Below are 288,358 nucleotides of genomic sequence, written 5' to 3'. Positions count from 1 at the left end.
TTGTCCATTGAACTGATTGATCACCACAGATCTATCACTATTAAATGTTCAAATATCTATTTAAATAACTAAAATGTGTGAAAGGTGCTGTGGAAGTCAGAATGTGAGAGTTAAGCTGTAGCCTTTTAAAATGACTATATTTTAAAAAAGCAATAAACCAATAAATGCGTCTGTCTTCAGATGTTGAGCTAACTAGACACATTCCTTGTAGCAACACAATAAATTTATTAAAACTAAAAGCAAAGAGTCATATTATTTTTAGGAAAAAAATTGCTGTGGTGTTGGTATGTGTATAAAACTAAAATAAGACAAAGCTGAACAAAGTTTAATTAGCAGTCTTTACAGCTATAAGTGCCAAATCAAAACATAAACAGAAATGTTTAATTCTGTTTTATATGCTTTTGTAATGCACTGAGTGATTGTTGAAATTAATTGATCAGAAAAGGACCAAATGACAGAATTGTAAAATTCCTACCATTTTCTCATTTCTAACAGGAAAGGAAACAATGTTCAACCAGTTTACTTTGGAAGGTTTAGAAAAGAAAAGAACAAAAAAAATTACCGTCAGGTAGCCACACCTAAAATAAAACATTGTTCACATAATTGGAGATTAATTTCCATCTTCGTATGCTCTGATGTCATAGCACCTGCTCTGGGTGGATATAAAGCATCTGTGTTCAACCAGTAAACAGTACCAATCAACCAGCAAGAGGGAAAGGAACAGAGAACATCACAACTTCAGTCACTGAAGTGAAGACAGCATATTGGACGCAACTTGTAAGTGCCTACAATTTTGACAATTTTCAGTCATTGATTACTTGGATCTTTTTAGGGACTTATACTTATTATAGTACTATTAATGTGGTGGGAATTTAAACATATTTTGCTACAAATTGTAATGGTGATACCTTAAATGAATTTGTGTTTTAGCACAAATATAACTAGTGGTTAACGACCTATATCACCAAGCTACGTTGGGGTGATAAGGAGAAAAGGCTACTGTAAAGTCTATGACTCTGTACAATCTCTCGGATTTCCATATATAAAAATACTTTTACTGACTGTCAGAATAAGAATTTCATTCCATTAAAACCTAAATAAATCAGTTTCATGAACAGTTTCAAATCTGAATTAGAATCAGTATAACTGGACTGATTTGATTATATATTTCTTAAGAAAAATGTGGATATTTGACATTTATTTTCATATGTGTTGTGACATAAGGAAAACCTCAGTTCAGGTATTTAAGTCAAATTAATTTGAATTAAGTACGTACTTATCTGAGAAAGTAATGCTCCAATGACTGCATTTTATGCAAACCAAAACAAACATAAACTGAAGTTATAAGGAATAAGATTATTTAAAAGATTTAAACAAAAGATCAAAAACAATGAAAAAAATGTGAAATGTAATTTAAAATATGATCTTTAATTAGATTTGATTTAACATTTGTAGTAACAAATGCAGAAACACAAGCAGAAGAGATGTTATATAACAGTTTTCAGTTTAATTCAGTTTTCATTGGCTAACAGGTAAGTATTTGAGGATGTCAGTGAAAGGATTAAACAAATTCATAGCTACAAATAACAGCCGAAAATGTCTTATTTTGGAACAGAAAAGATTTCTTCTGGAACAATGATGAAGATTTTATCCATTCTACTTCTGGTTGCTGGTAAGGACATAAACATGAACTTCAAATAAATGACAGCAAAAACTAGACGAAAAGCAAACTAAGCCAGAGATTCTTTTTTCTTTGTGGAATAGTAGGGACAACTGCTGCCCAAACAACAACCACAGCTGCTGCAACAACAACAGGAACCCCAACAACCACCACAGTTGCTGCAACCACTGCTGCCCCAACAACAACCACAGCTGATACAACCACAACTGCCCCAACAACTACCACAACTGCTGCAACCACGGCTGCCCCGACAACTACCACAGCTGTTGCAACAACTGCTGCCCCAACAACAACCACAGCTGCTGCAACCACTGCTGCCTCAACAACTACCACAACTGCTGCAACAACAACAGGAACCCCAACAACCACCACAACTGCACCAACAACTACCACAACTGCTGCAACCACTGCTGCCCCAACAACAACGACAGCTGCTGCAACAACTGCTGCCCCAACAACTACCACAGCTGCTGCAACAACTGCTGCCCCAACAACTACCACGGCTGTGACAACAACTACCACAGCTGCTGCAACCACTGCTGCCCCAACAACTACCACGGCTGTGACAACAACCACCACAGCTGCTGCAACCACTGCTGCCCCAACAACTACCACAGCTGCTGCAACAACTACCACAGCTGCTGCAACAACTGCTGCCCCAACAACTACAACAGCTGCTGCAACCACTGCTGCCCCAACAACTACCACAGCTGCTGCAACCACTGCTGCCCCAACAACTACCACGGCTGTGACAACAACTACCACAGCTGCTGCAACAACTGCTACCCCAACAACCACCACAGCTGCTGCAACCACTGCTGTACCAACAACTACCACAGCTGCTGCAACTACTGCTACCCCAACAACCACCACAGCTGCTGCAACCACTGTTGCCCCAACAACCACCACAGCTGCTGCAACCACTGCTGCCCCAACAACCACCACAGCTGCTGCAACCACTGCTGAACCAACAACCACCACAGCTGCTGCAACCACTGCTGAACCAACAACCACCACAGCTGCTGCAACCACTGCTGCACCAACAACCACCACAGCTGCTGCAACCACTGCTGCCGCAACAACAACCACAGCTGCTGCAACCACTGCTGCCCCAACAACAACGACAGCTGCTGCAACCACTGCTGCCCTAACAACAACCACAAGTGCTGCAACCACTGCTGCCCTAACAACAACCACAAGTGCTGCAACCACGGCTGCCCCAACAACTACCACAGCTGCTGCAACCACAGCTGCCCCAACAACTACCACAGCTGCTGCAACCACCGCTGCCCCAACAACTACCACAGTTGCTGCAACCACTGCTGCCCCAACAACTACCAAAACTGCTGCAACAACAACAGGAACCCATCCAACCACCACAGCTGCACCAACAACTACCACAACTGCTGCAACCACTGCTGCCCCAACAACTACCACAGCTGCTGCAACAACTACCACAGCTGCTGCAACCACTGCTGTCCCAACAACTACCACAGCTGCAGCAACCACTGCTGCCCCAACAACTACCACGGCTGTGACAACAACTACCACAGCTGCTGCAACAACTGCTGCCCCAACAACTACCACAGCTGCTGCAACAACTGCTGCCCCAACAACTACCACAGATGCGACAACAACTACCACAGCTGCTGCAACAACTGCTGCCCCAACAACTACCACAGCTGCTGCAACCACTACTGTCCCAACAACAACGACAGCTGCTGCAACAACTGCTGCCCCAACAACTACCACAGCTGCTGCAACCACTGCTGCCCCAACAACTACCACGGCTGTGACAACAACTACCACAGCTGCTGCAACCACTGCTGCCCCAACAACTACCACAACTGCTGCAACCACTGCTGCCGCAACAACCACAGCTGCTGCAACCACTGCTGCCCCAACAACTAACACAGCTGCGACAACAACTACCACAGCTGCTGCAACAACTGCAGCCCCAACAACAACCACAAGTGCTGCAACCACAGTTGCCCCAACAACTACCACAGCTGCGACAACAACTACCACAGCTGCTGCAACCACTGCTGCACCAACAACCACCACAGCTGCTGCAACCACTGCTGCACCAACAACCACCACAGCTGCTGCAACCACTGCTGCACCAACAACCACCACAGCTGCTGCAACCACTGCTGCCGCAACAACTTCAACAGCTGCTGCAACCACTGTTGCCCACACATCTTCAACAGCTGCTGCAACCACTGCTGCCCCAACAACTACCACAGCTGCTGCAACCACTGCTGCCCTAACAACAACCACAAGTGCTGCAACCACTGTTGCCCCAACAACTTCAACAGCTACGGCAACCACTGCAGCCCCAACAACTACCACAGCTGCTCCAAACATCGTTGCCCTAACAACAACCACAAGTGCTGCAACCACTGCTGCCACAACAACAACCACAACTGCTGCAACCACTGCTGCACCAACAACCACTGCTGCCCCCACTACAACCAAAACTGCTACAACCAGTGTTGCCCCCACTACAACCACATCTGCTACAACAACTGCTGCCCCAACAACTACCACAGCTGCTACAACCACTACTGCCCCAACAACTTCAACAGCTGCTGCAACAACTGCTGCTCCAACAACTACTACAGATGTCCCTATAACAACCGCAGCTGCACCAACAACCACCACAGCTGCTGCATCCACTGCTGCCACAACAACAACCACAACTGCTGCAAAAACTGCTGCACCAACATCTTCAACAGCTGCTACAACCAGTGCAGCCCCAACATCTTCAACAGCTGCTGCAACCACTGCTGCCCCAACAACTACCACAGCTGCTGCAACCATTGCTGTCCTAACAACATCAACAAGTGCTGCAACCCCTGCTGCCCCAACAACTACCACAACTGCTGCAACCCCTGCTGCCGCTACAACAACCAAAACTGCTGCAACCACTGCTGCCGCAACAACAACCACAACTGCTGCAACCCCTGCTGCCCCAAAAACAACAACAGCTGCTGCAACCATTGCTGCCCTAACAACACCAACAAGTGCTGCAACCACTGCTGCCCCAACAACTACCACAACTGCTGCAACCGCTGCTGGCGCAACAACAACCACAACTGCTACAACCAGTGCTGCCCCAAAAACCACCACAGCTGCTGCATCCACTGCTGCCACAACAACAACCACAACTGCTGCAACCACTGCTGCCCCAACATCTTCAACAGCTGCTGCAACCCCTGCTGCCCCAACAACTACCACAGCTGCTGCAACCATCGTTGCCCTAACAAAAACCACAAGTGCTGCAACCACGGCTGCCCCAACAAATACCACCGCTGCGACAACTACCACAGCTGCTGCAACAACTACTGCCCCAACAACCACCACAACTGCTGCAACCCCTGCTGCCGCAACAACAACCACATCTGCTGCAACCACTACTGCCGCAACAACAACCACAACTGCTGCAACCACTGCTGCACCAACAACAACCCCTGCTGCCGCAACAACAACCACAACTGCTACAACCAGTGCTGCCCCCACTACAACCACATCTGCTACAACCACTTCTGCCACAACAACAACCACAACTGCCGCAACCACTGCTGCACCAACAACTTCAACAGCTGCTGCCACCACTGCAGCCCCAACATCTTCAACAGCTGCTGCAACCCCTGCTGCCCCAACAACTACCACAGCTGCTGCAACCATCGTTGCCCTAACAACAACCACAAGTGCTGCAACCACTGCTGCCCCCACTACAACCACAACTGCTACAAACAGTGCTGCCCCAACAACTACCACAGCTGCTGCTACCACTGCTGCACCAACAACAACCACTGCTGCCCCCACTACAACCACATCTGCTACAACAACTGTTGCCCCAACAACAACCACAACTGCTGCAACCACCGCTGCCCCAACAACAACCACAAATGTTGCAACCACTGCTGCCCCAACAACAACCATAAATGTTGCAACCACTGCTGCCCCAACAACAACCACAACTGCTACAACCAGTGCTGCCCCCACTACAACCACAACTGCTACAACCACTACTGCCCCAACACCTACAACACCTGCTGCAACCACTGCTGCTCCAACAACTACTACAGCTGTCCCTATAACAACCACAGCTGCCCTAACAACACCAACAAGTGCTGCAACCACTGCTGCCCTAACAACTACCACAACTGCTGCAACCCCTGCTGCCACAACAACAACCACAACTGCTGCAACCACTGCTGCCGCAACAACAACCACAACTGCTGCAACCACTGCTGCCCCAACAACAACCACAGCTGCCCCAACAACTACCACAACTGCTGCAACCACTGCTGCCACAACAACAACCACAACTGCTGCAACCACTGCTGCACCAACTACTTCAACAGCTGCTGCAACACCTGCTGCCCCAACAACTTCCACAGCTGCTGCAACCACTGCTGCCCTAACAACACCAACAAGTGCTGCAACCACTGCTGCCCCAACAATAACCACAGCTGCTACACCAACAACTTCAACAGCTGCTGCAACCCCTGCTGCCCCAACAACTTCCACAACTGCTGCAACCACTGCTGCCACAACAACAACCACAACTGCTGCAACCCCTGCTGCCACAACAACAACCACAACTGCTGCAACCACTGCTGCCGCAACAACAACCACAACTGCTGCAACCACTGCAGCCCCAACATCTTCAACAGCTGCTGCAACCCCTGCTGCCCCAACAACTTCCACAGCTGCTGCAACCACTGCTGCCCTAACAACACCAACAAGTGCTGCAACCACTGCTGCCCCAACAACAACCACAGCTGCTACACCAACAACTATCACAGCTGCTGCAACCACTGCTACCCCAACAACTACCACAACTGCTGCAACCACTGCTGCTGCAACAACAACCACAACTGCTGCAACCACTGCTGCTGCAACAACAACCACAACTGCTGCAACCACTGCTGCTGCAACAACAACCACAACTGCTGCAACCACTGCTGCACCAACAACAACCACAACTGCTGCAACCACTGCTGCACCAACAACAACCACAACTGCTGCATCCACTGCTGCCGCAACAACAACCACAACTGCTACAACCAGTGCTGCCCCAACAACCACCACAGCTGCTGCATCCACTGCTGCCACAACAACACCAACAAGTGCTGCAACCACTGCTGCCCCAACAACAACCACAACTGCTACACCAACAACTATCACAGCTGCTGCAACCACTGCTACCCCAACAACTACCACAACTGCTGCAACCACTGCTGCCACAACAACAACCACAACTGCTGCAACCACTGCTGCTGCAACAACAACCACAACTGCTGCAACCACTGCTGCACCAACAACAACCACAACTGCTGCAACCACTGCTGCACCAACAAACACAACTGCTGCATCCACTGCTGCCGCAACAACAACCACAACTGCTACAACCAGTGCTGCCCCCACTTCAACCACATCTGCTACAACCACTGCTACACCAACAACTATCACAACTGCTGCAACCACTGCTGCCACAACAACAACCACAACTGCTGCAACCACTGCTGCTGCAACAACAACCACAACTGCTGCAACCACTGCTGCACCAACAACAACCACAACTGCTGCAACCACTGCTGCACCAACAACAACCACAACTGCTGCATCCACTGCTGCCGCAACAACAACCACAACTGCTACAACCAGTGCTGCCCCAACAACCACCACAGCTGCTGCATCCACTGCTGCCACAACAACACCAACAAGTGCTGCAACCACTGCTGCCCCAACAACAACCACAACTGCTACACCAACAACTATCACAGCTGCTGCAACCACTGCTACCCCAACAACTACCACAACTGCTGCAACCACTGCTGCCACAACAACAACCACAACTGCTGCAACCACTGCTGCTGCAACAACAACCACAACTGCTGCAACCACTGCTGCACCAACAACAACCACAACTGCTGCAACCACTGCTGCACCAACAAACACAACTGCTGCATCCACTGCTGCCGCAACAACAACCACAACTGCTACAACCAGTGCTGCCCCCACTTCAACCACATCTGCTACAACCACTGCTGCCCCAACAACCACCACAGCTGCTGCATTCACTGCTGCCACAACAACACCAACAAGTGCTGCAACCACTGCTGCCCCAACAACAACCACAACTGCTGCAACCACTGCTGCTGCAACAACAACCACAACTGCTGCAACCACTGCTGCACCAACAACAACCACAACTGCTGCAACCACTGCTGCACCAACAACAACCACAACTGCTGCATCCACTGCTGCCGCAACAACAACCACAACTGCTACAACCAGTGCTGCCCCCACTTCAACCACATCTGCTACAACCACTGCTGCCCCAACAACCACCACAGCTGCTGCATTCACTGCTGCCACAACAACACCAACAAGTGCTGCAACCACTGCTGCCCCAACAACAACCACAACTGCTACACCAACAACTATCACTGCTGCTGCAACCACTGCTGCCCCAACAACTACCACAACTGCTGCAACCCCTGCTGCCACAACAACAACCACAACTGCTGCAACCACTGCTGCCGCAACAACAACCACAACTGCTGCAACCACTGCTGCTGCAACAACAACCACAACTGCTGCAACCACTGCTGCACCAACAACAACCACAACTGCTGCAACCACTGCTGCCGCAACAACAACCACAACTGCTGCAACCACTGCTGCACCAACAACAACCACAACTGCTGCAACCACTGCTGCCGCAACAACAACCACAACTGCTGCATCCACTGCTGCCCCAACAACAACCACAACTGCTGCAACCACTGCTGCACCAACAACTTCAACAGCTGCTGCAACCCCTGCTGCCCTAACAACACCAACAAGTGCTGCAACCACTGCTGCTCCAACAACAACCACAGCTGCTACACCAACAACTATCACAGCTGCTGCAACCACTGCTGCCCCATCAACTACCACAACTGCTGCAACCCCTGCTGCCGCAACAACAAGCACAACTGCTGCAACCACTGCTGCCGCAACAACAACCATAACTGCTGCAACCACTGCTCCACCAACAACAACCACTGCTGCCCCCACTACAACCACAACTGCTACAACCACTGCTGCCCCAACAACTTCAACAGCTGCTGCAACCACTGCTGCTCTAAGAACTACTACAGCTGTCCCTATAACAACCACTGTTGCCCCAACAACAACCACAGCTGCTACACCAACAACTATCACAGCTGCTGCAACCACTGCTGCCCCAACAACTACCACAACTGCTGCAACCCCTGCTGCCACAACAACAACCACAACTGCTGCAACCACTGCTGCCGCAACAACAACCACAACTGCTGCAACCACTGCTGCCCTAACAACACCAACAAGTGCTGCAACCACTGCTGCCCCAACAACAACCACAGCTGCTACACCAACAACTATCACAACTGCTGCAACCCCTGCTGCCCCAACAACTATCACAGCTGCTGCAACCACTGCTGCCCCAACAACTACCACAACTGCTGCAACCACTGCTGCCGCAACAACAACCACAACTGCTGCAACCACTGCTGCCGCAACAACAACCACAACTGCTGCAACCACTGCTGCACCAACAACAACCACAACTGCTGCAACCACTGCTGCACCAACAACAACCACAACTGCTGCAACCACTGCTGCCGCAACAACAACCACAACTGCTGCAACCACTGCTGCCACAACAACAACCACAGCTGCTACACCAACAACTATCACAGCTGCTGCAACCACTGCTGCCCCAACAACTACCACAACTGCTGCAACCACTGCTGCCGCAACAACAACCACAACTGCTGCAACCACTGCTGCACCAACAACAACCACAACTGCTGCAACCACTGCTGCACCAACAACAACCACAACTGCTGCAACCACTGCTGCACCAACAACAACCACAACTGCTGCAACCACTGCTGCCGCAACAACAACCACAACTGCTGCAACCACTGCTGCACCAACAACAACCACAACTGCTGCAACCCCTGCTGCCGCAACAACAACCATAACTGCTGCAACCACTGCTGCACCACCAACAACAACCACTGCTGCCCCCACTACAACCACATCTGCTACAACCACTGCTGCCCCAACAACTTCAACAGCTGCTGCAACCACTGCTGCTCTAACAACTACTACAGCTGTCCCTATAACAACCACTGTTGCCCCAACAACTACCACAGCTGCTGAAAGCACTGATGCCCCAACAACTACCACAGCTGCTGGAAACACTGCTGCCCCAACAACTGCCACAGCTGCTGGAAACACTGCTGCCCCAACAACTGCCACAGCTGCTGGAAACACTGCTGCCCCAACAATTACCACAGCTGCTGGAAACACTGCTGCCCCAACAACTGCCACAGCTGCTGGAAACACTGCTGCCCCAACAATTACCACAGCTGCTGGAAACACTGCTGCTCCAGCAACTGCCACAGCTGCTGCAACAACTGCTGCCCCAACAATTACCACAGCTGCTGGAAACACTGCTGCCCCAACAATTACCTCAGCTGCTGGAAACACTGCTGCCCCAACAATTACCACAGCTGCTGGAAACACTGCTGCCCCAACAACAACCACAGCTGCTACACCAACAACTATCACAGCTGCTGCAACCACTGCTGCCCCAACAACTACCACAACTGCTGCAACCACTGCTGCCGCAACAACAACCACTGCTGCCCCCACTACAACCACAACTGCTACAACCAGTGCTGCCCCCACTACAACCACATCTGCTACAACCACTGCTGCCCCAACAACTTCAACAGCTGCTGCAACCACTGCTGCTCTAAGAACTACTACAGCTGTCCCTATAACAACCACTGTTGCCCCAACAACAACCACAGCTGCTACACCAACAACTATCACAGCTGCTGCAACCACTGCTGCCCCAACAACTACCACAACTGCTGCAACCCCTGCTGCCACAACAACAACAACAACTGCTGCAACCACTGCTGCCGCAACAACAACCACAACTGCTGCAACCACTGCTGCCCTAACACCAACAAGTGCTGCAACCACTGCTGCCCCAACAACAACCACAGCTGCTACACCAACAACTATCACAACTGCTGCAACCCCTGCTGCCCCAACAACTATCACAGCTGCTGCAACCACTGCTGCCCCAACAACTACCACAACTGCTGCAACCACTGCTGCCGCAACAACAACCACAACTGCTGCAACCACTGCTGCCGCAACAACAACCACAACTGCTGCAACCACTGCTGCACCAACAACAACCACAACTGCTGCAACCACTGCTGCACCAACAACAACCACAACTGCTGCAACCACTGCTGCCGCAACAACAACCACAACTGCTGCAACCACTGCTGCCACAACAACAACCACAGCTGCTACACCAACAACTATCACAGCTGCTGCAACCACTGCTGCCCCAACAACTACCACAACTGCTGCAACCACTGCTGCCGCAACAACAACCACAACTGCTGCAACCACTGCTGCACCAACAACAACCACAACTGCTGCAACCACTGCTGCACCAACAACAACCACAACTGCTGCAACCACTGCTGCACCAACAACAACCACAACTGCTGCAACCCCTGCTGCCGCAACAACAACCATAACTGCTGCAACCACTGCTGCACCACCAACAACAACCACTGCTGCCCCCACTACAACCACATCTGCTACAACCACTGCTGCCCCAACAACTTCAACAGCTGCTGCAACCACTGCTGCTCTAACAACTACTACAGCTGTCCCTATAACAACCACTGTTGCCCCAACAACTACCACAGCTGCTGGAAACACTGCTGCCCCAACAACTGCCACAGCTGCTGGAAACACTGCTGCCCCAACAACTGCCACAGCTGCTGGAAACACTGCTGCCCCAACAATTACCACAGCTGCTGGAAACACTGCTGCCCCAACAACTGCCACAGCTGCTGGAAACACTGCTGCCCCAACAATTACCACAGCTGCTGGAAACACTGCTGCTCCAGCAACTGCCACAGCTGCTGCAACAACTGCTGCCCCAACAATTACCACAGCTGCTGGAAACACTGCTGCCCCAACAATTACCTCAGCTGCTGGAAACACTGCTGCCCCAACAACTGCCACAGCTGCTGGAAACACTGCTGCCCCAACAATTACCACAGCTGCTGGAAACACTGCTGCTCCAACATCTGCCACAGCTGCTGCAACAACTGCTGCCCCAACAATTACCACAGCTGCTGGAAACACTGCTGCCCCAGCAACTGCCACATCTTCTGGAAACACTGCTGCCCCAACAATTACCACAGCTGCTGGAAACACTGCTGCCCCAACAATTACCACAGCTGCTGGAAACACTGCTGCTCCAACAACTGCCACAGGTGCTGGAAACACTGCTGCCCCAACTACCACAGCTACTGCAGCCACTGTTGCCCCAACAACAGCCTCCACAGCATGTAGTCATGGAGCAAGTTTTCTTTTGCTCACTGCAGTTATTACACTTGTGCTTTTGAAATGAGATTTCAGTTGGCACCAAGACAATAGCTCTTTATTTATTCATATTTATACGTATTTAACAGATTTTTTACATTTTCTATGTTGCACTTTATGCTAGTTTGATTGTTGTCCTAATATATATCGAACAATTCCAGAATATATATTTCATTTGCCCATCATGTTTGACATTAACCTTCTGCTTTTTTTCTTTGAGAAGAGTAAATCATGTCTTATAATTTAGCTCAAAACTCTAATAAAGATCAAATTAGTCATACCAATTCATCCTCATTGGAGGCAAACATAGCATGTGTTTTATGAAGAGGTGATATAATGAAGGCCTGTTGATTCCAGTGTTTATATTTTTTGCAAAAAGTGTTATTTTAATTATTTATTTTTAAAACTATTATTGCATTGTGAGATTTTGCACTAATTGTGAGTTGTACAGAGGTGACTGGTTTGTAAATTCACATTTGATTGTTTATGTGTTTCATAAGAAGTTTTCATAGCAATAAAAATTAAAGTAAATTTAACAGTATGTTTGAGTATGCTTCTTTTTAATACTTTGCACAGTAGCATAGTACCACACCATAAATGTTTTTATAAACTACTATTGATATAAACAATATTATTTGCACATTATTGCAACAAATAAGCATTACACAACACTTTCTATCCATGTTCTACTCCTTTGAAATCATGTTCAACTTGGGAAATGTAATGTATCATATGACCAGTGCACAAGAAAATGAGAATTTTTTGCAGGTCTGTCTGTTGCAGAATTTTGTTTTTCATTTGATCAAAAGAAAATGAAGTCTAGCAAATGAATTGACTGAATGTTTAATTGATTACATGTAATTAACGATTGCTCCATGCATGAATGGTTTTCTTTTAATATTGCCTTAGAATGGATTGTGAACACCCTGTCCTTATTACTCCTGGAGACGTGTGATAGTTTATGTCACAGCAGTGAAGGTGAAACAGGAACAACCCATGACTTAAATGCAATCCTTCAGCTGTACAACACAATGATTATGTGTTTTCCAATGAAACCCTGTGCAACAAGCTAAAACTACTGAAGTAATTCAGAACAAGATCATTGTTTTAAATTGTTGAATTTGAACTCAAAAACATGGCAGATTTAGAAATAAAAAAACAGGCTTTTTAAAAAAAGGCATAAATAGGTGGCACCTATTTATACTACCTATTTATGTGGCATATATAGGTGACACATATTTATGCTTGCGGTTGCAGACAACAGTTTCAAAGTTTACCATTCATGGTTTGGAGTTGCGATCTTAACAGACCGGGGACACAGCTCAAGGTTCTACCTATTGACACAGCATTTTGTGAAGGTAACTCTTGAGTCTCAGGAGTCTTAAGCTGCTCCTCCACTAGAGTGCCTTCAATTAGCCCCGCCCCAGCCAGATTCTGTCTCCATTAGGAGATCCCTAACAGCTGTTCTCTGTTTTTTTTGTACCCACTTTAGCGGTATTACAAGCCTAGCTGAGCCGTGTATTGCACAGAAGTGATTTGATTGACAACTGGTTGCATTGTATTTCATATAGTTTCACAGTGGACCAGAGGACATATTGTCCGGTATTAAAGAGGTGCTCAGTGTGGAAAAGCGTAGTTATGAGTTTTATCACAAGCAACACCAGGAGCACACATGCATCCACTTTTGGAGTGGAATGATTGTGAAGAACAGTTCAGCTCTGGTCAGCATTGTTACATTCTGGTTAGATTTTTAAAAAATGGTTTTAGCTATATGAGTGATTATTTTACGTTGGAACTTAAGACACATGATATAGTGACGTTCAATAGTCATTCCATGATTGTTCTCCTGGAAGACAACCAAATAAATTGAATTCTGACATATTGAATATATTTCTTTCTTTAAAACATTTTCAACGTTGATTTACTACTACGTTTATCTCAATTCAGTGCCACAAAAGATTATTTTATAACACTTCATGAAAGCTCCTGTGGAAGTCAGAAAACTAGGCATTTAAAAGTATAATAGGAGTTAATATCCTTTTATTAAGACCAGTAAAACTGTCTGTCCTCAGATGTTAAAATACACACATTTCCTGCCTCAACACAGCCCATTTATTGAAGCCACAGACACAGAAGTTAAATGCAAATACATTCCATCAAAATGCATTTCAGTATAAAATGACTTTGCTGTAGTCTATAGACCAAATTGTCATAAAGAGGAAATGAGGGTATATTAAATATTTCAAGGGTGTACTGTGAAGAACATACACCTGATGCTTTTCTAACAAATGGTGAATTAGTTCTGTATTCTACACATACAACAAACAAACACAGCGGACTCATTTTGAGTAAATATTAAAGTTATAGTAATAAAGCATTCCAGTAATGAGTTAGAGCTCATCACCAAGTTGTCCAAGTGCCAGAGGAAACAGAGTCTAGTCAGCAATTATAAAAAGGCATCGAGTTTTGTAATGATTCCAATTCGCTTCAATAATTACATCATAAATTGTAGACACGCTTCAATTTGGCTGTAATTACATCCCTTTAACTTTGTTAAAATGTTTGTCAGGAATAGTAGCTGGCTACAATTTTTGCTTTTTACCCTTTTGGGACTTTCAGAATATTAAATACACAATATAATAAATTTGTTGAGGGATTTTTTTTTTAGGTTTGAAATTCATGTTGTCACTGTTGTTGCGCAACACCCCCCCCCTCCTTCCTGTCTCTACTCTCTCACTCTCTGCTTCCTCTTCTGAGAGGGGAGATGTGCTACCAGCTCTCCATCTAACGGGTTAATTGAGTTTCCTAAATCTGCCGGGATTTACCCTGTCCAGAACTGAAGTAAACTCTGTTTAAGCTGGTTTCGAGAAACGATTCACCTGATTTTTAACGGCCTACATCCAGGTGTCTCACCCTTCTTCCCTCTGTGAATTAGCCAGACTGAGCAGCCTACAGCCAACTAGTTTCACAGAGCACACCTGTTAACGGTCGCTCGTTCTCTTATTTTACAACTTGCATTTGTTATTGAACCAGGTAGGTTTTAGTGACTCGGGCGAGTCCCAAGGATGACGTTTTAAATTTGGGCTACCAGCAACTTAAAAACATTTTAAACTTTTTCCTCTCCAGAATCAAACATCACAGCTATTTTACAACCATCAAAGAACTTTAAGGTGACTCATTAACTGAATGTCCACAACATCTTTTAGATTTTCTTTATGCTAAATATTTTATTAGTAAGGCATTTTTGCAAGGGTCAGTACAGCTTAATTCAGTAGCAGAAATAATCAAATAAGTAAAATCAATCATCTAGTCTGTCTTTCCCTACTGCTGACACTGAAAACTAAAAAAGGAACCTTTGAGAGAGACGGACGGAGCCTGGCGCCTCGAACCCCAGACCTGGCACGACGACGAAGAAGGTGCTGCAGCAGGAGGAAGACGCCGATCGATGAAGGCCAGGATCTCCGCAGGTCTGATGATGAAGAAGGTGTTGCAGCAGGAGGAAGATGTTGATCAGCGAAGGCAGGAATCTCTGTAGGTCTGATGAGCTTCTTCTCCGCATGGATGGTGAGGTCACACAGGACTTGGTGCTGGCAGGAAGGAAGGCACCAGTTCTTCTTCTTTGTCTTTGCCTTTGTCTTCATCTTTGTCTTTGGGGTCTGAACCCAGCCGATGAGAGAAGTGCGATTCGAAGCCACAGGTTGCAGGGCTGACGGGTTGGTCTCCATGAGAAGGACAGTCTTCGGCTCCGTGGCCCCGGCTCTTCTTCAGCTGCAGAGTTCTTTGTCCATCTCGATCTTGGCTCGAAGCTGCCCGGAGGATCCAACGAACGGTTCCTCTTTTGCACTCACCTTTTATAGGGTTTCTTTGGCTAGCACTGTTGCTGGGCTTGTTTCATTGGCTGACTGCTCAGATGATTTCATATCCATCACTGTCTTACAGACATTATGTCCTGATGTCTGTGCTAATGTCTCAGGGTTGCTCAACCTCCTATGTCCATTGCCTGCACAACCTTTCACCTACTCTCTAAATAAGGCGTTGATCATCTCTGCTCTCCTGTTAGTTCCTTGCCTTTCACCTTTCACCTACTCTCTACCTCCAACATATCAGTGATGTTTAATTGCAGTTACACCTTTTACACCATTTCAAGTTCAATGTCAAAATCACATTTATATCACATTTATTTTCTTTAGCTTCTCTGATTTATCATTCATTTATGATTTTATAACCATAACTTATTAATTATACTTATTATAATCTTAATGTGAGTTATTACAGATGTTTTTCTGAAAAGAAACCAAGAATAATCCATGATTCTAATTATTTGATGCCAAAGTTACAGTTACTTGTTTTTCTTGTAAGTGTTCCCACAAATGTAACTGTAAGTATTATTACAAGTAAACCAATATTAATATAAGTATTTTACTTTGAATCTTATCAAATTACTCAAAAATGTTTAGATTTCATTCTTTAAAACTTTACCTTTGAAATAAAGAATAGTCTCAGCTATTTTTATAAATCTGCAGGCTGGAACTTACTTCCTCTTTTTCCAGGAAACCTGCTTTTCCTGTTTAATGACTCTCTCTGACTGACTATGATTTCTTATGATTAGATAGAAAAAAGTAAAATTAAAGCAAAGTTTGCATGAGACAAAAACAACACACACAACCAGATTTATTTTATTGACACTTAAGTCTACTGTTGGGCCTAGATATCACTTGAGTGATTCATTTTAAAGATAACTTTATTTATTATTACTGTTAAACTAACTTTATTGACACTTAAGTCTACTGTTGGGCCTTGATGTCACTTGAGTGATTCATTTTAAAGATAACTTTATTTATTATTACTGTTAAACTAAAATCTCCAGCATGGGGAAGTGGGATGAGCTCGGATTTTCTTGACACCCCCTCCACGAGGTCAGACCTTTCACATGCTGGGAGTCCATCACCCTCCTGCAGTTCGCCGTCCTCATCCCCTGGAAAGAGAAGATGTTCGTCTGGGATGTGAAGATGCAGATTCTTCATCCTCAGTTGTCACAGAGGGCTCAGTGTAGTCATCAAAACTCCACTTCTCTTGACACCCCCTCCTTGGAGTTTTGATTTCCCCCATGAGGTGATGAATGTCGAAGAAAACTTGGATCGCTCTGATTCTTCTACAGGAACCTTCGCTGGATGAACTGTCGGTTCTTCAGGATGTGGGATGATTCTTTAGGGAAGATGGGCTGAGACAGAAGGCCTCAAAAAAAAAAAAAAAATTCTGGCTGTTCAGCAGAGCAAAGCAAAACGCATAAGCATCGTGATGCTTTATACGTAATCATGATCCTTTTCCATTTTAATCCATCAGGTTGTGACTGGAGTTCTTCTTTAGCATAGCCCAATTTCTTCACGGCCCTCCCAGTCCAAAGCCTTGAAGTTGTTCTTTGAACGGCAACCTTCCCGTAATAGTGGCCAGTCTACTGTAGGATGGCATGGTGCTTGATTCTCTGGCCATCTTCTCGTAATGTTCTGGTTCGCTGTAGCTAAGAACTGGCTTGAGCACTGCTTCCTCATGGACCCCTTTCTTCATCAGTAGTACTGTGTTGAAGTTCAGTACTTGCTTTACAAAAACTCGGGCGTTGAATCTCAGCTTGATCCCCGTAGCTGCAGGCCGATCTTGAGCTTTAATCCAAACTCTCTGCCCTGTTTTCAGTGACACTTTGAGCTGCAACTTCCCTTTTTCTTCTCTGAGCAAAAAGGAGAAGTGTCTTCGCCTCCCTGCTTTCTGTGACGTGAACGGAGTTCCTCTGCAGGGGAAGACCTGCTCTTCTAGCAGTTGTCACTGTGTCCATCAGCACCAAGAGGTACTTCTCACCTCTCTTTTCTGTTGTCCCCATTGGCTCTGCTACATCCATGCAGACTGAACCCCATGGGACTGTGCTCTTGATGAACAAACCTTCCATCCGCTGTCCTGGGTGCCCTGGGTAGCTGTGCAGAAAGTTGATGCAGTTCTGTTGAGGTCTCCTCCTTTTCCAAACGATCTGGACGGCCGGCTTCCTCCGGTTTCTTCCCCAGATTTTCCTCCTCGAAGTGATCATCCATCACTCCGTCTCTCCGCCCCACGTTGGGCGCCACTTGTTGTTGCGCAACACCCCCCCCCTCCTTCCTGTCTCTACTCTCTCACTCTCTGCTTCCTCTTCTGAGAGGGGAGATGTGCTACCAGCTCTCCATCTAACGGGTTAATTGAGTTTCCTAAATCTGCCGGGATTTACCCTGTCCAGAACTGAAGTAAACTCTGTTTAAGCTGGTTTCGAGAAACGATTCACCTGATTTTTAACGGCCTACATCCAGGTGTCTCACCCTTCTTCCCTCTGTGAATTAGCCAGACTGAGCAGCCTACAGCCAACTAGTTTCACAGAGCACACCTGTTAACGGTCGCTCGTTCTCTTATTTTACAACTTGCATTTGTTATTGAACCAGGTAGGTTTTAGTGACTCGGGCGAGTCCCAAGGATGACGTTTTAAATTTGGGCTACCAGCAACTTAAAAACATTTTAAACTTTTTCCTCTCCAGAATCAAACATCACAGCTATTTTACAACCATCAAAGAACTTTAAGGTGACTCATTAACTGAATGTCCACAACATCTTTTAGATTTTCTTTATGCTAAATATTTTATTAGTAAGGCATTTTTGCAAGGGTCAGTACAGCTTAATTCAGTAGCAGAAATAATCAAATAAGTAAAATCAATCATCTAGTCTGTCTTTCCCTACTGCTGACACTGAAAACTAAAAAAGGAACCTTTGAGAGAGACGGACGGAGCCTGGCGCCTCGAACCCCAGACCTGGCACGACGACGAAGAAGGTGCTGCAGCAGGAGGAAGACGCCGATCGATGAAGGCCAGGATCTCCGCAGGTCTGATGATGAAGAAGGTGTTGCAGCAGGAGGAAGATGTTGATCAGCGAAGGCAGGAATCTCTGTAGGTCTGATGAGCTTCTTCTCCGCATGGATGGTGAGGTCACACAGGACTTGGTGCTGGCAGGAAGGAAGGCACCAGTTCTTCTTCTTTGTCTTTGCCTTTGTCTTCATCTTTGTCTTTGGGGTCTGAACCCAGCCGATGAGAGAAGTGCGATTCGAAGCCACAGGTTGCAGGGCTGACGGGTTGGTCTCCATGAGAAGGACAGTCTTCGGCTCCGTGGCCCCGGCTCTTCTTCAGCTGCAGAGTTCTTTGTCCATCTCGATCTTGGCTCGAAGCTGCCCGGAGGATCCAACGAACGGTTCCTCTTTTGCACTCACCTTTTATAGGGTTTCTTTGGCTAGCACTGTTGCTGGGCTTGTTTCATTGGCTGACTGCTCAGATGATTTCATATCCATCACTGTCTTACAGACATTATGTCCTGATGTCTGTGCTAATGTCTCAGGGTTGCTCAACCTCCTATGTCCATTGCCTGCACAACCTTTCACCTACTCTCTAAATAAGGCGTTGATCATCTCTGCTCTCCTGTTAGTTCCTTGCCTTTCACCTTTCACCTACTCTCTACCTCCAACATATCAGTGATGTTTAATTGCAGTTACACCTTTTACACCATTTCAAGTTCAATGTCAAAATCACATTTATATCACATTTATTTTCTTTAGCTTCTCTGATTTATCATTCATTTATGATTTTATAACCATAACTTATTAATTATACTTATTATAATCTTAATGTGAGTTATTACAGATGTTTTTCTGAAAAGAAACCAAGAATAATCCATGATTCTAATTATTTGATGCCAAAGTTACAGTTACTTGTTTTTCTTGTAAGTGTTCCCACAAATGTAACTGTAAGTATTATTACAAGTAAACCAATATTAATATAAGTATTTTACTTTGAATCTTATCAAATTACTCAAAAATGTTTAGATTTCATTCTTTAAAACTTTACCTTTGAAATAAAGAATAGTCTCAGCTATTTTTATAAATCTGCAGGCTGGAACTTACTTCCTCTTTTTCCAGGAAACCTGCTTTTCCTGTTTAATGACTCTCTCTGACTGACTATGATTTCTTATGATTAGATAGAAAAAAGTAAAATTAAAGCAAAGTTTGCATGAGACAAAAACAACACACACAACCAGATTTATTTTATTGACACTTAAGTCTACTGTTGGGCCTAGATATCACTTGAGTGATTCATTTTAAAGATAACTTTATTTATTATTACTGTTAAACTAACTTTATTGACACTTAAGTCTACTGTTGGGCCTTGATGTCACTTGAGTGATTCATTTTAAAGATAACTTTATTTATTATTACTGTTAAACTAAAATCTCCAGCATGGGGAAGTGGGATGAGCTCGGATTTTCTTGACACCCCCTCCACGAGGTCAGACCTTTCACATGCTGGGAGTCCATCACCCTCCTGCAGTTCGCCGTCCTCATCCCCTGGAAAGAGAAGATGTTCGTCTGGGATGTGAAGATGCAGATTCTTCATCCTCAGTTGTCACAGAGGGCTCAGTGTAGTCATCAAAACTCCACTTCTCTTGACATCACATATAATGGCATACTGTTGTAAATGTTTCCCAGTGTTAAGCCTAAATCTCTTATCAGGGTCTAAATTTAACTAAAAGAAAGTCTTGCATAATGTTGACAGAGTTCCAGCAGACACACCCATATAACTGACATCATTCTCGTCAGCCTGGTAATAACACACCTTGTCTATCTAAAAAGGTAAAGCTAAAATTAAAAGAACACTGATGTCAAAGACTTACTTAGTCACAGTTTTATCTTCTACGGGAAAGTCTTGACGTTGATCACGGTTACCTAACACAAAATCTCAGACAAAATGGCAGTGTAGATGGTATCCATCCAGCTCTCTGCTGTTGAGAAATGTTGTTTGCTGGAGATCTGGACTGTGTTGAGGTTTTAAATTTTACCCAATCACTAGTGTTTGCCTGTGGTGTATTGATCCAGTTCGATGCTAAGAATCTTAATGGAAGTCGCACCAACGACCAGCACAACAGTATCTTGTACCACCTCCTCTGCCTTTCTGAACAAAGTCAGTCTTATGTCAGTCATAATGGTTTTGATGATTAATTTTTCTTATATATACGCTTAATCTGATTCTCATTGCTCACATCATAAACTTATAGAGGATAGTGGTGAATTTATCCAGAGATTTTTAACTGTATGATCAAGTTATTTATTGATTTTCTATGTTTATATAGATATTCTTTCTGTTTATAAATATTGTCAAATATCTCATGTGAGGCATTTATGTTACATTTAAATAATAAATGATTGAGGATGCATACCATGAGGTTTGTATTGTTTATTTAATTGCTTGCCATCATCAATCAATGGAAATAAAGTTTAAAAAACCCCAAAAAACATATTCACTTCAATTATTTAAGCTAATAAAATTTATTTCTCTCTATTAACACTTAAATTATTTACTGTTCCCCCTTTTCAGGTGTTAGCTATATTCAACTCCTAACCCCAGGAAAACAGACCTATCTAATCTTTATTCATTGTAAATCCTTTCTTTCATTCATATGATTACTGGTTTTTCAAATGTACCGTCACCACCAACATCTTTTACAGCTGATTCAATAACAACAGCACTGTCTGTAGCAGCAACAGTCAACTGTAGATATCAAACCCAGGTTTTGTGCCAATAAAAAAAATGTGCTTTTGTCATCATTCAATTTGAGAAAGTTTGAGATGAACCAGGATTTTATTTCTGATAAGCAATTGGTAAGAGATGAGGGTGGGAGGATGAAGTTAGGTTTTCTGGAGAGGTAAACCTGGGTGTCTTTGACAACAGAATGAAAATGGATTTAAATTTATGGAAAATAATGTCAAGGGAAATTTGTAGTTCAAACAATTTGAGTTGGTTGAACCCTGAGAGATATGACTTAAAATGGGCTGGGGGTGTTCTAATACTACTAATGGAAGAAAATCTCCTGAGGAGGATAGAGTGATAGATAGTGTCAAAGGCTGCACTCAGTAGTAATAGAAACAAAGCTCTGAGATGGTTTAAATGTGTACTGTGTCACATTTTTGGATTTCTGCCACAGAGATAACCTGATCCTGAGTTTACAGTATATTTTAGCTTGGCCTTTCTTTCAGGAGTTTAGTTGTTATCTCTCTTCCTTGGTTTTATCTATACATCTTCTTATTTACAAAAAACATGCATGTTAAACTAACTGTCCTCTGAATTTCTCTTCAACACAAGAATCTTGCAATTCTTGTGTTGACCAGCGATACATTGTTTTTTTGTTTTAAGTACTCCACTAGTGACAACTTTTTAAATGAGTTTTATGTTTCCCAGAACAGCATTAGAAGGACAGGCACAAGTACCACAAAAAAAAAGTAAAGTCAAATGTCCAAATTTGTTCAGACTGAGCCTCAGGTGATGAGGTTCTTGAGTGGAGAAGTATGTGTGAATTGGTTAGTGGATGAAATTTACTGGTGCAGAAGGAGGCAAACAGGGGTGCATCAGTACCCTGCCACCAGCCCAATGGCCACTGGATATTGTGACTGATGAATGTTGTCATGAGAAAGATGGTTTAATAATGTACATTACAAAATACAGCATGATTTGTAAAGCAATAAGATGCCATAAATGTGGCAACGCATTAATCACTGTCTACAAAAAACAAACTAAAAAAAATCATTTTGCACCACTTAGGTGGCCTCCTATCTGGTCCTTATGGGTTGATATCCTAAAGTTTTCACTTTTTTTCTCTAAAACAATATCTGAAAGAAATACATTGGCCCTTTTCAGATGTCTGTGAAATCCAATTCACATTGTTCGAAATAGGTGTGTTCGATTATGGTCACATGTAAAAGTCGCTGCAACACCTTTGTCCAACGACGTTAGTTTGAATCAACACTGGCCTAATCTGCGATTTAAAAAAGGCACAGGTTTCAGTGTTGGTGAGCTTTGCAAAACACGCATCTACTGTTGGCTGCTTTGTTCAGGGCACATGTCAACACATGAATATGTTCACAAAGAAGCAACAGGCATTCTGGTTGCTTACCTGAATCTTGTCACTGATGCCTGCTTAGGCGTGGCATCCCAGTTCATGGTTAGATTTGATTCACTGGTTGGTTTTGTTCATCTATCATATGAAGTGACTTCTAAGCTTAAAAAAGTTAATCAGGAAACAAATAACTAGTTTATGGAATCATTTTTTAAATATTCATTTGTGTTTGCGCTTTGGTCATTTTTAGGAAGGAATTTTTGTTATCAAGGTTGTGCCAAATTTTGTTTATTTCTTTGTTTTTGTTATGTTTGTTTAGGTTTTGTCATATGCTTTTCACTTTTTAAAGTTTAGTTTCTTACTTTTTGGGGGATTTGTTCCTTGGGACTTGCCTATGTTTTTCTCTTTTCTGTTAATATTAGCCTTTTTTCTTTTAATTTGTAGATCATTTTGTGTTGTTAGTCTCCGTTTGTCTACCTGCACTGTAAAAAATAACCTCTCTAATTTACAGTATAGTACCAGCATCTGTGATTGCCAGGATTTTATCGTATAAATATTGTAAAATCTGCATTCATGGGATAAAATTCAGTGGCTGCAAGAATTCTGCGATTGCCAGAATTGACCATATTCATACAGTAAATTCTGGCAACCACAGCTGCCGGTATTTTACCTCAAATTAGAGATGTTTGTTTTCTGGTGGACTTTACGCTTTTCCACAACTGCTCTGTGTCCTTCTGATTACGTTTTACCTGGTTTCAATGCCACTTCCCACCTTTCACTCAGTAAATCTGTTTTTATTTTTAAATAATTTTTAATCTGTTGCTTTTTGTTTGCCTGAATTTGGGTCCAACAAAACATGACTCTACTCCATAAGGGTCATTGCTGTATTTAGTGGTGTGCACTTTTTATAAGAATCCTAAACTCTAGCAGAGAGTAGGTGTAGTGCCTGTCACCTTGTTGCCCTAGATCTTGTTAATGCTTTTTGTTATCTGACAACTGACATTTTCACGTATGGCAGGGCATGACATTTTTGAGTGTGGTGTTGTGCTAAAGCTTACATGGAAGAGGAAGGGAGGATACTCAGTGTCAACATATAGGAATGCAAAAACAGTTGAAGGAAGATTCCCTCAGATTAGATTCTGGAAACTCTAAAACCTTCTGAATCATGGCATCAGGATATGTCTTATATGATTTAAATGACTCATGCTTAAAACAAATTGACGGTTGATTATTTCTAAACAGTATTTTATGTTGGTAGAACAGCTGTGAGAGAAGGGAGAAATTGCTCTTTATAGATTTAGAATAAGACAAAGTTGGTACAAACATAAATGATTTGATATCTATGTTTTTCTTTACATGATTAAATAAAATATGTTTCTAATTTAGTATAAGCCTTGACATTAAAAAATGCCAGTTTATGTTAATAAAATGTATGTCTTTATAATCATGATTCAGTCACTGTTCAGTGGTGCGACAGCAACTTATTTATCAGGGAGAAAACTGGAAAAATAAATAGATGAGGAACCAGATCAAATAAAAGTTAGCAGTTAGCTTCTGAACCTCTCTTGTGACCACTAAAATGTCTAAAGATACTCTCATGTTTACCCTTTTTTAATTAAAATAATCTATTTTTTAATAGCCTAAAGCATAGTGGTTTGAGATGGTTGGTTAGCTGTGGTTTAATTTGTTTTCTTTTTATCTAAGACATCTTAAGCAAAAAATGTTGTAAAAGGATTGTTTTAATTTTTTGCACTATGACAACAAACATCTGCATCACTCTGTGTTAGAATGATTAGTTTCTGTTTTTATGAGGCAGCTGTGTTGCGAAATGATAAAGGACGAATAAATGATATTTACGAAGGTGACACCATCTGTAACCTGAAAAGTATGTTGATGGCAACACCTTTTTTTTTTAACCGTCAGTTCACATTCTTCAGATTTTTCACTCATCAGACATGTGTAACCGGCTATCTGTCATTGAATCTAACCTGCACAGGGTGTTTTATGGTTATTATTTGGAGCTGTAAGATTGAAGTTACCTTTAACAGTCAGTAATATCAGTACAGATTAGTAACGTTTAGGGATTTCCTTTAGTACATGACATTTGTAGATATCCTAGCACTGTCAGTAGAGGGCAGCAAGCTTCCAGGATGTCAGAACGCCGCAGTAGTTCCTAATTAAGAAACCAAGAGTCTTCAGTGAGAACAAGAGAATATATATATTTTAAAACTGCAACAACATACTATTTGCTATTTGGCTATTCTTATTAATGCACCAGTCACTATTCACAATTCAAATGATACATTTTAAATATGTTTTTTCTTTAACATTCATGATGCTTGTGCTGGAAAATTTGATCACAGTTAGAAGATTTACAAATTCAAATGATTTTTGATGTATAAGTATATTCCTCCTTAAGACAAAGAAGAAATTAAATGTTAAAATGTGTAATAATAAAAGCTTTCCTTTATAACAAAAATACCTTTTATTGATCCTTCATTGCTCCTTGAACTTTCTCAATTAAATAAAAACTACTTGTGCTGGAAAATATTTATTGAAAATGAAAAGCAGAGTTTGAACAGCTTTGTTGAAATGAGTGACTTTGAATCAGGTCCTACACATGATGACAAAATGTTTCAACAAAGCTCTATTGGGTTGGGTTAAAACCATAATGTTCTGTACCATTTACTATTGAATATTCTGAATGCCTATTTTCATTCAAAACATTTTTCACCTTAATTTCAAGTGGATATTTTTTTCACTCAACAAAAAAGCAAGAAAACATCACAAATTATGGACAGAATTTAGATTTTTTTTTCAGTCAGATGTACTGAAGAGGCATTTTTTTTGGATACTTTGCCAGATAGAATTATTATAACTTTCAGAATAAATCTTAAAACAGCTGCCAAAAGCTGCTGTTGGTTGGCAGGTGAAACTGTTTTTGTATTGTGTACAAACTGGTTTTTAAATGACCTGGTAATATAAGATAAACCCAAAAAATTAGGTGGGATCATGACAAACAATGTATCATGTTAAACGAAAAGAAGTTTGTAAGATATGTCAGGGCTTGTAATCTTGGGCAAACCGGTTACTTCATATGTCACCCTAGAAAGCCTCATAAAGCACCACAGGGAGAATTTTTCTCTTTGAAACATTTTGTAGGTTTTCTTTGAGTTCTAGATACTTTGACTCTGTGCCAGACAGGAATCTCACTGATAAAGTAGCACAATATTTTTTTTTGCATTCCATTTTTCAGGATCGAAATTCATCACCTGAATTGAACATTACTAATTATTGTACAACAGAGAAGTGTTAATCTGCACATCTGAACATTCTCTTTAATTTTCTCTACATACACAGCAATAAACAATCATTGTTCATAATATAAGGCTGAAAGCCCACTGGTCTTGACTCTGGCATCCTTATTCACCCACCAGTATGTTTTTGTCTTTTTCAATTTGTTTTAGTGTTCTAATTTCTTTAAACACAGAGCTGTTTCCTTCTAAGGAGCCTTAAAAGTCACTCTGTATGTTTTTGTGTGCATCAGCAAGTTTGATCTATTTTTCACCTTTTGCACTCCGTCATTGATCCTTGCTTATCTCTGTGAAAGCCTTGAATTCTTTTTCCTTCTTCCCTTATATTTACATTCTGTATGAGAAGATCAGCTAAACCTGCAGCTTTCAAACTGATTTTCCCTGTATAAAATCTTTGCCTCTGCTTTCCTTTCAGTTTGCTTCACCCAGTGGTTACTCTGCCAACAGCTTCGGGCCTGTGTTCCTTTGAGGTCCTTTGCTTTTGCTTCTGTCGCTGGTAGGAGTAAAAGGAAGAACCATCAAACTGAGTGCTTTGATGTTTCTGGTAGACAGGCTTCTGTTTTAAAGAGAAGCTCTAAAGAAGACAGGAAGCATTTTGGAGGCAAGATTTTATTCAAATCAACCAAGATGTTGGATTTTCAAAATGGACTGTCATTCTCACTTCCCGATTCTTGCACAAAGAGAGACTGCGTTTATGATCTAAAAATTACTTCCGGGTTTTTAGGTTGTCATCTGCATCACTGACCAACATGTTTGATAGCATAGAAACTTGTACTTGATTAAGAATAAAATAATCTACTCATGTTTGCTAATTATGCTCCACATTTTTATTTTATGTATTTAAACATTTATACTTTGTATGTAAATCTTTCATTATAAATCAGGCTTCCTAAAGAAAAAGTAAAAAGGTCCAGTCTTCTGTTACTTACACAGTTAAACCTTTGCAGTTAAGACTTTTATGAAATATTATTCCAAATTAAATTTGTCTGTTTCATCATCCCAAAACTGGCAGATTTACTGGCCACTGTGTAAAACAGCTGCTTTTCTTTCTGATTTAAGAGCAACAGTGGCTATCCGGTTTGATTGTGCCATGTTCCTTTCTTCAAAAGCAAGATTCTGACATAGTTCTCACATTCTGGGTTGTAATGGTGCTGCTAATGTGGTTCATATCCATGTCCTGCTTGGATGCCAGAGGATGCCGCAGAATAGCTGCAGGACAAATGTGGTCATGTGAAGGTTAGTGAATGCTGCAGGATATGATCCGCTGACAGAGTCAAAAGTTGCCCAGAGAGCCTGCGTGCACACTTTGAGCATGTAGATAAGCACTTGAAAATACAAATGATTCAGTAACTAAATGAGTGATCCATCACACAGTATGTATTCATGTGCATGCATGGACACTGCACATGGTTCAATGTGGTGTGCACTTATGCTTTGGACACATAAATCTCTAAACAAAGTTAACTGTGCAAAGACTATCTGCTTCTCAGTGTGAGCAAGCAGCTAGTTCCTTAATGTAAATCATTAATTTCTACCACGACGACTTGAATTAAGGTTAATGGAAGTCTGGAGATGATGAATGGATGCCTGTGTAATGTCCTTTGATGTGATAAAAGCATGAAGCTGTGTATGAAAAAAGGAGGATTTCACCTCATTGATTAAAACTACACCCTCTAAAGGCAAGACAAAATTCAGGAAGGGGATAATAGCAAAAGCGAAAACAAATTGGATAAAAACATTGACTATGGACTGGGATGGAGATAGAAAAGGAAATAAGGGATTATCAATCAATCAAACTGTGAAAATTCAGGAAGCAGCATTGCATTCAGTAGGTTCTTTTTTGTAACTATTGAATCTACTCTGTTGTTAGAGATGTCTGCTTTGCTACGTCTTCATGTTGTTCTACACACGACTTATTTTCCCTTGCTTGTGTGTTAATGTACAAGATTAATACAGTTTAAAGGGTTACTTTCACTTGGGAAGATAATTTGAATATAAAAATTAATTTGGAACGAGATCGCGGATACAAGCGGCCGAAATGGGTTTTCTCCGTAGGGTGGCTGGGCTCTCCCTTAGAGATAGGGTGAGAAGCTCAGTCATCCGGGAGGGACTCAGAGTAGAGCCGCTGCTCCTTCACATCGAGAGGAGCCAGTTGAGGTGGCTCGGGCATCTGGTCAGGATGCCTCCTGGACGCCTCCCTGGTGAGGTGTTCCGGGCACGTCCCACCGGGAGGAGGCCCCGGGGAAGACCCAGGACACGCTGGAGGGACTATGTCTCTCGGCTGGCCTGGGAACGCCTCGGGATTCCCCCGGAGGAGCTAGAAGAAGTGGCTGGGGAGAGGGAAGTCTGGGCCTCCCTTCTGAAGCTGCTACCCCTGCGACCCGACCTCGGATAAGCGGAAGAAGATGGATGGATGGATGGATGGAATTAATTTGGTTTATTTACAAAATCCTCAATGATGCATTTTTAGATTTAACTAAAAGGTGTAATAAAAACAGAATCATGTCTCTCCTTGAGTTTTACACTAAATATTTATATTATTATTTCTAAATACAAAGTAATAAACAATAAATGATTCATTTTGACTCATTTTTGTTATGCTGATTGTTATGCTCATTTTTGTTGTATATATATATATATATATATATATATATATATATATATATATATATATATATATATATATATATAGATAGATAGATAGATATATCTATCTATATATAGATATATATATATATATCTATATATATATATATATAGATAGATAGATAGATAGATAGATAGATAGATAGATAGATAGATAGATAGATAGATAGATAGATAGATAGATAGATAGATAGATAGATAGATAGATAGATAGATAGATAGATAGATAGATAGATAGATAGATAGATAGATAGATAGATAGATAGATAGATAGATAGATAGATAGATAGATAGATAGATAGATATGGATATATATTGTTATGAGCCTTAAACCTCTTAATGCAATGTATTTATTGTCTTTAGTCTATTTGTTTTCATTAAGTGTATGAAGAAACATATTCAAAATCAGACTGCTACTTTTTTGGCAGTTAAATTCCCTAGGCTTCTACAGAGCGACTTGACTATTCTTTTGCTCCAGCAGGGTCTTTTTGCACATTTTTTGTACAACAGCGCCACCTACTGACATCTCGTTTTCAGTCCTTGGTAAAGAAATGATTCATGCTTCGAAAATACAGTATATTGCATAGGTGCTCCTGTTAAAACTATAAAACAGTTGCTCTTCTCTGTTTGAACACAGAAAATGTGTGAACAGAATGCTTCACTCAATGGAGCAGATTGTCATTCTGAGCAGCACGTGTGCAGCGTGAAATGCTATAAAACACAAACTTCACAGATCTGCACCTAATAAAGGTTAAATAGGAAGATTAGAGCAGTGGAAACGAGGCGACTGAGGAAAGTCAAATAGAAAGAGAGAAAGAAGGGATGCTGAGGTCTCCTCATCCTCTTCTCTGCTCTGTAAGTTTGTTTTTTAAGCAGAAAAAGCTCATTATAGACACAACATCAAGTCCATTAAGAACTCCGCTAGCCCAACAGTGCCATCAATCATCTTCAACATCGTAGTATTATTTAAAGCCGCTCCATTCAGAGCTTTAGGCAAAGTATTTAAAGGGTTGATTGAACTTTATTTATTGGCTCCACCATGGAGGCCTGTAGCTCTGTTAGTCAAGCGATTAATGGAGGACTTTATAAAAATTGAAGTTTCATCTTGTCTCAATCTTTATTTATTTATTTATTTTAAATACCAATTTTAAGAACAGCATTGCAATTACATGTTAGGCTCTCTAAATGGGAGGAGAGCTGCTTAATTTATTATTGTCTGCATTACTAAAGACCATAAGCTTAATGAGACAATGGCACATTTAAGCCACAAATCGGTCTATGTACATATGTGAATCCAGCCAAACCTACTCATTAGCATTTTTTTTTTAACTAAAATTTAACTTAAATCATATTTGATGGCACTTTGGAATAGAAATGAGACAAGAGATTAAGAGTCATGATAAAATGTATCCAGAAATGTTCACATTCATTAAAAAAAAACCTTGGTGGTTAAATTCATCCATTCATCCACCCATCAGTACTAAGATTAAAGCTGTTCACAAACCACATGACATGCTCAGACTTGCATGTCTAAATTACCCTGCTGCAGGCTAGCTATTGCAGCAGGCAAGCTTATTAAACAGGTTGTACCAGTTTGTACTCTTGTTCCTCTGTAAAGAATGAAACAGCAGCAACGGTGTTAATTGTGCACTTCTGACAAAGGTCTATGTAAAAAGAATACATCAATGTTGTGTTATTTCAGCAGCATTAATTAGTTTTTTTCTGTATAAATAGTTACTTTTTTGGTTTATCTACTTACAGATAGATGAAGTACATTTTAGTACAAATGATGCCATTAAAATATTGTATTTTCCCTCAAATTTTTCATACTATGAAATTTTAACGTGGCACTATTAGTAACTGTAACCGAGGATCTTTGAAAACTTATGTCCAGGATAAAGCAGGTGAATCAGTCTATCAAAGGCAACATAAAAGGACGCATGGCAACAAATGTGCAGCATTCGAAGTAAAAACTACCTACAATAATGTCCCAATCTTTATATTCTAAAATGAGCTTGAACTTTTACATGAAAGACAGACTGATCTCCAGCTGTTGACCTTGAACAGCTGCTTGGCTTTAACTCTGCCTTCAGTGTTAACCTTCCAGTTAAATTAGCTTCTTTGATGTTTGGAAAAAAATCAGCTCTCTTCCGTCTTTTTTTTTTAACTTGCAAAATAGACGGGGGGCAAATCATGTCGACCAGCTGCAGATTTCTCACAACCTGCATAGCGTGTCAATGTTTCCTTTGAAGATCAGGCTTTCATTACACTAAGGAGGTGCAAGGGTGACAATCATTACACAGCGCTGATAAAAGATGTGCAAGGAGTTTAATCATGCTGCATTTGTTCCACATGATACTAAAGGTGCCACTTTTAGAAACACACTAATATTTTTAAGGATTAAAAAGGTGGAGAAAAAGCTCCAGCATTTTGAGACAAAAATATCCAATGAGTAATGTGCATCAAAAATAATTAGAGCAGAGTATCTTTAAATCTCAACTACAGCTTTTATCTGTCTAATACAAGCATTTGGAGAAAAATTAGGATTTAATTTTAATAAATAAAGAGAAAACAACTTCATATTTATTGCAAAATAGATGATCAAGATAACACTGGGATTTACGCTGCAGCTCTACTTAATCATTTTTATATTTTGTAATGTTGCAACAACAAACGTCAACATATTTTATTATGATTTTATTTGGTATCCCAACACAAAATGGGAAATCACTTCTACAAACGAAAGTCCAAGAAGTGTGGTGGATATGAATTCAGACCAATTTTATCCAGACACCCCTAAATAAGAGAGACCAAGAGACCGTGGTAACTCACTCACAGCTGCTACAGCTCTGGTGGGAGAATCTGTTGACAGGACGATTTTAAATCATGAATTTAAAGATGCAACTTCTGAGTACACTGAAGAATGTTAGAAAGAAAGCAACTGTTGAAATAAATTCTTAAGAAGTAAAGGAGGGTGAGTATTTTTGCAAGACACCTTGCAACCTTAAATATTTTTAGAAGCGTTATTTTTCTATTTGATATTTTTACTTGCACTTCAGTGAAAATGGACTTCATAAAAAACTGAAAAAAATAAGGTTGCTATGGATACAGTTTTCTGTCAAAAGCAGCTTCTTTTAGGAGCCTTAAAATATATACTATATGTGTGAATGTAGTTACAGAGCTGGACTATTATCAGATATCTGTGATTTTTTATTATTTATCTCTCATGTTTGGTCTTTGTTACTCATGCATTATTGTGCCGGGCTCCCTCCTGGCTCATCCATTAGATGATGAACACCTCTTTAAAGTCTGATAACGCCTGGCTGTCCATCAAGCAGCCTGAGCACTATTAACAGCTGTGTGCATATTCTGCGGAGGGTAATACAATCAGAGATTCCTCAATGAAAGGTAATGAGTCGAATCATTGTTATTAGCCTCTTCCTCCCAGACAGGGACACACAGTCACATTAACACGCTCACTAATACAAACCTGCAAATTAGACAAACCTCAGGAGGAACACTGATAACATACTACCACTATAAAGAGATCATTTCATAAGAAAAAGTTAGGTTTAAAAAGCTGCACTTTAACAAAGGAGTTCACTCACTTTACCTTTTTTAACAAATGTTTTATGTATTATCTGCTTTTTAGTTTATTGTACAGTCCTTTTCTGGGCAGTAACATCTTTATTATACTTGAAACTAGCAGGGGCTTCTATGCGTACGAGGCTTTAGGGTGTGTTGTCTGCTGTCAGTTAGAACTGGGATAAGCTACATCAGATAAAAGTAAAATTGTTTTCAAGAAGCAAGAAAGGAAGTCTGACTCATTTCTGTTCAAGCATCAAGCATTAGCATAATCTGAACGACTGAAAATCTACACAAACAAGCAATTAGATCAGTTAAAAAGCATGATACGACTTGCAGTGGGCGCCCATCTGTTTGTCTTTAGAGAAGTTGTTTTGTTATTTATCTGCAGTCTACAAACTGCAGTTACGTGTCTTGTTTCTTTAAATAAAACATTATATTTGCTTTTGTAAATTGTATTCAGGGACGCATTATTCAATATGCAAATATGTCCATGGTATTTAGACATTTTTGTGAAGCCGGGAGTAATGCAGCACACGGAGCTTCAAAATAAAATGGGTCCTTTATTGTTTTTTTTAAGGAAAAAAGAACACTTTTCTCTCTCAACATAAAGCCTCAGCTTCGTTGAAAATGGCGGGCTCACATGTAGCAACGTAGCTTCACATACAACGCTAAACTATTACAAAGAGTGCATTAAACGGCAGTGGCACTTCGAACACTTGGATTCTCGGCTTGGTGGCCATGTAGTCATCTTTTCACCAGGTCTCGGCACACAAAAATGTCTTTCTCTTCCGCTTTTCTCAGAATGCCACAATACATGCACAAGAGGTTTTTTCTACTTCCTGAAATCTTTTGACCTCTCTGTAAAGCAGCACCACATGCTGGCAAAAAACAAGAATCGCAACCAGTTGGCGAAACAAAGTAAAACAGGGTTTACAAAATACAGTTGAGACATGTACCCATTTGTTCACCTGGTTACATTCTCCCCTGCTTAACCGTCATCGTCCTCGGTGACAAAGTAACTGTTTTTTACTTCTTTTAAAGCTTCTCTGAAAAACACAGAACCTAAGCTTGCAATAATCTGTGAAACCATTGATGAGTTTAGTTCTGGCTCCAACACTGACCTAGGTTCATGATGCGGGTTTGAGTGTTTCCCTGCATTCACTCTTTTACTCCTGCGTGGAGCAGGTATGGGAGCTTGTCTAACACAAGGAGGAGATACTGGTATCTCACCCGGTTGGTCAATATTGCATGTTTCATTGTCAACATGTTCAGTCTCCACCTGTTCGATGACAGGAGGTTCACGTTCTGAAATCAACGGAGTCTCTGCTCGCTTCTGAACACTTTCACCAATAGGACAGTGTTCTACACCTGAACAAGGAGTCAAGTCAAAAGAAACTTCTTCAATGACTATACCCCCATCATACTCATCACATGAGTCAGTGTGTGGTTCAGTAGTGTTCGTCTGTTTGATTACAGTGTTTTCAACGTGTCTCTGGGTTGTGTCTGGCAGATTAACACATGACCTGATGTCAACCCTATTAATCGTTTTTGTAGGTCCTCCCTCTACAGGTTGTACTGTGCAAGTTGTGCCTACCATGTCTATGAGTTGGTAAACAACTGGACTCCATGCATCCTGAATTTTGTTACGACCAGCTGGTCTGTGTCTCAGGTAAACATACTCTCCAACCTCAATTGAAGGACAGTACACTTTGGGACTTTGCCGAGCAATGCGTTTTGCTGCTTTCTGCTCTGCATACTCTTTTGCTTTTGCATGTGCCTCTTTGAGTCTTTGCTGGTGCACAGCAAGCCAATCAAGATTTTTATCATGGTGACTTTCATTTGCAAGCAATGCATCAACAGGAAGATGTGGATCAACCCCATAGAGCAAGAAGTAAGGGGAATATCCGGTAGTCGCGTGTGGAGTAACATTATACGCGTAAACCAGCTCAGGTAAATGTTCAGGCCAACGCTTCTTTTTGTCAGGTGGAAGTGTGCGCAACAGTTCATGCAGAGTGCGGTTAAAACGCTCACACTGTGCATTCCCTGTCGGATGATGGGGTGTTGTACGCGTTTTTTTCACACCATACATTCTGCAAAGTTCAGCAATAACTTCTGATTCAAAGTTACGGCCCTGATCTGAGTGGAGACGTTCAGGTACACCGTACTTCATAAACCACTCCTTTAAGAGGACTTTAGCTGTGGTCTCTGCTTTTTGGTCACGTGTAGGAAACGCCTGAGTGAACTTTGTAAACACATCGGTAATGACTAGTACGTTCTCACGGCCGTCTGAAGCTGGTTCAAGGAGCGTGAAATCTACTGCCACAACTTCTAAAGGTCGTGTTGCCAAAAAGGATTTCATTGGAGGGTGAATCTTTGGGTTGGGCATTTTTGTGAGAATACAACGTTCGCAATTCTTGACCCATCGCTCAACATCTTTGTGCATCCCTACCCAGAATGCTCTCTGTCTCAACAACTGTAATGTCCTCTCTATTCCCTGATGTCCCATAGAGTCATGGACACTCCTCATGACAGCTGGTTGTAAACAATCTGGAACAAGCAACTGAAAGTACTCTCCAACATGATCATCCCTCACCACTCTGTACACCAATCCATCACGCATCTTAATGTGTTTCCATTGTTTCAACAATGATTTAGCAGCAACAGGAAGATTCTTCCTTTCTTGTGAACTTGGTGGGCTGCCTTGATCCAAAAACTGTTTTAAAACACTAATCACTGGATCTTGACATTGAAATGTCCGCAGCTCTTCCTTGGAATAACCTGGAAGAGTTGGTGTAGCCTCTTTAGCATGTGACTCGAACTTTTCAGGTTCTGCAGCCCTGATCTGGTTTAGTTGACAACACTTGACCCCAGCTGTAACCAGCTCAGGCTCAAGGACAGTGCCTCTACAAATCAAATTGCAAATTGCAACGCAGTCATCAAACTCCTCATCATCATTTGGTTCTGGCTCCCCTGCTAACGGGTGTCGTGACAGTGCATCAGCGGCTGAGTTGCACCGACCAGGTCGGTACTGCACGTCAAAGTCGAAAGCAGCTAACTGCGCTACCCATCTCTGTTCAATAGCCCCAAGTTTTGCACTTTTTAGATGACATAAGGGATTATTGTCTGATATCACAGTGAATTTAGAACCCAGCAAATAACCCCGAAACTTTTCCACTATTGCCCATTTAAGCGCGAGCAGCTCAAGTTTCATGCTGCTATAGTTTTTGTCATTTCGCTCTGCATTTCTCAGCCGTCTACTTGCATATGCAATGACCCGTTTTTTGTCACCTTGCTGCTGACACAAGACAGCTCCTAAACCCTGACCACTAGCATCAGTTTCCAAAATGAAAGGACAAGTGAAATCTGCATAACCCAGAACGGGAGCAGTCACAAGCTTTTCTTTCAATGTGTCAAATGCAATCTGACTGTTGGTACCCCACAATGCACTCAGTTTTTGACTAGCTTTGGCTGTAGTAGCAGCTCCTCGGCACTGATTCACAAGGTCATGTAGTGGGGCGGCGATTTTTGAAAAGCCCTCAACATACCTTCTGTAGTAGCTACTTAGGCCTAGAAATGACTGGAGTTCCTTAACAGTGCCAGGCACAGGCCAATCCTTGACTGCTGCGACCTTTGAGGGATCAGTTGCGATACCCTCTGCTGAAATTTGATGTCCAAGGAATTTTACTTCCTTCTGCAAAAAGTGACATTTTTCCCACTTCACTTTTAATCCTGCGTCTCTCAAACGTTTAAAAACTAGGTCTAGTCGTTCCAAATGAGACTCAAAGCTTGGTGAGTACACCAAAATGTCATCCAGATAGACTAACATGATGTCGAATATCAGATCGCTCATAGTTGCTTGCATCAACCTTTGAAATGTTGCAGGCCCATTACACACCCCCATGGGCATGCGTACATACTCAAACAGCCCAAAAGGCGTGGTGAAAGCAGTCTTATGTCTATCTCGATCATCCATGGCTACTTGGTGATACCCACTGGCAAGGTCAACTGTGGAAAAGTATTTGGCACCTTTTAACGCATCAAAACTCTCATCAATACGAGGCAATGGAAATGCGTCTTTCTTCGTTTTTTGATTTAGCTTTCGATAGTCTACACATAAGCGTATACTGCCGTCACCTTTGCGGACTACCACAACTGGTGAGGCGTAAGCGCTTTCACTTTCCTGTATAACTCCTTTTTTCAAAAGTTTAGAGATATGTTCTTTTACTTCCTGGTATTGGTTAGGAGGTATACGTCGATATGGCTGTGTGACAGGTACGTCATCCACCAGCTTGATCTCATGTTTCACTTTATCTGTGTGACCCAGATTCTCATCATCATCTGCAAAAACATCAATGTAACGGCACAGCAATGCACAGAGAGCAACACGCTCTTCCTCTGTGCCCCCCATGTCAAGTCTTTCCAACATGGCTTGTACCTTACTGTCAGTTTGCACTGTGTTAGAGTCCACTGAAACCTGTTCAACATCGGCAGAGATGCGCTGAAACTTTACTTGGCATGTCTGCTCACTCTCAACAGGCTCAACCTTTGAGATCACGCCTAGCCGTGTTCTGGGGCCCAACCACACTTCCTCGGCAGAGAAATTAACTACCTGGAGCGGAAGAACATGGCTGGTCCTCGTGACAAGTGTTGGGATAACTGCTAATCCGGGTGGTAGAGGAGTGGTCACTGGTTCAATGATCAACTGAGAGGCTGCATCTGAGGTTTTAGTGTGACCTTTTACGAACACAGTGGACACCGAGGATGCAGGGATACGTATTTTGTTTCTGCCTGCAACCCGAACTACCGCCTTTCTCTCAATGCAACAGATCTGTACCTGTTGAAAAGCTGTCCTCCACCCAGAGTCTAAGGATCCACCCAAAGTGTTGTCAAACTCTGTTGTCACCAGCTGTCTGCATCTGTGAATAACATTCATACCAATTATGCATTCTTCAGAAACAACAGGATTCGCTGAAGGTTTCAGGACCAAGAAGCCACAATTTGGGATCTTTAAACTCATCGTCTCAACTTCCAGTTCAATATATCCCTGGTAAGGGATGTCAAGTCCATTTGCAGCAGTTATTTTAAGCCAACTATTTGTAGCTAGCATGCTCTCATCATTACCAATATATTTTCTGAAAAACTCATCTGTCATAGTACTGACTTGGCTGCCAGTGTCCAGTAAACAATGAGCTGACCTGCCATTAAGTTTTAGATCAACCACTGGACATTTTCCTATGGCACGCTCAATGATTTGTTCTCGTGTGATCTCTAGTGTAGGTGAGTCTAGGACATGACCCTGCATTACCCGACTCATTGCAACCAGGGTCTCTCGTTTCCCGACTGACCGGAAACAGGGGACTCATCAGAGTTTTTGTGTCTTTTCTGAGGACACTGTTTGGCAACATGACCAGCAGTTTGGCACTTGAAGCATATCGGCTTACCGTCCGGGGTAAATCTTGGAACAGTTTTGATCTGATATGGTGTCTGGCTACTAGGGTTTTTGCTCTGAATTGTCAACTCTTTTACAGCTTTAGTGAGTTCTGTTATCACTTTCCCTTGCTCAGTGAGCACTTTAAGAACGTCATCAATTGATACTGACTTCTCATTAGGTCTAGTTAGATTAGTGACTTTGTCTTGCTCTTTAAGAGTTTTCATCACATCCTCCAGATACACTGGATTTCCTGTCTCTTTAACTGCACAGCACTGTGCTTCTGCTGCAACATTACTGCAGGTCTTCACTTTACTTCTAACCATTTTTGCGCTAGGGGCTTGGTCTAAGGACCACAAGTAAGCTTCCTCACGCACCTCTACAAAAGTAGATGCAGGTTTTCCTCTTACATATTTTCGGAGTTCTCGTCTCAGTGAGAGGTCTCTGATGCCCTCAATGAACTGGTCTCTTAACACTGTGTTCTCATTAGCCACGGAATTAGGATGTTGTTTCCGTACAAAACTAAAAGCCTGAGATAATGAATGTGAAAAGTCACGTATGTCTTCACCCTCCTTCTGTTTACAGTTGTAGAAGTTTTGTAAAAGTTGGGAAGCACTACGTTTATCTCCAAACGCATCTTTTAGGTAGACAAACAGGTCTTTTACAACATCACCATCAGCTTTGCGTAAACGCACTTCCTCCAGAGCTGAGCCTCTTAACAGTGACAGCACAAAATCAAATTGTTCAGGTGCAGATTGATTTCTAGCAGAAATAACCCTTTCTACTTCTTCAATAAACTCATCTACACTCCTCCCATCCTTGTCAATGTCTCCACTAAAGGGTGAAATGTGCCTTTCTCTGGGTACATAGACATAAGATCTGGTAGGCTCAGTATTTAGTGATGATATGACTGTCATGACTTCTTCTTGTCTTCTGGCTAACTCACTTAATTGTTGTAACACCCCAGCTTGTTCAGTGTCATTTTGTTCATTGTTCTGTCCACCATCCTGTTCATTATCCTCATCATTATTCACTACTAACTGTTGTTCATCCATCTCAAAGTGTTCATCTTGTTCAGACATAGTCAGATTTTTATTTTTTTTATATTTTTTTTTTTTCAGTTTACTGAACAGTCAATAGAAGTGTAAATAGCAAAGGATAAATTGGTCGAAGTCCGGAGTCCACCGGATGCTCCTGGGCTGCTCCTAGACCGCTGCTGGGCGACGCTCTCTCCCGCCTGGAATGCGTTCTGGTCTGATGGTCACCTCGGCAGAAATCCCTCACAACCACGCCAGCACAGACTGTCCAGCAACGTCCTCCTCTTATCTCGAAACAGATCCCGCCACACAGATGCGATACCCAGGTCCGCTCAGGTTTAGGCCACTTCTTCACCACTGCCGTATAACAAAGCTAACGCTGCACCGCCATATTCGTGCCCGAACAGAGAGAAAGGATTTTTAAAAAAAACGAGACCCCACTCCTGGTACCAATATTTGAAGCCGGGAGTAATGCAGCACACGGAGCTTCAAAATAAAATGGGTCCTTTATTGTTTTTTTTAAGGAAAAAAGAACACTTTTCTCTCTCAACATAAAGCCTCAGCTTCGTTGAAAATGGCGGGCTCACATGTAGCAACGTAGCTTCACATACAACGCTAAACTATTACAAAGAGTGCATTAAACGGCAGTGGCACTTCGAACACTTGGATTCTCGGCTTGGTGGCCATGTAGTCATCTTTTCACCAGGTCTCGGCACACAAAAATGTCTTTCTCTTCCGCTTTTCTCAGAATGCCACAATACATGCACAAGAGGTTTTTTCTACTTCCTGAAATCTTTTGACCTCTCTGTAAAGCAGCACCACATGCTGGCAAAAAACAAGAATCGCAACCAGTTGGCGAAACAAAGTAAAACAGGGTTTACAAAATACAGTTGAGACATGTACCCATTTGTTCACCTGGTTACATTTGTTTATTCATTTATCTCAGTTTACTGTTTATCTCTTGAACGGACATGTCAGTTATAACACATTATGACGACCTCAACCTCAAACTTGATACAACCCAATCTTGTCTAAAAACAAGACCTCCGAATTAAAGATTTTAAGACTTCTTCCAACCAAATTAACAGATGGTCACACATTACATTGTAACAAAACTGAGAAATATTCTGTGCTTGTTTATAGACGAAATGTTTTAACATCTGTCTTATCTGTCTTCTTGTCTTTGCAAAAAGGAAAATTAGTTTTTTTTTCCCCAGATGCTTCCCCCAGACTCAGACACCCATTGTGTTCTAAAATTCATGGCCACTTAAAGCATATGGTCACCCACTCCAAGAACAGCCACAGCCTTACTGATTTCATCTGGCATGCTTGAAATGATCATAAAATGCTCTTCTACTTGGAGTGGCTCTTTGAGGAGCTGAGAGCAGAATTGAGAGACTGTCAGTAGGAGCAAAAAAAGAAGAGAGTTGGAAAAATGGTCATAGAAAATACAGAAATCCTTGACGTGGAGTTCAGTTACATTTTTTATAGGGTTTAGTTTGATAAAATATAAATTTGTGCTTTAGTTTTTCTCAAATTTCTACAAATTTCTTTTCGTCAACCGTTATTATCCAAAAACTAAGTGCTTGGATGCTTAGTATGAGTTCCTGTTTGTCCTTCAGGCTTAGAAATTTACAGTTTTATAGATTCAGTGAATTTGTGTTATTTGTCATGTCAATGATGGATTAAAAGTGCTACTGCTGTGTATGTTTTTTATATGGCCATGTACCTCTCCTCTACTTTGCAGGAACAGTTATTTATTGCATGCCCTGACCAACAGCTGTAGTGTAAACGCCATTCACACTGTGCTTTATAAATCCACAGCATTCCTCTAATTTCTGTTAAAATCTCACTTTGTAGGGAGGTCAAATGGGTGACTCAGAGCAGCAATAAATAGATAAATTATGAAGCTCACCATTTCTGTCTTTTAACCTTGTCCATTAGTTCAAATTTAGATTTTATTTCATCTCATGAATAGCTTAAAGTCTTAATTTTCTCCAGGGAAATGGGATTGTTACCTTTACTTTCCTGACATATTGAAGGAAAAAGCAGCCTGCAATAAATAACTGATGGAGATTGCCAGATTATATGAAGAAATTTCAATGTTTCAATGTTCAAAACTGCAATGTTTCTGATATTGCAACAATATTAGCAAGAAGTTAGCTTGATAAGATGGCATGAATGAAACAGATATATGATTTTTATTTGGTTTTGGCAAAGGCGACCATATCTTTCTTAAAAAATAAATAAATAAAAAATGTGCAGCATTTCAATATTTGCACGGAGCGCAGTGGAGGGCGGAGCAGTTCGAACGCCGTACGGATGAGGAGATAATCCCGTTCAGTCAACTGGGTGAGATTATCCCGTATACAAAACTGTTCAGGTGAGAGTTCAAACTCTGATCTAGGTAACCTTAATAAAGAGAGAACAGAACAGGGACAAGAACATGAGCAAACAGTGATCTCAGAAGGCTAGTAGTACCAGATACTGTGGCGTCGAAGTGTTGTCAGCCGACTCCTCTTATGCTCCCCTGTTGAAACTGGTGACTTGCAGGTGCGCAAAAAACACTTGCGGAGTATGTTACACCTGTCACGGTCCAGACGCCATCTGGTGGCGGTCTAGCAGTGTTGCAGGAGCAGCAGATCCCAATAATTTGCTTGGTCTTTGATTTTTGAAGGGGTAGTATTATGTGTTTAGTATCATTTTATATCACAGTCAAGTAGGTATGTTATCTAATGTTGTTATAACAATGCTATATATTTTAAGTCAAATAGACTTAAATAAATTTAACTAAGTAATTTAACGGCTTGAAATTGGGCCTCTGTCTCTTTAAAAGCTCCTGCTCATTCGGAAACTTTGCCTTCAGGAAGTCATCAACGTCTCTCCTCTATTAACCCTTTAACTGCATTTCAATCGGCATAGCACTTAGAAGTAGTTTGTATGAGTTCAGCAGTTGCACAGTTCCTCTGGGTGTTTGCTAATTGTTGCTGGCTAGTCTGAAGGAGCTGAGTTAGGGAGTTGTGGGGGAGGGCTTCTCTGTAAGGCAGAAGCCCCTATTAAATATGAAAATAGGTAGTGTTAAATCTTTTTCAGCATTTTGCAACCTGGTACCACTACGTATAAAAATTTTAACTTTTTCAGTTTCTAATCAGTTAACCACTTGTCATTCTGATATGCATCTCTCTTTGATATTCTTGAAAAGTTGCTTAGTGCACAACATGTATCCAGTAGGTTTAAACGTTTACTTTCCTGAACTGACAGTGTCTTGAATCTGCTTTACAGCTTGCTGTTTTCTGCTCAGATCCTTATTATGACCGCTGGCAGCAAGCTTTCGTCTCTGCATTTGTTTCGACAAACACGCCGAATTAAAAATAATGTTCTTGCACAGTGCCTAGTAATGTCCCCTGCTCAGCCTCTGCCCAACCACATCTACACCCTGCAGACTGCTGCTTAACTAAGCATAATTGTGTAAATAAACTTTTCAATTTGCAAACCTCTTCCAAGCCTTTATTAGTAGATAAAAGGTAGAGAAATCAGTAAGGACCCAGACAAAAGAACAGAATTCATGTTTATCACTGAGAGCCTTATGGTCCTGTTGACCTTTACTGCTGTGACGGTTGCTGGTACTGCAGTGCATATTAACTGTGACTTTGAGGGGATTCTTTTTTTCCTGATTTAAGGTTAGTTTACACAAAAAGCATATCCCAAGTAGGCAGTTAGAAACGGTAGACATTTGGTCTGTGATAGAGATTTGTATTCTACCTGCAAACCGCAGTAAGGCTTGTTGATGACATAATCAGTTGGCATCAAAATATAAAGCAAGCAGGAAGCAGCAGAGAGTGCAAGGGTAGAGCTTGTTAAAAAGGCCTGTGCAAAAACGGCAATTATTTGGATCTGGTTCGGGTATAAAGTACCCTGCCATAGTCTTAGTGCGACACGCAGGAGGAGCAAATGTGAGTCAGACAGCGGAGGAGTGGCGGGGAGCCAGAGGGATGTCCCATCAGCCTGTCAGTTTCCAAAACCACACAGACAAAAAATCTTGTAAAAGTCAGTGAGACCCCTCTGGGAAGCAAACAGGGCTAAAGCTTTCGGGGTCCAATGGGCTCCATCTCCTAAGACCATGGGAGGGTTAAACAGTCAGACCAGGAGCAGAAAATGTAATCTGCAAAGTGTGTGGGGTGACAGTTCTTGTGCAGAGAGGATATATATACAAGCAATTTGTTTTACCACCTTAAAACGAAGCATGTGCTTGAATAGCAATCATTGTTGCTGACTGCAAGTTCCAGTCACAACACAGGGAAGAAAAAGCAGGATTTGATGCAGACATTCTTTAAGGTTATCATGTTTCCATATAGAGATATATTTTTTATTGATTTAACCTTGATTTGACCAGGTAGTCAAAACTGAGATTAAGAATCTCATTTTAACAATGAGATTCTTAATCTCATAGCAACAAACCAATTACAAACATTACAAAAAAGATTACCAAAAATAGCTTTATGCGTGGGTTCTCTCCGGGTACTCCAGCTTCCTCCCACAGTCCAAACACATGACTGTTGCAGTAAATTAATATTTTATTTTTTCATTTCTACTGTAAGTTTTACACCAAAAATATAGAGTGCTATATATTGCTACTACCACCCTTCATAATTCTTATCTGGACATGAATTTTATGCCTGATGCGCATCCCTAATCCCAACATAAAATGTGTGATACAAACACTTGGGCTAGTATAAAGAAACTTTTATATGTCTGAAGCTTCTTATTCACTTTAAAAATAAAGTGCAATATTCTGGAAGCCTAATTCTGAAAATGTTAAGAAAATCTCTCCACTTTTTATTTTTTAAAATCAATTTAAAACACATTAGCCACACACTGCTTATTCTTTGTCACTCAGTGTGATCCTCGCTTTGTATACTTGCAGAGATGTTTTTGTCTTTACACAAATAAAAACACATCAGAAACTCCAAATATAAACAGCTTTGAGTGGGTGAATGCTACAAAGTTTGTATATCAATCAATATAACTTTCCTTTTAAATTGATAAGACATAAATAACAGACTTTTTATTTTGCCCTTTGGTTATTACCATAAACAATATACAGACAGGGACAACATAATGAAACACACCGTATATTACTGTGCATTTGCATTTGCAAAGTAGCAAGAAAATTTAAAAAACTTTTTACATTTGAAATGAAATGAAATCTTTATGTATTTCGAGCAAGTAAAATGTCAAAGAAAAAAATAATAGTTAAGAAGAAAACAGCTATAACTTGGTGAAGTTACAGCTCTGCAGAATTGCTGCCTTTGCGTTTCTCCATTTAGCCAGAGGGATGGACATGTAGCTTTTCTTTATTTCTGCTAAACAGATGACTGAACAAAGCATATAAGTAATGTAAAACTAGGTTTTAACACTAACAAATAAATGTGGTTTCCTCAAAATGTGACACCAGTGTTACGCTGTGACCCACCTACTGTTTTTTCAGTGATGTGCAAAGAAAATTCCTGAGGAAAATATCAGTCCATGATCACCTTTTAGGCATATGATACTGTAAATGAAACATACATATCATCTAAGTGTAGATGCTACAAATATTTTTTTAAATAAAAACAATTGTAGGGGAACAACCTTTGCAAGACATTATATCGTTCTTTGACATAATTTGATCAAAATATGCCAAAATGTTATAAAACTCACTTGAAAATAATTAATGTTATGCCACACTATGCAGACTTTCTTTCGCCACTGATGAAGATTCACTCACCTCGGAGAGGTAAACCTTTTTTTTTTTACTAAATAGGCTAATATTTATTTAACCACTGTGGGGTTAACATGCATTGTTTGTAAAGCACTTCTAATAGGCTAAAGTGTTCATGCAACCAATAAATGTCAGAAAACAATAGAAAACAATGGTGAAACCACAGAAGGAAAGAAATGACATCAAAAACTTTTGCTCCCATAGCAGATTTGTTGGTTTTCCTCTTGTAGGTTTTAGATCATCAAACAGCTTTTCATATAGAAAGAAGATTAATTTAGCAAACGCAAACTGCTGGTTTAAGTAACAGTTTTATTTATTAAGGGGAGGAAAAGCTACACTGACAAACCTGGAACTGTCAAGATTTCCTTCCTGGACTTTTCAGATGCCTTTAACACAATCCAGACCCTTGCACCTGTGTAAAATCTCATCCGGATATAAGAGGATCCCTGCTTAATTGTTTGAATTTTAGACCTTTCTAGGGAAGGAGGAGGTGATCTATACATTTCTTGGGTTGTGCCTGGACAAAACAAGCAACAACAGGCAGCTGTACAAGAAGACCCAGGGCAAGATACACTTCCTGAGGATGCTAATATCATTAAACAATCTGGGGAAGCTACTGAGGATGTTTTATCAGTCTGTGGTCACCTGCTTTCTGTCTAAGCCAGACCTCTCCAGGATGGAGTAATTGATCAGTAACTGGTCGGCATGAAGCTGGACTCTAGTGAGAGTGAAAGAGAGGAGAGCAAAGCGCAAACTCCAGGCTGATCTGAACAATGATAGCCACCCTCTGCACGCTGTCATCAGCAGTCAGAGAAACCTGTTCAGCAGCAGGCTGATCCGTCCAAATTGCAGAACCAAAAGACTTACAAACTCATTTGTCTCCCATTTCATCAAGCTGATCAACTCTCCACGGGGAGGAAGGAGAGCCAGAACAGAAGTAGAGAGGGACTGAAGGACTGGGATGTGGTCAGTATTTTAGTTAGTAGTTCATTCAGTCAGTTTGATTAAGTTTTTAATGTTTCTATGTCAAATACTGGCAATGATATCAAATTCAACAGGAATACATGAGATATGACTGAATATTCTGTCTGCCTGCCCTTTTGTTTAGCAACAGGTATCAGCTCAGCAACACTGGAAGTTTTGAAAATTAAAATACACTGCAAAAACACAAAATATCGCCAAGTATTTTTTTGTTTATAGCTTCTAGTGGAAATATCTTAGCAAATTTGAAATAAGACTAACTTACAAGTAAATTTTAGCAAGATATATAAACATGTTTAAAGTAAATACTTCCTTAATATTGATGAAAAAAATCTAGTTCCATTGGCAGATTACTTAACTTATAACAAGACATTTTTCCTACATTTTAAGTTAAATTGCCTGTAAATTAACTTAAGTGTAATAAGATATTTGCACTAGAAACTACACCACTATTACCTGGTCGGATTTTGTGTTTTTGCAGTGTGAAAAGATTTAAATGGCAATAAATTATAAACTGTAGTTTGAATATGTTGTAAAAGTTTTTTCATAATTTCCATTTAGAATAGAATAGAATAGAATTCAACTTTATTGTCATTGCACTGTTACAAGTACAAGCAACGAGATGTAGTTTGCATCTATCCACAAGTGCTCTACGAGATATAAATATTTATTCAGAGATGTACAAGACTATGTATGTATGGACTATAAGGGGTTATAGCAAAGAGATATAGATATTGTGTATAAATATAAATATGGGAGCTGTATGCACAGATTATACAGAATATACAGATTATACAAGAATGTTAGGGAATGGATTATATATGTATATAATATAATACAAGATAAATAATGGCAGATAAAATTTACAGGTTGTATGTGTGTGTGAAGAAAACAGTCCGTGATGTGTGTGTGTGTGAGGATAGTCCATGTGTTACTGTTGTATGAGAGGATAGGGGAGTACAGTCGTTATAGTTTATGTTTTATGTCAGGAGGCGTTCAAAAGCGTGACAGCTGTGGGAAAGAAGCTGTTCCGGTGCCTGGTGGTTCTGGTCCGTAGGCTTCTGTAGCGCCTCCCAGAGGGCAGGAGGGAAAAGAGTGTGTGTGCTGGGTGAGTGGAGTCCTTTGTGATTTTCCTGGCCCTTTTCAAACACCGCTTCCTGTAGATGTCCTTGATGGCAGGGAGCGGTGCCCCAGCGATATACTGGGCAGTTTTCACCACCTCTGCAGCGCCTGCCGGTCGGAGACAGAGCAGTTCCCGTACCAAGCTGTAATACAGTTGGTGAGGATGCTCTCAATGGTGCAGCGGTAGAAGTTCGTGAGGATCTCTGAGGACAGGTGGTTCTTCCTCAGGGTCCTCATGAAGAAGAGGCGCTGATGCGCCTTCTTAATGAGTTTGGAGCAGCTGGTCGTCCAAGTCAGGTCCTCGGAGATGTGGACTCCCAGGAACTTAAAGGTGTCCACACGCTCCACCACTGTCCCCTTAATGTGGATGGGTGGATGTGGGTCAGCGTTCCTCCTGAAGTCCACGATAAGCTCCTTGGTCTTCTCGATGTTCAGCTGCAGGTTGTTTTTGTCGCACCACTCAGCCAGACGGTCTACCTCCTCCCTGTAAGCTGCCTCGTCATTATCTCTGATGAGGCCGATCACCGGTCATAGCATGTAATAATGTAAATATCTAAATAATTCCTTCTTTGTGTTTTTCAGCTTATAAGATCTCTCTCTGCTTGAACAAAAGCAATCCTTCAGGCCATTTGGACTATCTCCAGCCTATGTCAAAATGGACAAACTCCAGCATTTCTAGTGTTAAGCTTTGTCACTCAGTATCATTTAGCTCCAGGTTCATTTATAAAATGTAATTTGTCTCAGCACTAAGGTGACTTTCTGTGGTTGAATTTAGACCTAAAACGCATTAGAGTAAATGTTACCTCTGGGCCAACAGCCCGGCTCTTTCAAAGTTTGAAAAAGTCTAAAGTTTCATAAAATAGACAGAGTCACGATAAATTCAGTCCTTTGGGAGAATGACTCACTGTCAATCTGGGCTTTCTTTCCCCTCCCTGAGCCCGTTGTGGAGAAAAATTATGCCCTCAATAACCATCGCATGATTGTGGGAGCACTGCGATGCAAATAGGAGCCAAATAACCTTTTCCTGCCTGGGCATGAGCCCAAAGATCCTCAAGTTCTATCTCCCGTGTGATAAGAGTCGTTGTAGGCCATTCCACAGACCATTAGCTGAGGATTGATGGGAGCTCCCGACTTCCAGTTATTTGATCACAGCTGGCCAAGGACCAGTAAAGAGGGCTCGTTGTGGCTTTTGTTGTTGCACAAAGCAGCTGAAAGGCTCACTCAGGCTTCTCTTAGATCCACCTGGCTGTCTCCTTTTCAGTCCATTGATTTTTGTATTTCCTTTATCTGCAAAGTAGAAGGCATAAAAATGTTATTTTAAGAGAAAACTTATGGAGTGATGGATGGATAAACGTAAGTAATACAAGTAAAGGAACTGTGCGAGTGGGGTAGAGGAGTAAGCTCCTTAAAAAAGTCATAGGTACGTGTTGCACAAAAATCTCAAGTATGCAAGCCTCACTGTGATATGATTTAGATGTCATACGCCCAGTGGAGTTGAAATTTGCTATTCTGCTGTTAATTTAGTTTAATTAAGTTTTTATAAAACATAGTAATCAAAGTAATTAAAGTAACAAGCAAATTGTTTTCCAAATTATATCAAATTGGAAAAAAAAATGCAAAATTGCATTTCTCACACCCATAATTTTGCTGTAAAGCAATACCTCCCTTCTGCTGTCAGATGACCAGCTTCTGCTGATGTGTAATCAGTACAAGGATTAAAAATCAAATGAGTACATTTGCCTGAAGCAGTGTTTCTCCACCAGCCTGCTTCAAGAGTCTCCATTTTAACCAACTTCTGTGTAGGTCAAAGGGTTGTGGCAGTCCTCACCCCTTCTGTTTGGGTTTTGGCTCAGTGATGAGATCTCATCTGCTCAGGGGATGTTTGTGTTTTTAACATAAATTGACATATAGAGTCCTGGGTAAGACCTAAACCTGCTTCTTATCGCTGCAAATCCCAAACTTAACCTGCATCACAATATTCAAAATCCTAAACCTAGCCTAAAAATATCCCCATAAACTGCTTCATAATATGTGTTTATTGAGCTGCAACAAGCTCCCCAAGCTTCACATATTAGTGCCAATCCACTAAATAGAAAAGTGGCTAATTTCAAGGTCACAATTCTAGCACAATGATTCATTCATAGAATAAATGCTCATGGGTCTAAAACATTGATGCAACATACTGTCTGGTAGTGGTCAGGTTACAACAGGTTTGGCTTTAAAAGCTCCTCTTCTTTGCTCAGGTATTCTGTTCAGTTCTTGGCAAGAGCTCTGATTTTCTAAGGTCGCCAAACTTCCCCCTCGTCAAGTGCTAATAATTGCAGCCTTTCTTTTCTCTTTGCCCTCCTACTTCTCCAGTCCCTCTGAAACACCGATTCCTTTCGAATTCCACGTTTTGCACTCCAGGTGTTACTATTGCAAACTGTTTTCTTCTACCCACCGCTAGCTCTCTACCATGTTTGCTTCTAACCAGCACGTAACTGGATGTCTCCCAGTAATCCATGCATCCTGCATCCTGCCATACATGAGAACAAGAAGAATTAATCCCTTTAGTATGCAGTGAGCCCCATGTAATTAATCTCAAAATGCACAAAGAAAAGATTTGAAAAGGCTCAAGTTGTAATACTTTTTGAGATTTTGTTCCCTTTTTTTGTCAAAATCCACATTCCAGACATGCAGCATTATTGTCTGAATAACCACTGAATAACAGTCACTGTGTCAGATTGAATTATACAATGCTATGGATGGAGCTTCACTGGATTTAACACTTATCTGTCAATTATATTTTCTCCATTTCAAGGAGAAACATTAGTTTTGCTATTGTCAATAATTCAGATTATCACAATTATATCTGCAAATCTGATTTCAGTCAGCTGGGTTAATGTAATTGTCTTTATTTTTAACATCTAGATGTAGATGTAATTAGACAGTAGACATATGGCTATAATCTTTGACCAGTTTTTAGGAAGTTGAAGCAAAACATATGGTGAGGTAAAAGCATAGCATTTCAAACTGTTGAACACTGGCACTTCACTTAACATTAACATGCAAAGTTGGCAGCACGTTAATAATGAGCTGTAATTCTGCCTGTAATTCAGACGAGGTGGGAGGTGGGCTGAAAATGAAAGCTGTTCTGAATGACAACATACTAAGTGTTTGTGTTTGTGGTGGAATAAATTAAGCCCCATGCCAAATGATCAAGCATCGCTTGGCTGCTTTCTTTTCAGTCCGCAACAGTTTGTTGTGCATTGCCCAGCCGGAGGCGGCTATTTGGTGCTCCTCCAGGCCAGCTGGTGCACGGGTTCAAGCTGTTAATGGCAAATTATCATTCTATTAATCTCTGTTAATGTTGGGCCTTTGTCAATGCTCAATGCTCAATGCTGCGCAGAAATTCAAAGTATCTGAATATGAAATCCCCCCACACCCTTGTAACGGTGGATCATTACTCTGCCTTGTTAGGTGGAGGTTTTCTAAATGAGCCAGGACTGACTGTCTTCCTGTGGCAGAAACACGGATGGCAATGGAGGGCAGCTGACTTGAGACCAGAAAGCCTGGCAGATTGCTCTCAATGTGATGTCTCACTAAGTGAAGAGAGTAACTGATTTTATGATTGCATGAAATCCTCAATGACAATCTTCATTCAAAATTTGAAGCAAAAGGGGAAAATTTATTTGAAAAATGTATTTATCTGAATTGAACTGGTCTCAATTCACTCTTGATGCTGGTTCATCATTTAGCTTTTTGTTGTTTTTAATACTTTAATGCTTCAATTGTTAAAAGTGCCAATAGATGTGACACTTGTGCATTTCTTAAAGATAATTATTTCTTAACATAACACTTTTTGGACCCACACTTAATAAATATATCCAAGTTAATGGTTGGAAATTAGTAACATTTTCAGTGTCAAATGATGCTGCTACAATTAAAAAAAAGGTTTTACACAGTAAACTGATTACTCCATTTCTTGGAAAAATTTACATGACATGTCAACAAATCTTCAGCTGGCTGTACAAATCTGTGAGGGAAGTTTTGTCTAAAGCCTGGGCTCCATAAGAAGGGGTGATGTTTTTGGGTAAAGGATTAGGTCTAAGACTAAGGAATGAATTGTGTTTAGGTTAGGGTTAAGCATATACTCCTAATGGTTAGATTTAGTATAAGGGTTAGGGTTAAGCTATAGAAATAAATGAAAAATGGATTGAAGTCAATGCAAAGACTCTGTAAAGATAGAAAGACATAGTATGTGAATTTATTATGTGTGTGTGTGGGGGGGGGGGGGGGGTGAATTTGTCACCTGGAGGTGCAAAGTTTTTAGGATGGTAAGAAAGGTAGAAACCTTGCAACACCCTGGAGGTTCCAGCAGCCTTAGGCAGACAGGCAAGTCCCCAGCAGTAAAATATCCCTGCTTTGTGTACAGTCATGGCCAAATGTTTTGAGAATGATTCAAATGTTAATATTTACAAAGTCTGCTGCTTCAGTTTTTATAAAGGCAATTTGCATATACTCCAGAATGTTATAAAGAGTGATCAGCGTAACAGCAATTAATTGCAAAGTCAATATTTGCCTAGAAAATGAACGTTATCCCCCAAAACACATTTCAACTTCATTGCAGCCCTGCCTTAAAAGGACCAGCTAACATTGTTTCAGTGATTGCTCCATTAACACAGGTGTGGGTGATGATGAGGACAGGGCTGGAGATCAATCTGTCATGATTAAGTAAGAATGACACCACTGGACACTTTAAAAAGAGGCTGGTGCTTGGCATCATTGTTTCTCTTCTGTGAACCATGGTTACCTCGAAAGAAACACGTGCAGTCATCATTGCACTGCACAAAAATGGCCTAACAGGAAAGAAAATCGCAGCTAGAAAGATTGCACCTCAGTCAACAATCTATCGCATCATCAAGAACTTCAAGGAGAGAGGTTCCATTGTTGCCAAAAAGGCTCCAGGGAGCCCAAGAAAGACCAGCAAGCGCCAGGACCGTCTCTTAAAAGTGTTTCAGCTGCGGGATCGGGCTACCAGCAGTGCAGAGCTTGCTCAGGAATGGCAGCAGGCAGGTGTGAGTGCATCTGCACGCACTGTGAGGCGGAGACTCTTGGAGCAAGGCCTGGTCTCAAGGAGGGCAGCAAAGAAGCCATTTCTCTCCAGGAAAAACATCAGGGACAGACTGATATTCTGCAAAAGGTACAGGGAGTGGACTGCTGAGGACTGGGGTAAAGTCATTTTCTCTGATGAATCCCCTTTCCGATTGTTTGGGACATCTGGAAAACAGCTTGTTCGGAGAAGACAAGGTGAGCGCTACCACCAGTCTTGTCTCATGCCAACTGTAAAGCATCCTGAAACCATTCATGTGTGGGGTTGCTTCTCAGCCAAGGGAGTCGGCTCTCTCAGAGTCTTACCTAAAAACACAGCCATGAATAAAGAATGGTACCAGAATGTCCTCCGGGAGCAACTTCTCCCAACCGTCCAAGAGCAGTTTGGTGATGAACAATGCCTTTTCCAGCATGATGGAGCACCTTGCCATAAAGCAAAGGTGATATCTAACTGGCTCAGAGAACAAAACATAGAGATTTTGTGTCCATGGCCTGGAAACTCCCCTGATCTTAATCCCATTGAAAACTTGTGGTCAATCATCAAGAGACGGGTGGACAAACGAAAACCTAGGAATTCTGACAGAATGCAGGCATTGATTGTGCAAGAATGGACTGCTATTAGTCAGGATTTGGTCCAGAAATTGATTAAGAGCATGCCAGGGAGAATTGCAGAGGTCCTGAAGAAGAGGGGTCAACACTGCAAATATTGACTTGCTGCATTAACTCATTCTAACTGTCATTAAAAGCTTTTGTTACTCATAATATGATTGCAATTGTATTTCTGTATGTGATGACAACATCTGACATACACACATGAAAACCAGAGGGCAGCAGATCATGTGAAAACAGTGGCGCAAAAAGTGGGTATGCAGGGTATGCAACGCATAGGGGCGCTGCACTAGAGGGGGCGCCAAAACCCCGTCTCGAAAAATGTTTTTTTCTTGTTGGCATTTTCTATAATTAACAGAATGAAATGATCAATAACAGGGGAACAGCACTGATTAGGCGCCCCTCTGCTCCTTCACCTCCCCTCCTGTCGCTCTCCCCTCCCATGCAGGTGGCTGTGCACGCGCCCCTAAGAGTACGCAGGCGCGTTTTTTTTTTTTTTTAATTTTAGACTACCACTCGTAGTGCACTTGACAAAATGGAGCGGCAGAAAAAAAGCTGTCCGGGGCGCAAAACAGGAAAAGGGAGAAGGATAAAGATGTTGGCGGGATGAAAAAAAGCCTTTCAATGTGGTTGAAAGATAGTAGGTAAGTACCGTCAGTGTATTAGCAGGACAGGAGGGTTGTAAATAATCAAGTTAGCTAAAGCTAGCAGCTAGCCTAATACGGAATCGTCCCATATTTGCTGTTAAAAGTTGCCTCCCCTATTAAACCATTAAGGGACGCGATTTGTTTTGTATTTCTATGAATATCTGATACATAAAATTGTCACAGACACATAACCGCGCACTAAGTAAGAATGACCGAAATATTAACACAGGAAAGCTAAAGCTGCTGTGGCGGCAGTGCCCAGCTATGGTCCAACACTTAGCCCTCCTGGGTGCATTTTTTCACTCATATGTATTATGGATTCTTTAATTAAAGATGAGTTGTTCAAGTTCATGCGTGTATCAGACAAATTAGTCATCAGAGTCACTAAAGCCCTTAAACTCAAAAAGGTTGGTGACCTATTTTACCAACCTTTTTGGCAGGGGGACACTTGATTTTAAATGTCTTATTCAATACCACTACAGTGGTGTTGTGATGTATCTGATAAGTCAGATCAGATGTAATGTCCAATCAGTAACTGTTATCCAACAAGGAGTGGCCTTTACCACACAAAATGGGGGACACATTTAGGCAGTGTATGGTTGTAAATGGCCCACAGAAAGTTTCTGATGGTCCATATCCAGGATCAGAGAAGAATAAGAGGTGTTTTTCCAAAGCATACTGTTTTCGTTTACTGTCTAATGGAGAGAAAGTTGAACGAGATTGGTTACTGTATTCTAAAAATACTAACAGAGTCTATTGTTTTGCATGTAAGCTTTTTGGTGAAGCTAAAGTTCTTGACACATGCCTTGTGGAGGGGTATAATAACTGGCGATGTCTTTCAAAAACACGGAAGCACCATGAAACCAGTAGTTCTCACATAAATGCTTATCTGACGTGGAAAGAAATGGCATCTCGCTTACGCCTAGGTAAAACTATTGATAGTGAACTGCAGAAAACCATGGCAGCTGAAAAAGCACACTGGAGAAGTGTGTTGACTAGAGTTATCGACTGCATACTTTTCCTTGCAGAGAGAAACTTGCCACTAAGGGGGAAAAATTCTCAGTTAGGAAATCCTAAAAATGGAAATTTTCTGGGAATCCTTGAGCTCATAGCGCGATATGATGTAACACTGGCAGAGCATCTTAGAAAGGCTGCCTCCAAACAAACCACTGGATATCTGACATGGTGCACTCAGAATGAATTTTTAGATTCAATATCAGAGTGTGTTTTGAGTAAAATATCTGCCAAGATCAAGTCCTCTAAGTACTTTGCAGTGGAACTGGACTGCACACCTGATATTTCAAAGCAAGAGCAGGCCTCAGTCATCATTCGATATATGGGGGGGCGCCGAAGATATGTTCGCATCCACCTCAAAAATATGGAGTTGCACCCCTGTGTGAAAATATAATATTTGTGTCATTCTCAATACTTTTGGCCATGACTGTAGGAGAAACACCCCAAAGGCATTAGCTCCCCACAGCAACCAGAACTCAGGACCAAAGGAGGCAGGGAGGACACCATGCTGTCCCATTTGATGAGAAACCCAAGGGACGTGAGGACACAATAGATCAGGCACATCCCCAAGAGCTGGGGATGTGTCCAGCTATGGTATTGTTTGTGTTAACTTCGTCTGCCCATTGAAAGTTGCAGTGGAAATGCTTTCCTGAATACATTACAAAATAGAGTACCAGCCCCATCCTCCTTCCTGGTGTATACATGCAGGTCTATGTTGAAGTGAAATGGTGGCTAGTTCATTTTAACAAAACATATTTATTAAAATACATTTGACCTCTTCTTGCTACTTTAACACTGAGTTGTGGAAAATATACACAATAAAGCTTATTGGGGTGACATTGTCTAAGTTTATATTTAAACTTGACAATAATGTCAAGTCTTATGACATTATTGTTACATTATTATTGGCAATAATAATGTAATAAAGTTTGCAAGTGGTAAGACCAGAGGTTCACCAGCTCTAATTCATTCATTCATTCATTCATTCATTCATTCATTCATTCATTCATTCATTCATTCATTCATTCATTCATTCATTCATTCATTCATTCATTTATATATGGTCAGAGTCAGAGTCCATACTTGGTTACAAAATAAGCATTGCCATTACTTTTACAAGACATGACTGGCATTTAGTTACCAGAAAGCATTAGAGGAAAATGGACTCTGCTGCATCTGAACGCTATTAAGCAGCAAATAGCAAGCCAGGTTACTTAATTTGAACAACCACCCAGACAAAATGGCTCAGATTAAATCAGAGATGCACCCAGTGCCAGAAGATAGAGAATTAAAAAAAATAAAATGATTGAAGTAGGCAGAGGGCAGTCAAGCCAGAGCCCAGTTTGCAGCATCTTCTTAGAGAAGCTCTCAGCAGGCGGCTGGTCATCAGTGCAGCTGAATCAGTCGAACAACAGCCTGCATAGTGTACAGTGACATCTTTTGACAAATGTGTTTTCCCACATTGTCTAATAAAAACACTGTAATTTAAGACAAAAACAACATTAGGTCTGAGCCTTGCAAAATCCTGTGAAATTAATCAAGTCACTGAGAAAAAAATGTTCACTATCTACTTTTAAAGGTTACTGTCACAGGCATCCCTTGGTCTCAATTGCAACATGAAAAGAAACCTATAACGGGTTCACATAAGAGTTCAGAGGTGTTTCGTCACTGGCTTCCATCCGTGAAACAACTTGAAGAGGGATATTGAATGACTGAACTGCCAAAACTGTAATAGCTGCAGTGCTGATCAGAGGATGAAAATAGAACAAGAGGACTATTTGATGGGATAACACAGCCGTAAAGATTCATCCAATTTTATGGCTACATACAGCTGAGATGATAACATATCCCATTCACCCTGTTGCAAACATGCATATGTTTGTGTCTGTATGTGTGTAAGTGCAATGAAATGTCAACTTGCTGGTTTCTATCTTAGTTATGCCTCTAAAATAATTATAAACTACTTAATATATTTATTTTTGGACATTGCATGTTGTTATCAAACATTGTTCATTCCATTCATGGTATAGATTAAAGTTTTCAAATTTTTTATGCATATTTAATCTGTTAATGAGCTTTTGGTTACATGTGAGACAGCATTTTCAGTTCCAGTGGTATGAAGTTGTGCAGAAACTTTATATAAAGCATTGTGGGTCATAGCAGTGGGAAAGTGGACTCAGTAAAAAACTAGCTCCAGTACCATCTCTGTTTAAACAATGAAACAGCTTTGCTTTAAATCCTCTAGAATATACGTTAAAGCTGCACAAGTACTGGGATAATTCAGGACTTGAATTATGCTGAATTAATTCAAGTACTGAATTATTACTGTGGAATGTCTTTTCTACAAGATATTTGTTTTCAAGTAGAAAACAAATGTCTTGTTTTCAAGTAGAGGTTGGTGAAAAACAGCGATGTTCAGCTAACAAGTGGAGTTTACTCTGTTTATGATACTTATGTGAAAAGCCTGGAAATCACTGGAAATGAAAACTGTTACAAAATCCTAGATCTGAAAACCAGGCAATTCAAATGAGTTCTTATCTTAAAAAAGTAGTTTTATGTTAAAGTAAAACTTAAAGTGTAGAAGTTCTTTTATTTTTTAGCTTTTTTAAATCAAAAAGAGAAACCAGTAAACTCATCTTTCTGACAATTTGATCACAAACAACTGACCTTTGTTTATTATGCTGCCAAGAAAACTCAAGGCCAGTTGTTTGTGAAGTCTCTGTTGTCATTAAACTCATCTATTTTATGCTGCACATTAACCACCTATAATGAGCTACTCTATCATTCTGTTCTCTCTAGGGAATGATCTGCAAGATAATATGAATCAGGAAAGCAGGAATCCATAGTTGGGCCGATGCTTCAGTCATAGGTAACATTTTCGAAATATAAATCTAAAGACTTTTCTCCATTGCTCCCAGAGTCATGTGAAAAAGCGTTTGCCTGCTTCCTGGGTTCCTGCTTTTTTGCATGTTTGTCACACTTGTGAACTTCAGAACATGAAACCAATTTAAATGAGTCAAAGACAACGTGAGTAAGCACAAAATGCAGTTTTTAAAAGAAGGTGTTTATTATTAAGAGAGAAAAAAATCCAAACTTGCATGGTCCTGTGTGAAAAAGTGATTGTCTCAAGATAATTAAATTCTCCCTATGAAAAATATCCTGAAAAGAGCGAAGTGAAGGAAAACATTGTGTGAAAACTATTCTTGGTGCAATCTACACTATAGACAGTTTATCAATTGAAATCAGTGACAGAGTACATTTGATTTCTTTCCAACACACAGGAAGATTTGTAATATAACGCTGTCATCTAAAGTGTTGACTCAGTGTCTTCTTTTAATGTGTGTAGGCATTTGGGCTTTATTGCTGCCAAGGCCAAATGGTGTTGCACTGATCCCATTGTGCCAGACAACTACTGTATTATAAAATACTTGAAAGGCAGTGACAGAGGGCCTCTTGAGCTTTCTGCACTTATATTTGTGCTGCAATAAGGATGATAATAAGTAAAAGTACTCTACAGTACAGCCGGTTATGTTTTTGACACTTTTTTGGGGGTCAATTTTCAGACAGTCAATTAATATATCACAGCGATGAGCCTAGCCTCACATTCACCTTAAGAAGAATTTTAATATAAAAGCACATATATGTGCTTTTATATATATGTGCTTTTATATATATGTGCTTTTATATATATGTGCTGATATATATATCAGCTATTGTGGTCTTTCTGTTGTACTGTTTTAAGTATGTATTTTTTTAACCAGACGTTCCCACCAAAAGAAAACACAGTTCAAACTTGGGTTCATGCACATCAACAGAATAACTTCTTAATACCAATACCATTTTTTTGTTTTGGATATATATATATATATATATATATATATATATATATCCAAAACAAAAAAATTTAATTAATTTCATACATCTGTCTTGCAATCAGGGATTGCATTTAGATAAATTATTGACATACTAAGTATAAATTTAAATCACAGAGCATGATATTAATAACATTCCATATAATGTTAGTCTAAATTATAATTATTTTGTTTGATTAGATCTGGTCTGATGTCAGCATGATTGTAGAACTGGGATTCAGAAAGATTGCTTTGTCTCATATCCATTAATATCAATGTGTTGAAGGGGAGAATAACATTAACTCTCTATGTTTTGTCAGTCAGAGCACATCAGATCCTTCTTTGATCACTTTGAGTCAGATTTCATCACAGCCTTGGCTTTGTATGTCCTTGAAAGTAAAAGTGCTACACTGGTTATGTGTTTGGCAGTATTGTGAGAACACATTGAGGGGAAAAAAAGTGATTATTTCCTTCTAAAGTATTTTGCAAATGTAGCTTTTAAATCTTTCTTTTTGCTTCCCATAGGACTTTTCTCTATCTCTACTCCAACTGGCGCACATTCCCTGACTCAAGACGTTGCATCAGTGAGGATTCCCGAGGGAAAGACTGGGGTCTTATTGTCCCCAGGTGGCTTCTATTCCACCTGACTGCCACTTGGGGTATATAAGGTTGAGCCAGACCTCATTGCTGGTTACCGTTTGGTAGATCAACATGAAGCCTGTTTACAAATCTGCTTTAAGAAAGACTTTGACTCACCCTTTGCTCTTTGTACCCTCCATTTTCAATGTACACTGGACCCTGTCTGTTTCTGTGTTCTCTCCTTTATGTGGATTTCCTGGATACAAGCTCTCATGCGATCCCCCCTGTTCACCCTCCTCCTGGGATGTTATGACAGCCTGCAGCCCTCCTACCTTATTCCCTCAGCTGGAACTTTTGCCTCCACACACATCAGTGTTGTAAACAAAGTCATTTTAAAAAAATGTTCAGCATCAGTGTTTGCTACAATTAAAGTTTAACCTAGGCTTCTGCTCATGACTTTATCATTGTTGTATGCATGTGGGAACAATTATCAAATATATCTTGTTGTTAGGCTTTGTACCATCCCAGGAGCACAAGGGCATTTCAGATTCAAATCTTGGACATTCCTATTTATTCTCCCCATGAAAATGTTGGCTTTCCTTTGGTATTCAAACTTATTTTTGTAGTTCAAAACAATGAATGTTCAATTAATTAAATGCCAAATTGTCTTTAGGTGTGTGTGTGCTTAGTTGTTCTACTTCTTGTTACAACTGGGATAGCCTCCATTCTCACCTATCAACCCTACGCCAACATGAAGGATGGAGCGATGCTGGACTTTGTACATGAATTATGTCAGCATCCAAAGTTTTTCAGGCAACACGAGAAACACTATTTCAAAATGACAAATGCAATTTCAAGTCTGTCAATTGAAATAAAAGCCTCCCATGCTTTCAGAGGCATAGTTATTAAAGACATTTGAAGAAGCACTGACAACTTGGAGTCTACTTGTTTTGTCCAAACAAAACGATACTGAAAACTTAAGATATGTAAAAGACAAGGACTTCTGTGACTAAAATGTGTCTTCCACCAAATCTCAAGTTTTTTATAATTGTTTTTGCTGGGGTCTGTAATTTATTTAAGGGAAGACAAAAGAAATGAGAAGCATAAACATTGGGGTCACATTGAAAAAGCAGGCACAAAAACAAATTTAGTCTGACAGGAGAAGATTACTAAGCTGCTGCTACAGTGTTGCTTATCTTCCCCTGCATGTTGGTTTTATATTATTCTAAGGCAGAAAAAAATAGTAAGCAATTAGTACATTCAAATCCTGTCATGTATGTTTTCCCTATGATTAACCACAAGTTTCGTATAGCGTGTGTACTGGATGGAGGAGGTAAAATATGGTGTTTGCCCCTGCATAACAACTGTAAAATCGATTTGCTGTGACATCACTACCTTTCTTTTCCACATTTAATGACTGCCCGAACATCTAGAACTGAAAGTTCTATGTTCTAAACACAGCCTATGAATTCCCTCAAGTGAGTAAATAAATATTTGTTAAATTAATTAGAAATATATTTTTTAAAAAGTCATTTCAAGTATTTAGGAAGCTGAGGTGAGTCCATTTTCATCTGTGCAGCATGAGTGAATACTGCAGTTTCAGATTGAGTAATGTTACCATGCGAGTGTTGGTCTGACGATCACTTACATAAATACTGTTGCAGCAGTATGTGTATTGTGTATATTATTTTCAGGTTGTAATGTTCAAGCCATAGAAGTGTTCATAATATTGTGCTAGCCTGCATTGTGCTAGACATGTACAATACAGGCTTATGTATCAAATTATGTACAATACAGTTTCAGATTCTAAAAAGGCAATGCCAGAGTTTTGAATCTTACTGTATGTCATTGAAATGCAAAACAAATATGTGACATGAAAAGTTGTTTTAAAAAAAAAGTCAGAAAATATCACAACTTTGGGAAGTTGGATGCAAGCCGACATCATGTTGTAAGAATAATGCAGTTCTAGATGGAAGGAGAGAGAGGGAGAATCTCCCACAGAGTGTTTACATTGCCAGGGGTGGAGCAGAATCGTTGGATGGATGAATGATATGGTTGAGATGCTCTTAGACAACCCAGAGGGAATACTGTCTGTAAAGCTGAGTGACAAAATCATCTTGAAAGCAGAGAAATTATTTTAGACAAAATAAATGGATAAAAAAAGACTTAGTGAATAAATATACAATCTACTTCAGAGAAATCTATACACAAGGCAAAGGAAAATAGCATTTTTTTTTACCAAAGAAATTATTGTGCATCATTACAGTTAAACTTCCATGTCTTTAAACCAAAAAAAACACAATATACATTATTTAATTTAGCTAACATTTAACAGCCACAAAGTTAATTCACAAATGAAGTTTGATCACTAACAATGCAAACCACATAACAACCCAGGGGCAAGCGATTTGGAGCTACTAAAAGCAGCATTACTCCTTTTATTTCTTATTAGCAGCTATTTGCTGAGTGCATAAAATGCTGAAGAAAAAATAACTGAATCTTTAAGAAAATTGCTCAGATGTTCTTTAATCTGCTTTAAAAGAATACAGTTTATTTGTACATAACAGATTGGAGGGCAAAAGATAAGCAGTTTTTCCTTATAAATGTATCACAGTGTCACATTTTTTTAAAACTAGAAATTAAAAATGGCCCATGAAACCAGTCTCAGTAAACATGCAACCAACCTGCCTCGCACCACGCACGCAAATCCGAGAATTGCTTTCAGAGTTCCTCAGTCTGACTGACTCTTGTGATTAAAAAGGTCATTACATACTCTGAATATCAGACAATTAAAGTGAATTCAATCAAAGCGACTGAATATTTTCCTTTTAAACATGAACTATGCAAAACCTCTGAGGGCCCTGAACCAGAATACGGCAAACCCAATCAACCTTTTTGATAGTTAATAATTAGATTAATCAAAGAGTCCTGAGTCAAACAGGAGGTCACACATCCAGCTCCTCACCCAGCAATGACCTATTGTTTGATTTTATTATGTTCAAATTACCCAAAAATTACAGTCTAATTCTGTTCATATCTTTGTATAACAGTAATGAGACTACTTTTATAATTCCTGTGTCAATTGAAGTGAGTGAATCATGGCAGGATGAGCGGTTGAGGAGATGAGGCTGGTGGTTAAAACACGCACTGAGCACGCAGCCATTCCTGTAACAGCGGAGGCAGGAAGGCAGACAAGGCCGCCGCTGGACGCTCTGCTGCAAAAAGCTGAGGCTGAGAGGAGGCGACACTTGGAAGAGAAACTATTTAACCCCCAGCAGATTCCTGTCAGTGCTCATCCTCACTGAGCCACAGATGCTACAGTAACACTGGTTTAAAAAAAAAATAAAAAAATAAAGAATCAGAGCTACACACAGTATTATTTCTGAAAAGCAGTGTGTAATGTTAAATAGTGAAAAGAAAGATGATCGAATTTGCATACTTGGAAGGGCTGGCACGTTTAACAGGTAGTTTTTGATATTGTGAAAGTTAAATTGCACTCTATTAAATTAAATTGACAGTGACATTCTGCATAAAGGTCATTGGAATCCTTGTTAGTTAATATTGACTTATTTACTGCAAAAAGAAAATCTATCCAATTCTAAAAAACAATAGTGCAATAAAGATGTCATTAACATCCTTAGTTCTTTTCAAGAGACTGCCAGGCAGCAATAACCAAGGTGGGAATTTCTCACACAATAAACAGTCCCTGTAATAACTGAAAAGTTCAGCATGATCTTTCTTAGGCTTTTTAAAAAGTAGAACCTCCTCTAAAAAATTATCATCTTTAAATAGTCACTGAAAAGGACAGAGTCTGATATTTTAAGTGAGATTATTACGTAATTAAAACATGCTAACTGAATCCTGACACTTTTTATAAGTTTGACTTGCCTGACCTGTCATTGTTACCACATAGTCATTGTTCAAAGTTCACCATTTCTGTTCACTAAACAATTTGTACATCCCTGGCTAATCTTGTGGTTACTTTCGGTTTGTTTTCATTTAACTCCCCATTCGAAAAGTCAGTTGTGCTATTTTTAAGAGTGAGTGTCAATACTAATCAACGTGATGATAAAAAGTTCATTGGTCTTTGAGAAAAACTGTTTTTTTATATATACAAAAGACGTTGAAGGATAAATATGATAAATATGAAGGAGAAGTACACAATAAATCAACAGCTGCTTCATCTTTATATGGACTGGTTTTGTTGAACTGTTAGTGGTGGTGTTTTGAAGCACCAAGGCAGCTGAGAATGAAGAAAGACTTTCAGACAACTTTGACTGAGATGAATCAGTATATCTCCAAGGTAGGAAACTGATTTCAGCTTGTTTACATGGTTATATATAACCATAGTTTCTTTAGTAGTTCAGAACACAACAGTGACTCTTAGTGTCATTTTCTGCTGCTTTGAGCATCAAGATAGATCTGATTCATCACAGGGAGTCATGAGCAGCTCTGTTATAAAAATATACAATCCTTCTTGACAGTTACTCATTAAAGCCCACATATGTTCATTTTTGACAAAATTGGTAAAACCTCTATAAAGTTTTTGTATGAAAGTTGATCAAGTTTTACAGGGCTTTTCTGACAAGTGGAGTCAAGTATGGAATAAATACCTCATGACCCTCACACTTTGACTGCAATTTGGATGGTTTGTAAAATAAAAACAAGCTTTTACAGTAACCTGGCCTTGCAATTTTTGTCCTGCTGACTATCTAGCTCAGGAAAACGAATTGCTGTCTTCTGTTTGAGTAAGTACCAACTTCAACGTTACTGGCTCAGATTTCTAAAATACTGAAGCCAAAGAAAAATGTCTGGTTGTTATTTGACACAACAAATTGGTTAATATATCACTGAAATAAAAGCCAGAAGAATGATAAAAACAGCAAATATTAGGTGGTGTGACATTTAAACATGTCATCTTAAATGACTTTCACATCAGTGATAACCCGTGTGAATATAAAACACAACATTTGATTTAATTAAGGTAAAAGGGCCAAGGACCCTAAATTATATTCCATCTAGGATGCTGACTGATGAGTAAACAAGAGATGAGCCTGGATATTTTTGTACCTTTGTTATATTTTCCATCGTTTCTAAAAGTTATTTTTTTTGGTGATGATTAAAGGCATGAGTCAGCTTAGTGCATCCATGTGAAAAAATAATGATGTTTTATGAAAACATGGTTGACAAACAGCTGCTACTTTGCAAGTCTGTCCATGAAAAGCAGAGTTTCACAAAAGTAGAAGTACAGTTCAGATTATCCCGGTGAAAGAGGATAACTGCTACATCTGGATGTAAAATATATTTTAAGCATAATGACATGTTCCTTTAATTAACAGCAGTTAGAAGAGTGGTGACCCTTCTCTCAACCAAGGGAGACACAATCAGGCAACTCGGCATGTATCAGGTTTCAAACTGGTACAGATTAACACACTGCCAGATGTTTTGTAGCTTTTCACAGAGAAAAAGGTAATTGAACTGATTAGATCTGAAAATGTAATTTTATCAAACACATACGGTGAAATAAAAGCAATCAAGAATGTCTCAAAAAAGGTATGAACATATTATTAGTCAGTGTGCTGACTTATTTCTGCGTTGAAGTTGAGCAGGACATATACTGCACTATATTTTCATTTGCTGTATTCTCCTCCAGCTTCAACTGTATGATAACGTTGAAGGGCTCAAGAATTAACAGCGCATGATTCATGCCCTCTCACTGAATGACATGATGCTTGGATGCGACATGACTGCGTATGAGACATGTCGCACTCTTGAATCTGGAACTGCAAAGAAGCAGAAGAAGAAAAACCTGGAATGAGAAGACACACTAATTGAAGCAAAACTTGGCTTGATCCTAAAAATTGTCTCAAAATTGGCCAATAATCACATTACGTATCCTCAGCTTTATTTCCGGACACTATTTAACCTTGCATAGGAGATATTTTGTTTTACATTTGTTTTGTGTCAGCTTATTATCTTTTACCTATGCACAGAAAATATGTGCAGCTTTGGACCTTGCCACTTCAAGTCATCTCTGTTTTCCTACGAGTCTGACTTTCTTTTCAAAATTTCACAGTAATACATAAAAACAAAATATGTTTTCTTCCACATAACACACTTTTTCCTCTTCAATTGTAGCTCTACTGCAATGGTTCGTTTGTCAGTTTTTTTGGGGGGGATAAGTTACTTTGTAGTTTTGAATTGTACTGTGAAGAGCTTAACAAAATGTCACATTCCAGATTTTATCTGACAGATGTCAAAATTTCAGGAAATGTGAAAAGCACCTTTGTTGAATCACTTTGTCATTTTTATCTGGAGAATTTGAGGCACACATTGGTGGATTATCACCCATTTCAGAGAAACTAATAAACCTCCATATCTGCAGATATGACACTCCACCTGACAGCTGAAGTCAAACAGAGGATTTCTATAATATTTATATCAGACAAAAGAATACACGTGCTTTTCACACAGGTTTTTGAAGCAGTGAGTTAAACATGAGCAATGTAGTCTTAGCAGGAGGGTGATTATTGAATAAATAGGGAGAAATTCTATAAGGAGAAATTCTCCTTTATAAAAGAAATATGTTTTGTCGTGCTTTTTTTATATTTGTGTTTTCCAAATGTTGCTCATTAAATGCTTTCTGAAATTATCATTTTTTCATTCCTTTTTCTATTTTTTATTTCTGTGTTAAGTTTGTCAGGATCTGTGTTTTTCTATGTATTTATTTTGAGTTTCCGTGTCTTTGAGTTTCCATGTTGTCCTGTCTTCCCCTTGATTGTTCCCAGGTGTGTCTCGTTCCCTTATTACCTCCTGTGTATTTAATGTCACCTGTGTCTTTGTCGGGTCCGTGTCGTTACTTGCTGCCCTTGGCGTTTGCCGTTCCGTTCCTGTGTGCCCAGTCTGTTTTTCGTCCCTCGTTTACCGGTTGCTACCGGCGTCGAGCCCTGGCTTCAGCTCGGCTGTGCTTCCCGGCTTTGAAACTGTTTTGCACTGTGTTTATTTCTGGATTTACTTTATTAAAACACAATTTCTTATCATATCCTGAGCCTGCTGCGTTTTCCTCACCATCGATCACCACCACCTCATGACAGAGTTCTGTTTTTTGTTCTGAGGTGACTTTATTTTTAAGATTTAGTGTTTCTTTCTGTTTTGCTTAAATGTTACATGGCATCCTTTGCACAAAACATAAATCATTGTTAATTTTCAGTGTCAAATCTCAATCTGCAGGACCATTTTCCTTCCTTTTAAAGACATTTTAGAATTCTTATGGTGCCTTCTCAAAACACTTAGAAAGTACTGCACACCTTTGTCTAACAAATACTAAAATTGCAAATTTTACTCAGTTAAGCTTTTGTTGTGATTTTCACATCTCAAATTGTTTTTGAGTTCATTTTGCGTATAAAGCCCTCATGTTTTATGGAACCAACCACTAAATCAAAAGTTAACATAATGTGTGTTGAAACTTCTTTGGTGGTGTTCCATAAATGCCCATGTATTTCAGTCTGATAACATACATTTGTCCACTACTGCTTTTATTATATCAAGTTACAGAAAATTCAATAGCAATAAAAATCCTTACTCAGTCTTAATGTTAGTGCTAACAATGACGTGACATAAAATATCTATTTTTGCTAATGTGTTTTTAATCCTTCATGCAATGCAAAGCCAATGCACAGCAGACTTTCCACATTTAATTACTTTCTATTATCCCCATAATATAACACTCCATGCATCTAGCTGTGTAGTTTTAATATATAAATCACACTTGATAATAACTGTGCTATTGAATAAATCAGTAATTAGGTCCAGTAGAAACTATCTTTATCATGAACAATGATTACATAATTAAGAAAATGATTATCCTAGGAAAAGAAAGTCTTAGTTTATGTTTTTTTGCTGGTGGGCAGCCAGTTTCAGCGCAGATGTTTGAAAATGCACCTAAGTGGTTGTATCTAATACTATTAAGACCTGAGACAAGGTCAAAATATCTTCAACAAGCAAACATTTAACTTGCTTCAGTCGTACAGCAAACTAGTTATCTGTCTCTTAAGAAAAACATGATAGATTATGGTTGCAAAAAAACACAAAACAAATCAAATTTAAGCTTTTTAATCTTAAATTCTGTCATTGAATCCCACTTGTGTAAGACACTGCAATATGTTTATGAACTGAATGTAATCATAGTAGCAAAGCATGTTTTAAAAGGACTTGAGTGGTGGTTCATGTTTATTTCTATCAAACACGCATGGCAGAGAATATCTCATTTTAATTTCAAAATAAATATTGATGAGATTTTTAAGACATACGTATATTTACGTTTTCTCAACTGTAACATGTAATAGTGAACTGTTTGTGAGTCTTTAATTGTCCACAAGAAATGCAAACATTTTCTGTAAAGTTTGAAATTAGTGCACTATTCACATTTTCAGCTTGATTGTGTATCTAGGTCGCCAGTGAACACAGACATTTCAGAATGAAGTCAGTGACCTAAACATTCGAAAACAGATTTAAAGCCTCAACTGTGGGGTTCTGTGGGGACATATTTTTGAATCCACCTATGTGTAAAATATTCTGCTCTTACTCCAGCTTTACATAGGTTAAGGATTAAGGTTTTGCATAATGACCGGCTTTAAAATCATTTCCCGTCTCTGGTGGTTGTTGATAAAAAACATTTTTGGAAGGTTAATGTGACAAGACTAATGTGAAATCCTTAATGTGAATATGATTAAATAAAAAAGACAATGTCTAAGCTCCAACCAAAGACTGGATCTACAGAAAGCTGGTCTTGATTTTTATGTGAAGTAGTGAACAAGCTGGGTCTAAGAGCCAGCTCTTTGTTGTAAATGGGAATGGTGGACTCCCACTGAAGAAAGCCAAATCTTCAGACACTTCTGCTCAGTTCCTGCTAAGACTATCTGCAGGTGGGGACAAGATATCACTTTGATGAGCCCACCATTCAACCAATCACATGCAGTCTTACAGAGACTCGGATGAATCCATTATGTGAAGGATGACAGAAGACTTGAAAGACAGCAAGTGTAGTACAAAAAAAGAAGAAATAACTTCAGATACTAACCCTCAATAAAGACATTTATGTGCTTACTGTCATTACTTTAGCTTGTTTTTATTCATGTACTGTTGGTTTCCATTCAGTTGGTTGTTTAAAGATTTGATTAGACCATTTATGAGCTGAATTAGGCTAAAATAGAAGCCTCTGAGGAGTATGAGATTAAGAGCTACTTAGGAGCTGGATGAGCCTGCATGCTCTTCTAACAGAGCAAAGCCAGAAGAGCTGAATTGTTGAAAAGAGTCTGAATAAGCTTATGTTGTTTCACTTTAGCAAACACTTACATTTGCAAACAGTACAGGCAAATTTAAAAGACGAGAAATACAGGAATAACAGCTTGACCAACCAGTTTTCACTTTAAACCACCTCAAACTGTTTAATCCTTCGTTCTGGGTTGTTGTTCAGTAAACTGCTGGAACAGGTTTGGTTTGTCTCACTCCTGTTTTGTACACACAAACTTCAGAAAGTTTAGAAGACTTCAGAAGAAATATTCTTGTTTTTACCCAAAATCAGGAGGTAACCGAAATAAAAACATTTGGCCTCCATCTCCTTTGGTGGCAAAAGTAAATCAAGTGGTTTTACAGTGTAATGTACATAAGATCTATGTAACTTCTTGTGGACATTAAGTCAGCTGTATAAAATGCATTGATTCTGACAACTGTAACAGTTTGCCAACAGATAATAGATAATTCCCCGTGGTAGTGTTGTATGTAAAGCGTGGTTTTATCTCTACAACATAAATGGTTCAATACTCACACACTAAGTAGTCCTGACTGAATCCTAAAGACCTCTCATAAAAATGTAGCTCACATAAACAAGCTGAGAGTGTGTATATATGTGTGTGTCTGTGTCTGCTTTTACTGTCTATCCACACATAGTTTTTTTTTTCTTTGGTAGTATCAGTCTCTGACTCTTTCTGTCACTCTTATGCTCAAATCAATAAAAAGAAAAAATGAATCCTCCTGTGTATCAGACTGTTCCTGGTACCAGAATCAGAGTCCAGCATGAAAAAGACAAAGGCAGACACCCACAGAAAACTACACACTTCTGCATACACATTTATCGCAGTCTGAGTCATGCATTATAGGCAGAACAGCTTGGCATTAACAACAAAGGCTGGAGAAAAACAATGTTGAATCAAACAACTGAATGAATAAATGATCATCTCATTATGACAGACATATTCCCATTAAGAAAATGTCTCAGATTTCCCAACATGCTTATATTACTCTACACAGAAAAATGAGGTCATGGATGGGTAACATCTGATTAAAAAATGTATTACTGGCAACTTTTTTTCAAGGTTAATTAAGAATAAAAGAAAAAACAATCAACAAAAACTTTTAGCGTGCTATTCAAGTTTTCATTACTGCTCCTTCTGTGCTTGCTAATGTTTTGCTAAAATTGCATAACAAAAGTCATATAGTATAGTGTTGCTTCTAGGCCATTAAACAACAAGGACTATTATCATATCTCCAAATTAAAAAATAATAATGCAAGGTAGTTTAAAATATTTATAAGTGAAGGAAAGGTTAATCACTTCTTGTAATATTACCATTAGTGTTGCACAAGGGTTTGAATTCACAGAAGGAAGTTTGCTGGGCAATGAAAGAGGGAGTTCAATTGACTTTCTGTTTCCATGGTGATGCTGTCCATGACAAAAAATATCTTGCTTTTGCAGTTTTACTTATCTCCAGATTTGTAGAAGGTGTATGTGACTTAATTGGCTATTGACATTTGTTTCTGTATATATTGTGTGTGGTATATGAATTAAAATGCTTGTATATTGACAGTAACAGACCTCTGAAGTGTTGACTCACTGTAGGCTGTTTTATGAAGCTTCTCTGCTGTGAATTAAAATGATTTTGAGTCATATATGAATTATTCATTTTTACAAAACGAAATTAAAAACAAGTTTGTGGAGAGCTAAGATTTCTTTTTCTCCATTTAATATCTTTGGATTTTATTTTTCCTCTTCCAGGTGCGGATGTGTAGTTCCTCCACAAACCTCAAACTTCAAAACAAAGCAGGGATGAAATTCTGTGTGGAACTCAGTAAACCAACAGACTGAGAACAATTTCCTAATGAGATGTGGATCTAAGCAGTCTAAAGAAGTGGAAAACAATTAGAGGTATAAAACAGCACAATCAATATATATTTCACTATTTATTTGGACTTTAATTTGTTTTGCATAGTAGCATAGACTTTAAAACTAATACTTTAGATGATTTCTACTGAATAAATCTATCCAAAAGTTGATTATTCCTTCTGGACTTCTATATTTTTTGCTCTACTTGCCAAAAGGCAGGCCAAGTAGCATAGGACAACTTTGTGCTATCCTGGAAAACACTCAGTCTTCCTCAAAATAAATAAATAAATCTGCTTATATTGTGTCTGGATTCCAGGCAATGAGAAAGCAGGTAGTTTGACACCTGCCAATGGATAAAACATGGATATTAAAATGAGATTTTGAAAGAAGGTGAAGCCATAGCAAAAGGTACAGGATGATGAAGGACACTGTATACATTTCCATACAATACAAAGGAGGAGAGAAGCAGCGGCTCCAGTAGAACGGAGAGCTCAAGTCATTATTTGCAGATTGAGAATAGGACACACAAATTAAAATTAGATATGGTATACCATGAGGAAACAGTCGACTGGATGTTGTAATTGGTGCCATGAAAAAGAGTCAGTGAAAAACATATTACTATCATGCCGGAAATATAGTGAGGGAAGAAGAGTGATGAATGCAGATATTCAAAGCAAAAAGATAGGAAGAGTTAATGTGTTCAGTCTGATGGCGTGTGTGTGCGTGTGTGTGCGTGTGTGTGTGTGTGTGTGCGTGTGTGTGTGTGTGTGTGTGTGTGTCCAAATCTGCAGGCTTTAATACAATTTCATTGCACATTTCTTCAAATACTGCAGTAGCCTATGGTTGTTAAATAGACAACCAACTGAAAACACACAAAAAAAAAACAATTGTGAAAAACAATATTATGGTTTAAAGTGTTTTTAAAAAAATTCTGCTTGCATGTTAAAGAAAGGTGGAAAAATGCTTCCTGAAAAATGTGTTTATTTGTTAGCAGAATGTTAGTCTAGACAGGACCTTGGTCTTGCAGAACTTGCCTCTTGATGCAGAATTTTAACCTTCTGTTCTTTTTTGGCACTAGTGGCTTTTATTCACAGTTATCAGACAGGAAATGGGCAGAGAGAGAAGAGAGAAAGACATGAAGGCTGGGAATTGAACCCAGGAAGGACGCATCAAGGACTGTAGGCTCTGTATAAGATGTGACCTCTAACCTGCTGTTCTGAGGCATCTATTTGCTCCTTGCTCACTCTGTCAACATTTGATTGTTTGTGAAAGAGAATAAGCAGTGTCATATTTACCCATTTCTGTTTCTAAATTTCTCCAAGTTTGTGCAAAAAAATGGCACTTTTTACTTTTTCATTCATTCGTCATTGAACGACTTCATAATAAAGAACCTGGTGCATCCGGATGTTCCTTGTCCCTACTCACACATAACATGCCGTTATCAGCTCAGTGTGAGCCAAAAGCAGCATATAACGGCCATGATGGTAAGCGCTGCCAAATGACTGACATTAGAGGCTCTCCACACTCTTTTATCTAAATTGAATTTTGAGGCCAAAATGTAACTGTTCATTCATTTCATCACATCTGCATTACACTGTCGCAGGTAAACTGAGGCTATTATCAAGGGATACTGTGTTATCTCAGACACTCTAACAATTTGTGATTTATGTTTTCCACCGTAAAATAAAACTGCAGGGACATATCAAATAAATATTTCATGCTTTCTCAAAGCCTTTCATAAACGAGTAGAGGGAGCTATTGGGTGCAGAAGCATTCCCCTCTCATGGAGAAACACAGCTTTTAAACCATAGTTATGTTGTGGTTACTACTATACCTTGGAGTTGCACAATATCTGAGGGAAATGTAAATGTAAAACATGTTATTATATATTTTTGGGGGGATTGACTTTATTGCTGGCTTAAAAAGACTTTGTGTTCTTAAAAAAAGATGAAATATCTGCCATCTTCTGGTAAACCTTAATCATCTGTTTGGTCAACGGACATGATACGCTTTATCGATCCAAATCTATTAGCCTCATAAATGCATAATGACATTAAAAGCTTAATTACAGTATTTGTCACCATTGAATTCCTGCTTGTGCTTGACTGTAATGCCCTTGCCACAAGGTGATAGCTGCCAGCCAAAGATCACTTGGTGCACATTTTCCAGAAAAATATGTTTGGCTTCATCAGCATATGTCACCAGACTCGTATCTCTGTTTTGCCTGCTCCATTAAGCTATTTTTAAGTAAAGTATCCTGGATATTCAGGTGCACATACATTTTCATTTATCTGTCAGTTGGAGCACTGCTCAGCACAGCAAGTAGCTGATTCTGCTCAGCACAAAGTGACCCCTGAGCAGACACCTGAGCATGCATCCCAAAGTTTTATCACCCCAAAGCCTGCTGTTTAGACAAACCCATCCGGTTTGCATGCATTGACGGTAGACAATACCTTCAATACCTGTTCCAAACATGTGTTGATTTCTGCAGTAACACAATCTGTTTTGTATTTTGTTTAAAAACTTCAAGATAAGCAAAAGTTTTTTAATGAAATGTTCTCGTTGATAAAGATTATTAATCCCTGGACCAAAAGCCAAAGCACCACAGGTAGATGGTTTTAGCTGCAATGACAACGCACTGTGATGTATGTCTTTGTCATTAATGACCTTTTCTCTCCACAGTACAGAAGAAGGAAGTGTGATGAGTCAGGCAAAATCTTTTTGAGGACCTCAAGGTGAGTTATTTAAAACCAGAGAAGAAATCCTGCCGAAATAAACCTTTAGCCAATGAGATGTTCCCTGTCTATCCTACCTGTCATTTATCCAATTACTGTAGTTCAACTTCAATTGGTTGATTTCCCTGAAAGACTGCAGCCAGTTTCAACCCGGTCTTTATTCAAGAATTACTTCTCCAGCTTACTCGCACCTGCATGTTTTCTTGCGTTCCTCTTGTGATGTATGCTTTTGGGGAAACTTTAGTTTTTGAATTTCCTTTAATAAGTGAAACTGTTTATTTTGTACCTGCCTACCTCCTCCCTACATTTGGGTCCTATTCTCCATCATAATATGACAGTAGCATAGGAGCTACAGATGATGTTGCTATCTTAATAATAGCAGTAATTGTACCCTCAATAGTATTCAAATGAATAACAATTGTTTGGACTATTGCAGCTACAAAACTGTAACATGAAGTCTGTTATTATTAAACGTAACACTAGAAAAACAGCTTGCGTGTTGCAAAACCAGGTTGCAACAGTTTTGTCATGTTACAATCAAAAACATTTGCCTCTTTTGTTGGAATTGCTTTTTTTCACATAACAGACCAGCACAAAGTAAAACAAAATTGTAAGGGGGACGGTGACTGAAACATGACTTTCTTCTTTTTGTCTCAAAAAAAAGACAAAAACACAAAACATGTAGTGTGGATACGTACTCACCCATTGAAGTCAATATCTAATAGAACTGCAATTACTACTACAATTCTTTAAGAGTATGTGTCTGCCAGTTCTGCACATTTAAAGAATGTTTTACACATTTTTGCTTGTGAAGTAACTAAAAGATAGTTTAGACTTAGACTTAGACTTAGACTGACTTTATTGTCATTTTGCATGCACAGGGTGTATACAGAACAAAATTTCGTTGCATACGGCTCAGAACAATGTTTGAGGTTCCAATGTTATGAGGTTATTTCAGAATAAAATAAAATACAATATAAAATATAAATGTAAATATAAACATAAAATATAAAGTGCAGGAATGACAGTAAAATAGAAGTTATTTAGCTATGTACATGTGCAAGGTATGAAGTGGAGCATTCACTTTCATTCATTGCCACAGATTCACACAAATACAATGTATTGACCTCCAAAAGTTGTTCCCAACCCTGTCAGGAGAGACACTCCTATTTTTAGCTCTGTTTTTTTCTGACTGAATGAAGAGTCAGTTTAACTCACACAAAACCAGACTGAAAAAAGTACAAACACGTTATTTATTAAAACTGTTTATTAAAATTCAATATTTGTTCATGACAACCTGAGCCTGTTCTTTTCAAGGGTCCAGGTAATTAAGTTCATAATTTGCAGGCATTTTCTTCCTGCTGTGACATGTCAAAATGTGAAAGAAGCTAATTATAGCAGTCACCAGTAAATGAGCCACAGCCCAGCACATTAAGGCAAGGGCACTGAGGCTTCAGTCAGTGTTTGCGGTTCATTTTCTCACAACAGCATTTTAAAAACAAAAGACTTTTTGCTTTCTTAAACATTTTCAACATGACTGACCTTATTGTAATTCAGCCACATTTTTTTTTATTTATGTTTCATTTATTTGTTTGTACAATAAACCAGATATGTTGCTTTTGGAGGAAAAAACAACATATCTGGCTTTGGGTTGCAATATTTTCTCCTTGTACAAGAAGCTTCTCTTTGATTTTTCTGCTACAAAAATGACTTTTACTGCAGTGATTGATTATGATTTGTTAAGAAACAAGTTCCATGCAGCAAACATCTATTTAAGGATTTGGGAGGCATCAGTTTTAAGTAAATCTGATTAGCCTGTCTATTGATGAGCTGAATTAGCAAGAACTGCCTTGCTTTTGGCTGAGGGCAAAGTCGGACTTTCTATTTTACACACGTTAAAATTGTGTGTTCAGGTCTTACGGCTCAATTTCAAGATACATATTGTGAGAAATAGATATATTTTCTTAACATCCATTTTTTTGTGTTTGTGACATCTTGTGGGGAAAGAATGAAAACAATAAAACAAATGTAAATAAAAGTTTGATCTTATAGCAGGTTCATTTGTGTACTTATTACATGTATGTGTAGAATCACATTAATCTTCATTCCTTCAGACCCTCATCTTGTTTTCCCTTCAACCCCCCCTCCATCTTTTGCCACCTCCCGTTCATTTTCCACTCTTCTCTCATATCCTTCTCCATCGTTTGTCCATTATTCACCTTGTTGCTTCTATCCTTTCCACGCCCTCTGTTTCTCTCACTCATCTTTCATCCTTCATTTATTCTCTGCCTCTTGTCCTCTTTTCCCCTTCTTATTCCTCATGTCCCACTTTTCCCTCCCTTTCTCCCATCCTCCACTCTTTCCTGTCTTTTTTTTCACCTTGTTGCCTTTCTCTCTCTTCCTCCTCTTTCCTCTCTTCTGCTTCTCCCTCCCGTTCCCTCGCTGGTTGGCACACTCACTCATTGATAGTGTAGGCGATGTGACCAGCATGCCGAGCGGCTGATCATTATTCTGCCAGCGAGCAGCTGGAGTCAGGGTGGAGTGTCAATTCACCTCCATCTCTCTCTCTCCTTCTCTCTCCTGTGTGAGCAGAGGGATCATGTGGCAACAGGATGACAGCAAGGGATGATGAAAACTACACTAGAGTGCCACTGAGATAACAAAATGGTACAGATAATGCAGCGTCAGTGAGTGTGACGTGCACTGGTTTGGAGTCGAGTTTAGTAATCGTTGAAGGGTCATTTTTGTTCTACGCAGCACAGAGAAACACCTGAGTAGGGCGTATTTCAGCTCAGTCTCCTCTGGTGTGTTTGGATTCTTGGTCTTTCTCTTAAATGTAGATTATCTTATGTAAAATCTAAGATGATTCAAATGAGTTAGTCAATAAAAATTTTCAATGTCTTCATTATTTGCAACATCTGCAGTTACGTAATAACCATTTTGACAACTTTTCATAAGTTGTTAATAGCTTTGCTTCATTGATTTAGCGTTGATCCATAAAGTCTTAAAAGTTGAAGTAAAAGCTTCTGGTGGTAATTGCATCTTTTTTTGCCTGACTACATAATTGGATCATGTCAAATTTCACTGATAATCCATCACAGTATTATAGTCTTAAGCTACAGTATTATCGTACTTGAGGTGCATATTTAGAAATATAACATCCTTCATTATGTATGTGATACTATAGGAAATTAAATGACAAAAAAAATCTACAACACTGTATCTTGATGAGTTTTTAAGCAAATGTCAACAATTTCAACAATTATTTTTGTCACGCTAATTGAACAGGAAACGATAAAGCTGTTCAGAAGTTTTGATTTTAGTTTTTCAAGTATAAATTGTAACGAAACTGAACTGTAGTGCGTATTGTTGTTTGTCTTGTGTGTCTCTGTTTTGGCTCTGTGATGGATTGGTGACCCATCAAGGTTTTGCCCTGCATCTCTCCCTCTGGCAACTGGGAAGGGCTCCAGCCTCACTTGTGACACTTAACAGGACAAAACTGGTTTGGAAAATGAAGGGATGGATATTGTGTCCTTTTCTATATTCAGCAACACTCATTATGGGACAAAAGAACATGTAAAGTTAATGTATGTACAATAAATAAGATTCTTTACCACTTGAAGAATTTCAAGAATTTTTTAGAATTCTAAAAAATTCCAATTTTTTTTAGAATTTTGCTTACTGATTTAAGTGATTACTTGTGTTTACGTTTTGGAATATAGTAAAATAAAATTAAAAATAATGCCTTTTCTACATGTTTGATGTTGAATGCCTGTTTTCTGTGTAAGCACCATTGTCTGCATCACACAGGGACGATTGTGCAACAAAAGCAAAGATTTGCTCTCTTTTAGTAAGGAAAGAGAGTAAATAGCAGGCCACTGTCTACAGGAACAAAGATAAACTGAAGGTTAATACATTTTAATAAACACATGGCTTTTAAATCTAGTATATAACTAGCACTGCTTTTGTTTATTGTTAATTAACCCTAATATGTTTTGCAACCTTGATATTAAGCATGATTTTTCTTTGTAGTAGCCTAGCACACTGCATGATTGCATTAAAGAACCTTGATTAATGCCTCAAGGAGTGTGTCCATTAATGAAGAACCATCCATCTTACATGATCTGTTCAACCTACAGCTCTAATTCAGTCCTCTATTTACAAAAGGTGTAAGCCATACAAATGTAGTACACTTACTTACAGAAACAAAAACGAAACAAAGAAAATACTCTCCACTTATTCTCTATAATGAATAGTGTAAATGAAAGGGAAAACTCATAATACCTATAAGAATTAAAGGGTGTGTCTTTATAAAATCCTTTAAGGTCCTGAGGAGCATGGCTTTTAGATTTTGTGTGTGTAAGTACTCATGTTGAAAAATACGTAGGTTTTCACATTGTACAAAATGAGACCACATTAATAATTTCAACAATATTCTATTGTTATTTTTGAAATATCTGCCGTTCAAGTCGACTGATATACGAACAAATCTGCCATGAGAAGTTTAGAAGACAGAAAGGCACAATAACCTGGTTGCAAAGGTGTGAAGATTAGAGTTCAAACATGACAGAGATTTTAAGAGATCTGAGATGTTATTCTCAAGGTATTTCATCACAGTGCGATCAATGTTGAGAATCTTTGGAAAGTAAAGTGGACAAATATAGTTGATGGAGGATTCCAATACAGTCAATGGAAATAAGATGTAATGCTTTCTGTTTTGGTTGTAATATGTGGTTTTATTGGGCTGTTATTTTTGTCACTACCAATCTTCTAAAAATTTGTTTATTCTGTATTTTACAGATTTTACTTTTGTATCACTTACTCGTTTTTATTTCTTTTCTTTTCCACCCATTCTGTTTTTTATTTTACTATTTAATTTCAGTATTTGGTTTCGTTAGATCATTCTGCACCCTCTTAGATTCCTGAGTTCATTTCTATGTTAATTAGTAACTTTTCCTCAGTTCCTGAGTTTAATTTATCACCCAGCTGCTCTGCATTCCCTCCACTGGTTCTAATGTCACTCAATTACCTTTCCAGAAGCTAAAGTCCAATGTGTTTCATTGACTCCACGTAAGATTCTTCCCTGGTTCTTTCAGTTTCTTTTGCCTGTTCTTTGTTTGTTTTCTAAGTTTATAATTTAATAAATCATTACTGTCAAGTAGAATTCCTGTCTACCTGTCTGCACACAAGTCCCAGTACACTATGCAGAAACTGAATCACAAAGAGGGTGTGCACACTTTTCAAACCATATTATTGCACCTTTTGTTCTTCAGTTAACCTGTGCAGGCTAAATGGCACATGAAATTTTGGGGGAACGAATTTTTTAAAAGACTTACTATGATCAGCTTTTATCCAACACAAAACCTCTTGTATAATAACCAGAGTTTTGCGTACACCTTTGAGAACCACTGTGTCAAAGAAATTTGGAAATAGAAATGTTATAGCACACATCCGAAGGATTGAAGAGAGCAGAAGCCTCCGCAGCTTTGACCTGCAGTGCTGACTCCAGGGGGTGGTGTGGGTAGCCAGAATTTACAAATTACACTTTGGTTCATGGCTGTATTTTTACAGATTAAATCTTTTGGCATCTAAAATAAATCAGTATGCTCTTCCACGATCCAAGCCTTCCCCTTTAAAACCTGTTAGATATATATATTTTTTTTTAAGTTAGCCTTCTAGACTGATCATAGCTGCAGTGCCAGGGACCAAGCTTGTAAAAAGTCTTGGCTCAATGCTCTTCACCAATTTGTCCAGGCTGTGATTTCTCAGCAGAGATTTTTTACTGAATATAATTAATAATAATTACTGAAATAATTATGTGGAATGTTAGATTTGTATGTTGTGGTCATAGGAAAGTCCAAAAGTGGCATGTTGGTTTGAATAGGTTTGTTAGAACATAAATAGCTATATTCTAAATTCATACTTCTACTAATTAAACCCTTCAGTTTGTTTATATGGCACTGATTCAGAACAGATGTAATTTCAGGGCACTTAACAAGACACATTTATGAGCAGAAATACACAAACCAGTCCATTTATATAGACAAATAAAAATTCAACTACATTCATTACTTATCCTAATTATAATGCTTGGGTATGCAGTTGGATCAAAAAAATGTTTCTATCAAGTTAGTCTCAGAACAAGCATGGGGTAACAGTGGAAGGAAACAATTCCCTTTTAACCTCCAGGAGGACACAATTTAGCCCCATGACTGGGATTTGAAAAGACAGTTTAGAAAAAACACAATTTTATTTTTCATTAAAGAGTACATGCAGTTAAGCACAAAATTCTTAGGCCTCTGACCGATTTTCATTTTTGACAGGAAATGTAAATAGGGAGATAGGTATGTAGATAGTGTTTATTCACACTGCGATTGGCCTAGACCATATTGTGTAGGACTAATTAATTCATGCTAATTAATTAACTGGCATTAATTAATTAGCATTAATTGATGCTAATTAATGCTGCAGCCTCCACTTTCCTTGTTGTTATACTGAGCCACCAAATGTGGCATCATCTGTCAGCCAAATTGAGAGTCAACATCCATAACCAATTCTTCAAACCAAACCTTACTTCTTAAACATTCATATTCACAGTGACATGTGATATCACTGCATTGGTTTCAGTTTTTTATTGGCTTCAGTTCATTCTTATTTGTTCATTTTGCAGTCATCTTTTCCCTGTAGTTAGTTTTCCTTCTTCTTTTCATATTTATTTGATAGTTTAGTCAAATGTTAACTCAGATAAAAAGTTTCCTGTAAAGCATTTTGTGAATAAATAATTAAGGAGAGAAGTTGTTTGTGTTTATTCAGTCTTTAATAGTGCTTTCTGCTTGAACGCGCTTATGTGGATTCTGCTCTTCATCTGTTGTTGTATAAAACCACACCTCACCAGGCAGGCATGTTCTTTAAATAAACAATAGGTCATGATTCTGTTTAATAATCCATATTAAACTTTGCAGATCTCTGCAAGAAAAGTTTCCACCTGTCTCTATTCACTCCAGACATTGAGTAATTGACAAAGACATACAGGTCTTTATTTGTTTGCTTCTCCTTGTAAAAACTCTCTCTTTTCAGTTTCTTTAAATGCTTAAACTCCTAATGATTAGCCTCATTGGAAATTAGTTTACACGTATACACAATGCTGAACAACAATGAATCAGCAAACATGGGAATGTCAAACCGAAACATTTTCTTCAGATGTTTTGCTCATAAAGGATTGTGTAGGTAGTGCTGTGTAGGGATGGTGTGTTCTGTACACTGTTGACCCAAGGGAGCCCTTTGTTTAGAAAGAAAAAAAAGGTGCAGAACACAGCAGAGATAGATGAGGACAGAGCGAGATAATGCAGTGAGACAGATGCAGTGTAAGCACAGAAGGAGGGGTAAGGCAAGAAGAAAACAATGAGAGAAAAAGCAGTTGGAAAGGACTCTGGCTGGAACAATATACAGCTAACAAACAGAGGAAAACTCTGTTTAAGACCCACACATCTGTTATACAAAATGAAGAGCCTCTTTATTTCCACTTGGCATGTTTTCCTCAAATTTGTCTGTTGAGTTTATGGGATCACTCCAAGTTTACACTTCTCACCTTTATCATCAAGATAGAGCAGAAAAAGATCCCTGAAGGTGTCTAAAAAGGACTTTTAAATGATTTGGTTTAGATGATTTCTAAGCAACACAGACATACAGTATATGGATGTGTCTGTTGTAAAATGGCTCCTTTTTATATCTAACCCAACAAAAATAAAGGTCACACACTCTAATATTTTGTTGGAACACCTTTACAGCATGCATTCACTGGAGCATTGTATCTACAAGCTTCTGCAATGTCAAAATAATTATTTTCATCCAGTGTTGCATTAATTTTTCACCGAGATTTGGTATTGATGATGGGAGCATCCAACCTTCTCCAGGATAACCCAAAGGTTCTCAGAGGGGTTAAGATCCAGTACGGGTGTAAAAATGTTTTCTCAGGCTCTAGGAACTACTCTTTCTCAATCTGAACCTGATGACTCCTGCCATTGTCATCCTTGAAAATGCCCCCGGCATCAGGGAAGAAAAAATATTAATTTATGGAATAACTTTGTCATTCAGTATATTCCAGTTGTCAGCTGACTCCTTCTTTGGGCACATAATGTTGCTGAACCTTAAGTGCATATCACAGCACTGCCTCCTCATCCTTCTACAGGATCTCTGCTTATTTTATTAGCTTAATATTCCCATCAATCTGGAACAGGGCAAATCTGGACACATCAAATCACATGACCTTCATTATTTCACTTTCAAATCATGTTCCCTTGCTTTTTTCTGACCACATTTCTTCCTCAAAGACAATGCTTCCTGATTTTCTACTCATCCACTACTCAATGGCATAATTGTTTTACCTTTGATTACTGAACATAGATAAACATCTGTTTCATGGTTTCTTTGGCTTAGCCAGTGTTTCAACCAAGGGAAATCAACTAAGTCTAAACAAATATAGCTTGTAAATTTAAACAACTGAAAGATGACATTGTCGTCTGTTTAAATAGAATTTAAACAATTGGCTGTAATTTTTAGATTACATCCAACATTTAAAGTCACTCTAAATTCATATGTTTTGTCTGGGTGTAATGAGGGACTCAGACCTGAAACTTTAAAGACACATAAAAACAATTACAAAGTCATATTTCAATAACATGGAGAACATTTCCAGGATAAGAGGTTCTAATGTGGCAGAAAAATCTAGAGAAACACATCCATGCATTTATTTTTAGTAGAATGGATTTCTGCAACAGTGTCATCACAAGCCTGTCAACAAAGTCTAATAGGACACAAGGAGCTGACCGAGATTGCTGCTGTTTGTATTCTGACTAAAACCAGGAAGAGAGCACATCCCCCCAGTTCAAAGATTTTTAAACTCAAATGTGCCTGATGAAGATGAGACGAGGCCCAGCAGCCGGGCAGCACACCGCTAGAGTCAGGAGGCCTGTGGAGAGCCACTGAAAGGAGGAAAGAGACAACGTTATACTCTGCTCTGGTTCCACAGCACCACACCCTCCACAGAAAAGATGCAAAAAAAGCAGACAGACCCCAACACACATTACACACCACACACACCCGTAACATGTTCCACACTCTTAACATAAGTATAACAAAGTTACCTTTGACACTTTCCATATTATATTCACTTGTCCTTTAAGATTCACATAAGTTAAACTGCATCTCTTTCATTTTATGGGGATGTGCAAAATAAATCTAACCGTTTGCATTCTGAAAATACAGTGTCTTCCATTACTGCCACCCAGTGGTCTGTTTGTTCCTTTGTATTGTCCCCTCCAAGAGAGTTTGATACGCTCATTTGGCTTTAGGTTGTCTGAAAAATCCTGTAGTGTGTGATCCAGCAGTTGCCACAGGTGTTGGTCTGGTGTGAATACCCCATCTTTTCAAAATCTGTGATAACTGTCAAAGTAGAGAAGTGTGTAGTGAACTGAGTTACTCAAATAAATAAAATTTTCAATAGCGGTCTAGTTTATTAAATACCAAAACAGAGCCTCAGGGTGCCCCAACTGTTAGATCAGTACAATCTGAAGCTGTGGCCTTCAGGTGAATCTAAACTGTGGTTTGTGGATTTTCATGTTTCACTGGATTGCTCTGGATCAAACCTAACTTAACCAGCTGTTCTGTTATAAATGTACTTCCTTTATTACGTCAGCACTTTTTTCACTTTCAAAATGTTTTCAGTTACAGCATGCAATAAGTTGCTATTTGTACAATTTGCAGTCTACTACAACATCAAGCATTTGACTGTGTGGAGCAAAAGAAATTGCATATTGTTATTGTAATGGTTATTTATACTCTATATTCTGATTTTACATTTTTAACTTACTGAAGGAAATCTGATGGTCCAAAACCATTTTCCACTTGTTAATGCAGTGTTGGCAGTGAAAGAGAAGTCACGGGAGATGTGAGACTGAACTGTAGGAGGGGGCTGAGGAAGCATGGAAAGACATTCAGCAGCAGAGAGAGGAGAGGGAGGGATCTAAGCGCAGTCCAGCTTCTCTGCGCTGTGGAGCACTAGTCAGTCCGACAGTGAAGGACACAGAAAGAGGAGAGATTGTGCAGCAGTGCAGCGCAGGAATAATTAACTGAATTAAAATGGCAAAGAAGCAGGAGAAAAGCATTACCCTCTCATCTGTTTGACTGAATAGTTGGATAAAGCTGACAAGGAGGTACAACAGGAATAACAAGGAGGAGAGGGAGGAGGTGCCAGAGGTCCGTCCATGCTTATTTCTCCTCTCGCACCATCCGCCTGAGGAGCTTTGCTGCTGATGGTGTCACTGCGACAGCGCTCAGTGAGGGAGCTGTGTGAGCGCGCTGGTGTGTCTGTTTAAATATCAACAGCTGAGAGTTCATCTATCAGGTGGATGTGGAGTAAATCTGGGATTTGTGAGCTGGAAGAGTTTCGTTCAGGTGTCAGTTGAACATTCCTCGTTTTCCCTCCTCTTCCCTTTTTTCCTTTGGTGCATTCGTCTGTACGAGAAGCTTTGCCTGTTTGATCAGGAACTGCTGCTGCGCTCTGCTTCCCCCTTTCCTACCTTGCTTTTCTTCAGCCCTCTACCGGCTTTTTAGTAACTGTTCTGGGACTACAATTGGCGGTCTGGTTTGGTGGCTCCCCCACAGACAGAAAAAGCATATGGGTGAGTGTGTTAGCGTGTGTGTTAATTGGATGGGTGGTGGGGGTGTGTGTTGGGGAGATAGTACAGGGGTTTGCTCTTCTCCTGCTGTGTTCTTCTGATTTTACTAATTTTTTTCTCTTTAAATCACATTTTCATTACCTTTCTCTCTGTGGCTGAGCTTGTAATTTCCCCTTTCTTATTTATCAGTCCACCACGTTGCTTCTACCCCAAACAATATCCAACCTTCATTTTCAGACAAACTATCTATTTGGCGTGTTGTGCCCCTCATCACCAGTCTGTCACCTTTTTCGCTTTGTATCTTTCACCGCTTTGCAAATTTCTCATCTTCATCTCTTTCCTTCCCCACAATTGTCAGTCAGCTGCACCATCAGGTTAAACATACACATACAGATTTTCTTGCTTTTTGTGCACCACAACCAGAAAGTCCTCCATACTCTGATGCCTGTAGCTAAGAGGCAAAGGGCTCAACATAAAATCAACAGTCAGAGGTTTATCCCAGATAATCCTTGCATCCATCTCTCCATCCATCATTGTCCAGCCTCCTTACCTTCTCGAAGACACACACTCAGAAACACGGCAACACCTCCTCAACTTTGGACAGAGGCTTCTGACCCATCATTATCCCCTTTGCTTCTCAAATAAATGCTTTGATAGACATGGATATTAATGTGTGTGGAATCGGAAAAAACATAAAACTCCAGAGAGATGAGGTAGACAACATTTTTTTTAATAATCCATGTTTCTATTGAAGTATTTTTTTGTCCTGCTATAAAAATAATATTTCTTTATCATCAGCCAGCCAGACTAGCACTGCTTCATGCCAAATAAAACAGCACTTTCTGGCAAAGTCACAATGTAAAAATAGAAGAAAGAAAAAGCAATAATTTGATATCAAAAGACCTCAGATCTCAGCCTGATCACTACTTGCAGTTTGCTGTATCCACAGGGTTCCCACTTACAAACTGAAAAATCTTGTAATATTCAAGACATAAAGCTAATGTCATTGCTTTCAGTTCAGACGGTTTTTCCTGATAAGATGATAACAGCATTTTAATGTTAAGGTTGAAATACTTAAGTGTGTTATGAAAAAAACAATATTCACACAGCAACAAGTTAGCCTCATGAAGAGAGCTGAAAATTAACTGTCAATCCTGTTGCCCCCTGCTCAGATGCAGAAACAAGGGTGGAAGTTGACTCATTCGCGTGATAAATTATTCAACGCATGAACAGAGCTCATATCCTTAAAAACATCCCATGTGGTCCAATTTGCTGCCAAACTGTTTATTGTTTGGATGAGCAGGAAACAGATGCAGTGACTGCTAATGATTCTTTTGTGAGCCAAAATAGTTTCCATCATTTCTGAGCGGTCAACTGTTGAGTTAAAGTGAATTACCTGTATATGGCAGCTTCTGTAGATGAGTCCAAAGATAGCCAAATAAGCCTTCTTTAAATATCATTTTAATCTTTGATAGTAAAATGCAGCGACATTAAACAGGTGTTGTGCATAACTGGTGGTAGCATTGCAAATGAAGCTGCAGAAAAAAAACCCTGAAATGTTGTCAAAATCTGCACAAAAACTGGATGTTGTTCCATCTTATAATGAACCATTATTGTCAATTTTACAAAAAGATTTCAAAATAAAGAAAATATAGGAACATCAAACAACCTAAAATTGCTGCCCAGCTAAATGCATTCTAGTCTTTCTCACATAAAACCTTGTGAAATAAAGACAAAGCAGTGCATAGATGTTTTTATATTGCCCTTTTATTTGCCTGACTGGTAATTACTGCTCTCAAATTCATTTTATGCTATTTGGTACTGTTTTCAAGAGCTTTCTTTTTATGGCTAAGCAAAGTCTCTGCCTTGGCTCTACTCAAACTCATCTCCATAGTTTAAATAAGTCTGCAAGAGAGTGGGAATAGTTCCACATAGATCTGTTTTTAATTTAATATTATAATTTATGCAATGTAGTGGTTTTGAGCTAGATTTCCCTTCTATTTTAGTAAAAATAAATAAATAGCTCACCCTTAAACTACAAGTAACTACCTATATGTGGTGTCTAAGTTTCAAGCCTCACCGATGATTGGAACATGTGACTCAAGATGAGGAGGAAAAGATCCCTGATTCAGCCTTCATGATAAGGTGAGGTTCTCTGCCATCCTGAGGGAGTTTGGAATAGAGCCACTTCACATCAAAGGGTGTCAACAGAGGGGATTTGGACAACTAATCTGGATACCTCCCTTTGGGGGTTTTATGGACATGTCTGACTGACTGGGAGTCCGAAATTGATCCACAACTTACTGGACGGACAATAAACCTTCTGGTTAGTAAATGTTTAGGTATTCCCCAAAATGAGTGGAAGAGTGTCACTGTGGAAAGGAATGTTTGCACCTGGAGGTATTTTAAACAATTCAGTAAATATACATCATAGTTTTAAATATATATTCAAAATACTAAGTCTGTGCATATGATCAAATTAAATTAAAATGTTTTCTAGGAGCTGCAAACTCCTTGTTATAAACGTTGAGAACTTCAGCTTGTTTGCGTTAAGACCGAGTATTTTGTGTGCCTTCTACTTTCATTATAATTACTCCCAACAAGTGTTAGTCAGAAGACTGGCCTCACTATGTTGTCATTAATTTCCTTCCAAAATAGAACTTTATTGTACAAAATAAAAACCTAATGAAGGATACAAATATGTTGTAGAGTAATTAAATTTATTTATTATGTGTCACTACCACACAATTATACAACTGCTACTTAAATGTTGCAGAAATTGCCTGTACTGTTATTGAATTCAATGTTACATTGTGCATACACAGCATCTGCTACCGAGCATATACCCATGTCAGCATGCTAAATGCATGAAGTGTATCCAACTGATGGTAGATAATCAATTTTCTTCTAAAAATTTATTTAATATGGGGTCACACTTATAAACTGTTTTTGAACTCCTCACTTTTAGCCCAAGGTGGTCATGTGATATGTAAGCACAAAAAAACAGCAATAAAAAATTAGATGGACAGCATGGTAATGACAAAATTCTCAGTGGACAAAAAGAAAATCAAGCCTTTCCCAGTGCTGGATGCAGAATAAACTGTCCCAGAAGGACGGTCTTAGTGCTGTGAATCATCCTTGTGTGTACGCTGCTCACACTCTCCCCCCTGCTCTCTGCTATGCTACAGCTTCCTGCCAATAGTACAGCCTGCCACCTGCTCAGGCTAGTTAGTATGACCACCGATGTCTGTGGATAAACACTTTTCATGCAACAGTAAGTTGTTTCTCTACCATAGCACATTGAGCATCACATACATGGTCATAATTGACAGCAATAAAACCATCCTGCTGGCTCTGATTGGTTGTTTTTTACCATAAGCAGTGCATTTTTGCAGATTGCAAAAGAAGAACTGCGGGGAGGAGGAGAAGCTTGATTTTTGTCACAGATTACCTGCCACATATATCACTTTCACAACATAGTGACAGTTTTAACAATTATGTAAAAACACATTTTTTATATACTGCAGCTTTAACAGATCTTGTAGGACTTGATGTTTCATAAAATTTGATTTATTTCCTTCCATTTAAACCACACAAGATATGTATCTAAAAACAGATGTTCAGATACAGTGTCACAGCTACTTAAGTCCCATGTCTCACAAATTTCCATAGCTTGTAATTTCAGCCGACTTGCTTTTATTTATGAACCTAAGTAGCGGTTTCTTTTACTCAAAGATTGTTTACTTAAGAACAACCAACATCCCAGAAAAGTGGCAGGATACATAATAGCAAAAGTGAAGCAATTTAATTTTCTAACAGCTTTAAAGTGGTTGAGACTTTTAGCGTTATCTTCTAGAGTAAACTACATCTGTTTGTCACCATGGTGGTTGTTATTTTCTTCCTCCTCTGTATAAATAACTGATCGTTTAGATTTGTACATAGTACTACACTGGAGTCTGTGAGAGAAGTATGAAATTGGCACAGGCCTCCATTCGAGGACATTCTTTGCTTTGATTATGTGTATTTTGTGTTGTTAACTGCTGCCAAGGGCATCCTCTAAGAAAAAGGCCTTGCCAAAGATGCTTCACAACCAAACCACATTGTATATAGTAGAATAATTCACTCTTCAATTTCTCCAAAAGTAGGCATTTACGGGAAGTTTCTTGGAGTAAAACCAATAAATCCACTTGAATGTACTTAAATGGCCTGCTCTAGAAAATAAACTCATTAACTGTTCTCAATTAGCCTTTAGGCATGGTTGGGTAATGGAACAGTGTATTGAAGTCCTTTATAATAAAAGACTATATTTCAGCCAGGATCAAAATTATAATAATTTCTGTTCTGTGTCTTTGTATTTGAGTGATGAGAAGCGGTGTGCTGTTACGACAGTCAAAGTAGCAAGACGTTATTATAGCAGATAGAAAGACAATCATATTTTGGTTAGTTTTTGAGGTTTAATACATGCATGCTTTACTCCAGAGTGAGTTACCGAGCTGTTGTCACTGCGGGTGACAGTTGATGGAGTCGACTTTTGTTCTGTATGAGCATCAGTGGTGACAAGAGGCAGCAGGTGTGTGTTCAGTTCCAGTCTTGAAACTGTGTGGGGGATTTTTTTTTCTGTGTGTATAGATACACGCCATGAGCTGTATGTATTTGTTATTTTATGCATTTATGCATATATATTTAGTGCTAGACTTCAGGCAATGCAAAGAGGAAAATATTCAGTCCATTTCATACTGCTCCTGTGGGAATTTGCCACAACCTACACAGACACACACATCTGTGGCACTTTTTTTTCACAGTCAAATACCCTGTGGCTCAACGAACGTGGAATTTGTAACACAGAAGCAGCAACTGTGCTTTCTCAGTATTACAATCAAGGCGTGACTTTAAGAGATCGATCTTTTGCTGTTACCAACGCTTGGATCAAGACGAGCGATTTTGAACGATTGATTCGGTTTTGAATCACTGGACCCTTTTAGACAGAAACTACAATGATTAAAGTGGTCAACCAGCTGTCAGTTCTAACTTACATTGACTTAGGAACTGGTCCTTTTTAGTTCATTCTTTTTCCAACCGATTGCATACAGCTGGAACCATGAGTTCAAATCTATACTCTTGGGGTCTTTTTAGACCTATAATAAAGAGTGCTTTCAAACAATAAGACATTCACACAAATACTTGACATTGTAAATATATGGTCTAAGAATAGGTCACTGACAAACTGTAATTCCTCTAGATCCATAAAAAAGTCTTTATTCAGTTGGCTTGCATATACTAAGATGGATCATATATTGGCTTCTACACAGTAGTACGTAAATATGCAGATTCTATAAATGACATTTCAGGAACCTACTAGTTTTAAATTAGTTCAGAATAGTGAAATGATTCACTATTCATTTCACTATAGTTCAGAAATGATGATTTTGTGGAAATCATCATTTCTGGGTTTTTTTATTCTGCAATTGTTTGTCCAGATGATATCGACTTAGCGAAGCCTTCGTTCAAATGTAATAACGTTAAAGAGCTGTTTGGAAATGAGCTGGCCATTTTGCATCACATCACCCCTAAGGAGACATTGCTAAGGTGTCATGGCGACTGTTTTCTTCAGCAAAGTCTCTTCCATGGCCTGAATTCAGTCACCACCGTGATAAAATGTTACACAGGCTGCTTATACAGTAGGTGATAGTTTATTACTTTTATCCTTTTCATTTCATCCTTTTTGGTTCAGGGTCACGTTTTATTTTGTTCATACACAACTTGTAAAATGTTTTTTATATGTTTTATATGATTTCCTGCTCTATGTTGTTCCATTATGTTTACAGGTTTTCTGCTCATACGTTGTTTTTCTAGCTATGATGGTGGACTGAAGACTCTAGTCACTATAAATGAAGCAGACTCCAAAGTTTAATCAGGATTTTCTTAATATAAAACTAAATTGATTTGATCAGTTATTATTTTTGTGCAAAAACTGAGAGTGAAATGGAAACATTTGGTAAAGCATCTAAAAAGTGTTAGGTTTTTAGGTTGTTTTGTAGTTTGATTTGATTCTAGTTTCTTTATTAGGTTGTGTTAGTTTCTTATTTTGGTTAGATCATCTTGATCCTGTTTTTCTTTAGTTCAGTCTGTTATTAGTGATTCTTGTTTTATATGTTTATTTCTTGTGTCTGGTTATTTTTAGTTACTCTGGTTTAATTATGTCTAGTTTTCTTTTCTGTTAGATTCATTTCCTAATCCCCTGTGTACATTCCCTCGCTCCTGTGCTACGTCCTCTTTCTCTTTCTTTCTCTCTCCTCAGTCTGCCTTTTGCTCTCTTCCCTCACACCTGCAATCAGTTAGCTAATCATCCCAGGTCTATTGTTTCAGCATTTAACCTTCCAGTACTTTAGCACCTCTTTCTCAGTCATTCTTTGCTGGTTCCTTCTGTTACTTCCCTGATTTCCCTGCATTCTCCTTGTGTCTCCTGGCTGTTTTTTCTTTGTTATGGTTGATTTTTGTTCGACTCATGGCTTCCCATATTTTTGTAAGTTTGCTTTTCTCAGAATTTCTTATGAAATATTCAAAATCACCTGCTGCCTCTACCTCTCTCCACTTAAAAATACTCAACATAACAAAAAGTAAGAAATATTTGTTATTCCAAAGATTAAGGTTGAATTTTATTTTGCCCTTTAACCTATAGGGCCTTGATTTATACTCATAATGTGTAGAAGTTAAAACACATCCAGTCCCACCTTTTCAACATTACATAAATAGATGTATGACTCACCCAGTGTGGAAAACCAAAATGTAAGAATATGGTTAAGTGGTCAAGTAAAGAATGGGGATTCAGACAATATTTACCTGCAGACTTGGATTTGCCATTACTCACCACAGGTAGCAATATGCAGTCCAGATTTTTGTGACAGCACTGACTTACACCCCCTTGTACTTGCAGGATTGCACCAACGCTGGAGCCTATCTCCACTGCTAAGAGGACTTTGTTGTTTTAAAAACTCTGCAAATAACAGAAAGGATGTTAACAACTTATCGAATTTGTGGCTATCTATGTCTATTTTACTGTGGAATAGCTGCTGGGAGGAAGGAACTTCAATAATACTCCTTTGTGTATCTAGGAAAGAAAGAGAAGTAAAGGGGGATTTACAATTATATATGTTTCTACATGCATTCATTTATTTTGCCTTCTGGTGCAGGCATAACAAGGCTGTAGATAAAATAAGTACAGTGCACATTGCTGATGAGGCCAGCTGCAGATAGTAAGAAACTTGATGAACCACAGCCTCCTGCCAGAGGGGGTTTAAAGAGACCATGTCTGGGGTGAAAAGAATCATCTATAATCTTTACTGCCCACCTCAGTGTCCAGGAGACATGCAGGTCCTGCAGGGATTGCAGATTGCAGCCAATCATCTTCCCAACAGAGTGGGCGATGTGTTCCAGCAGCTGGCTCGTCCTTAGCAGTGGTACCACCCCTGTAGTATTGCAAAGTTTCACCACCTGAAAGATTTACATGAGGTACACACAAAAAAACAATATATTTGCAGGTATAATCATGAGTTTAATGTGTTTCGGCAACTCAAGTTTTTATGAGTTTCGTCAAGCAACATATGCTGGGGGAACCAGCACACTAACCTTGCCACTCTGCATTGAAAGAATGTAAGAAATATGAAAAAGGGCAAAAAAGCATGCTGACTGATCACAGCTGTAAATGTTGTTCCTGCTCATACAGAACTACTGATGATTCCCAGCCAGTGATGCATGACAGAATCTTCAGCTGCAGCTGAGTTATACAGTCCTATTCAGTATATTAGAATCTTCGTTCATATGATGGCTGTTTGTCAGATTAAAGCATTTTTTGAAAATAACAAACTTTAAGCAGGTATTAAACATACTTGCGCCCACATTTCTGCTTTAAATGTGTTTTTTTTCATGGCCTAATGTAATATTATAGTTTTAAATGACATTTTTTCATTACCTCTAAGTAGAAAATCATCATATTTAATAGAAATAAAGGTTTTCAAACATCTACCATTGTGCAATTAATCTACCTAATTTGTTGTACTTAGTGATACATTTCCTTAAATAAATGGACTCTTCAGTAATATTTCAATTTAATGAATGGGCCTGTATTCAGTACTGTTTGCCTTATAGCAGACATTTTCTGTTTGAGATCATCAATGGAATGATTTGTTGTCAGACAAACTAACCTGAGTAAAGACAAAAAGCGGCTTGCTAATTATTTTATTCACTGAACAAGAAGCTGTCTAAACTAATCTTGATCCATGTGAAAAATCAAAGCCCTTTGCAACCCTTTGCACTAGCAACTAATTTATCAAGTATTTATGCAAACTGGCAATTAGTCTTGTACATAGACTAATTGCCTATGTACAAGACTGGTGGACGTTTTGTTGAATCTTTGCAGATGTATTTATTTTTTTCATTAAACCAGGTTTGAGAGTTTTTGTGAATGAGTGGCCTATTTAGCATCATGCCCAATTAGGATTAAGCCCAGACTTTTTCTAGACAATTCCTGAATACTCATTTAGGTGATTTTTGCCATATAATGAAATTTATTTGACAATTTGAAGGATTTAAATTACAACAAAAATGAAGAAATCTGTTGGAGTTTTTATAACATTGTACCTGTAAAGAATAGTTTATCAAATGTATGGACGAGCACAAACCTAAAAGAGACAACAAGCCAACAATATTTTGTTAGCTTTATCATAAATCACATAGGCGAATATAATTATTTCTTCCTTAAAGTCATAGCTTTTCACTTCTATACTGATGTACTAGTCTAATGAGAAACTAATGACTCATTGTCTGTCTGAGTTTAAAGTGATCTTCAATTGGAAGTAGTTGAACAGGAAAGGAATTGATTAAAACAAACAAATGAAGACATTTGCCAACATCCTATAAGCTGACAATATTTTGATGTTACAAGATGTGTGAGCTGATAAAAACACCAGGGCTGAGTTGGAAACATTCACTGCACCTTTGTTTGTCTTGCACATTATTAACCTACTTGATGCCAACATCCATACATCAGCCCTCACCCCTCAATCTGTGCTGCAGTCATTTTGTGCAGGCAGGGACATTCATCATGTCTTACACGGCAGACAACATCAGTTAGAAACTCTATAGTCGCCATTTGAAAGGCCATTCACACGAAGGAGCGGGCTGCTATCTGCAGCTGAGAACAAGCCGTCACAGTTTATGTCCAGCGAAGGGGAAGATGTCAAGCCCTGCACTTTTATGTTGTAATTAAAGCATGTGTGGGCAGCCCTTTTTACACAGTGAATGTAGAAGAGATGATGGGTTGTGCATAGAGGGAGATAAAATGGCTAGCCTTTAATTGGAGCCTATATTCGCTTGTTGTGACTGGATGGATGTAATGGAACTGCACTTTTGAGAAAATTACAAAAACACAGCCGGCATATGCTTGATTTAAAAAGACAAAAAACTGATGATTATACACATTACTACTGCTACTACTACTACTAATAATAATAATAACAGTTAATTTTCTAAAAACTATTCAAATCAGCTCTAGATTTTTACAAACATTATTCCTCGTCAGTCGTATTGAGACTGCCATTGGAGAGGTCACATTTCCACCTACGCATATGTGCTTTGTAAAAAAAAAAACAAGAATGAGAGGAGAAGCAAATTTGACTGTAGTTCACAAAGTGTAACAAATTGACACTGTGGGGATATTAAATGGTCAGGATAGTAAAGGTTTTCTGTCACAGATGGTTCATGTCTCAGATGATTAGGGCCAAGCGGTGGGACAAAGCAATAAAACTGAAATAGAGCACAACAGGAGGTCAGTATTTAGTTGATGTGAATCAGACCAAACTACTCATCAGAGACATCTTGGGAACCTTTGCATTGACTGAAATGCAGACTGTTTTACACATTTAACCCTTCACTGTCACTTAGTGCTTTGGTCAGCTTCTTTGGTACTCCACTTTAAAAGCCCCTTTTCTTGGCCAATGTCTTCAGCTGGAATACATTTTGCTATTTGCATTGTTAGATAATGTGTTTCAATGGGGCCATTTGTTTCTCTCATAACCAGCAATGAAACAAAGGAACCTCCCTCTCTTGTTGTTTGAGATTATTTTTGTCACAGTACAATGCAATGAGTACAACTCAAACGTCATCAGATCTGTTATAAAACTTGTTTTGATTTATTGTTATTGTAGATGATCAGTTTTCTCTTTCTTTTCTGTGAATATCTTTTCCATACGGGAAAAGGATTCTCCTTGAAAAAAAAGGTCTTTTGTCACATTTAAACCACAAACTGTATTTTCATAGACTGATGAAAAGTAGCTCATACTCATGAAGTTGAGGAAAAATTACCCAACATTATCAAACTTGCGTATAATCTGAAAAGTGTGTTAGTTGCATGTAGTTGCATTAAATCCCTGTAAGTCAAGGGTATACATTTTGCTTAGTACATCAAGAGACTTTTGTCAATTCTTGTTGTCTGTTTTGTGCTTGCTTTGGAAGTCTGGGTGGGGAGCAAAAGTAAAGCGCAAAAAAGTCTTTCCAAAGATGTCGGTGCAGACTTCGATTGAGCAAATCTAACTTTGTGAAGTAGCTCTGGTTTCACAGCTAATGTCATTCTTATTGGAAAGAAACTTTTGTTCCAGGCAAGTGCAGAGACCTTTGGAGGGGCAGGGGCTCAAAGTTAAAAAAGGGCACATTGAACAAGAGCTTAAAACACCGTACAACAACACAGCAACAATCCATATTAATCAAGAATGTAATTGAATCCTACTATATCATTGAAATCATGCGGGGACAATGCAAAGCAAATGTAGTGTATTTTCCCCAACAGGTATAAAGTTGCTGTTTCTGATGCTGACAGTCCTGGAGGTCTGAGTTGATCTGAGACTGTAGCTGTTAAACAGACCATCGGAGAGAAAGTCGCTGGTTATGAAGTTATGAAATATGCAAATTGAAACAAGCAATTTTACTAATTAAGCCCTAAAAATATCTATTTAACCTCTATAACAACTTGGCTGCAGACTGATTTATAGATCAAAAAAGCTCAAAGGGGTTAACTCTATATAATTTTTCGTTGTTAGCACCTCTGAGATCTAGAATTGTAAGACTGGGATATCAAGGCAAAGAAAACTCAGTAGTTGCTAGTAGGGGCTCTCCAGACATTCAGGGCCCTTGAATGTCTGGAGAGCCCCTGACATTCCCTTGACAAAAGCTAAGTACACTACATATTTTAGAATCTTTTTCAAAGTGTTTCTGGTCCTCTACAAATCTCTCTTGCTTCTGACGGCTGAATGGACAAATGGAAGAAGTTTAAAATACTTAATCTCGAAAGCAAAAAAAGATAATTAATTTTGATTTATAAAACACTTCAGAAAGCAAGAAGGCCTTCAAATGATCAATTTCTTACAAATAACTCTCCAAAGACAACGAAACAAAATAAAAGTAATTATGTTGTTTATTGTCAGGTTGATGTTGCAGATATGAAACTAAAGAAATTCTGACTCAAAATTTTTTGTCATCTTTTTGTCTTTTGGGTTCTAAGTCAGTTATAACCAACAATCGAATAATTTTCTGCCTCCTTTATACAAGCCATATTTAATACTGAATCATTTCCAATCATATTTTTGCTAAACTGCTGAAACAGATATATGTAATTTGTACATTCCAATGTACAAATTCAAGAAACTTGCACATTCTGAATTAATTTTCTGATATTCTATATTCTGATATTTCAAATATTCCAATCCTGTGTGAATTTACAAAAGTGAATGTCCAAATAAAATTTGGCACAAACTGTTTGTTGCCTACGAATTCCCTTGCTTGTATATCAGGATGGATTTGAGGAGTTTTAATTTTGACTACAGAGTTAAAGGGATCCACGATTAGTTGCAACAATAGACTTTATTTGAGAAATATTTAATTTAGATGTAAAGACAAAACAGTAATAATTCTATAGGCTGTTTAGCTTTTGTAAAGATTTGTCGCCATGTTGTTTACGCTGCACTGCATTCTGGGTAAATGACATATACTCGGATCAGATTGCGTTAGCAACAAACAGCATGACGAGCGTCATTAAGCCTTTTCACTTTGAACCGCAGCGCCATGAAATTGATGAGAATATAGAAATCACAAGCAGTAACGAAGTTGAGGCGGACCAAACAGAGGAAGAGGAAAGAGTTAGCGGAAGCAGCCGTTGTTTGTGTTGCTGCCACCTTCAGGTTCATAAATGAAACAATGAATGACACTTACCCTTGGTCGTACTGTGTGCCACGGTAAGTAGCTATGTAGCTCTGTGTCCGGTGTTGAACCGATGTTCTGTCAGATCTGACAGCTAAAGCTAAAGCTGTCAGACAAGTATATCCTGTCATTGCCACATGCTTTATTTAATCAGCAATATAACATCAGAGAATTTTGATCGTCATACACTTTATTAAAAGCTGTATGACATCTTGACTTAGCCGTTAACTAGACCCTCATCAAGGAACAGAGAGGCGTGTTTTATACGGTTGTGTTTTGTAGTTGGCTGCAGCTAAGCTAGACCCTGCTTTAAATACACCTTGAAATCAGGACAGTGCATGTGTATCCATCAAGTTATCATTGAAAACAATTTATTGACTTATTTTTTTGTCGTATCGTGTCCATATGCTGAACTGACAGCTCCTCTAAGCGGACCTCCTAATACGCATGCGTACTCACTGCACGTATGCTACTCTGACAGCGTTTGCTAATCCGACAACACAGAGGCGCTTGTGGGTAAAAACTTGGTTTGAGCTTGTGGGTAACGACCACCTGTTTGAGTCATGTGTATGAGAAAAACTGATGAAGGCTTTAGGACTTCTGGAGAGATGTGTTGAGGGCACAAATGTAGGTCCTGAAAGGAGTTGTGTTTGGCTCTATCACAATGCATTCTTTTTTTTCATGTGAGAAATGTTCCAGACTCGCCTCACTATTTCTTCTTTAATTACAGCTAACAGCGACACAGTGTGGCATTGTCTAAATTTACATTAGTCAAATGCAACATGCTCTGTAAATTCCAGTTCAGAAGGGACACAACTTTGTCGTCAACCCAGCATGCATTGCGCAGGTGAAAAATGGCGACCTCCACGGGTGAAAATGACAAGATATACATTTAAGTAATTATGAGTTTTTCGTATCACAAACAGTTTTTTATTATTATATTTTTTAGCTAATAGGAACACTACAACATCTGTAGGCCAACTTGTTGCAGTAATTGTGGATCCCTTTTAGGCCAGGAGCTTCTAAAACCTAGAAAATGGAAAAGATTGCAACAAATAAGATTAACAGAACATGAGAACTCTTATCTCTGACAACATTTTAAGGCAGCCCATTGTTCAGCAAACAGATTTTGATGAAATGCTTAATTCTGTAGGTTAAATGTTGGTGTCTTGTGTGTACACCTCATGGTCAGGCTGCTACACACTCCCACATGGAGGATTCTGCTATCTTTGTGGTGACCCATTATTGTTTAAATGCTATTCTTCTTTAAGACGCAGCTATAAAAAAATCTAATGGTTTGGGTTACGACGACCTTTTGCTGGGTTGCTCATTGACGGGAAGTTTTGCATGCAGTGCTGCATCCCATGAGAGTGTTATCTGCGTGTCTGCTCTATTGGCAAGAAGACACCATAGAGCAGAGGAGAAGAACAGCTTGAGGTAAAAATTAGCAGCATTATGCCGTTTCAATGTTTACTCCACTACCAACAAATATTTGTCAGGATCTTAAGTTTTGTTTTGGGTTTTTCTTTTTTTTTTCTTTAATCTGTTTTCTGTGTTTTCCTTGGTTATTCTTATTTTGATATGATCAGCCATGTTTTTTACTAAGTTCAGTCTGCTCTTAGTTAGATTACATTTATTATTTATTCCTTGTGTTTAGTTATTCTTTGTTACAGTTAGATTCATTTTCCTGTTTGTTCAAGTATGAAAGCCACAACGCTTGCTCGACTCATGCAAGCAAATCGCGGCTATACTCATCCTACTTTCTTTTTTAGAGGTTCACATTCAGCTCGAATGATGGGAGCAATCATTTCTTTATGAACAAAGAATAAAGTTTGCTGAGATGTATTTGTGAACAAACCAAACACAAAGATTTAACTCATAGCATCAGATTGTAGATATGGTAACACAACATTCAAACACTGAAGAGTATTTTTTTTGCACTTTTACAAAGTAAACTTGCCAGTTTTTCTAAATCCTAAATTTAGATGTTCAATTTAAAATAATGTTTGAGGTAATCATTAAATCATCTAATAGCAGCGTCATTCTCAATAAACAAATGTTAGAATTATAGATCTGTGGTCTGTGTTATAATTTAAACTTTTATGGGGTTGAGAGAGGAGGATAAGCAACTATTTAGTCCAATTATGCCTTGGGTCGGCTCTGAATGTGACCAGCATTACATAGTTTGCTTTAGGACCAATCCCATACCTGATTACTTGATTAAGATTTCACTGCAGTGAAAAAAAGACTGGGGATATTCCTTTTACCATATGGCAGGGGAACGGTGTTTCTGCCTGCTCTCTTCCAAAACGCCTGGATATTTTTTAGAAGAGAATGGCATACTAAGATCTCAGAAGTAGTAGAACATTTTTAATACATATCTGGTGGCCTCTGTCAGAAAACTGAAAATGGACATTTTTTGTTATCTTGTTTTAGCAAGATAAAGATCTAAAACACGGGACCACACCAATGTTCAAATGGTTTACTTAACATAAAATGTACCTTCTCCCATGACCAAAAGAAAATCTGTAGCTTCCACTGAAGAGAAGAAAACATTAGAAAGGATGGTGTGGTTCTGGTAAATCTAATGAGGTGGTGCAAATAGGAATGGTCAACCTTTCTGTAATCTTCAATATTTTAAAATGTTATAGATGATGGTTGCATTTTGTTCTTAGCACCTCAGAGGTGCCCACAATTGTCTAAGAATTGATCTTGTAAAAAACGTATTTCTGAATACCTGGTGTTTTCCCCTGGAAAAAAGAACTGAACTCATTTGAATGAAGGAATATATTTTTACCCTGGTTGCCAACAAGTTCTTCCTACACATTGGGGGGAAAAAATCTCTTACACAATTTTTCCCTTCAGAATCTTTTTTGTTCTTTTTACTTAAAGCAGAATGGTAAAAGAAAAAAAGATGGAATTTTAATTTAAAATGAACCATAATGTTAACCTTAAGGTTTTGCTTCTTTGTTGCTGTCATTGCAGATGCCACTGCGTCTTATACATCGTTACCCAATATGCCAGAAGCCTAAATCCTTGGGCGGACTCCACTGCCTAGGCTCCCAACCACAGTTGATGCCTGCTGCCTTTCAGCCAACCCACACACCATCTTTGGCAGATCCATGTTGACTCTATCTGTTCAAAGACTCAATAGTCTCCAGCTGCCTCTTTGAGGACATCAGAAAGAGAAAGGAAAAGTGGGAAAAAAAATTGCTGGGGTTTGAAAATCTTGCTCCTCTGATGAATTCCCTTTTTTTCCCCGGATTCTGATTCTGTGAAGTGAAAAAACCTGAACTGACACCAACCCTAAGCCTTGACACAGCGGGTGAAATGTAATTGAAAAAAAACAAAAATATTGGACACTTCTTCCAACGAGCCTCCCCGCAGTGCTGAGTCACACAAGGTGACATGCGTCTCATCCTACCATGTAGCCACAACAACTTGAGGAAACCTCCCAGAAACTTTTCTTCCAAACACTCAGCTATTTTTAACAAGCTGATACACAACACTGAGTCAATCAGCTGAGAGGAGAGGAGACTGGGTTATTATCAGCCTGTGCACTTCCTATTTACATCTTTAGTCTTTGTTTTCTGAGTAATTATCTTTTTAATTAATGGTGACAGAGGTGTGAATTCCTCCTTGCCACCTTCTTCAGCTCTTTCCTTTTTCACCGCTGCTAAAGACACCTGAAACCAATTAACTACAACTGATCTAGTTGTATTAGACACGAGAAGAACTGAAGTGATTAGATGTAAATACAAAGAGAGTTAAAAGGCGACCAAGAACAAAACAAGACCAAGAGAACGGAGAGGGTGAAAGAGAACCTGCCGGTCAACCTGGTATTTGATAAAAGGGAGGATCAGAGGGCAGTGGAGGATATGGCCAGATTAAGGTGCCAACACGCTAAGATAATAACTAGTTGTGAGTCAGTGGGGAAGATTGACTGCAGGAGCCCAGAGTCTTGACTGACAGGCAAAGGACTCATTGCCATTCTTTGTGCTGTGCGAAGCATAGCATCACAGAGAGGGAGAGGAGAAACTCCTGGCTGGCTGCCACAATCAGGGCCAATTAGGAGAATTTGATTATATGCCTTAATCTTGGCAGTCAGGTGGAAAAGCAGTCAGACAGAGAAAGAGGAGGCTGAGCAGGTGCCACCGATACACACCATTATCTCTGTCCATCTCTAATTGAGTTTGTTTCTGCCCCTGTGAGTGTCTCATCTCCAAACAAGAGTTTTAAGTGGTGGAGGTTCCTCAAGAGAAAACAGGAAAAGAGGAAGAAAAAAACACTTTGTGTTTTCCTTCAGAGATATACAAGGACTGTTTTCTATCTCCCTCATCTCTTTAAACCTATTTTCCATCCGTTCCTCAAGATTTATCATCCCAACATGGACTTGTCCTTTCTGGAAGTTTCCCTGCAGCTTCCTCTATCTCCATATTGAGCCTGAGATAAAAGCAAGAGAGGAACTGATAGGCATAGAAAGGAAAAGAAGCAGCAAGGCACTGAATCCGTGGAGGACAGAGCAGACTTTATTTCCTTCCTCAATCTCAGACACCCCCAGGCTCCTGCCAAGTGTCCCCAAAGCTGCACTTCCTCTTTTTTAAATTTCCTCGTCTCCCTCGGAGCCCGTTTCCCTGCTCCCCTCCTTGTGGATCATACGCTCCATCCTGGACCTCACCAAGATTAAAGTGGCCCCAGTTACCCGAGGAAATCCTTTGATATCGGCTCCCAGTGTTGTCAACATAATTCTGTGAGTACTAAAGACGGTCTTTCTATTATTTTTCTCCTGCTTCATTCGATGACTTCTTCTACTTCACCATAACTGTCTACCATTGGTTGTCTCATTTTTTTTTTCTTTAACATTGTTTGTAGAAATCTGAAGACTTTACACTGTCATACAGGTTTGCAGTTTTTTTGCAGTCTTAATGTTGTTTGATACTGTAGATATTGTTCATATTTGATTTCTACTTTTCCTATAACCATTTTCCTAACGTAGTTGTTTTTGGCCTGTCTATCTCAAACTACATGCCAAATTTCATTTCCCTTTATATAAAAACCTCAGTCCATAAACTGTAGACAACATGATTGTACAGTTTCAACAGAAGCATGAACAGTTAGCCTTGGTAAATGACCAGTGAGGCAAATGCAAAGCTTTAGACAGCTATTCATCTTGTTTAGCATCATCCATAAAAACAAATAAGGTTACAAAAATGCTGCCCCATTTTGTGTTTGGAAGTCTGCATATACAAATTTGACAAGTTGGAAATCCTACGAACACACAAGCAACAGAAAGATATTTTGATTGCTGAGTTTTACAATGTTGGGAGAAAAAAGCAAGCAGATTGAGAGTTTATTAGTTTCGATATGAATGGACTTTGGAAAGGCAGTTGCAATCAAACAGGACATAAATACTCTGTTCTTTTAGTTTGTTTCTATGCTTGTTTTTGACTTGTAATTGGTTTAGCACTGCAAGAGCAGAAGTCTATTTTTGCCTTAGCTCCATAGTGAGAGCTCGCCTAACACAATAGGGGCTTTTTCACCAAACCAACTCTAGTGCTAAACTGGTTCTTGTTTAGCAGCAGTTTTTTGTGTCTTCACCACCAGAAGCTCCAGTTTTGGTACTGATCAACTGGTTCTTCCCAAGCAACATTTCTTATCTGGCCTAATGGAAGAATGTATTTTGCCAGGACCTAGGGACAGGCTCATGACCAACAACCAATCAAAATGTTATTAATGGAATGTCTAAAACTCTAATCTAATTAAAAATGAAGAACATTTAAAGCACTGATTAACATTAATAAAACATTTGCTTAGCATGAGAATAGCACAAGCTCGATTTCTCAGATCTTTCTGTTTTTATTCCTATTTTTTAAACACCTGAAACAGATTAAATAGGTTTAATGAAGAAAAAAATGACATCCCTTTATTTTAAAGGGATTAGCAGAAGATAATCAGAAGAAGGGGTATAATTTCATGAGTTGAGGGGAGACCCAGAAAATACCCCTTTATAATCATCTGAGATCACAGAAGCAGCTGATTAATGTTTTACAAACTAAAAACAGATGGTAAAATTCGTTTAAGAAACTGCATGTCACAGGAGTAGAAATTTGATTACAGTGAACTCAGCACCTCCTGGAAATATAGTTAACTTGGTGTAAAAACAACTTGAAATAAATTAAATTGCTTTCTTAGTTGTGCAATTTCACAGAGATACAGGGATCTTTGCCTATTCTCCTTTTACTCAGTCTTTCTCAAGCCTCCAGGGTCGTGGGTCCTCGGGTGTATTCATGTCTTCAGCTTACCCCACTAGTTTTCTATTGCATTTAGGTCTGTGGACTGAAATGACTGTGGGAGCAGGTTGATTTTGTGCTTAGTGAGTCATCTCATTTCTGTGTAGATTTGGCCACGCTATTATCCTTAGGTAAGAGGATAAGAGTTTAATACCAAAGTATTAAAGCAGCAAGGCCAAATTATTATGTTTTTGTGATACTCTGTATATTTTTCAGTTTGACATCGTTAGAGAAATATGTGACAAGATCAACATTCCAGCTTGTATTTTTTGGTATTTCCATCTGGATCTGACAGACAACTTAGAAAAATTACTACATTACTACAAACATTACTAGGATTTGTAAGAGAACACCCCCCAAAAAAGTAGAACATTTGAGTGAAAGGTGTTCGTTGCACAGGTGTGTTGTTAGACTATACTGAACATTGTACTGTTTGGTTCTGTCTTTACATACTGATTTTTAGTCAACGGTGTGACTAACATGCTTGTTTTTCTATGGCTGAAAAACAAGCAATTGTACAACTAAGTGAAGTGGACAGTAAAACATCAATGAGACTCATTGAACGAATATTAACCATTAAAGTAATTTAAAATGTCCTGGGTTACTGAGTTACCAATGCGGTATTAAGATACAGACACATAAGCCAAGTTAAACCTCAGCAGTTAAAGATGGAAATGTTTTAAGATAATTTGAGAGAATCCCTGAAACAATAATTAGTAACAGCAGTAATATCTGGAAAGCAGGATTAAAGGATATGGATGAAAGCATAGAAAGTACAGAAGAGATAAACCACTTATAAGTAAGAGTAATCTGCACAAGGATTGGGTCTACATTACTTTTTGTTTTTGGACAGGACACTTCAATCTTTAATGATAATGTAGCTGACAATAGCATCAACAAAATAAGTTCTGAAGTGTATAAAAAACAATAAATGTGCCACTTTGAAGAAATATGCAACAAAATTGATTTGGAGAGAGAACAACAGTCTTATCAAAGGCAACAAGTGGAAGGTTTTGAGTATCCCATTAAATACTTAGTAGAATTAGCAAACTCCACGTTTACCTGATCTTACTTATGTGAGGAGGATTTTTCTTGGCATGCTTCTTAAAGAACTGGGTAGTAGGTTTATTTTTTACTTTGCTAAAGTTGCTGTGTGAAAGCTTAAAATACCAAACACTGTTCGGGCCATGCTGACAAAATCTAGTCCGTCTCTTTCATTTGTGCTGAGAGGCATAGTGGGAGTGAAAATAACACGGTGCCAGGAGCAGCAGTATTAACCATTATCATCACCAGACACGACAAAGATGGGTGGTGTTTTTTCTGAATGACATGTCACTCTCAGAGTGTTGCCCCGTATCGCTACCTGTCGGAAAGTGTTCCTTCCTGAGGTGAATGGGGAGACTGCTGGTGTGTGCCAACTGATGAGAACATTTCTTTAGAGCACTCTTTCATCGCTTTGATTTTGCTCATCTTGACCGTCATAATCTGACCGTGTTATGAATTATGTTTGAGATCAGAATAAAAGTCAAGTGCCCTGTGCTCCAGTCTGATTTTCAGCATTTCGGGAAGCTCCTGGTTTGTGTTCATTTCTGTGAAATTTCAATTGTTGGTGATAGTCTGTTTCAGTGAATACAGATTTTTGTGGCCTCCATAACATGGTGGCAGTTCATGGACTTTAGCTTGATATTTATTTATTCCATTCTATTTAAAAAAAAAAAAAATTCTACCTTTTTTTTATTTTTTTGCTTTTCTAAATTGAGTAAACTTTTGTCTTTAGCAGGTGTGTGTGGTTCTTATACAGAATTGCTTCAGTAACTTTGATTTGGTTGTGACTTGAAATCAGAAATTTGAAAGGACATTTGAGACTTTATATCTTCGGTTTTAATCGATATTTTCTTAACGATTTATCTTTGCCATCGCAATCAGATGTTTCCTTTCTGTGTTAAAATTTCATGGAAGCCTTTGAATGTTTTTTTTTGGTATTCTTTATTCATAAATGTATTATTTGAACTGCCACTGTAAGTGTTTTTCAAATACCACAAAGATTCAGGGCTGAATCAGGGAACTCCGTTAACCATATAACAAATGAAACATAAGATTGATTTAAAACGTTTATATTCAAACATTAGTGTTTTTAGTTGAACATTTTTCAGAATGTGGCTACTGGTGATTGTAGGTGTAATTTGCATTAGGAATTTCTCAAATGGGAACACTGTTACGATGCTTGTTTTAAACCAAAGTAATCTGAGAAGACCATCACCTTGTCTGACAATAGTCATAAATGCATTTAGCTGTTAGAGAAAGAAAATTGTCTTAAAGCTTTCTTTGGTATCACACCAGTGCATGAATGGGCACACGGTTAAATGAAGCAGTTACATTTCTTCAAATCAATTAATAGTGCAGATAAATAAAGTAACAAGTCTTGTTTCTTCTTTGCTGTTGAATATCAAAGAACAAGTATCTTCTGCTAGATGAAAACAGTAATGAGCTAAAAACACTTTCATCAAAAACTGCTTTTTGAGCTCAAAACATAATGTGTCCAAACTGCAGCCGTAGAGTTTTATTCAGTGTAAAACTTTGATTTTGTCAGCATACTAATGCTTAAAACTAATTAATGGTTTCTTCAGGAAAATAAAGTTGAATTTTTAAAAGTAGATGTCTAAAGTAGAACCAATATCTTCTGGAAACGCATTTGAAAAATGTCCCACAATAGTTTTACATGTATGCTTTTATAATTGAAGTAGGATACGTACAGATTACCCTAACATATGCACATTATACCTCTAAAGTGTGCACTTTTTACCATGTTAAAAATTAAGCTTTTTTCTTTAGTCTGCACTTTATTCAAAGTTACACCAATGTGTGTTCTTTTTGCAGATATGCTTTATGATTAAATGGTATAAAAATATCAGTGATTTTTACCAGCTGTTCTTGTGAAAGTTACTTGACTAATGCAGTGCTGTCATGACTTCAACTTGTCCAATTAATTTGTACTTGGTGCTCATTTAAAGGCCATTAGCGTGGCCAAAAAGTTTTCAGTTTTCCACACTTTCAGACAAAAACCTAAACTTTACTTTTTAACCCAACAATGTTGCTTTATATTTAATTTAAATTGCAGGCACAATTCTCAGTTAAAGAGAAAACCAGTTTTAATTAAAAGTGAGGAGACTTGTCAAATGTGGAGACATAATCTTAAACCATTTGAAAAAAATAGATAATTCATCCATTTGTCCTCCATTAGCACAATATTTGATTTCCCTTCTCTGTTTCTCCTTCTGTCCAACTTTAATATGTCCTTCATTATACCTCTTTCATCCAAATGGATCTTCTCCTCCTAAATCTGCCTCTGCTCCCTTCTGTAAATGTGTGTTGAGGTGTATTATTGTGGGTGTTTGGTCAGGCACTCTACTCACTGCATTCAGTCTTTCATTTCTTTGTGTGATAACACTAAAGGCATAGGAAGCAATGTTCCTGCGTGGGTAGATGGAATCAATAAGGTTTTCTTCAGCCATTGGAAGTCTGCATGTGCCTATTTTTTCTGTGCATGCACCATGAGCAAATATTTCTGAGTGTATCTGGAGTGCTTTAGGGAGTGTGAGTGCTTACTTTTGTTTGAGAATTCTGATTTGAAGTAATCATAAGGAGCTAAATGATAATGTGAGTTCCAGTAAAAGCTGATGTGTAGATGAGTGAAGACCATATTAATTATTAACAAATATTCTGCTTTTTAGTGAAAATGCAAAACTTCTGCAGCCTTGCCTACATGCAGTAATCACAAAAAGTTAGGGACATTCAGATTCTGGATTTCACCTAAAATGCACAAGATTTATACGTGAGCTTAATGTGATCTTCTCTAAACTTTTAAACACAAATGTCCAGAACTTTGTTCAGTGCTTCAGTACTTTTTGCACAACTTGCTTTTTTGTAACAAGGAACTTAGCGGAAAAATTTACTACAGGTGTTTGATCCATGATTTGACCAATACATTTCCTGGTGTAATCAGAATTGGTTGTCAAACATTCCTCATCATCCTGCTGTTCACATTTTAACATCATGAGATCACTGCAAGATGGAAGTGACCACTGAGCTTAGTGTCGATGTCATCAGCAGGTGTCTGAGATGAAGCAAAACTGAAACAGCCACAAAAAAGCATAAAAGTGGACGTCCTTTGACCACATGCCCAACTTATGATGGCTCCATTTTGCGGAAACAGATGATTGCAAGGTTATCAATGATGACAATCCTCATTTGTAACTGTGCTCCTCCACCCACAAATGCATTGTCCTTACTAATTGGTCACAATTTGAAAGGGAACAGTATTTCCAGTGGCATAACTTTTTGATAAAAACATTGTTACACTTAGCAGAGACACTTTGACTTTCAGTATAAATTACCTTAAATGTTTAGCTTAGTTTAGATAAAAATGAAAACTTCTTGATTTTGTGTTTTCTTGAATTCTCTGATATTTTCAAATGTTCTCCTGAAGGTATTTCACCTTATTTCGCTAACCGCTGCTGACACCTTTGCACTTTGTCTTTTAAACAGTCAAAACTCCACAACTAAAATATTTAAACCCAATCTTCTTGAAATGAGGACATTAGTGTTGTTGCGGCTGAATGTTACCCATAAGCTATTAAACTTACAATCACGGAGACACTTTGACTTGGAATGTCTCTGCTTTCAAAGTTGGCCACATCCATCTTGACTCGATTAGACTCTGCAATCAGTTGCGGCTCCTAAAGAGCCTCTGTCTGGGGACGCTATTACCTGCAGTAAGGAATGGTGGAGAAAGATAACGATTATGGATCCTCAATCATATTTTCTTCTTTCGTCTTCCTGCTCATACCGCAGCTGGAGAGAACTTGGTGGATGGAGGTCTGAAGGGAGTCAAGCCCCACCCCACCGACTCTGTCTGGGCTGTGTGCTGCATTGCATTGATAATTGAGGGAGCCACATTGATATCCTGCCCTGCTGCAATGAAGGAAAATCACCCCAATTTACTGTTAATGCCTGAGAATGGAAGTGGATGGCTTTAGCAGACAGAATTGTAGTTTTGATGAGAGTTTCTCGCTGTGAAATTAGAGAAGAAACAACAGATTTCAACAGGACGTAAGGAAGGATTAACTTCTGCTGTGTTGGATTACAGACTGAAAGAGTCAACCACAAAGTGCTCTTGTTAAGGAATTGCCCTCATGTTTTCCTAATAATATTCATTGCAGAAGCTGAGCTGCTGTAACAACAGCTGAGATAAACAAGACAAGAAGGCTCAAACTGCTACTTAGAGGGTGTTAATCATTAGGAAGCTCTCATTACATCATTACTACTGTTTATCTAGGTTACTATTCAGCAAAGAAGTTCTGTTGCCATGGTAACCTACATAGTAAAATTACTTTATATTCTGCTCGAAAATACTTGAATTGCATTAATCTTGGTAGTTGGAAAATAATTTTCTTGCAAAAGAATACGTGTGAACCTGCTGACTGAAAATGTCTGCCTTTTAATTCTGTCTTTGGAGCTACATCTGACCCTAGGAAAGGTGACTTTGAATACTATAAACTATTTTCTGTAGCATCATTCTACTAATTAGGTTAGCTGAGCCTAAGTGAGAATCATAGAGAGGTGTGCAGTCCATCATTGGGTGCATAAGTTAATCATAAGTAAAACAAATATTTACTTAAGCTGTTGGTAGTATTGGCTAAAACAGACAGACTGAAAACAATCTTAATTTCACCAACATGCTTCTTCTGACTGGAAGTAATATTTCTGATTTGAAGTGGCCAGAGTCCTGACTTCTGATCTGACGGAGAATCTGCAGACGTAGACTAAAGATTAACTTGATAACGAGAAGGCCTCAACAACAGCTCATGTACAGTTGTCCATCCACCTCTTCCTCATTAATGCCTTGTCTATATTCTCCTGCCCGCTATTATATGTGTATTGCATATACTCATCTCATTTTACAATAATTCATTAAAATTGCATCAAATGATATGCAACATATTGATTTCCATTACCCATCTCAAGGTTACATTTGTGGCTCATCCATGGATGGTGGTGCTGCTGCTGTGTCCCAACACCTGTGTTAATGTTCTCCTCCTCCACATTTATTCAGTTTCTGTGTAATTGTATCTGGGTGTGAATCCCGAGGTTACATTATTAGCCTTGAGAAAGCTTTTGATTGGTTCTTGACTATCGCTGTATCAGTTTATTTAAAAAAAAATAGGGTACTAACTTTTCATGCGTAAGAATCCTATCTTGTGAACAAACGCAGACAATATTGTATATGGCTGAATACAAGATTCAGGGAGATGGTATACTGAGTAATTTAAATATGCTCTTATTGAAATGTAAATAATAAGTTTTTAAAAAAGCAAACTTTTTTGCTGTACTGAGTGATGGAGGTCAACCTGGAAAGACATCTTAAAGTCTAACATGTTGAACTAATTTCTCTCAGCTGTGTTTGTCGCACTTTCAGACTGTTCTGAAATTGGTTATTACCTTACATTTATCGCTCCTGCGGTGATAATTAAAAAAGGTCAGCCTCTGTGCCAAAACACAGAAAAAAGATCCATTTCAGAGCAGATGTTGATTTATAGTCAACCTTGAAATAGGTAATTTTTTACTTACAAGGAATTGTGTCTGTAGTAGAAGCATGGTTGAATTATTCATTAAGACTCCTGAAAATCTGATTTGACTGTAATTAAGAGGTCAGAGTCTTTTGTTGTCATAAATGCATTGAAATGTTCCTACTTTGCTCCACAGACACAGTATTTTAAATTAAATATGTAATATATTGCATTAAGCATAAAACTAAAGACAACAGTTTCCATAGTACAGATGCTAAATACAAAGAATGTGAGCAGATGGTTGTGGATTACTGTGAGAGAAGTAATATCACAGGTAACAAATGATTTATTGTAATTTCTAATAAGTCAAAAGCAGAACCTTGCCACCCAAACAACAATAGGAATTGTTGTTTGGCTGGCAAAGTCTCCTAACTTTCCTACAAAGCAAGCCATCCACTATCATATGTCACCAAATGCCATCCATATCGCTATGAATATCCAAAAACTGAATATCCTCAGGCCAAACAATAATCGTACTATTACTATAGATACATACTGTACCTCTCCACTCTCTAACCTTTTGACCTCGTTTTATTTCACATGCAAACAGGTATTTCTTATCTTGCAGATAAATATTCAAATCAGTAAATAGGTTTAATGAAGATTCACAAATTGGATGGCTTTTTTAAATTGTGATTTTTTTTTTCTTGTCTTGTCTCTCCTCTTCTCTGCCAGATGATTGAAGTGTAAATAGGCCATCTTGGAGTGTTTATTTTTTATTTTTATGTGCTTACGGCAGGTGTCCTGTAGAGAGCTGAAGTTTATACATCCAATGGACGGTGCAATCTTAATCACACACCATTTGTTGACAAGTGTTAGAGGAAGATGTATGTTGAGTGATCGGTTCAGTCAGGCTGAAGAAGTAGAACTGCAGGAGGGTGCTGTAAATCCCTCTATGCTTGTTGATGAATGGGGGGCATTTTACGAGCCATGCGTCTGCCTGAAGGTTCTGTGTCAGAAAAGAACCTGATATTCTAAATATAAAATGCAGTAAATACAAAAAAGGTGAAGATATTAGCTTATAAATGCCATGGTCTTTTTAAAAAAAAAATAAGGATAAAATAAAACTGTGTTAAAAAAGTATTATTGTCTGGAATAAAGGTAAAATAATCATCATAGATGGTGTGAATAGTGGTTCACTACTTTGGTTAGAGATCTGCAAAGTCTGTTTCTGTAATCTGCAGACGCTAACTTCTGTTTTGGGTCTCATGCAGCTTCGTTAAAATTTGTTTTTAGTTTTAACTTAATTTGGATTTAATGTGAGACATCAATACAAAGAATATATAAAAATGTAATACAAAACTTAAAAGAATAGGTTTTAGTGAACACCTATGACATTTGTGATTGAAGATTTCTATCCATGTCTTTTTCTCCACTCTGTTACTATAAAAAATACCTGTTCTCCGTCTGTGTGAAGATGCTAGCAGTAACGTGATGGCTGTCATCAAATAACTCGCATGAAGAACATTTCACAAAATGTTTCACTTTTTCCCTACTTCCAGCTTTATCAGTTATTTTCTTTTTTAAGCAAATAACAGATTTTTGTCACTTCAGCTTTCCACTTTATCCTTACTGGCTTTTACTGTAGTTTGTTGAGTTCCATGTTCTTCTGCTTGTTAACGATCACCTCTTTGTGAGTGTGGCTCTGAAAGTCCCACAGGACCATAGTTCTTTTAATCCCACTTTTGTATTTTCCATCGTCTGCACATTTATTCCAGTAAAATGGCATCGGCTCCTGGACACTACAATTTATTTATTTTTTTTCTTCCCTCCAGGGGCTCTGTTTGTGGGCTCTAGTGTCCCTTATATGAAAGTAGGCTAACAGGAAAAGGGGGAGGAGAGGAGGGGAAACAAGTGGCAAATGTTGCTGGGTCCGGGAATCGAACCCGCGACGGCCGCGTCGAGGACTCAAAGCCTCCAAACGTGGGTTGCGCTATCCCCTATGCCACCACAGCACGCCCGGACACTACAATTTTGTGTTGATTGGCTCATTGAGGTACCGTAGTGCAGGATGTGCAATGAAGCAGTTACTCAAAACAATGGATGTCTGAAGTGATCTTTCTGAAATGAATAATAATTCAACTCAATCCATTTTTCACTTCGACTGGCAGAAACATTAATGAACAACTCTCTGACTGGTGGAAGATGTTTGCCTGTTTGATTTATCTGTTCTGGGGCATTTTCTCTGTATGTCATATCTATTTCTACAGATACACCATCACCATTCAATGATAGCAGTATCTATCAAACTCTGCCAGTGCCTGCTATGAACATTAGTGCTTCAGCATTATCAACCTATAGATGGATGCACCAGCCTGTGCATGCTATGTGTATTGGAGAGGCATTCCTTCACAAAATATGCCTGCCGCAACCTTACCATGAAAGCGCTGGTATCTCCCAGGCCCTGATCTTATTGATCCTGCGTCTTAAGTTTGCCTCAGGTGTGAAGGAAGATGGAGAAGAAGAGATTTCAAAATGTAAGCTGAAAGAACCACAGCTCAATATATGGAAAGTTGCCCAGATTACAGTGTTGATCAGGTAGAAAGAAATCTTTATCTGACCTTACTCAACTCAAGTATGAACATTACAGAATTTAATGAGCCAGCTTCTGACTTCAAACGATTGAAAAGTGTTACGAGTTACGCTTGGAGGACCACCATAAACGTATTAGGAAAGTCAGTCCTCATGCCTTCAGTAAAACATCAATATTTTCATCTTCTTACTGTATATGCTTGTAATGTGGTGCAAAAGTAAAACTAATCCAGCAATGTTTTTGTTAACATTTCAGGCAATCTAAGTTTGATACACAGAATACCATTTCTGCTGTATGTTTGGACAGTAAGTTTCAGTGTGTTGCACTGAAACAACTTCTTTTTCAATTTTTTTTTTTTCAAATTACAAACCCAAATATAAGTATATTTTATGATGATTTCATTTTGCAGACAAAATGAAAATTATACTGTCACATCAAAAAAACAAACAACTGCACAACCTTTTAGTTTTGCACCGAGACTATTTTATTTTTTGCTCTTTGCAAAGTAGTTTTATTATGTCTCAACTGTTTTCCAACCTCTACAGGTTTCTTACCAGTATTGAGCTCCCACACTGTCACCACATTCTCTGTGACTACCAAAGAAAACTGTTGTGCTGCCACAACCAAGAATAATGTTTAGTGTTAGTTTTCAACCAATGCACAGCATTTTGATTTAAGACAAAACGGCCAGATTGGGTCAGCCATGTTTTATGTGTCCCCTAAATGGCTTTTAGCAAACTGCAAATAGAACTTTTGGCTTTCTGTCAACAATTGCTTTATTTACGCCATTATACTTCGAGGTTTGTGGAGTGCACAGCTAATCAATATTAATATTGTTGACTAAAATGATCTTACAAATACTTTGTAAGTGCATTTAAATAAAACCCAATTTGGAATGACAATAACTAATAAACGTTTATGCCAATAAATGTAAATGTTTTGAAATATCAAGGCGGATGAAATGCAACCTGATCAAAATTGAGTTATATTCTTTGCATTTAGTTGATGGAATAAATTCTACTCTGTGTAAATTATAATTTTATCACCTAAATCTGCTTCACACAAACCCCTAACTTTATTCCCGACCTCTGTGCCATGTTCTTCATGAAGCTCTTTGCTCATTAATGTACTCCAAAACCCACCTGGGTCTTTCAGATAACAGCTGTGTTTATGACTTTGCACACAGTTTGAATCTGTTCATAAATTAGACAAATTCTGAAGGCTGTTGGTTGTTTTTGATTTTCTTTTAAGGGTATGAAGGCCAAAAACACTTTTCAGATTCTTATGTGTTAAATTTTTAAAAACAAATCTTTTTTCTCTTCCTTCTCACAGTTACTTCATGTAGAACAGGACAGCATAAACTTATAACAAGTTATTTCAGTGTGAGGAATATCAAAGCTATTTTTTAATGCTTCAGATATAGTTTCTTGTGGAACAGTCAGTTCTAACTTGAGAAATAGGCTGAGATTATTTGAATATAGCTGAATATCCGTAGATGTTGAGGCTACAGATCAGACGTTGGGAACCATTGTGTCTCCCCTCGCAACTGTATGACAATTACTCAGCTCTGCTTGGGGTTAAAATATGCAACCCACAGTTTTAGCAAAACGGCAGCAAACAAAGAAGAATCACTTGGACAGGGTCAGCTATCTCTCCAGCATTGCATCACAAAAAGTAACACCAGGTGGTGTTTTCACTTTCCTCTGGGATTTGGGGTATTTTCTGGGGCACGGTTTACTAATGAGCAGGGCACAGAGCTTTAGTAGAGCACATGAACACAGCTACATTCTTTATTTTGTTCCTCAGGGAATCTTTAGAATTGAGTTTACGTTGTTGGCGTGACATGAAGAGTCATAAATTTTGTCCTTTGGTCTTAATTGTAGCACTAACACAGCATACTTTCTAGCTATGAATTTTAGTGACACACCAAGTGTTAAGGACTACTGCAAAACCCCAGAGTAATATGTCAGCTATTCACAGTAAGAAAAACCACAAAAATGTCACACATGGGTTAGTGTGTTGGGCTAATTTCTAAATCTCAAATAACATGGGCAGAATGTGGGATTATCTGAAAAGCATTGAAACAAACAATTAATTTAAATTTAAAATGACATTTAAAATGAACATTTAAACGTTTAAAATGAAAATCTGTTGAACTCCAAAATTAAACTAAAAATACTTTGCACTGGTTTTGTCAACAAGATAATTATCCACAACAAATGACCAGATCAGTGCTGAAAAGCCCTTTTGGTCCCCTTAACACAAACCTTCTTTACTTCCTGGCTTTTTTTAAACATCTCTTCTTTTTCCAAAAGACTAGTATTACTTTAATCATAAGATTTAATGCTCAGGTGATTTTGACACAGTTGCTTTATGTTATTGAGATTTGACATTCTTCATGATAATTTAACATATTTAAACCTGAAAAACAAACACATTTTGGCACAAGCACAGCAACATTATACACCTGCTAGTTTATTGTTTTATTTAACCATTATATTGCCAGGAAGTCCCTTCAGATAAAATCTATATTTTGATGAAGACCATGTCCAAAGGCACACAGGTGTACAGTACACATATTAATAGTTAAAAAACAAAATACAAACAAGCAAACACATCTTGGGATTAACACTGCTTCAAAAAAACTAAAGATGGAAAACAAAAAATTAAATTTAGTAATCTCCTTTTTGATGTTCAGTGGGGCATTACAGGTTTGTTTCACCACAGAACCTGGAAGGATTAGCTGCTAATTGTACAACTACAAACAATCATAATGCCGCAAGTTGTCTTCCAGGCACATAGAAATATGAATGGTAGATGTGTGTGAGGCCTAAGCAGCTGAACATTTTCTTTGGTATAAGTGACTGGACATGGGTTTCTATTCCTTTTTGTGGGTTTTGTCATATAGAATTTGGGATTCAGTCATCCACTGAAGCATGATTAAAACATCCTCGAATGCTGCAGATATGTTGATAAACATACTGGTTGTAAGGCTCAACCTAATGGTCCAAGTCTAGAAAGATGCATCCTGGTGGAGCTGTCTGTGGTTGTAGCACTAAAGCAAGATAGCCAGTGAAAAAGCAGGAAAAACTGATCAGACTAAGGAAGGAGTAGGATTACAATTTATTTTACAATAAGGGAGGTTTTCAATATTTGCTGCTAATCAGGGATGTTTGAATGGCTGTGGAGGTTCTGGAAACCACCAGGCTGCCGTAATGCGGTGTGAAGGGAGAATTAGCAACAGTTGCTCCTCAAAGTTTAAAGCTGAAGTATTTTCTCACGAAGATTATCTTAACACTTTTTGCAATACTCCAGGATAGTAAATGACTCTTTTGAGGAGGTCACAGCTCATACTCAGTTGATTGGTTACTTGAAATGATGAATAGAACATTTTAATGTGTCATTTGTTCCTTAGACATACTAGTCCATTTTTATATTTTCTGTATTTAGTCAGGACAATTTCTTCATAATGCCATGAGAAGTTTTTTAAAAATTAAAGTAGTATTTTTTTATATATAATTGCACATTACATTGCACAAACATAATGTTAACAAAATGTCTTACACTTGGTCTTGCCATGAATAATATAATTAAAAAAAACCTGTCCAGACAGATGGGTTAAAAAAACATAAAAAGATTATTTAGACTAATGAATTGCTTCTTAATGTAATAACATCATTAGGAAATGAAAATGATGTGCCAATTTGTTTCAGCACATTAGACTTGTATTACATTTCCCTCACATTCATAGACATTTTAATACATATTGATTGCTTATGACATTAGGCTCCATTACTATATTAGTACTATCAGTGGTTTCCAGGAGAACGACAAGAAACAGATTCAGTGTTCAGCACTCCTCTTTCTGTTTTTCTTAATGTTAACCTACATGAGATCAGCTGGAAGTTGAAAACTGCTGCTCCTCACCGGAAGACATTATTAAAGATCTAAGTCTCTTTGTAATTTGTCAATCGTGTAGCAAGGACGTCCCTATGGTTGCTCAGCAGGAACATGTAGGTGGGTGGTTTCGTTTGACATGTTCATAATTTCTGCCTTTACTTCTGCATGAGATGAAACAAAGTATGCAAAAAATAAATAAAAATAAAGCCCTTTATTAGAAGTAAAAAAATTCTAGTTTTTATAGATCCTGCTTTTTTTTTAGTATGTTGACAACTTATTGGAAACATGTACTCATTTAATTGCAAATGTTCACTTTAAAATGACTTAGATCTTGTCTGTCTTGATTGTATTTAAAACTTTATTGTCTTACATATTATTTGATTTCAATCTCCATCTAAAATGAAAAGAAACTATATTTATTACATTATTTTAAACAATCTGGCCCACTTGGTAAACATTGTTTTAAAAGCAGATGGCAGATGTACAGCGCTTGCAGACTGTTTCCTCCATCACATTATCCTCACCTCCAAAAGCATCACAATGAGCAGATAAGAAAACAAAAAGATATTTATTTATCCAGCAGATAGCTTTTAATGTTATTTTTTTTAACTGTAGTAAAAGATATACTGCAGCTTTGACATATTAACTGTGCAAAAAACCCCAACCTTTTAATATATGTTGTTTACTGCAGTAGCACATTGTTTTGTTCTACCACGGTAATCTATGGCCGTTTCTTTTACCTTTTTCCTCCTTATCATGGTCAGATAAACTTGAATTCTCCCACAGCCTTGTTTTTCTTTCTTTTTTCACTTTTAGGTTTAGAAAGCTGAGTCAAGATATGGGCAGATTTAGGCTTGCACCTTTTTTCTAGTCTTTCCTGACTTGTGGAAATCAGTACGTATCTACTTTAAGGGCTTACATACCTCTCTGGTCCATGTACGTGAGCCTCTTGGACCTTGCGGATAAGCACACACTCATATTTGTACTATTTTCAGCTCAGGAGAACAACCCCTCTCCACTCAGAGATTTACAGTTCTGACTACAGACTTTCAGGGGGAACAAATACTCTGTTTTATACTCTGACCAACAGAGGAGAAGAGAACCAAATAAAAAGGAAAACAGTATATATTTTTAGCCAAATATTAATGTTGTGTCCTTGTTGTCCCTGAGAGATGAACGGTCCAGAATGGTGAATCAATCAATTTCTCATGTCTGTGATTCTTCAAAATTAGATTTGCTTGTTGTTGCTTTCCCCTTTTGCTAATTTTCTGGCTCCTAATTTTCTTTATCTGCTTTGTATTTGGTGATCCCTCTCTGAGTGGGACTATTGCTGACCCTGACCCCACGCTCAGGCAACGTGGCTACAAAAATCTGGGTTGCAGACAATTTTCTGCAGAGACCTCATATAGTGAATACTCTTTTGCCAACTCCACTTTGATGAGTGGCTAAGAGACGTGTCTGTATCAAATCACATTTTCACTTTACGGAACGGTTTAAAAATGTAAATTTACCTTAACATTCAATAAATGCAACAAAAATAGAAAAGAGTGATGTACCAATGGTTATTTAAAATATACAGTACATATGTGGGATTTTGCACTGCTGCATACATTTATTCAAACTAAAATGCTTAGGTTATGCTACTGCAATGCTGGGGTTCCAGTAATTTTTAACAGCAATATAGCTTATGTGAGAATTATCGTGAGAGTCATTTCAGTATTGTAGGCAAACAGAAATCATTACAGCTTCCTCTGGAAGTTTACATTTACACATCAAATTCAAATACTGAGATCCAGCATTATACAGAATTAATTTAAATTTTTTTAACTTGAGTGCACTAATTGTTTTAAATATTCTAAGTTACAAACATTTAAAACATGAAATCTACTTTGTTCCAGAGAGTTTGGTCTGGTAAGAAAACTTGCTGTCAAAGCCTGGTTAATACCAAGATTCATAGTTAAATGTGGTGAACTTCAGAAATCAAATAGATCAGAATACCCCGTACTGTAAAAGACAAGTTAATTTTCTGTTCCTCTTTTTAATCAACACATCTAAGCTGCTTTTCTTTAGATATCCGTAGTTTCAGCACAGCTGGATTTGTTTTTTAGCCAAGTTTCCAGTATGCCTCATTAAGCTCTGGCAGGCTTCAAATTCACCTAAACTCACAAGGAGGCTTTTTTGGTTGAGAGGATGCAGGTGCTGTGATGACACTTGATTTAAAAAGGTTCCAATAAATTAACTCTCAGATACAGAATATTTAAAAAACTATTTTCAACACTCCCATCAAGTTGTACATCAGCAGGCCTTTTCAAATAACCTTTTCAGGAGTTGAGTAGCTCGCTGTGCAGTCAATTCAAGTAACTCACACATACTGAATTAAAGTTTAGTAAAATTACTTTGCTTTTTTTGTATCTTGTTGTTCAAACTGGATGTTTGATGGATATGCTTGCTGCCAAACAAGAAAGAGAGTGGCTTACAGTCTGATGTCAGAGTGGGAAGTGGAAGGAAACAAAGTTTTAAGAGGACTGCAAGAAAATCAAGAACATGGTTTGCACTTTTATTTCATAATTTAACTAATGCTTTCTTTCCCTGGTGGTCAAAGGTGTCTTTTTGTAAAATCCCCTGGCATGTCTAAGATCTTACCAGAAGAGGTTGCTAAGACGTTTTGCCTGTTTCTCCAAAGTCTTTCAGGATGATTTCCAAAGGCAAAGAAAACACTTCAGTTCATTAATTCAGAACTTGTAGTCTTAACACAAAAATATAATGGTGTGTAATTATCCCAATCAGGTTCATTGTTGCTAGGCTGCCAGAGAAGCCTATTTTGTGTGTTTGCTGCAGCATGTGTTAGTGTTGGTGTTAATGAATGTAGCCACCGTTGGCCCCCAGCAACTGGTAAATTGCAAATCAGCTGCTCTGAGTCACAGCTCTGCTCCAAGTTAATAGAGTGTATTCAGAGACAGGTTGTTGCTGTTTGTGTTCAGTCCCCTCAGTGTTATTGACATGAAAATAAACAGGCAGCAAACAGCAGTTTGGGTACCGAGCAAACACAAGAAGCGATTTAATTAAAGCTGTAGCCTCTTCACATCTGTTTGAACACGTTCACTTGAACAAACAGTTAAAAAAAAAAAACTGAAAATAATCTATTTTAACATTAACCCAATGAACTGCCTTTAACAAAAGCAATTATTTGTTGACATTTATTTTGAAGCCTCAAATTTTTTCTTACATAATTCTTTTATTGTGTAAAACTGTGTTTATGTAGTTGTAGTTCATCATTTTTATTTTGAATTTATGTATTCTTACTTTTTAAAAAATTTTTTTTAAATTGATGCCTAATTCCATATTCCAGAGCCGATGTATGTATGGATGGATGGATGGAAGCTCTTGCCCTGTTTGAACCTAACATTGACATACGTCTTGAGTAATTTAATCTTTTCACTCGCATCCTATGCAAGTCATAACCTTTATTAAAATAAATGTAAGTCCACAAGTCCACTTACTGATGCCACTGATGCTGTACTTTGAGGAACACAACTGACAGTATAATGCTAATTAAATAAATGTTGTTAACCGTCAGACTCTAAAATCTAGCAGAACTTTGCCAAAGATCTTATTAGGAAGATGACAATGATAAGCAACTGCATCTAAATGCATGTGTTCATACATTTATACCTTTACATGAAGCTGCTGACCTTTGATTGGATCATTGTGATGTAGATTGGAAACTATTCCTACTCTACTTTGGGAGTGAAATTTAAATACAGCTATTATTGTAACTAGAATTCAATATAATGATCTGCTCTGCAGTACTTGTGAACATAATGCCCTCCATAAATCTAATTTGGATTCACCACATTTGTCTCACCTTTTCTAATTCTGCAGAGGTTTTGCGGCAGTGCTGAAACAGAAAGGTCTACGCTCTATCACATGCTTCCCATGTTAAGTCAATATTACACAGAAACCCTACAGAAAAAGAAAAAAGTCCATGTCCCAACTCTTGTGACAAGGTTAATGTTAACTAATCAGTAAGGCTAAAAGTTCAGCCTAAACTACATTTGGACCTTGGGAACCAGTTGCTGTAATGGCCAATTAGAGGTGACACAGTGTGGAGGTGTCAGGCATATGGAAAAGATCAGAGTCACGTCAGTGGGTGGGTCACGGATTTACCAGGAGAGGTGGACTTGGGCATATTGTAGAATGTAAAAGAATAAGTTTTTCAGGATTTTTTTTCTGTCAGCATCTGTTCCTCTTGTCACAATGGAGTGACATCTTGGACTGACTATTAGATAAGCCCTAACAGTGCATGCTTGTCATTTTAAAATAACATCATTTAAGGATAATGATGCTCTTGACTTGTTATCAGATACAATTTTATTGCAGAAGAGAGGTAAATGCCATAATCAGTTAATTCATTGAATGTATGATTTTAAAATTGTAACTTAATTTCATTGTTAAATCATAGTAATACCTTTGAAAGAATCTTAAAATTAAACCATAGTTCTGAAATTGATAAAAGCACTACTGATGGTACTCTGACATCTTTCTTCTTTTTGTCTGTTTCAATAATAATGCACTAAAAGTTTAATGTAAGCTTAGCTAATTTGCTTCAGCTGGACAAAGCTTAACTCAGCAAGTGCATTTACCATCCACAGGCTGGATTTGATGAGCTAGAAATTGTAGGTGAATAGTTGTCACCTTTTTTTTATTTTGCAGGTAGGTTTTAGATTCAAGGTAGACATATTGGATTTAGAAGCCGAAAAATTTACAATTTAAGAACAACTTTGACTTTATCTAAAAACATATTTGAGATTTTCAAAGATTTTTTTCTTTTTATAGCAAAGAAAGTCTGTCATTTTGGATTACTTGTTTTTCAAATGTCTACCAATGTGTTAGTACTTAACAATTATAATGGACCTAATAGTCCAAATCAGTTAAATAAAAAATACCATTGTATTTTACTAAAATTATCTTAAATTGTTTAAAATTATGTTTTTCATGTTTTTGAACAAGAACAGTCAACAAAATCACACGATTTCCTGTAGATATTACTACTGGTTGGAAGTGAACATACAAAGCCCAGTATCTCCATGGAGAATCTGTGCTTTTAAATTCAGTTATTTTTTTCTTCTCTTTTTTTCTTACTTAGTAGAAAAAAAAGCATAGGCACATTTCCATTTCTTCATTATTAGATCAAATTAAGAGTCATCAGCGTTGATTTCTGTTGAGTTCTACATGTCAAAAGCTGAAATGCCAACTTCTCTGTGCTTTCCACCGACTCCTCATTTTCTCTCTCCTGTTCTATTGCCTTTCCTTATCTCATCTCTATTCTTGGTCTCCATTTCCCTCTAATTTCTCTCTGTCTGTCTTCTCTCTCCTCGGTTGTTTTGTTCTGTTATTTCTGCTGCTTCCTTATCTACCCACCACAATTTTTACCCATTATCCATTTGTTCTCTCAGTTGTCCATGTTCTTTGATTTTCTCCTCTTTTTTTCTCTTTTCACTTCTCTTCATTATTTCACATGCCCTCTTTCCAATTTTGACCACCTCCACCCCTATTTTTCCTGTAAAAAATTGTTCTTTATATTTTTTTACTTTCATCTTACCTCCTTTTCCTTTTACTCTTTTAGGCTTCAATCTCAGTCCACCTTTATATCATTCGTCTTTATCTCCATAATTTTTATTGTTTAATTTTCTGTGTTCTTCCTCCCCTTCTTTCCTTTCTCATCTCCTTGTTGCCATCTGCTCAGGGCTTCTCTGCCCTTTTAATTATGGCCTGATTTCCCAGAGCTCTGGCCATACTGTCCTCTCTCCTCCTCCTTCCCTCGTTATCACTGGTGGCCTTGGTGGAGGCGTTCATCTCAATGAGGGAAGAGGCTGCGGAGGCACTCAGAAATCAATGGCTGTGTCCCCACTGAGCTGAATGTTTACCACGACTCCTCTTCCTCACCCCAGGACATGGCTGTGAGGTCGAAGAGGGGCAGGAGTTTATTTATTTTAGTAAATTCCCTCGCAGAATTCCAGGTAGCCTGTCAGTGGAAATAGCTATGAGGCTGAACAGGCAGGCTGCTGCTTTTCAGACACCTCAGAGCTGTGTTCATTCTGCTGTTTGCTGCCAGTAGTGAGCAGACTGCCACATCACTTCTGAACTTTGCTGAATTTTCCCTGAACCTTTTTAGGTTGGAGAAAAATACAGATTGTCTGTTTCAAAAATGTAATTTAAAATCAGACAACTCCTGTGGACTTCTGTTCTGTCAGATAGACTGTTGACATGACATTCGATAATTTTTTTAAATTAATAGCAGGTGTCATAATAAAAGTTAATTCATAAATGATCATTTGAATCTGTTTCACGCGTAGCTTTGCTTTTAACATATCCATTTCTTGAGGTTATAATTTAAAAAAAAATTGTCTCTCGACTAACAAAAACACTTTTTTTTTCAAATCTGAAACATTGGATTGCCTTTCATAATAGAAGATACACACAAACTGTCTTTGCTTGTTGTTATAAGCCATGTTCGGGAAAGTATGGACCTGTTCAGAAAAGTGGAATAAACTTGAAAAATGTATTTATTTCAGTAATTTGATTTAATAAATAAAGCAGACTATGTATTGATTATTACACAAAGACTGGTGTCTTAAATCCTTTATTTCTTGTATTTGTCAGAATTTTTCTGTCAGAAATCTGACAGAAAAATCTTAAACGCTGTTCTTAAAGGCTACATTTAAGATCAGAATATAACATGAGTTTTTATTACAGAAAGTGGAGTTTTCACCTGCCTGAAGGTTATTTTAATCTGACAAATGAACCTCGTGATCTTAATTACTGAACATGATTGTATATGATAACGCTTTCTAAAAGTCTTCACACCAAGGAAATGCTAAATAGACAACGGATTTAAGACAGTGCATACATCCAAATCAACTAACGAGTAATTTTACAGGTTGATACTGAAGTTGTTCCGTGGACACGTTTAGAGTCTAAAACTAAATGTGTCATAAATCTGTGGGGTCCCTTATAAAGGGCTGTGGAAAAACAAATTTATTTGCAATCTGATAGATCTAGAGAACATTTGCAATGTCGAGTTGGCAAATATTACCAAGTCAAAATGTTAAAAGCTGATATTAAATCAAAAAATACTTCAACAGAGTATTAGTTTAAGGGTTTTTCTACTTATGAAACATATGTGTAGAATTGAAGACGATTACATTATTTGGAAAAAGCTGTAAAATTATCTATCATGTACAGTTAAACTGCTAGTTCTTGTAAACGTTCCTCTGCAAAATTGGTTTTTAAACAGGCAATCTTGCTGTTTTCACACATATTCATACACCAGATATATGGGCTACAAGTGGAATGACAATGAAGTAACTATTTGCTCATCAGTCTAAGATAAGTGTAGGCATTCAATTTTAACCTGATCACTTTTTAATGCTGTGCATTAAATAGAAATTAATGTGTTCATATCTCTGTATTATAATGATTTGCCAGAGAAAAATAGAAATGTATTTTATTTTTCTGTTTTGTCTGCCTATTTTTGCCTATTACAACTTTAAAAAATCACCCTTTGTTTGGTTAAGAAGCACTCCACACCTTGACCTATCCTCTCTGATTGGTCAGAGTTTGATGCAGTCGCTTCTTGTTCTTTGGAGGGTGTGCCAAACTAGCCACCAGGCAGGCATTATGCAAATATATTTCATAGTCCTGTTGTTGAGTCCTGGAAGAAATGCCTGCACTATAAATGAGGCTTTTCAGGCAGTTTAGGAGCAGCAAGGGATACTAAATGTGTAGCTAACTGTCATTTTCTTTCAGTCTCCAGCTGCAGAGACATACCTTTTTATTCATCAGGCACAATAAGGTCAAAAATGATGTCTTGACTGACAACTTAGAGTTCTGAGTTTGGTTGCACCATTTTTCTGTTTACTTATTTATTGTTTATACTATTTTTGCCTTAGAAACATAGCTAGAAAATGTTTTTTTTTGTCCTGCAAAAACATCTACAAAGATGTGCCACAAACCCGAGTCTAGTCCAGACATGCCAATCAAATCAAGAGGATCAAGAGTAAAGTTTTTGAAGAGCCAGCATACAAATGTATGAAGCCATATGATAAGGAAAGCACCACAAACATCAATACCTACGTATTTTCTGTCATATTAACTAAATTATATTTTACAAATGAAAGTCAGAGTTTATATAAACAAGCCTCCTTGTTATAGTCTTTTTGCAAATTGTGTCAAATGAATAAGAACCCATATTTAAGCTAAACAGTGACATAATAAAATAATTAGCATTTTAACAATATTTAATAGATGGATTAATCATTTTATGTTAGTCGAAGGCATTTTGCAAAGGAATAAAGAAATTGCTAATTAGGATTGGCATATTCTGCCGCTCTGTGACATATTGGAGAATAAGCCCTGGCATTTCATAATTTCTAAAGGGATTTAGCAGCTGGATGCTCAACTTCAAGCGGGGAAAACCTTCAAATTCTGGTAAAATTATATATATATTTTTTGATTTTTACATTAATGAGCATTACATTTCCCCACAGCTGTGCACCAGGAAACACCATGTGCCTTTTGGCGTTCATTTAGCTGCAGTAAGCCTCAAAGTGCAGGTGTACGGATACAACGAGTGATTTGCCCAGAAGCAGGTGGCGGGGTGACTGAGAGGAAAGGGGATGTGTGGAGACACAGATGGAAGGATGGAGAAGGGTTGAAGGAAGTAGAGGGGCATGGTTATTTTTACCTCTGTGAATCACATATTGGGTATTGCTGGTTAATATATTGGTGGCTGGTGGCACTCAACCAGCCGAGGTATGACGGAGCAAGGGTGGGGGAAAAAGAGCAGTGGCAGGCAATAGATCAAACATGCTGTGATGAGCAGCAATGCTGGGAAAGCTACATCTTCACACATCCCCTCCTTCCTCTACAAGTCTTTCCCGGAGGTCATTCTGGGCCTGGGAAATAACAACCACAGCAAGCGGCACATCCTCGTTCTAATTGTCTGCCGCTGCACTCCATTGGCCAAGAAAAACGCAACTTAATCAGCTTGTCCAACTCACAGGATCCCCATAGAGCTGCAGTGTTGGCTAAAGACAAAGCTGCAGGAGCTTTTTAATGACTTTTTGAGTTTCAGAAATCTTCTTGTTTGTGTTAAATAATCTCAACATTAGCCAAAAATGTCAGCGCCCAAAACCTTTTAAAGTTAAATAAGAATCAAAGCTGATTAACTGCCTAAGAATGAGATCATTCACACACAGGGCAAAAAAGAGAGATAGGACTAGTCAAATCGCTTAAATGTATCTGCTGGAAAGTTGAAGAGGCATGAAGGCTTAGGAAGAAAACACATTGTATACTGTATGCTTAACTTTTAAATCCAGGCCTTATGCTTAATATTGAATATCTTGAAGTTTTGTGCCTATTCAGTGCTAAAAGTTTCTATTGACACAGATTGATGATTCTGTATTTGTCTTTGCTTTCAAACATGATTACATTTTTGGAGGAGATTTGTGGGGCTTTGGGATTTCTTTTCATTAACATCTCAATTTACATCCAGAAAAGTAGATGGAAATCAAATTTTTAGGTAAAAGCCACAAGTTTATAGTGGTAACATTTTAAAACGGGCTGAAAACATCCTGTAAATGCAGAGCAGCCTAACATTGTATATATTTTTGGCATACGGTGACTAGTTAAATGGTTTGGATTAAATTACTTTACTGTTCCAGGTTTCAGAACTTCCTGATGCAGATCATCAGCCCACAGTCTGTAAAGTGTCTTTCAATAAAACCACAACTGTGTCACTTTAAGATTTAAGGTATTTTTTATTTTTTTCTAAAAAAAAAAACAAAAAACATTTAAACCATAACACAACTGAAAAGTGGGTGATAAAAGTTTTATATTTTGGGAATGGCTAATTATTCATTAGTATTTGGTAAAATCCTGGCCTTTGCTCCTTTTTGATTTATTTTGTATGTTAGATGCTATGAGCTACTTTAGTGGAAGATATTCACATAGACCAATTTGGAAAAATGTCCAGGCTGCTCAAAAACTCTTCAGTAGTTACAACCATAAACTTCAGTGTATGTTTTAGTGGCATGGAGAAAGAAAGGAAAGTTTGGCATTTAGTCCCCTTTAACCTGATTTCCCTAAATAAAAATCAATCCAAAGAATTGCTGTCAGACTATGCTTTGAAAGCTCTGTAATGTATACATCTAGTACTTGAAAATGATGAAATACATTGCGGTAGCAAAGAAGTAGAAAGTAGTAATAAAATGGAGGAAGTCTGGGAGTGAAATAAATTGAAGAACAAAAGTAAGTGAATCAATACCAGCAGTATTTCCACTCTTAGCCCAAACATTGTACTCTTCAGACACACACCCCTCTCTCCACTCCTTTCAGCTTTTGACACACTGAATGTTTTGTGCTTAAAAGTAAGCACTGTCATATAATGCTTCAGGCAACAGTTCCGATTTGCACAGCTGGTGAGTTACTTTCTGTGGTTAAAGGATAACAGGCAGTATGGAGCTACACAGCAGTTTACTGGGTTTTAGAAAACCCAGTAAATGTTTGGTAAAGGGGCACATCAGGCATTAAAATTTGAATGGTTGGGACAGAACATGTGTTAATGCAGACTAGTTTTGTGTTTCCTCTTGACTTGTACATTTCATGCTTTAAAATAAAAGCTATCTACAGCAGAAAACCCTTTCTCCAAGGGCTTGCAACCACATTGTGCTATCATTGAACATTGATGTAATGATTTTAAAGATTTTATATATAATTTTTGATAGAATAATTGAATTAAAGAATGTCTTTATTATGAACAAGTGCATTAAAATTGACCTCTTCTAAACAGTGGGCACAAAAAGAATTGTAAAAAAATATGTTTGAATCCTTAAATTGGGGTTTTTCAATAACAGAAGCAAAGATATTTTATTGTAAACCCATCCTGACTTGACTTCTTTAAGTACTGTTTTGAGTTTTTGTTTTACAAAAATATGCACTATGAATACTATGTCCAGGTTGATGTGTTTAAAAATATTTTATACTCATGCTGACTACTGTAAACCTATACTGCTATTAATTCACCAGACCATGACAAAACTGAAACATATCTGTGTAAACGAGTCATTTTAATACATATTGTGTTCCAATACTGCAATAAGACAAAGAATCTTAAATATGATTTATCTTGAATTAATATTAGAATGTGGCCATTGCAAACCCGAACACTTTATATCTGGCTTCCAATAATAAGTATCTGAGTAAAAGACGGACCTTAATCATATGACTGAACCTTTAACTCTGCCACACATATCCACACACATACAGAAGTAACTGGAATGAATTGTGTGTGTGAGAGCGTGGGCTATGAGAGGCAAGATGTTGACATACAATCAATGTTGTGTGATTGGCTGGTGACCCATTGGCAGCTGGCGGTGCAGGCTTGTTGTCATGATGACCAGACTTATGAAGGATGCTCACCAGGGAGAAAATTGACCTAAAGAAGGAGATCCTTTTTATTTATGTGGATTTATACCCTCACTTGTATTTTTGAGAGCAAATCTTAACTATTTGAATTAGGATACCATGCAGGGAGGACATTTTGTAACTGTCGAGCAGGCTTTTAAGGGAGTTCATTCTTCTTTCTTTTATAAAAAAAAAAATGCACATTTTAAAATGCAGTACAAAAGCTCCAAATGTGTCAATTTGACTAAGACTTCACTGGTCTCTAGTGTTTCACCAGTTTCTGTTCTCAATGTTACAGACAAGGACTTGAGGTTTTTCTTTGTGTCCAGAAACAAAGTAGAAGTTCAGTTGTGTACTAAAATTCAGTGGCATAATTTATGGTGTTCATACTTCTGGTATTTTTAACAAAGGGCGCCTTGTAATGTTAACTACATCAGGATACTGTGACAACTTTACCATGTGTGGCTATAGGATTATATCATCATTTATATAATACTATAGCCACAGATGGCTATAGAATAGGATTACTATTACTTAGAAAAAGGTCTTAGCAATAGATCTTCTTCTGGTCTATAATCTTAAGTAAGATTACAGATATTTTGAACCACAATGCCACTAGGCACCAAATCCATTCTTTTTATTTTTCTTTGACAATTCAAATAATCGTATCACTTATTTTTAGTGTAATCATTAAAGCTATAACACCACATATGAAGTGTAGTCACCTACGCTGCGGCAAAAATAGGTACATGTAAATTATTTCAGTGTGCCAGTGTGAATCACATCAAGAATCTGTGTTCCACTGCTCTGGATTAAACTTTATACCTCAGCTTATTCTCACCAGCTTCCCTCAGTTGGGGAGGATTTGATTCATGCTGATAGCATCGTGTGCTGAGCAAATGCAAATAAATGCAAATGCAGGTGTCTGCCGGGCAGAGCATCCAGTATTGTTTGTTCAGAAAAACACAGAAGTCCAACTCATCCCCTCCCTCTTTCCCAGAAACCAATGAAGCAGACTCAAAGAGTGTTAGTTTATCATTTGAAGCGGAAGCACTGCCGAAGTGATGATACTGTATGTTGTACTCATATGGAAGGTGTACATGCTGATAGGGAGCTAATGTGGCTTCTGGAGGATGTAGGATGGAGCAAGCTCTAAATGTCTCTCCTGCTCTGGGTGAAAGCCAACAAACAGCACAAACCTGCTGTTGCTTCTGCACACTGTTGTTCTGTGCAGCAACAAACCCTGACAAAGATGGAAGTGCAGTACCCTCATTTGTGCCATATTTCCAATGGTTTTTTTGTGTCTGTTTATAAAGAAGTATTATAGAAGAACTGAGTGTCGTAAGTAGCAAGCTGCAGCTCTAAACAAATTTTGTAGTTTTAAGGCCAAAAGGTATCTCACAAAGCTAACTTTTATTGGTCATTTATCTAATTGAAAAGGAAATCAAAACATAAAACACTGGCTTAAGATTTAGCTCTTGGCATATATTGGTATATATAAACCTTGACTGGCAATGCAACTTTTCATCTGGACAGTATTTACATATTTTCCATGATGTAAAGCACTTTGTACTGCCTTGTTGCTGAATGTGCTATGTAAATAAACTTGATTGATTGATTTTCAATTTTGTTTTTGAGAAATTCACTAATTTCAGCTTATGATTAATATTACATGCTAAGAATATAAGTGCAACATTAGCAACTTAAAACTGCTAACATTACATTTTTTTTCTATTTCTATTCTCAAATACCAAGCTCATCATTTAAAATGAAATACTATTGCTAGCTATTTATCAAAGACATCTTAATGTAATTCTGTTGTTTATTTATCTCATGTGGAAGAATCTTAAAAATAAAACAACAGTTGCTTTGTTTCTGCTTCATCATTAGAACTGAGAATTTCCAAACAGTTTGCAAGAGCTGATTAAAAAAACATGCAGGATTTCTTTCTATTTTTCTTTTATGTGGTTCTGAATGTCTCTATATTTTCTTTCCTTCTGGGTGCTTTCAGAATCAAAGCTTTACACGCAGCCTTCGTCACAGTTGCATCAGTTGCTGCATTAGTAATAAAAAGATGGTCTTGTCATTGAATTTCTGTGTCCAGTTTGGTTTGAGCAACTTTAACTCGAGTGCTTGTTTCTTCGGAAGAACCATGGCTATACTTTACAGACAACCTCGGGGATGGGTTATAGTTTTTTTTTTTTTTTCAGGGGTGGTCAATTCTTTGAAGTGCTCCATATTGGCATATCATAAATAAACATAAGGCTGCATGTTTGAAGAGCAGAAAGACTCCTCTGTGTGTGTGTATGCGTGAGTGAGAGCATGCTAGGGAATATGATGAGTTTATAAGTATGTATATCAAACAGTATGTGTGACAGGGAATGTTTCATCTTCATTTAAAAGAGTGTGCACTATCTCAACTCTTTGATCTCAATTTATTTAATTAAATTATAAACAGCACCAAATTGATTAGATATAGTTGAGTCTCATGGTAAGCTCAGGGCATCTCTTTATCCCAGAACTAATTGTATATTGCCTCTCTGGCAAAGACAACTACCATTGAAGCAAAAAGTGAGAAGGTAACTGAAGAAATGACACAGAGGAGTTGACAAAAGAAGAACCGAATTAGGCTTGGCAGGGAAGCAGCAATAACTAACAATATTTAAATTAAAGTTCTCCATGACTTGCAATGTGCCTCATACAGGTTGACATGCTTTATACTCTGCACAAGAGTGTGCTCTCCATTGATGTCCAAAATAATCTGAATCAGTTTTGACCCCTTGCACTCTTTCTTTGCCCTGTTATGACTTCAGTCAGCTTCATCAACCTTCATGCCAACCTGAGTTAAGGACAAAGAATGAGTTGAGAAAGCCCTTAAAATCAGGAAGTCCTTTTTTATATTAAAAGTTTTAGGGACTGCATTCTGAATTTGTCAAGAAAGGTTGTAAATATTTAAAGTTAGTGGAGATAGATGAATTGATATGGATGCTGGCTAGCATTTAATTTGACAAAGTCACTGGAAAATCAGGGAACTTTTGATAAAGAAAAAGGCTCATTTGAAAAAAACAAAAAAAACAACAACAGAAAAACGTTTTACCGTGGTAGCAAGTGATTTATTTGGCTTTTCATACATTGTCAATCATGAAATGAAAGAAGACTGTTTCTCTTGCAATTTCATGGACAATGTCATGGACAATGTCCATGAAATAGTGTCTTCTAGATCTGTACACTATGTTAAACCAAGCACAGTGGTTTAACATAGATGGGAGTTTCCACAGAAATCATCATAACGTCACAGTCAGAAATATCTTTCCACCAGCTTGTGTTAAGTCTCCATGGTAACAAATTGCTGCAATGGCCACCAGGTGGTGGTAGTATTCAATACTTCCAATACTGCTTTTTAACTCATAGTCATACTGCATTAGGATGGAGGTTTCACAGGAGAGCCACAACTTTGTCATCTCCATCAAAAGATGTTAGCTATCGGGTATGTCCACATGGATCTAGGGATGTTGCTGTAGGGGCAGCGGGGAAAAAAACAAAAACAAAAAAAAATCAAAACAGTGTTTCTTACTTGAAGGTGCACATTATGTGTATGTATTTGCAGCTTAAAATAATTCATCCAGTTGTCCTAGGGAGTAACAATGGGAAAAGGCAGTGTCATACTTGTTTTTCTGAAGATTAGCTTCAAGCTGTTCCTGGGTGCAGCCTCCATCACCAAGCACAATGTATTCAGTGCATATTCAGCCAGCTTGGCCAGTTGGCTGCCTCTATGGAAGTTAGTCATGCAGGTCCTCATGCATTACAAACAGTTAATTATTATCAAAGGCAGAGCTCACTTCTACATAAAAATATACTGGATCAAGGCAAATACTCAAAAATTAAGCACTAGCAAACCTTGAAATTAATCTAACCATCAGAACTATACTGATTTCAGGATCAGGCATACTGCTCATAGTTATACAAATAGAGGCTGTAATGACTCCTATAATAACTTGAAATGCATCCATGTTTCCTGCATACTGATGAGAAAGACCAGTGAACAGTCAGGAGAATACACGAAATGCAGTTGCAGCATATGTTTTATTTCAAATGTAAGTTTTTCTGTATATATATATTATCTAGCAACAAAATGTCATGTTTTGTAAGTTCAAATCTGAACCGAATTGCAAACAACAACTTGGTCATTTGATAGACATGATAGATGGTTAATGGTGAAAAAACAGAAAAACTTGCTTATTGAGCACAAGGAAAAGAGGACATGGAGTAGCAGTGTAACAAAGGGAAACCAGCAAAGAACAATGGATGCCAGTAAGCTTATATACAGAGAAAAGATTGAACAATAACATTGCAAACAGGTGAGGTTAATCAGGTTGAACAAGAAAACAGTACTGAGCAGAGGAAGTGAGGAAAGGAGACTAAGAGTAATCAGAGGGAGATAAACCACAACATAAAGGAATTACAAGACTAACAGTCATATAGTAAATGAACACAGAAATGAACTAACATGAAAAGCCCTAAACAATAAAATGGCTCAGAAATGATCAAAATGTAGAACACCCAACGAGTATGAAACGTAACATAAGACTAATGTATTCAAACTTCGTTCTTCTGCAGATTACAAAATGCATAATTCAGTTCTTGACAGACAACTGAACATTAAACAAAATGATATTAAATAGAAACATCTGGAATAAGCTTCCTTTGTCTAGTTCTGTGGCATGTACAATAACAGAACTAAAATGTACGAATGTTCAATGTAAAACTTATGTGAGATAAAACAAAAACTTCAAGTCAACATTATGTTGTTAGTAGTCTAATAAAAGCAAAATGCAGTACACTTTATTTAGAATGCTTCTTAGTGCATGACAAATGCCTAGATTTACAATATTGACAAATATCTCCATAAAAAGACACAATTTAAAAGTAAAATTCTTTATGAACATTTAGTGAGGAAAAAGACGTCTGGTGATTAGAATCTGATTGGGTGTCATGGGAAAGCAGGGTCCCAAATGAGGAGTTGAAAGGCCGAATTAACAGCACCAATATATTTATAGCACTGGGTGCTTGCACGAATGTGTGCAAGAAGATTACTGGACACTTGTGACAGTCGGATTGAGAATAACATGAGTGTAACAGCGTGGGAAAGTATGACTAACGAACAGCAAGAATAGCTTGTGACTTCAAGAAGAATGGCACACATAGGCAATCATATCTTTAATGAACTGAAACAAAAGTTTTCTGTATTATATGCATTGTAGAACAAAAACAATAATATTGTTACTAAATATAACACAGAAACAACCTATGTACGAACAATTGCCTTCTATTTCTAGCCATGTGATGGAGGGGAACTCATTGGGGTACATTTAAAATCTCAGCTAGTAAATGCTTGAGAATACTTTAATTACCCAAACTAGAGCTGCAAGAAACAAAGATTTTGGCAATTTATGCATTTCAGCTCAGATTACTCTTTATTAGTTACCTAAGAAATTCTTGTGATCCCTGTTTAGTAGGCATGTCATGTTGTGGCGATCACCCTCAAAAATCGGAGCCTAGTTGTGATCACATACTGTACTACAAGAACACTATGGCTTTCAGCCTTGATCTTCCTCACTTGAAAACAGCCCATTCATTCAAAAACTGAAAATCAATCAGGAGCCTAACTTGTAGAATATACTGATAAGGCTAGATTTTGACTACATAATGATGCCAGCCCTCCTGGTGGTGTTAACAATCTGCATAAAATAAGATCTTAGGCCATTGGGTCGTCGTTAACTGGGTAGTCTTTGCTATTTGTTGTCATTGTATCTTAAATCTGGCTCTCGTACGACAATCAAGTCATTTGCTGTTTAAAACCTACCAACACACAGCAAGGTAGATGTGTAAATAAAAATTTTAAAAAAGATTGAGAAATTTGTCCTTTAATTTTATCAGGTAGAAAAATGTAGGTCCTTCACTGAATCTCAAAAAAATTAAATGGCAGCAGCCGACTTAAACACTACAAAAAAAACTGTTGTTTAAACTCATTCTTAGCAGTACAGAGAGGAATTTCTATGAATGAGCTTTTGTTTTTTCTTTTTTTGTTCCTCTACATGGCTGCCTCTTTACCACCAGAGGCTGTTTGACAAGTTTCTCTGAAATAATTTGAATATATTTTGAAATTCCAGTGGAAATCCAAAGATGTCATGTCAGGATACTGCCAAGCTGGACTTTAGGGAAAGGTATCACACAGATATCAAAAATTATTCTGTTTGGCAGAGGGATACTACTCCACAAAAAGACACAGTCTATGTTTGAAGATTTCACACAGTGTAAACATTGCATTTCCTCAAAGCTCAGCATGGAAAAACAGTTTCGGTTCTTCTATCTAAAGTCCAGAAAGGCTGAAAAAGGAAAAATAAAACTCAGAAATGAAAATGCACCCTATCAGCAAATGCATTTAAAAAAAGAATAACTGGTCATTTTAATTCATTAGCTTATACACTCACCATTTCCACAGAACATTGATAAATGCATGTGTTGCAAAATAATTGGCGTCTAGGGCCCATGACCTGTTGGAGTGTAACATTGTGCACTGAGAGGGGGAAGCCCTTGCAATCTATGGCTTGAAGCAATTATTTTTAGTATAGTGAAAACAGTTTATCTATATAAAAAGGTAAATTTTAAAAAATATATATAATTATTAGTATTGTAAATATTCTTACTATAACTACCTTCATTTTGAGACTTGTGATATAAAACGGGTAGAAATAATAAAGAAAATAAATAAATATATAACATTTGAGTTACTGTATATTTGGATGTAAGCATTCACAATTTCAATAAAATATACTGTAGGTTTTAAAATGTAACAATTTCATGATTACATGCTTTATTCGTAATGCAATAAGCTCGACTCATTTGCAGATCAGCTAATGAGATGGATATAACACCACAATAAACTGTTCCATACTGTAAAGGTTTCAGAAATGTTATTCCCTTAATGTTTGCAGTAGTTGTTAATGTAATCACCAAACAGCATTTGGCCAGGCTTTTTCTGCCAAAGTCAAGTTCACCCAGGCAATGAGACCAGTTAAATGCTTTAGCCAAATCCTGCAATCTCTAATTTTTAAGGGCTTTTCAATGACACAATGTTTGCACAACAGATTTACTGAGCATGTGGGCGTAATTTTCCACAGAGATTACAATAAAGCGAGCTGTGCATGGTAATTCTGATGAAGGGTTTTTATTTTTGAAAGACAGTGCTCTCTTGACAGCCCTGATCTCATGCGAGTGGAACAAAGTAATCTCAGCTGTAAATAGAATGACGTTGTGTCCTTTAGTTAAGAAAAACAAAGTTGTATTTATACAAAATGAGACTTTTAACTTTTCTTCATCACTGTAATAAGACAGAAGCTTTGTGATGTTATTGAGCATGTTTTATCAGATGCAGGTGATAGAGGTTGTTTGACTAATTACATGATTACAAATTATGTGAGCGTTCCAAATGGGGGTTGAGACACTTCACCTGTGCTGCATTAGTGCTGTTTTTTTTCTGTAAACATCCTAATGAAATGGAATAAGTGGTTTAAAAAAGCTTTTTGTCCTACAGGCAGTGATGGAGGTAATAATATTGGGCTTCCACTTCACTTGCTATAATCCCACTGTCGATATGTTACAGATCAGTTTGAAGATGAAATCATTCAGGCCATTGGAATCGTAGGCTCCCTGCAGCGTGCTGATGGGTTTACTGCTGTGGTAACAACATGACAAAAGACCTCTGAGCTGGTGTCATTTTGTTCTTCAGTGGAACTCAAGGTCAACGCACTCCAAGAGGGAATGAGAAGGGAAATGAAAAGGATTTAATGATGCTTAGTGGTTTGTTTTTTCCTCTTAGCATTTGTACTGAAACGGTACAGCAGAACTGTGAGGGATTGTTTTGTATTCTCTTTTTCAGTAAAAGTGTAAACCTGCATTATTAAGACATTGAATATGAAGATCAACAGTTTCTGTACATAATTTCCTCATAACATTTTTCTTTAGCTAGAAACAGTGTCTAGAAAGTAAAGAAACGATTTCCACAGCAAAAAATAAATAACACAGCCAGATAATTATTTTTTCTTTGGGTTGAATCTACAAGTTGTAAAAAATTATTGAACAAAACTTAATGGTTTCCGAACAAAATGGTCGTCATGGTAGCTACCATTGGGTAAAAGGGATAAAATGTGTTTTCAATTCAGGAAACACATGGTTCAGGATTATGAAATTGCCAAACATTACTAAGTGGTTGAATAATTATCAGCCTTCTGCTTCAGTAATCTTCCACTCTGAACTCCTCTAAAGTTCATACACAACTGCAGTAATTGGTATTTTTGTAGCACTCTTTTGTATTTTGCAGCACTCCATCCATTTTCTATTGACACTCAATCCATGCAGGGTCACCGGGGGAGGCTGCTATCTGACTCCAACTGATTGGTTGAGGGGTGGGGACCACTCTGGACAGGTGCCAGTCAACCACAAGGCCACACAGAGACACACAGGACTTATACGGGCATACCTTAGGGGAACTTTAAAGGAGAATTTTACCAAAAGTACATAACTGCTTTGCCAGACAACCCTAACCCCAATCAATTGTTCTGAAAGCTACAATGGTTACACTCAAATACAATAAGCTAATCTTGGGGGTAATACTCATTTCTTCTTTCAGCATCTGTTGAGGTGTTCTTGAGAATAATGCTGAGCATTTTAAGGGATTTAAAACCAGTTAATCACAGCCGAACATTATCAAACAAACATAGATACAAACTAAAATACAACAAGATTTAAGTTTGAATGGTAGGACACATGTCCAAAGGCTGCTCCAGGAGTTTATTTCAATTTCAGTGGAACAGTAAAGTCAGAAGTCATGTCTTTTTATGACGGATTGTATTACGGATCCCAATTGAAAATGTTTTCTTCTTTTCTACTCCATTAGATCTTGAATAAGGAAGTGGACTTGTCAAAATTTATTTAAACTTAACAGTTTTGACACACTTGCTGGTGTCTTCTTTCCCACCAGCTGGGGTTGCTATGGAGATAAATACAGTTTACATCAGGAACAGCCATTGAACAAGAGTACCACAGGAGTTTGATCTTTTTGGGCGACGGTGGTAGGAGTTTGTCCCGAACTGGTTGGTTGCAGGTTCAATCCCCCACTCTTTTGTAGTTGTGTCCTGGGGCAAGACACCTTACCTCACCTTATCCGCCACCGGTTGCTTGCCACCATCATCGTGTGAATGTGGGGGTGAATGACTGCATGTAGAGTGAAACGCTTTGGGGTACTCTGCACTTGATAAAGCGCTGTGCAAGTGTAGGCCATTTGCCATTTCATTAATGTCGGATTTTCCCCTGAAAAGGCAATGGATTTGAAACACCGTCATTTTTTTCTTTTATTTTCACTTTATTTTATTTTAATTTGCATGCATGAGCTATGGGAAATAATCTTCATTCACAGTCCAATGAACAGCTTTTTCCTAAGCTTTCAACCGGAACTCTTATTTTCTCCTGACTTGTCATTGTTAATGTAAATTAATGAGTATGATTATTGTGAATAATTTAAACTCATAACAGTACTCAGCCTGGGTGATAACCTCTCAGTCCATATACATGCGTACTTCAGACATAGAGCATGGTGTTGTTTCTTAACATTTACTTAATTTTTACTCTGAATAAATTCTTGTATTTTTTTCTAGGATAATATTTTTTGCATTATGTTACAGACATTTTTTCAATCAGATTGAGAGATAGAGCATTTCATCAGTACAAAGTGTCAGGCAGAACACCTTAAAACTTCTGTGAGATTCCTGACCTGTTTTTTGTAATGTTGACCATTTTTTCATGTCAACAGTATATTGTTTGCTCTCATTTTACATTGATAGTTTATCTTTTATTTTAGTTAACACAATGTAATTTAATTTCAATTTTGTATTGAAGGAACATGGAAGGAATTTGATGTTCTTTACGCACTATTAAGTCAAATAATGTCATTTAAATGGCACTGTCTAATGGTGGCACATAAGGAGCGCATTATGAGCATGAAAACTGAAGTCATATCTATCACTAGGGACTCTGAGTTGTGTTCAAGGTCTTCGCCTTGGTCAGTAACTGGGGATTTGCAGGATTTATCAGCTTTATGTGCCCTTGCTCTTGACAGTTTAATTTGTACCTTTCTCCGGCCTTTACAAAAGATGTGATTGTCAAAGTGGCATCTGGCTGCTAACCTGAAAATGGTTATTATTGAGGATGACTTCGAGAAGGAGCTGTTTTAATAATTGTGGGACTAAAAGTAGATTAGAAGATGACTGCTTTTAAGTAGGTACATCTTGAGAATTACACCGTCATTTTGTGGAGTGAACTGTGACACTACCCTGAACATTTTTGCAGAACAACATTGATTAGACATGTAAGGAGTTGCCAAGGACGTCTAGGGAAAATTCTAAAAACCAAATCCAGGACAAGAGAGAAGACAGCTAGTTGTTATGAGGTGGTGTGGGACCAGGCCCAGTATTATTGGAAAGTGGTTGGCGAAGTGCAGCTGAGCATGGCTGACAGGTGACAAGACATTGGGAGACCAAGGACCTGGAGCACAAATTGGGAAGGAGAGATGCTTAGAATGTAAGTGGCAGGAGGGATAATACACTGAACAATACTTTTGGAGTTATTACAAAGTTAGGCATAGTTTGAACTAATCTGGTGAGGAGTGAAAAGCTGAAATAGGATGTCTCTGCTGTGGGTAGAGAGGAGAAACTGAGCTGGCAACACAGCCAGCTCAGTTTCTGTTTTTATCCAAATGCAGAAATGAACAAAACTGACACTGTCACTAACAGAAGTTTTATCTTTGTGAACACTCATGTCATCGTCATGACAGCTAAGCACCTTTTACGATCATTCTGTTATTGTGAATACAGTTGTTTATTGTGCCTTGTGAGCACAAGAAACAACTGTTTTGGTGGGTTAAAGTCAACCCATCAATATCATGGTCCACCTCTGTAATTAAACCTAAAGATAATAACATGTTGAAGATGGCACATGACAGGATTTTGTTGTATCAATTGTAGTAAATTATATCAGACAGTCATAATGAAGACTTTGACACAGAGCCCAGTTGGTCATAGGAGAAATCACACACACATATCCTATGCTTATTGTTCAAGTGAGACCTGAGAATTATAAACCACATACCTTTGGTTGCTCAACTCTTAGTGTTATTGTCTGAAAGCACATATAGCCCATGATCTCTCTGGATCAACTTGAAACTTGTGAATGACAACATGATCCGTATCATCCAATGATCCTGGCTCAAGTTGTGGTTAGATGTTTATTGCATTAACAGAGCCTGAAGAGGTTTCATTTTGATTTGGGAATCTTACTTTACTACTTGAGCCATTTATTTCCACAATCTCTTGGTCTGAGGGTCTAACCAAAAACTGCCATTTCCAAAAAAAAAAAAAAAAGAGAATAAGTATGCTTGGGGGAATTAACTGAAGCTTTCAAACATAAGAATAGTGTATCAGCTGTCAAGCATGGTGATGGCTGCATATTGCAGCCTTTTGCTCTCAGTTGGGCATTTGAATGAAAAAAAGTAAATGGAATATAAGTAGAGGGTGCCCGATTCTTAATTCTTCAACTTTATCTCAGATCAGCAGATAGATTGAATGTTCCAACAAGACAGTGACCCCCAACCAAGATCAGAACTGGTTTTATAATGGATGAAACAAGTTCATATTAAGCTTTATGACAGCCTTAAGCCTGTGCTTGGTCAGATTATGTTCTATTAGAATCATGTCAGAAGCTTGCTAGAGGTTACAGTTAGCATGTGGTTTAGATATATCTTGCTGAGAGACTTTTAGCCAATCCACATCAAACCTGTGCACCAAATTGTTGTGCTGATGTGTGTTGTATATCCATTCTGCCCTAAAAAGAAAAGTGGATTTGAATAGTAAAATGCACAAAATAAATATGTTATGACTACATTAAAATCAGTGGATAAACATGCTTATTGTGACCACAGCTGAAGCAGCTCAACTGAACAAACTGGCATGTTTGTTTAGCAGAGGCTCATAAGGTCAAGAACTCAGTTTTTTTCTTAATTTGTATCCATGCTTCCTAGTTGAAGATTCTTGAGCCACACAGTGTCTCCAAATTCCCTTGAAAATTGAATAATTTTAAGATCTTAAATTTAAATACTACAAATCAAATTTTACTTCAAAGCTTGACATAACATCAAAATTTAAGAAATAAATCCTACTTTTACAATTCAGAATTAATCGTCAAGTAAATTTGAGTATTTTAGTAAATTTTTGATACCATATTTGTAATTCTGCTGTCCTTGCCTAACCAGTTCTTCAAACTATTCCAGCTTTTTTACAGAACACATTGTGGTCTACTAAGCCTGGGGGCCTTTTTAATTAGAAGTGCATAGTTCTTTTTTTTCATACGGGTTTAATAAGTTGATCTTAAAAAGAAAGCTAGTCTTTGATCACTTCTCTTACCAAAAACTAACAGTGAAGCGACTTTGATAACCCACAGTAATGTTTGAGGATATATTTGAGACCCCAACAAGCAGCTACACCATCAGATCCTGGTGTTCACTGAAGAACAATCCTTTTTTGACATCCTTCTTTAGACACTGCAGGTTACAGGCAGAAACGCTTTGTTATTCACTTTGGGGGAAGAAAAAACCTGCCATTCTTTTCTCTTTGTGCCAAAAGGGCTTTTAAAAGTCCTTGATTTGTTCGTTATAATGGCCCAAATTGCCATGTTGAAATTTAATTTCCATCTTCTGGATTGACGGCCAGGTGATGTGAGATGGTTAATTCCTCTCCCACATGTGATTCTCTGTCAAATCACATTTGTCACTGTGGAAAAACTCTTCACTCACATCCAAAGCTTAGAGAAACTACATCCATTTGAGACAAAATATAACAGATTAAAATGATGATTTACTCTACTTGTATTTTGCTTGTTCTTGGACAAACAACCAAAATCAGCTTTTAGGGCCTTTAACTGTCTAAATTACATAAAAAAAAAAACAAAATTTGTAAGAACTTTTGTTCTGACCACAATCCTGCTATCAGCTGGTCTATCCATTATTATTCTTTTACCTTGTTAGTGTTGTGGTTGTTGTGAGGTCATATTTACCAGTTTATCCTTAATAGTCCTATGTTGTAAACAAAAGTAACTTTGTATGAATTTTCTTTTTCAAGATTTAAAAGCATGTAAAAAATGTTTCATCAGAAAATATATATGAAACATTAATACAATTTTAAAATGACTAAATTGCTAAAGACTTGGAGCCTTTACCCTCCAGTTTAAGTCTGAATGCATGTTTATGACTTTATCCTCATAAAAATAATAAAAATAGGATGAAGCCACATCTCAGCCTATATCCTGAAAAGCTCAGTCTACATTGTTATTAGGGCTCTAAGGCAGTGAGGTGATCTGCACCCAAATTTAACACCAGTTAACAAAAGTCCAACATTTTATAGAGCACTTTTATCGAGACATTAGCTCTATATATTCTCCGGCGTAGGTGCTGCTTCTCATGACATTGAAGAAGTAGTGACTTCAGAATAGATTCATTGCTGTAGTGACTAAAAGGTCAGTGGTTTCCTACAAGTACAAGGCTGCAGTTGATAGCCGTGTTACAGTGCCATCCACATTTATTGCTTCTATGGAAACAATATGTAAAATATTGGAGCTAACATTTTTGTGCAACAGCATTATTTCACACAGAAATCATTCTTAAAAACGCAACCTTAATTTTAGTACCCTTATTCATCACAAAGTAGCTACAAACTGATATTATTACACTGATGCAACAAGTAATTAACATCTGTACAACTCTACATTTTAATAGATATTGTGCTTTAGGATTATGTTGTTTATTCATGAGAAAACATCTGAGAGTTTTGTCCCGGCTGGTGCTGTTACTTAAATTAGTTCACAGCTTAATCTAAACAGGAGATCACATGTCAACATCTGTTTTTAAAAATGTATTCCACTATTTTCAATATCATGTTTCTGATAGTGTAAATTCAACAGAAATGGCTTCCCTGCTGCTTTTAGAACTGTACTTTTAAAGTCCCACCTGAAGAGAAACAACCAGGATGGCTCCTTGCTTAATAATTTTTTGACCAATCTTTAACAAAAGTCTCATTATTCCATAAAAATTAAAATATGAAGAACACATCAGTGTCAACAAACATGTACTTTGTTTATTCAAACATTTTGGTTGGATATTTGCTCATATATTTGGTAAAGTTTGGTAATTTATTGCCTTTTTAGAATTCACAAGAGTGGTTAAAACAGATTCTGAATGGCAAATTTTGAAGGAGGATACAGAAGTGTTGTTAAAGATTGCAGGTTATTTAAGTGCATCCAGGAGATTACTTTCATTCCGTCATCCAGCATGAGGCACATATAGAACAAATCAGAGTGTGACTGTTGCATTCCTACTGATCATCTCTAGAGATTTGCTGTATTTTTGCCCGTCAATTGTCTGTAGGGCAGTGTGTTATCATGGTGACCATCTGTTCGTGATCTGTTTGTTGTGAATGTTGTAAAAAAAATAAAAAACATGTCAACAAATTCAACCCCTCTGAGCTCACTCAGCACTTTGCAGCCAGAATACATTAAGAACTGCTGATGAAATACCCAGAAGTAAGAAACCAGGTTTAGATCCAATACATCAACAGTGCAATATTTGCTATCGATTTTATGGATTACAATTAATCATGAAGCTGTTGTTTGTTCCAAAAGCTTATTTGTATTTCATTGCCTGCTGCTGAATCCAATTAAATATGATTTCATATCTGGTGTGGAACTGATTGAAGCACTTCATTATTTTTGATTAAAAAAGAGCCATTAATGTCTGAAACACCAGTAGGTCATGTTTAGCAATTTTCTTATTTTTTTGTGGCATTTTCTAATTTACTTATGGTAGGTGATTGATGTTTAGTCTACTGGATTGATACAATGTGATTGTCATCAAGCTTAACTATGAGAAATGAAGAGCAGATTGAAAGACATTAGATGGGCTGTAGAACAGAGAAAAAGGTGGGGGGGAAGCTTAAAAATGCAAGAGTAGTTAATAACAGTCCAGTCTGGAGAGCAAAAAGCAGAGCAGACAGAAAATGAATGGAGGACATGAAGGGGAAAAGTGATTGAATATCAAGTGTGCACAGACAAGGACAAGAGAGCAAGGCAGAGACCGCAAGGCGGGCAAGGGCGCGAGCGAGCGATAACGAGGAGCCCTATTTAAATGTCAGGTTCCCTCAGGTAACTAACATTGTGAAATGACCTCAGTTTCACGCAATAAAGTCTAACAGAGTGATACAGGATTATAAATACACTCTGAAGCAGTACATCTTCAAATGTCACATACAGTGTGCTTTTATTCAAAGGCTTGTCTTCACTGACCCACATACTTTAAGTGTTCTCTCTTACTGCCTTGGGTGGTAAAGAGAAAAAAAAAGCAGAAAGAGTTCTGGAGAATTGAAGAATAATTTCATAGCTATTCAAAATGTATAATCAAACTTAACTAAATTCTTTGTACCACCACAGCAGGTCGGCTTTATATTACAATGTCATATGTAAATTTTACATAACATTCAATGGTTGCAAACAGGTAAAGTAATTATTCTAATAGAAATCTATCAGAAGGTATTTCCTGACTTTATTATCAGAAAGAACCTTCAGTGTAATATCAAGAGGTAAAGTGGGAAATGGAAAGGTTTACAAACCTTCACATAACCCAGCATATGGTACGTTTGCTATCTTTAAACTGCAGAAAAGGTACACTCAAGCTTATTCACATTGAGCTTATAGATTTGATGTTTTAGTTCAGAAATATAATCTAAGATATTAATGTAGTGTAATTCACAACACTGGAGCTAAATGAGGAAACCCTTCAAATATTTGTGTGGCATCAAAAAAACAAATCAAAACACAACTGTCAAGATATTAACAAAAATAATTAATTGTAGATTCCAAGTTTGCTTTGTCTTTACAATTTCCAGTTGCCTTAAGTAGAGAGTTGTATCTGTTAAAAAAATATAATATGGAAGTATATATGGACAAGAGGGCAAGGGAAGCATTCTCAGTTCCCCTCACCATTGTGTTCAGGGCAAGAGTAGCATGGTTTTTATAGCCAAGGAGAAACTTTTGCCTTCTTTCTCTCTCTTAACCTTTGTGTAGACCATAGGTCTTCGAATCCTGGCCTCAAGGCCTGGTGTCATGCAACTTTTAGATCCGTCATAGATAGGCCTGTCGCGATAAACGATAAATCGATTAATCGTACGATAAATTAAAACTATCGACGTCATTTCAATTATCGGCATTATCGTCTCTTCCGGCCTTTTTCTCTTTCTGTTGATGACACCGAATGAAAAAAGGCTCAACTCCGGTGCTCTCCACTGACCCTCCTTCCTCATTTCCTTAGTGTAAAGCCCAGCTGACACTACACGATCTCAGAGCTGTCGGCCGATTGTCGGCCCATTTTTAAAACTTGACAGATCACACATTAGCCGACAGAAATTCTAGGTTTAACGGTTCGATCGGGTTCGTTCCTGCCGTGTGGTGTCCAACAATGGGCACAAAATAATGGCTGCAAGTCCAGTGAACTAATTTTAAAACCAGACATTAATCAATGCTTTACTACAATCTACCTGCAATGCATGTGACTAGTGTCAGCGTAAAGTCCTGACCGAATGAAAATCATTATAACCTATTTACGTCACGTTAACGAAGAACAGCTGAAAAGGGTTTATCAACTGCGGTAGCAATTTCGCTCCAACTCCTCCTCTTGTCATTTCTATATTCTTCGCATGTTGAATAAACATTAATGTTGTTTCCACGTTGGCTGGACTTCGGGTTGTGCTGTGTCAGCTGTTTGGGATTCCCCGACGTAATTTCCCCTCAGAAAACACGAGGAGAATCCTGGCTTTCTGATTGGCTGCCTGTCACATTCACCAGGCTGTATTCTTGCTCCCAGTCGGGGAAAACCCCGGATTTGGATCGGAGCGGCCACGACGATCTACCATAACACACCACACAATCTTAGAAAGACCAACGTTCTAAGATTGTCATAAGGGGAAAAATAGGAGCAAAAAATCATGTAGTGTGAACTATTGTATCAGGTAGTCGATGTGCTCATCTTCTCTATTTAAATCTAATTATTACTGAAGGGCAACATAATATACACACTTCATAATCTGCCCTCTTTTGGTTGAATGCAGTATTTATTTCCACTTTGGCTTTATGTTGTTTAGTTTTTATCAAGTACATTTTTTGTTAATGGAGACTGAGAATCCATTTTGTTTTTGGTTGTTTTGTTTATTTTGTTTATCAGCTCCAGTGTTAAATATTCTTTTGAAAATAAAGTGTATCTATCTTTGGCAGGAAATCACATTCATTATTACGTCATTTCCATTAAATCAGCGTAAAAAGGTCTGCAAACAATATTATCGTTTATCGCAATAATTTTTTGAGACAATTAATCGCTCAGCAAAATTTGCTATCATGACAGGCCTAGTCATAGACATCTAATGACCTCATTATTTGATTCAGCTGTGCTGAAGCAGAGGCATGTAAACGTTGCTGACACTGGCCCTCTAGGCCAGATCTCTAGCATACATGCATTTATCCATAGAATAATTTAAATTTCTATATGCTATGTAGGTCTATTCGTATGTGATGTGTATGTTAGCCTGTTTAATGGTTTCAGCTTTAACTGAACAAATGTGCAGATGAATGGTTCTAGACAGGTAAATGGATTTGGCCTGAAAATTTAATAATGATTTTCCTTAAACAAGCTTATTTTCTGTTTGTTTTCCTGTAAATACATTAAACTATTTCCTGGACAATACTTTTGTTAAAATGGCTTACATGCTCATTATCCAAAAATGACCATTTTATGTCATGCATCATTAATTTTTCTGAACATTGGCATACAGCACTTCATTTCTGAAGTGTCATTGAGAGGTCATTATGAACTATACATTTACAGTATACTGCATATTGGTTAAACCATCAAAACTTAAGCATCCATTTCCAGTTTTCTGTGAAGCAGAAATGTTCCTGAATTGAGTTTTTTTTCATAGATAAACTGAAGATCTCAAAATGAAACTAAATAGTCTAAGAGAGGGTAAAATAATTATTAGCTCAATTAATTAAAAGTGAGTTGCAGTTAGTGTGAGCCTCTCCAAGCATGCAGAGTTAAGTGTGTTTTCTGCAGTGCATGGAGTGTCTGCATTGCATAGTAATGGTATTACTGGGACCAGTCAAATCAACATGTATTTATTAGTGCAAATATGTGAGGTGTGCATTTGGCATCTCGTAGTCTCCTGTGTTATTTACTTAATGCCTTATTGCATATCTTACTTTGACACATAGTGAGATTTCAAAATTATCTTATACTGAAATGCAGTTTTATCTACAAGTTTCCACTGCAGGTAAAGAGCAGCTCCAGAAAACAAAGTATTTAGATTTTTATAACATTGAACTAGAAGTAGTTTGGATTCTAATTAGCACCATCAGCATCTTTAAAAGGGAGGTATTATGATAGATCGACTTTGTGAAGCTTTATGTCATGTTATAATGTGATTCCCTCATCTAAAACATACCTTAAGTGTTGCTTTGATTCTTTATCATTGTTTTTATAAGATAGTTTTTTGGAGTAATCATTTTTCTAAATTCAGCTGGTAAGTGTTCTTGAACAAAAAGTGAAACTTTAAGACGGTTGGTGTCTTTTTTGAGCTGTTTAGTTGTTAATGCACTGCTGCAACAAGACTTGTCCAAAGGGTTTTACGTCTCCTAGCAACAGTCTACATGGTTTGATGAAACTGGACACTGGGACCAACTGATGCTGTACTCTTTTGATTTCCATTGCTGTAGTGAGGAGAGGCTAATGGAAGACAAGTGTTACTTCGAATAGATAGCAAGAGGAGAAAAAAAATCAAAAGCAAAGAGTAAAAGGTGACTGAAAAAAAAGTTCATGCAGACAAAGAGAGAGAATAGTGAAAAGGAAAAAAGCTTTTATCCCTTCTATTACTTCTGCTTAGCCTTTTTCCTTTGAAATATACAAATAGACTAAAATGAAAGAATACACTGACCCGTTGAACTGACAAAAGGTTACTCTTTTGTCTTAAATACAATAACTAAAAATGGCTGAAAGACAAGTTTACAGTCAACAAAATGATGGAATGATTTAGTTGACAAGAAAATATGTAAATGTGGCTCTGTATTCAAATCTCTTTGTTTGTGCTCATAAGTTGGTCTGAGTTTACACTATAATTACCATCTTTAAGAGAGTGTGTGTTATCTGGCAGCTCTGTGACAGCAAGCACTGGCATTAATATGGCCGCCTTAGGAACTGTTTTAATCAGGTGAAGAAGCATTAAAATGCCCTGCTTGATTACAAGTGGTGAAAAGGAAGACAAAATAAGGAAATATAGGAGCTTGGGGAAAAAAGTACAGATATTGAGCTTAATGAATGAAATAATAGGAATATGTGAGTTTATTTTCAATCGCTTTGCTCCTTTCTGACTCAGTCTAAGGCGATGTCAAAACTAACCCAAATATTTAGCAAAACAGAGATTTGCTGTTGTGTTTGCAGCACCCGCTTATATCTAACCTAAGTTTTGGTATGAAAAACTGACATTTCTAAAACCAGTCAGTGGAAATTTCTAATATTCTGCTTATGTTGCAGAGAAGTAGACATTCAGATACTCTTTGGAGTCTCACTTTCATATAACCAGTATTGCTTTTCATGTAGGACCATTGAAGTTGTTTCTCTGACTGAGACAGGTGTTTTCTTTTTACAGTCTCATTCTCTTCTTACAAAAAAAAAAAAAATCAAACCCTGAGCATTGAAATTCAATAGATATTGCAGAACCATATTTTATGTTGAAGATAGTTAAAGGAAAATAAATTGCTATAGCCATAATATTTGGCAGCTACAAAGTTTGTTGGAGAATCATTGTTGCCTTGATAGTTAAGGATTAATTTTTTTTAGCTCTTTAGTATTTTAATATTTAGTATAAGATTAGGGCATACTTGCCCTATTAAGATTAAGGCAACTTAATATTAGCAACTATTAAGTTGCTAATATTAAACCTTTGGTTTTGACTATTTATTTATTAAATCAACAGCTTGTAAAGTTGATTCTGTGCTACGTAAAAGAATCACAGTATCAGTGACTTAGTGGGATTCTGTTAAAAATCTTAAATTTTATTAAATCTTTAAAAAATTGTATACAATTACAATCTTCTTATTAAGCCAATATGGTGGCCATATTGACTGTAAAAATAACAGTCAATATGATCAGGTTCTGGGGTGTGTGTTTTTTCTACAAATTTTCCTTTTTTATCTCTATATTACATTTCAGCAATTTATAATTTCTAAATAAAACAGGTATGTGTGTAAATAAATCCCCTGAATTTCAGCTTTTACTCTGCAAACTTGTTTTGAATAATGCAGGCATGATCGTCTGAAGACTAAACATTCCAACAGGATCATTTAACAACTGATAAAATCTTAATGTAACAGTTATTCATGTAATATGTGTTCTGTGCTCTTAAATTAAAATAAAATAAAGCATGAATGTTTTATGACCTGAGGATCCTGGCAGTTGAACACTGAAATGCCTAAATGCCATCATAAAAATTATGTCAATGGTTTGTAATCTCAGGACAAAGAGGAATATGGTTCTTGTACGACACAGGAAGGAACTTTACCAAAAAGATTTAGTTTTTTCTGCTGGTTTTCTCATATGTCCACATTTTTGAGGATTAATCTAAATATTTTAAGTTGCTTGTTGCTGTTGTCTTCAAAAAGACTTGCACACAAGAGAACAGTCAACTTGAGTGATTTTGCCATCTGTGTTAAAACTGAAGTGTACTTGAATGGAGCTGTTTACACTAATGAAAAAATTTTCTTTTCCATAATACAAACAATTGAACCCAGTTTTACTAGTTGTCAGGCGAGAGACTTGCTGGAATTAGACAAAAGCATTAGAGCTTGAAAAACAATGATGGGGATGATGGAGCAGCCCGTGAATAATATTGTTAACGTTGTTAAGTAATTTCATTTTCCACTTCCTTTAGGTATGTTTCCCCATAATGTACTTAATTAGAACCAATTGAGTAGTTCTGTAAACTATCATCAAGGAAGTCTACAACCTGCTACCAAGAAAATGTGTGGATTTTTCAAACACAAATAAAATCCTTTATTGGGGTTCAACACTAGATACTGTGTACTTGTAAACTACCTTAAATTGAGGTCAGATTCAGCCATTTTAGTTGATCACAATTGACCTGGACCCGGAAAAGTCCTTGTTTTGGTTGGGATCCCAGATCCAGTCTACCGTTTGAGCAGACTGGAAAAATAAAATAAAATAAAATTCTTTTAGAAAATAGATACTTTTTAAGCAGCTTCTTATCCTCTCCATGCATCTACTAGTTTTTTTACACACTTCACTGAGATTGTAAATCTCTAACTTTCTTTCATTACCAGCTTCCACACTGAAAAGTGATGTGGTTAGATCAATCTTATGTCAAGTACTGATGGTGACTTCACTTCTTGGGAAAGCACCAGAATTTTTAGTTTCTAGTCGACTGTTCACAGATCAAACTCAGTCAACCTAAAAATTGCCAGATTCTGGACACCAGACAATTTCTAAGTGCTTTGCTAGTTGTTAGAGGTGCTGCATTGTGTTGGAATTTATAGCGTCCCTGTGGCCTTGTCTTACTTTTGTCAGCCTTCCCAAACACATCTGTGGTATTTATCGCTGGAGGCAGAGTGTTCTTTTCCTCTGAGAGCTACATCAGGGCATTGCCAACAAGTCCTTCAAGAAGTAGATTAATCAATATGAATATTTTGGATTTGTTCAAAGACAAAAAAGGAGTTTAGGATAGCAATGTGTCTTTCACATCACTTTGTAGTGAATCAGAAGAGCCGACTTCCATCTAGTGCCACTTTTTTCCTGTCACAACTCATCTCTCAGTCTCGTTAGCTCTGCCCTGCTCATGATTCCTGAGTTTGCCATATGGATCTATTTAGTAGATTTGTTAGCAGTGTTTTGTTAACATTTGTGTTAATAAAAATTACAAATTTGATTGAAATATTACACAAGTGTAAAAACGTCTGCTTTTGTAACCGAACAAATAAATGAAATCGGACAAGTATAAGGCTTCTTATAAAACATTAAATGCAAGAAGGATTTATTAACATACAAAACATTCATATTTGGCAAGACAAGTTAAAATACGAAGCTAAAGATGATAATAGAATAAGGGAAGCTTGGGCCCCAAAGGAGCTCTTGTAGAAGCCATGCCAAAAGAACTGGGCTCTCAAATGATCGCTACTTGTATGTAAAATGATATCTACATTTAATTCATCATGCGTTTAAACTTTGAGTTATTTTATTTTACATAACCAGTCAGGTTGCATTTTCAAAGAGTTCTGAGACCACCAGTGGGGATAACAGTAGTCAGAACATTCAAATGGTCCATAGATCAAATGTACGAGAATATGGAGTAAAAGTTAATCTCAGCTGACATCTACCATGTCTGTGTAATTTGATGGCGTTAAAACAAGTGTTGAGGCATCATTGACATAATTGAAGTCAAAACCTTGCAAATATACTCCTAAAATTAGATTACTTTTTTTCAATTATTAAACTAGATCTGACAGTATACAGTGTATTATTTCAGGTATTAATTACATACTTGATCCTTTGAAGTGATTTTTATCTAACTCTGTCTGTCTTTTAATTAGATATACATGGCTTTAATAGAATACAAATTAATTATTTTTAATACCTTTCAGGATTTCCAACCACTAATTGCTTTATAGAGCAAATGTTTTGATGAACATGCACTGGGGCTGGTTAAATGACATTGTTATCTTCTAGATCTTATTCATATTGCAATAGACATCTCCACTAATGCTTTCATAATATTTCTATGATGTTTGATGCTTCAGTGAGTGAAGTCATTCAACAATCCACTGCAAATGACAGGAAAGAAAACAACAACACTGACTGCTTCAAAAACAGTGGCTTTGCACATATTTTACAATAAAATCAACTTTGCAACAGAAAGTAAAATGATTTAGTGACCCTCATATTAGATTCAGCAGTGAGATACATTATAGAGTGTATGCTAGCATTTCAGGGGTGAGTGAAAAATAACCAATAAAAGTGCTGACACTTTAGTTGCTTTGAAAAACAGCTCTGCAGCATGTTAGCTAGAAGTCACTTGCTTTCTCAGTTTCATCTTTAATTGTTAAGTTACATGGATCTTAGCTAAAATATATTCTACACCTGACTTATGTAATGATTGTTGAGATATATATTTTTGATGGCTGGAGAGTAGCACTGTTGAGTAATAATGAGGTTATGGGATCAAATTCTGGTTTTGGGCCCTTCTGAATACAGACTGCATGTTCTTCCCAAGCATGTGTTGGTTTTCTCCTGGTGGTCCAGCTTCCTACCACAGTCCAAAGACAAAATGGTTAATTCTCCTTAAAGCAACTGTGATGAACTAGCAGACTGTCCATAGCAGTTTGCCATGGACAGACTACTACCTATCCCCAGTAGTGTCTCGGTGACTACCGGGGATAGGCACCTGTCGCGCGTAACCTTGCAACTCTTGACAATGGATAGATGTTGAAAGGCAAGATGCACTGATAAAAATAAAATAGCTAAGAATAATTTTAAAAGGATTTACTGACTACATAGCAGCTCAAATGATTAATTGTTCTGTTAATAGTCTTTATATGTTGACAGGCTGTTGTAACAGAAAATAGGAAAACATTGGCCTGTAATTTGTTACCAGTAAACATTGTGAAACACTGGAGTAGGATAGAGCCTGGGAGAAACCTCAGTATCCATAAGTACGATGCTATGCATGTTAACAACTCTAAGACAAGCTTTCATCTGATGAAAGGCATGAATACACACACACCATACATGCCTTTACTGAGCTGTGTAAACTTTCCTGTTTTTTTTCTCTGTTGTAAGGCTTTCTTTGATGTTCAGCTTCCTTAAAAATAAGTTAGGATCAAATTATACTTTCTTTTTTTTTTACTTTTTGTAAAGTGCAAAACGTTTCTGTTGTCTCTGAAACAGAAATAAATGTAGTATTTTATCATGGTGTGGTAGTCAACACAACAGAACATATGAATCATATATATGTTTTGACTTCCAGTTTTGACTGCAAGTGGTTGGGCAACTTCAGTTCAATTTTTTTTTTAAACCTTGACATCACTAATATTTAGAATTTAAACATTGACAAACAGCAACTCATGTGAGATTAAGAGAAGTGTTTAAAATGTAGGTTTTATGAATAGGTTTTCCTGAACAAAACAAGCTGCGAAGGCATAACTGCGTGCAGTAGTACACCACTCCATCGCAATGTTTACACATGACCTATCGCACCATAAATAAATAATGTTGATATCAACAGTGTTGTTTCTTATGGAAGAATAAATGTCAGCAGAAAAAAATAAGTAACTACTTTCAAGAGAGCACAGAACAGCATAAATATCTGATTTAAATTATCCTGGAAAAGCTAAAAACTGTCATTAAAAATTCATCCAGTATACGTAATAAAATAAAGAAACAAATCAAGGAAAGGATCAATAAGAGAGATGGAGTTCTTCTCTCCAATGCCCACATGAAGGTTTGGCACACTTGCCATCCTCTTGAGATCACCAACAACTTAAATGAACCAAAAGAAAAACAGAAAAAAAAATTGCATTAAAAGCGGCTTGATGAATTTTGTAGCACAAACATGACTCAGAATGTGAATGCCCTATGAGCTACTCGTCTGAAGGATCTCACAACGAAAAATCTGTTTAATTTAAATAAAAAAGAAGCTGGTTGTACTTTGGTAAGGAAGAACATATATGTAGATATAGACAGCAATAGTATTGAAATTACAATATCAGTATTGTGAATTAAAATGAATGACTTGCAGTTTGAATTAACTGCAAAATGTTGCAACTATGTGAGAATAATTTGATTAAAATGTAATTGGTATTTCTTTGGGTGTTTGTATCCTTCGCTTATGTGTAGTATTTCTGTCACATCTACAACTTCTCACCTATATAGAAAATTTCAAACTCTTTTGGTTTAATTTTTGTGTTGCATTTGTATTTGTGGATTTTGTAGTTTAAGAACATTTATCATGCTAATTTCTCACGTGAGGCTGTTTTTAGCATCAGTTCAGGCTGCAACGTGTCCGATGACTCCATTACTGTTCATCTTTGAATACGTCTGAAAGACACCTTGGCATTCAAAGTCTAAAATTAGCTTTGAATGCTGAGGTGAGACATCATGAAAATAACACGAAACGACAATGTAGAAGGGATAAGATGGTAGGGTTAAGAAGAAAGAAGTACTCTGTAGAGGAAATGAACATTTGTTTGGACTGAGGGTGGAAAGTGAACCTGACAGTAATAACAAAAGAGGCCATGAATCTGAGTCATAATTAAATGTGAGCCTTGGACCAAGGTTAGTCTTGGAATTAAGTGGTTCTTGGAACGACAGTGTGCGGTGTTCAGCCAGAGTCCAGCCAGCTATAAACGACAGAGAAAAGGAAAACCTGGAGGACAGCCAGTACCAGGTCATTTTGGGGGGTTGTTTTGGGAGGGGGAGTAGAAAAGTATTATTATTTTAGACATTATTGAACCAGTTCCAAAACTAGATAAGCTGAGCACAGCAACACTTCACACCGCACTTGTTCTCAAGGTATAGATACAGTATTGAACATGGTTCTTGAAAAAGCGTTGAAAAACTGAACTTGAAGTGAAATCAGTCATAAGGAGTGCGCACAAAAAGGCAGAAAAGACCTTGGATATTACAGAAACCACAGGTTTGAAATAACTTTTTAAATGTCATGCACCTCTGTTTAGAGCTGAAACACACAGCCAAGAACACGCACATCTGAATATCCAGTAAACTGAGCAGAGCTGAGATGAATAACTAGATGCTGGAAATGACCATGGAGTTAAAAAAGATATTGAAAAGTTATTTAAACTTGTAAAATCAAAAGTTTATAATGATAAAAACATTATTACAGGTATTATTGATTTAAGAGTGCTGAAATTTGAGCCGTCGCCACACTTATCTGTTCAACAGAAGTGTTGAGCCGACACTTATCTGTTGTGTCTGCTCAACACAATATTTGTTGTGTTGAGCAATTTATTTAATAATTTGGAATGCTCATGCAAACCACATGTTTATATTTTTCATCAACCCCTATGGAGCTAGTATTTTCATGAACAGAACATTACACTAAGCAGGATCTAACTGGTTGAATACCAGTCACAGTGTGAAAAGAAATGTTACCGTTACATTGTGCCGCAAGTGGACTCTGCCTAATTTGTCTCAATAGACCACTGCTGGTTAAAAAAATGAATGAAAAAATGAGAAAATCTCATGGGGTCTTAAAACAAATTTATTCCACAGCCAACAATTTGAAAACAATCTTCCTAAACGTCTTACAAAGGCATCAAAAACTGCAATCAAGGTCAGATTTAAGCAACCTAGGAAACTCTGACCCAGAGGGAAGTACAACAATGTGAGTGCCCTTTTAGTCTCGTTTCTTTTGAATATACCAGTGGAAAAACCTTTTACCGAGTAATGCTGTGGTAAAACAGTGAAGGGACAAGTTTTGAGACTTCAAAAAATTCCCTGATTTTCTAGTCAAACAGAAAAGCTTCAAGGTATAAAAATATTGAACTCACTTTGGCTTTGATGGAAATTACACCAAAAGACATGAGTAATGTGTGAGAAAAAATAAAAATAAAGGGATTGATAATTTGAGATATGAAAAGGAATACAAAAAGAGTTTCAAATAGAAGCACTTTAAGCAGGAAGATAGACTCAAAAACTAAGCATAGCTATGAATGTTTTGTAGAAAAATTTGCAGAAAAAATATTTAGTAGTAGAAACATCTTTTTTATCGTGTTTTTAAACACAATAAAAAACACACGCTTTTTTATTGTGTCTTTAAACACAATAAGAAAAGCAAGGCCCTTTGCTTTGTTTTTAGCAAACAAAGCAAAGGGCCAGCTAAGAAAAGTGCTGTGAGTTTTATATAACAAATCAAAAGAAGCAGCTGCTTGAGCTTCCTCATGGGACCAAGGGAGTTATGGAACTTTGCAGTTCTGAGTTGAGAAGTTTCACTCTTCAGTTCATTTTTCTCACTTTCACTTTGTGAAACAACAGAATACCAAAATCAATGGCAAGGCACAGAAGTCTGATTTAGCGCTTTGAGCCATAGGAAAGACGTCTTTTTCAAAATATGGTGGTATTTGCACAACAAATAATCCTCCCACATCAAAACTTCACTAAGTAAAAGTCAAACCAACACACAGAATTGCCATCTTCAAATACCCAGGGTACCTTAAATCACAACATCAACAGCTATGGAGGTACAGAGCATATCAAATGACAAAGTTCTATAAGGAAAGATGTGCTCTTCTATTATAAAGTTAAGTCCTAAATATTAACCATACCTCTGGCAGATTTAGATTTAAATCTTTATTCAAACCAGAAGTTTGTTTCTGAAGTGACACAAGAACATTGCAAAAGATAACTCAACGTAAGAAGAGCATCTGTTTAAAACCTAATTATGTATTTGTTTTTGTTTACGTTTTTTAAAATGGCATTCTGACAAGTATTTAAAAATAAACACATAAATACATAAAAATACAAATCTACACAAAATAAGTGCTACTCTGTCACATCACATACAGTTTGTATGTAGACTTAAGTTTTTTTGTTAAAAAAAATGTTTAAGAGGTATGGATAGCATGTAAGGTGCTCCCTGAGTGGAAGACTAAATGTGACATAAGGAATCTAAATAAAAGTTTGAATATCACATGTCTCATTTAAACCTTTACGGGCTAAAGCAGTTATGGAGATACGCTCTTTAGTGAATTGTTTAAAGTGTCCATATACCATCATAAAGAAAGGTTGAGGTTTTCTTTAGCAGAATGTACAGCCACTGGGCTGGATGCATTTTTTGGATCACCATCAATCTTGATGGTACCTTTATAGTCCAGACAAGATGGATTACAGCTACCTTTTAAGCTGCTTATATTTATTTGCTTCTTGTATTAAACCTCTAAAGGGTAATTTTAATCAGCCTCAGCAGTACTCTGTGTAGTCTGGTTAACAGCACTATGAAAGAAAGTGATCTAAGAATCCAAGCATTTTTAATTTCTAAACTATTAAATGTCATCTTCAGTTGGTCGCATTGAAAGAACATTCTGCATATGAGCAATTATCTCCTACCTCACAGCTATATTCCAGGAAATTTTACAAGCTCTGTTAATTGTAGTTTAATCAGCCTTAAATCTACTTTATGTGAATCCCTCACCATGTATCTTTAGGACTTTCTGTCTGTCCTTCTGATATTCTTCTGTGTCTGTTCTTTATGTGTGTAATTCTTGTAGTGGTTCTCCAATACCCAACTCTCACAGAATAGGACTTTTGGAAACACTCATTGTAAAGTTGAAAATATTATATTCAGCACATGCAGGATGATCAGCATAATGCAAAATGACAGCAATATTGCCTGAATGCTGAGATGAAGGCACATTATATGTTCAAATGAGAGGTCTGTAAAGTATGAAGCAGCCATTTGACTGACACCACTGATCTTGTGTTGAATTCCTCCGGCTCTTTTTGCCCTCCGTTTGAACTTATTATCACTTTGTAGCCTGCAGATGTTTCTGGGGAATCCTAGATATACCGTCATACTGACAGTCTTTAATGAGTAAATCTACAAATCTATTTTTGGAGGATTCATCATTTTTCTCTGGAATTTCTAGTAAATTTCAACCATCCATTACCTTCTTTGTTCTCTCAACATGTCAGTTGCAGTTCTTGTTTGATGTTAAATTCACATTAGTGTAATGATACAAAATCAATGGTTTGGCATATTTCACAGTTCATTGTTTGGTTATAATATTCCTGGAGTGGATGGGAACAACAAAGGTTTAGTGGGCCATACATTTATGCCAGTAAAAGGATTAATTGCTCTCAAGGACATGTCACATATTTAATGTAAAAGCTGAAAGAAGCCAGACACCAGTGTTGTAGTCAAGACCACCTAACCCGAGACTATAAGACTAGACCAAGACTTTTAGGGTCCTAGACCAAGTCAAGACCAAAACTGAGGGAAGTCGATACCGAGTCAAGACCGAGTCACTGTAAGTTTAGTGATATTTCCACAGTTGCGGTCTTGAAATAAAATCCCGAGTCCTCAGCGCTCGAGTCCGAGACGAGAACGAGACCATCAAAAAATGGTCTCGAAACCGGTCTCTAGACCAAGACCGGTCTCGAGTACTACAACACTGCCAGGCACAATATCTGTAGCAGTCTGAGTTGAAAGATGACTGAGTTTTGCACAATAAATTGAGAAATGGCAGATTACAAAATGTTTTTTTTTATTGTTTAACATAAAAGCTGACTTATATTTGTATTCATTATGTGGTAACTTCCTTTAATTTACCAGACAGAGCCATAATTAAAGCATTGAAAATGTGTTTTCTGGAGTGATTAAAGTCCAGTGGCTGTATAATTCACAGTTGACACTTTGCATCTAGTGATTTAAGGTTTGACTGTTGCTGCTCAACGAGGGAAAATAATTTCACAAAGATCTCTATAATGCTGAGCTAGCCTGAAGTTCTCATGATGTTTGAAGGCCTGTAGCTGCAGACTGCAGAAAGTTGGTACCCTCTGCACCATTTTATAATTTTTACAAGTGCTGAAGCGCTTATAAAACCAGTAGCAATTGACTATGGAATATTCAATAGTGAGAAAATTTTTAAACTGGTTTTGTTTCACAGCTGGCATCTTAAGCCAGTACAGCTTCTCAGAGAAGCTCAATGAATTCTTTCACAAATGTTTGTAACAGCAGTCTGTATGTCTAGATGTAGTTTCTTACACCATTAATGACCATTGAAGTTATTAGAACTCACACCCAGAAAACGGTAAACACCCTCATTAAAATATCAGGAAAGACGGAACATTTTTACATCTAAGGTGTTCAGTAAGATCAGTAACAGAATAAAGGTCAAAAATATGTAAGAAAACTTTAACAAGTTTAGATTAGGTAAAGGCTGTATTCTAAAAAGCACATACTTGTAGGCATACAACAGGTTATATTAGTGTTTTGATTTTCAGCTATATCCCAATCACATGATATCTGGATGCTTCCGTTTTGATTTTCTTTTTTAGTTTCAAATCAAGAATCTGTATTAGCTACATGAGAACCCAAACAAACTGGGTGTCACATTTTTATTCTCTCTGTTTCTCATCAACATGACTGAAATGACATTTTCTGCCCTCCACCACCACCTAATGCTCCTGCACTGCCCCCTCCTCCCTCTTCTTCGCACTGCTGCCGTGGCAACAGAGAATGGGGAGCACGGGAGCAGAAGGGAGGGAGTGAGGAAGGGAAAAAAGGAAAGAGACAGTGATAGAGAGAGGAGAGGGAAAAAGACAGAAATAGAGAAAGAGAAGATTGGTGAAGATGAAATCTGAGTCTGGGACCAGAGGCAGTGAGAAACACAGAACAGCCTGCAGATTGACTGTTGTGGGTCTGAGTCTGTGTTTGTTTGTCTTTGTGCTCAGTTGCATAATTCCACTCAAGTCACTGAATGAAGCTAAAACCTGATCGACCTTTATTTAACATGTACGTTTTCTTTTGCAATGTCATTGCATAACCACCAAACTTTCAATAAACTCTTTTTTTCAACCCAAACAAAGTGAAGCACTTACACAGCACATGTGCACTAAAATAGGGCTGCAAGCAACAATTTGTAGCCATTTTCTGCTCTAGGTCAATTTTTTTTCTACATCCTAGATACTTCATTTTGTTTTTGTTATGCATTTGCATGCAGGATGTAATCAGTTACCAAAGTTAATGAACGCCACTGCAAGTTAGATTTATGACAACTGTTGGCAATAAATCACACAAAAACAATTTAAAAGTCCAACACAACTCTTATTTAAAGTGGTTTCTTCAAATAAACACGAAATGAGGCTTTTAATGGGTCCAATCCCATAAGCATTTCACTTCTCCATCTTCAGTAACTTTGTGAAGGACTCTTTTGCTTTGATTTCCTCGTGTACATTTTCAAATCTCACTAGTGATGTTTGAAAAAGTTCAAGTCAAGTGACTAAGATGGACACTAACTATCTGAAACAGTTGAAAAATTACATTCAACCAAACTTCAGTTTTGTTAAAGATTTTCTCCAAGAATTTCTTTACATTTTATTAACACATTGTACCCTCCACTAAATGCCTGTGTTCACTGCTACGGAAAGCAAAGCAATAAAAGAGCACCGCAGAGCCACCAGCATGCTTTGGTGTTCTGTTCAGAATTATGCTGCAGACATACCACTGATCCAGAAGCCTGAAAATTTCCACTTGTGATTCATTACTCCAAACAAATCCTACATTATATGTCACTTACTTGTATAGACATAAATAATTGGGAGCTGACTTTGCTTGTGCTTTAAAATGGTGTTTGAAAAATGTTATGTGCAACTTTGTGTTTACTAAAAATGTATAATACTGACTTAAGGTGTTGTTGTTAAAAGAAATGTTCATGGCCAAAACCTGTGCACAAAGTGCATTATTGAAAAGAATTTTATTTTAGTACAAGTACAATATGTGTCTGATATTTAGAGACAACATACTGTGAGCTAACTGAGACTAATCGTGGAGTTTGCACAGCTAAAGTGGCGCTCACAGCACAATGTTCTGAATGTTTTATACTGTATGTTTGTCTGCTCCAACGCTGTACACACAACACAATAACCTCAACAGCACCGTGACGAACAGGGTAGGGAACACCGTTTATGGGACAATGGTGGATTGCACTTCTCAAAGAAAATAGTTTATAGGGACACATTACAAGATTCAACATACTGTAAAATTTTTAATAATTGATGGCTGAATAATTGAACTGCTTGCGATTTTCTTCCTTGTAGAAGAAATTTTAATTTGTTCAAAATAGAGAGACTGATTAAAAGTGTACTAGAAAAGCATCTCAGTGAGAGATTACCACTTAGAGTACATCATGACTCATGTTTGTGACATAATGCTACTCATTATATGGTTTTCTGTTTGTAATCTTCCCTTTTATTTTCTTATTTTTAAACTTTATGCTGCTTACTGTAGTGTTTTCTTTAAGTAATAACACATATTTATATTAAAACACAACACAGTCAATTATTGCATTAAAATTTGGTTTCCTGGGTCAGGAGCCCAAGCCCGGCAGTACCACCACTTTTATTTAGAGACTTGACATCCACTGTTTATGAATCCCAAAAACTATGGTTTTGGCGTGAACCAAACATCAGCTCTTTGGGCTGTATAAAGTTAACCAAGCAAGAGCTGAAATTGAAAAACTAAAAATAACCCTTTAAATATAAGGCACAGCACTGTGGGCCCCGGTGGGAATAAGACCAGAATCCTTTGGTAGAATTTGATTGATTGAAACCTTTATTTTGAACATGTGCAGGCAATCCATTAAAGTGAATGATGCATTGTTGTGCTTTTCAGGGCCACCAATCTTTTACCTCAGTATATTGACTTGTTTTCTCTGTTCTACTACCTTAACGAACAAAGGAATTTCTCTTCACATTCATGAAGCCACAGGTTTCTAAAAGCCTTTTCTATCATACTGGCTTGTGATTGCAAACAATCATGTGTCACAGTGCAATTCTTAGTCCAGGTTGCATCACAATCAGTAGATCTTATTGATTTTATTTTTATCATTTACTTAACTCATAACTTTGCCTTACAGGCACCAGAAAGAAACAGGCGGTTAACGGCAAAATGAAAAAAAAAAATAAGGCAGACCTGTTCAGAACAAAGAGGAATCTTGTTGAGATTAGAGGGCTGAGGTCACATGGTTTGAATCATACATAAGTGGATTCCCAAGATGTTCCAGGCTGTTTCCCTCATTTGAGCCCCCACTTTGGAGCTATGCTGCAGATCTCTTCTACACGCTCTGTTCACAGAGAGCTTAGACACATTCTGCGTTGTCTTCTGGGAAATGTTGTCGCCAAAGCTAATTAGCGTGAAGGTCATGTTAAAGAAAAGAGAGCAGATCAAAACCAAAAAGACTTGAGCTACCCATCACCATACATAGAAGTAGTCTGAGTATGTTCATATATATAATACGCCTACACATATGTGTCTGTCGGGGTGTATGTGTGGTGCGTGTGTGTGTATCTGTTTGTATGTAAACCTCCTACTGACAGGTCAATTAAATCGGGTACAATGAAGTCAGTGAACATCTAAATCAGATATGCATATCTGATTTTGTTAATATGTTTCTTGAATTAATGTTTTTTGTTGAATTAATCTTGGTTTTAGTCATGTTCCTGCTTAATGTTGGTTCTGTGATGCCACTACACATTTTTCTTGTATTTTATGGTGTCTTTTTTTATTTATTTTTTTATTTTATTTTTTATTAATGTTTTTTGTCAGCACACATTGCCTTTGCCTGTAGTCATTACCTCTAGTCTGTGGCTAGTCGTTATCTCCTCTCTGTATGTGTGTGTGTTTACAGTTGGATTCTTGTATGTTTGCTGCTTTGTTCTTTTCAGTTTTCAGGAAAAATGTTGACACTAACAGTTAAAAAATGAATTATATGTTTGGATTTGCTCCACAAAATTTTAACCTTATATATTAAGTTATTTGTGTTGTTATACAATGCTATACTTATATTTACACATATACATACAGTATGTAGTATACATGTGGGTATACATATACTGTATATGTCTATGTGTGTGTTTTCAGGGCAGCAAAACAAAAAAGGAAGGGACAAACTTTCCCCACATAATTTTTTTATTTCTAATTCAAAAGTACTTTATTGACCTCAAAGGGAAGTTAAATTTGTGTTCTCAGTTCTTTAAATGTTGGTATGGCAGAGAGGCTACAAAGCAGTAGTGTGTTCCTGTTGGAAAGTCACTAATATTAATTCTTATTTGATATACATGGATTACATTGTCATTTCAAATACTTTATTCAATCAAGCTATGTATAGAGTTACTCTTTGTATTTTTTCACATAAAAAGGTTTCACAAATCACATCTTAAAGCATGTGTAACTTTAGAAGACTAGGTTTCACATGTCCACATTTTGTGCTTTTCTTACGTATCCGAATTTACTTTTGTCCTATTACTGAAAAAATACTCCAAATTTAGGTTTTATTAATTTCATACTGTGTTTTAAGAATTCAGAAGAATGTCACAGAAGACATTTTAGAAGAAATGTGTAATTTAGATTTGGCTGGTCAAAATATGTAATAATTTTAACCACAGATGCCCCAACACAATCCAGACTGATTTAAAAAAACAAACAAACATAAGAAACAGATATTTAATTGTGTAATCCCCTGGTCTTGGCACACTGAATGGAGAGACATATCACCCATCTGGCTTAAGCTGTAATGTCATGATCAGTGACTGCATTTTATCATTTGAGCAGAACATTCTGTTATTACTCTCTTTTGTACATTTTGAGATACATCTCAGAAATCTTATCATAGGTCTTATTTCTTATTCTTATTCTGCTTTATATTGACATCAAGTGTAAATTATCATTTTACAGGCATTGACGCAACTCAGTACATCATCACTTCCTACCTTTAAGGAGTTGATATAGTTTTGTTCAGTGCTTTTCTGGTTTATCAAGCCAAATTCTTTGCTTGAATCTTCAGTGGATGTTTAAAGAGATTTGTTTCAAGTACAAGATCAAACCTTATGATTACCACAGCATAGTGTTTGCATTATGCCCTACATCTCCACAGTGATGAAAACACTGCTTTGTATGTGTGAAACCAGTTCATTTTTAGTTATAGTGACCTTTTCATGACAGTCAATACTCTTTTGAATCCCCACAGACAGAAACAGGTGTTCCAACAGGTTTACACTCCAGTAGTGTGACATTTAGATTAGTTGCATGTCTGCTGACCAATTTCTCCTACACCCACTGTGCCACATATGACCTGTCACACTTTTTGAAAACTTATTTATTTATTTATTTATTTATTTATTTATTTATTTATGCCTAGTCCTTTCCTTGACTCCAAACTTTGCAACATAACAATTTCACATTTCTCAGTTCATTAAAAGTATTATTCAGGCATGAAATAAACAGCTTGAGAGCTGAGGTCTGTGTATAGACTTTACTTAATCTCATTGTGAGGGAAATCTCATTTCTTTCATGAAGATTTGCAAATGAAGGTGAGTGAAAGGGAAGTGTGTTGCTTAGAGTTCTTAGAGTATTGTCTTGCTGAGTTTTTTTTCAGCATTAGTTTTTGATTGATCCATTCTCTATACAGCTGATTTGTTTTTCTGTTACATTTCACTGTAAATTAACTGATGGCTGGATTGCATTTGGAGATAATGCAGAGAAGAAGTTTTAGGCTCTGTGGCATAAAGAACAAATACTTTGTGGTAGTACTTTTGGGTAATTGTGAAATTGCTGTCTCCCTGAACTTTTTGTATTGAATGCATATTTTCAAAGGGAAAAGTCTAAGAAAAAGAGGACAATAACTGAACTGAGGAAGATAAGGCAGTAGGGTTCTTTGAAGGAATTGACGTTAAGTATCTCCTGCCTCTTTTCTGCTCCTCTGGTTTTGCGTTTCTTGTGTGGGTGGAGTGAAAAAAGGTTGTCGCTACTTATCAGAGTCTGGCGGTTGGTGGAAGATGCGCTCGGGGGTCTTCAGGATAGACGGCTAAGGAATGGAAAAACAATGAGGGTGATGTTGGAATCAGGACTTTGTGCTGTTGCTGACATTTAATCTAGGAGTCATGAGTCAATTATAACAATACCCAGGTTGGCAAAAGATTGAATCCAATAGACCCTAAAAGACAATCAGACTCAATCTGCCTTAACTGAAGATGAGCCATGATGATAAATTAATGATATTTATAAGGATGCAAGCAGTTGGTGTTCTGTTAGCTTGATTGGATTTCTCATAAAACCAAACAGAGATTCCTGTCAAATTTTTTTTAAGGCCAGAGAAAGAAAAATAGGGAAAACAAGGGAGAACTATGGCTGTGTTTATAATCATATGAGCTTTTGTGAGACTTACTTGAAAATGTAATCTGCTGGTGTCCTGGAAACGGAGAACTCCTATCCTGAGACTTTCTTTCCTATTTGTGGGTCTCCTGCTGTGATGATTCCTGTTTGCACCTAGATGGGCTAAAATACTGAAAGTGACATTACTGTGTGCTTTGAAAATAACAAGACTGGAAAACTTGTATTTATGGCAAAAGGCAAAGAAAAAGGACCTGGATGAAATATTAAACAAAACAACGTCTTTGCATCCCATGCATTATGGGAATGTAATAAATTTTCATAAAATATGAGTTAATAGTGGTTTTTTGACGACATTTTTATAACTGGATTGTTTATCACTGGTTAATTACACATAGAGACATTCCTTGATTATAACATCATTGGCTTGGGAATAATTTCAAAAAGATCAGTGAAGCGGAGAGCCTGAATGTGATTCCTCAAATTATTAATTTCATCACTGGTTTATGCCTGAAGGCTTCATTGGAAAAAATTTAAGGCAGGTCTATCTGGTTCATTTGGTTTATCTTCACTTCACTGAACTTCCAGATATCCACTACATGATCAGATACTTTTACTTCTTAATACTTAGACGAAAATGAAACTTTTATTTAATGGTACTGCTTATTTGAGCAGTTTTTGATATGCTATTAACTGGTCAGCAATAGTAGACAGAATTTTCTATTAACCATGAAATGATTGACACAATCATATTCACAATCATATTATAAAATATGACACAAACATCCCAATTTTTGGGCCATTTTACATGGTTATCCTAAGTGAGTTTTGTTTTCAGAATGCTTTTATGGGTGAATTTTGATTTTTGTGGTTTACATCACTATACCCCCAGTTTTTTTGTTGATGAATTGGTGGTAAAAATGCAGGATGTAAATGATAAGCAATTCAATTAGTATTGAATTTGTATTTTTCAGAAATAAACTATTTTCAGGGGGAAACAAAAATCCTATGAACATGACAACAGTCACTACTTTCATGACCTAACAGGTGGGTGTTGGCACAATGTGGAGAAGAAAAAGCATTCAAGAAAATCCGATTTGACAAAAAATCTGAATTGGGTCAGTTTGGGCTGCAGTGTGAAAGCAGTTATTGAATTGCCTTCAGACCTCAATCCAAATGCTTTGGCCACTCCTAAACATATACTCCAATGTTGTAAAGAATAGATTAGCAAATCTTTTTTACAAATACAAAAGAGACTTTAAATGACAAACCAGTTACGGCTGGTTCCATTAATATTGATTGCAGTTTACATTCTGTGAATGTCGTGATGTGGAAGCTTTTCTTGCATTTTTTCAAAGCACTATAGTAACAGTTATTGGTCCTTTCTTAGTTGACACTGTTAACATGTTTTTCATTTGAAATTTCCAAAAAACATAGTAGGAAGGCAGATTCCTTTGTAGCCTTTTTGGGATTGTGATAGACTCTCCCCCTCTAAACCTCACAATGTGACATATTTACTAATCATTTTTCTTTATGTATTTTTTTAGAGTTTTGGAACCTGCAGTGACTTAAATTAACCAAGTACACATTTTTTCTGAGTATCTCCCTATATTTTGCCCTGATTGTTTGGATTTTGTAATTAAGTTATTCTCCAAGTTTTACAAATTTTGCTTTATAATTTTGCTAGATAAGGAATTCCTCTCTTTTTTACTAAACAATGACCTTCTTTTATGCCTCTGAACTTGTGTATGTTAATCAATGCTGCGTGTGTATGTGTGTATATTTATATTTCAGTCTGTATCTGCATGTCTGAGAGAGAGAAAGGGAGAGAGAGAGCTCACTCAGGCTAATGGCTTGAATAACGCTCCTCCATGAATCACGTCTCTTGTCAGAGGCTGTTTTCTGAGAGGCAGAGCTGCATGTTTTAGATGATGGATTCCTCATTTTTAGCAGCAGCTTTAAAAAGATCAGACACACAAAAACAAAGAGAATTAAAACACCTAAGTCCACGGTCCCACTGTAATGAGAAAAGCTGATACTAAATACTGCTAGATTTGCAGTGTACAAGATCAAGCTGTTCAGTAGTAATAACTTAAATATTTCCAGTGTGTAGGTCTTTAGCCTCTTCAAATGAGTCTTGAGTCATGAATTTTATCAAAATGTTAATTGCTACATTAGAAGAATTAAGATACTCTGCACTTCTAACTTGAAGGAGGCATTTAAAATTCTTCTCTAGTGTTTATTTAGTTTTTACCTTTTTACTTGTGAAGAATTAGTGTTGCGGTAGAAAGCTGCAGTGTTTTAATTTCCAATAAAACAATGTCTAATACTGAATCTAACTTGGATGCCTTTACAACAATCTATCCATTGTCTAGACCTGTTTTTCCATTGAAGGTGACAGAGGGGCTGGTGCCTATCAGCGGTCATTGGGTGAAATGAGTTACACCTTGAAAAGGTCGTTAATTCATCATGGTGCAACACAGGTAAAACAGCCACAACACACACAGTCACACCTGAGGGCAATCTAGATAAACCAATTAAAAGTCATGGTTTCGAACTGTGAGAGGAAACTGGAGTACCTAGGGAAAATCCATTCACACACAAAGAAGACATGCAAACTCCATGCAGAAAGACCAAAGGACAGAAATCAGACAAAGGACCTTCTTTCTGCAAGGCAACTGTGCTTCCAACTGTGCAACTAATTATTCTACTACATTATTAAAATTAGGATATTTTGCATCAGCTCACCGTTTCCCCCAGCTAAGCAGAGATTTTTACAAGAGATTATTGCTGCAAAATCATCGTTGTCAAAATCTATCACAAGATGTGATCAACCAAAACTGTGACGAGGAAAGTTATGGATGTCAACCCAGCTGCTTCACAACAAAAAAGAGATGAAGCAGATAGACTAACAAACATGAACTTTTTGCATGTACGGTACTATAAATTAAATTGTTTCACTCACAATAGTTTTATTAATTTCAATGTCTAAAGTAAAACAGCAAGCACAAGGGATCTGAGAATGCAAATGAAAGTAGCCCTAGAGTAATGAGGTTAGAACACTGACCCCAAACATCAATGTACATGTGCATCTCAATAAACTGGGGTATAAAATCATTCATTTGTTCCACTAGTTCATCTTACAAAGTAAAAAAAAAACCATTATACAGAATAATTAATTACACACAACTTAATATTTCAAGACTTTTTTTCTGTAAATCCTTGACAATTTTCTGCTTAAAGCTAAGAGAAACACAAAAGTAAATTTCTGTGAAGATTAGAATATTACATCACTCCAATAAATCACAGTGACCACTCCAGAAGAAAGTAGTGATGATAAAGTCTGCAGATTGAGCAGTATCTATGTAAAATTCTCCTGAGGGGAGGAACAAACTCATGTTATCAGAACTTGAAGACCTAGCAGACCGGCACATTACCCAGAAAATTAGAAGTGCTGTGTTGTCAGTATGCCTGTAATCTACTATACTATAGTTAAGAACACAATCTCATTGCTTGTGACAAAATAATACAATATGAAACATATATTTTGCAGACAAATATATTTTACAAATCTTCAAAAAAACATGGCATTGGATATTTCTTGCTTAACAGTTTTAGAGAAAGTAACTTGACTTAACCAGTGGTGTCTAATGGAAACAAGCATGCTTACTTTTTACTGAATGAAAAAAGCTTGATGGCTATTTAAAACCTGTCTTTGTTTCAAGTTTTGGTATTTTTGGGGAATTCTCCGAATACTGACTGCAAAACATGTAGCACTTCTTATCCTTTTCTGCTCAGTCCAGTCTGAGTAGTTTGCCACCTTCAGGCGAAGCAAAGAGCAGTCACCATCTGGATGACTGTTCTGCTTGCTGCTGTCACTTAAAGCCCTGAGGAAACCTTTCACACTTTGTCATCTTCTCCGTTACTCAGGGTCAATTGACCACACAGGGAGGAGAGATAGTGAATGAAGAGGGTAAGGAGAAAGATGTAGAAGAGGGGTGACAAAAAGATAGAAATAAGAAAAAATGTGGAGGGACTAAGGAAAAACAGTCAGGCTAACAGGGTGTTCAGAACAGAAAATTTTGAAATGATAAAAAGTGATGTGAAAAACTAGACAAAATAATAATAATAAACTGAGGAGACCTCAGTGATGGGGACAAAGCTAGGCAGGGAATACAAAGAGATTGAAGGAAATGGTGACATTAAGGGTTCAGAACACTCTTCCTGGTGAAAGACAAAACCTTTCGCCTTCGCACTTTGATATAAAACACATTTCCACCTAGCGAGTTCACTTCAAAGACGAACAGACTTGCTGAAAGGTTAAAGTCCTCATCTTTAAACACAAACAACCACACAAACACTTTTAGGCAGCTGAAAAGCTACATTGCTCAAAAAATGTTGCAGCAAAGAAAAAAGCCATCTGGTCTGAGACGTGTCATTATTTGTTTCCATGTTAAAAACTGCCGGACATTACCGCAGATGAAAGTCCACCTGCATGTGAATGTATTTAAGTGTCTTAAAACAGGGGTGAGTACTTTATAGGACACTGTCATTAGCATTTATGAGTTGCAGAAGGAAGGTGTGGAGTTCAATCTAATTTATTATTACTGCTCTATGCTCGAAATGTGTTATAGTTACAAGGCAAAACTTAGGCAACTCAGTAATGAGGCAATTGGCGATGTTAAACCTAGTGGGCTCAACTGGAGGAGGGCCCCAAAGTTAACTTCAGCTTATGTCATCATTCAACATCAGGTTGGCTCTGGAAAATATTGGTCATTTTATCATGGATTATAAGATAAAATAAATTTACAGTGCAACTTACTTTCTTAAGCTAAACCTGCCTCTGAGGAATTTTGAAAAATTACAGAAAAGTGGACGGAGCTGAGAGACACAGTCGAGTGTGGGGATGAGTGGAAGGGGTAAGTGGGGCTGTGATCAGGACAAAAGAAGCACTGTTGTCAACTTTTCCACTTTGTTGCTGTATTTAGGAATTTTTCAGGTTCCTCTTGTGGCTTTTTTCTTTCAAAACAACTAGTGATAAACCCAGTGATTTTTTTTTTTTCAGTTTTACTGTGTTGATGGAGACTTTTATGGCAACATCACTCTGTAGCTCGGCTGTAAGCAGCCTGTCTGTGAGTGAGAGCAGCCATTAGCCGCCATTAGCTTCTCCCGCTTCTTCAGCACTGCAGCCAGTCTCACACATTCATCCATTCAACACCATACCTCCACCAGTAATCAGAGCAGAGGAAACATATTCCACTCTGTGTCCACATTCCAAATAAATCACACATTTTTAAAACTGAGTATTGCTATTGATCAATGCTCGCCAGTCGCCACAGCATTGCTTGCTACTCCACCAGACGATAGGGTGGATAAAACTTTTGACCTGGTGCTGTATTTACAATGCTTGCTGCTTTTCTGAAATAGCATAGACCAGCCAACATCCTTAAAGGAGTGATTCAAGGTGAAATCTACTCATCTTTCTTTCCGTCTTGGTGCATTTCATGTTTTTAGTGATCTTTTAATCTTCTCATTGTTTATCGTATCACCGTTTATCTGCCCATTTTCTTCCCCTACCTTTTTCTTCCTCTCTCCTTCACATCCTCTGTGATCCTTCCATCTGCTCTTTGTGTTTTCATTCTCCCTCCGATCTGTGCCAGCGGTCAGACCAGCTGAGCCCTCATCTATCCGATGATCCTTCCCGCCACAGAAAAGTCTTGCCGGCCTCTAACACAAACACAACTTTCCCCCAGGAAGTCATATATTACCATCATATTCACATACCAATGTGTCTCAAATGCTAACATCTGTTGCTTTGGCTAAAGGTGAGGTGAAGGTTGCATCTCAACGGAACCAGTGTCGAATTTGTAGAACTGCACATAGTCTTGAATTTAAGGGAATTCAATACTATGCCTTCATCAGTAGACTGAAATTAGATGGATTGTATGTAGATTGAAGGGTTAGGGTTATATTTCCAAGGGCTTGCTCAAGGGACACTGGGTTGGGTTCCTTTCATGTGGCATGTCCTGAAATGACTTTATCTTGTGAATTACAGTGTTTGAGTTAGATTTTATCTTTTAAATGCGTTAATTAGATTTTTTTTGTATTTAGGTGACATTATGCAAGTATGTGTTTTGAAGGTTTTTATGGTGTTTATATACTGCTCAAAAAAATAAAGGGAACACTTTAAGTGTTAAACACCTGTTTAAGTGTTCCCTTTATTTTTTTGAGCAGTGTATATATATACTGTATGTCTATATATATAGATATATGTATATCTATATCTATGTATAGATATAGATATAGATGAACAAATATAATTTATCTTAACAAGATCTCAAGGATGCAGCATTGCCAAATGCTGCATCCTTTAGAAGCATGGAGGGGAACAAGCCTGTACAAGAGGTGTCAAGCATTGCAGTTTGCCTCATTAAGTGTTTTTTGCACTGAGCACATATGTTTTCTGTGTAATCCTTCAGGGGAAAACACAGTTTCCTTCATCTCCACCTGTGCTGCTAAAAGAAAACTCACTAGATTTCTAATGTCAGATTGTGTAGCTCTGTGATGCTGTAGTTGCATTTTAGGATATCCAATCAAAAAATCAGCTAATATACAGATTTCGAATGTTTATTTTTGGAAAAAAAATCACAGAGAAAGTATAACAGAAGAAAAAAATAATCTGTGTTGTATTCCTTCTATGTGACCACTTCATGTTGCAGCTACATTTTATCATCATTAGCTTATGAACCTTTTTACACTGTAGCTTAGGAAGATGAACAGCTTTAAGTAAACAACATTCCAGTACCGTTTGTCTGCGCATCTGTCACTGTAACATAGATAATTTGATGACAAGATCAGCCAGACTGTCACAAACATTTGTGACAAGTGAAAAAAAACTGCATGATACAAACAAAGCTATGTGACTGCTGCTCAAATATTTGGAGCATTAATAACATGAATTAATCCCATGCTGCACAGTGCAGACTCTCTGTCTGTACTGATGAAAATGCATTCACCAGTACAAATCAAAAGGACAGTTATCTCAGAAAGTGAACAATTCGGGTCACTTTTATCTCAAATCACTGACGTATATGAAGTTAGAGACTGAAATCATTTGACAAGTAACAATGCAGTCCTGCAGCAACATAATACCTGTTAACCTGTAAAAGTATTATCAGAAGACAACTTCTGGTCATGTTAAATCCACAAACCCAGCTGGTTTCCAAAGCACAACTGTACCAAGCACAAATAAAAGATCTTTTATAAGGCCAGCCGGAATTTATTATAAGGCCAGTCTGACTTGTAAGCCTAATCCTGGCTTATTGCTTTGAACTTTGTGAAATAGTGAATTTTAAAATGGCATTTTAAAATTGCAGCTGTGCTTCCCTAGTCAGAGATAACATACAAAAATGCTTGTAAAAGAACATGTTTTTTTTTTTTTTTTTTATCAGGATAGTCTAGAAAACATAGAAAAAAAGTGCAATTTGGGGGAAAAAAGCTTACAAAAGCATAAATGTGATGGCAAAAGTATCAGATGAGGCGAAAGAAAGCAGAAAGTGAAATGGTATAGGAGTAAAAGGAGTTGTTTTCTATGCTCTCCCTGCTGTGCATGCATCTGTGTCTATGTTCAGGTTTCAGACCTTCCTGTAATCCAGCTTTGTGTCTGCCTCACTGCCCCTGCACCTGTAATCTGCTTCCTGTGCTCCTGTAATCTCGTTTGAACTATGCTTATCTTCAGTTTCACGCTGAAGGCCATTTTACCACTGCAATACTGGCTTTACTCAAAACTCAATGCTAGTATCTTCCTCGTCTTTCCTCCCTTCTGTTTTTTTGTGTTTCTTCTAATTCATATTCTGATGGGAAACTCAATTATTTTCTGTCCATTTATTTTTCTGTCAGTTTCCTGTACAATTTTTCTTCTGTCACATATTGGTTTCTTTATTCTTAATATTTTGGTCCGTGAGGTAAAATATTCATTTAAACCCATTTGTCATAAAAGTGTTTTTTTGTATGTCATATTTCTAACAGGGCTCCCGAAAAATGTTAAAGGTGCCTTTGAACCTAGATTGAGGCAGGTTGACAAAATAACTTTACAGCAATACAATACAAAACATAACATACGGTAACTCTCATAAATAAACTACACTGTAATCATTGTAAACCAGATTAAGAAGTGGCAGCTTTTTGGCACTGCTTTGTGTTTCAGAACAAACATACATCTGTCATTCTCCATGTGTTATAAATTATGCGATTTTACTTTGTCATAAGCCAAAAAGGAACTAATTTAAAGCAAACATATTCTATATGAGTAATAATTGTAATAATATACAGATATTGATCTGCTATTTTAATTTGGAAATAAATGGATGTTTAAAGTCTGACTAATTTCCTAAACTCATTTGTAACTATGACCAGAAGTAAATAAATAGCTACTGCAACATTTTGGTTGCTGTAAAAATAAAAGTCATGCTCTAGAGATCAGGTTTATCTGGGATTCCCCTTTCAAAATTTTTTGTCAGCTATACAGATCTCTGTCACCTCTGTGTAAATAGATATGCTTCCATCTGCCCTGAACCTTACTGCAGGTATGCCTGAATTTCCCCTCTGTGGAACAATTTCTATTTCTTCTAACATAATGGTAAAAGAAATCTCTGTTTTATCTGACTTTTTGATCATTTGGTTTGTAGCATACTTCAGAGCTGTTCCAGTTAATAATGTCTGGACAAAGCAGAAAGAAAAAAGTAGTTTTCTTTCACTACAAGCGTCTTACTTTATAAGCGTAATACTATTCTTAAACACTGTGAAATTCAATTACAAATCTTTCTGCTGAACCCTGCACAGCTCTTTCCAGTATAGATGGATGTCTGCATGTGGGCACAGCGGGCAGAGCAGCTCACTTGACACACACTGAGTATGAGATGCATAGTCTCTCTTCAGAGTGAATGTCACTGAAATGTAAAAGAGTCTCAGATTTAACATACTTAAATACAGTTACAAGCCAGACAAACATACAAAAGTAGGCTACGTTAAAAATAAGTCCAAAACACATACTTGTTGTTGAGCTGTCATAATAACACAGTAAACCTACAAATGCAGTTGTCAGAACCCTAACCTCATACTTGAAATGCACTTCAGATATTCAGTGTGTTCACTTTGCTGATTACTGGCTACTTTAGGAATATAATGGAGATAAAGGAACAAGGAAGTTATTCAACAGTGTATGTCACCATAAATTGGTTCCAAAAGTCTCACATAGACGAACAAATGTATATTGTCAGAACTTGCGAGTAGGGTGCCACAGACTCAAACCATGCAGGCTTTTTCAGTGGAAATGCTAAGTATTGAGCACAGGTTTAAATGTGTGGAGTAGATGTCACAAAGATTTTTACATTTAATAGTTTAATGTTAAAAAACAAAATCACTCAAAATATAACTGTGTTTTGCTTAATTTAGAAAGTCCTTCTGCACTCTAGAAAAGTTAAACATGTCGCCAGAGGAAAGCAAACTTTTAGGAACATTAAAATTCAGTCACACTCAGTATGTACATTTTGAAGTCTATCTTTCTCACTTGCCCCTATATCATCTCTTTCTCATTTTTTCAACCGCTTAGTGTAATAGAAGTTTTCTCCTTCACATCCTTCATTGTCTCCCAGAGGATATCTATCTCTGTCTGTTTTTCTCTTTCTTGAACTAGCAACCCTTTTATTTTTGATGAATCAGTCTTTCATCACCTGCCATGATCCCTATCGCTTCTGCAGCATATCAAGGACCTGGTTCGTTATTCTCTAGCGTGTGGAGCTAACCGAAAAAGGATTACATACAGTGTAAGCTAAAGCAGGTTGCAAGAGGAAGACGGCATGGAGGCAAGCACATAATTTATGCATAGCTCTTTCAAGGAGTTCCTGTCTTTTTGTTGGGTCAACGAAAGAAGAAAGAGAAAGGAGGGAGGATGTTTTAACAAACCTATATTTTATGTAGCACAGCGAAAATGACAGTGAGATCAGCAAATGCAAGAAAAGCAAAGTTTGGAGAGTAAATATTTTACTAGTTCTTAAAGAAGTTATTAAACCTCCTTCAGCAAGAATAGTTTCTCTAAAAAAAATTCCCATTGATAGAGTGATTAAATAAGATCAAGTGAAACCTTTTCTTTTTACAGTCATTCTCACATTTTTGTCCTTTCATTAGAACGGACTCATGCAGACACCTCATTCTACTACGTTTAGTTGCAAGAAAAAAAAGAAGCTATTATTAAGAGCTCAGTTCAACAGGTAGATAACACTTACAGAATTATTTACACAAATCAAACCAAAAATAAAAGATGTACATAAAAATACATCCTTTATTGCAGTAGCATCATTTCACTCTGAAAAAGAAATCATTTGCATAAATGGATTCAGTGGGTGAGACTCAGCCTTCTTTTTTTTGTAATGCTGACACATTTGTTGCTTGTTGCATGATATTCTGTATTCTATAGTTTTATTACAAGCACACATTTCTATTTTGAACAGCAATGGTTTTATAGTGCACTTCAAGATTAGGTCCTTCAAGGTTTCAGACAAAACTATCCATCTATTTCCAATGAATGGTTACTGTATGTGAATGTGGCAAAGACATATACCCGTATTATGCTTTCATGTTCCAAAAATCCTTCATCACATTGCATCATTAGGCATGGCATTGAAGTCATAAGGCCCTCGGGATAGAAATGCTTTGTCAATATGTCTTTTCAAAATTACCTTTTGGCCCCATGTTGTACCCATAATTCCATTAATGATGATTCTTCTGGGTATTTCTTCATGATCCATGTTTGAATGGCATGATGAGGCACACAACCATCTTCTCGCGCTCTGTCTCTCTCTCGCTCTGTGTGTGTGCGTAGGGGAATAGTTCAACCTAACGTTTTTATATGAGGCTCTTTATTCTTTGTTTTTTAACAACAAACCACAGTGCAGTGGCATTTAGATGAGGGATAGATGTGGAGCAGAAGGAGCAAAATAAAGAGTTTATAAATAGATGATGAGCATAAAATTTACTTTTACACTCTATAACCAAACTGGGCTCCTGCAGCTGTTTTGATTGTGATGCGAAAAATGTGTCGGTGTGCGGGCGTGTGCGAGTGTGTGTGGGTGGGTGACATCTCAATGATGAATGTGCATGTGTAGTAGATACAGGGGCTGGCAGTTAATGGCATGATGTCTGACTGGTTTGGATAATTACACCAGGAGAAAACATAAGCTAGGATCTCAGAAGCGTAAGTAGGAGGGTGTTCATTTGGGGCTTTTTAATCCCCCCGCCCCCAGCGTCTGCATTAACATTTGCCAGTTCACCTGCAGTAATATTTTATCCCAAAGTTATTAATGCTGGAGCTTCAGCAAAGGAAGATAAATGTAAAGATAGGAGACACTGAGTAATATAGATTTATTATCACAAGATGATTCACGAGAGAGAAGCTTGAAAAGCACGGGAAAGAACGTTGGTGAATAAAAGATATAACAAAGTTAAATATAACAGAAAATTTGCTAAAAATAGATTGTCAAAGTTTTCTTTCACTTTCAGTATGTTAAATAAGCAATATTTTGATACACGCACGCGCGCGTGGTTAGTATCGAGTCCGACGCTGTTGTTGGGGGGGGTGGGGGGGCTCGCGCGCAGTACTCCGATGTTTTGTTACTCATTCTGCTGCAAGTTGTCTCAATTTTGACGGGCAAGACGTAACCGGTAAAATCTGGTTTAGGATTTTCAAAATAAAACATCCGGAAGTAGTTCATTATTTCTTGCGCGGCCCGGTACCAATTGGCCCGGTGGTTGGGGACCACTGCTGTACATTATATACATAAGCTAAATTATGGAAAATCAGTGCATATATAAATTTTTTTTTAGCCATTTCATTGGCGACGTACAGACGGGAGGAGCATGCTCCCATAGAATAGCAGCCAGTGCAGTTAGCGAGAGGTTGATCAATCCCAGGTGAGGCTCAGCTCTCTCCTGTTTCACTGTCTGCACGTCCGCGCATTTGACTAGGAAAATACAAAAATTCAGCGATTTTGAAGAAAAAATAATCAGAATTAGTTAAACTAAGCTCAGACTCATAAACATGAATTATGTTGAAAATGCACATCTTGTTTTTCTTTTCAAGTTTACCGATGTAGCTCAACAGAGATGTGTAAGACTAATGTACAAAATATATTTTGTTATTTAAATGTAATTATCATTAAAATAAATAACTCAATGTCATTAAAATGATTGCTGATTAGAACGATTTAGGCAGTAGTTGTAACATCAAAAAAATCATCTATATTAAACAGTACACATAGAAGAAAAATAGTGCTTGATTTGCCCTGGTAATTTGACTTCAGCATACGTGGACTCATTGTCACGTCTTTGGATCAGACTCATGGTGTTGGTTTAAAGCATGGCTGGAGCAATATCTATAAAGGATGGTTTGTTGTTCCAACAGATACTACACGCATTTAACCAGCTGGTTGGTGCTGAGAGCCTTTACCAATACCATCTGTCCTCTTAGAGTTCTGAGTATTGCCTGCTTTCCTGAAGTGCCTGAGATGGTGTTTAGTTTATATAGATAATTTATCAGTTAAGATAATTTTTGTCATTCACATCCATCACCTCTGAAGAACAATGTTTGATGACTATATTGTATTGATATGTTGAATTGTAACAAAAAAAAAAAACAGAAAAATGACGAGACCAAAAACATTCCTTCCTGTGTTGCCTGTGCTTCCATGTTAGATTTGACCATTCAATTAGCTTGAAAACCATACATTAACATTCAATTCACTTTTATATGACACTTAAGTTATTAATCAGCATTGAATCTTGAATAGGGAACTCTGTTTAATATTTCCAGGGCCACTTTAACACTTAGACTGTTTTGAGGCCCTTGGTAAGAAGCAAATTTATTATGCCAAAGAATAAAAGAAGTCTGTCTGAACCTCAAAAAGAGGATAGTTGACTCTTTTTATGAGAGTGGAGGCTACACTGTGAGTGGAGTTGCATACTTAAGAGGATGTGCCAATCTAGTGAAGAACTACAGGAAGATTCTAGGGGAGCTAAAGAATGAGACTGCAGATACAAGTGGCCAGAATGATCTTTCTCTGCAGGGTGGCTGGGCTCTCGTTTAGAGATAGTGAGAAGTTCAGTCATCCAAAAGGGGCTCAAAGTGGATTCCCCTTTTCACCACATCGGGAGAACCCAGTTGAGGTTGTTCAGGCATCTGGCTGGAACGCCTCCTGTGCTGCTGGCGAGAAGCTCAGGGCATATCTCACTGGGAGGAGTCCCAGGACATGCTGGAGCAACTGATTATCTCAATATGGCAGTGAAAGGTCTATGATCTCAGGCTGTATATGTCCAGATGATGCTCATACAGCCTATGGAGGAAACCTCTGACCAAATTGATGTGATATCCAAGTTGCCTTGCTAAATATAATATTGCCTTTGATCAATCGTTACACATGGATTAAAAGTTCCGTAGTTTGTGACTGTTGGGGTTTATGTAATACAGGTTAGTAAAAGTTTATTCAGTAGTTGTTAGCTGACAAAACCTTCACTCTTTATTACCAGCATACTTGGGACAATCAAACAGAGGGCAGTAATCAGCACATCTCCATCAGAGCTGGAGATTCTGGTGACTATTTACCCACTGCCATGCTGCCAAGTAAAATTGCAGCCCTTCTCCTCACTGACATATGTGATTAATGAAGAGCGTCTCGCCATTGACATGCCTGTTTTTTTTCAGGCTCCTTCCCTGTCTACCAGCATTAATGTTAGCACCACTACTTTGGCCTAACACCTTCTCTCAAACTTCTCATTTTCTTTTCCCTGAAAATGTGCTGGCTTTTTACTGGATTATAACTTTTGTTCTATTTGATGCATTCTAAGGTTTGGGATAAGAATCAACCTCTATACCAATACAATTTCTGGCAAACAAATATAATACATTTGAGGTATTGTTTTGTTTTGTCTTTTAGGAGATGCCTCATACCTGTGGTACATGACATGTACAGAAATTTGCACAAGCCCAAAGTGACAAAATAATGTATAATTTATTTTATTGGGTTAAAAAGTTCATAAATATTTTGAGCTGTTCTAGTGTATAGTTTAAGGAAATCAATATAAATGCAGCATTAGCAGATATTGCTATTCAAATGAATGCATGTGTAATGTAGGTACATGTATTCAGGCATGTTCACATGTGTACAAAGGCATAGGTAAGGTGCAAGTAAGAAAATATACAAACTCACTTTTGATCACCCTCTTTTTTTTTTTTTTTTTACATATTCTCCAAATAATGCTAGAGAGTATGAAAGAAGCTATCTCACCGGTAGCTGTGTGTTTAAAGGTTGATTTATTCAAAAGAGAGTTCTCAAGTGGCTAAAACAGAAATAACTTGAAACCTGGTAAGACTGACTCTCGGGTGGCTGTGGCCTTCCAAACCACTTAAATCTTGGGATGATCCAGCTGCCTTTCAAATGAATCCCAATGCACTCAAGTCAAATATTGAGTGATTTAAATATCCCCAGGACAAATCAAGTCTGAATAAATGTGTGTTCTGCAAACCTTTTATATTTTCCCCCAGCAAAAATAAGGCTAACCCAAATCCTTCACATAGTTAGGTGTGTGCTTATTATAATGCATTATTATCTCCTTTCATCAACCATTTTAGCAACAGAGGTTAAGTTCAGAAGCTGTCTGCAGGTCTCATTAAACAGGAATAAGTCACAGTCTGAGTGAGCAGTGAAGAAGTGTGTGTCATTAATTAAGAGGGTTTCCCATCTCCATCTACTTAAAAGGAGTGAAGATGTGTGCTTTTAGAAAAAGCAGAGATTCAGTGGAAGGCTTGTTGTGTGAGTGCTGAGGCGAGCATCAGTGCATGATTTTCTTTTGCTGTGAGAATGTGTGAATGCATATTTGTGTGCGCTTTCCTCTATGTACCTCCTCTAATTAGCCCTGGCTGTAAATATTTAATGCTACAGCAACTTGAAAATGCAAGGTTGTCAGATTGTCATATAGCTCACTTTGCTCAGCAAACCTCTGCATGTATTCATTTGACACACCAGAGTCTGTTTGTTTTCGTCTGACTTCTTTATAGGGGAAGCAATGGAATATTATGCATCAAACACCTCCAAACACAAATGTGTAAATTAATGCTCCACTGTTTGATGAAGTATCAAATCTTTTAAATAAAAACAGACAGAGAACAGCACATGGTTTTGTATATTCAATTTCAGTATTTGTATTCATATTGTGTCTTTGTTATGCAAATCCTGCTTAAATTATGAAGCACATTAAGCAACCCCAGAGGACCAAGGTGCTATAAAGAAGAGTAAATAAAAGAAAATAAAGATGTAACTCAGGAAAAAGGCATATAAATAAAATACATAAGATGCATAAAACATGGCTGGAGCTAGACATGCTACGTGACACTATATAAAGCAAGGGAGGTGAAGAAATATACATTAAGAGTAGTAGTGAAATTTCAATTTTACGAAAAACATAATAATCTGATGTAATAAACATGAACTGATAAAGTAATGTTTTACCATTATGGAAATGTTCCAACCAACAACCAAGTTTTCAGTCCTGTTTAAAGGAGCCAACAGTTTCTGCACATCTCAGGTTTTATGGGTGTTTGTTCCAGAGCTAAGGACAATCTGAATGCCATTTCTCTTGTTTAGTTCCAGTTCTGGAAACTGAGTGAACAAGGCTCAGATGACCTGATGGGTTTATATAGTTCATATTTGACAAGTAACTCTGAAATAGACTTGAGGCTAGGGACATTCAGTGCCTTACAGACTGATTACAAATAGGGAGTGAGTGCAGAGTACAGAATTTTTATGAGCTGCAGCCGCCTGTGTGAAGACATACCTAAAATTTCTGTATGTCTGGATAATAGAGACTCCTTCACTTTAAAACATGCATGTAAGGTTACCTGTCAATAGAAATTGCTTTGCCATATGTTGGACTGGTTATTCGTTTCCCCACTGACTTCTGGAGACTGGCACAATCCCTTCGATGAGGAAGAAAAATATATAGAAACATCAATGGATGGAGTTTTCTTAAGGCTGTTATTGTCTAGAGTGCATTTCCTGTTTTTTTTTTTCTTCCTTGACCATGCTACTATTAGATTATTTATTTTTTTCTGTTTGTGGTCTTTCTGATGTCAGAGATTTTGCTTGCAGAACAAATTTCTCTGCCGTTTTTGTTCCAAGAAAGCCTGAACCAACTCCACAGTAACTCGAGATGCAAATTTAGAGAGTGCGGTGTTATGGTTAAAACATGTAAAATTTGTTCAGAGCTGGTATCAGCAGATTGTGCTCTTTAGCTTCATGAACACCCCTCCAAAGAAAAAAATCTCTTAATTTATTATAGTGGGGTTGATTTTAAAAAGCTCCAGTCTTCTCCTTTTTTGGTAATTGTTCAACAATTTGTCATACCATTACTCAAACAGCTGAAGAGAAAAAAATGTTTTATTCATTTCTTTTGCATTGAGCTTATGAGATCATAAAGAACACTGATCCACATACACTAATTAGGAAAGATTATGACTAGCATGGGTACCTTGGTTTGTGTCTACGGTAGCCCAAATGCAACCAGCTCCAATGCGCTGTATTCTGACAATTTATTAGAACCCGGGATAATTTCTTTGTCTGTGAAAGTGGACCGAATGGACCACATTCATGATACATACATTCATGAGATCACTTCCTTTCCATTCTTGAGCTACATTTGGTAGATACAGACCACTGCAGACTAGAAACGTCCCACAAGGGCAGCAGCTTTGGAGATGCTCTGACCCACTTTCTTGCCATCCCAGTTATGCCCTTACAAACCTACTGAAATTCTTACACTTTGTTTGCAACATTTTTCATGCTTCCAACATCAACTTTAACAGCAAAATGTTAATTTACATTCAAATATACCCTCTACCACCTACTAAGAGGTGCCAAAATGAAAAGACAATCACTGCAACTCATTTCACCTTTCAGCGGTCATAATTTTACACCTGATCATCTGTATTGTTTGGTAGAATGTCTTCATGGTAACTGCTTTGCCTACGCCTTGGAGGGTCCCTGACATCAAGCTAAAAATCTACATTTACTGCCAAACTGGGAGGCTTTTGCATCCCTACGGGTCGGTCACAAGTCACATCCACAGAGTGTTGGAGATGTGTTGCCAAGGAAACAAAACTGTGCTAGAGGAGAGGGATAAGGAGGCGCAGACAATACAGTGAACTATATGCAGAGTAGAAGCTCATATGCATCGTCAAGCCAACGTTACAATGTATGCATAATACGTACATCCTGTACTATATTCACCTCCAGTACTCTGAAAGATTGTCCTCCGGCAGCTCTCACTATTTCATAAAACAAAAAAGAAAGGAATAAATAAGGTGGTGAAACAGAGCTGGTCACATTAATAAAAACAGCATAGAGAAGATAAAAAAACAGACCTCACAGGCAGACAGACAAAAGCTCAGACAGTGATGTAGAGTGACAGTGACAGAAGAGAAGGGAAGGTTTTGGCTATTCGGGTGCCCACCAGCATTTAACACCTCCCCAAGAGACAGGAATGATCCTGTCACTGACAACGGAGAGAGCCATGTTTTAATTTTAGCAACAGCCTGATTAACGTTTTGCCCAAGTTGCTGGCCTTTTTTCATGACTCTTAGCCTCTTGCTTGCGACAGGTTGCCATGGGTCAGACAAATTGGAGGGCAAAACAAAGCCTGCTGTCAATCATTGTTTTATTTCTTGTGTAAAAAAACGAAAGATGGGGACAGAGGCAAGATTGAGACAGATAAAGAGAAGATGATGCATGTTGATGGGGTCTCTTGTTTAACCTCACATTAATTTAATATTTACTATGAAATGTATGATTGCTTAAAAGACGTTAAATCAATATGTATGAGAAAACTAGTGAATCGGCCTGGACACAATTGGCATTCTAATGCCATTTCGAGCCTTCAATAAAAGCTGGCACAGTGTGGTGAATCAATGATAAATCTGAGAAACTAGAGAAAATATTTTATATATTTTATTAATCAAAAATATGACAACTCTTCTCCTTTGAGTTTTTGTAGCAGAATCCTCAGGTTATCCAGTCACAAGGGATGGTCTCTTTTCACAAACCCTCTGGTGTTTTCCAAAACAGAAAGTCTTGGAATGTTTAAAATGTACCAAGAACTGAGTTTTAAAATTTAAAATTACCAGTCTTGCTTTTTCTCCAGATAATGAAAGGAAGTTTTGTTTAGTTCACTTGTTCAGCTTGGCTTTTTATCCAATTAATGCAATTTGGAATATAATTAAAACACTAAATGACCAACATGATTATAGATGAGAATTACTGGGCCTAGTATATCTTCTCTGAAAGAGGAAAAAACATTCAGTTAATAGCAGCATTAATTTCATGTAAAATGTAAATGGAGAGCAGTAGAAAAAAAACAGCATAATTAAAAAGGGATTTTGCAAGTTCGCCAGGAGGTTAAGCCTATGAGTAACTAAATAACTATACCATACTGTATATACTGAACCTATTCACTACTTATAGGTTTTTTGTTGATTGATGGTTTGCTCTTGAATAGGTAGCTTTAGAAATTCCAGTGTGACATCAGCATGAGACTAATACTCTTTCACTATTTTGCTTCAAATATTTTTGTTTTCTTCATCTTATTTAACATGTCTTTCTTTTGGTTGATTCTCAAAATTGAATAAGTAATGAGAAAAGTCAAAGGTAAATACAACTTATCAAAGCATTACTTATCTCTCCTGACACACTACTATGTGATGTGGTCTAAGCAAACAGTCTAAACAAGAAAGGACAAAGTTCAGTGTCAGTTAAGGAATGTGAGTCTCAAAGAAGACATGTTTGCAAAAGGAATCGGTTGAAAGGGTTGAACAAAGCTTTGGTATTGCTAGGCCTTTGCTTTGTCTCTCAGTAGCAAACTTCTGTAATCCCTCTTGTAACGCTTGACTGGATTGCAGGATGCCTTTATTACAGCTGTGTGGCAGGTTTCTTTTTTCCAACCTTTTTTCATTGCCTCATCTGCAGATCTCCATTTAATCTTGAGAGTTGTATATCTTCACTGACTTCAGAGAAGTGTTAAACTTTAGGCACTGCCAAGACAACAGTGTTTTATCGACTTTAATTGACAAGAGGGTGTGGCCATCAGACTTATGAGCACAGACTTGCAGAAGTTCTCCACAGTTTATTGGTAGGATTTTTGAGAACTTTTTCTTTCACAATATTAGGCTTGGTTTAAAATCCAAAGTTTTGCAATATGGTCTCTGTCCTAGGTCAGAATCACTGCCTTCTTTTATTGAAAATCTTACTATAACATTATTTAATGTAATGACATGCATTGTAGTCCAAGTTACACTTCTGCAAAAATCAGACTTAATCTAATCTTATGATGAAAGTTATGATAAAAACAGACTTACAAAAAGATCATAAGCACATCCTTAATTATCTAGTGAGTTTGTTTTACTGAGATGTCCCACATCTTAATTGCTTGTCTTTATCATTCAATAAATTAAAATATCACTGGAAGTAATTCAGTTTACTAGGAAGAATATGTAATACTGATGATCAGATATTACCAAAATAAAAATAGTGGCACAGGAAATAAGTATTTAGTAAATTCACTAAAACATCTTTAAATATAAGCAGAAATGTAAATGACATATCTTTTCTAGACTTTAGTTAATAATAGGAACAAACCACTTAATCTGCACTTGTATCCTATGCCTTCTTACTCCTCCTCTTCCTCAGGATTTCTTAATTTCATGATCTCTTATTTTCTCAGATACTTAGTTCCTGTCTAATACAATTTTATCACACATAATGTTTTTATGGACTAATTTTCTTTATATTTGTTATGTGTGTATAACGCGGGTTACTGCAGACATTCATTGTGAATTTTATGTGAACTGGCCCATCAGAAACACATTTTCTAATAAAATTACTAATTTGCCTTGCTATACATGAGTGGATGAGTGCAAGCATAGCATATATTTAATGTGATGTTTTTAAATTTATTTTTATGGGACACTAGCAGATCAAGCAGCATTCGTCAATGTCTTTACATGTCTTGTTTTTGCAATATACACTAGAACAGTAGTCAATATTGAGTGAAATCATCGTGCTTGTGTACCGAAAGAGGTACAAACAACAACAAAAAATTCAATCAGTTATTGTCTTCTTCTTCACATAAGGAAAAAATCTTATGTGGCAAAATTGGTTCATTAAGTTCAGGACTCTATTGTAGTTTCAAGTAAATGAAACAGTAAAAATCCACAGTAGGCAGTAAAAAATAAGACTCAGGTTGGCTTTTCAGTAAATTGAGTTTAAATGTTTTTCCTGCTGTACTTCAATCTATTTTTCACCTGTGTGAAACTAAAAAAGCATCTATCATGTTGAGCATTTTTATATGATTTTATGTGCCATTGTTTAATGTTGATGATCTCTGCAGGTCAACACACAACACAATTCAAAACCTTTACCGTCTTCTTTGGCCTGTCCTTTTACAGCCCCGTTTTGTACAGAAGCTGCAGAAGACCCAGGTCTGTCACATGACCAGAGTGGAATTTATATTCAGAAATGTGTGCAGTAAGGTCCTTTTCAGACACAAGGCAATTGGTGCACTTTTGAAGAGTGTTGTTAGTGAGCCTGCACAGAAGCAGACTTGGCTTTGGAGGGCCTTCCAACCCCCTCCCACTTAGGGCTAATTGGTTTAGAGTGCAGCTTAATGTGGCAGACCCTCAAAGTGAATGGACTGAGAGTGAACTAGAGGAGGGTGAATGGGGTTGGATTGGAATTGGTCCAATGTCTCTAGACCCAGTCAAGAAGCACTATAATAATATAAAGACCAGAAGCAGAACATCAGGCTTGACTGATCACAAACATACATAATTTCATATAGTTGACTCATTACATACCACTTGTGTCAGCTGTTCTCATTAAGACCCAGTGAGTTAAAATGTCCTAAAGGGCAGATACCAAATAGTTGTGGATTTGTACTTGATCTGTGCACTGTGAGATATAAAATTATGGCTATTAAAGTTAAGAAAATGGCTATTAAACATAACACGAATGAACAAATTTTAGGCGAATTAACAGCTAGAAAGAAACTTGAACCCACGGTTGAATTCATTTTGGTGGCAGACTCCCACCTCCACAGTGTGGGACCTGTTGGCATTTCCTGTGTTTCATCTCCGCTGACACTCCTCCAGAGGTTGATTTCTCCTCTCTGTTGGTGTTAGCCTGCAGAGGAGCTGAAGTCACAGAGGATACTGAACCTTGTAGGTGTGAACGATCCCACAGGAGACAAACCTTCTGTTCATCACTCTGCTCTTCCTTTTCACACTCGAGCTTTATTTCATTTTCTCCACCTCGCTCTTTTTTTCCCCCCCATCATGTTTGTTCTTTGCTTCTTCCTCTGCTGCAGTGCTGGAAAGCTTCCAATAATTCAACAATGTTTTTTATTAACCAGAGGCTGATATATTATTCTCTTTGACTCATAGTTATGTTTGTGTTTTTTTCTGCTGAATTTAATTTCTCATTTCTTTTCGTTCTTGAAATGAAAAGCTGTGCCTATCTCGTCAGTTAAACTCTTTTAACAAGGTCATTTTTTAAAAGACATAGCAACAGTAACACCAAAAGAGAAAAAGAAAATCCACTTTTTCATGTCGAGACCCATTAATGAGATTTCTCAAATTGTTTGATATTGAATGTAACTTAGACTTTGCCTTGGATGGTTTGACATCAGCTTTGTCTTTGAAAGTCTGACCAATTTCTCTGGTTGTCAGACAGGAAACATCACACCTGTCTTCTTGGGTCCAATCAGCGACATCTTAACTCAGTCACCGCCTCCATAAGCCCTGCTTCATTTAAGGATATTTTCAGTTCATCCCACATCTCCAAAGCCTCAGCCTCGTTATATGAGCTCTTCGCTCACTTTCTCCTGCCAAAATTATGGAGGTTATGGAGGTCCCTGGAGGGTAAGCCTCCCTCATGTCCTGCTTTTCATCTTGGTTATCTGTTAAGCACAAATTTGTTCCTTAAGGACCCCTCTGAGTTTCTTGCTCCTAATAAGGGCATCAAAAATATTTCTCCTCTAGTACTTGTAGTGACAAGGTGGTCAAGGAGCACAAGTTTCTGTTTCAGATGTGGAGACACTCAATGATTGGTCTCCTCAACTTCCTGTTCCTTTACCCAAATTAGGGAACCAGGTTCACCCTTTCCTGTTTGTCATTCCTGTCTATACCAATGGCTGTCAGAACAACCTTCAAGTGATTAATCATGTCTGCAACAAGGAGCTGGAGGTAGATTTGTCCCCTCAAGTCAGTTGATACCACTCTAACTGTTCAGTCCTGTTCAGTCATCCATCAGGCCTCCCAAACTTTGTTCCTCCATGAGACAGTGTCCAGATCCCCAGCATGTCCGCAGCTGTTCCACCGAGGTTGAACTGACCAGGTTTTCTGGACTAGAGAGGCAAAACCACAGCCTGCTTCTAATTTCAAAAACTGAAGGCAAAATATTGCTGTTGTCTATGGTTGCCCTTGTCTTGTCCTTGACAACTGCAATTTTGCAACTTTTTGAAAAATTCCTTCTCCAGCATATCTGAATCACCTGAGTGTTTCATTACAAGGCCTCCGCAGAGCTGAGTGACATGCTGATGAGAGGATTTAGATGTGTTAGACGTATTTATGCAAAAGTTGCTAGATAATAGTTTGGACACACATGCTGTAGAACAATTGAAAAATGCTTTTTGTACTTCTAAAGAACCTGGTCAGTAAAAGCTCCAGTGATCCTTAACATGATCAAATAACACTGAGTAGAATCCTTAATGTCTGTCATTTTTTTCCGAGCGGTCCAGCAGTCATCAATAATTTGAAAAAAGTCAAACTCCAGTTTTACATAAATGTTTTTAATAATCTGATAAGTTGTAGATATGATTTTATGTTAGATGAGAAAGAAGTGTAATGTTTAAAATAAAATAAAAACACTTTTAGATAAAAGAAAACTAGTTTGCATTGAACAGAAATATCAGAAGGTCAAAGCAATTATTAATGCAAAACAAAACATCTTCTGTTTTCATTGATCTTTCAAGAATACATTTACAAAACTGTTGTGTCACTGAGAGCGTTGTGTTTCCTGAGACAGGCACGATTAGCAGAGATTTACACACTACTATACATTCTTGCTCCAAGTGTGCAGGCAGATGAGTTTTCACAACCAAAATCCTTCTTATTCTTTTTGTTTTGTGTCCTGAATCTGGAGTTCTCAAAGAGGATTTCTGACAACACATTCAATGCACTTCAACCTACTTTTCTTTTTCTCTTGTACAGTCTGCAGAAACTATGCCACATACACAGTGGTGCTTGCAGTGATACAGATTCTGTTCAAAGCTCTCCAATTTCCATTTTTACATTGTTGTTTTTATGAAGAGAAGAAGTCTTATCTCCTCCACATCATGGGCTTCTTCTACATAACTGGTTCAGCTCGAGATGCATTTTCTCTCCTGTTATCTTTTGTCTATCAATCTACTTCTCTTTTCATTTTGGCTTATTTTTGTCTCTGCTGTCATTCGTCCCGAATATCTTTTTCTCTCAATCTTGTTACATTGTTTGGTGAAGGTCAGCATTTGACATTGAAGCATGTGCTCTCCACAAACGCACAGCAGAGTTGAGGTTTGGTTGTCTGAGTCATTTTTCTCTCTCAGAAGAGAGAATTGAGTAAGAATTTAATCCTTTGGTAAAGCAGAGTCTCTGTTCTCTGCAAAGACTTGAGAGACTGAAGCCCAAATCAGGCTTGGACCATTTCCTGAATATTCTGCCACAGCTCTTTTGCATGAACCTGGTTATAATCTTGAACTGTGACACTATGTTAGCTGATTAATTACACTGTGAGTGTTTCAGATTATGTATGAACTTTTGAGCATATAATCCCTGTTCTCTACAACTACATGACTGGATCACAGCAAATTTGGAAAACTTGGTTTCAGTGTGATAGCACAGCATGAAAAGAATCTAGTTGAAGGGGTTTGTGTGCAGAGCCCTGAACCCCATCCAGCATGCAATTTTACACCATGATTTGCACATCTGTGGCATTGTTTTCAAGAATTAAGTAATAAGAAATCATGCACAAAAACTACAAAATCCTCCACCTGGAGCAACATTCTCCAGTGATCAGCCAGCAGTAGCCAGAATAATAATGGCTAATAACGACTCGTCATTATTTTGACTGATGACACTGCCTCTGAGTACAACAGCTGACACTTATGACGAAGACGGAAGTATAATTGAAACATGTGAGGTATGTCTGAAGAGACAAAGTAAACTACGCATCTAGTAAAATAAACTCTAAGACTTTGTTGCATATAGACACAATGAGTTTTATTGCAAGAAAATTGGAATTCATAAGCCAACCAGCCATGACTTTCAAGAGTTTAAAAAGTCACACTTATCGCTTCACAAGACTAAATACAATTTTGGGTTTTAATCTGAGTATAGAATCTAAACAGCAAATTAAGATGTTAAAAAATACCTTAGTCTCCCAGCAACCAACACATCTAAGCCCTGGGACAATTTGGGGTTGCTGTGTTTCTCTCTAGCTGAAATCTGTACTGCGTGGTAGCCCTGATCATATCTCTCGACAACTGGGTAACTCTTACTCTATGATGTGCGAGCAGGAGCTCTCTGCAATCTTACTATGCACAAGACCTGGCTACTTATTGACTTTGCAGTGCAGTCTGAATTCAAATTTAAAGAGGCTTCTTTGGTAGTATTTTATCCAACAAATGTACAGGAGGGAAAATACACTTAGTACCACTACCTTCCAGGTAAAAGGCTGTAAGCCAAAACAGCATGCAGGGATGACATATCATTTTATCTTGCAGGCTCTGATGGGGGAAAAAGTTTCTGATAAGTAGGACTTTCAAGATGAATAGGCTAATTCATTATTTTTGACTGGGCCCCAGATGTTAACGTCACACATCATGAGTAAGAGTGAGCTGCCAGCTGTCTTCTGTACAGGTGAAATTGATTAATGTTGTTTCTTTTTGCCTGTGATTTGTTGCTGTCAGTTTCAGAGATTCTATGCAAAACATTTGGAGTGCCTTGAGAGAAAATTTGCATTTCCTCTAGGTGTGGTATTCCCATCAATGATGATTAGTGCTGGAAGACATAAATACCTGCAGCTCATTTTCTGACAGATAGAAGCTGATCAAACATTACCCAATAGACCGTGTTGGACAGTTTTTTTTACTTGTGTCAAACAGATTCTGGTAAAATAAATTATGCCTGTGTGCTTTAAAAATATAATTGAGGTCATCCCTATTTTCTTTATAGTTTCTTTATGCCACGAAAAGACCACAATGGGGCAAAAGGAGTCAGACAAATGGATAAATATATTTTTGTTCCTGCTTCTTCCTCTCACCTCTCCTATTTTGTCCTCACCTCTCCCTCCTTTCTCACTCAGCTAAGTTCCTGCACACCTTCACATAAGCCTTGCCTCAGAAATTAGAGTCTAATTGACTCTCTAATTTCTACTCTCCATTTCTTCCCACGTACATCCTTTCATTTTCCAACTCCTCTATATTTGCTGACAGTGGAGTTGGTAGTTTTCCCTGCTGGCTTGCCTCCGGAGATTTCACCCGGTCGGTCCAAGTCTCCCAGGGACAAAGGAGACCCAGAGGTCAATCCATCACCTTCACACTGCTGCACAGGCCCTTCCACTCATCTGCTTATGTGTGTCTTTGTCTAGTCATCAGTTTGTCATTGTTTCTCCATCATATTCATAGATTTTTCTGTGCTTTAAAAAAAAAAAACATCAGCAAAGCCATTTAAAATGAGCGAAAGCTATTTTTTGATCTCCAAGATATATTTAATATTTGCAAAAATAGCAAATATCTAAACAGATTTAGCAAATTTTGATATTTGCAAATTATGATAATTTAAAGATCAAAACATTTTCATTCAAACAACTCCTACAGCAAAAAGCAAAAAATCTTGACACTGTAATGCTTTTACCCAGAAATGTTTCCTATAAAGGAGACAGTTCTTTTCACATACAGTATGTATGGAATTATGTATATGAAATCTCCTACTTCACCTGACAGTCTTGACAGTTACATCTAAAGGGGGTATTATGCAAAATATACTTTTTTGAGCGTTTTACATTGTCATTCCCTCATCTAAAACACACAAAGTGTTGCTTTGAATCTTAAATGCATGTTTTATAAATTCTTGAATCTTCTGTGGCAGCCATTGAGGAGTGCCTTAATGCCTGCTCATACAATGTGCCATCTATGTACCCAAAGCTTCGCCTTAGAGCTTCAGTCCCAAGCCGAGCTCCTGACTCGCAAACAAACTATTTCTCAGTACGATGCTCCTAAGAAGGATTGTAAACAGCATCATGGAGGAACATTGTTGTGATAGTTTGCTAAAACGGCAAGTGTTTCAGCTTCTTAAAGAGACAGAGAACAATTTCAAGGCATCATATGTGGCTATTATGAGATGTTAAAATGTTTTTACCATTATTTTTGATGTATACAACATTTTCATAACAACTAAAGGTAGCAAGAGGAGTATTCACACCAGCCCTGTTTAGTCCATTTTAACCAATGTCTAATTCATTGCCCTAGAATGTCGAGTTTGTTTGGACAGCTGTGATTGTGTAATCAAGCTCTGAATCAGAACAAAAGAGTGAACTCTGGTCCTCGTGATTGACGTGAACTCTGGCGTAGTCCCAATACATAATACCAAGCAGACTGTAGACTGCTCCAAAAGCAGGAAGTGGACTAAAGCATAGGGAATTCTAGGTAAATAAAACGTAGACAACACATGAGTCAAGCATTTGCGGGAGAAATAGCTTGTGCTGATCCCATTGCTGAATGTTGCTTTTATATATGACGTTTATATTTCATGAGGAAGGAAATTGCAGTCAGTGTCTTGTTTGGAGGTTTCTTGTTCTTTCCTTTAGTGGTTCTTGGTTCAACACGACCACAGGCAAAGGGGAAAACAAGTTGGTCATAGGGTTTGGTTCATTTGACACTGTAGTGTGAAAACAAAAACATTCCAGCTAAAAATGTTGCAAATATTGCAATTTTGCTCTTTAACCGAGTCTACTGGACTGTTAGGTGTAAAAACATCCATAGTCCCTTGATGCATTGCATTCTCTTTTTCTGGCTTGGTAGTTATTACATAGCAAATACTAATTGATCTAATATGATCTAAATTTACTAATTTACTAATGTCAGAAGTATTAGTTTATGATGAATACATTTTTCTAAAAACAGAATAAAAAGTAAAAAAAAGCAACGCCTAACTTAATTAGTCATGGCTTAAGATCGTTAAAGCTAAAATCAACAGCAGGAGTGGATTTGAAAAACACAATAAAACTCTACATGCAAGCGGGATCTATAAATCTCTAAAAGATTAGGGTGCCTAATCAGTATAATATCAGGTGGCCTCTTCACTGCATCCACCACGCTCTTTGAAAATGGCACTAGATTGTTTTTTAATAACACAAACAACCTGAAAATCTCTTGGATGAACAGACTTAATGTCAACACAAATTGCACCTGAATCACTAATCAGCTACCCGATTGCACAAATGTAATTTAATCTTGAGTTACTGACCTTTTTGTTTGATTCAGAATGGGTATAAATTTGATTATCTGGTGTGCATCTGATGCTGAAACTAATTCTTATCTCTGAGCATCAAATACTGCAGTTTAATCACAACCAACAGTTAAGAAACAGCCTCAAAAGGCATCTGTAGCTCTGAAGGGAGAGGAGTCATTACCCCTCAGGATTTGTAGTCCGAACCCAGATCTGTTTGTACATGCCATATTCCTCTGACTCATTAGTATAAATGCCTTTATGGTGTAATATACTTGGATTTATGTAGTGCTACCCGGGTGTAATTTCTTGTTAATTAGTAAAGAAGTACAAATAACAAGGTAAAAAAGGGATAGAAGGTAAGGGATGTCAGTATAGAATGCCAAAAAGTTTATGGGGTTTGCTTGGGTTATTTATGTGTTTATATTTACAATTTTACAAGGGAATAAACTAAATTACATAACAATATTAAATATGATCAAATGTTCTTACTGCTCTTGATCACGATCCATAAATGTTAAAGGTAGATTATTTTACAGCTTACTGAGGTTAACCCTCGTTTTAGCCACTAACAAATATTACCTTGGACTCATCACTTCAAATCCTACATTAGGTCTGAATAAGACCTTTTTCAAAAAGCTGTTCCAACCAGTAACCAAACTAGAGGTACCACATACTTAAAACTTGTAAATAAGGTTCTGTATGAGGAGTGACAGAATAGGGAATAGATATTTTTTAACCTTGAAATGATCGTTTCCAGATCTTGATCTAATCCAGAGATGCAACAAACTGTCTGAAACTGATGCAGTTATGATTCAGATCATTCAGCTTTGTGGATTTTACTTCATTGTCAGTCCAAATTTAACCTTTCTCCTTTGAAAGCCAAAATGTCAACAGTAGGATGAGTGACAAATTAAGGGGAAGCCTGAAACATCAAATCCCTTAATAAGGGAATCTGACAGCTGTTATGTGGTGTGAGACATTTTGCTGGCATGTTTTGTACCCGCTTGTCATTTAAGAGGGATGGGTCACTGCAAATCAATGCAAACAAGTTCTGACTGATTACTGCCATTGTTGAAGAAAATTATTCTGGTATGTTGATTCCTGGTTGGGGTTTCTTTAGGCATATTTCAACAACAGAAACTTTCACCAAGAACCAGTGTAGTTTCCTTGGTCTTTTACTTAAATTACCCTTTCAAGTTCCAGTGTATATACTGTATTGTAGCCAGAAAAGGGCACTTGTGGGAAGGTAGTACTTTTTTATTTAATTGGAACTTTTGGGGTCTCATAAGTAAAACACATTTCTGGAAAATTACTGTTCATACATAGAATTCCAGTTAGTGTCCCAGCTTTGTATAATGTGTCTAAGTTGGGATGAAGGATATAAAATGAGAAATATTTTCACTGAGTCTAGAAAGGGTATGTTCAGAATAAGATTACTTAAACATATTCTGACTAAAACCATTTGGTGCTTTATTAACTCTCAATGAGAGCCCTGATAGTCAAATAATATTTATTTCAGTTGTTCAGAAAGTGAGTCGCTCTGACGTCAGGTGGAGCATTTGGCATGCCGAGGTAACAGGATCATAGTTATTGCTAACAGAGTGTCTGCCTGGGATTGAGTGATAGTATTAAGTCAATACTATAACATTTGAGTGTCATGTGGGTCAATTTGTAGTATATATACAAAGCATATGTGTTTTATACATTTTATGTTATGGTGACAATGCGACTACAGTTAAATTTAGATAAACACATTGAGAGTGATGCTCCACGTTTCAAGGAAATCAGGAATCGTACTGTGAAGACAGTGCAGAATATATCCAAACAGAGGTTCAGTCCACTTTGCGATATAATCGGATTTCTTTACTCCACAGTATTTATGTAGTCAAACTTTAACCTCTTTGACTGTAAGAAAAGATCAGTGAGTCAGTATGTTCAAGACAGAAATTTAAGTGAAATAATAAATGTACTGTCTGTGACTGTTTATATTATTGTGAAGAATTGATATACTTCAAAGAAGCAAAAGGAAAAAAAAAACAAAGATAAAAGCTTTAGCTGTATGTCTGAAATATAAACATTTCAAAAGATGTATACTATATGTTGGTTTCTCTTTCCATTCATTTTCCTTTATTATGAGCATCACAAAACTGATTTTTCTTCTTTTTTTAAAAATTAAACAATAAACCCTGGTTGGGTGGATGGATAGATATTTATTTCCATATGTTTATTTTTTAGGAGTGATTGATGTTACGTGCAGAGATCAAACTTCCCTCTTCCCTCTCTGCTGTTTTCAGAGGAAGAAATGTGTTGCATGTCAACAGCTAAATGAGAGGATTACCATGTCATTATACTGGTTTGAGTCAGCAACACTGCGCTTCATGATGCCATTGCTGCAAAACAAAATCTTCTTATCCCCTGAAGGAAAAGAAAGCTAATATCCTATATTTAGGTGAGCATTAAGGCCCATTACCCCACAGATGGGGTGCTTAATTCGAAGAACTCTTCTTTTGTTGGGTGAAAGCCCTTTTTTCCCTTTTTTTTTCTTCTTCTTTTACACTGACTGCATCTGATCAGATCATGGAAGCATTATGACCTAACCTGTCACATAAATGATGTTGTAACTATCACAAATGCCTAACAACAAATTGGGTTTGAAAAAAGAAAAAGACATGAAGATTAGGGAAGACACATTAGGGAGATTATTTACCATATTTAGCCAGATCCAGTTGTATAAACACCTGATAAATCTGCAGCTTGCTGCTGAAATCTCAGTCATAGAAACATTATTTTTGGTCGTTCTTTAAAGTAAAGTTTTACAACTTACCAGAATACATATTTATCTTCTATAATAAGAGCTGCAAAGTCTACTGTGTTATAATTGAACAGTGAGGTAAGAGTGGCTCACTACTACAGCAGAACATTTTAATTTACAATTTAACATTTATGCTACTTCTGTGATGATAATTTAGGTTTCTCGAATATTTAGAAACTTGTTTTAATTTTTTTTTGGTTTTCTTTATATATGGCATATGTTCTGTTTAACATAGAGATAAATATTCTGCTCTGCGACGTTTGATTTCTACAGCATTTTTTGTCTTGAATGAAGGAAAAGTGTGTGAGCTGTGGGAGCCAAAACAGAACCCATGTATTCTTTGTAATTGATGTTGAGCTGCACTGATTGATTCAATACTACCATCCAATAATCTTGTTTTTATCAACCATTATGAAGAGCCTGCAATGGACAGAAGAATAGTTTTGTTACTACTCTTCAATCACAACTCAATTGTTTAATTTAAAAGCTAAAAATTGGTGTTTTTACACACAAAGAGGACAGAAATGTGTCTATGAAGATAGCTGGAGTCTCAGCATGTGTTAAATTAATGTGGATCTGCACAGCATAGATAGTAACATTTTCGGTCTAATCATTTGATAATGTGCAGGATGTTTCCATATTTATTAAACTCTTGTCTGTTGAGTGCTTTGCCTTATGTGGTGTAGTCTAAGAACGACAATTTGGCAAGTTTAGGTTGGTCTATTTTCCCAATTCAACCATTTATTTTTTTTAACACCTAGTAGTTCTTATAGATCACCTAAAAAGTGCTTTTTTAGATTCACCAACATACACAAAAAGCTAAAAAAAAAACAAAAAAAACAGTGTGATAACTTTGGGAGATTTATTTAGAAAACAAAGGATTGTGCTATAGCAACTGTGTTACAGATAAGTACGTTTTAGCAAAACAAATATGTAATACTCCTGTTGCATTCAGGAACGTAGGCATGTCTTGGAGTTTGCATGAGAGACTAAAACCACTGTACATGCAGGTCATATGCGGTTCCCTGAGAGTATGTGTGCAGGAACGTTTGCTGTATGATATATTCCAGAAAACTCAGGTGCAGTGTAGTGTTTCGTCATTGTGTTATTGCATATATTAAACATAAATCAAACTGGCTTTGTTCATTAACTTTCTATTCCACAATATGTCTTTGAGAATATAAGTTTGGTCTTTATTGCGGATGCTGTGACCCACACCATCTTCACTTGTGAAGTTGATGAAGTGAGGCTTTAAAGCCTAATGCCTTGGTGCGCTCTATGTAAATTGCTGTGAATGTGTGTCAGCTAAATGTCTCCAATGTAAAATGAGATTGGATTGAAAACAACTAATAGAGCTGCGCCTGTGATTAGCCTCGGAGCTGCTGCAGCGAGCTGTGGTGCTGGTTTGTATCAGCAGGGTCCCGCTGGCTCTGTTTGCCTGCTGACATGATAGCGTTTCCTACAGGAAATACCCTAATTAATTGTTGTCATTATGTGTGTTTTTTCTCCTACCTGCAGTCAGTTCTCATTTCCTGTCACCACTCACATCACATCTCTGTCTGCTCTATTTTCATTGCTTAGACCACCATCCATTTTTGTTTTTAATTTCTAACTGTCTCTGCATGATTGTAAAACTTCCCTAGTTCCTCTTCGAATTGGTATTTTCCTCAGCTACTCATCTCTTTTATTCCTCCTTTGAAATTATAAAAATTCTTGCAGTGGATGTTGGGAAACATCAGGTTTATTTTGGAGGTAAAGCTGTTTGGAACTTCAACAAAATCAGTGCCTGGTGGCTCCCACAGAAGAAAAAGAGTGGGATTTCTTTTCAGCACCGTTGAGACATTCAATGAACTCAGATGGAAAATCAGTCAAGATATTTTTTGCATTTCCTCTGTCTTGCTGCAGTTGGTTTAAACTGAACACTTGAAATAAATATCTAGTTGTCTAGTGTTGTAGTTTTGCTCTTGTGATTTTGCATCTTTCAGCATTTTTAAATTAGATTAAGAGATTTTCTGTTTGTATAGTTTTGTAAATTTTTTGCTGCAGAAAAGAGGCAGCAATCTTTGACTAGCTCTTTGATCAATTCAATCAATAAAGGCTTCTATCTGACAAAATAATAGTACTTTAGCCCAGAATTTGAAAGTTGTTTTTGTGGCATCATTATGGCTACACAATGGAGAAAATTAAACCTTGACAGAGAGAAAGATGAGAAGTGTTAATAATAATAATAATAATCAATAGGGAATTGGCTACATTATGAAGTGGCTGTCTTTTGCTGCAGAGGGAACAGCTATGCTTTGACAAATTGCACCATGAGGAACATTACCTGGAAATATTGAAGCAACATCTTAATACATTAACGGGGAAATTAATGCTTAGGCACAACTAGGTCCTCCAAATGACCCTAAGCATTATGTCAGCTAAGTTACAAAGTGGCCTAAGAAGAATAAAGTCAATATTTTGGAGTGAACATTACAAAGTCCGAATCTCTGTCTCAACAAAAAGTTTGTGCAAATCTGATTCTTTTAGACTCTATTAGAAATGGGCAATTACTTCAGAAAATCACACGGAGGATCCCATAGAAGGATACCCAAACATTTGACCCAAGTTATTATTTTTTAGAACAAATATTACCAGAAGTCAAACAGATATATTTAAATTCCTATCTTTGAAGAAAATTATCAAACAACTTTTTGTCCTGGCACTTAGCAAAGAGAAATGATAAAACTAAAAACCTTCATCTGGCTTAATGTCAGATAGAGAGAAAAACTGTTATGTATTATTATGTGCAAAAAAACCAACAACTATCAACTGTGTGTTTTCCATTTTGACAATTTTTTACACCTTTTTTCCATTTTATCACCATTATCTGACATATAGTATAACTTATTTTTGTGAGTCAGGCTTGTGTGAAGTTTTCGACCGGATTCCTAGCAGCAAACATCCTTGTTAATAACCAACTCTGTTAAATAAAGTGGGTGACATCATTGCTTAAATAATACGTGACATGCCACAGTGCTAGCATATATGATATATATGAGTAATCAGTAGTAATGGCGCTTCCATTTGTCTTGAAGGTGGCGGTACAGGCAGCCAGCAGACCATTCTCCATGAGGAGCAGTGGAAGATGCCGGCTCTGCCAGCACTGCTGCTGTCGATTTATGTTGTCGTCCTGCTGCTGACTATGGCACCTCTCTTCTTCAGCCAGGCCAACACCCTATCTGCCGTCCGGATGGGTGAGTACAGCAACAAATGTTTGGTTTCAATAATGTCTTTATGCAAGCGGAACTTTTGAACAAAACTCTCCTCACTGCTAATTATTCAATCACAATTTTACATAAAAGGTCATAACTTTACTGATCACTCTTTTTTGAGATGTATGCACAGAAATTCTTACTTTCTGTTTGAAGAAAGAAATTAGGGTTTATAGTTAGGAAAAGATTTATTGTTTTTATGTCAAATTAAAAGGTGGGATTGAATAGTAAGGTGTACTAGCAGTTAATAGGAGATTTCAGATGCAGGTGGTTAAACACTGTCTGGAGGTTGCATTGTTTTATGATCCAGCAAAACATGAGGAAAGATGTGGTATTAAAAATGGGCAATTTATATCTTGTTGCTTAAATATGTGACAATCTGCATCATTGCATGCCTCTAAGGGTTTAATTAACAATGGGCACTGACTAAACCTGTTAAAAAGCATTCTTCTGGGGGTACCGTGAAATACTGGTCCTGTGTGTTTGTGTCAGTGGTGCAATGCTTTGATGGCATCTCTTTTGGTAATTCATTTGAGAGGTTTGCACTGGTAAAATCACCTAGGACAAAAGGGAAAGTATCTGGGTGTTTTTATCCATGTCTGTCGTCAGCTTAGCTGGCTGTTGTTCATCTTTTGATGTGTAGGCATGTGGTGGTTTCCAGGACATGAAAGTACAGGTAAACGCCAGAACAACTGAGAACCCTCTGTGAATAAAAGGGTTTAGAGATTATTCAAAATGTTTGCAGGTTAAATGTCTCCTGTAACACTGCTGCATGAGAATATACAGAAAAAAATATCAAATCAATCTGATATAAGGGCTGCACAGTGGCACAGTAGGTAGCACTGTTTCCTTGCAGCAAGATGGTCCTGGGTTTGATTCCCGGCCCAGGGTCTTTTTGCATGTTCTCCCTATGCGTGGGTTCTCTCCGGGTTCTCCGGCTTCCTCCCACAGTCCAAAAACATGACTGTCAGGTTAATTGGTCTCTCTAAATTCTCCCTAGGTGTGAGTGTGTGTGTGTATGGTTGCCTGTCTCTGTGTTGCCCTGCAACAGACTGGCGATCTGTCCAGGGTGTACCCCGCCTCTCGCCCGAAACATTCGCTGAAGATAGACACCAGCACCCCTCCCAACCCCACTAGGGACAAGGGTGTTAGAAAATGGATGGATGGAATCTGATATAAAGCGATCACATAGCCAGATTCAAATTCTGGATCCAGTCTCAAGTCATCATTTTTAGACATTTTCGTTAGTTTTAATTCCAGGTCGACTTTCTATTAAAAAAGCACAGAATTGGCTGAATGGTGGGAAATGACGGAATGTACTGATCGGGGAAAAGGGACACTCTGCAGTTATTGTAGATCTAAATTGGGGGAAACAGATTTCAGATTGTCTGGCAGAGCATATCTACTGTATGTCAGATTACTCAATTCATTGAGGGACTATTCATTAGGATTATTTGATTACCAAAATGTTTCATAGCTGCCATCTTGCTTTTCTCTCATCTTTTTAAATGGATTTTGCTGATAACAATATGCATGTCCTCTGGATCACCTCTGAGTAGTCTACCCTCTTCTACTCATTATAGTTGTTCTATTTTGCCACTGGTGTATCCCTCCCATTTTGATTCCTCTCACACAAACACGGCTTTGTTTCTGTATTTAAAAATCCCTCATGGCCTCCCTTTGGTTTCTTCACTCGCAAGATTAATGCTTCTTTTTCTTGCTCCCTTCACATTTCCTCCAGCAGAACCAAATATGGTGACTTCCCTTCACCGTTCCAGGATCTCTGGGGCCATGACCTTTTATTTCTCATCCTCACATCATCCAATGGTAGAAGATTAACTTTCATAAAAGCAGAGCCTTAATATTGAACTTAAATGTTCAGCACTCCTGCTCTCTGATAAGATCTTTCACCTGTTCTAATCCCAACCTTGTAACCTCATGTTCAAATCTCTTTTGCTTTTAACTGGAAGAGCTTTACAAAGACTGTCGGGCACTTACATACATGCTGCCATGGCAATCGGGTCACTCGGTTTGTCACGGCTCACCTTTCACTCTTCCTTTAATACAACCTGAGTGGTAAACACTCACTCTGCTTCAGCTGACACATTATGTGTGTGGTATGGCTCTTTTTCTTGGAATTTCATCCATCTTCAGATGAGCTTCAGAAAATGAAGTGGAAACCAAAGTCTAACATTCACAGATAATATTACAGAGAAGTTGGATGTCAGTGTCAATCAACGTAGCCCTGGTGTAAATGTGGCCTTGTTTAATCAAGCACCATATATGAATAACCACATATTTTTTTTGGATAACACCTAGACATGATCACCAGCAGCTCTGTATAATCAAGTAATTGGTTAAACAGAATGTCGCTCTGATCTGAACAATCTCAAGAACACATGAGAATGTTAAAACGTTTTTTAGTTTGAAGAAGGTTACATGCCACAAAAATTCTAAAGTTAAATAAATCTGCAAAGGAACAAATATTTTTTCACAGCATTACATCTGTGTAGACTTTGTCATAATTGTGTAATCTAATAGAGTTTAATGTACCTCAGTTCACTGTCTCTCTATTCTTGCCTTTGTATTTATCTGAAATTGTACTTTCAGAAGACCATATTTATATTCTTATGCAAGAACAACTGTGACTAGACTTAAAATAAGAGTAAGAGCCATACATATGCAGGATATTATGTGGTGTTTATTTCAGTGGGCAGTTTAGAGGAATCTGATCTCAGAACAGATACAAACATAGCAGATTACATTTAACTGTACATTAATAATACAAGATCTTTGAGTTTTTCACTCTCAAAACTAAAAAATTATTTTGTCAGAATTTATGTATTGGTCCTTTGTTTCCAATGCATTTCTCTCATCAGGTGTAGAAATATTTACTTTGGTTGCACTCCAATACTCTGAGCTTTGAGCAAAACTTCAAGGTTAATTACTCAGTGGGTGGAAAATCAAAAAAGGCTGTGTCAAAGTGTTTCAGTAATTGAAGGTCTCCTGTTGTGGTTTATCCTGGAAGCCAGATTTAGCTGATGTTGTGGCAGGTAACCAAACATCAAGCAGTAACAAGGAGACATACTTATATTCACAAGATCTTCTTGGTTGCTAGGTAATGGTTTTGTTAACAAAAGTGGCAGTAGGCATGTGTTTATTATTTTCAGATTTTATATATCTTTTAGGTGCTTTTATATTTTCACGTGCAGTATCATGCATAAATCTTGAGTCTGCCATTATATTGTTTTGCTGATAAGAATCCAGACTTTTCTGTAATCTCTTTCTGTAATTGTTTAAAATGGTCTAGATCAATTGTTGCCTTTAGTGTCTGACAGAGTTTTAGAGGGTATTTGTGGAGACCTTAGTACTTTTCAGTCCAGTAGTTGGCTATTGGAAGAGGATGTTTTGTTTGTTAAGATTCTTGGCACTAATCTATGAATCACTCAAGCACAAAAGGATTCATTGAACTGCAACAGAAAAGACGGACTACTGTTGTCAGCACATAGCAGATAACTTCACTACAAAACAATTTTCTAAACTGGGCTTTATTAGCATTCCACTTTCCCTTTTAGAGGAATTCATAAATAAATATCCAAAATAACACTGGCAAAAAAGTGATTATCAAATTTGTAATGTTTTTTTATAACATTTAGGAATTGATATTTTGATTCTTACCGACATAAAAACTGACAGAACAGAGGTGAATAGATAATCATTTGGTTTAAAATCACCCTTATATTTTATTCTTGGTAGTATAAAATTGGGTTAAACTATTTTCCTTTGTTACAGCTGCTGTGAAGTCTTCTGCATTTGTAGTTTTCAAACTACCAGCCTGACTTTCAACACAATAAGTTCAAATGAAGTAAAGTTATCTTACTTTTAGGGAAAAATTACTTGCCCGTAATCTTAGCAATCAGTATTTCAGTAGTTGTGTTTCAATTACTTTTTGCATTTTGTGCTGCACAACAAACAGTGTACTAAAATATATTTTTAATTCTAAAATTTGGTCTCGGCCTTGGTCTCAGAAGAATTGGCCTTGTCTCCAACACTGGTGTTGACCATTAAATTAGGCCATGTATAGTCTTTGTCTTTGATTCAGGATAATAAACAGACTTCAGCAAGATATTGAAAAACAACATTTCTAACATATCTAGTATTGGACAATACTATGTTAAACAGAACATATCTAGTATTTTGATCTTTAGAAATTTCATCTTTACATAAACCTTTGATGAATATATATGTTAGTTGAGTACGACGGTTAAAGCCGACTTTTTTGAGAAACTCCGAAATTGACTGCAAATGACAGTTCACAAATTCCTAATATTTAGGTGTCTCGAAACACTACATCTGAAAATACCATCCATGCCATACAAAGATCATACTGAGTGATTTCCTCCACTCCACATTTTTTAATAGCCTGTGGGTTTTCATCAAATCTGCATGTTATAGCTAATTTGTAGCAACAAACCACTAAAAGACATTGACCGGCACACACTATGAACAGCAACGTACCATCTACTAATTAATCAATGATGCACAATTTCATTGTCATGTAGAGAAATGACCCAGATTAAATCAGAGACGGGTCCTATAATTAGTGGAACTGTGTGTTTATGTTGCACGTCTCCGACCGTGCTGCTGCACCAGCTAACAGATCAATAGGTGTCTGTGCCAATTAGCGTTCAGAGAAACAGGAGTCTCCATTATCACAGTTGCAGTTGTCACGGAGCTGTTGATTTAGACAGTGCATTCACCATATACGAAGATAAACCTTTTGACAGGATATCCACAGTGACCTGCAAAAGAGTTCACACAACTCAACTACAAAACTTAAATGTATTTCAGCACTATTTCATGTGACACAGAAACACAAGGTAGCACATCGATTTTGAAGCGGAAGTAAAGGCATACATTGTTGTTAATAATGTTCAATAATAGATTTTCGCACAATTACCGGCTAAGTCCTTTAGGATGTGTGTTGACCAGCTTTGGAAACCCAGATACTCTTGAAAATTAGCTTAAGTTAAGTCAGAATGACTGAAAGATCAGTTTGTTTAGGGAGATATGAATGTGTAATCTAAGTCTAGGTCATTAAAGTTGCAATTTGAATGTATATGTGAATGCCAAGCGGATGGGGCAACCACCTCAAAAGCAGGAAGGGGATTAACATGCAGTGCATTGTGGGTAAATACAACCAAAGCAGCACTGGTGGGTAGAGATCTGGTATTTTTTCTACTATGTATATTACATGCTGAATCAAAAATAAGACCACGATAGTAAGCTCTACAGGAATTTGATAGTAAGTGAAAAAATGAACAGATTAAGATAAGTTGGTTACTGGAAGTAATCTTTCCAAAGCCCTTACAGACATTAATCATTATTGAGAATAACAAATTATTTTACTCAAAGTCACAGGGCTGCGTGGCAGGGCTTACACATAGCTAGATAAAATTCAGAATAAAAATTTATTTTGAAGAAAGGGGGAACCTCTTTGCTTACTCCCTAAAGGAGAATAACTACTCCAGTGTCACATTTCTCCACGTAAATAAAATTTTGTGACAGAAAAGTTAGAAAAAATTCAATATATCTGTAGAAACATAAACTTGTGGTGATACACTCTTAGAAACATGAGTGAAAAGCCATCCCGTCTGACTCCAAGAGGGCACTGGCCACCAGAGGATTGCAGCAGCACTGTAATCCTAACTGCAGGCCAGCGGTGCAATCTGTTGTTTTTATTCATCTTTTTGTCCTGTCTTGTTGAATCTGTCGGGCTAACTGTAGCCTCCAGAGTCCGTACTTCTACTCTCATAACAGGTATTGTCAACAATATGAATCTCAGTAGGAGGATGTGACAATAAAACCTGCTAGTCAATTTTTACAGAAGGTACGCTGCCTCCAGGGGTTAAATAAAATCAGTCTGCAGCACTCCTTTTGCCTTGATAAAAGGAGTTATTTTATCATGTCTCGGGGTAAATTGTGGGTCTGTCACTTTGACTTGATTTAAACAGTCTTGTTTTATAAAAACAACATGAGGCTTCTGTACCACCAGGGAGGAAGAAGGGAGTGAATATGTTTTGTCAACAGGATAAGAAGTGAAGTTCAAACAACATTAGTTCATATTGAATTTGGAGGAATCTTGTTTTGCTCCTAGATGAATGTAAGCTTTGCTTTCAAAAGGAAATATGTGGAAAATACAAAGAGAACTGCATTTTCACCACTAGGTGCAACAAATGGGGATATGGAAGCAATAGGGGAATCCTAGTAACTGAAGAAATACTGGGACAGTGCAAAAAAAATACATTCAATTCCAAGAACATAAAAAAAACCAAGTTCAATATTTTTACACTCAGTTATGTTTTTCATCTTTTGAGGTCTGAATAGGAGGGGGAAATGCATTGATGTTGGTAGAGCTGGTGCTGTATCCACAAAATGACTGCGATTTATCACATGGGAAATTGCCCATGTCAAAGTAAAGTGTTTTTGGGGAGATGGAAATACCGAATTTATCATTTAGTCTGACCGCTTCAATAACTCTCATCCTTTGGCAAATAAAATATATTTTTCCAAGTCTGATACTGTATGTGCCATATGTGAACAAAGGGGATTTAATCAGATTTTGTAGCTTCTTGGACACAAGTCTGCCAGTCATAGTTTGGACATATTCATCTATCTTGTTACCAAAATGATATATGTATCACCTTGAGTTAAACCAAGATGATATGTTTATTTTCTTGGTGACATTGTCATTTTTACTGCTGGTTGATGTTGCACCTAGTTTTTCATGCTAGGTCTTAGTTGTGTGTCCCCATTTTTATTGTTTTGTTCTGGTGTCTGCTGTCTTACATATGTATATACATGTATGTACAGTCTGCCTTCTGTCATCTGAAGAACATTTCCAGGATTAAAGGACCGATTTCCAACCCTACTATTCAAGTTTTCTGGTTCATTCCCAGAAACAGAACCAAACATAGACAAGCAGCATTCACTTTCTATGCTCTGCTAATCTGGAACAAACTTCCAGAAAAGTGCAAAACAGCCAAAACACTGAGTTTCTTTAAAACAAGCTTAAAGTGGTCTCTGATTCATAACCTGAAAATATATTAATATACTTGATGTACATTTGCTTGATTATTTTGATTATGTCATTTGACAAAATGTAATGTTTGTTGCTATTTCATAATTAAGTTTTTATGGTTTAAAGCACTTTGAACTGCCATGTTGCTGAAATGTTTTATACAGATAAACTTGACTTGACCTGTTTCTTAGGTGCCAAGATAGATTATTTTATACAGTATTTTAAGTTCAAAATTGTTAAAATCAGATCAAACTATTCAGACTATGTGTTTCACCACAGTTGTTTGCTCTCCTTTAATGGACTAATGGACTATTGATTATTTACCCAAACAGTTTGCTTCATTTCGACAGGTATGATAGTTTAGCAGAACTCTGGCACATACCAAATAAGCAAAATCTAGTTCCTCTGAAAACAGATATCAGTCCACTTGCCAGTAAACCTTGATGTAGTTGAGTTAAAAAGTGAGGAAGCAAACAAACTAGCTGCAAACCAAAAAGATGAGAAACTACAGAGAGGAAGCACCATATTACAATAACCCGCTCTGCAAAACGCCCAGTAGCTTTCTGTCTCGCCTACTTCTCATTCTGGGCAGCTTTTTGTGATAGAGTCTCAAAGTGCATCTGCAGTTGTAAGAACTGCATGTTGCTGTCCAGGCGGTTTGGTTCCCTTTCAAAAGTGTGGTGTAAAATTGAGTTAAACCAAATAATGATGTGAATTCTTTTGGCACTACTTGCCCAACTGAAGTAGTGCAAGTTCCCCAGACTATCCTGGTGTGAAAGCACCTTAAGAAGAAACTGGAAATTTTAAATTGAGCAGAAATAGACACAAATGCCCAAAACATAGAGTTGACTTGTATGATGACACCTTCTTTTTCATGATCTGCTACATTTTGTGCAGCTCGGTCATCTAAGTGTGGACTTGTCACAACATACAGTATATACAGCACTATAGAACCTAAAGCAAATCTTCAACTCTTTAACAACCTAAGGTTGAAGTGTTTTGTTCAGACAGGGAATTTAAAATGACTAAACTATGTAACTTAAATTGTATATTCAACAGAAATTCTGATTATCAGAAGGTTTAAATCGTTCAATTTCTTGCACACTTTTCAATAGAAATATGTACTGAAAAGACAAGTCTGAGCTTTTTTTCCACAAAATCTCCTAAATTCTAAAGGCAAACTAAACTTTGTGCCTTATTTTGTTTTACTTTCTTCCCATACTTGCACAAGTACAATACCTTAGGCAGAAAAATGTATCTTCTGAAAAGCATATTCATAAGAATTGAGAACTCCCTGCACACCTTTCATTATAATGGATGATAATGGCCCAGCACTGCTCTTCTCCCACACTTTTTATTCATGCTTTTTCTGTCTCCCACTGGTAGCCTGTTAACGAGCACCAGTGAGCTAGAAATAATAACCAGTGACTGTGCTTCTCACATTACTGAAAAACAATGAGGCAGGAGACTGACTGCACTCCAAAACCTTAAGGATAGAGTTCAAGTGCTTGACCTTTCTCTGATTGCTTGTTTTCTGCTTTGTCTGTCTCTCCAGTAGTTCGACTGGCTGCAGTGTATGTATTTATGTTGTAGGAACATGAATCCATTTCCGGTCACATAGTGATGACTTGCCAGAAAAGTGAAAAAAAAAAGTCCCTTTAATAACGCATTGAATTTTAAAGACTTTGAGGTTATCTCTTGAGTTGTTTGAGAGCTGATGTGGATGTGGTCTCAGTGACCGAAGAAAGAATTGGGTACTCTGTAAACAGAGATAGTGTCTCAACACTGTTGTACTTCTTAAAGAGAATTTTTTATCTGTCGGTTCATCTTCAACCTCTTCTTTTTTTTTTTCCTTCTTCCTTTGCTAAGTGTGCGATTTTCTGAAAGAAAAGTACTGAACTTTTCTATTGAGCTCCTTGTTGGTCTTTAACAAATGTCATCAAGAATATCTTGCGGTCGGAAAGTAAGTCTCAAAACTCTGAGTTTTCTGTATCAGAAAAAGTTATGCTTCATTTAAAACATTTAGATCAAGCAGAATTTTTTTTTTACCCCTCCAGGGGGTCTTTTCTGGGCTCTAGTGTTCCTTATGTGATAGTAGGCTGACAGGAAACAGGGAAGGAGAGGGGGGAAGACATGCGGCAAATGCCGTCGGGTCTGAGAGTCGAACCCACGACGGCCGCGTCGAGGACTCAAGGCCTCCAAATACGGGTCGCGCTAACCCCTACGCCACCACGGCACGCCCCAAGCAGAATTTTTAACAAACACTCACCAGGCATCTTAATATGTCCATCTCGCCAACATCAGGTCAGATCTCTGATATGCACCACAAATCTAGAACAAACTTCTGAAAATTGTTATACAGCCGAAACACCGAGTTCCTTTTAAATCAAGTCTAAAACCCCACCTGTTTAGAGTTGTTTTTTAAACATTATAAATGGAATATCAGCAATTTGCTGTGTAATGATTGCACTTGACAATTATTGACTGTGTTCTATATCTTTGTATTTTCTCTGTGTGTCTGTTTTTATGATATAAAGCACTGTGAACTGCTTTGTTGCTGAAATGTGCTGTACAAGTAAACTTGATTGATTTGAACTTTAGAATTGACATAATTTTTTGCAGCAATAATTCACTGAGGTGTTAGAAAAAATTCTCATAGATTTATGTCCATATTGATATGGCAGATTTATAAGCTGCACAGAAACAATGTAAATTTTTCTTCCCACTACATTGCAGATATGCTGTCTTAGTCTCTTAGTGACTGTGGAGGCCAAAATGGTATATAGTGGTTGTAAGAGAGCTCAGCCTCCTAACAGGCAGTCTGCTCTGATCTGTCTTGTAAAGAATCAGTGATTTTGCTTCAGTCCCGTTGATAGTTCAGCTGAATACCAAGCTAGCAGTAAGAGTCCACTATCTCAATGTCAGTACCCTGAATGTTCACTGGTGTCAGTGTGGTGGGTCTGGATCTGTGGAACCAGTTCCTTTGTTTTCCCCATTTTGATCAAGAGGTAGTTCTGCTGCCACTCGTCTGAAAAGTGTACTCTGAGTCAGCTTCCTTTTCCACCATGGCAGAAGATCACACATCACTCCAGGCTTAGTTTCTCATCCTGGATTTGACAGTAAGTTTTATAATTCATTTTAAGATTTTAATCTTCACTTTTAGGGCCATATCTGGTTACAGCCCCCCTGTATATTAATGACCTGCTGGAACCCAATTCGAGTACTGATGTCCGCTTGTCAGAATTTATTGTATTCTCATTCACTCGATTTAAAACTCATGGAGATTGCATGTTTCAGGCAGCTGCACCAAGATGGTGTAAGTCACTCCTGCTGTCCTTTCATTTTACTCATTCCATTGTCTCTTTTAAAAAGCAACTGAAGACATTGTTGTATAGAAACACTTTTAATTAATGAACTTGATGCTTTATTTTGTGTCACTGTGTTTTGTCTATTTTTTAGGCTGTTTTACCCGTGAAGCACTTCATCATTTTCATCTGTGAAAGTTGCTGTATAACTGAAATTTACTTATCGCTTATTACTGACTTATCAAAGAACTTCTGAAGATGACAGCCTGGGGAGTCGATGGAGAAGTTTGCAGTGTAGATGGTGAAGAGGAAAGTTTTGAGTCACTTATTACATTTTTACACATGGTAGTCAAGTAGGCAGCTAATTATGGCACCGACTCTTGTCAAGTGGTTTTCAGAACTGCCGTTGCCAAGGCTGTGGCTCATGATTTGTCATGACCAGAATAAAGGTTTTTCCATGATGACTTATATTCTGCCCGAGTTTGTTTTCTAAGGCTGCAAGAATTAAGGCAGCATATTTTTGTCATTCAAGGACTCACTGGTGGTGTCTTTTGCTGATATTTATATTTTTTGAAAATTAAAGCTGACTTTGGCTGCAGATCTCTTTGACAGCTCATCTTTCTGTACACCTTAGAGTTGTGGGTCCTTTTGTTCCTTATGGGTGTGGGTTTCATTAGGTTCTCAAAAAACAACGTGTTAGTCAGGAGTTCATACCAAGTCTATTTTCTGTACTCAAGGAATTTTCCCAGGCACATGAGAAAACTCAGCATGAACCATCTGGCTTTCTTTGAATTCCCCTGAACTGGTTAAAACCCACAACAGTCCTTTAGAGGAAGGACAAGATAAATTGCCTGCCGCTTCACTCCAAGAGTCGTTAATTATTCAAGAAACACAAATCAAATCAAGAACAAATGCCTGAGCTGTAGACTTCCTCCTTGTTATTGAGATACAGCAGCGTAGTTGCTTGACGTTTAGTTGTTTTTCTGGCAGGTCTCTCTTCCACCGTGTTACAGCTAAATGTCCACTGGATCTGTGAAAAATAAAAAATAAATAATAATTTCTAAAAGTATTTTGTTTGAAATTTGTTTTTCTGTTTAACAGTGCCTTAACTGATACAACCAAGTCATTTGCACAACTTTACATGCTTAAATAAATAAAAAAAATGTCTTTGCATTTTGGGTATGTTGTCTATGTAGTGAAAAAACGGGTCACATTTTTTGCATTTCCATCTGCTATCTGTGAGTGCTCTCATCCTTTGCATCTGCCCACTCCTGAAACACACACTCACGGGTTCAACATGCAAAGCAGACAAGTCAGTGGGGAGGGTGTAACCAAAATAAACATGGCAGGTGTTACTGTACACAGCCAGCGGGTACTTCTTACTTTAATGTTTCTAGTAGTAGGAAGCTTGACGATGATGAGTGGGTTTTACACGCTGCAGCTTTACATAGTTTCTTACTCTACTCTATTTGTTCAGATGCACAGAGCAGTATTCTATTTTTGGTCTGGCATCATGCCTCATCTGATGCTGTCTTTTCTCATAGGATTCAGGAGTGTTTTAATATTATAAATATTTATACCTTGTGAAAGGACAGCTTGATTTTCAGAAGTATCCAAATTGATTGCTCCTTGCAATATTGCACCAGTGAATGTGTACTATATTTAGATCAAGAGGACGCAGCCGATTATACATTATAAATCAAATTCTGATTTCATTCACTACTGGCCAGTTTCCTATAGTAACAGCCAAGTTGGCACTTCATTGAGAATATTGGCTTTTGGAGGACTCTAAATAATTTTATCTGTTACAAAGACCTGTACAGTATAAGATATTCACTGCTTAAGAAGAAATAAGAGTACTTAGGTGAACAAAAATAATATGTTAGTGATGTCAGGGATATTATCACTCCTATTTGTAGTAGTCTTTTCACTAACAGCTGGGTTGACATGAAAAGCTCTCGATTAACCTGTCCATCTAAATTCCAGGTTTCACTTGGAATTAGCTATGCCTATTGGGGATGTTTGTTCTACCTCTGAGAAAGGACAAGATCTCAGTGATCTTAGGTTTTTCTTAGTAGTAAACTTGTGTCAGTTGTTGCTATACACCAACTCTTTGTATTTCTATACTGAAAGTTTTTACTTTGATCATAAAAAGCTGGGGTTTTTTGCATTTACTCCGTCTAGGCCAGAGGAATGAAGCCTTCTCATTAGGAGCTACTAGTGGACTTATAGATACAAACAATCAATTTAAATCTTTAGAGTTCCATGTATAAGATGTAGCTGTTTGTGTTTAGTTTCAGATAAAGCCTGTAAAAACACAGAAACCTAACATTAATACAAAGTTAGCTTAACAATGGCATGGGCAGAGCTCAAGTCAGTTCACCCTACAGAGTTGTGGTGACAAGCAGCATCTTTCCAGTAAATACTGGTGTTCTTTTAATGTATTGCTATAAATGTGTTCAACTTTTTTAACACTCCTGGTGGCGATCCAATCAGCTGACTGGGATTTTAAGAGATTTACAACCACACCTTAATGTTTAAAAAAAAAAAAAAAATGATTAAAAATAAAAATGGTGTTTATAGGACAACTGTTTTCAGGAAAATCAGCTTTATAATATCATGTGTGTAGTTAAAGTGTCTCCATGCTCTGTGATCCTCCACACAAACAGGGTAGCTGTTATGATGATGGGTTGACATGGCACTGTGAAAAAACAAATGGAATGTGACTTAAAACCTGGCTGTACCACCAGCTCCGGTTAATCACTGAAATCCCTGTTTCTTTCAAGGCTTGAGTTCTGCTGCTTCAGGCAATAAAAAACTAGCAATTCTTTCACTTTAATCCTCACATGTACAAGTTTGAGGGATGGGGGATTTATTATATTTTAAATGTAATATTTGAGGTCTGAGGAGTGGTTGAGCATTTCAGCACAGCTAAGTTCAAGTAGATTCTGTTGGAAAGAAATATTTTATTTTATTAAAGCCCAAGATACACAAGGTAGTACAGAATTGTGTAATTACACACTTTAATCACATCAAATGTCTATACAAAGATACTTTTCAAAGGTCATGAGATATTTTAAAACACATCAAATCCCCCACATCTTCTTGAAGGTGTTAAGTCCAATTAATAATCAGAATATGAAACTATATTGAAAAATTTATTTTGATTAGATTGGTTCTGTCACACCCACCAGCTCTTTTCAAGCCACACTTTTGAGTCCACCCTTTTTAATTGTGTGCCAAATCTCAGACACCCAGCTAATGAATACACATTGCTTCTTCTGGTCTTCTTCCTTCCTTCAGCGGCCATTTTGGATGACCAGTCTGTGTGTGGTCGTGGTGAGCGTCTGGCTCTGGCTCTGGCCAGGGAGAACATTAACAGTCAGATGGAGGGTTCTGCCCAGGCCAGGGTAGAGGTGGATGTCTATGAGCTACAGAAGGATTCCCAGTACGACACCACCGACACCAGTAAGCCCCGTAATTTCGTCTGACTGCAGGTGACATATTAGTACACGTAAAGCCATTCCTCGAGAGTCATGAAAAAATTAGGTTCCTTTCAGAAGTTTGACTTCCACATTAATCTTTGTTTCTTGAAATTGTTCTTTTCTATAATAAGGCTGAATTATGGCATGTCTTAGGTGGATAAAGAGGCCAGAGTTATTTTGTTACTGTAGATAAATATATCATGTAGAATATATATGGCAATTGAGTGCAAATATGTAAAACCGTTTGTTTTTTTGTTTGTTTTTTATCTAACAAATCAAAGTTAGTTTGGTGGAAAAAATTATCGATCCGGTGCTGTAAATCGCAGAATACAGAGTCCAGTAATTCTCACCATCTCTTTATAGCTATGTTTCAGTGCAGCTGAATACTTAATGTTAAACGTGTTTTAAGTTTTACCCAAGGCTGTTTTATGTGACTAAGTTTAATGTAACTGATTTCATTGAGAAAGATTAGTAAAATGAAAGTAATCATCCTTTTGTTTTTGTTTAGAAATGGCAAATGTAATACAAAACATACTCAGAGCAGCTGTTATGTCAGGTTGAAGCTATTTATTATGAACTGGTGCTATATAAATAAACTGAAGTGAATTTAATTAACTGACTGCTGTAATATTAGACACTGACAGAGTAATTTGGCTGGAGGTGTAGGGAAAGGGAAAGAAAGCCTCCAATGAAGTTGGGAAATGTTATTTAAGGCAGAATAGATGTTCTGGGCTCTGACACAGATATTATGCGAAACATAGGTTTTCTTTAGACTTTGCTCTGAGGCTTACAAGCTTCCCCCTTTTTTATTGTAACAACATTAATTTAGACAAAAACTTAAATTTTGGATTCTTCAGACTACAGGCCATGTCTGCAAAAATGATATTCCACCATATTTTGCATCACGACATGAGACACAGAACAGTATGATAGCGTGACATTCCTAAGCCATTTACACTTACAGTATATTGCTTAACCGGGTTAACTTGGCACCTTTGGTAATTGTTTACAGGTATTGTTTAGGTCCACAGTTCTTCGTTGATTTCTTTTTGATTTTCCCTTGATATGACACCAATGTTTAAAATGTTGCCTTTAAGCCCGTCCATTGAAGTCCTTCATTTAACTTTAATGTTTTGAACATACACATAAAAAAGTCATAATATCAAAAATGTTTTGAAATATTTCTAAAGACATAAAAATCATTGAATGGACAAACTTCTGAATTTGAAAAAAGTTAGACCATCCCAATATTTCTCTCCATAGCTTACCATTTAGCAAATATTTATAATCCTTTCCTAACAAACAGGAGAAGCTTAGCCTGATTTATTTATAGAAATTGTTCAAAAATGCTAATGTATTTTTGTAGGGTGTATGCAATTCTTTTTCAGCTTTATGTGAAAGTAATATTTTTGTTGAGGCTTCCATTTAAATTAATGAATTGGCACTAAGTATGAATGCTACATAAGATTATTATAAAAAATTCTGTCTTGGAGAAATTTACCTTCCTCTGAGCTAAATTAGATTTACAAAGTACATTTTTAGTTTAAATCAAATTTACTGTCCATGTTGACTGCGTCAGATGAGCAGTAATTTTCTTTCCAGCTAGTAATCAGGACATTAAAGAACAAGTCATAGGAACACAAGGACGGATGGCTCGTGGTGATGTTTCACCATTTCAAGGTGTAGAACGGTGGTGTGAAGCGAGGTCAGACCGACCTCAAAGCTTGCAGCATTCTGAATGAGCAGCTGCTGATGATGTTTATTGATTATGAACTGCCAGCGGTATGAGAGGAGACTTCCCAGAGGACACGCAGTTAGGTTTTCCTTCAGACTGGAGCACATAGACACACACTGACTAGTCCAAAACGACACATGTGCAGGGGAAACCTGGCTAATTAAACCAGAATATTGAAAATTCTCCAGCTGTCCATGTTACCTGGGAACTTTACTTCATACCTACAGTAAAGTTGGTACATTGATTTAAAAATATAGAAGTAAAGCTAGGTCTCTATAGAGTAAGACAAACATCACATACCTCTGATGCCTCATGCAGCAAATAACTCAGCCCTTTTTAGATTAAATGTCAACATTATTTATTTGTCTGGCTTAGGTACAGCTTTACATTAATATGCCATTTTTATTCTAAGAAAGCACACCATTCACTAAATAACATACTGAGAGCGTCTGTAATCAGAACTGTGACTATAATAATAATAATAATAATAATTAATAATAATAATTGAGGAAGTTGGTTGCGGTCTAAGAGAGAAGTTCAAAGGATAGACTTTGAATCATTTGAATTCAAAGTCAATCATTTCTGGATCTACATTAATTTAGACCTACATTAATGTAGGTCTACGTTAATGTAGGTCTACATTAATGTATTGTAGACCTACATTGCATTAATGTAGGTCTATTAGAGAGGGATAATAGACCTACATTATTTTTGCAGGTTTATTGTGTCAATAATAAGAATGGAGATGGTAAAATTTTACCCACATTTTATATTTTTGTCTGTATTCACTATAATATTATAATTAGAATGGCCAAAGCAATGATATTCAAGTTAACTTTAATTTAACACTGACCTCTGTTTCTGCATCCTTTGTCCCATTAGTGTGCCAGATCCTGCCTAAGGGCGTGGTCTCAGTGATCGGCCCTGCCTCCAGTCCCGCCTCAGGGTCGACAATCAGTCACATCTGTGGGGAGAAAGAGGTGAGCCATCTCTAGCCTCAAGCCATCTGATTATGTCAGTGTATGAAACTTAACAGGCGTATCAACTTAGAGCCAAAACTCAATCAATCCAAACAGATTGTTTCTCAATGTCACTAAGTCGGTTCTAATTTCTTCAGAAAGTGTTTGGAAACCATCCATAACAACGAGACCTGCATGTCTTCTGACCAGTTTCATCCATTACATGGAAAGTTATGTGTTCGGTAGTTTCAAACTCACTTAAGACAGGTTAAAATGAATTAATTTATGTTCATAGTTCAACGCCTGAACTCCAACATGAACAAGTTCTTGTTCATTTATCATGTTTTGTATAAATTAACACAGCAATATATTGGTCTTGACATAATTTCTAAATTAGCACAAGGTTTATGCTACTTCCTGTTTTATCTCCTGTTGTCTTTGCTCACATAAAATGTGTTTTATGATAAAACGGCTGCTATCATTCACATATTTTAATAGTTTCATCAAAAGCAATTAAATTGTGACTGAAAACGCTCCATGCTTTACTGGGCTAACAACATTTCTGTGGTCACCTTTGACCCTGATTAAGTCAGCGCTGATAGGATTTGGTTGTTTTTTTTTGTTTTGTGGTCTATAGAAGTATTATTTTACAATCCAACACCCACAGTAATACAAAGTAACATACTGAAATTCAAACATGCAAGAGCTGGAAAAGCTTGATCACTGCAATCTCAATCAGATCAAAAGTTTTGGTTTATAGCAAAATAAATTGAAATTCTCAGGAGTTTTAATTACTTTGGTCACACAGTAAGTGGATAAGTGTACTTTTTGTCCTAATTTCTAACAGCCCATTGGGCTCCCTATAAAAACCAAGGTTAGATTTTCAGCAAAATATAATTATTCTCATCTACTGTGTTATTAAAAACAATAATAAACTTTTTCACTCATACTAGAATATAAGAGGTTACATTTGATTTAAAAACAAGATAGCCAACTCTAAAATTTGAAATAGTATGTATGTTTTAAGTCACTGCCAATAATGTTCAGTAAAAAAAACAAAAGTGATGAAATGCTTAATGACTTATGAGAAACAAATATTATCCGTTTCAATGCAAATGTTGCCAGATCAGCTCTCATCCAGATGCTAAAGCATTCTAACTGAGTAAAAGGAGGAACTCATGTTCACACTTTCAGTAAATCCACATCGCCACAATCTCACTCTTTATTATCAGCCTCTAGCCATCATTTTATCCTGAACCCTGTACCTGACATGTCTCATAATACTGGATTCTAAGTTTCTTCTGTACATTATGTTTTGCCGATCAGAGCAAAGCCCAGTTGAGTTAATTACAGCTTAGCTTTTAAATTGCTGTGGGTGTTAGTCAAGGCTAAAGTTCAGACATTTCTCCTGTCACTACATTCATCATTCATTACTGAAGTGAATCATTTTTAAATCTCTCATTAATTTCTCAGTTTTATACAAACCTCCAGGTCACAGGAGTCATACTCTGGTGTTTATACTATAAGAGAAGTCATTTAAAATTGTAGTCTATGAAGAAATTATCTTACCTGTAGTCTTTGAGTTTTCTTTTTCTTGATTCTAGCTTTTTAAGGACACACAAACTACTTACAAATTTCCTTCTGAGATGGATGTTCTTTATTTGGAACAAATGTTTATGAAGTAATAAAAAACAATAATCCATACATACACCTACAGTTAAACACAGACAAGAAAACAAAAATTATATTCTTCAACATAATGTTTAATGTCATTTTAACTGCTTTTTTGAAAAGAAGTGAGAAGAAGTTTCTGTTTTTCTTCTTTTCAAAACCAAAATAGCAGAAAAAATAAATGTGTTCTGCAGTACTTTTCAAATGTTTCTTTTTTTTTTTTAAAAAAGCCTAGGCTTTGGTGTTCAGATTTTCTTTCTGACAGTGGATAAAGGCAGAATTTCCTGTAAGTGATGACACATGATTTTGCCAGTTGTGACCTTCATTTTAGTTTTTTCCGCTTTTGCTTTCCTCTCTTCTATGTATTTTCTTCCTCATGCACAGTGTTTAGGTCTTCAGCTTGATTAAAAGTTGCACAGCTTCTCTGTACTACTGTCTTTCTTTGTCTTCATCTGTCTGGATTAAGATTCCTCATGTGAAGATCGGCCCTGAAGAAACCCCAAAACTGCCATACCTACGCTTCGCCTCGGTGACTCTCTACCCGAGTAACGAAGACCTCAGCCTGGCCATCGGATCCATCCTGCAGTCCTTTGGCTACCCAACAGCTAGCCTCATTTGTGCTAAAGCAGAGTGTGAGTTCATTAACAATACCCTGTCATTTGTTTCTTATAATTCAGTCTCATTTAATTTATGACCAAAAACAACTCATTTAATGCAGCTGTGGATTTGCTGGTAATGCTATAAGTTGAATTTGAGTTTCTGGTTATTTACTCTTATTCCTATCTGCTTTTCTTTCTGTCTGTTTATTGCCACTGTGCTGGATTTAGGTGCTTGTGCTGAGCAAGTGCATTGCATCCATTAAGGTTTTTGGTTTTCAAAGCAGTAGCTATTTCAAACTCTGTAGAGTTCACTGATGTGTCCAGATGATAAGTTTATTGTGAGCTTAGGGTTTACCAAATCCGTCTTACCTGCTGAGGCGATGGATCTGAAAGACCTTTGGAGATTTCCTTTCCTGTCTGGCAGCTGGAATGTGTTCAGAAGGTTCTTCAAATCCTTAAAGTCAGAGCTGATGTGAACTTGATTTGTTGCAGCACATCCTCCAACATAATATGGCCACTTCATGGTTTGGCTCAGCTTTGGACCAAGCTGACATTGGTCCATTCTTGGACTAATGGTAAAACCTTACAAACTTTATGTGCTTCCCTCTTAATTTGTCAACATAATGCAAGGTTCTGGAATAAAAATTTGGACTTCAAAATTATTTACAATATGTGACATACAGTACATTGGTATACTTTTTATAATTTCTTCTTTCCTGCTTCCTATTAGTTATGTACAGTATATCTACTTTTCCCTGTAAATGTGTTCCTACCAGTGTTTCTTCAGATATCTTTAAACAACTTTAAAATAACCAAAAACAATCATGTTAATTATTTACTAGTAAAACAGCAAAGACATGAAGAAGGAAAAAAAAATTAATTGCTTTGAAAGCTATTCCATGTCTGATTTGGGAGTCTAATGACAATGGTTGCCATATGTTATAATAACGGGAAGCTTCCTAACGTTTTCATAATTGACTGCCAATTTAGAGGGCCAGCTGTTTTAATGCTTCAGAGTCGTGTAAAGGAAAAAAGCATGTCAAAGAACTGATGCAAACATCTGTCACTAAATAAATAAATATACAGCCAAACTATGATTCCCAGAGTCAAAATCCATTAGATTCCTGGATTTGTTACTGTTTTTGCAATCACAGTTATAATCCAACTCTTTGAGTTCAGAATTCACTTGTTTTTACTGATTAAGACTATTTAAAGTTGGACAATTCTTGTCTTTAATAAATGAAAAAAAAATATATATATATACAGTACAGACCAAAAGTTTGGACACGCCTTTTAATTCAATCAGTTTCCTTTATTTTCATGACTATTGACATTGTAGATTCACACTGAAGGCATCAAAACTATGAATAACACATGTGGAAATATGCACTAAACAAAAAAGTGTAAAACAACTGAAAATACCCCTTATATTCTAGTTTCTTCAAAGTAGCAACCTTTTGCTGTGATTACTGCTTTGCACACACTCTGCATTTTCTTGATGAGCTTCAAGAGGTCGTCACCTGAAATGGTTTTCACTTCATAGGTGTGCCCTGTCAGGTTAATAAGTGGGATTTCTTGCCTTATAAATAGTCGTGAAAATAAAGAAAACCCATTGAATTAGAAAGGTGTGTCCAAACTTTTGGTCTGTACTGTATATATATATATATATATATATACTTTTTCTTTCTGTCCTTGTTTAGTCCAAACAAAAAAAAATTGTTAAATCAGGTTTGCAAACCATTTAGAACAACTTTTCAGCCATATTGTTGTTTTCTTCATGTCTCACGTTGTTGTTTGGTATCTCAGTGTAATAAGCTTTTAATTTTGTAATTTGTCGTTGTTTCTGCGCTCTTAGAATTCAGTCACTATCAGTTCCCATATTTGCAACATTTTGCCCTTTTTATTTCTAGGGCACAAACCGTCCATAAAGGCACCTCATCCATTTTGCTAAAAATTGTGATGGTCATCACGCCTATTTGTCATTTCACACCATGTGCTTATACAGCCTCTTCAGTTACCATAGGCAACATCTGTCTTGGGACAATTTTTACCTACCATGCATCAATTCACTGCTGCCTTGGGGACACTTTGTGCTAGATTTAAAAACCATTAATATTAAATCATTTCCTGCAGTATACAGTAAGAACATTTTCTTATGTGTCTCAGATAAATAACACCTGCAGGAGATACTATATTATTATAATTATTTTGATTAGAATCACAGTTAGTGGTAATAAGGTGTAAAATAAAGAAATGTTGGAGTGAAGATAGAAATGTGTTGGTACAAAATTGGTGTCCAAATATGTGAAGGGGGGAATTGACCTGCTTGTTAGAGAATTTCCTGTGTATTCCTGTTGATAATTGAGTGTTAATCTTTTATTTGCGCCTCTCTCGGGATTGTTGGGGTGGCGTTTTTAAATTCACAAGCTTGGAGAAAGTTATTTGAAGTTAAAAAGAGAAATTTTCTGGATAATGTTAGGAGGATTTATTTATATTTCAATATGTTTGTAGGTAGCAGTCAATACTTCCAACGGTTTAATTTTTTTAAAGAACCCACACATTTAAGTAAACAGGAAACAAAAGCGTTCTATCTTCAGCTGAGCTAAGCAGACCGTTTAAGTGTGAACATGAACAGGATTAAAAAGTATATATAATTTCTATTTCTCTTTAATCAGCTGAGATGTGTGTGAAAATTGTTTTAGTGTTTTTCTGTATTCCTTAATAAAGCTTGATATGAGAATAGGTTTTAATTTATAATAAACAAACTATGGAGATTAGAAAAGTACATTTAATCCAGTTGTTGTAAAAAATATTCTTTATTTTTTATATTGTTTGAAATGTAAAGGTGTCTAAAAAGTAAAAGCTTTTACATCTGTTAGGACACCTGGGACAACATGCATTCTCTGAGGAAAGAAATTAATGGCCTCTCTACATAATCACCTTTATCCCAGTCTGTTTATTGCCTCTTTTAGGGCAATGAAGCAGCAACAGTTATTTGTCACTCTAATGATTCTGAATCCCATCAATTTCCGTTTTTTTTTTCTCTTCCTCAAATCAAAGTAATAATTTAACAAGCAAACAAGCTTATTACTCAATGGAACACTGTTTATGTATGTAATGTTTCTTCTGGCCCATACTTTTTCAGCTTCACAATATCTGACACTTATAGCCTTGTTTGTTAAATCAACTTATTGTTGAGTTACTTTACCAAAAAAAACAGATTCTTTTAAAACCCATGTTTAGGAGCAGCTATCATATTTGTACTTTATTCTTAAAGACTTTTGCTTCTCTCTTTTCTTTCTTGTTCTGCAGGCCTGCTCCGATTAGAGGAGCTTGTTCGCCACTTCCTTATCTCCAGAGAGACGCTGTCGGTGCGAATGCTGGATGAAAGTCTGGATCCCACCCCTTTGCTGAAGGAGATCCGTGATGACAAAGTGGCTACCATCATCATCGATGCTAATGCTTCTATATCTTATCATATTCTCAGGAAGGTGAGGCTGTGCACTGCATGTCATGTACATCAGCAAAATATATAAATAGTTTTTTAAAGTACTGAATTCTGACAGCATCTGCACAACATGATTTGAGTATATTGTGACAACTTATACATCATTAAAAATCTTTCTTCAAGCATTTACTAAAACACGCTTTTTTCACTTTAAATGTCAAACATAATTAATAATCAAAATATCTAAGCAAAGCAAATGAGTTGTGGCTCATATCAAACCAGTGTTATGGCAACTCTATTAAAAAACAAAGAAGTGTTATTCTTCTAATGTTAAAAAATTAGAAAACCTTTAGCTCACACTTACCAGAAAGAGAACTAATTAAAGTTGGATTAAAGTAAAATCGATTAAGGCCATTTTTCAGTAGCTTTAAAATCTAATTTGTGACTCTGTTTTAGTTTTACAATGGACCAAAGCAGCAGAGCTGGACACACCAACATCTATAGACACAATATTTAGGCCTTAGACCCGCGGACGTCGCGGGTTCGACTCCCGGTCCCGACAACCTTTGCCACATGTCCTCCTTCAAAATGGCGCCGGCTCAGCTGGCTGCCTGCAGACGCAGCTCCCATCGTGTGTGTGTTAATCTGTGTATAAAAAATTCTTGCTGTAACTGCGAAATAATTTCCCTGCTGGGATGAATAAAGTAATTCTTCTTCTTCTATTTGAACTAGTTTGGTTGATAATTCTTCCAACTAAACAACTGGAGAAAACCAGAGAAAAGCCATATTTAAAGAAACATTTTCAAGTTGACTTGTGAAACACTATTATACCAGAATTCCACACACATGTCTTGACATTTGGACAGTTAGAAAATAATGCCCACCCTGTCACTGTTGGTAGCTTTATAATGTGAAACGCTGCACTCAAAAAACCTGTCGGCTCAAATGTGCTCAAATGTTCTCACACTGCATTTCTTACTTTATGACTCACTATAATCTATAATTTTAAACATTTGATTACAAGGCAGAAGACAACAATGAAGAAATCAAAATCTGATTTGCATCATTTGGTTTGCTGCTATGCCCTATAGCATTATGTGAAACATCACCTGAAAAGTATCCATGGCAGGAGAATTTTCTTCTTTCTAATCAAATAAATACAAATATGGAAACCAAACCATTTAATGCTTAACATTTCTACAGATAATTTTCATGCAAATGTTCATAAATTTAAATCAAATAAATTAACAGTACTCCGATGTTTTGTTACTCATTCTGCTGCAAGTTGGCTCAATTTTGACGCGCAAGACGTAACCTGTAAAATCCGGTTTAGGATTTTCAAAATAAAATATCCGGAAGTAGTTCATTATTTCTTGCGCGGCCCAGTACCAATTGGTCCGCGGACCGGTGGTTGAGGGCCACTGATTTAAAGGGAAACCTTTTTAATGAAGACATAAGGTCATAACCTGGAGTTCTCTGTTAATTAAAATGATAAAACAAAAAATACATCTTTTTGATTAACAGCTGTTTGGGTTTAAAGAAAGGATAACTTTTATCTTGAAGCAAAAATAAGTGCTGCTGGTCCTGGTGGATTTCCTGGTGGATTTGTCTAGAAATAAGTAGTGAAATCTGTGTTGTGAAGTCTGTGCTGAAATCAACCAAATAACAGGTGTAAAACAGTAGTAAAATAGACAGAAGATTGGACTGCATTATCGATTGTGTCCTCAGTCTATTGTCGGATCTAGACCAGGTTAAATCAAAGTGTCTTCTTGGTGTCATTTTATTCAATCAAAAATCTCACACTGAACTCATTTAGCTTCCTTCTTTTAAACTTTTTCTTTGCTTCTAATGTAACATCCTGCTGGTTGTTGTACTTTTTTTTTTTAAAAATCTGGAAACGAGTTGGTAGAGATTTTAAATAAAGGATAAATGAGACTTCTTGATGAAAAAACTGTTTAACAGTTGTGGTTTGAGCTGTGTTTTTTTGTTTAGGATTGAGGTATCCGTCTTCACCTTTCTTCTTTCATCTTTGTGCGTTGCAGGCTAACGAGCTGGGGATGATGTCAGCCTTCTACAAGTACATTCTCACCACCATGGTAAGAGCCTTTTGCCTTGTAGAGTTATTGATCTGAAATCATTCAAGAGGAATTTCCAATTGGTTATTTATCTTCATCTAACATATCTACATCCTGCTACTCCTTACACATTCTGGCCATATATCAGTAGTATTTTTCTCTTATATCTGTTTCTTTTGCCTTGTAATTACCTTCTTGATTTTTTTTAATTTTTCTGCTTGCCCAATATTTAGAAACCTTTTTCTCAGTGTTCTTCCTTGTATCTCTTTTTATTTCTCTTTTAATCATTTTTGTTGGAAAAACAATGGACAAAACTTGGGATTTGGAAATGTGAAATATATATTTAGGTAATCCCTGACCTGATTACACATTCATCAGTCGATTGGCTGTATCAGTTTATCCCTGCAGGGTGATCATGGTTAGTGGTTACACTGATTTTTTTTTGCCCATGGAATAGGAAAAAGTTTGGTTGAGGTTGATGCATTGATTAGATCTAAGTTTCAATGTAAGAGGTGAATGAATTCACTTTCAGCCACTTTTGTTTATGTTAGTATCGTTCAGATCCTCCTTTTTTAACCTGGCCTCACAACAGAAAGAGACTTTACAGAGGCAGAGTTGCATATGTTTATATGTTTAACAAATTGATTCATTATCTATCAAGTCATATACTCACCCAATCAGCTATTTAATAATCAGCTTCAAATTTCTTTGTGATTCACATAGGAGGGAGCCACTTTTAAAAAGTAAACGTTTTTAACCTATTATCTATTTTATATACTGTACATTATGAATAGAGAAATCTGTGAACTCCTACCTCCTGAACCACTGCCACCCTGATTGCCCTGAAGTTTTTAGACATTCAACATCTGTACTTCTGTTTTTACCTCTGTGAAGAACTTTTTCTTACATCTGACCTGCTGGGTATGAAAAGTGCTCATAAATATTTTTTGTTGATTTACTAGTTTTATTTTCTGTCATTTTCTTGTCACACCTTCACTTCTTCTCACTCTTTTTCTGTGTCTTCTAGCCTTGAAAAATTGTGTTCCATTCTTGTATTTTTTTTTAGTTTTTGGCTTCTTTTGAATCACCCTACATTTGTTTGGACTCCTTACTTTTACTATCATTTGCTCTGTACTTTTCCCCCTTGACTTCATACTTTCCTGTTAATTTATTTGAGCAAATTTCTTTTTATCTCAATATCCCTACAGCAATTTTTTCCAGATGCTACCATTAGCAAAATATCTGGTGTTTTCATTTGTAAGCAGCCTTTTCACACCTCCAGGATATTTTTTTACATCCTTAAGCAAAGCTTTCCTGTTTCCTCCCTTTCCCCCTAACCTCCCTCTTTCTATCTCTCCCTTCTCATCAGAGATGCATGCTGCTCCTTCCACTGTTTGTCATCATTATAATTCCCCTGTTTGGTGTCGTGCCCTTGTACAAAGAACCTGCGTGGATAATAACGTTTCTCGATCTCTGCCTTGACTCTAAACACTGCATGACATGAGACTTTAACGGGGCCCTTCACACAGCACTAACAAACCAAGGGCAAATTTGTCATTCCCCTCCCCCCAACCTCAGCGCTGCCCCCTCTTTCTTGCATTTTCATTCACCTGCAGCGGTGTCAGTGACCTACCTTTAACTTTGCACTGAACATGCTCTGCAGACTTTAAAAATACTGGTGAAGAAAAACACGATTTCAATATTAGCCCTAATGTTCTTACAGCATACGAAATACAAAAGGGATTCAATCATTAGGCATGATGATTCTGCTCAGCTTTCTAGTCTGTAGGAATCATTATTGCTTAATCCGTCTTTTTTATTGTCAACTACATACTGGTTCATTTTAAACTGCCTAAAGTTAACAGACTCATTACAGTTAATAATTTGGTTTGAGATTAATTTTTTTTTATTTGTCTGTTTGTGGGTTCATGCAGTTTTTAGAACTGCAGAGCCTTTCTTTGTGAATCTTGTATGTTCTTCCCATGTACGCCCAGGTCCTCTCTAGTTACTTCTCACTGTCCAAAACATATGTGTTAGATTAATTCACCATTTAAATTGTCCTTAGGTGTTGATGTGTGCATGCATGTGTGCATGGGTGTGGTTTACCCTGTGGAGGACTAACAACCTGTAAGGGGTTTACTCAATTTAAGGACTTAGGCATAAAATTTACACCAGCTGTCGACAACAACCCCACTACTCCACACGTAAAAAGCAAATTACTCCCCATATGAAGGTATGCATAAACTAAAAATATATATACAGTATATATCTGTAAAAGCCGCAGAAAGCAGAGAATCCAGGTAAAATCTAAGTCATTTCTGCAACCATGTGTAAATCAATATTAGCTGGTTTGATAATAACATTAACAAAACAATGAGACCTTTACAAAGTCTTCCTGTTGCAAAGCACTAATAGTGATGGTTACAGTTTTTTTTTTCTAAACTTAGGACTGAATAGGAGTCAACTTCCAGAATCCTCATCGAGCCATAAGTTTGTATAATTTCTCACAGAGGAGACGAAACAATAACCCAAGACAAACTAATAACCCAAAGATTGGATCTTTAAAAGATTTAAGGCTTTAAGGTTAATTTGTTTTAAGACATTTGTCAAAATCACATCTAAGTAATTCCTGTGATCAGTTTCTTAATACAATGGATTTCTTGAAGTTGTCATTACTAAAAATAGCTTTCACACATAGTAAAAAGTTTCTGTAAGTCTGTTCAATGTTTGACTCCCTGTAATTCCAGTTGTCTATCCATAACTTTGTTTATAAACTAGTGTACTGTGCTTTGTATGTCTGGATGAGGTGGATTGTTGTCAATGGCGACACTGACAATATCTAAAGAACCAGTTATATGTTCAATACTCATTTTACCAATAGCCACCTGTTGATTCTTCACTTAGTGTTTATGAGTTGAGAGGTCAGCAGGTATTTGGGAAACTCCCCAGCTACATGTTACAAACTATCAAGAAAAAGAAAAAAACTCAGTGAGACATGCTTTTCCAGATTGGTCAGGATACTGGCCAAATTTTGTGTTATTATTAATTTATAATCTCATAGAACATGGGCCAGGCTTGGTTTTAAGATTGTTTTAATATTATTCCAAGAAATAGTTCCTAAAATTCACATAAGTGCCATCAAGCTTAAAAGCTATTATTGAGAAGCATTAGCTGAGTATTGTGTCTTTCGACTTCTATTCTATTCGACTAGCTTCTGCTAGTCTCAATTTACTGTAGACAAAGCATGTGAAGATGTTCACAGTCTACTTTCATGTTTATTTCCTCAAAATATTTAAGTGCAAATGTTGACTGAAAATAATTGTGAAATGATGTTTTAAGCATGTATGAGATTCAAACCATGGCCATCTGTTGGTAAAGGGCAGACCATCTGGGGAACTCAGTTGGTATTAGTTATTATTGTTGCAGTGCCGTGTCTGAAAATGCTTCCAATACTTGAAAATGTAATTGTAAAAGCAGGTTGGAGACAATCTGAATCCACTAACATGGTTACAGATGAACTTATCACACAGCAGCTAGTGACTCATCTAAATAGGAAAAACTTACTACTTAAGTGCATTAATAACATAAATGCATAGAGGTGAACTTAAAACATAGAAGTGTGCATATCAAAGTAAAATAATCAGAAAGTTATGATTTATTTTTTTTTTACCCCTCCAGGGGGTGGGCTCTAGTGTCCCTTATATGATAGTAGGCTGACAGGAAACGGGGAAGAAGAGGGGGGAAAGACATGCGGCAAATGTCGTCGGGTCCGGGAGTCGAACCCGCGACGGCCGCGTCGAGGACTCAAGGCCTCCAAATACGGGTCGCGCTAACCGCTACGCCACCACGGCACGCCCATCAGAAAGTTATTACCATTATTAATTTACCCATCAAATTCCTTAGGACTTCTGAAGGTCATTACCTCTTGAACACCTTAGGGAGCATCACCCTCTGCTTTTAAGAGCTCACATGTTTAAACAGTTGAACTCATTAGTTACCAGCATGGACTAGCCTAAAGACCAGCTTCTTTCTAAATGAACATCTAGCGTGAAGCATGCTGCAGTCAATGCATCACTGGTGTCCTTCTGGAATGCTGTTGCAGTGCTTTCTCCCTCAGCAGTGTTGGCCTGGTCCCTGCAACCCGGCCAGCCAACTGCTCTTTGTCAGAGCTGGCAGGGCGACAGTCTGACAGCCGGCCTGGCTGCTGCTGAAATTGATTTGGCATCCGGCAAGAGCAACGGCAACAATGACGGCAACAGTTTCTCAGCCACGAGAAACAATGGAAATACAATAGATAAGAAAAAGACAGATATTTTAGTCAATAAATGTAAAAAAATATATATTATTATAATTATATTTGTACTGATCAGCAAAGAAAGCTTCGAAATCTCTACATCTCCATAATAAATTAATTCATGAATTGAAGTATTTTATATCTTTTATAGACTTCTGTTTTTTTCTAATTAGACATTTTATGCCAAAACAATCCAGAGAGCAAACACAGCCAAAAACTGATAGTGGCAGTCTAGCTGTTGAACATTAGCTCATACTAACAACTGCTGACCAGATATTTGTACATTTAGCTAAATTTAGCCCAAAAAAATAGATGTGAGTTTAATAAGGGTGATTTGTACACACCCAAAAATCAAATGCCTGAACAGTGGTGACATAGTTCAAATCTTCTATTCACATAAATGACACAATTAGTTAGCTGGCTTTTGAGATTGTGTCTGTTGTTGTTAATTCTACTCAATGTATGATATGAATCAAGCCAAATTGTAAAATAATCATCTTCAAAAGTTAAAGTTGCACAGATCTCTCAGTATTAATCAGTATAGTTGCTTATCTAGAGTAAAACTGTTGCTGAGGGCTTGATCTGATATCTTAAGCATTTGTATGAAGATTTATACTTGCTTTGTAAAAAAAAATACAAATGCAAAGGTATGATTAAAGTCTTCATATAAACAAACATTTGGGAAAAGTGCCCTACCCTTATAGAATCACATTGAATTTTAAATCATCTATTTGTGTACGTCTAGTTGTATAATTTATTTGAAAGAAGTATAAAAGCATGGCAGAATTATCAATAAATGTGCGAACCAACAGCAAGATGCAGCATCACCCGCTGATTTAAAGTGATCCAAATCAGCAGCATACCATCTAATGGCAGACACACATTGCTGTAGAATCAGCATATGCCACCAAACCAGAAGTGGCATATGCTGACATGCCATCTGCTGCTTTTAGATTTGGCACGATTTGAGACTTAGCAATGCCAAAGTAATTTAATTAGAGTAGTTTAGAAATGCCTATGTTGTAATTATGTTTTTAACTGTTAAGTCAGATGTAAGAGAACCACTGTTGGTTATTGTTTTCTGGGCAAGAAATGAAGTGAATTATTGAAGTTATTTTTCCCCTATTTGGTCTAACTTAAAAAAAAAAAATCAAACAGCAGGGTTAGTTTATTTTAGTGTAATACAATGGTGTTGACAGCTTGTGTCACCTGATGTGTGTCATCAGGTGACAAATCAGCAGGAGAAGTGTTTGGTTCACTCGCCTACATTCTTGGTAGGTTCTTGGTTGGTTATTGTTTTCTGAGCAAGAAATGGAGTGAATTATTGAAGTTATTTTTCCCCTATTTGGTCTAACTTAAAACAAAAATCAAACAGCACGGTTAGTTTATTTTAGTGTAATACAATGGTGTTGGCAGCTTGTGTCACCTGATGTGTGTCATCAGGTGACAAATCAGCAGGAGAAGTGTTTGGTTCACTCGCCTACATTCTTTGCTCCCTACAACTCTGGCTAAATATTTCAGTGTCAGCATGTGTTGCGTAACACAAACCCTTTGAGGGCAAAACAAACATTTTGATTCTGGTTTGTTTCAGCAGCAGAGCCCAGCGTGACATCAACTTGCCTTCAAGGACTATTTGAATTTCTTTGAAATTTCCCATCTTTTGATGTCCATCTCTCTTTTACTTTTACATTATGAGCCAACTCAGAGTTTTAAAACAGAATCCAAAGTAGTGTAGCCTGAAGAAAATCCAATCCTGGTCTTTCATTGATTTCCATATTTTTATTTTCTCATGTCTGATCTGAAAAGTATTTTAAGTCTAATCTGTCCTGCTATCTCGAATGCTCAATGCTTTGGCATGTCATGCTGTATATTGTTTTAAGAAATTGCTGACAGACTGTTTTTCTTTCTCTCTTTCCTTTTCTTCTGGCCTTAAGGATTTCCCTCTGCTCCAGCTAGATGATGTTGTGGGTGACCAGTCCAACATCGTTAGTTTCTCCATGTTGAACATTTCCCATCCTTTCTACCTGGATTTCATCAGGAGCCTGAACCTGTCGTGGAAAGAAGGGTGCAGCATCAACCCATACCCAGGACCTGCGGTGAGAGAAATTCACAGAAAATTCTTCACCGTCCAGCTGTATGCAGACCAAAGATGAACATGGTAGCACTTGATGATCAAAGACTGATCAAGCTGAAACTATTTAAATAGTCCCTAATGGTCTGCTGTTATATCTGTCCTCCTGAAATTAATAGAAGTTATTATATTAATCTTTATTTCAATGCAAGTACAATTATATATTTGAGAATTTCACTTTGCAGTTATTCAACATAGATAATTTCTAAAAACAAGCTTTTTTTATTTTTCTTGTTGCAGCAACCTGATTCTGATCTAAACGTTAACAACAAACCATGTTTGTGCTCTATTTCCCTTTTTTCTTTAACATTAATAACCTTAAAGAAACAACAACATAAGGTAGAAAATTATAAGGCTTTAAATTAAAATATGTCTCATCTACATAGAAACTCTTTCATTATAACTGTGCTGTACTTCTGGATGTTTTATTTTTATGTTTATGCACGTTAGTTGATTTTAACTTCTTGACACATACATTTGACCTGGTTTATATTGACTATTAAAAAAATTGGAAATAATGAGACAAAGCACATACTGTATTATGACCTTGGTCCATCTTATAAAAAAGTCAAAATAATTAAGAGGAAAGTTTGTCTCATATACCAATTTGATTTCATAAATTGGGTCTTCTGTTTCATCGTCCAGTCTATCTTGTCCTACAAATCTCACACACAATGCTTATGTTAAAATAAGCAACGCACTAAGTCTGCTTGAATGCTAATTAGGAATGTTTATACCATGTTGACGAGCAGAAAGGGCATGTTCTAAAAGTTTGAGACTGATATATGATGAGTAAACTCACTGCAAAGTGGCACATGTGAGCTTGTAGAAACAGCTGTGATTCCAGACAAAACCGGTGAGAGCTGCCAATTATTTTTTCTCACGTTCTCTTTTTCTCTTATCTGTCCCTCATTTCAAACCATTCTTAGCTGATGTCATTAAGCTCTGAATCTATTACCTTTCCAAAAAACCCTATCTGCAAGCATCTGTCTCTTTTATCAAGCTTTCACAGATTGTACAGCTCTGCCTCTCTGCAATTTATCTGATTCTCTAAGAGTGTCAGTCTGAAAGACAACTGACCAAACAGACTCTGATAGAATCATTCAGCCCCATGAGTTGAATGCAACTGAAAGCAGGTGTGCTTAACTTTTTCTTATTTTCTGCACAAATTCAGCCAAAGCTTCACAACTGTGACATTGCTACTAATCATTTGGCTCTATAGATAAAATTCAACAAATGAGAAACAGAGATCTAGAACACTACAGCCAGTAGCTTCTTCTTGTTTTAAACTCAAGTAGTTATTTGTGGTCTAAAGTGACTGAGTAAACAGATTTAACTAGTATCAATCAATATGTATGTAATTGCTATACCTTAAACCAAATACAAGAAAAGAAAGACACAGCAAAGTTTCATCCATTTTTGTCCAATCTTGCCATTCTTTTTGCCTTCTTTTCTGCCTCACTCGTCTGCTTCCCCTTTTTGTTTGAATTTTTTTTTTGTCTCTGTGCTAAAGCATCTGTGCTATTTTGTCTGTGATTTTTGTAGCTGCCAATACATGGATTTTCTTTGTTTTGTTTTGAAGCCCACCTCGAACAACTTCTGAGCTATTTTGTGAATGCTCTTCTCTTTGTTGCCAGTTCTTTATGTTGTTCTATGGTAAAATGCTTGTTGACTTCAGTATTGCTTTCTGACTGATGGTCTGATTTTTTTCACACATTTCAAGCTTCTAGTGCCTGCCCATCTTTGCTGTTTGCTGTAAAAGAAGAGAAACTAAATATTGATCTAGTCAATATTTTTCTTCCTCAACAATATCCCGACTAGTTGTTTGCATCACCCAGAAGAAATTTTGATCTATTCAGACAGCCTCAGAACCTCAAAGGTTTTGGGTGCCGCATCTTCGAACTTTGATCTTCAGCTCTTTATGTTGGTTATTAATTGCCGTTACCTTGGGTGATTGACTGAGTCATTCAAACATCTTTTTTCTTTCTCCAAAGCTAGTTTAGAGTTCCCTTGCTGGAGTAGCTGGAATCAAGGTCTTGCTGAAAAATCCATCACTCCAGATCCAAAGAATGTCTCAGTTATATGAAGTGTGTCGGTACCATATGTTGAAAAACAGCCTCACCCTATGATGTTTTTTCAAAACACGGTGTGTAGAATGTCATTGATTTTTAGCTTCATCAGACATAATAATGGATTAATGTGTTTAATCCGCTTGACCAAATGCTTTGCAACCAATTTTAGATGTGCTTCAATGTTCTATTTTTTCAATAGAGGAGTATTTGCAGTTATTATGCATTAAGGCCATTACAGTTGAGTACACTGTTTACTGTTTTCCTGGAAATGCTGTGTTTTGAGTTCAGAAATATATGTATCCATTGTCATCAGAAGGTTTTGCAATAACAACGTTGCAAATGTCTTGAGAGACTTCCTATCATGTAGTGCTTTACCTTGGTAATAAGAAACATTATTATAGGTTTAAGTTAGTACTAATATGAATTTGTACTGATGGGGGGAAGGATATTCCGAATACTGACAGATTCCAGCTGTTTTTTTTTTGGCTTTTGTTGTCATTTCAAGCCTCTTTTTCTATTTACTTTTTTGCTTGTGTCATTCCACTTCATTATATATCGCCTAATTTATGGACTGGTTTTTCTGTTTCTCCATCTTATCTGACCCTCAAATGGTTTCAACATACTTTTGCTTTTTCCATGAATGCAGCCTGCCTGCAGACATCTGTATTTTTACAATGGCATCTAAATTAAAAATACAAAACAGCATTCCATTAAGAAAAATGCATTTCTTGCTACAGCCTCAGTGGAGGGACGTTGATGTGCAACTTTGTCATCTGCATGACAAAAATGCACACAGACAGTGTGGTGACTTTGCTCTTTAAATATGCACAATTAGTACAGCCACAAAACATGTGGGCTTCCTGCGCAGAATTCCACAGGAAGTCCTGGCAGACCCCACTGAACCAGGATAGATGACGGACTGTACATTACACAGGTTATCTGGTTGAGTGGATGATTAGACAGAATGTAATCAAGTATGAATGCACCATCAAGTGACTTTAAAGTAATTGCTTTCTGCTTCATGATACGTTTCTTTTTTTGTTCACCCAATGAAGAATTTTCAGTGTCACAAGTTTTTCTTCATGCAAGGGATGTGGCATCATTTACCATGTTTTGGGAGAAAAAAAAGTGTCATAATGTAATAGTACCACTGAACTTCTATTGAGTATGCTTGGGATTAGTTTTACACTTCAAAGTCTTTCTCTCCATTACTACTTTCATGAAAGCATAGGAAACGCTACATTTACTTGTATTTTTTAGAGCACTGGTGACTTAATGCATACAGTGCAGTAAAGTAGCTTATTGGAAACTGGTTTGTTTATTTATCTCCAAATATAGTAAAAAGATTAATAGCTAAATAAGACAGCAAGGAATTTTGCAGTACATATTTTTCTCAATGCTTTTATCATCATCACAATAAATGCCATGGAATATTGGGCTAAAGTCTCTGGTCCATTTCTTCCCTTCTTATATTGAAGACTTTAAAACCTTAACTGTTGTTTATTTTAATTTATTAGTAAGAGCATCATCAGCCATTGTGCTTTTCATACACTTTTCAAAAAATTAACAAACCCTTAGATTTCAATTTAACTGTTTGTAAAATTCATTATGGTTTTGTAACCCTGAGCAGGGAAGTCTTGGAATACTATCTGTAGAATTCAGTTATTAAAACAATAGCAAGAAAAGTCTGTTGTGACTCCAACTTTATAGCACCTTTTGGAGCAAAATAGATGGAAGGGAAAATGCTTACTTATTCATTTATCTCATGCCTAGCTGTCATCTGCCTTGATGTTTGATGCTGTTCACGTGGTGGTGAGCGCCGTGCGGGAGCTGAACCGCAGTCAGGAGATTGGCGTGAAGCCACTGAGCTGCACCTCCCCCCTCATCTGGCAACATGGGACCAGCCTCATGAACTACCTACGCATGGTAAATACATACACACACATTTACTTCACATACTCATATTTCATATGCATGAACCGAGGAAACATAGAACTTCAGCAACCACGTGCATCTGTCATGTAAAGTACTAAGATAAACTCAAATAAAATACTGTAAACAAAAACTGTAAAATAAATCTGAAAATGTAAATAAACTCTGTCTGAACGCAGAACAAAAAGAATCATTTCTAGGGTAATTTTTTTTTTATTTCAATGATTTTATGAGTAGATGCAATGCCTTGCAAAAGGATTCACATGCATTGAACTTTTCACATTTTGTCCAATTACAGCTACAAATTTCAGCTCACATTGTTGGGATTTTAAGAGATAGTACAACATCAAGTAGGACCAAAACACTCAATTTACATCCAGAGCTGGAATGGTAAAATCAAAGCATTTTAATGTGTTAGTTGGTTGAACATTTTCCATTGGACTTATATTAAAATGAGATAATAAATCAGCAGTGATGTAGCATTGCTTTCTAATATAATATGGAACTTTCACATATTTGCTGGAATGCAAAAAACTAATTTATTTTGCCATAATGTCTTAAAATATATTTTAGCATGATAGATTAATGTTTAGAGCTAATAAAAAAACTGAAGTAGCAAAGTCCTGACTTTGTAGAGACGCTTCATTCTTTTGGGACATGGTTTTGCACATTGAAATTACATGTTGAGAATCCTGCTGTGCAAAACCAGACTATGGTATTAGTTGTAGTTATTATCAAGAAACACTTTGTAACTGAATTTAAATCAGTCTACATGATTCACATAATATTTTATCCTACTCATAAATTTACACTAGACTTTGATTAGCTACCCATTAGCTGTCATTTTCCCTACATTCAGAGGCGTAATGTTAAAGATGTCTGATAGATGCAACAACATTATTTGATTATTTTACATATGCTTGTATTAGTTTAATGATGCTTTGTGAATTTTCTGTGTGCTTTGTTGTCTGTTACTCATTTTTGCATTTTCCACTGTCTTTGTAGTCGTCTTCTTTTCTAACAGGAACTATTAAGTTGCATTTCAGTTTGACTTTTTCTTCAGGAGGCTCATAAATTATGTCTATAAATCTTAGTATTGTAAAATAGTCTGCATTACGTGCTTGTTCTCAACATGACTTAGAGCAAATAAATACTTAGATTCAATGTATATAATGAACTTTTCAGATTGTCTCACTGTTATATCTGTATCTTTGATTTTTAATATTCATTTGATTTACTCTCATCTTCCTGTTTCCTTGTTTGTATCTGTCTGCCAGTTCTTGTTTTTTCCATCCACTGATGATGCTTCTCCCTCCATATTGTTTTTGTAGCTCACAGTGCATCACTTCATCATCTCTGCCCTGTGTTTGGCAGCAACCGGGGACCTCTCTCTCTCTGTCTTTCTCGCTCCACTTTTTTTGGGATGTAATTCATCTTGAGTCATGCACACACACACACCCATTCATATTGAATGTGTACTCCATAACACAAAACTCACATAAACTCAGGAACAAAATGCATGCTCGGCTGCATGTGTATCACACAAGTCTCACACTTATTTGCACATTACTCCAAGCACGTATTCCAGCAGCTCTGTCACTGATCTGATCTACTGTCAGTTTTCTCAGTTTCCGTTTCCAATATGCCTTTGTTTTGGAGTTTGTGATTACGTTTCTGTGTTTTTTCATTCAATAACATATGAATCAACACGTTTTCTGTCAGATGAAACTGACACAAATTCAAACCAATTGATCCAGTTTCATGAATTATTTGTTGTTTTTCCACATTTCAATTCCTATTATGGCGTTAGATCATGACAACTGCTGAAATAGTGTGGTACTGAAACAGCTGGTTCAATTCAATTCACAGTCTATTTTAATCTGTTTATTTGTACATAAATATTTCAAAGGTCCATTAAAAATCAATATCAAAACCATACTAAGAGACAAGGACAAAGAGTAGGAAGGTTACTCTGATTTTTTTTCTTTATCGTTAATAGTAATCTTACAGACGACGTGAAATAAAGTGTGTTGAAAGTTTCACCATTTCAGACCTGCCAATATCTTTTCAAGTGAATAAATAAATAAATGAAAAAACTCTCAAAAAGAAGTATTTAAAGAGATGGTAACAGCAGGTACAGATTTTGTGAACTGGGGGTTGTTGGGTTAACGTAAAATTGCTTCAGCTTTTATTGCAGGATCTTTTTTGTGGAGAATGTATTCATTGTTTTGGTTTATCACAGCCCTACTCATAGATCATATTTGGAAAAAATGACAGCTATTGATCTGATTTAAATAGATTCAAACATTTGCAAACCAGTCATAACAGCATTTACTTTTTTCATTGATTAATCTCAGCCTGTGTATCAACTGTTTTTATAAGTAGAAACTTGCAAATTAGGCTGCTGAACAGTCATTTATCTTTGTTTTTGTGTGTTTTCTCTTTTTATCAGGTAGAATATGATGGTCTGACAGGCCACATTGAGTTCAACAGTAAAGGACAGAGGACCAACTACACCCTGAAGATCTTGGAGAAACACCCTGCAGGCCATAAAGAAGTAAGAGAACACTTACTTTTCATTCAATAACATATGAACAGGGTGGAGAGCTTATCCATTAAATACATAAACCTGATATCTTTACTCATTTTAAAGGAGTAATAAATAATAAATATTCCTATTGAAACTAAATTTGAAATGTAAACATTTCTAAGATCATCACTCATACAAGAATCCCAGAATAGATGTCCAAAGACCTAACGGGTTTATTAAGCAGCTCTTTCATACATTAATTCATTCAGCTATCCATGTAGTTTGTGTGAACAGACTATGATGGACTTACTATCCTAAAATAATTATTTAAAGATGAAAAATCTGTTGGTGAATGTGGGTCTTATCTGTGGTCCATGATCTTTAACTTGTTGTATTGAAAGGTTATGAGGTGGTGGTTGTCAATATTTTCAACACATAGACAGATTACATATCTGGTAAAGACGGTTTGTTCTTTTTACTGTTTTTGTTTTGACTTTTCAACATTTTTCCTAACACCCTTTACTGGAAATATAATAATAAAACAATCTGAGAGCTAAGTGGCTGATTGCTGTGAGTTTCTGTTAAATGTCTCTTTGAAATAATGAGCTCCTTCCTTTTTTTGAAATCTTAATTTTTACAATGTATTGAGCTGACCTGATTAACCCTGAGTGGAAATTATACTCAACATCCTTAGACTAATCAAATGCAATCAACTATGATCAAATCTACTTGACCACTAGAAAGTAAATCAAGTAATAAAATGAAGGCTTTTGAGTTGGGGTCAACTTCTTATTGCCCTTCAAAATGCAACTCATAAACAATGATTCCTCATTCTACCTAACAAGTTGTGCAATGCAGAAGCTTGCAGCCCAAATTATTGAGAGTTTACCTATTAACCTAACCAAGGCAAGTCTGATTTATTAAAAAGGTTGTCAGATTATATTGTTCTAATGAATCATAATTATTATGGCATAACATAATTGTATGTTCTTAATGGACTTTTATATATAGAATAGTTGTGATTTAATAAAATAGCATTCCTTTTACTGCGTTTTGCATACACACCATATTCTTTATGTTTTTCTCATTTTACTTATACGATCTTGCAATTGTATTTAGTTTTTATTAACCTGTCACTTTTATTTTTTTTATATTATTTTAATTAGATTTTAGTTTAATGGGGTCTATTTTTGATCTTGTAAAGAAGCTGTGCCTAAGTCCCATCCTGCAACTTTTAGGTGCATCCTACTTCAACAATCCAGAATCAAATGAATGGCTTGTTACCATCCCTCTGCAGAGCTAAATGACATACTGGAGAGGGAATTCAGCCAGTTCATTTTGGTGTATTAAAGCTGAGGTACTTCAAATAGTTGCAGAATAGTAGCTATCAAAGACCAGGACGAGGAAGCCAATGTTGCAAAGCATGGGCTTACAACATGAAAGTTGGACCGCTCTGACTGTACTACTATACACTGCCAGGCTGTAACGTGAAGAACCGTTTATAGCTACAAATCTTCTAAAAGATTTTTCTGAATTTTCCAAAGCAAATTTTATACTTTTACAGGAATTGTCTATTTCAATCATTTGATCTGTCACTTTTGTCCTCACGCAACTAGAAATTACAATGCAGATTAACAATAAAAATGCAATAACTCAAGGATTGAAGAGCTGTACAGAAGTTTTAATGCAATAAAATATCTGTAAGGGATATTGGATCATTGAAATAAAGTGAGGTTTCCTATTCAAAAAAAGTTAGCATTTCTGCATTTCCATTTTTGTGGATTTTTTTAAAGTTAAGGATGTGCTTAATTCCTCTTCCTTCCCCACAGATTGGCACTTGGTATTCCAACAACACATTGGCAATGAACTCAACTTCTTTGGACCTGAATGCCTCAGAAACACTAGCTAACAAGTCCTTAATTGTCACCACGATACTGGTAATGTGTTATTAAACATACATAATGTGCATCAGCTAGCATGCAATGTTGCATGCTTGTGTTTTTTTCCCTTTTAATATGTTTCAGCCAACAGCCTAATGTTTTTGTTCTTGGTCTGATAGGAAAACCCATATGTAATGCGCAAGTCCAATTATCAGGGCTTCCAAGGAAATGACCAGTACGAAGGTTTTTGTGTGGACATGCTGAGGGAGCTGGCAGACATCCTGAAATTCTCCTTCAAGATTAAGCTAGTGGATGATGGGTTATATGGAGCACCTGAACCTAATGGCAGCTGGACCGGCATGGTGGGGGAGTTAATCAACAGGGTGAGTATGAAATGGTAGAGAATAAATAGACTGACTAAAAATACCACTTTTATTTTGCAAGGAATTTCCTTCATTTGGAGCCTTTGGCCTCTTTGAAAGTGATGCATATTTTTATTTTTGACAAACATTTTGTTCACAAAAAAAGAATTTGATATGATAGAACTCTAAACTCTGAGCTGAAAAGCATTTCTGAAAGGGAACATAAGTAAACGGTGGAAACAGGAAAACAGCTCTATAATTTTTAAATGAAAATTCAATAAATTCACAGGTCTCTTATTTCCTACAACTACGAGTCCTTTGCAAGTTGCCTCCAGCTCTTACACTTCAATATCAGTTATTTGACCTGCCAATGTCATCTGTGGTGCTGCTAAACTCACAGGCTGATTCTTTTTGGATTCATGCCGCTGCTCACTCTGTCCTCAGCCACCGTCTCTTTAATGCAGACACTGTCATTCTTTTGGATGGATCCCCTATCGGCTCTTCATTCTCTTTGGCACTCCTATCCCCTCTGTGTTTGCTACATTCTCCTAGACAGCTGCTTTTTTCACTTCCTTTATTAAATCCTTCTATGCTTCACTCCTCTTCTTCCAGTACAAACTGTCACCTGGGATTTCAGTTGGCGGATACTTTAGGGTCACCTCGAATGATAATGAATGAAAATAACACCGAGATAATATATACTTTCCAAAAGCAAGCACAAAGTGTAGCCATGGTTTTAAGCTGGTTACAAGTGCCTCAGCATATTGTGAGAAAAGCCCATATCTGCAACATGTTGGATTTGAAGTTGGCAAAACATGAAGTGAAAATTCTCCACTGCTTTACAGCATCGTCAAGTTCAAGTGTGACCAAACCGAAAACGTTTCACATTCAAAAGCAACAAATTGAATCAGGCGAAGCCACCACATACACAAAAACACGAGCATCCCCAATTGATTTTTCTAACATTGCCTCTGCATTAGTTGTTATGGCAACAGGCAGGGGTGAGGGTGCAAGACGTGGGCTTTGAGTTACTGACAGTGATGGCACTCTTAACTGCAACACAAGCGTCAGCCAATTATACAAGCGGTGGAGTGTTGGAAAGCCTCTCAGCTCTGATCAGCAGTCACAGGGAAGCTCAGGACGTATTAAGTGGCTCAGCTGAAGCTCAATTTCCCAAGTTAGTTGTTTTCTCAGTGAAAGTGGTTCACTTTAAGTCAAGTCTAATTAACACTGATTAGAGAATTGTCTGCAATGAAAACTGCAAGAGGAGGTAAAAATGATAAGAAGAGACAGTGAAAGTGTTTTGTATTTCTGTGTTTAGGAAAACCCTTTAAAATAAAAAAAAAAATCAAATCAAATTTTATTTGTATAGCACATTTCAGCAGCAAGGCATTTCAAAGTGCTTTACATCATTACAAACACAGAAACACAATGCAAGATAGAATCAACAATCAAAACACAGCATTAAGTCAAGTTCCATTAATACATTTGTAATTGATTACATTTTAATTGTTAGAATTTTATTTTAGCAATGGAAAATTAGGAATTACTTAGTTGACGAGCAAAAATTTTAATTGCTTTCTGAATAGTAAATATTGGAAAAGGCTTTAAATATTTTATATTTATAAAAGCATTTTAAAAGTATTTCTCATAAATTTGGGCAAAATAAGGTTTTGTAAAACAACTATATGGAAAGCTCTGGATTTTTTTTGATTTCTGATTTTCTTTCACTTGCAGATACTAGTTGTAACCTGTTAAAATTTTATTTTAAGAATTAACAGCATGTAAATATTTTCTTTTCAAGCCTTCCTGATGTGAATGGTCACTTATTATTTATGTTAGATGTGAGTCACACCACTTTGAGAGCACAGTCAGTAGAAAATTAGTGTTAGTAATTTGAAACAAAGACAAAATGGTTACACAGTTGGCATTTTACACAGTTTTAGTGTCTCATGTTATCTATTAGCAATATTAAAGTTTGCAACTGCAAACAGCAGCCTGAGAATTTAGACTGTTTCCTAACTGAGATTTAACTGCTAACATTTCCAAATACTTCACCACAGACAGAAGCTCAAAGCTCAAATGAATAAAACGGAACAACTGTGCTGCAATATGCCGAATTGACAAAATGTCCTTAAGGTGGGTACAAACTGATGTCTTCTAGCAGAACCCTAAAAAGTTGAACACAAAATAATGAAATGTACAAAAGTTCAAAAAGGTAAAGGAACAAATAAACCAGAACCTATTAGTCCACTCATCTGTTAGCAGCCAAAATGCACAACCAAGTTTCCTGCAGTTTTCTTTTTACACGATATTTATACAAATATATATTTAAAAACCATAAAAGAAAGTTATGTTTCTCTTATTATGACTAACCCTAACCCTAACCCTCTCACTGATATTTAAAATTTAACTAACCCTAAAATCAATCAGCAAAACAAAGGTTTTCAGGGGTTCTATCTTTATGTTTCTGCAAATTTTGACTTTTGTTTTGTAAATTTGTATAAAACAAAAGTGTAAAAAAACGGCAGAACAGGAAGTGAGATGGGTCACGCTGCCACTCACTGCTTGCTCAGGACAGAGCAGGTCCCAAAGTAAACCTCCTCTACAAAATACTTAATGCTGGAATATCTCAGTGACCCTCTGAGTTTTATAAACAGGCCAAGAATGCATCTGGAATTGAATCTGTCACTGTTACATCGCAATAGTTGGTAAAATAAATTCCCCTGGTTCTATGCTACTTGCTTAACCCAATTGCTAACGTTTACCCGTGTCGTATGTAATGAGCCAGTTTGATGCTGAGAAGCTTGTCGGAAATTGGCTGCGCTGTAACAACTGTCCTCAACTGTGAAGAGACGCTTGCCAAACCAAACTGGACGGCTGTTAATGTTAATTCAGATGTTGTAAAAGTGGCCAATAAGGACTGAATGGCTTTGTTCTCTTCCTCTGCTGCCATTGCTAAAACTACTGGCAGACTACAATTCTAAGACAGCACAGAAAATTCAAATCATTACTCACAACTTGTCCTTGTGTTCGCTGATTAGCCCAGTAGAAGATCTTCCAGAGACGATCCAAGTCATGGGGAGAAAGCCCAAACTTTGCTATAAGCAAGAATCTTTTTCAAGCAGAATTGCACAAGAAGGCAGTGGCCAGACTATTGCCTCAGAGCTGCCAGAGGAATTAGTCATAGTCTCTAAGTCCCTATGATAGTTACCCAGCTTGGTGGTTCAAGCATGTGATGTAGCGATTACACAAAAACACATCAGGGCCTTCATAGTGTTATTCACAGAATGTGTTACACTGAAGTATGCTGAGAGAGTAAAGATCATTGAACCTAAGCAAAGTGTATCAGCAACAATTATTACAAAACTGAAAAGTTGTTGCTCACATCGGAAAGGTTTTACCCGATCCATATGTTTGCATATCTGAAGATCACTCTATACCAACCCTCTTCCTCTCCAAACCTCCTTTGGCTCTTGATTTTGTTAACTCACATGTGATTAGTGATTTATGACCAGCCACAACCAGCTTAAAGAAGGGCTTGTTATGTGTTTATGATAAAGCTGTTTTATGAAACAGGAAACTTGAATTCCTTCTATAGTACCGGTATATCTTAACTGAGACAGAAAAAGAAGAAGGCCCAGCCTGGTAGTGCTCTGTGAAAGGGGTGTGAAGAGGAAGTCATAATACATCTCCAAACCTTGTAACCCAGGCTAAAACACTGTGGTACTTTTCACTCTAACCCTGAAAAGATGCTTTAACCTTTGTTTAATTAGTGGGGTCTAGTAAAAAGCCTCAAAAATAGTCTCTGGGTTAGCTCTCTGGATTAGCGGTCCCAAAAATTGTTCTCTTGTGTTTGGAAGCAGGGCCACACACAAACACATAATGGTGATGGTAATGGTGATTGTGGCTGATGGTTGTGTGCGTGTGTGTGTCAGAAAGAGAAACTGGGGAACACAGGAGAGCCATTAAGAGGCTAATCAACTGCCTTTTTTCCTTACTAATTATACAGAGCTGTTTCAATTACACTGTGGGATTCCTCAGTTTGAACCCACACACACACACACACACACACACACACACACACACACACACACACACACACACACACCCCGACAGACAGACACAGACACACAAGCAGGTATCCCTTTATTTAAAATTTGTGGCCACAAAACTGTGCCTTTGAAAGAGCACTCTCTCTTCTCTCGCTCTCTCTGCTCAAAACATGACAACTGTCCAACCTAAACACGGAAACACACTCCTATAAACTTTGTTGTTTGTAAGACCGAGGAGTCTGATGAAAGTGGGAGAAATTCATTTAAGAAGTGTGTGCTTGTTAATCAATTAGGTGTTAATTAAAGAGCAGAAAGGTGTCTGGGGTCCAGATAAACACTCCACTATGGCTCCACTCTGGGTTTCAGTTGACTTGAACCTTAATGAGATTATCTTTCAATTTTAATTTCACCTTTCTGTCTTCATCCATCAAGGTTAAATCCAAACTTGGGTGTTTTGCGGCAGTTTTGGTGTGGAAAAACAGAACTGAAAAGGCCATTTTGAAAGAGGGTTTTTCAGGAACCCACTTTAAACTGTGCTTATGTCACCAGAAGAAAGCTTCATGCCCTGGCTGTGTTATGGATGGATTTCAGCTCCCTCTCAGTGTCCAGTCAATATTACCAATTGATAAAACTGGAATACAGTAAATTGAATTTCTTTGTGTCCTCCAGTAGGAAAGAAAGTGAAATTCAGAGGAATGTATTGCCAGATGTGGAAAATGTGCATTATCCAATTGAATGCTGACCTTTAAGATCTATTAGGCTTTTTTTTCCCTTCAGAAGGCACCTTATGAAATATTCAGCTATCATGGTTTAAATATTGCGATATTGAAGAAACTTTTTCTTTTCCCCTTATGCAGCTCTTGCTCTCTGTCTGCTTTATATATAACAGACTTGTTGATGAGTTTTGTTAGCTAGTTTTAAGGTGCTTTGCAAAAGCATTTATCCTCCTTCAGACATTTTTCATTTTATTGTTACAATCTCATTGGGACTTTCTGTCACAGACCAACTCAAAGTTGTGCATAATTATGAATTGAAGGAAAAATCTGACATATTTTTTTAAAACCACAGTTGCATTCTGAGTTATCAGAGAGGCAAGAGGAAAGCCATCGAAAGACGACAATTTTCTATGTGCAGTTCAGTATTTCAGGGATTTGGTTTATTCCTTGTTTGTTCTGTAGAAGCTATATTATTATTATTATTATTATTACTTATAGTTTCTCTCTGCTAGTCTCTATAGATAGTCTTCCATTGTTTGTTTCACCATCTGTTCTCTGTGGGCATATATTTTTTTAGTGAGGCCAGAAAAACTGGTTTTAGCTCGTGTAGGATTGAGCAAAACAGGTCAATCCCACAGAAATACATCTAGAGGTTACACCATAACCAAAAGAAAAAGTTTGGATTATAGTGGCATGGTTTTGATCATCAGTGTTGAAAATGAATCATCAACTTCCGACCTATCAGGTGAATTCACATTGGAATGGGCTTTCCAGTATAAAACATAGGTTTTGATCTAAGGCATGCTATTGTAGTTCAGGTATAAGTTGTAATGGACTTATAAAAGTGAATATCTGTAGCAAGACCTGGGAATTTATGTTCGCAGATTCTCCTCTATCCAGTGTTGCTGATCTTGAGCTTTTTTTGCAAAGGAGAGGCAAATATTTCAGAGGTGCAAAAATGAAAACGACACACCCCAACTGGATTGCAACTGTGATTCATGCAAATGACGGCATAAAAGAGTTTAGACCTGAATATATATATATATATATATATATATATATATATATATATATATATATATATATATATATATATATATATATATATATATATATATATACTTTAACAAATTTTTATATTTGAATAACTTTGAAAACCCATCCATTCATCCTTTGTCTATGCCCACATAAAAGCGTTAAACTATGTTGAATACCTTCCGAGGACATTTTACCATATACAGCTCTGTATTTAGTTCCTTGTTTGCTCTGTAGAAACTGTATTTTTTTTAATAGCTTCTCTCTGCCAGTCTCTATTGATAGTCTTCCATTGTGTCTTTTCCACCACCTGTTCTCTGCCTCCAGTCCGCTCATCTTCATTCAGACACCTTTTATCTCTGACCCCTCTGAGTATATTTTTGAGTTTATGTAAGCACATTGGCTTTCTTAGTTTACATGACAGATCATCAGTGTTTCTGGCTACATTTGTGTCATTCTTGTGTTTTTGCTCACTTTTATTTCTGTGCTGGACCTTGATTTTTTTGGGATTCACTTTGGAGTTTGGGGTGTGTGTCTGCTCTTCTATTTGTTTAATAAAACATTGTTTTTCTTGGCTCTGGCCTCATGTGTTAGTCTACATTTGGGTCCCTCTTCTACTACCACTTCATGACAGCAGTAGCTTCATTATTTTTGGTCCTCGCTCCACTGAGGGCAGAAAGAAGAAAGGGCCCATGCTTTTGCATTATGTAAAGTTGAATAGATGGACCAGCCAATTTTCCAACAGATTTCACTGCAGTCTCATCAGCTGGGGTGTGAGTGGAACCGAAGCTGGAAACACAAAGACTGTTTCACTTCTTTTTGTGCCAAATATGAAAGCAAATATATATATAAAAAAATAGTTCTGTAAAATAACCTGCTGCAGACATTTTTACAATAACAATGAAAACATTTTTCGATGATGAAGACTTAAAAATAGAATAAAAATAAATAATTCATAATTGAGTAATCCCTTAACTTGAGTGATAAATATTTTAATAAGTACACCTTCTATTTGCTAGCTCAGTAAAAATGTAAAATTATTTATGAATAGAAGATTAATTAGAAGATTAATGTTTGCTAAGCAAATTGAACATGGTAGTTTAAGCCAATCCGAAACTACACTCTTATTGTTTTATTGTTGAAGCATTTATATTTCTTGATTCCATATTAGAGATGTTTTTACTTCTAAAAAGACGCAAATACAGAGTATGATTCTTTGTTTTTAGTCTCAGATTAAACTCCTCTAACTCAAAAACACTGCTCTCACGATATTTTTTTTTCACTTCTTTGCTAAAATATTTGATTCCTCCTCAACAGTATGTCTCTATGACCAGATGTAACGTCTCCTTCAAAGATATTTTGTGTTGTATATTGCACACATTGATGTTGACTTTTTCTGCAAGGTTGAAACCTGCTCTGCAAGGTATGTTTTTGTTGGGGTTTTTTGTACTTTCTTGTGGAACAAAAAGGTGGTGGGATAAGTGTTAAGGCCAGCAGAATAACAGCGTGTTTACATTCCTGCCTTCTTTTGGGCATGCTTGTTGTGCTCTTACAGTTCACTGCAGAGAGACCCGTGAGCAGAGAAAGTTCAACAGCAATGGGTTTCTCTAAAAAAGCTGGTTTTAGGGATGGAGCAGAGCAACTTCAAAAGCATGAAAAATTTGTTGAGTGGATTAGGAAAATTAATATTACAGAGTGAAATAAAGAAAGCTTACTATCTTACTTAGCATTTAATGCCCTCATTTTGCACCGATAGTAGCTCAGTGAAAATTCTATTTAATTAAGTTTATTTATATAGCACCAATTTACAACATGTCTCAAGGCACATGAAGAAAAAGATTGTCATATTGTTTTATCAAATATAAACCAATGTCAATTAAAGCAGCAAATTAAGTCTGCATAGGCTTAAGGAAAATGCTAAAACTCTCTGCCTGCCTACAGCCTGGGGATTGTTTTTTTTCTCTCTCTTTTTCCACTATTTGAATTTAACAAGTTGTTCTAGCTTCAATTTCTCTTAAATTATCACATTTTTCTAATCTAGCTAAGATCCTTTTTATAGTGGGTTGCATTATGCCCTAAAGTGCTGAAATGTAGGTCAAACCAAATGGCCGGCCTCCTCTTGATGATACTTTTTTCAGATGACTATCATTTATTGTTCAGGCTATAATGTTGTCAACACTACGATAAACCAAAATGGGCAAGTTGGGATAGCTGTTCTCTATAAAGTTGCTTATGGAAACTAAGGAAAAAATATAATTGCTGCTTTTAATTTTGTATCTGCATGATCAGGTGCATAGGAGACTCAAATTTCCTCTCACAGTCTCCGTGGTCACACATTTCAATAGTTATTAATAATAGTCCACTCTTTGTATTAGAATGAGATCAAGAGTATGATGAAGAGAGCTAGTTTCTGTATATTTAACAAGGAAGAATAGAGAGTCTGAATTAGAACTCCAGGTAATATTTCACATTTAACATTTTCATGAATTCATTCTCCTGTATGACGACTTTATCCATATTCGGCACTAAGCACATGTACAAAATGTGAATAATTCACTTTAGAACTCAGATTAAAGGGACGTTAGACACGCACACACACACAAGACTCTAACATAATTCAGATTTCTTTTTTAGGTAAAAACTAAAAAGAACAAATAAAGTCTGGCACTTCATAGAACTGATTTTGGGTCAATCAAACAGGTGGAGTTCACCCTCCAGATAGAAATTTGTGTTTTATTTTAATGCTAATCAAGTTTGTTATCAGTTTGTCTACATTTGTGTCTGGTGTAACCTTCTGTCCTGCTGTTTCACTATTTATGCAATCGGGACAGAAGGCACTTGTTAGTGACTAAGCTTCTCATTGTCCCATGACACCAGCACAATAACAATTCATTGTTAACTCCTAATACATTCAGTGGCAGCTGCACCTTCAATACTGACTTCTCTACAGTAAGAAAATCAATATTTCATTAAAAGCTCCAGAATCTGTGCAAAGGTGGTATAAATGTCTGGGAGTAAGGTGCCGACCCTTATTATGAATCCCATAATGAATTCAGGACATTCAACAGACAGTGTATCATCTCTGAATAACAGAAGGATGGAAGTTAATTTAAGCCTTACATTGATTAAATTGGGTTTGAAGAAATGAAATGCAACTGCAAATAAATTTACTGATTGAAGCTGTATGATGGAGTAACTGAAGTTAGTTTTTAAGCATTAATTTACTTTTCTTCAAGACTGGCAACAGTAACTTTAACTCCTGGTTTAAAAATTGCCTTTATCACTTGGAAGCAAAGCAGTGATTTCAGAAACTTGGGCGGCCTCCATTTGCATTCATTCAGTCATGACGCAACGGTTGAGCGATACCTTCAACTAAACAGAATTTTTATTAATCGTTGCGTCTCTCAGCATGATTCCACAAATTAGGCAACATATTGGCCATACAGACTCAGATGGCCAATTATGTCTGATGAATGTATGAGTTGTGTTTGAATAATCAGTGTCCTTACAGAATAAATCTTAAGCTTCTGGCATAATAAGCAGGAGATGATCATCCAGGCTGTTGTTTCCTTTTGTTAATATTTTTCTAAGACACTTTCTAAGACAGAATTGCACCACTCATGGTGGCAGCATGTTGTGGTAACAACATACATACATACTGATTTGTTCAAGTATATATTGCATGTTTAGATAATCCCCCCACTCCCCGTTTTGCAAGCTGTGGCATAGGAAGGATTTTTTTCTCATTTTCTTTTTTACATTATGACTATTGCTATGTATGCTATGTAACTGGGGACAAAATGTATATTTTATAATTGGAAGCAGCTAATTAGCATCTCAAAATCTCAAATGGTGCCTTAACTATGACCCCTAACAGAGGCTTCATGAATGCAGAGCAGGACCAAACAGCAGAGAGAAAAGAGGAACCATCTTAATCATAATGGGAGAAAAACAGATCCCTGACTTCAACATTTCTCTGCCAGGCTTTCTGGCTATTCAGCCAGAAAGAGATTTAAGGAGAAATGATAAAAACAAAAGAAGTGAATCTGCAGTGCTGTCCAACAACTGATGGATCCAGGACACATTTCTGTGATATTTCTTCTCTGCTGACCAGAAATTAAGCTGCTAGTATGTAATGACCATCATGAGACTGTGATACACCAACCATCTTCAGTCAGAGGCCTCTTCAGATATGTTGCATGACTGACTGCTATCAGATATCCTTCCTGCTCACAGCATCATTATCCATGATGACTCTTTGAAGATTAGATTATAGGAGTTTCATCAACATTTAATTTCCCTTACCTTAAAAAGCCACTGATCAGCCTTCAATTAATGCAAAATCTGTTGTGAAACTACAAAAACAAAAATACATCAATGGTTAATATTTACTATTAACAGTTAATTTAAAATCTAGGCAATAATTTTAAGACTTTTGTCATTTCCTATTTAATGTCAGATGTTTAAGGAGATCCATTGGGGCAGGTTCTTGCATCCCACAGTATTTCTTGACAGAGTGAAATATGTTTTGCAAAGCATGAATTGGAGGTTAATGTAGCTTAAGCTAGTGTTATGAACCCCATATGTATATTTAAGACTCTTATTTTGCATTAAGTCATTTTGTAGTTGTCATGACAGAGTCAGATAAACAACATCGCCTGTCAGACTGACTGAGGACACTCGGTTACATAAACCCTGAAGAAGCCTCCGCTATCTTGACGTTATTTAACTGGCAGCATTTTGTGAGGGGGAAAAGCAATGACAGGTTGGCAGACAAAACTATGTATGATGTATAGGCACTGTGATAGTACTGCAAGTGTCTGACTGTTATCGATCATAAATTGTTGCCTCGAGCTTCCAGTGGATGCTAAATTTGAAAATTGTCACAGTTTTAAGGCAGCTGGAGCACAACATCTAAAATTAAGACAAGATGGATCATTCCAGGATGAACAGAGATACTTTAAAGCACAGTTTGAGAATTATGAAGCATTATTTGAGTTTGTGAAAACACAAAAAGGAAGCAGCAAAATAATTCAATATAAACATGAGTAAAACTTTAATTGAAGTATATTGCGCTGATTAGAGATTGCTTAAAACACAGTTTGTAATTTGTGAAAACTTTCAACTTTTTGAGGAAAAAGAGGTGACAACCTTTTGAAAAGTTTATTTTTGTTTACACCTTTTCTTGTCTCTCTCAAAGCTGCTCCTCATCTGTTTTTTAACTCACCTGTGTAGCTCCCCACCATAAATATCCCTTGTTTCACCAGTTCCTCTATTCACAGATCTGTTGTTTCCACTCAGTCCATTTTGTCTTTCTGCTTATTAATGTCCTAATACATCATGGATTTCCAATACACATCTCTGCATGAACAGAAATCCTGACAAATTTCATCTGATCTTGTGTTCTTCCTTTCATAAGCAGTAGAAAGTTTTCAGAAAACTTTGTTTAATCTAATTGTATGTTAAGATTCCATGAGTACTGTTCTCTTATTCAGATTCTGTGACCTGACAGACTGTCTGAAATAAAACATATTATCACTACAGCCAAGATTGTAAAGTATTAATTACCATTAGTATAGTATTGCCATGTCAATGGCCAAATTATCCTTATAACAACCTCTTATGTTCGTAAGAGATGAACTAAATTCAATGTTGGAAAATTATTCTTTGAAAATGCAAAGATGAAACTATTTTACACCATCAACCCTGCGGTGGGAGAAAATGTTGGTATCTGAAGGCAAAAGCTATTAGAACACTATTACAGAAAACATTGTTTCTGACAACTTTATGTTCCTCCCAAAGTGTTTTCTGGTAATGCAGAATAGTTAAACATGAATGCAATTTACTGGAAGTTATTTTGCTAATTATGTTCATTAGGAAAACAAACAGAGAAAACATTTCCATAAAGATTATGTTTGTTAGATTTTGCTCTCTTTGCTCTCATTATTTACTTACGGACTAAACATTTCTGGTGGTATATCACTTTAAGGAAATTTGGTATAAGGCCTCAGTTCTTGTTTTTTGTTTTCTTCAGTTCAATTATAGTGTCTCCTGCTTTTTTACCCAAATATCAGCTTTCCTTGAAGGTACTTGACCCACTTGACTCTTCTTCCTTTCTTTTACGTTGTGTAGGTTTTGTTTCTTCTTTTCTATGAAACCTCGACTGACACTCTCTGCTATCCCTGTTTTTTCTACCTTCTCCTATTTTTCCTCTACCTTATGTTTGAGATTCTTTATCTATTTTATTTTTCAATTTTGTTTGCACATGCACCACAAGTCAAAAAAGAGAATCCATTTCCATTTTCGTTCTCCTGTACCTTCTTTCTTCTTTCAGTACCTGGAAGTTACAAATACTAAACAATCATACCTGATATGTTTTGTGTCTTGCCTTAGAAAGCTGACCTGGCTGTCGCCGGCTTCACCATAACCTCAGAGAGGGAGAAGGTAATTGATTTCTCCAAGCCATTCATGACTCTGGGAATCAGCATCCTCTACCGAGTGCATCTGGTGAGCTTGCCTTTACATTTTCAGTTTTGATTAAAGCTGCCGTAGGTAACTTTTATAAGTAAAATGCTTTTTACATGTTTGTTAAAGCTATCACTATGTTGTGACAGTTTAGTATGAGGCAAGTAACATGAAAGAATCATGAGAATGATTGACAGCGCTACAACCTTCCTCCTGGCTCTGGTTGGTTGTTTCTGACTAGGAGTTGTGTGTTTCTCCAGAAAAGGACATCCAGGAAGCAGAGGAGCTAGATTTTTCCTAAAGATTATCTGTCTGATGTTATACTGTCACACCAAAGGGCAGTTTTAAAACGTACTGTATGTAAAAACTACATGTCGCTTATGAAGGTTAGATACCTAGATTTAATGTTTACTTCTCAAAGAAAGCACTCCTGGGGTTCACAGTGGAACGCAGCAACACATAGTGTAAATCATGGTGGTTAGGAATGGCTTCACTCCACTGGTGAAGTGTGCAGCAGAGCAGAGACTCATTCGGTGTAAATCCAAGGTCACACACTTTCTCAGTTTCTCTTTTGTTGTCGCTCTCAATGTCACTTTCATCTCAAGGCAAATTCACAATTGAGCTTGTGTTTTGCTTTTCAAGCTTTGGAAACCCCTTGGTAAAAACCCATCTATTAGCTGCATCGCAGTATTCAAAGTGTGTGAAAAAAGTATCGGCTTATTGTTTGGAAATACAACACGATACATTATGTTTTAGTGAAAAAATATGTTAGAATGTCTACATGTTTCTGCTGTTGCAGCAATACATGTTGAATAAGGTCATTTTTACATTTACCTTGCAAAGGAACTATTACTCCTTGAACTTTTTCATGATTTGTCATAATAAAAAAAAAAAAGATTTACAATTTAAATAGGAGATGACAAAATTTGTTTTCCCTTTCTATGTGGTTTTGTGGAAGAGTGACAAAAAAAGCATTTGTTGGAAGCAAGGAATAAGAAGTATCTTTCTTTTTTCATCTAACTGGGTAAGGGACCCAAGCAACATGTGAAAGAAGGTGCAAAGCTGATAAACTGAGCAGAACATGCCAACCATAAAAAATTGTGCCGTTCATGTGCTTTTTCTTCAGGGAAAGGGAAACCGGCCAGAGTTGATGAGAGGAGGGAAGAACTGACAGTAAATAGAGACAATCTTGGAAAACAATTAAAAAAATACCTGTTGGGATTTGCAAAACAGTTAGCAATGGGCCACATGTTGATCCTTCCAACAAGACAACAATCCTGAACATACAGTCTGATCTGAGGCTTTCAATGAAGTCTAGAAATCATAGGACTGTCTTTCATCAGTTTCCAAATCTAATTAGGAATTAAATAAAGAACAAATAAAGTGGAAAATTATTAGTTTCCAGACTCCATTTCCAGAGATAAAAATAACTTTTTTGAAACATAAATATAATTTCTGATATTGATTGGTAAAGAAATAGAATAATATTAACAATCTGACTGCAACTTCAAAAATAAATGTATGAGCATTTTCTTGCATTTACCAAGTTTGCACATTATAAACATTGAAATATTGAAGTTTTGGGAGTTTTGTCCTTAATATCAATTTTAAAGTGAAATTTTAAAAGTCCACTTTTTTTCATCTCGCCAGCAGAGTTGGGACAAAAGTTCTACAGACTGGAGCGTGGAGTGTCTGCACCTGATATCATTTTATGTCTGCAACCTCTCTGTGTTTGATTTGAGGAATTCATAGGTAAAAAAAAAAAAAGGGCTGCAGTTGCATCAGAAGCTTCCTTCTCAGCACGAGCTGTGCTGCTGGAGGCGCTGACAGTCGCTCGACCGCTCAGGTCACACAGTCAAACTGAGTTTCCAACAAAGCAACAGAAAGTATTACTACAAACACTGACGAAGCAGAGGCGGGGTGCTTTTGGGGGGCAGATCAGATGAAACAAAAGCTGAAAACACAGATAGAGGGCATGTTTTTATTTATTTTTTATGCAGGGAAGGTAGAGGCAGGAGCTGCTGCTTTAGATTGTGAGTTTCTAGCCTCTGATGGGGGATGGTTGACTTGGGCTTCCTGACTGGAATCTAAAATCTGGATTTTCTGCTTCCCCATTTTCTGAGTCTGACAGACCTGCAGATTCAAGACATGGGATTTGTGACAGTTTTGAAGTTTTCAAATGCTGCATGCTTTTTATGTACAAAAAGAGTTCTTTTGAAATTTCTTGTGGGATTTTCCTTTTTATTCTGTTTTTCAGTCACCGCTTATGTTTACTGAAGACTGATATAAAACGATTGCAGTGAATGCTGAATCTTTTATCTTTATTCATATTGTTGATTTCACGGGTTTGGCTCCAGTGTTATAAAGAACATAATAAACTTATGTTTTACACCATGAAAACTGCCACCTAAAGGAAGTAGCAACATTATTATGTTTCCGTTCAACGTTTGGAAATTGTCAGATTTATTCTATATTCATGGTTACATGCTTTTTACTTTCACCTCTTGTTATATTATTTTTTCACTAGTTTCTAAAAAAAAAAAAAGAGCCAAAACACTTAACATTTATGGCATAAATTTATTGACAGCAGTTCCATTAAAAGGCTTCAGAAACATTTGGTGCTTGAGTAAATAATGAGAAAAAAGAAAGCAAAATTTGACTAAAATTATCTTTACAGAAATGCATTCTTTGTTTGCTTTTGCAGAAGAACATTCATTAAATTGAATTAATGTTTAATCATTCTGCATTAAAAGAAAACACTTTGGGTGGAACACAAAGTTCTCAAAAAATGTTTTTCTGTAATAAAAATCTATTATTGTCAAAACTAAAAAGAAAAACTATTTTAAGGTTATGTCTTAAAACTACATCTGGCAAACAAGCAGCAATAATAGACAATGTGTATTTTGTATTTTTATATATTAATTTGGTAAGTATATTAAAAATGAAAATGACAAGAAATGTGTTGACATTTATACTCCTTAGTAATTATTATCAGCTACATTAAGACTAATTGATTTTTGTATAAAAACAATAAAATTATACATTTTGTATTATACATTTGTTAAGATACTGTCAAACTGTGGTATTTAAATTCAAGTTGATGATTCTGTCAGAAATTCATGCCAGTCCATGCATTTTGCATACCTTACTTTTTATGAACTGGAATAATGCGGCTCAGTGTGTGTTTACCCAAACAATGCAGCAGTTTCTCATTTACAGGTGAAGCAAAATGCAGCATCAGCTCTCCAACAACTCCACCGAGGGAATACATCACATCAGTCCTGCTTAAATTATGCCTGCTCCCCCTTTGATTAAACATTTTATTGATTACTTTTAAATCACTACAAGCTCATCCCCCCCTCTTTATTTTGCCTCCACTTCCAGCTCTAAGCCTCTTATTGTGCCCTAGAACTCTTAAATCAGAGAGTCGATTGTTGTTTAAAATGCCATCGCTCACACAAAGGGAGACCGTGATTTTAGCGTTTTAGATCCAAAACAGTAAAAACATAGACTGCAGTTACTATAGCTGCCACATTAAAAGTATCTTTTTAAATTAGGTTATTAAAATCTGATTTATTTGGAATTAACAATATGGTTCTCTTCTGTATTTTGCTCATTTAGGTTTCTGTACCCTAAACTGGTAGAAATAGGCCCCAGGTCCCCTTTGACCCTTAAAGGAGAAGCTATGGACAATGAATGGCTGGATGGATTTAAATCTCAGCAAACTCTATGAAGAAACACACAAACTTCTAACATTTACTGAGGTCACAGTGCCCCAAGGAACACTCAAATCATTAGTGATGGGTTTTGTGGTCTACGTCTGATTCTAGTCACAGCCGAGTTTTACAGAAAGCTTTTGAACTTCATAAGTGCTACAAATTGTTACATTTTCAAGCGCATGCCTTTTTTAAGCTATAGTGAATTCCATCAGCTCAGATTTTCTACACTCCATATTCTGAAAAAAAAAAATCCATGGTATATTTTAAAATAAAAGTAAGTTTTTTTTTGTTTGTTTGTTTTTTAGCAAGAAATAGCAAAAAGCAAAAATAAATAAAAGCCACTTGGCTCAATTTAGGCCTAAAGCAAGCAAAAATCAGGTGCAAAAATGAAAAAGGTTCTTTTTGAAGCGTCTCTACCGAAGAGGCTGATGCAATACAAAACAATAAAGCTGCAAGCTGCTTTGTAGATGGGCTCCTGTCTTCTTATTTCTTAGAGCTTTTAACATAAAAGGTTGAAAGGGGGATTCTCTGAGAAGACCATAATCAAAAGTCATGTAAGATTCCTCTAATCACTCCCTGGTCAAGATGCAGAGTTCCTGGAAAAGAAGGATTGGACTAAAAAGCAGATGCGGATAAAGGGTTTATGCCTAATCACATTAAAAGTGTACTGGATATAGAGCTTATACAACTATCCTGCAATACCTTATTTATATCTGTAACATATGTTAACTTTGTTCATCATCTTTCTTTGATTATTTATCACATAAACTTAATTATTTCCTTAATTAAAGACAACCGTATGGTTGAGTTTAGAACAATGAAAGATTTAATCTGTTTGAAAAGTAAAATAAGAAAAAAAAAACATTTACTATTTTTAAAACCCAATGTCCTAAAAGCACAATAAGATAACACCCTACATTTCATCAGAATTATACCTCAGTCTTTATTCAGTTTCTTCTGTTGGGCTTTCTTAATGCATTTTTTATTTTTTAGTTTTTGCTGTCACAACCTGAGTTTCCACAGGTCAGCTGTTTGTGGAGCTCCAAAAACGTCTCAACTCACTGTTGAATGTTCTGACAACCCTTAGGCAATAGGTCGTTTGTTTCAACATAATTGTATCTCGTCAAACATAAAGCCTCTGTCTTTATCCAAATATTGTGCCTTTTTTCACATGTTTCATAATGCTGAAGAGGTTAAAGAGATCAATACTTTCAAATATTTAGGTTCACTGTAGACAAAGAATTCAACTTTAGTTATCACCATTACACAAAAACATGCACAACAATATAGATTGTAGTTACACATAAACTGAAGTCACTCTGTTATCCTGTTCAACCCATTCTACTCTACTGCTCTCCCTGTTCCTTCAAGATACTGTCACCACCAAGAAAAAAAAAATCAAAGTCTCACACATTGCATCCAGGATTCTACACCTTCCCACTCCAAGTCTGACTCACACAAATCACACAGTCACCATATGTTCACCATACATGCAAACAGTCCTGACCGTCTTCTTAACCGGTTCTTCACTTTACTCCCATATGGACACAGATACAGAACTCAGAGCTGGAAAAAAGGACAATTTTCAGAAAAGTTTTGTCCTCTCAGCTATCATCACATTGAATTTATCAGATATCATCCTGTGGCAATCATTCATTTTCCTGTCTTTCTTGTGATATTATGCAGATGGGGACGTAGAAAAACAGAGGGAGGAATGGATGTTATATTTTAGATGTCTGTGACGGAGTCTGTGTGGGACATGTTGGGAAATGTTGATGTGTATGTATGTAATGTTCCACTTTTTCTGAGATGCCTAAGTTATTTATATCCACTGATTGTAACGGCATGTGAAAAAGATTATCCCCGTGGGATAATAAAGACATTTATCTTAATATAAGTTGTTAATAGTTCTCATAGCATATCTCCATAAGGTTACATTTAAATGTGTAAAAACAAATCTTGCAGAAAAAGTTACTTTCCTGCTTCGTGAACTTAATTTGATTTGAACGTCGTAGAATGTAATAACTGCCTCGCTCCCTTTTACACAGTGTGATAATGGAGATATGTGAGCAAAACCACAGAGTAGTAGCAAGTGAAGTCTTTTTTTCTGCACAAAAAAGGTGAAAATTGTTTAGAGAACCCAGATTCTTTAGATGAAAAATGTAATGTGCACTACCTTAAGCACATACCAGTCTATTGCAGCAAACACATGGACACACAGGACAGGCAACCATGCACATGCACACTTAGACCTTAGGGCAATTTAGAGACCAATTAATTTAACAGTTTTTGGCGTACCAGGAGAAAACCCAATGATGCATAGGTAAAACAAGCAACTTTAAAAACAATTATTCAAATAATGTTTTGAATGAAAACAGGAAATCCAGATTATCATCACTGATTACTATGTTGAATAGTTTTTGTCATATTCAAGGAAAAGATAACTCTTTTTTTCACCTTCTTAGTATAAAGTACAAAAGGGAACCTTAATCAGTTGGAACTGTGGGGAAATCACATAGTGTACCTTTCAAAATTCTGCATTTTTCAGAGCTGGGAAATGGAAACTAAATGTAAAACAAAGCTCAGAACACAAGTCTTGTCTAGCAACAATTAATGATGATAGTCATTCTTTTAGTTGCTATTATCATTAAAAGATTCACTTCTGTCTCCTTGCGGGAAGAATTATAATGGCTGCATGGTCCCTGTCTGCAGATAATGTACATCTGCAGCTCATTAGTATGCACCTCCACCATCTGTCCTCCATGTTTGATCCAGTCCACAGTGACAGCATCAGTTTATTGACTCAGTGATCAGTCAGCTGCTTAATGTGTGTACAGCAAAGCCCAGCTCACACAGTAGTGTCCCAGCTGCATTTTCTTAAGTGTTTATTTAGAGATTAAGTTGACCGAGAGCACGTTTTTACTCACAGTTACGGCCTGCAGCGGCAATTTATGCTCTCACCCTGATGTGCAGTGAGAGATCCATCGTCTCAATCCGTGGCGGGAACTCCTGCCTCCAGGATGAGTCTGGACTGGAGGATTTGAACCATAAATTCACTTTGTTAAACACCAAGCTGCTCCTTCTGACTGCACAACCCTGAGTAGATGAGGTGACAGGCCATGTTGATCTTGGCACATATATTGGCAGGGTCGTCTTGCCTTCTCTATTCCGTTAAGATTTTTAGTGTTCTAAATTTTTTAGTGTCTACTAAAGTTGAGAAGTTGAATTTCTTTTCCCAGCTGTTATGACTGATGATAAACTAAAGGCTAAATGAGCCTCGCTATTAAAAGAGCTTAATCATACTTCATTTTGAATCATCGGCACAGAGTTTTTTTATACACGCTGTGTAATCAATACACAGCTTTCCTTTGTGATAAAGCATTATAAAAGGTGTGAAAATGACAAGCACCTCTGTTGCTTAGCAAACCATGTCCAAGCCATCATATATACTTGGTGTGGATTAGATTCGTTGCACAGGGACAAAACATTTTGAGTGACAGACTCAAAACCTTTGTCAGCCCTGTGAGTACCTATTGCTGCTAAAGTTAGCATGAGATTAAGAGCGTTTGATTTGTGTCGAAGGCCAATGAACAGTTTGTTTTAAGTAAACTGAAATGGATTTGATTCTTTTTATGTAATGTTAAAAGCAGAATCAGCCAGCACCCAAAACGCAGCCACAACAAGAGGATGTTTCACCAAAGGTTTTATTACAAAAGTAATTGGTGTGGAAGGGTGTGACCTCACTGGTGGAGTCAGGGATGGGGGATCCACAGAGGTCAGGAGTCCAACCAGGGGCAGGTAGGGTAAATGGACAAGGGGAGATCTGGGGTTGCTCAGGGGACAAGCAGACGACAGGGACAAAATCCACCAACCAGAAGCTGAGTCGTGAAACGGTCCAGGGTCATGGGAGGGTCTCAGGCAATGAAAATCCAGAATCCAGAAGGCAGGAGGCAGGGTCAGAGACAGGTAGGGATCAGCAACAGGACTTTCAACAGCAGAAGGATTAGGCAAAACTCTGTGGTCAAAAACAGGCAGGATCAGAAACCAGAAAACTCTTTGGAACATGGGACAACAAGGCTTGAAAGCTGTGACAGTGGCAACAGACGATCTCGCACTGAGCTGGTGACGAGCAGCTGTTTAAGTAGGGCCCAGCTCAGTGCAGGTGAGGGCAATGAGCAATCAGCACAGCCAAGGCAGAGCTGAAGGGCTGGAAACATGACATTTTAATTCAAAATCTAACTTAGTTAAATTTTTCAAACCTGAATGCAGAGACAGAGATTGCTGAAAATACAATCTTGATTTTTATGCAAATTGTTTTCCTTAGGTTTGTATGTTTGGTATTAGCATTAACCCTTTAGAATCAGGTAAAAAGAAATTAGAATATAGAGACTAGCAGACTAGAACTGGATTGATTTACATTGTTCAGATTTTTTAATACAGTTATTTTGTTTTACATATTTAACCTGTTAACAAGAACAAAAAAACAGAGACCATTCGATTATTTTCAAAAATATTGTTTAAATTATGTTTTGCCACCAAAAGTCCAATACTATGTATTAAACTATTACCTTCATCCAAATTAATGTTAAAGTTGTTGAAATAAATATTTGCAGAATAAATATAATTTTGTTGTGAGAACAAATGCTACTTTTCCTTTAGTTTTCATACATCTTTTTTTATCCTGTTGCTTATTTGCCTTAATACTTGCACACATTGTGTGATTTCCAAATTAATTAAAAACAGGAACATGTTACACATTGTAAGCTCAAAATAATAAAATCTTAACTGTAACCAATTCTAACTGTATTGTGTATGGGAAGGTGCCAGACTGCACAATCTGTTGCTCCAGCAGTATCATCTCAGATAAACCTGGTCAAGGTATCAGTCCAACAATACATAGGTGGCTATTTACACATTAATCTGCCGATTTTTAAAACCAGATGCGACAAGAAGAGAGAGAAGGACGAGGAACAAGAGACGGTGCAGAAAATCTCATAGCTGGGCAAAAAACATCAGTCACACTGCATGATTTCCACACAGAATATCTGACACCGCTTGATATTTGTCACTGCTTAATATTCTTTCATCGCTCAACTTTGTTCTGAAGAGTGCTAAATTGCCAATCGGTGCGTCTGTCACTCTGAATAACCACAGACCACTGATTTACCCCCACAACCAGAAACGTTCTTCTATTTTTTTCACAACAAAAGATTTCTGCTGAAACGACTTTAAGGGTTTTTTCTTAGTTCTAAACTTGAGGACTACAGCATGCAGCATGTTGTAAAAGCGATGACTTATTTATGTAATCATAACATCACAAAAGTCATCAGCCATGTGTTTTTGTTTTATGAGTTGAAATTAAAAGATTAAGCAACAGAATTGCCTATAAGGCTGTAATCTGAAGCTGAGCTGCTTGTGGATTCAGTGCTTCATATAAAATATTTATCTTCTAGAAAGTTATGAATAAAAGTACTAAAGCTTAAAAATAGCAACATCTGTCTTGTATGGACTCAATAACAAACAGTGCTCTACTATATTCTTTTTTGCATAGTGTTTGTTCCAGCACTGTAACACTTGCAGTAAAGAATTTTGCTGGACTAGAATCAGGTCTAGTGAACAACAGTTTTTTTTATTCATTTATTTATTTTTAATTTTTAATTATTTTTTTTTACCTGATAGCAATGCCTCTTTTGCTGACATCTAAGCCCTATATCACTCACCCAACACACAATGGGAGAAATTGGGGCCTTGAATCTTTTTGTAGACTATTTAGCCTGGAGCTTTTTAGGACTGGTGCTGACTTTACTGACACTCATTGATAGCATTTAGCAGACTTCACACAGTTAAAGCTCGACAGAGACATTAAAGGCTTTATACCACATCTCACAGATAAGCTGAAGTAATCTTCGCCTGAAAAGCACACCCTGAGGTGGAGAATAACAGCAGTTTACTGTTGGGCTGATTTCAGAATTTTATTTTTCTATTGATGGCAACGCCAACGTCTGTCAGCTGCAAACATATTTCTGATAATTCATATGGCTGCTGGGCAGCTGGGGCTCTTTAAGCTCTTTAAGTGGAGGGCCCAGAGCTGTCCTGCTTGTTGGGGCTGCTACTGTAGAATGCCGTTGCTATGTGGGCTCTGACTGATCAGATTTCTATTTTATTTTATTTTTTTTGCAGGGAAAAGAATCTCCATATAACTGTAAGGTCTGGTTTCTTACCTTGAGAATGATTCCTGTTGGTAGTCATAATATTGTGACTCATTAATGTAGTTTTGCTGCCAGGATATGCAATATTAGATGATAATGAAATATAAAAAACCCCACAATTTTAACTGTTTTAAAACCTCTTGAAACACACACCTTTTCTTTATCCCCCTTTTTTTACGTCCAAAAGTCTCAATCCGGAACCTTTGTATTTGCATGTTTCTGGTATGCCCATAAATGTGATGCACAAGTGACAGCAATGGACAGCAAAGTCTTTGCTTTTGGTCCACTGGAGGTAAATTTATGCTTCAAATGCTGATGGAGTGCTAGAAAAGACTATTGTCCTGTAACCAGAGCTGTTCAAGCCTAAAATAGCCTCTCAATCAAAACATGTTGCAGCAGCACAGACTTTTCCAGTACTAATGTCAGCGTTCACATTTCTAAAAAAGTTTTTTTTCTAAGATGTATGAATGATCAGTGGTTCCTGAAATGCTTGGAAGCTGAAGAGATACAGCAGCACATTGCACCAACCTCCTGATTGAATAACCTAAATAACATTAAAAACAATGAATATCTCTTTTGTTGAGCTTACATGTATATTTATTCATTAATTAAGCATCAAAAGTGGCTTTTCAATTGAAAGTGTTTATTTTGTCAGTACATGGTTTTATATGATTAAAATGTGATTTGTTTTGATTAATTTCAAACCCTGCAATTTATTTTAAGCAGCATAAACTAGAATTTTAATTCAATTTACAGCAATAAATAAAGTTTAACCTTCTAAAGTTAAAAGTTATGAGTCACGTTTTAATTAAATTAAATGCCATCTCTCTGTTTTAAGTTCCACTCTTTCATATTCACAATAAATTATACATTTTTTTCCAGATATGCAGTTTTTGTCTACTGTTTAAAAAGGAAAAAAAAATCTCTTTTGTATGTGCAACATTTCAGTTAACTCACTGTAATTTCTTGAGCAAGTTTCTGAGCTAAAAAGAACAAACAAACAAAAGCAAGTAATTTAATGTTAGATTAGCTTTTTGATTTGCAAAGTAATCAATACAATACATTTGTCTCTGGCAGCAGATAATCTGCTTTATACACATTAGAAACACAAGACATGCTGCATGTGTCTACAAAGCTTATGAGCACATTAAAAGATTGTAATCTTTTTAATTGGCTAAGCTCTTGACTGGCACACACATTAGTGAAGACATCTCCATGTTTATCAGCACCCTTGCCCCCTGGTGCTCAATAGCCTGAGTTAATTTTTACTGCTGCTTCCAATTCATCAGCACTCATTTTGTTGTTGCTCTCCTATTCATAGAATCTGAGGGACGACATTGTCTTACACTCTCTCCAAGTTATTTTGATGTCATCAGATAAGGAAGATAAAGTTTAGAAATTACTACGGTAGAAACAAATTGTAAAGATCTCATTAAAGGTTTCGTCTTTAACCCACTCTTACTTATTTTATTGTAGATGTGCTGGTTTTTATTCTAAATGATTGTAGGTCATAATCAAGGCAGACTTCAGTCAGACAAAACAACTTTATGAGTCTTAGCCCCAGCACTGCTTTCTTTGAGGCCAAGCACAGGAAGGTAAAGCCAATGCTGTCAATCTTCTGAGCTTTTCTTTGTGTTTCTCTTTCAGGCTCGAAAACCAGGTTACTTTTCTTTTCTCGACCCGTTTTCTCCTGCTGTTTGGCTTTTCATGCTGCTGGCCTACCTTGCTGTCAGCTGCGTTCTCTTCCTCGCCGCCAGGTATGACACCTTTCTAATGATTTCACTTCAGAAAACATGATACTTTCACATTTTGAGTTTTGCCTGTTTCTTAGTTTGAAAAGAACTTTTCAATGGGCTTGTCTTACTGGGTTCTCGAGGGTTCATTGCTAATCACGATCACAAAAAGAAATCTAAAACGAGAAAAATAACCTTGAATATCAAAACCCGAACCACATTCCACTCTGAAAAAGAAATGATTAGGAAAGTGGTATTAGATTTTGCTTTCATGTTTTTGTGCCTAAAAAAATGACAATTGCACCCATTAAGCCAAAGAATATAATGAGAGTTTGGTAGCTGTTTAATGACGCTTCAAGTTTTTCATTTTTTGTACTCTTCTGTGAATCAGCATTTGTCCTTCTGCTTCTGCTTTTTTGACGTACTGAAATGTTTCAAATTATCAAACAAATTTTAATGGAGCATTTATATAATAAGTGTAATAATGATTACATTTATTTTGGAAATGGATATCTAAAACATTTTGGTCTGAGTAAGTGATTGTACCCACGTTAAATTGTGAAATAACTGTGCAAAACCAAATTTTTTGCTTCAGTGCCATCAGCCACACCTGATTAGCACCAGACCTATAGCATGAAGAAATTACCACAATATGAAGTAATTTAAAATGCCCCAATCAGAAAAAAAAAATAAAATACATACAAGGAGAAATACAAAGTTAAATATATCTATTCCTCTGGAAGGGTTGGAAAGCCCTTTCTAAGGCTTTAGGAATGCAGTGAACTACAGTTAAGCCACTAGAAAGTAGCAGAGGTGAACTTTCCCAGTGGCAGCAGTACAAAACCTATTGTACAGCATGTGAATGACTTGTCTAAGAGGTCACCACAGGACCCAGAGCAACATCTACAGCAACGAAGGCCTCACTTCCTTCAGTTGATGGCTTATAATTAAACAATAAAAACAGAGATGGCAAAAATGCAGTCCATTTGAGAGCTGAAAGGCAAAACAACAGAATGATCTCAGACTTCAGGAAAAACGTTCTGTAGGCTGCAGAGAGAAAAATACATCATACTAAAACTCAAATGTGAGTTTTAGTATGCTTACAGTTACTGCTTTGCTGCTTCACTGCCTCAAAAAATTACTTTAACTGGTGGAAAAATTAATTCTGATCAAAACGCTAAAGGTTTTGGTTGAGAAGTTACCATCAGCTTATGAGCTTAATCTCTAGTATTTTCGTGTTAAGGCTGGAAAGCCTTTTCTATTTTATGAAAACTTCTTTTCTGATATATACTTTGTTTTTTTATTTTATTTTTTATTTTTTTACCAAACAATTAATCTTATGTGATTTTTTTTTTACCCTTGATTTTCACCATAGAAATAAAGCTTTTATAAAAATTTAACTGAAGAAAATACTTCTTGCTATATCCTGCATTGGCAGTCTGTGGTTGACATTTTAAATATTTGAGTATTTCCATGACTACCCTTAAAAGATTAAAACATGACAGTCTTTTTTCTGATATCTCTGTCTAATGTCAAAATGTGTTTGATAAACATTTAAATAAGACAAAAGAGCAACATCTTGTTTCTGTTTTCTATAATTTGAATGTTTTTAAGTCACTCTATTATTTGACTATAAATTGTTTGGGGAAAAAATGCCTAAACTGATCACCAATGTATCCCTTTTACAAAGTATTGCATACCTTTTAATATAGTTTTGCATATTTGCTCTTTTTTCTTTAAGGCTCAGTCCTTATGAGTGGTACAACCCTCACCCATGTTTACGGGAGCGGCGGGACATCCTGGAGAACCAGTACACACTGGGAAACAGTCTGTGGTTCCCAGTTGGAGGCTTCATGCAACAAGGCTCAGAGATTATGCCGCGGGCCCTGTCCACCCGCTGCGTCAGCGGAGTCTGGTTGGTACCAAGACAGTAACATTTTTTGTTGTCGACATTGTTCATAGTTGACATTCATCATAGCAACTTATTGACCTACAGGTGAAAGTTATATTTTTGTAGCACTATTAGCTTTTCTTGACAGGCACTAGACAGGAAATGGCCAGAGAGCAAATTGGAGAAGATTTGCAGCAAAAGTCTCGGTTGAAGCTCAAACAGATGGACGCATCAAGGCCGTACAGCCTCTGTACGGGGCGTCCACTCTACTCAAATTTAAGAATATTTTTAGCTGATGTAACACATAAGTAAATCCGCATTGGCATTTTGACTTATTTGATCTGTCAAAACATCTCCACGTTACTGATGGATTCATTTAACAGTCATGAACACTATCTGGTCTGAAAACAAAAAGGAAAATAAGAAGTTTATTTTAGTGACTTTAGTAAAAAGAGGGGTAGGTGTCACTTTTATGCTTTTTAAATTTTCAGCAACTTTACTGACACATGTACAATTATGCTTTTCAAAAATAAAACCTTTAATTAGTCACACCTACTTTTTGCACCACAAGCATTTTTGACATCTAGTCTCATATGTTAATGTGTAATTACAGTAGCAATAAATTGTCCAAAATTTCAGCTTTAACTTTAAGGGGAAAAAACTGTTCTTTGAACAAACTTCTTTTGTCTTTGCATTTCATTCAACATTTCTCAAGGCTGATGCAAACAGAGAGGGATCTTTGACCGATTCTCTTTCCAGAACCTCCCTAACTTATTCTTCATTCTTTTTTTATGGACTACCCTGGAGTATTGCAAAATCTTTTATGTTATTCCAACTAAAAAAGTGCATAGTTTCAAGTTAAAGTTTCTTTAATGTATAGCAAATGCAATATCTTTACATTTGTGTTGGTAGGAGCAAAATATTATTTTTCCACTGTGCCTCCGAAGCAGGAACAGTTGCTATGGAAACTGAACCCACTCTTCACATTGAATTTGGAAATGTTAATTTTGTAAGGTATATAACTTATCCAACACTCAAATGTCCATACTTATAATTCTGAGATTATGCCACCACAATAAAAGATGAATCTTAATAAACGACTGTCTTTTAAGGTGTTTGCACATCTTTTCTAGAGGTGTAGAGGATAATAATAAGTCTCATTGGATCAGTATTTGCAGAGTCCAAGCATCCATTTGGCACAGAAGAATATTAATTTAACTCACCAGCTTCTGTACATGAAAAAAACACAACCTGAGAAACATAACACTCTTTCTTTTTTGTAAAATACTCACGACACATGGAATAGGACGCAGAAATTAAGTATTCTTTGTGTCTTGGAAATTATATTGAGAGATGTGTGTTTTCTCCAGGCATGAAAGGTTGATACACAAACATGTCGCAACAGCTTGCAATTATTACACAGAGAGCATTTGTCATGTTTGTTTTGTGTCCTCTGGAGCTGAAAACCACTTTGACTGCTTCACACCTTGAAACAAGTGAACTGGCAAAATTATGCCATCATATAATCTCACTAAAATGTCATTTTAAAATGGCTCATAATAAATCAAAAATAACTGTTTCGGGGAGTAAAAATCCAGAAAAATATTAGGTAATGTCTAACATTTGCAGTGATATTTGTCGATGTGCTGGAACAAAGTGGTGATAATAAATAGCATCTCCTAGTGGTCATTACCATTATAACATGAGTCAAGGAGGAATTGAAGACACAAAGTTGCCCCAGCAAGCAAGGAAAGAAGGATAACTGATAAGAAGAAACGCCAGAGCAGACCTCCGTATTGCTCTTCCTTCTCCCTCCTCCCATCTGCCCATTCCTTCCTCTTCAGCAACATTAGCGGAAGGTGAACAGATGGTATCGACTCTAATGTGAAAATGATGATGTCAGTTTTTCCTCAGGTTTTTATTTCCACTCCTCTTACTCTCTGTCCCCTCTCTAATTCAAGCTAGTTTCTATTCTAAACTTTTAGCAAAAAAATTTGCTGACAGATTATTGATGATCTCTCAGTAGATGATATAATGCAGATGCTAGTTTTACTTTTTTGTGTTTGAAAACTTTTTGGCTTCCACTTTTAAAACTTTTGATCTGAAAAAAATCATTGCATTTACTGTACAATTGTTTCATTTTCTCCAAATTGTTGGAAAAAACTGTTAAATATGGGTTTTCTGATTTTATGTTATTAGAAGCCTTTTGTAGAATTGTTTTTCAGAATTTTCAGTCAGTTAAAAAAATTTGGTTTCTGTTTGTAATTAGCATTTTGGACTGAATATCGTTGACTTTCATATCCCTCATCCCTCAGTCCCAGTAGCGGCAGCTAGACAGATGGTAGAGCGATACTGGAGGGGCTGGAGGGTCCATCGACGGATTTTCCCTGACAGCGCTCTGCCTAGTCTGGCACTTAGTCTCATAAAAGCTAATGATAGCCGTGGCACAAGTTGCAACATCCCGAGGTCTGTCTCTGTATGTCTGAGTGGCTTGTTGGCTGGATTGTCCACGTTGCATAACAATTAAAAGAGATGGAACAATGGAGAAATTCAGTCATGTCCTTGCTGTAAAGGGAAAGAAAAGCAAAACTGATGCTTGTAAATTTTCTAACCCTTCAAAACTGTCTTATAAAAGCAGTTAATTAGGAGAGGGCCATTTGGTAGATGAGTCTTCCAGTTTAGTTCTGACTTCAAAAGGGCCATAAGCTGGTTTTGACTCTTCCAGGAAAGGCTTACTTTGTGAGTCCCAGTAAATAACTTTTGGACCTGCTGTGTGAGTTTCTCCCCAGCTGTTCAGTGTATTGTCTCTTTCATTCATTTAGTTTCACCTTGTGCTTCAAAGGGTTAAATTCTGCACATGTTGACTTTGGTTGAACTCGTCCTTCTGTCTGACTCTAATTAAGCTGCTTTCCTCACAGCCTAAAATGTTTGTCCATTTACCTTAAGATGGTATGGAACTGGTTTGTGCTGGCTTTAGAAATAAAAGAAATCAATAAAAAACACTGTGTATATTTTATTGGGCGTTGACCTGCAGTGGAGTCTGTAGCTGAGGTTGCGCAATATGTTTTTGTTGTCTGTCATTTTGACAAACAGGGCCCAAAGAAATCCAATAATATAGTTTCATCTGTCGATTTTTAAAATGATAATAATGACAGATTCAGTAGTATTTAATTCTCATTTAGTTTAGTCAATATTCAGTCCAAACATCTGAACGGAGAAACCACATTGTGCCATCATACATAAACCAGATAATACATGTAACCTGTTCTCCACAGTGACTGCACCCAATAACTACATAGAACAATGTAGCAATTGCACTAAAATTATGAACGATTCACCAGGTCTGCATGGACCTGAATTGTTAACTCACTTGTTAATTGTTCAATATCTCAAGGCTTGATTCAGTGGCTATTGTCGTGAGATTTGAGATGCATGACTGTTATGAGTCCCAATTGGATAAATTGATTAAATTGGATAAATTGGTTCAATTTATCCAATTGTACATATTTAAATTCAGTTTTGATAGTACAAAGCTATAATATGGTAAAGTCAGTTGAATATGTAATGCCAGTTGGCAAAGATTTGTCTAGAAATGTGTCTATTATGTGTTTATAACAAACATGTTTATGTCATGTGGAAAGAAATAACTTTTCAAATCATTTTTAGGAGGCATATAAAGACAAAAACATTGTTCTCTGTGAAACACCTCAAGGCAAAACTAAAGCTTACCAGTGATGACAACCCAAACTTAAGGAATAATGATGAGTTGAATACACAGCAGCTCTAATTCATCATATCAACAGATCAGTGTAATCTTTTCTCAGAAATCCCTCCACAGTATATTGGTGGCACAAATAATTCAAGACTTATTAGCTTTTCCTTTCTGACAGAGAGATAAAACCATTTAGATCGCGCTCACGTCTGCCTGTCAGCCTAATAGTCCCAGCTGGAAAACACAGAAAAACAGCTCAAAAGGTTACCGATTAATATTTTATATCTTGCCATTTATATTGCTGCCACAAATAATAATATATAAAGGAAATATGTGCTGAGAATTGTCATGCAGCTGTTCATCTGAGCTGCAGCTACCAATAATTCAGAAATCCACATTGCTTTAGCTTCTGTTTAAATGTTTATTCTCACAAATGGCAGATTCATAGTTGCAAATTAGCCCAGTTTTAAGTTCAGTATTATGTTAAATTAATTTAATAATAAATGCATGTTGAACAAAAAGTAATTAAATCTTCCAAACATTATTCTGAGAGTTGCCATGTGTGTAATTATTGTAATTATGTTGGTGTGTAGCATTTTTCTACATATATTTCTGGGAATATTTGCATGTGGCACTTGCCTTGCTTCTACTTCCCCCAACTCCCTCCATTTTTCTTTCAGAAATTTGGCTCCGTCTTTAATATATTTCTTCATAACTTTGCTTTCATTTTCTGTGCAGCAGAGGCATCCTGCTCATCTCTGCTGCAGTGCGAGTTCATGTTTAGGTTGATGATTTTTACCTAAAACTCCTGACATTTCCTGCAGTGCCTTCCATCTGTCTCCCCATCCTGCCTTCCTCTTTCTACTCTTAATAAAACCAGGGAGAGGAAATAAAACCAGGGACATGTTACTGTGAGAGTGGTGCGCGCACCAGGGTAAATAAAGGTTAAAACTTTTGTTTTCCCATTCTTCAGGTGGGCGTTCACTCTCATCATAATCTCTTCCTACACGGCCAACCTGGCGGCGTTTCTCACCGTACAGAGAATGGAGGCGCCGATCGAGTCTCCCGACGACCTGGCAGACCAAACCAACATCCAATATGGTACCATACACGGAGGGTCCACCATGACCTTCTTCATGGTGAGACAGAGAGAAATTTCAAGAAAAAAGAATTCAGACTTGTGTGACTAATCCATCAAAACACTTTGCAATTTCTCCTCCAGAACTCGCGGTACCAGACGTACCAGCGAATGTGGAACTACATGAAGTCCAAGCAGCCCAGTGTGTTTGTGAAGAGCACAGAAGAGGGTATCGCCCGTGTCATCAATTCCAAGTACGCCTTCCTGATGGAGAGCACCATGAACGAGTATTACCGCAGCCTAAACTGTAACCTCACGCAGATCGGAGGACTGCTGGACACAAAGGGATACGGCATCGGCATGCCGCTGGGTGAGTGGACTGTGATTGGTGAGATATTATTCAGATACACAGTATGAGAACATGCAGACTAGGGTCCTTCCCTGTCATGTTGATAGTTAACTGACAGAAAAATGGCTCCTGAGGCTGACTGGCAACTTGATTTGATACTGAAGAAGGTTACACCAACTTTTATGAGCAAATGAAACCTTGTGACTCATGCAAAGCTTCTGCTATCTCTCTCACTAGATCAGTATTGATCTATTCCTTTTTCGAGTATAATTATTTTCAGCTGAATATGATAACTATGATTTTTCTGCAACATTACAGTATGTTTAGCTTTCTCTAACTACATTGTGTTTTTTATTGCAAGGAGACCTTGTTACAGAGGCATAGAGTGCCAAGTCTGCTTTGGCCATTAATCAGGCCAGATTATTTGTGCATCTGTTCTTCTTGGCAAATTAAATCCATACTGATTCCAATTAGACTTTGGTCAGTCCTGCCAGAGTCTGGCCTGACCTCATCATCTGTCTCACATGTTCCTGATGATAAGTGTGGCTCTATAGGCATGCATAAGTTATGGAATACCTGCTGTAGGAACAGATGCAGCCAGAGAAGAGAGAACAGCAGGAAAAACAACAAAGGAAGGAAAAAAAACAACATATTTTCAGGAGACTGGTCTGTCAGTCAACCTACGTTTTAAGCAATGAAAATATAAGCAACATTACAGTATGTTTAGCTTTCTATAACGATAGAAAATATAAGCAGCATGATCTTTGGTGTGCCCCCAATGGATGTCGTCTCTCGTGCTCACCGCTCTAACTGACAGCAAGCAATTACCATCGGCTTAAGAATTAAAAGGAAAAGTAATTTGGGTTCCCATTTTTCATCTTTAAATGTTTCTCATTATTATCAGCATCAGTGTAACTATGGTGAAGATTTTCTAGACACTTTATCATGAAGTGGGTAATAAGAGGCAGCTGGAGAAGTAGAATAAAGTGAATAGATATTTACATGCACATGAGTGCACAGTGCAGCAAAATGTATTAAGAGGATTTCAGATTCAAAAATCCCAAGAAGACTGCTTTGTTCAGGTCTGAAAGACAAGAGATACATTTCAACTGTCTGTTCAATCCCAACTTTGCACAACATCCTGAATAACTGCCTGCGAGTTTGGATTCAAGTAAATTCTTTATTTACCGTTATCCCACCTGGATAAGTTGGTTAATTTGTATTGTTATGAGAGGATGAAACCAAGACCTTTCATGGGGGAATTATTTTTGCAAAGAAATTATTCAAGAATATATTATTTAGAAATGTTACGCTGGTTTTATAAAAACCTGGAAAGGTTTTCTCCAGATAGGATTATTTTGTCCTTCTGCAGAGTAATCCCTTTGTTTCTTGTTCTCCTTCTTTGGTCAGAGAAAAAATAATCCTGACACATTTAGAAGTACTAAATCTGTATCTTATTTGTACCTCATCTGGTAGATGATTTGAATAGTTAACAGTTTTGGTGATGAAAAGATTTTTAATCATTTTGTGAATGTTGAAATTTCCTGAAGTCAGTCATTCTTCTAAAATGTTGCCCAACTCGATATTGGGTCCTAAAGGAAAATTATATTTTAAAGAAAGTAAATACACAAGTTAATCTAAAACATGTAAAAAGGTGGATTCATTAATATCTTCTTTCAAATCACACATTCTGGTTTGTGCTGACGGGGTGATGCGAAAAAATATTGACAACAGGTGACTTTAAAATAAAAACATATGCTTTACATAAGAAGAGCTTAATTTACACTTCCTCCTGTCAGTTTAGTACCAGATTTTTTCTTCACCATCCAAGACCTATCCCTGTGACTGATTATGAATTTTAGTTTTATTGTTTTGTTTAGTGAATAAGTGCCATTTGGTCTTCATTAACAATATTTCCCTTGGGCAAGCGGAAACCCCCCCCAAAAACTTAGAGACACAAATTAATGTTTTTAAAACTGGAAGAGTTCTGATGACAAATTGAGATATTACTAATTAAACATTTATTTAAAATTAGTTTTTTTTTTCTTGTATATTTTTTTCCTGTGCATTTTTCAGAATGATAACTTTGGCTAAAATTACAATAACTTCATATACTAACATAAATTCTCAACAAAAATTTAAAGCATGATCCTATTCCCTTTGTTTACAAATCATTTCATTGAACCTTGCACCTGTTAAAATAAAACCTTGGTTATCCCATTAAAAATATTATTATCAGTGGCATTTTTGATACATAGACTTTAGCCAAAATTCATCATAATCATCTGAATATAGCAGTTTTCATTTATTTTTCATTGCATTTCTATTTGCCTTTCTGTCTATCAAGCAACTTAAGTATTATCAATTTGACTTTCTTGTGAATGAAGGAAAAGTGTTGTAGTCTACTTTCAGCTAGCTAACCAGCAGTCCACAGCAATACTCAAGAGTGGGGTCATGCTGTGCTACTCTGTGCCCCGTACAGCTGAAGAAAATGGTGATATCTCACTGACATCTCATTATAAGGAACCCAGAGTGTAGGAATGGTATGTCGGAACGATATAAATTTTGCTGTTTGTAGCCCAACTGGGTTTCAATTTTAATGCAGAGGGAACATTTCCTTTTACTCTGCCAGAGTGAAGACTGCTGCTGCTGATGTGAAGTGTGCCTCCATAATAACTTGTGCTCAAAACAAATGTTTTTTTTAGACATCAATATTTAGTTCAGTCATCTGGAACATAAAGTATGTAAACACAAACTTTAAAACAGCAGCAAAAATGTTTCATTTGTGTTTTTACACAAATGAAATGAAATTTGAGCTTGCATTTAACAAATTGTCTTTATCACATCGAAAGAACTAAGAATTCTAAAAAAGGCTGCATTCTGTGACGAAAAGGGAATAAATACGTTTGGTCTGCAGTATTCCTAAATAGAAATAGTTTGTATATAGTTTCACTATAGCAGCCATTGGACAGCTCTTGAATTACCTTAAAATATCCCAGAATTTGTTTTGGAGTAATTTCAGAGTAATCATGTATTCCTCTGCTTTCCTTCGCTTGCAGGCTCTCCATACCGAGATGAGATCACGCTGGGGATCCTGCAGTTGCAGGAGAGCAACAGGCTGGAGATTCTGAAGAGACGCTGGTGGGAGGGAGGCCAGTGTCCTAAAGAGGAGGACCACCGAGCCAAAGGTTGGTTCAGCAGACCGTTACCTTTTACCACAATGCTAGTATTATCCCACTGTCCGTTTGAACTCGGTGCTAAATTACAACAGCTGTAGTTTGGATGGATAAACAGTTCAGTGTCAGCTTTATGAGACTATATGAATAGAAATGCAATTCATTCACTGTCACCTTAACTTTAATAAAGAGCCAATACATTTTGCATCCAAATAAGAAATCATTTCAAAGATGCCATTCTAAATTACTTGAAATGCCACTCCAATTTTTTTAAATGACACTGATCATCAAAAATTCCTGTTCATTTGTCGTCTGTTGACTGATTGATTAATTCCACTGCAGTCACACTTGTACTTTGCTGTGTTATCAAAGCTGTCATTGATTGACAGATCAATGGATTAGTCTTTTATACACAAGATGAAACCAGCCAGGCAACATGATTCAAGGTGCAGTCCCAAACTCGAATAAAGCAGAGACACTCTGCCGTGACAGATGGTGCAGTCATTAAAAATGTGGAACAATTAGCGTTTTAAGTGGTCAGAATGTATCCCAGTTACACCGGAGTCAACACTTTGCAGGAAGATGGATATCGCCAGATGTTCTGCAGAGAAATGTGACTGTGTGCTCGTGCAGAGGTTTTCTCGGGGAACTCTTGGAGTTTCAGATATATTTGACAGTTAAATCCATCACAAACAGATGGAGACGGTGTGGAGATGAAAGAGGGGGATTAAACAACATTTATAGCAAGGTTTGAGAGCATGTCTGTTTGGTTTAGATGTTTTGTTTAAAATTTTAAAAAAGTCATGCTGACTGGGTTAAAAGCCTTTAATTTGCCCTAGTAGTGTCTCAGTTTGTGGTTTGTATGCTCCTCAGCTGACATGGATTTCTGTTTTTTTAATGATCTGAAAACACTCTTTTCCTATATCTGGATGACCATTCATAGGAAATTCACATATTTCTTTTCTAGTAATTGTTAGGTGTGTCAAAAAAAATTTCAGTGAGAAATGTTAAAAAAGAAAGGAAAAAAGTGTTCCCTTTTGGTCTATTTCCCCTCTTACATAAATGAACTCAAATTAAAAGAGGGATTTTTTTAGTAGCTAAAAAGAAAAATGCATTTGTAAAATTTTGTTTTTCCATCCATCCATCCATTTTCTAACACCTTTGCTAACGTTCCGGGCGAGAGGCGGGGTCACCCTGGACGGGTCGCCAGTCTGTCGTAGGGCAACACAGAAACAGACAGGACAAACAACCATGCATACACACTCTCACACCTAGGGAGAATTTAGAGAAACCAATTAACCTGACAGTCATGTTTTTGGAACAAAAAGTATGATAGGATCTGTTTCTTTCATTTTTCACCCTGTCTTTGCTGTATTTTTCCTGAGATGAAACACAGTATTAAAAAGAATTACCGCCTGCTATTTTATTCATTTACATCTTGCTTGTTGTTTGTCGTTTATCGATTTTACAGACTCAAATTTTCCCCCAGCATCTCAATAAACTAATATTTACTTCTGGCACATCTCGCTGCAACAAGACAACATTGTTCGTCTTCATTGACTTTTTCCCTCTGATTAAGGCTTCAGCAGCCAATCTTAATGGAATCATGAGACCAGCCGCTGAATCGATCAGCAGCTCTGTCATCTGTTTGTGTAGCTTTCTTTATTTCCAAAACAGGAAAACAATGATATCTTGTTAATAATCCAAGTGTGTGTTTTCACCCAGATTTGCTGTTCACTCTGGACACAATAGTTTTGACTTGTACTGTAAGTAGACTCACAAATTTTTGCCTTTTATGGACAAAAGGCAAATCACAATGGCATTAATCAGTCAATTCATTTAGAATTAATTAAGAAATTGATGTTATAGTGATATTGGGTTAAACTGAGGTCAGTTTAAATCAAGCATTGACCTTGGGAGAGATGGAAGCTTGTTTTTGTGTTTGTGTGTGAAGCCTGACAAAATTAATCCATTAACGGTCCATTATGAATGATCAGAATGTCTCTTTGTTGATGATCACGCAGGGAGCTGAATGTGTGTGTTTTCCCTCCTCTGTGCTCATAAAGAAAGAAAACAGCTGGCAGGTAAATCCTGCAACAAAAAAAGATCACATTTTCTGACAATCTGTGGAGAGCTTCGGTGAGAGGCTCAAGGATGTGAACTTGGGAAAATAGTAGAATGAGTTTCTAAGAAGTGCTTTCTTTGAAGGGTTTTTTTAATGCACTTTTCGTTTGTGGTTTTGAAGTCAGCCGAACAATTTCAGTAAAGAATTGCTCGCAGTTGCTGTTATCATACTGGGCAATTGCAGGACTTTGTTTTCTTGGTAGCGATGCTAGTTTATAGAGTCTTCTAGTCGCTGGGAAGAAAGAACTGCAATTTCACTTCTTGACCCATTTTGGATGCCACAGTCTGTCTTTGAAAAGCTTTTTACTGCTGTCACAGATTCATTCATAGGTTGAGAGGTACTGATTCTAACATCCATCACCTGCAGTAGGCAAAGGAGGGCATCTAAGGACAGAATTCATCCCCATAGTCAAGTTGAGCAGCCAAAAATGCTGCTGACAGTTCCACAAAAGCTAGTCTTGCTGCACATAAAAAAAACTTAATTAAATCTGAGCACACAAGATAAGATACTGATAGGACTTCAAAATCTGATTAGTTATTCACTGAATATTTATAGATGTTAGTGGTAGTGAAGATAAAGTCTAATGAGAAATATTGAGTTATTTCCTTTTTTAACACGCTTTTGGCAAACTAGAACTGAAAAAGTAGAAAAAATATGGACAACAAAAGCATAAAGGGAAAAATACCACAATACATTTCTAGCAGGACTAACCAGACTCCCAAAAAGACTGCTTCCAGCAAAGAAGAGCAGTACAATCCCTTCTTTTTGTAGAAGGATTAAAGACACCAAACTTGAATCACTGAGGAGAAAGCAGAGAAAAAAAAGGAACATAAAGCAGCCTTCATACTGTAAAATCTCCTCTGGCAGCTTCTCTCCTGAGTTTTCCACTCAGTTCTTGACGTGAACTACATTCAGAAACAGGACCTCACAGCATTTAAACACTGGCTTGTTATCCATATAAGAGAGTCACACATCCCATAGGATGTTCATATTCAGAAGAGAAAAGCTACCCAGAACCACTGGCCCTTATGTGAACAGTGATTGAACACTAAACTTATAACTGTTTGTTTAATTCTTGCTGCCAACAACTACCACCAATGTGCAATTATCATGGTTAGAGCGGTATAACAGAATTGTTCATATTCAGCAGCACTACAACGTTTTTCAGCAAATATGGTGATTTTAAGGTCATGACACAGCATCTCAATCAAACAGAAGTCTAGACTTTAACTAGGCCTTTCCAAAGCTTTCATTGTATTTTTTTTGACAATCAGATGTGGTACTGGTGCGCTTTCAGTCATTATACTACTTCATCACCCAAGTGGGCTTGAGTTTAAGGTATTGAAAAAAATGACATAACTTTTTCCATCAGAAATTTTTCAGTCGCCTGAAGTTCTGCAATTGTTGTTTTTTATTCTTTTGTGACCTAATGAATGAGTTCTCAATGTACCACTGTACTTATTGTGGACTATGACCATCTTTTTTTATATTTTGCATAACGGCCCTTGCTGTGGTTTGATGAAGTCACAAAACATTGAATAATCAACTACCTTGTTTCTCAGCTGTTCTTGGTTTCCTTTGGATCAAGGCATGAATCAAAAGTTGTGTTTTGAGATTTTTTTTTTTAACTTATTTCAAATAATTTTTTGATTGTACAAATCATGTAATAATTAGACCTAAGTGTGGCTCATGAAATTGACCTTTCCAAACTTTCTGTTTTAATTTGGTTTAGTTTGGGTCATCTTCATCTGATCAAAAACAAAATAAAAAAAAGTTATTCACAGTGATCCCCTTGTTTTTGTGTTTTTTAGGTCTCGGCATGGAGAATATTGGCGGGATCTTTGTAGTTCTGATTTGTGGCCTCATCGTAGCTGTGTTTGTGGCCATCATGGAGTTTGTGTGGTCAACTCGCCGCACCGCTGAGACAGGCGAGGTAAAACTTCATCCTCATCTTCCTCTTGCATTGTCCTCCTACTGCACCATTCCTGAGCTTTGAGCAGTTTCTGCACCGTAGCCACATAAACACTTCATAACTTTGCAAAGAAAAACGATATATAAATTTGTGATGTGAATTTGTCATCTGGCTTCTAATAAAAGGGTTATAAAAACATCAAAGCAGTCTGAAGTCTTTATTTCATTTGTTGTATTTTCAGTTCATTTAAGCTTTAGTAAATGTTTAGGGCTGTTTTGTGCAAACAAGGACGTTAAATCAAATGAAAACAGTCAAAAAGTCATAAGTTTACAGCTTTGGAAGTGAACAGGAAGATTCAAGTCTGGTCAATATAGAGCAAAGCTGGGGAGCACTGATAAACTTCTGTTCTCTTACACTGAAAGGAAAGCATAAACATGTCCTCATTCTCAGTCATTCTATTTAAAAAAAAACCCCATCGAACTCAAAATGGCAGCCTTTGTTCACAAACAGCCATCCTTTTACTACAGACTCAAACTCCACTTCTAAAAATATATTCTATGACCATTTACACAGTCACAAACACAGAAGCACATTGGTACAAAAAGATACAAGCTACACTCTTGCAGCAAGGAAGATATGAGAAAATACAGTAATTGTTACGTTATAGAATGAAGAGTAACTGTCAGGATTAGGACCTTTTGTCACCAATCCTTATCCTACTCTGATGAGAACATGCTTCTGCCAATACAGAGTCCGTTAGATCTGGGGTCAGGTGAGCAATGGCAGGCAAGAAGTCGTGTCATGTTGGACTCAAATGTAGCTTAATTGCATGGTCAAAATTATTGGGACCAAACCACATCACAATGAGGTGTTCCATAGCACAAATCAACCATACATCTCACCACCAACTCAGAGACATTAATGAATGTTCAATATAAAGCTAATATATCCTCATTACAATATCTGCAGTACCAATATTACAAAGGACTGTTTGGAGTGCAATAATTGTTGGCTAATACATTCCAAGTGTAACAGATATGAATTTCACATGTAACATAAGAGTGATGGAGGCACAGATAAGAAGGAAAAAAATAAGCATATATATCACAGCTGATATCGTCAGTGCAATATTTATTAATATTATCACAGTCACAGGTTTTCTAATATCATGCAGCTCTGCATGTCCAACCAAATTAAATATGTTCCATAGATTTGCCTTCTGCTTTTCTTCAAATAAAATAAAAAAATAATTTCATGAATGTACTGTTCCTAGGGCTGCATATTACCTGAATTTTATTATGTAGGTAATGTAAGAGTCTATGTAAATGGCAGCGCAACAGGCTGCCTTTTAATTCAAGTTGTGCCTTTACTATTTGCATATGCTCAAACAAATCCTTAGAATAAAATTAACTGGGAAGGCAGAGCCAAGCTGTGCCTACCTGAGCTGTGACACGAAGGACGGCCGTGTTTTTGTTCGCTTCCACAGTCAGCTCTCTGCCTGACCAGAAGAGAGGGATGATTAGTTACATTGTTTAACATGTTTAACTCTTCAGTTTCCTAGCCATCATTTTAATTAAAGCAATTTAATTACAAATTATGCCTGTAATTCATTTTCAAAAGCTGACCACTTGAAGACATTCAGTATTTTTTTACCTCTCCATGCAACTCACAATTGCACAACTTGGAGGATAACATTAGCGTACTTTAGTAGTCATAGAAACAGAATACAGTTATATTTTAAGGTTTTGAGTAAAAAAAGGGACCCAAAAATATAAGAAAAATCCAAAACATGAATTGAGACAAAGTCATATTTATATTCTGCTGTCATTGACTTGTTTGTCCTCTGAGGACAGGGTTTGTTGTTTGTTTTCTATTCTCTTGTGTTTATCTGTTATTGATTTGACTCTCTCCTTTGGATGTTTTTAGTGTGCAGAGATAGCACTGGTTGGATGTGGATTCACAGGAAGCTGCACACAGACATGCACTGATAAAAATACTGTTAATGTTGCTTTCTTGCTTTTTCTACGTTTAAATATGCTTTTTTTTAAAAAAACAACAAAAAAATAACAACTTCTGACTTTGTATATTTTCAGGACACAGACTGAGGATGTTGATACATCACAAATTAGTTTATAATTGAATATTTATGTTTTGTTCTTGAAATAACATTTTAGAAATAAAAAACATGATTTTCTTAATTTTATCAATAATATGAGTTCTGTCTCCATGATGTATTAAATGTAAAAGTAACATTTTAGGCCATAGTCAATTCAAGTAAAAAAGAAGATACTGTGCAGATGGAGCTAGAATGTTTAAGGTTCATTTATTGTTCTGTGGCAATCAGAAAAAAGATGTTTGTACTGCAGTTTCTTAGCTTTTTGGGGAGGTGTAGCGTTTCTTCTTGTTTTTTTCATCTTTTCTTATCTTCCTTTTGTCTCTCAGGTCTCTGTTTGTCAGGAGATGTTGACAGAGTTTCGAAATGCAGTTTCTTGTAAGAAAAGTTCCCGGGCTCGTCGGCGCCGCCCCCTAAGCAGTGCTGGGGGTGGAGTTCTGCGTCATCCCTCCCGACTAGCTCTAGCAGGCCCTAGGCCAATTCGGCTAGTCCGAGAGATGCGACTCAGCAATGGGAAACTCTACAGTGGCACTGGGCCCCTGACTGGGGGTTTGGCTGGGCTGGGGGCAGGTATTGCGACAGGACCTGATTTGGGCCCAGGGCCACAGAGGCTCTTGGACGATCCATTAGGCGTCAACTCCTCCTCTAGTAACCCTCCTCCACCTCCCCCTATGCCAGCCTTTGAGGCTCCACCCGCCCCGCCACGCAGCTTCCTGCAGAGCTGCAGCCATGTCCGCATCTGCCAGGAGTGCCGGCGGATCCAAAGTCTGCGGCCAGCCACACTCACCCCTCCTCCACCTCCTCCACCTTCTTCCTCCTCTTCTGCCTCGTCCTGCTCCCGTATCCCTCCTTCGCTGGCGATGTCGGGACATCACCATCGCCATAATCCCCACCACCACCTCCACTACCACCACGGATCCATGTCATTACCCCGCCTCCCTCCTCCTCCTCCCCCAATCTCAACAGACAGAGCCGACAGTGATGGGGGAACAGCGAGCCCACTACGGGCGACAAACAGACCCGCACCCCCACCCAGGCCGCCACCTGCCAAAGGACCAACATACCCACCAACGGACTTACTTGGGGGACACAATTGTGCTTAAAAACATTGAGTAAAGACTCAAAAGATACATTTTAAAACATTCAAACTTTTCCTTTGGCCCTAGCAACACAGCTGTACCTGTCCAAACTCCTGAGGAAGAGAAGAGAAGAAACTATTTGGACCCATTTGTAAGTTGGATCCCTCAAAGTGGAGCCTTTGGCTCAGTTCATACTACAAACCTTTACTGAGTGATGATTGATTCTAAGCCCTCTAACCTGGCAGCGGAGAGGATTAAATAAATTGAACTCTGGAATTTGCAACTTGAAGCAGTTGCACGAATAGGCAGAGAATTAGCGAACAACTTCAGATTCAGTCCACCATCTCTTACCTCGCAAATCCTCCCATTTCAAGAATAGACGACTTTGAGACACAAACAGGTAGAGGTCACCGTTGTTTTTGTTTTGTTTTTTTTCTTTCTTTATTTTCATTTGAATACAGAAGTAGGTGTTTGTGTAAGAGGATACCTTCCCGCAGACAAGTGGTAGCAGAGCAGTTGTACAGTAATCATGGTCTTCTGTCACACTTTTGGACGTTTGTGGAAGGAGGATGTAGCTTTTTCCCCATTCTGTTTTGCTGTTTGTAAAGATTCCTGCTGGCTGGTGCTGTGATCCACAGAGCAGATAAACAAAAAAGTAATTACTTGCCTAAAGTGTACAAAACTGTGCTGAGGTAGTTCTTGTGTTGCATAGAAAATGTATCAAGTCAGAAAAATGCACTGTGAGGCATCTGAAGGTAAAGGGCTGAGAAGCAACAAGAGTTCATTATTTTTATAAAGAAAACAACAAAAAACAAAGAAAAAAAGTTTGAAATCTTTGAGATGTCATGTTACACAACTTCAAGATGTGACAACCAGTTGCATAGCAATGTTTTTAGGTAAAAAACAAAGGTATTTTTAGCATTGTTTGGGGAGAAGAACATCACTTAAGGCCTTTGCACACCATGTCTCAGTTCTTCAGTTTATGTCAGCAGAGTAATCATGCACATGAATGTTATTGTCTAAAATTAAATCAGAAAAACTGTCTGATGTGCATCAACCATTCAGATATAAAGAACATGTAACTGTTTATAGAAGTGTGTGATCTTCTTTTAGATGTGCTGATCCAGTATTATCAGCAGCATGCATGAATCGATCGTGAAATGGTCACATTTGTTTTTTCAGCTGAAGTCTTCTTCATGCTTGGTTGGATGGACCAGCTTTTTACTTATTTTTCTACTGTAAACGACAACAAAACCGCCTTGACAATATAGCATTTCTATTCTGCCTTGTATTGTAAAATTTCCACAAAGGTTTGATTAATTAAACCCTTGGGACAACATTTGCTAGCTTTTGGCACTGTCAAATTTGTTAGATGATGGATTAAGATAATATAGTATGTGTAGACTTGTGCAAAGGCCTTTTGGTTTGTAGTTTTTAATTTAGCATATAAGGCTATTTCTATTATCGAATGACACTGATGTCACAAAATGGATGAGCAGGTGAATTTAACATACACCTCAAGATGTCACTTTAACATATATTTTTATACACATTAGGTTAATGTAAAATTCAGATGTATAAAATTTATACTGAGTCAAGTTAGCAGTCTGAAACTCTTTCTTAGCATGCTAGGCTAAGTGAGGCTAACAGGAATGGAAAACTAATTTCAAGCAGTAAGCTTCCAGTAAGCAGTCAAATGGGGATAAAAAGTGAAAGGATCCAGATCTTATTTTAGAAAATTATCTTTCATCCAGCCAAAAAATATCAGTTTTCTATAATTTTATGTGAAACCAAGCTGCTTAATTAGGTAAATAGCAGGGTTATTTCCACAACGTTAGCCATAGCTTAAAGCTAACTAGAATTTTCCTCTAAATACAAAACCTTCCACCAGACTTAGCAATTTTTTAATAAGGATGATTAAGTGGCCACAATTGGAATACAAAATATATTATTCAAGTGCATTAAAACTGGAAAATATTGTTTCAGATAATAATAAGCCCATCTAGGGACAAGAGCTGTGAATTAGCTGTTGCTATTGAACTATGACGTAAACATGGGACTGCTGTCTTGTTCATTTTGTCTACGTCGCTGTATGTCTGTCCCTACCAAATAAACCAATTAAAAAAAAAAAAAAATCAGAATAACGAGATTTGTACCAATTGAAATTTTTATCCCCTAATACTGATCCAAGTAATTTAAGATTGGTATATCGGCAAAAACCGACATGTATCGATATATCACCCTACAGCTTAACTGTCCAATGAAATGCATTAGATTCATGGTGCAACTGTGTCTCACCAATGAGAATTTAGATGCTATAATATTTCCTATTTGTCTTTCTTTTACTGTAGGATAACTCTTGTATGTTTCCTCTCTCTGGTTATGACTTGGTAACTCAGCTCATAAAACATTTTTGTGTCATTTCAGTAATTCTTGTGCAGACAAACCTTACAGAGAAAGTTCTTCTGCTTCTTAAACTTGGACTTGTTCTTTGAACGTTGTCAGATCTAATAGCTAAATGGAGATGCATCTGAACACAAAGTGCGGAGCGGGTCATATGACAGAAATGGGAACTGCTTGTAGTTTATCTTTCACTCTGAGTATCACTGTTAAGGGGGAAATGGTTCAATTATGTACTTGGCATGCAATGCAGTTTTGCAATGCATGCCTGTACAGGTTTGTCGTGTGTTTTTGCACACATCAATCAAGATAAAACCACAAAACTTACAGTAATGAAATGCCTCGACGTGGATGCCCTCGAGGACAGCAAGTTGATCCTCCGGTCTTAAGTGTTTTTTGTTTGACTGCACATAAAATGTTCATGTTACTAAACTTACCAATTCGTATTGGTAAGTTTAGTAAATGTTTTAAGGTGTAGATGTGACCAAGCTAATGCAGCTTTGTTACGATTTAAATTTCTAATGCTATATTTTTTTGTTTGTTTGTTTGTTTTATGGATGAAGAAAATTAAAACACTGAAAACTGTGATCTTTCAAATGATGTTCAATTATAAAAAACACTGAATTGTTGTGTACTTTCACTACTTTAATGCTGTCTATTCACAGTGCAGGATATGTGGATTCAATATTCACTGAATTGTTTTAGTTTTTGTAGAGTATATCTAAGATATTCAAAAGAAATGGCAGCTTGGGAAGAAGAATGATACTTGACATACGGCTGGTGTTTGCAAAGCAACAATCTAGGACTGTCATCTTCCTTTGGCGTTGATTTTCTTTGCTGCTGTTCCCCTAAGAGTGAAGATAAGAAAGACCATGGATGTTAAGTTGTCCAGTATCATGAGAGTAGGAAGGTATTTGTTGTTTAAACTATTAAATTAGGCATTTATAAGCATTTAGCGGGGATCTCAAGTACTTGCAAATTTCAGCTTTTGCTAAGCAGGTATGGTCCCAAACCCCAGCAAATACCGAGGATGCACTGTAATGTTTGGGGATTTTTATTTCTTAATGTTGCAGTAAATTTTGCAAACCTAATAAAAAATCCAAAGTTGTGTTAATTAAAACTATATGGACCCTTTTACCTCTGATAAAGATGCTTGAAAAAGAAATTTACTGAACATACAGATAGTGAAGAACTACCTCAGTGCAGTTCCATCTGTTTTAGGTCAGTTTATTCAGTTTATGCTGATTTTAGGCTGTTTTTGTGGCTCAAAGGAGCTTGGAAACTTTGTACTGTACACACACCTAAGAACACACATGCAGAAACATATTTGACTGTAAACTTGGTGAGCAAACCGAAGCAAAACAACACACTAAATTTGTTTGTATTTTCATTGTGTCCAATTGGAGTGTTACTTGCAATATTATTATATTTTTTTATATAATGGAAATTTTTCTTGCAAGATTAATTTATGATCAAATTCCCCGACCCTGGATCATCATAAACATGTTGGTTATGAAGAGCAGTTCCATATGTAAAGCCTTGTGTTACTGTGATTAGAGAAAAATGAAACATTGTTTTGAAGAGCAGTGCCTGTACATTTTTATTCATTTTGTGATTTTATTTTACTTTTTCATATAAACTGTAATATCGAGGCAGCAGCAAATGTGGAGAATGTTGATGAAAACCTAAATGTCACTGACTAATTAAGGTATGTTCACGCTGGGGTGTGTATGTGTGTGTAAGACTGTGTGCTCGGCTATCTTTGTGAGAACTAAGGTGAGTTCAGGCGTTGAAAGTTTCAGATCCAGGTCTGAATGGGGCTGAAGTCATTGGCATGTCCTCACAAACTCAGCTATGCATGTGTGAACATTGTTCTGTTGCACATTTGACTATGTTTGGTTTTTGTTTTTGTTTTCCTCCCTCAGATTTGTACCAGCAGATTTCAGCTGTTCACACCAGAACAGGGATGACAGAAGGACACTATTCTGATGATTCTGATGTTATCATGATTATTATCAATATTGATGTGTGGGGTGACTCTAGGAGGGGTTCCTCCCTCTGGTGTTCAATATATAGAAACATATTTGGAATAAAAAAAAACTTTTAAAAAGTCATTGTATTGAAAATGCGCTTGACTACGATGTTTTTATTTTTTAGTTAGTAGTTGTTTACTGTTTCACTTTATTGATCTCTTACATCACTGTGGGATCATTTAACCAGCTCTTATTTAAAGGTTTGTGAGCTTTTGTTACTACACAGTTCTTTTAAGGTTCTGCTACATGTTTTTTTTTACTTTGACTAGACCACTGCAAAACCTTGGTTGTTTTCTTTTTCAACCATTCTGCTCAGGATTAGCTGTTTGGGACTATTGTCCCGTTAATTAACCATTTTCTCCAAGGGATTAGCTGTCAGTCAAATATCTTCACGTCTGATTTTAGATTGTTATACAACTGAAGTTGATTCTGACTGGAAGACGAAGACCTTGATAGCTTGGCAGCTAGCTTGGATGATTTGATTTGCTGCGGTATTACGAAGCTGTGCAGAACTAGACGAACATCTCAGGCTTGCTCTAGAAGATTTGTGATTCATTTTCTATGTTTCGAGAGCAAAAAAAAGCTGAACGTTTATTTTTCAGCTGTTTTGAACAGGTATGTAAACTGTGAACTATTTTTGCTTTTATAAAAGTGGTCAGATTGGCTGCTAATCAGTTATTTCTGTGCATTTTCATTTTGCTGCTATATTTTTATTGTTTTAGAAGAACAAAAATGCAGACATGAACTCAGAGAGCTCAGTGAAGGAGGATGATGACAGAAAACTGACAGAATGTAATTTGGATAAAGGTGAGCTAATCAGTGGCATTTGGAACAGCTGCAGAAGAACAAAAACACAGGAAATTACAATATTTAATATAGAGGAGAAAAAAGTAGATAAAGTCAAGCTACAAATTGGGGAACCTAAGAGAATAAAAACAGAAACAGAAAGAACACAATAAAGAAGAAAGAAAACCTAAATAAATTATCTGGTATAATAACACTTTTTATCAAACAGAAATAAAAAGCATTTAATTTTATAATCAATAATGTTGTTTTTCACAAACCAAACCCTCAAAGACTAAGATTTACATGAACATGACAGTAAAATTGACTATGCTGTTTCAATAAGGCTCATTTTGCAGGTTGAAAGTACCTTTTAGGATTAACAACCTTTAAAGAATTTTATATTTTATTAGTCTGGTTAAAAATTATTTTCAATAAATTAAATGCTTTTATTTGCTTAAAGAGGAAATGCATTATAAAGAAAGGCTTTAAACACCACTCTGTGTGTAATTAATCTATATAATGTGCTTCACTTAGTGAATTGAGTTACTAAAACAAATAAACTTGCCAATAATATTCTAATTTATTGAGACGCTTATACAAGCTGGCAGCACCTGGCTGCTACTTTACTCAAACTCTATGGATGCAGAAAGCGAGTACTCAGTTTGTTCATCTTCTGCACCGACTGCTATGAAAACATTTTCATTTTCGTAGCAAATTAGTTAAAGTAGAAAAGATCCGCAAATTGATATTTCACACAAACTATAATTTCACAGATCGTGGGTTTGTTTGACCTCTGTGTCTGGATTGTCGTCCAACTTGCTCCTAGTTTATATTATGCAAATTCTGTGCAGCTGCACCAATTTTTTCGGTAAACATGAAAACCTAGTGCCAGAATGTACCTTACATTCTGGCACTAGGTTGTAAGGTGAATTCTATTATCAAACATGCAGGCTTTAATGCACACTGGAAATATTTTATGTTTTTAGATTTAACCGCTTAGTTTAAAATCAGATCGTTCTAAGGATTTTCTGGCAGTTATTCAAACTTTATTTTTCTCTCAGATGGATTTTGGGTGTCAACAAACACAAACTGGGCTAATATAAATATTATATTGTAACATATAAAAGCAAATTGTGGTTTGCTTTTATAAATTGCTTTTATATTTATAAAAGCAAACCACAGCCTTTGGGAACTATATACAGAAAGAGAAAAGGGTTGATAACAAAAGGCAAAGAACAGCAACACATGGAGTTAAAAACCTTAAAATCCGTGTTTATTTCAGAGCAAGCAGAGCTGGTCCAAACTGACTGTGATGTTACAAATTCTGCTTAGGCAAGAAGATCAGAAAGGGAAATCTGCACTCTGTATTCTGTAAATGGAAGTTAAAAATCAAAAACATGAAACAACATCTGAAACGCCCCAGGATATATTTAGAAATTTCCTTCAAAAAAGGGATGAAAAGCATCTACCAATTGCCTAAAACTGACTTTTGTAATTTTAAGAAGAGTTCAGCAGAACTTATTTAGCTAAAATTCACAACACGCGTCATCTCAAGGCACTTTCTTTGTTAGAATCAGAACCCGTCTTTACTAGAAAGCCTGAAGGTAGAAAAGAAAAAAATCTGCAAAAAGAAATTAATCAGTAATTTAAATTCAACGCCAGCCTTAAAATGACGTCATACCTTTGATGTTACTGGGGGTATTTTGAAAAAAAAAAAATCCTTCCACCTAAATCTTTCCACATGTTGATTTTAAATTTATAATTTAAAAAATTCACAATACTTTTTATCATGAGTTTAGCGATCATTGACCAAAAAAAAGAAAACATTATTTATTTACAAAACAAAATCAATTGCTCGTACGTAGCATTAATAGCAAAAAGCCGCCAGCAGAGGGCAGTGCAGATCAACAAAAAATCAACCAGTAGGAGCAAAATTGAATCCACTAAGATTCCGAATAAATGGGGCAAATGAAACAACATCTGAAAGGTAATTGACAAAGAGGACAGAAGATATTATTGATTCTTGCTAAAGGAAAACTGATACCTGAATGACATCAGGATCTCCCTGTAGCTATATGTCAAACCCATTTTCCAGCTCATAACATGTTAAAAGTGGTTCAACTGAGGAAAACAACTTTGTTCTGATTAGAAGAAGCCATCTGATTTGTTCTCTGATCATTAGCATACATAGGGTTGCAGTAGAGGCTGGCCTTTTAAATAGTAGGACTAAAAATGTTTCCTTTTGACGATTTTTTCCATGTTTGTTGTAATAAAATCAGTACAAAATAATTTATGTCAAAAACTAACTAACTAGCTAGCAAACTAACTAACTAACTAGTATGCATAGAGAGTGAACAGTTTTTTATCGAATTGATCTGTTGCTTCCTTTGATCAGCACAACCACATGGTTACAGTTTCAGGTTTTGCAGCACTTAACTGAGCTGTTTAGACAGCGGCGCCTGGCAGCAGCCAATAAAAATATTAGGTGAGATAACTCAGAATGAAACATAACACTAAGATGTAGAATATTACAACATATTTGGACACTGTTGCAATTACCCAATAAAAATGTTTAGACAATTTGATGAAGCCACTCAAAGAAATGCATCACTGCATGAATGACAGAAGTAGCAGCATGGTAAGAATGAATCAGTGGTTTAATTATATAATTCAGCCAAAATAGCACAGAATTAAAAACTCTTTTTCTGTCATTTAGCTAAGAAAAAGAAATAAAGAAATAAAATAAGTTTTTTTTCTTTATAATAACTTATAGTTCTCACCTGTTTTCTGTTCTAAAATGATAAATTTATGCAAACAGATGTAGATCACTTTCTCTAATTCAGGAGAAGATGCTAAGTAAAACACAGGCTGCCTAATCAGTCCTTTTTTGCAGTTGACAAGTTAAAGAATAAGGGAAGTTATAATGCAATTTTCTGGATTAATTTGCTAATTTTTATTTCAAATTCCAATAAATTACATACATTTCTCAGTTTCTAAAACTAATAAGAACAAATAAAAATGGATAGTAACGTAAACATATATTTAAAGTGGCCTTTACATTTTTTAAAGGAGTTTTGTTAATCATGTAATCTTCTTGGGAGTTGTGATTTTACTGGACTCACTGCCTTAAAGTTGATCACGCTGCTCCTTCACACGTCATGCATGAAGCTTTTTCCAGAAACACAAACTTTACTTTTTTCTAACTATGTTAGCAGGTTTACATCAGAAACGTCTGGAGGAGTCACTGAAGATATTTTCTGACTCATTTACTTCCCTATCTTTGTTTTCGTTGAAGTTGATGTCATTGTAGGACTTCTCTGCTCAGCTTGGTTAGCAGTGCATCAGCTTTGCGCTAAATCCTTTTACCTCTAAACACGTTGCCCTTCCTAAGAACCAAAGACAACAACATTCTTTCTCTTTAAGCAGTTTTAACCACAAACACCCGAAACAGAACTAGTCAACAAAAACTGAAGATGTCACAAAAAAGAAAATAACTGCTTACTGTGTTTTAAATATTCAATTTTATCTACCATGAAGACTTTTTATTTTTTTAACATTCTTCAGAGATTAGCTGGCTGCTTTTCATTCACTCTGCACTTCAGCTCACTTCCATAAGACATGTATTATTCATCGCACTAGAGAAACACTTCTTGGTCCAGAAAAGTCTCCCTCATACCATCGGCTATTTGTATTCATATAGTTTGACTTTACTGAACCAATTATATCGTGTTTCTGCAAGATATTTAGCGAAAATAATTACATTTCAGTTTCTCTTTAACCATCCAGCCACCTGCCAGCCATTTAGCATTTTAGTGAGTGGAAATTACACCAGCAGGTGAGGGGCCTCACGATTCTCACTCCACAGAAGCTGATTTATAGCAATCTATTAACTAAGTTGATTACATCGTGGTGGAACTAGATTTTATGATAAAATAGCTTATGTGTGTAAACCTGATTGGCATATAAAGCTAATTTTTGGCTGAGTAAATTGACAAAGCAGTGACATTTAGTTAGTAGAACTTTAATATTTTATACTTTTTTGTATTTTAGTAGTTATTTATCAGTGTACTGCTGATTTACTTGTTTTTGTCACCTTCAATCAGCTCATGGTGAAACGTTACAACTTTTCAAAGTTTGATCCTCGTCTCCCCGTCATTTTAATTACCGCTAGCCTGTCTCCATGGCAACTCATTGCCACCTGATACTCACCGCTCACCTGTACCCACTCACTCAATTACTTCGCCTTGCATATATTTGCTCCTTGATTGTTACTATTTATGGAGAGATCCTCCCTTCATCCATTCCCAGAAACCAAGCCTCGTCTTTATTTTAAGAACATTTTTGGATTATGTGTTTCAGAAGCAGAACTAGTTGTTTTTTATGCTTTTTCATCCATCTTTTTGTTTTTTCTTTCATAATTGTTGTCTTCAAAACAATCAAATTTAAGTGGAAGAGCTTATTTGCACTTTAAGTGTATTTGTAGGAAAAATCTGGTGACTAAAATTCCCCGACTGCGATGTGTAAACAAACCAATAAACTATATCATTGTTTTTGTGCAGCTGCTGCAAAGGCCCAGTCTCTTAGTTTATTTAAGTGAAAATGTGTGATTATAAATTTCTATAATTCCCCTCTAAATGGCTTAACTAATGTGCTGTGACACACTCAAATGCCAGTTTTATTATTCATTTTGTGTACACCCAATTCTGACCCATTTTTTGTGAGTTTTGCAAAGAACAGCCTCAGTTTCCTGTTTCTAACTGACAGGAGTGCCACCTATTGTGGTTTTCTGCTGCTGAGGTCCATCTACTTTGTGGTTTGATGCATTGTGAAATTAGAGATGGTGTTGTGCACACTGCAGTTGTAACCAATGGTTATTTGAGTCACAGTTGCTTTCCTGCACCTCAAACCAGTTTGCCCAGTTTGCTCCTCTGACATAAACAAGGCATTTGCTCTTTTTCTGCCCATTCTCTGTAAACTCATTAAATGACTTGGTGTGAAAATTCAAGCATATCAGCAGTGTCTAGTATTCTAATCAACAACGCCACGTTCAGTGTAACGTAATTCTCTTTTTCCTCTTTTCTGTTGCTCTATTTAAACTTCAGCCGGTCATCTTTACCTTTAACCTCAACCAACAAAAACTTGTCTATCGGCCCAGTCAGTTGCTTTAATAGATTTTTTCCAATTTTAATAATCGATATCGGTCTGAATTTAATACTGAATGTTATCCACGTCAATATGAAAGCTACTAGCAGAGGTCATGACCAAACAAATATGAAGAGTTTATGTCTGTTAGGTCCTGTGAAGAATAAACTCACTTGAAGAGCTCCAAAACCTTCAAATGGACTTTATTCATGTTTTTCTCATAGATTCACGTATTTTTACATGATCTGCTCTGTAGAAGACATAAAAAAATATTGTTTTATAATTACATATTTTGTCCAAAATAATGATTTCCAAGCCTAAACAGTAAAAAAACAACAACACATAAGCATCATAGTAAGAAATGTCATAATGTGACCATATTTTTGCCATTTTGTGAATTTCAGTGGAAGTTGCATGTTATCCAATAAGTTCTTGAAATGTACAATGAATGAATTTTAGGAAGTCAGTGTGTTGCAACATTCCAGGAAATGTTTGATTTCTCTGTTCCACATTAGGCAGCTGTCATGACTGTCTTCTTACCAGCAAAAGAAAACTTGCTGGATGAGAAAACATCAGTTTTGAAGAGCTCCCCTGCAACCCTGATGTTTGACTAAAACTAATAATTATGGTGGTTTATGGCGATTTCCTATGAAAATAAAGTGACTTGGCTAAATAAGGAAGTTGCTTAGTTTTTATAGAGCTGGAACATATTTACTCTGCAGTTACTATTCTGCACTAATTGCTGTGCGTGTTGAAGAACATTTCTTCAAATTCCTTGCAGCACGTATTTCTCCTCTGACACAGAAGCTGACATTCGCATCAAAAAGGTGAATCACACCACAAATATGCCCGGGAATCG

At 37.3% G+C, this 288,358-nt stretch overlaps 1 protein-coding gene across 1 annotated transcript; it reads left to right on the top strand.

Moving 5' to 3' along the window:
* The first annotated feature begins 82,710 nt into the window (after positions 1-82,710).
* On the top strand, positions 82,711-279,273 carry LOC102233769 (glutamate receptor ionotropic, kainate 5-like). The gene is made up of 21 exons (XM_005805495.3): positions 82,711-83,341; positions 98,570-100,334; positions 196,036-196,194; positions 209,902-210,066; positions 212,701-212,798; positions 214,915-215,080; positions 218,360-218,538; positions 220,538-220,591; positions 226,799-226,960; positions 230,841-230,993; positions 233,452-233,556; positions 235,359-235,466; positions 235,589-235,792; positions 247,971-248,084; positions 259,618-259,727; positions 261,445-261,618; positions 266,280-266,445; positions 266,529-266,754; positions 269,793-269,921; positions 273,846-273,967; positions 276,389-279,273. Exons 3-21 carry the CDS (start codon positions 196,086-196,088, stop codon positions 277,160-277,162), a joined length of 3,318 nt encoding a protein of 1,105 aa, XP_005805552.2. The 5' UTR covers positions 82,711-83,341; positions 98,570-100,334; positions 196,036-196,085; the 3' UTR covers positions 277,163-279,273.
* The last annotated feature ends 9,085 nt before the right edge of the window (positions 279,274-288,358 follow it).

Source organism: Xiphophorus maculatus, chromosome 13 (assembly GCF_002775205.1).
Source record: "Xiphophorus maculatus strain JP 163 A chromosome 13, X_maculatus-5.0-male, whole genome shotgun sequence".
Lineage (NCBI taxonomy): Eukaryota > Metazoa > Chordata > Actinopteri > Cyprinodontiformes > Poeciliidae > Xiphophorus > Xiphophorus maculatus.
The sequence above is the reverse complement of the archived record's forward strand: the minus strand, read 5'-3'. Positions and strand labels throughout refer to the sequence as shown.

Excerpts from the sequence above, each read along its gene's own strand:
- LOC102233769 (XM_005805495.3), top strand. The coding sequence starts at position 196,086 with ATGCCGGCTCTGCCAGCACTGCTGCTGTCGATTTATGTTGTCGTCCTG. Across the intron at positions 248,085-259,617 it reads TCCTCTACCGAGTGCATCTG|GCTCGAAAACCAGGTTACTT; the intron begins GTGAGCTTGCCT and ends TTTCTCTTTCAG. Across the intron at positions 266,446-266,528 it reads CCACCATGACCTTCTTCATG|AACTCGCGGTACCAGACGTA; the intron begins GTGAGACAGAGA and ends TTTCTCCTCCAG.